The sequence below is a fragment of the Caretta caretta genome, chromosome 5 (assembly GCF_965140235.1).
Source record: "Caretta caretta isolate rCarCar2 chromosome 5, rCarCar1.hap1, whole genome shotgun sequence".
Taxonomy (NCBI): domain Eukaryota; kingdom Metazoa; phylum Chordata; order Testudines; family Cheloniidae; genus Caretta; species Caretta caretta.
The window spans coordinates 120,997,842-121,277,410 of record NC_134210.1 but is presented as its reverse complement, the minus strand read 5'-3'; the positions used below and the strand labels follow the sequence as shown (position 1 = coordinate 121,277,410).

The 279,569-nt window shown below is 43.8% G+C and overlaps 2 protein-coding genes and 2 long non-coding RNA genes across 4 annotated transcripts; 2 read left to right on the top strand and 2 right to left on the bottom strand.

Moving 5' to 3' along the window:
- Positions 1-2,926: 2,926 nt before the first annotated feature.
- Positions 2,927-24,906, bottom strand: LOC125636417 (thioredoxin-like). Its single transcript, XM_048849431.1, has 5 exons — positions 24,883-24,906; positions 15,050-15,154; positions 8,657-8,716; positions 6,984-7,049; positions 2,927-2,989 (listed from the first exon to the last, which is right to left on the bottom strand). The coding sequence occupies exons 1-5, from the start codon at positions 24,904-24,906 to the stop codon at positions 2,927-2,929; spliced, it is 318 nt and encodes a 105-aa protein (XP_048705388.1).
- A 45,482-nt stretch (positions 24,907-70,388) lies between these two features.
- SVEP1 (sushi, von Willebrand factor type A, EGF and pentraxin domain containing 1) lies at positions 70,389-235,384 on the bottom strand. Its single transcript, XM_048851809.2, has 50 exons — positions 234,484-235,384; positions 220,447-220,702; positions 219,034-219,210; positions 188,896-189,054; positions 188,433-188,612; positions 183,584-183,763; positions 178,403-178,600; positions 172,304-172,422; positions 169,916-170,045; positions 167,488-167,595; positions 165,829-165,960; positions 163,668-163,862; positions 161,981-162,102; positions 158,065-158,173; positions 156,690-156,881; positions 156,120-156,353; positions 155,143-155,304; positions 154,044-154,205; positions 153,049-153,210; positions 152,378-152,469; positions 150,868-150,964; positions 150,015-150,128; positions 148,972-149,085; positions 147,285-147,486; positions 146,366-146,523; positions 139,094-139,295; positions 138,194-138,369; positions 136,577-136,701; positions 131,342-131,465; positions 130,636-130,806; positions 128,956-129,129; positions 126,792-126,911; positions 125,888-126,064; positions 119,881-119,965; positions 118,002-118,193; positions 115,833-116,000; positions 111,885-112,557; positions 107,392-110,177; positions 105,650-105,875; positions 104,326-104,481; positions 99,988-100,051; positions 96,830-97,003; positions 95,755-95,928; positions 93,124-93,297; positions 91,720-91,896; positions 90,962-91,132; positions 81,538-81,633; positions 75,384-75,479; positions 71,119-71,212; positions 70,389-70,659 (listed from the first exon to the last, which is right to left on the bottom strand). Exons 1-50 carry the CDS (start codon positions 234,988-234,990, stop codon positions 70,629-70,631), a joined length of 11,067 nt encoding a protein of 3,688 aa, XP_048707766.2. The 5' UTR covers positions 234,991-235,384; the 3' UTR covers positions 70,389-70,628.
- Positions 75,170-80,259, top strand: LOC142072225 (uncharacterized). The gene is made up of 3 exons (XR_012668646.1): positions 75,170-75,363; positions 78,452-78,553; positions 79,990-80,259. It is a non-coding gene; the product is annotated as an uncharacterized LOC142072225 (long non-coding RNA).
- On the top strand, positions 203,872-211,321 carry LOC142072051 (uncharacterized). Its single transcript, XR_012668322.1, has 2 exons — positions 203,872-204,093; positions 209,850-211,321. It is a non-coding gene; the product is annotated as an uncharacterized LOC142072051 (long non-coding RNA).
- Positions 235,385-279,569: the final 44,185 nt, after the last annotated feature.

Genomic DNA, 279,569 nt, shown 5'->3' with positions numbered 1-279,569 from the left:
GTCGACACTGGTGAAGCCTCATCTGGAGTACTGTGTCCAGTTTTGGGCCCCACACTACAAGAAGGATGTGGAAAATTGGAAAGAGTCCAGTGGAGGGCAGCAAAAATGATTTGGGGACTGGAGCACATGAGTTATGAGGAGAGGCTGAGGGAACTGGGGATGTTTAGTCTACGGAAGAGAAGAATGAGAGGGGATTTGATAGCTGCTTTCAACTACCTGAAAGGGGGTTCCCCAAAGAGGATGGATCTAGACTGTTCTCAGTGGTAGCAGATGACAGAACAAGGAGTAATGGTCTCAAGTTGCAGTGGGGGAGGTTTAGGTTGGATATTAGGAAAAACTTTTTCACTAGGAGGGTGGTGAAACACTGGAATGCGTTACCTAGGGAGGTGATGGAATCTCCTTCCTTAGAAGTTTTTAAGGTCAGGCTTGACAAAGCCCTGGCTGGGATGATTTAACTGGGGATCGGTCCTGCTTTGAGCAGGGGGTTGGACTAGATGACCTCCTGAGGTCCCTTCCAACCCTGATATTCTATGATTCTATGAGATTTGAACAGAGGGAGCTGATGAAGCAGAGAGACTGGAAAAGCCAGATGGCAGAAGTCTCACATCAGCAGTGGCAAGACTGACTATGTCTACACTACAATGTTAAGTCGACTTAAGTTACATCACCGATCATCCACCACTGTAGTGAAACTGTTTTTGCACATCCACACATAGCTTCTTGTGATGTCCACAGCTGGTGCTCTTGCATCGACAGAGAGAGCAGTGCACTGTAGGTAGCTATCCCACTGTGCAACTCACCACCATCTGCCATGGGATATACAGGGGAAGGGATCGGAGTGCCTCAGGGGGGTGGGCTCACCGTCCTATGATGCAGTTTTCTCTATCCCATCATTCCATGGGCTTCCGACCACGTTTCACACCACTTTTCAACACCCTCTCCCTCTCTCCCACTGACACAGCTACTGCCGCTCGTTGGAGGTGGTTTACCTGTGTCAAGGGGAGAGCTCTCTCCCATCAACATAGAGCAGCTATACGAGCAGTCTTACAGCGGCACAGGGAGGGGAGGTCTGTTTGGGACTTGCTAATGCTGCTTATCTAGAAAACATGCTGATTCATAAACTTTATGTATAGGCTTCTGTCTTGTGCTTCTCATTGTAAAATCTGGGCCCCGCACAGTACCCCCGGGAGGCACTGAAGTGTTATTAACCCCCTTGTACAGATGAGGAAACTGGGGGATTAAGGGCCAGATTTTTACAGAAGTGCTCAATACCCAGAGATGGGGCCAGGTTTTTAAACTCCCATTTCAGCACCGGAATAAATGGCTGCTTTTCCAAAGAGCTCAGCCCAGCAGGTATTGCTTAGGTATCACATTGGGAGCTGCTGTTTCCTTCCTGGGACATCCTCTTCCAACTGATTGAATTGAAGACCAGGTTTTCTAAAGAACTCAACTTCCACTTAGGCACCATTTATGCCAGATTGTTAACGAGTGGCCAGCAGCCAATGTGCTTTTTTGCAAAACTGGCCCCAATTTGGAACGCTGAGCACTTGTGAATTAGCCCCCCAGCTCTTTAGAAAATCTGGCTCTAAGTGACATGCCCCAGGTTACATAAAGGGTGGATTCTCACCCCACTGAAGTCAGTGGGAGCCAGGATTTCACGCAGAAAGTCTGTGGCAGAGCTAGGGTTGCCAACTTTCTGATTGCAGAAAACCAAACACCCTTGCCTCACCCCCTGCCCCAAGGCCCCACCCCGACTTGCCCCTTCTCCAAGGCCCTGCCCCCCACTCACTCCATGCTGCATCGTTCGCTCTTCCCCTCCCTTCGTTGCTCACTCATTTTCACTGGGCTGGGGCAGGAGGCGGTGAGGGCTCTGGTTTGGAGTGTGGGAGGGGACTCCGGGCTGGGGTAGGGGTTGTGGTGTGGGAGGGAGTATGGGCTCTGGGCTGGGCATGTGGGCTCCAGGGTGGGGCCAGAAATGAAGGGTCCAGGATGCGGGAGGGGGCTCCAGGCTGGGGGTTAGGGTTCAGGTGGGAGCTCTGAGCTAGGGCCAAGGGGGCTCAGGGCTGGGGCAGGCTCTGGGTGGGAATTTGAGTGTGAGAGGGAGCTCAGGGTGCGGGGGGTGGTGGTGAGGACTCCAGCTGGGGGTGTGGGCTCTGGGGTGGGGCTGCGAATGAAGAGTTTGGGGTGCAGGAGGGGGCTCAGGTCTGGGGCCAAGAGGTTGGGGCATGGGAGGGGGTGCAGGCTTCTGGAGGGAGCTCAGGGATGAGGATGGGGTGCAGGAGTGGATGTGGAGTGTGGGCTCCAGGAGGGAGTTTGGGTGCAGGAGGGGGCTCAGGGCTGGGGCAGGGGGTTGGGGTGTGAGAGGGGGTGAGGGGTGCAGGTGCCGGGTGGCGCTTACCTCTGGTGGCTCCCGGAAGTGGCCAGCATGTCCCTCTGGCTCCTAGGTGGAGATGTGGCCAGGGGGCTCCGTGCCACGCGCTGCTTCTGCCCGCAGGCGCTGTCCCACAGCTCTCATTGGCCGCAGGCTCCTGGCCAATGGGAGCTGTGGAGTCAGCACTCGGGGTAGCACATGGAGCTCCCTCACCACCCTTACATCTAGGAGCCAGAGGGACATGCTGGCCACTTCTGGGAGCCACTTGGAGTTGGGTAGAGAGCCTGCCACCACAGCGCCAACCGGACTTTTAACGGCCCGGTCAGCAGGACACTGGGCAACCCTAGGCAACTGTAGGCAGAGCCAAGAATGAACCCAGATCTCCTGAGTCCCATTCCTGTGCCTTAACCACAAGATTCTCCTTCCTGTACAGGTGAGAATCTTTATACATTTTGATGCATCATTTCTGAATAACTGTGTTGAAGGAAAATAGACACATGCGAGACTGCAAAAGGTGGATTTTACTGGAACTTCTGTTTTTGTTTTCTGCAGGAACTACATTAGTTCTTCAATCTTTGCTTCCAACTTCCCTGTGTCAGTACCAGTAATTTCCCAAATCTAGTTACAAATAAACAGACAAAACAAAACAACAAAAAAAGAAGGTTTATTTTTGCACAAACTTCTGATTTGATAAAGCAGTAAGTTGCAATTTAGAAAGTTCCTTTTTAAAAAAAATGTTTGGGATAAAGAATAAAATTTCATAAGAATTGCATACTAAAGCTCTGATTCTGCAAACATTTACACACCTGCATAACCTTACACATGGGGAGATTCATATGCAAGGATTGTTCTAACACAGAGACAGATATTTGGGACTCCTTCTCTTACGCCCTGATTCAGCAAAGCATTTAAACATGTGCTTAACTTTAAACACGTGCTTAAGTCCCATTGACTTTGAGGGAAAATAAGCACATCCTTAAATGTTTTGCTGAATCAGGCCCCTAAAAGCAAAACTACCTTGTCTTCACTTCTAGGAGGCCTGTCCATTGATCAGTGAGCCTTTCTGTCTATGTAATCTATATTTTTTCAGTCATCTGTAAATAAATGAAGTTATTTTATAAGTATTCAGTGAGTCTGATGCTTTACCTTTCACAAGAACACTTATATGAGCTCTCAGACCATTTTCAACCTAGCTGTGACAGTCCATCACATAAGGTTTTGCTGACTAAGCAAGTCAACTTACTAGTTCTTTTTACAAAGTTAAAGGGAAAGGGAAATAAGGGGGTAGGAGGGGATCTGTGGATTAAAAAGTGGACTGTATTTAATGCCATCTGTAAAGCAAGTCATTTTGGTTCTTTTTTAATAGCATTCAGTCTTCTAACAGAGGGATCCACAACACAAAAGGATGTTACATGACTACTAATAGGACAAACCATTGTGATGGGGATATTAGAAATAGACCAAACCTTGGCTGAACACCTGAATGGATGTGAACTATTTTGTGCATTACTTGTACTACAGTATAGTACATTGTAGCCCCAAAGGCAAATAAGTGTATGTTATAACACCTGGTATTCAGTGGGACCCTGAGGTAGAGCTCATTGGGGTAATCTTCTGTGAGAAACTTAGCTCTAAGTGTACTGGAATCCCCAAACTGTACCGTGCATTCCCTGCAAGTCACCTACAGACTGTCCTCGTGCCTGTGATCACACCCAAATCACCACATCCAACCACTAGCATCTCGGAATAGCACTATGACATTTGGAGCAGATCAGTCAGAATTGCCATACAAGGACAGAGCATGATGCAGAAGGATGAAAGGACAAAATGGTCCATCTTGTTGGGGATCCTGTTTCTTATGGTCATCATAGAACTGGATGTTTCAGAAGAAAGTAAACACCTCCTTCCCCACACACACATATTTCATCTAGCTAATTGTGCAGTAATTTACCATGGATACAGATACAATTTCTCTGGTAAGCAGTTTATGCATTGTCAGGATATCATTGTGGCTTATTCACGTGAGCATATCACTATGCTATTTGCGTCACTAATATCCTGTGGCAGCAGTGTGTTCGACAGGTTAAAAGGATGAAAAAAGAATTCCCTTTTATACACTTCAAATGTGTTGCCTTTTTAGCCCAATTGTCTAAAGCTGCCTCAAAATTATGCCCATAGTTTTTTGCAACCAAGTTTTTCCATGTTCATCCTTGCACCTAAGATTTGCATGTGCAAATTGCAACTGGTCTCACAAAATGGATAATTGCATATCTAGCTACTGCCCATCTGTCTCATGAGCCAAAGCCCACTGAAGCCAATGGGAGTCTTTCGAGTGACTTCAGTGGCCTTTGGATCAACCCTGTGTGCAAAAATGCAGTGTCCACACGTAACTGAGCATCTGTCCACACAAAATTTGGAGTGCAATTGCAAAGGGTAGGTTTGGCACTTTATTTCATTGATTGATCCCTTGACCCTGTATTTTATGACTGGAGCAAGAGAAGCACTCTAGTAGCCTTCACTCTACTCTTCATTATTTTCAATACTTCTAGCCTATCTTCTTTTATCAATGCCAACGCTAGTGTTTTGGCTGCCCTAAGCAAACAGGATTGAAAAGCAGCTTGTGAACTTTCCACTGGGCTGCGTAGTGCAGTGATTTAACCCACGCTACAGCCTCTCATTGCCATAGACCTGGCTTCTTTGCCTGACTCAAAATCCGCGTAGTTTTGTGCTCTCCTTGTAGCTCCTCGACCTGTGCACGTTTTTCGAGGCTATAAGACCACCACACAATTCAACACAATTCTTCACAGTGCCTTCTGCATTGGAGAGAGACCCATGACCAGCAAAATGGGGATGCTGAAGGCCAGGACTGCAGTGGCAGACCACAGTACTTGATGACTGTCCTAGGGCAGTCCCACTTGGAGCGCCCTCCCGCGGCAGGCACTGACATGACGTGTGCACCGTCTCAGATTAGCCTTTCAGAGTCCCCAGTCACTTCACTTTAGGCTCAAAGTGACAGAATAATACCCTGATTGCTTTATAATATACCAGTTCCATTATGCAAATGGTCCCAAGCAAGTTCCCATCCCAGGCGTGGTCTATTTCTCAGCCCAGTGCAAGTAGTCATTAAAACTTAAGGCATTTCATCTTTCGATGCCCCACAAAGCACACAGTGGCACCTCTGATCCACACCTGGAGTCTCTGTCCATCCTCTCCTGTCCTTGTCCCAGGACAGCCACCACAGCGGATTTAAATCCCGCTCTTCCCAGCAAGGACCCCCTACAGTCTCTCTGCTGGGGAGCATTCTTGTTTGAGGTGCATCCTCACTTCCCCTGGGCCCTCTTCTGGTTCCTCTGGGTCCCTTGCCTTCTGAGCTCTCCAGCCCTGGACTGGGGATGCTCTCTTTGCATTCAGCCTTCCTGCAGGAAGTACCTTTGGCTTCCTCTGGGACCTCCTCCAGTGCTCCTGGTATCTGTCAGCTTTTGCCTACCCCTGACTGAATCCGACAACTCTGACTCCCTCCTATTGGGTCTCTCCTTGATCCTTTATAGACCTCAGCTGCTGCCCTGTTCTTTTAAGTGGCCAAATTGGGAGCACCTATTCTGGTACAGAGGAACAGGACCTGCTTCATTCACAGGGACCAGTCACCCTGTGACAATGACCCACTGGTCTGATCTAGAGATGGACCCAGAATAAAAACCCCACCTGGTTCTGAAATCTGCAGATGTTTGGTTCTAGATCCAAACTCTTTAATGGGTTGTATCAATACTCTGGAACTCAACGTCCCCAGATTTTTGGGAAATCAAGACTTAAACTTTGTGGCTCAAATCCCACAGCTGAGCTTTTTCTTTTGCAAAAGGTCTTATTTTCTTAGGCACTTGTTTCACACAAAAGCCTGAAATATTTAAAAATAGAAGCCTTTTTACTCAGTGCAATTGTCATGGAGTGTGGCGGAGTCAGGACCTTGCACCCCCCACTTCCTGCGATTCACCATGACTCTCAGCCAGCCAGTGAAACAGAAGATTTATTAGACGACAGGAACACAGTCTAAAACAGAGCTTGTAAGTACAGAAAACAGGACCCCTTAGTCAGGTCTATCTTGGGGACTAGGGAGCCCAGACCCAGATTCTGGGCCTCCCTCTGTTTCCCCAGCCAGCTCCAAACTGGCACTCTCTCCAGCCCCTCCTCTGGCCTTTTGTAACTTTCCTGGGCCAGAAGGCCACCTGATCTCTTTGTTCTCCAACATCTTCAGTTGGCACCTTGCAGAGGTGGGCCCCAAGCCATCAGTTGCCAGGAGACAGGGTGTTGGCCATTCTCTGTGCAGACAGCATCACACCTGCCCTCTAGGGCTCTGCAACAATCACACACCCTTATCTCACCACCTAGATACTTAAGAAATGCATAGGGGAAACCGAGGCACCCACACAGTATTCAGAGACAACATTAAGAACATTCCCACCTCGTCACAGCAATGTGGGCAGGAGTTTCGGAGAAATCCTTCTGAACCAGGCCTAGTTGTCATTAGGGAGGGATACAGCAAGTTATTAGCCTTTGCTGCCATACTAATAAAACAAAGACCCACAATTACCATTTTATGTCACTAGCTATACAATACCTTTTCCGTTTTCTTGTACATCTGGAATGTCGGCATGGCTATAATTTTACAAGAATTAGCCACATCCTAGAAAAGTGAGAAAAAAATCACCTGTCATACTAGTGCTAGAACCATTCATTAAGATCCAAGGGCCTGCTTTCAGGCAAATAGCTATAATAATTATAAAGAATGAGTCATGAGAAATACAGGAAATTTACCTGTAAGATAGAAACCAGAAAAGCTGTTTGCACAGTACCATCGAGCTATTATATGGCAAGATAAAATCATAACACAGAGTACACAATTATTACTCACGAGAATGCCTTACAAAGCATTCAGCAAGGTGTCGTCACTGCTCGTCATTCGCACTGAATTGAGTCAGTGAGAGCTTTTGCACTCCTGTGCTTCTTGTACAACCTCTATAAGAACTTCATTATTCACAGTTTTACCTTGCCACTTGATATATTGTACAATAGCTTGAAGGTGCTGTTGAGATTTTTCTAGCTCATTGATATGCTGATGTGAAAATGTCCATATTGCACAGCTGTAGACAAAGGTAGAGATTGCTATGGCATGGTAAAGAAAATGTCAGCTCCTTAAAAAGAGGCAATGGAATGTCCAGCTAATCCTTTATGGCTACTTGGTATCTCTGCTATTAGCTGGAGATCCTACGCTACTTGTAGTAAAATGATATGGACTTTGTTTGCTTTGGCTGCTAGGGTGACCAGAGGTCCCGATTTTATAGGGACAGTCCCGATATTTGAGGCTTTGTCTTATATAGGCACCAATTCCCCCCCTCACCCACTCCCCGTCCTGATTTTTCACACTTGCTATATGGTCACCCTATTGGCTGTACAGCGCCAGATTTGTAGCTGGTGTAAACTGGCAAAGTGCCATTAAGTTCAGCAGAACTATGCTGAACAACAGCTGCCGAGGCTATGACACTGCACAATCCAGCGCAAGTGACAGGGGGTTGCTCTAAATTTAAGCACAACTGAGAATTAAAAATCCCAGGACAAAGATTGGTGAAAATTCAAAAAGCAGGCAGCTTGTTATCTCTTTACTATCTAAATCCGTATGGGTGACTCACAGTATCTGTATCAGGGATTTGGCCCTGAATCTGATCTAAATGATACCCATGTAAACCAGAAGTAATTGCATTGAAGTCAATGCCTGGTATGTCCTTCCAAAACCAGGACCTATTTGTACTGCTACGTTTGACAAAGCTGTGTTTGGTGTTGGCTTTTCAAAACATGATCAATCAGGTTTTTGATTTGGCAAAGATCAAAACCAAAGGTGATTTGAATCTGGTTCCATTTTATATGAATGATCAATATTTGGGGAGTAGGCAGCCATTTCACACGGTTTTGGCCCATTTCTAATCTATATTAAATCACTAGCTACTAATGTCCTCTGTGGAAATGGATTGTGTTTTGATATTATCTGATTTCTTGAAAAAAGGGACATGGAAGGTAAGATCTTGCAATCTCTTGCAGTCAGTGAGACTTACTTCTTAGGTGAGTACTACTCACGTAGGGGCTACTTATTAAATGCACAGATCAAGGTCTAACATTAAAGACAGTGAAGTGTTTTGAGAGCTACTGATGATAAAAGCCGGGTATTTATTAATTATTATTATACATGAACATGATTTCAATAGCATGATTTCAACTAACATGGTGTCAATAGCTTACCTCTGCCCGATCAATATCCACACTACAGAACATCACATTGTCATACCGAACAGCCAGGTCCTTTAGGAATAAATGGAATAAATACACTTGTTTGCGGAAGTAACATTAATAAGCATAACAATATGTCAGCATTACATCTCCAGTACAGAAGCTACATTATTAAAAAAAGCTGGAGTTTCGTATTAAACCACAGATCTAGTAATAGCCAGAGAAGGCCTGTGGGATTCTCTCCAGATATGGTGTGTTCTGATGGAATGAGCATTCTGCTGAGATTACCCACTGGGTGCCCCTAATTGGTTTTATTTTCTGCTTTGGGCTGGGAACTGAACTCTGCTTGCACCGCTAGATCCCTCCAGATGTGATGCCTCCAGGTCATTGCTGAAGCAAATTGGCAGGGCAGCATTGGGAAGCTTCCTTAGCTGCTGCTGGTGCTGTACTTGTTATGGGGTAGGGAAGTTCAGGGGTCCAGGGCTGGCTTCTCTCACAAGCACTAGATTCAAGTCAGCAGCCCACCGTTTACCCAGAAATTCTGGGAAAATATTGGAAGAGATTCGAGGGGAGCCAGAACCAAACCCCGGGCCTTTAGGGATTTGCTCCCAGATCTAAATGTCACATTTGGCCACTAATTTTATACAAGGGTCCAGATCCAAACACCCCCAGGCGTGCTGGTGTTCCGAAGCCACTGCCTGGCTCACAGTAAGAGTCCATCTGTACATGAGATGTACACGGTCCTGAGATTAACAGAGACAGGACTGGGGCAAGTCCTGGCCCAGCAGCACACAGTCAGCACCATGTGCTGTGGATTTTTCTCCAGGCTCTGGAGCCACTCCTCAGCCACTAGTGCGTTATTAGGATTGAAGTTGCTTCCGCTGTGCCCCACTCCCCCACTTCCATCTGTCGGACTGTCCAGTATGGCCATGAAGTCACACAGCCATTAGTCACATCCGCACCCCTTTCCTGGCTCAGCCCCCTCTCACCCTAAACCCAACCCCTGCACTGGGAACACAGGGATCCTCTGTGAAGCAATCCACTACGTAGACTTCTGGGATCCTGCCTTTCCCCTGTGCAGAGGAACCAGAACAGAGGCATGAAGTCCAGGCACAGTGGGATGAAGAACAGTGTGTGCCTCTTAGCATTCATATGGTGCTTTACATCTCCTGAGCACCATCTAATCAATGGACTCGCCCTCCTCTTCTGTCTTTTTAGACCTCTGACAGGAGCGATAGGCTCTAGCTTCGCTCCATTGCCAACAACAGCGCGACACCAGCAAAAAGCTGGAGTAAGGCAATGCTGCATCAAGCCCTCCATTTCCCAGGAAATACTAGAAGGTTCCAGGAAAACAGAGTCCCTGCAGGGGCTCTCTCATGTTATTAGCTACTCATTCTATGCTAATAGCTTGTGGGTCAAGCCTCTCATTAGACTCTGCCTGATTAAAACAGTTGCTGAGCAACAAATGAGCATGGCTGCAACACAGCACCTATCCGTAGGGAGCCAATTAGAACAACAGTTGTGGGGTGTGTGTGTGTTCTTAATTCTCCATCATGTGACATTTGCCTGCTGTCTTCCTAGCAGGCACCACCAGATTCATCCTTCTTTAACCCTCCTTCCACGGGCAGTGATCCTGCCTGACAGGTCACAGACAGCAGCTTTCAAAGCAGTGTCCTTATGTTTTTCACTTGAAAGACACTGAGTCATCGGAACAAGTTCTGACACTGATTTTAACATAAGCCTATATCACTTGCTCACTCAGTTGTTTGTAATGCTGTGAAGGTGTCTCTTTTGCTTTCCCTTTTATGGAAAATCAGGAGCAACAGCATTGCCCTGTGTGAAGGTGAAAGATGGCAAGAAAATCCCCATTGTTTCAAAATACATTCTGCAGCTACCCTAGTCAGCTCTAGGGAAGCTGGAAATCCCTGACCCTGCATGGGAAGGGGAGATCAGGTGTCAGGGATCCTAGTTAACAAAGGGCTAGTGAGCTGTGTAAACCAGATTTATACTTCTTTGCATCGCTGAAGTGGTGCAAAGCAGCCAGAACCCATGGGTGAATCTGCTCCCACCTGTTTGCAACTCATTTTGGGCCAGACTCTGATACACCAAGTCATGTTGAGTAGCCCCTCCCATCACAAGCAGGCCCCATGAAGCCAATGTGACTATTCGTAGTGAGAATAAGGATCAGAATAGACCCATTGTCAAACCAGAATCCATCAGCATTTTAATTCCAAGGGGATGACATGAGATAAAGCATTCTCCAAAGAATTCCCCATTGAAATCCCCAAAGAACATTGTTTTCATCCCTGTGCTAGCCGCACGGGTGAATCCATTTTCTTCAGTATTCACTGAAGAGTAAAATCCTGTCCTCAGGCTTGTGCATACTGAAAAAGTGGAATCCAAAACAAATATCCTGGCCTTCCCTGGGCAGACCTCAGTCCTGGCTATACTAGACAATTGCTGATAGTCCCTTTAGTGGGGTGGCTGCCCCACTCCTATCCTAGATGGGGCGTCAGCAGGCCAAGGAGGTGGTGCAGGTGAATGGCCAATCAGAGAAGGCCTGCTAGGGAGCCAATCAGAGGCTGAGTTAGAGACAGCCAATCAGAGCCAGACTCAGCCATATATAAAGGCTGCCCAGGAATGGAGTGGGCAGTCTCTCCCTGGTGGTCAAGGGAGGAGGGCTGGCTCCTGGGCTGAAAGATAGCACCTTGGACAGAGCAGTGCTGGGGAAGGCCAGAAGGCCCTGGGGAGCTCCGACCAAGGAAAACCCCAGGCTGCTGGCCTAGGCGAGGCAGGGGCATAGGGCAGAAGGGGAAGTGGCCCAAGGATAATAGCAGGGCAAGGGGAGAGGAGGAGGGTAGAGAGGCTGCCGCTAGAGGGTCCCTGGGTCAGGACCCAGAGTAGCGGGTGGGCCTGGGTCCCCCCTTCCCCTTGTGCTACACCTGGCTGAAGAGGAGAGTGGCCTGATCCAGGCTGTGGCTGTTCCCTGCGATAAGGGGCTAGACTTAGAGGCTGCAGGCGGCCACTACAATAGGAGCAGATCGTGGACTGCTGGTAACACCAAACCCCCAGAAGGGGGTGAGACCGGAGCAGTGGGCACTGCCGCAGGGCAGTGTCCTGAAGAGGACGCTGCCGAGCGGGGAGCAATGAGGGTCCCCGAAGCAGCAGAGCAGACAAAGGGCAAGGCACCACGTGAAAAAGGTGCTCCATGACTGGATAGAGCTAATTCCCGGAGCAACCAGGGGGAGGCGCCAGCGGTGGTGGGTCCTAACCCTGTCACAGTCCCCAACAGCAAGTCTCTCAGCAGCAGTCCTGGCATGGATGCTTAGCCTGAAAAAGATATGTTTTGTTCCTGACCTCTGTGCAGTGGAGTACAGGAAATAGACCAGACTGGCCACCTATGCAGTAACTAGTGCACAGTGGGATAGTAGTGGAAAGACTCATCACCCCCTTTTATCTACAGAACAAGTACAGCACGGGCAGTGGCAGTGAAAGCTTCTATACTCTGACTTGCCAAAGGCCCTGAGTGACCACTTCTAGGGCAGAGCACAGAATCAGAGAGGAGGGAGAAGCCTTATTAGATCCTCCTGTCCATTTCCCTGGCAATGTAGGACTCCTTTACAGGGAGGTATTGCAGAATCCTGCAGTAATGGCCTGCAGCGCGCTATGGTGATCATTTAGAGGCTATCATTGGAGAAAACAAAGTAAAGGAAGAGTTGTTCACTCTGGTACATTTCCCAGTGTTTTCTGGAGACTAGTATTAAAAGACCAAACTGATGGGGCTTTTATAATTGCCCTTGCTGGAAACTATTCAACAATTTGATAGATCTCACTGTCCCCAGTTTGTTCAGGATAAGTTTTTCCTTAATCCCATGCCATCAGTCTTCGGGCATGTCCACACAGCAGCCGAGTGGTGAGATTCCCAACTCCTGCAGACATGCATACGTTAGTTTTCGTCGAGCTAGCCCCTAAACACAGCAGTGTGGCCATGGTGGCATGAGCAGCAGCTTGGGCTAGCTGCCTGAGTACTTGCATAGGGTCTCTGCCAGGCTCAGACTTGGGGCAGCTAGCCCCTCCCGCTAGCCACCGCCAGTACACGAGCTTGACTAGAGAGGGAATGTGTAAGTCTACATGAGCTTGGACTCACACCTCCCAACTGCTGTGTAGACATATCCATCGTCCATTCCCTGTGTAGTTCTGTCTTTGTGCTGAATCAGTAAGTCGCCTGTCTTCTGAGAGACAGCAACGGTGCACGTGCAGTGATGGTCTTTGTGAAGGCTGGCAAGGAAAAGTTGGTCCGAGTGCAGGAAAAGCAGATGCTCAAGACCCCTTTCATGCACTGGCACAGTGATGTTTTTGTGCTTCCCAGTTGCGATATTCCTGACACACAGCAGCAATGCAGCATAGTTGGAGGCTCCTTTGTCTGTCTGCTGAGCCCCAACTAATATCACAGCTGCATGCTCATCTGGGAGGGTCTTGCAAGGTGCACGCCTACTCATTGAGAACTGGACTGAGACTCTCGGCTCTTTCACACAGGGCACCAGCAGATGGGAATAAATATCAGTGACTGACCCCTTGGCTGAAATTTGAACCGTTGACCTGAGAGTGAGCATTCCTCTGTTCATTTTCATCTCACAGGCTGGCAAGGTGCAAAAGAGTGAAGGGTTGTCTTTTGGAAAAGTTTATGCTTCTCAGTCCCATAATTGTTTACATCATTGTTTTTTAAACATTAGCACATCTTGCAGCAAAACCACCAATGGGGCCCGATTTTGATTCATTAAGATGTTTCCATGCAGGGTGTCAGTTTAAGAGCTTTGCTAAAAGCCTGTTGTCTCTAATGGATTGAAACATTCTCCATCTAACTGTTACTGATTTCCAGTATTAGACATTTTCACTGTAGGTTATTATGAGCCCTTGGGTTCCTGGAGTCCTTAATGCACTTTCCAGTTGCTCTAAGTGATAAGAGTACTACACAGCTAAAACCAAGAGATTGATACAAGTGAGGGCCAAGTTCTTGCAATCAAATCTGTGTGAGAGGACGCCTGAACCAGTCTGTTGACTTCAGTGGGACTCTGCACAAGCACAGGGGTCTGCCTCTGCGGATCCTTTTGCAGACTCAGGGCCTGGGATCAGAACAATTATATAGCACTGAAATGTAAATGTCACTAGAATAATATCACTATCTAGGATTTCATTTTCTGAGTTCTTGGTAAGCTCTGGTTAATTAACCCTCCCAGCACCCCAGAGAGATAGGCAAGTATGATTATCCCTGTTTGCCAGAGAGAGGGGGTCCATGTCTCAGCTGAATGTAGAACTCAGGAGTTCGTAGATTTTTAAGGCCAGAAGGCACCAGGATGATTATCTAGTCTGACCTCCTGCATAGCACAGACCATACAATTCCACCCTGCATCAGGCCCACAACTTCCTGCCTTCCAGGTCTGCGCCTCTCTCTCATATTAAGGGCTATAAGCTACAACGTGCAGAAGGGTGTGTGCAAAGGTGCCCAGCTCCTGAAGGCATTGTGTCTGCAGGAGGCGTAGTACCTCTCCTCAGGGGGGGCACACAGCAGTGGTGGCTGCTGCTACACTCTTTTACCTTCTCACGCCATCCCAGCTCCGCTGGTCAGGACAGCAGGTGGGAGGTTCTACCTTTGTCCCATGATCCCTTATGGGATTTCTAGCACTGCTGTAGGCATTCAATTCCCCAGTCCTTGCTTGCACCGTGGGAACACAAGGCCAGAGACTGCACTTTGTCCCCATGCAGGGGCACAAGGAAAGTCAGGTTCATTTTGCACTCTTTCCCCATGTGTCACCTATGCAGAACTAGGCACAATCTATCCCTAAGTGTTCCCCGGAAGAGAATTCCCCATGAATTCAGGTGGGAGACAGGGAATGCTGGTTCAAATTCAGAAATGGAGAGGACCCGGGAAGACAGTGAGGAGTGAGGATAGCAGCAGGTCTAGCCCCACTGCCCAAGTTTGACAGGACATAGTTTGAAGGAGAGCCAATCTTTTTACTTCCAGAAAGCAAGGTGGTTGTGCCTTTTCTCCTTATAAAAATTACTTGAAGACTCGGAGCATGTGTTTTATGTCCAAAGGATAATATAGGTGTCCCCTCCCCTGGATGTAGATCGTATATCCAGGATGCAATGGAGTGGCTAATGCCTTCCTTTCTAATTCAACACCTGGCCATTTCTGCAAAGAAAAGTAAAAGGGACACTCTATGAACTAGAGTTTCAGCTACACAGGTGTAAATCTTGAGTAACTTCATTAACCTCAATAGAATTGTTCTGGATTTACATTATTGTAACAAAGATCAGACTCTGACCTTGTGGGTTTCCCCCCATGCAATGTCAATTCCAGCACCCCATTCTGGGAGTGGCATGGGATGGCAACACTGTACTTACATGAATGACAGGACTGATCGCTTTACAAGGTCCGCACCATTTTGCTGAAAAGTCAACAACAACGAGTTTGGAGCCTGCGGCCTTCAAAAAGTCATCAAATTCACTCTGAAATGAACACATTTGCGTGAAAAGGAAGAGTTCATGCATAGGCAGTGGCTAACATTTTAACAGCCTGAATATTGTTGGCAAATGCATGACAAACAAATATTTGCTCTACTGGAATCTTCTACTGTTTCACGAGAGAACTACACTTCAGCCCTGATTAACTTTCATTTGTGTTAAATTAAATTGCATAAATATATAAATACGGGAAGCGTCACAACAACACACTACATAATATGGTCGTGATAATCATAGAAACGCCTTTGTTTTCACAGACCATGGTGCAATGATACAAGCTATGCTAATATAGATTGCAAACCATTATAAGAATTGGATGTTAGAAAGCCCCACTCATAGCAATGACATCACTGTTCCCATAGTAACTAGTACACTCCAAAGAGGAAAAAGCAGAGGGAGACTGCAAAAGAGGAAAAATATGAATGAAATAAGGCACATACAGCATGAAAATAAAAAGACATGATGGTCTGGGGTATTGCCAAGCTTTCATTGCCACATGTCTGGGAAAATCTATCGAACTTATTCAAAGCTCTTCCCTGTACACATGGCAATAAAGGCATTTTAGCTTTCCATAACCTCAACCAAGGAAAGAACCATATTCTCTGCTAGGGCAAACTGGTGCAATTCCAAAGATTCCAGCACAATTTACATCAGCAGAGAATTTGACTCAAAATCGATATATTAACGATGCATTACATTTTGCATTTCCGAACCATAGTAGGAACATTAACTGATTCAGTCCCACCACATTCATACAGTAAGATGAATCAAGCATTTTTATTCCCCGGAAATTTGGACAGAATGTTTAAGTGCTTTGATGAAGGTCATGCAACACATCAGCAGCAGAAGTTGGATGAGAACCTAGAAGAGCCTTGTCCCATGCCTCAATCTGCATCCCAATTACCAGTGGTCACAAAAAGATCATTTATTAAAGGGGTGGGTCATATGCCCGTTAAAGTCGGTGTTATTTTGCCATGCAAACTACAAACGGACAAACAAAATGGTACTGAACAGTAATATGCAAGTCAAGTTGGTTTTGGGGGGACTATCTCAATAAAAAACAGTTACTCATCTCTTGTAACTGTTGTTCTTCAAGATGAGTTGCTCATGTCCATTCCAATTAGGTGTGTGTGCGCCGCATGCATGGTCGTCGGAAAGTTTTTCCCCTAGCAGCACCCGTTGGGGTTGGCTGTGGAGCCCCCTGGAATGGTGCCTTCATGGCACTCAATATATGACCCTGCTGACCTGGTGCCCCCTCAGTTCTTTCTTGCTGGTTACTCTGACAGAGGGGAAGGAGGGCAGGTTTGGAATGGGTATGAGCAACGCATCTTGAAGAACAACAGTTATGAGAGGTGAGTAACCGTTTTTTCTTCTTCGAGTGATCGCTCGTATCGATTCCAGTTAGGCGACTCCCAAGCCTTACCTAGGTGGAGGGGTGGGAGTTAAGGAAACGCTGACTGCAGTACTAGTCTGCAGAAAGCCGTGTCGTCTCTGGCGTACTAGACGATGGTGTAGTACGAGGTGAAGGTATGCACCGAGGACCAAGTTGCTGCCCTGCAGATTTCTTGGATCAGGACTTGGGCCAGGAACGCTGCTGACAAGTCCCGGGCCCTCGTGGAGTGTGCCATAAGAGCTGAGACCGGTACTTTGGCCAGCTCATAGCACGTGTGGATGCATGACGTGATCCAGGAGGATATTCTTTGAGATGAGACTGGGATGAGATGAGCCCACCGCTATGAACAACTGGTTCAATTTTCTGAACGGCTTAGAGTGCTCGATGTGGAAAGCTAGTGCTCGCCAAACATCGAGGGAGTGCAGCCTCTGCTCCCAGTTACTGGCATGAGGCTTAGGGTAAAAGACAGGCAGGAAAATGTCCTGGCTGGTGTGGAAGTGCGACACCACCTTGGGGAGAAAGGCTGGGTGTGGCCTGAGTTGCACCTTATTCTTGTGGAAAACCGTGTAAGGTGGATCAGAGGTCAGGGCCTTTAGCTCAGACACCCTCCGGCAGACGTAATGGCAATCAGGAAATCTACCTTCCAAGACAGATACAGGAGGGAGCAAGTTGCCAATGGTTCAAATGGGGCTCCATGAGCCTGGAGAGGACGAGGTTAAGGTCCCACACAGGGACAGGCTGCTGGATCTGGGGATGTATGCAGTCCAGACCTTTGAGGAAGCAACCAAACCATAGGGTTGGCAAAGACGGATCTACCAGATGCTCCTGGGTGGAAGGCCGAGATAGAAACAAGGTGAACCCTTATGGAGGATGCTGCCAGGCTTTGCAGTTTCAGGTGTAGGAGGTACTCCAAAATGAGGGGTACTGGTGCCTGAGGGGTTGTGTGTATGATGCTGGTCACACCAGCACAAAAATCTCTTCCACTTTGCCAGATATGTGGCTCTAGTGGAGGGCTTCCTGCTGCCACGGAGGACTTCCTTTACTTTACTTGTTCTGAGCACAGACGTTCCATGGGGTTCAGCCATGAAGCTTCCAAGCCATGAGGTGGAGGAACCGCAGGTCGGGGTGATGCAGGCAACCATGGTCCTGAGTGAGTAAGTTGGGGAGGAGAGGTAACGTGACCGGTCCATCCACCGACAGCTCCAGTAGGGTGGTGTACCAGTGCTGTTGAGGCCACACTGGAGCTATCAGAATTTGCCCACTTTGCCTTTGCCCACTCCCAGTGGACCTTGAGCAGGACCTTGTGCATGAGAGAGAATGGGGGAAAGGCGTAGAGCAGGCGACCTCTCCAGGGTAGCAGGAATGCGTCCGTGAGCGACTGGGCCTGTGACCCTGGAAGGAGCAGATCACTGGGCACTTCCTGTTGCGTCAGGTGGCAAATAGGTCGACCTGGGGAAACCCACCTTTGGAAAATGAGATGTATGACATCCGGCCGGATGGAGCACTCTTGTGTGCGGAAGGACCTGCTGAGGTGGTCTGCCAGCATGTTCTGAACTCCTGGTAGAAAGGATGCTTCCAGGTGAATGGAGTGGGCTCTGCAGAACTCCCACATAGGGGAGAGGAATGGGCTCCACCCTGCTTGTTGATGTAAAACATGGCGGTGGCGTTGTCCATTAGAACTGCTATGCACTGGGCTTGTAGTCAGGCCTGGCAGGCTAGGCACACCGCCCTCAACTCCTTGATGTTGATATGTAAGGATATCTCATCTTGCAACCACAGGCCCTGTGTCTGGAGGTCCCCTAGATGCGCACGCCATCCCAGAGCCAATGCATCAGTAACCAGGGACAAGGAAGGTTGAGGGTTGTGGAAGGGGACGCCTCTGCACACCACTTGAGGGTTGAGCCACCAGAGGGAAGTGAGGACCTGCCCCGGCACCATGACTACTGAATTCAATCTGTTGTGTCCCGGGCGGTAGGCTGAGGCGAGCCATGCCTGCAAAGATCTGAGCTGCACCCTCGCATGCTGGGTCAAGTACGTGCAAGCAGCCATGTGGCCAAGGAGATTCAGGCACGCCCTTTCTGTTGTGGTTGGGAATTGTGGAGGCTTTGAATTATGTCCCTGATGGCTTGGAATCAGGTCTCTGGCAGAAGAGCTCGTGCCTGAACTGAGTTTAACACTGCCCCAATTAATTCTATTCTTTGGGTTGGTTCCAAGGTTGACTTCCCCAAGTTGAGGAGGAGACCCGAACGTTCACCTGACCAAACGGCTTTGGGACTGCACCTGCCCGCTGGTGCGGCCCCTGAGCAGCCAGTTGTCGAGATAGGGGTATACTTGCACCTGCTGTCGATGGAGGAAAGCACCCACTACCAACATGCACTTGGGGGCTATTGGGAGGCCGAATGGTAGGACAGTGAATTGGTAATGCTTGTGGGTGACCACGAAGCATAGGAAGCGCCGGTGTACAGGACAAATCACTATATGGAAGTACGCATCCTTCATGTTGAGGGCGGTGTACCAGTCTCCCGGATCCAGGGAGGGGATAATAGTGCCTGGGGAGACCATGCAGAATGTCAACTTTACCATGAATTTGTTGAGCCCATGCAGGTCAGGGATGGGTCTGAGACCCCCCTTGGCCTTGGGGATTAGGAAGTACTGGGGGAATAGAATCTCTTGCCCCTTAACTCCTTAGGAACCTCCTCCACTGCTCCCATGGTGAGGAGCACCTGCACCTCCTGGATAAGGAGTTGCTTGTGAGAGGGGTCCCTAAAGAGGGATGGGGAGGGTAGGAGCAGAACTAGAGCGAATATCCCACTTCCACCTTGCAGAAGACCCAGCGGTCTGAAATTATTTGGGACCAAGCACGGTAGAAGTGGGACAGATGATTAAAAAAAGACGGGGAAGGATCTGGAATCAAGGCTGGTGCACCATCCTTGGGTTCCCCCCCATCAAAAGGCCTGCTTGGAACCTGAAGATGGTTTAGTTGGGCCCTGGCCCTGTCTAGAAGCGGGCGTTGGAAGGCTTCCTTCTGGTGTTCCTGCCACTTCTCCTGTAGAAGTCCTGCCTTGGCCGAGGATAGGAGCGCTGCTGCTGTTGTTGGGGTTTGAAATGTTTGCATTGGGTTGCCGGGGAGTGCATACCCAAGGATTTCATAGTAGCCCTTGAGTCTTTTAGGCTATGTAGCTGAGAGTCAGTCTGCTCCGTGAACAGGCCTGCTCCATCAAAAGGCAGGTCCTGCATTGTCTGTTGAACCTCAGGCGGAAGGCCTGAGGCCTGCAGCCATGAGCTATGCCTCATGGAGATACCAGAGGACAAGGTGCGCGCTGCCACGTCCACAGCATCCAGTGAGGCCTGTAAAGAGGTCTGTGCCACCACTTTGCCCTCCTCCACTATGGCTCCAAACTCCTCCCTGGTCTTGATCAGGACCGCGATGGCCAGGGCAGTGCCGAGTGGAGCTATTGTGACGCCGGAGAGCGGTGCCATGAGGCTGGAGAGCGGTGCCATGACTTGGAGCGGTACTGCCATGTGGAGCTGCATGGGGTGGCTGAGAGGCGCCGGGACCGGTGCTGGGAGCGGGACCTGCTGAGCGATGGGGATTGACGGGCGGATTGGCGTCACGAGCAGGAGCCCTGGTGTGACCTTGAGCGGTGCCGTGATTGTGAGTGGTGCTGGAACTCCAAGTGGTGCCGGGATGCCGAGTGGTGCCGCGATTCTATCAGCAGTGCCGAGGGACAGAGCATCGCCAGTTTGCCTTGAGATGGTGCCACACGATGCGGTACCGGAGGCTTGGCGTGAAGGGTGGGTGCCCTCAGCGCTGTCATGGTGATGAGGTCCCTCGCGGCCTCAAAGGTGTCCGGGGTGGATGGCAGTTCCACCTCCTCGATTACCTGGTCTGGGGAGTCCAATGACACGACGGTTCCCTTTGCGGGGGACGAAGTCAACGGTGGCATCTCTGCAGGCTTGGGCACACGGTGCTCCTCTCAAAGACGCGCCCCATTGGCCGGCTCCAGAGCGGTGGACCTCTGGGACAGAGAGCTACTTCTCCCTTGCTTCTGGTGTTGCTTCTGTGCCAGAGAGTGGGAGCGGTGCCAGGTTGATCCCGCTGTTTTCAGCACTGGGGAGTGTCAGTACCGCGGGTCTCTGCCAGAGTCCTTCTGCAGTGCCGCTTCCACCACTGTCACCGGGGCACTACGCACCGATGAACTCGGGGCCGGGTCTTGCCACGCCGGCAGAGGCTGAGGTCTAAGGAGCTGCCTGAGGCGAAAGTCTCGCTCCTTTTTGGTTCTGGGGCGAAACCGCTTACAATTCCTGCACTGATCGACTTGGAGAGCCTCCCCCAGACACTTCAGACACGTGTCGTGGGGGTCGACTGTTGGCATGGGCTTGCTACAGGACTTGAACCCTTGGAACTTGGGCATGAAAGCCCTCCCAAGAAAAAGCGGTCGGGATGGAGGGTAAACCCCCCAGCCCGACTGCTAACTACCAACTACCAACTAAGAACTAACTAATAAGTAAAGAGAACGCAAACAAACGAAGCTCGGGAAATGTGGTAGAACTTGCTGAGCAAGATGCCACAGTTCCAACGACCGTCACTGGCGGTCAAAAGGGACTGAGGATGTGCCTGGGTCGGCAGGGTCATATACTCAGCGCCATGAAGGCGCCACTCCAGGGAACTCCACAGCTGCCCCGACCGGTGCTGCTAGGGAGAAAACTTTCCGACAGTTGTGTATGCGGTGCGTACACACCGAATTGGAGTCGACATGAGCAACATATTGTGAAGAAGAATCTGTAATTCTGCTGGGGCTGAAAGAAATCGTGACCTCTATTGGAAGTCCATTTAGTTTTTGTTTAGAAAAAACACATGGTGTTAAGCTGTTTCTTTCCATTTTGCCTCTTTGGAATGTACTAATAAACTTGCAAGCCATTGGTTAATCCTCTGTAACCTTATAAAGGACCCTACAGGCAATTAATGGCCTGATCCAGCTACCATTAAAATGAATGGGAGTCGGATCGAGTCATTAAGACACTGCTGTAGCCCACAAAAGCTTATGCTCTAATAAATGTGTTAGTCTCTAAGGTGCCACAAGTCCTCCTGTTCTTTTTGTGGATACAGACTAACTCGGCTGCTACTCTGAAACCTGCTTCTTATTTAAGGGCTCGCTCCAGCTCCCACTGAAACTGGCTAAAAAACTCCCATGGGCGAAGTGGAAGCAGGATTATACAATGCTTTGTTCGAAAGACGCCATATAAACATGCATGGTGGCTTGTGTTATATTTGTTTGATTAGTCCTTCTCTTTTTCATGAGGTCTTCTATTCTCTCCATGAACCAGCTGCAGCCATACAGGTCAGATGTGGAATAAGCAACCTATCAGACTAGCTGCAGATATGATCTGTTATTAGGAGCTGTGTAAAGGTACATGATGTTTGACAAAGACATAGGGCCAAATTATGCTCTCATTTACTCTGGATTTACACCAGTATAACCCTATTGGAGTTACTCTGGATTTACATCAGTGCAACAAAGCAGAATATGTTTCATGTACCCAATTTACTACAAACAGAGATGAAACAACCACCTAGCAATTCAAACACAAATTGATTAGGGGACATCATTGGTGTCGAGATCAAACTGAGACGGGATCAGAAAAGAAATGGGTTTTGTGAGTGGTATCTTCCCATAATTCCAGCAATGCTCTCCCACCAATCCAGAGATTTTCAGTACAATCACCCAACAGTGTGACCAGAAAATCAAACTGTCCTGTTGTCCTGAGAAGAAAGCTTTTACCTGCTGAAAGCCATGGCTGAGTAGTGATTAGGGTGACCAGCTGTCCCAATTTTATAGGGACAGTCCCGCTTTTGGGGGCTTTTTCTTATATAGGCACCTATTACCCCCCATCCCGATTTTTTACACTTGCTGTCTGGTTAACCTAATAGTGATATTTCTTTATTTGGGTTATGGGTTTTTTTAGCTCTAATGAAAGCTCTGGAGAATTTTGACCTTGAGGCCACCACTAAACCCCTCACTTGTGGAGTCCCACAAGGATCAATTTTCTCTACTCCTATTCAACATTTACACACAGCCCCTAGATTGGGGTGGGCAAACTACAGACTGTGAGCCGGATCTGCCCCATGAGCCGTTTTAAGCTGGCCAGCGAGCTCTTGCTGGGGAGTGGGGTCTCGGGCTTGCCCTGCTCCAGCCAGGGCGCAGGGTCTGGGGCTGCACCACGCGGCTCCCGGAAGCTGCGGCATGGCCCCGCTCCGGCTCCTATGCGCTCCAATGGCCCCCTTAAGTGCTCCAGTGGGAGCTGCAGGGGTGGTGCCTGCAGACGGGGCGGCATGTAGAACTGCCTGGCTGTGCCTCAGCAAAGGAGCCAGAGAAGGGACATGCCACTGCTTCCAGGAGCTGCTTGAGGTAAGCGCCGCTCAGAGCCTGCCACCCGAGCCTCTCCCCATGCCCCAACTCCCTGCCCCAGCCCTGATCCCCCTCCCGCCCTCCGAACCCCTCGATCCCAGCCCAGAGCACTCTCCTGCACCCCAAAACCTCTCATCCCCAGCCCCACCCCAGAGCCCGCACCCCCAGCAGGAACCTGCACCCCTTCCCACACCCCTGCCCCAGCCCTGATCCCCCTCCCACCCTCCGAACCCCTTGCTCCCAGCCCAGAGCACCCTCCTAAACCCAAACTCCTCATCTCCAGCCCCACCCCAGAGTCTTCACTCCCTCCTGCACCCCAACCCCAATTCTGTGAGCATTCATGGCCCGCCGTACAATTTCTATTCCCCGATGTGGCCCTCGGGCCAAAAAGTTTGCCCACCCCTGCCCTAGATGAACTGGTCAGATGACATAGACTCAAGTGCCAGCAATATGCGGAGGACATACGGCTCTACCTATTCTTCACCACATATGGTCATACCAGTACCACCAAGATGGCCCAGTGCTTGGAGTAGATCAGCCCATGCATGAAGAACAGTGGGTTGAGCTGAACCTGAGCAAGACAGATGTGACACTGGTGGGCAGGGGAAAGCATTTTGAAAAGTCCTCAGTGGCAATTCAGTCTCCTTTGGTTGAAGGCATACACTGAAAATTGATCAAGTCAGTGGGAGTTTAGGGTCCCTGCTATATTCCACACTGATGCTAAGCTCTAACATAGCAGCATCCACTAGTAATGCCTTCTACTGTCCCCGTTTGGCTAGGCGACTCTGTAACATCACGACACATAATGAGCTGACCTCAGTTATTCATGGCTTTGTCACCTTTCAGCAGGACTATAGCAAAGCAAAACACCTGGGCACGAAGCTTTCAGTAGCTTAGGAAATTCCGACAAGTTCAGAACTACAGTGCTTCTCCTCAGCAACACTGACTACCATGAGTACGTCAAAGCTGTCCTCTGCTCGCTACACGGGCTCCCCATAGAAGATAGAATCAAGTTCAAGTTCTCGGTCCTTATCTTCAAGGTACTCAATGGCTGGGGCCCAGTGTCTCTAAAAGATTGACTCAAGTGCCAGGGTGAAGACCGTAGTCGTCAACTCTGTTCCTCTGGCACAATGGAGCTCTCAATAATAAGAGTAAAGTTAATCCATACAGGAGGTTGAGCTTTCTGGTCCGAGACTGTGGAACGAACTCCCCTGGGAACTGTAAGCCATCACAAACCTCACCACCTTCCGCTCCAAGTGCAAGGAGCACTTCTTCGCCTTGCCCTCTCTAACATGAACACATAGCAACATGTATATTAATCAGAAAACCAAAAAACCCCACGAAAACAAAACACTCTACTGCACACACAATTCTCCCCCTGGGGAGAGAATGAGAACAGACCACACGTGAGAGCTGTTAGTCACAATGCTTGATACCTGTCTGGGAGGCACTCAGTTACTACAGAGCATGGTATAAGAACCTATATAGAACAGAACAGAACAGAATAGAATAGAATAGAATAATCGTGCATTCAGAGAACAGGCAGTACTTGTCCTTTATGCTACGTCAGCTATGTGCCTTGACCCAGAGGTAGAGTCCTTCCTACCAGGACTGAAGGGTTATTTCTACTCTTCTCCCCTCCTGAGATTACTCACCAAGTGGTGGTTTGTGTGAGGTGGACACTTGTCCACTAGGAACTGAACTTAACCCACCCAAGGTCGTGCTATTCAGGGGAAAAAGAAATGGCCAGGCCAACAGCTGGTGGAAATGGGTAGCTTTCATAGAAGCAAATGGAGCAACACTGATTCATATCAGCGGAGGATCTGGCCCAAAGGGTTTTAAAAAGAAGCGCTCCTGGCTTTAGCTTCCTACAGCACTTTGCCTTCCTCTTGAAGCCCTTAGCTACTTGCCTGATTTTGTATAGTCTGCAGCATAATGCATGGAAGTGCCTGGGAACCACTGCGGAAAACAAGCTTCAGGTTCCTGTTAGCATCTTCTCCCTTCCCTGCCCCACACAAGATTGTGCAGCTCTGGCCATGATGCTAGGGAGGCTTTGTGACATAGTGAAATGAGTCATCTGAGCTAGGAACAATTTTTATTAACTTATTTCATTTCCCCAGGGGGAGGAGCAGGGATCTTATATTACTTGCTTCATCAGGGAGCGCTGTTTGCCTTCTGCCATGCTGATTGTTGTGATGGGAAACAGCCTCTCACTGCCCCAAGGTCCATCCCTCTGTTTCCTTCAGATTCTCTTTAAAGCATTCATCTGCCAGGAACCCTATATTCTTTCCTTATTCTCCTCACTCTGCCTTCCAGTTGACCCACATCTTTGTCTTGTCTACACCAGAAGCCCTTTGGAGCGGAGAACATGTCTTTCTTATAGGGTTTGATTCTGATCTCACATGTGCTGGAGTGAAGCTAGAGTAAGCCTACTGATCTCAAGGCAATCACACTGGTATAAAATTGGTCAGAGATCAGAATTGGAGCCTTGGAGCTCCAATCCTGCAAGCTACTCGACACAGGCAGCTCCCTGGTCCTGTCTGGGTCTCCAATAAAGTCAATGCTGGATTATACTGGCAAAAGATTGGGGGATGGATTTTGGTCTCAGAACAGCTTTACTTACGGTAACTTCTTTGACTTCAGTGCAGCTACTCCTCCTTTACACCTGTGTAAGTGAGATCAGAATCATGCCCTGCATAAACACAGAGGGGGATTTTATATGAGCGTGCATGCGAGATTAAGAAACAATATATAACAAATAGCATATGCAGAACATTTCCCTTGGCTTTATATTCTGTGGAAATATTGTGTCACAGAATGTTTTATCCAATTGTATCATTCCACATGAGCACCAGTAAGAGAGATTCAAGATCTGTGATTATCAGAAGGCTTAAAGGCAGCTGAATCCTTTCACACACTGTTTTGCAGCATCTCAGAAAACGTACCCAGGAGCAAGTTCACGTTAACTGCATTTTTCACAAAAAGTATTTTTGTCTTTGTGTTTTTATGAGAACCTTGGGAGTCAAATCTTCCAGCACTTATGTAGGCAAACTGCCACTGAAGAGAAGGCAGTGTGGCTAAGGAAGAAGTGCGTAAAAACAGAGTAAAATCTGACAGCAGGATTTAGCCCAGTGAATGGAAACTCTGTGATCTCTTACTTTCAGCACAGGTGAGATTTTTTATGACCACAGTCTCCCAAATCTTCTTGTTCCAATAGTGAATGCCAGGGGTGAAAGTAACTTAAAGGACTTACCGGTACGCCAGAGTCCTGAGCATGGGGGCTGGGCCTCAACCGTAAGGGGGCGGGGCCTCAACCAGAAGAGGCGGGGCCTTTAAAGTGAGATTTAAAGGGCCTGGGGCTCCGGCTGCGGTAGTGGTGGCTGGGAGCCTCGGACCCTTTAAATCACCGCGGGAGCCCCATGGTAGCTGTAGCTGCAGTAGCGGCTGGGAGCCCCAGGGGTTGGACGGCAATTTAAAGGGCCTGGGGCTCCGGCCACTGCTACCGCAGCAGAGCCCTGGGCCCTTTAAATCGCTGGCCTGGGGAAGCTGTCCCCTGCTGATATGGTCGGCTGTGTACCAGCTCTTGCCAGTACGCCGTACCGGTGGTACCTGCTTTCATTGGCCTCTGGTGAATGCTCATATCTCTCTCTCCTTGTGTGTGTAGCACAAATATTTGGTAAGTAACAAGATAAAAAGAAAACATTGGACTAACATGGGGTGGGGGGAAGGGGAAAGAGAGAGAGAACAAGTCTTGTGAGTGGCCTCTATTGAGCATAGTATAATCATGGCTCAAATGTGGCATCTCTGGGCCTGTCATTGAGTCAATGGAAAAACTTCCATTTACTTTATTGGAATTTGGATCAGGCTCTTGAGGTGCATAAAACTCCTCTTGCCTTGTGTGCGAGTTACATGTGTGAGGCAAGACCAGTCCCTGAGCTTGTTTTTGATGCCTTTTACTAAGCATTTCAATAGAACCAGAAAGGGACCTGAATCAGTGCCTTAGATAATTTCTAATCAGTAATGATACCATCTTCTAAAAGATCAGCTATCTGGATAATAGCCTATTCATTGCTTGCTTCCAGGCTTCTCCTTTTCCCTGACTGGACAAACTTCATTTTCATTTAAATCTTTTCTTATGTTCCACCCAAAAAATAGATAAGTATCCATAGATGAAAAATGATGCTGGTTGATAAAAATGAGCCTATATTAGTCACAGGGACTGATCTGAACTGCAGAGATGTGAGTTCTGGGGGGGTGGGGGGGGGTAGGAAAAAACAAGGGGAAATAGGTTACCTTGCATAATGACTTAGCCACTCCCAGACTCTATTCAAGCCTAAGTTAATTGTATCCAATTTGCAATTGAATTCTAATTCAGCAGTCTCTCGCTGGAGTCTGGATTTGAAGTTTTTTTGTTGTAATATCACAACTTTCATGTCTGTAATCGCGTGACCAGAGAGATTGAAGTGTTCTCCGACTGGTTTATGAATGTTATAATTCTTGACATCTGATTTGTGTCCATTTATTCTTTTACGTAGAGACTGTCCAGTTTGACCAATGTACATGGCAGAGGGGCATTGCTGCCACATGATGGCATATATCACATTGGTGGATGTGCAGGTGAACGAGCCTCTGATAGTGTGGCTGATGTTATTAGGCCCTGTGACGGTGTCCCCTGAATAGATATGTGGGCACAGTTGGCAACGGGCTTTGTTGCGGGGATAGGTTCCTGGGTTAGTGGTTCTGTTGTGTGGTATGTGGTTGCTGGTGAGTATTTGCTTCAGGTTGGGGGGCTGTCTGTAGGCAAGGACTGGCCTGTCTCCCAAGATTTGTGAGAGTGTTGGGTCATCCTTCAGGATAGGTTGTAGATCCTTAATAATGCGTTGGAGGGGTTTTAGTTGGGGGCTGAAGGTGACGGTTAGTGGCGTTCTGTTATTTTGTTTGTTAGGCCTGTCCTGTAGTAGGTGACTTCTGGGAATCTTCTGGCTCTATCAATCTGTTTCTTCACTTCCGCAGGTAGAGAGTGATCACTTTAGATAAGCTATTACCAGCAGGAGAGTGGGGTGGGGGGAGGTATTTTTTCATGCTTTGTGTGTATAAAAAGATCTTCTACACTTTCCACAGTATGCATCTGATGAAGTGAGCTCTAGCTCACGAAAGCTTATGCTCAAATAAATTGGTTAGTCTCTAAGGTGCCACAAGTACTCCTTTTCTTTTTGTGAATACAGACTAACACGGCTGTTACTCTGAAACCTGTCATTACGCAAGGCACTGCATTTAGCCGTATGGAGTGGAAATCTATCAACTGCATGAAAAAACTTGTACAGATACAGACAGACATCATCTTCCTTTCCAAATGCAAACAGATGGACATCGTACCAAAAGGACTGAAGGTAAAAAATCCATTACAATCTACATACCACACAGACTATGCTGACAGTTTGTGCCACACGCTCTCAAAGAAACTGCGGAACCACCTGATCAACATCCTCTATAGCAAACAGGGAAAGATAAAGAATGAGCTCTCAAAAATGGATACTCTCATAAAAAAACCAACCTTCCACACAAACTTCCTCGTGGCTGGACTTTACTAAAACTAGACAAGCCATTTACAACACACACTTTGCTTCTCTACAAAAGAAAAAGGACACTAAACTTTCTAAACTACTACATGCCACAAGGGGCCACAGCAATGGTTCCCTCAACCCACCCAGCAATATTGTTAACCTATCCAACTATACTCTTAGCCCAGCAGAAGCAGCTGTCCTATCTCGGGGCCTCTCCTTCTGCCCCTCCACCCCCACGAACATGATACAGTTCTGTGGTGACCTAGAATCCTATTTTCAACGTCTCTGACTCAAGGAATATTTCCAGCATACCTCTGAACAACATACTAATCCACAGAGACCTCCCTACCAACACTACAAAAAGAAGGATTCTAGGTGGACTCCTCCTGAAGGTCGAGACAGCAGACTGGACTTCTACATCGAGTGCTTCCGCTGACGTGAACGGGCTGAAATTGTGGAAAAGCAGCATCACTTGGCCCATAACCTCAGCCGTGCGGAACACAATGCCATCCACAGCCTCAGAAACAACTCTGACATCATAATCAAAAAGGCTGACAAAGGAGGTGCTGTTGTCATCATGAATAGGTTGGAATATGAACAAGAGGCTGCTCGGCAGCTCTCCAACACCACTTTCTACAAGCCATTACCCTCTGATCCCACTGAGAGTTACCAAAAGAAACTACAGCATTTGCTCAAGAAACTCCCTGAAAAAGCACAAGGTCAAATCCGCACAGACACACCCCTGGAACCCCGACCTGGGATATTCTATCTACTACCCAAGATCCATAAACCTGGAAATCCTGGGTGCCCCATCATCTCAGGCATTGGCACCCTGACAGCAGGATTGTCTGGCTATGTAGACTCCCTCCTCAGGCCCTACGCTACCAGCACTCCCAGCTACCTTCGAGACACCACTGACTTCCTGAGGAAACTACAATCCATCGGTGATCTTCCTGATAACACCTTCCTGGCCACTATGGATGTAGAAGCCCTCTACACCAACATTCCACAAAAAGATGGACTACAAGCCATCAAGAACACTGTCCCCGATAATGTCACGGCTAACCTGGTGGCTGAACTTTGTGACTTTGTCCTTACCCATAACTATTTTACATTTGGGGACAATGTATACCTTCAAATCAGCGGCACTGCTATGGGTACCCGCATGGCCCCACAGTATGCCAACATTTTTATGGCTGTCTTAGAACAACACTTCCTCAGCTCTCGTCCCCACTCTACTTGCACTATATTGATGACATCTTCATCATCTGGACCCATGGAAAAGAAGCCCTTGAGGAATTCCACCATGATTTCAACAATTTCCATCCCACCACCAACCTCAGCCTGGTCCAGTCCACACAAGAGATCCACTTCCTGGACACTACAGTGCTAATAAACAATGGCCACATAAACACCACCCTATACCGGAAACCTACTGACCGCTATTCCTACCTACATGCCTCCAGCTTTCACCCTGACCACACCACACAATCCATCGTCTACAGCCAAGCTCTGCGATACAACCGCATTTGCTCCAACCCCTCAGACAGAGACAAACACCTACAAGATCTCTGTCAAGCTTTCTTACAACTACAATACCCACCTGTGGAAGTGAAGAAACAGATTGATAGAGCCAGAAGAGTTCCCGGAAATCACCTACTACAGGACAGGCCTAACAAAGAAAATAACAGAACGCCACTAGCCGTCACCTTCAGCCCCCAACTAAAACCCCTCCAACGCATTATTAAGGATCTACAACCTATCCTGAAGGATGACCCAACACTCTCACAAATCTTGGGAGACAGGCCAGTCCTTGCCTATAGACAGCCCCCCAACCTGAAGCAAATACTCACCAACAACCACATACCACACAACAGAACCACTAACCCAGGAACCTATCCCTGCAACAAAGCCCGTTGCCAACTGTGCCCACATATCTATTCAGGGGACACCATCACAGGGCCTAATAACATCAGCCACACTATCAGAGGCTCGTTCACCTGCGCATCCACCAATGTGATATATGCCATCATGTGGCAGCAATGCCCCTCTGCCATGTACATTGGTCAAACTGGACAGTCTCTACGTAAAAGAATAAATGGACACAAATCAGATGTCAAGAATTATAACATTCATAAACCAGTCGGAGAACACTTCAATCTCTCTGGTCACGCAATCACAGACATGAAGGTCGCTATCTTAAAACAAAAAAACTTCAAATCCAGACTCCAGCGAGAAACTGCTGAATTGGAATTCATTTGCAAATTGGATACTATTAATTTAGGCTTAAATAGAGACTGGGAGTGGCTAAGTCATTATGCAAGGTAGCCTGTTTCCTCTTGTTTTTTCCTACCCCCCCCCCCAGATGTTCTGGTTTAACTTGGATTTAAACTTGGAGAGTGGTCAGTTTAGATGAGCTATTACCAGCAGGAGAGTGAGTTTGTGTGTGTATGGGGGTGGGGGGGATGTGAGAAAACCTGGATCTATGCAGGAAATAGCCCGACTTGATTATGTAAAGAGTTGTCACTTTGGATGGGCTAGCACCAGCAGGAGAGTGAATTTGTGTGGGGGGGTGGAGGGTGAGAAAACCTGGATTTGTGCTGGAAATGGCCCACCTGTTGATCACTTTAGATAAGCTATTACCAGCAGGACAGTGAGGTGGGAGGAGGTATTGTTTCATGATCTCTGTGTGTATATAAAGTCTGCTGCAGTTTCCACGGTATACATCTGATGAAGTGAGCTGTAGCTCACGAAAGCTCATGCTCAAATAAATTGGTTAGTCTCTAAGGTGCTACAAGTCCTCCTTTTCTTTTTGTGAATACAGACTAACACGGCTGTTCCTCTGAAACCTATAATATTACTGTAACCACAATGCTCAGTGCATCATGAGCCTTCCGAAGACACCCAACATGACAAACTTTGCATTGGATACCACACAATCATTTTACAAGGATGAACATGGGGGCGCTGGGTGTTCCCCTGAGGTACAGAGCATCACAATCAGTAAGCCTATTACTGGAATGCTGAGTCCAGTTTTGGTGTCCACATATCAAAAGCGATGTTGAAACATTGGAAAGGGTTCAGAAAAGAGCTACATAAATGACTTGAGGTCTGGAAAACATGACCAATTTACGAAGGATGATTTGAGCTTTGGAAAACATGAAAAAGTGAGTTTAGTTTACCCAAGAGTAGGTTAAGAGGAGACTAGATCATGTTCTACAAGTACTTACACGGGGAAGAGATTTTTAATCTAGTTTGCAGAAAAAGACACAATGAAATCCAGTGGTTGGAAACTGAAGCTAGACAAATTCAGACTAGAAATAAGGAGCAATTTTTTAACAGTGAGGGTAGTTAACCATTGGAAAGACTTACCTAGAGATGTGCTGAATTCTCCATTACTTGGAGTCTTTAAATGAAGACTGGATATCTTCTGAAAGATCTGCTGTAGCTCACATAGAAGTTACTGGAAATTAGTGAGTGACATTCTGTGACCTATGTCATGTAGCTGGTCAGACTAGATGATTCTGGGCTCCAAATCTTTTAATCTATGGACATGCTCATGGAAAGGAAATGTTAAACTCGTACACATGAGATCGTACATTTTATGTGGGCTGAGACGCACTGTATTATTATAGAGAGACACATGGTGAACAAACCCTCTAAGCAGCTCCCTGGCACAGGGACAATTCAGTGAGCCAGGCCAGGAACTGATCATGCCTTTCACAGCCAGGTCTGCACATGCTCGTGCAATTGCTGCATCTGTGGGTGTGGTGACAGGAATTAAATTACAGAGCAAGAAATACAATTGATGTCTATAGGATGAGACACCGCTTATTAACACAGCTGGAGGGCAGGGCCTCTGAAGCCTCCCCACTAGAACCCTGACCCAAAAGGGAAGAGATTTATTCCCCAGGTTGGTCCCCCCCGCAAGGCTGCTCCATTGCTCTGCAGAAATGGAAGATTGGGACAGGATCCAAACAAGTCATCACCCAGGTCAGCAGGTGGAGAGTTAATTTGTGAGTGCTTCCCACCTTTGTCAGTAGCCAGCCTTCCCAGGTCTGACCACCCTCAGGATTAGTTGGGCTGGCATGGAACCCCACCCAAAGGAGTAAATGGCTAACCTCTTGCTTGCTTCTGCATTCAAGAAGGAAATGATTGGCCCTGTGGTAAGACGATGTCCCTTGTGTTTCTAAAGCAGCAAGTAAAATCATACGACAGTTGTACAAATACTCTTTTAATTATTTAACTGCGTTTATCGTGGCTTCAGCAATTACATTCATTACATTAAAAAGGTCTACTGCATTGTATGCACTGTACTGAAATATTCATAACTGCACCCACTGATGCTGTAAAAGGCAAGGCTACATTTCACAGCGGTGTTGAAGGGAACAAAAATAAACTGCTTGGAAACTGGGACTTTTCCAGCTGACAATAGCGAGCTCATTGCTGTCATGCCCATCTCTAGAGCAGATGAAGGCATTGTAATCAGGAGGAATCAGGTCTGTATTCTCAATTACAGTCATCACCCACTGGCTACATTGTGGCTGGCCCTGCCCTACCCAGAACCCTCATTGCACAACTGAAGAATCTAAGCTTTAATTTAAAAGCCAAACCACATTTCCAAACCTCATGGTTGTGGCGAAATGTGAACTGATGCAGTGATGTCCCCCAGAGTCTGCAAACAAACAGCTCAAAACAATAGCTCTGAGAGACCTGCCCTTCTGGTTGTAATTCTAAAGCCTAATGAAGATGCTTTAAAAGGCAACTTTATTTCACCGTTGATCATGTTAGTAGGTGAGATGAAGAAGGGGATGGGAGTGAAGAACTGAGAGTTGCTACAGGAATGGAAATATAGAAGGGAGAAAAGCTGGAAAATCACAAAGACAGGAAGAAGGAAGAAACAGAGAAAGCAGGATAATAAAGGAAGAAAAGCAAAGGGCAGTGATGGGCCTAAAGGGGAGAGGGCTTTCCCACGGATTGACAGTGGGTGAGACAATAGCAAATAACAGCATAGGGCCTAAATGGATTTGTAGAAGCTGAGCACCTGCAGGTCCTGAGGACTTTGGCTGAAGTCGTGGTCCTCAGCATCACAAAATCAGACCCTTACAAGTTAAATTATTACACAAGGGTGTGCAAATCTCCCATTGGAGATATGCTCTGGGTTGAGAGGAATATGTAGCCTTGAAAGTACATTTCAACCCACAGTTCATAGTTGAGCAGAATTTAGCCCCTTCCACAGAATGAGGTTGACACCCCTGTCCGATACAATCTATATATTCCCAGCATAAAGCCCTCCTGAGAAGGCTGATGCACACGGTTAATGCAACATCCTCCCTAGGGAAGCTGTAGGCTTACGCTGGCAGGCCTCAATGACTAACACTGTTTTATGAATGGCAATATAATGGTTAATTTTAAGTATAATTTGGCAGGATGGGAAGGTGAATGGAATTTTGGACTTCAGTCAGTTCTGGGCACTAAGGAAGTAGGTGGCGTCATAAATTGTTCCCGATAAAGCTCCAGGTCTCAGGGCAAGTAATTATTTTGACAGGTGAATAAAACCTCATTAGTCTGGAATTATCATCAGCATCGTGGTGAAGGGCAGGCAAGTTATTTCTGGGGTAAATTTTCATGGCAATTTTTCCAAGACTGTGCTAAAATGGCATTGGCTTGCATATGTCTCAAGCCGCCTATTTTTCCAGGGGAAACCGCCTGTGCTTTGTGCTGTAATAACAATTAGGTTGTGGTGAGCCAGGAGCTCTGATCAGTGCTATCAGACGTAGCACGTTTAGCACACAAGCTACCCGAGTGCACGACAGGAGAACGAGGCCCAGGGTTGAACCTATATCATGTGTTTCCTCTTCCTAGTTCCCTTTGGCAGTTATTTAGACTTATGTACATTTTTATACTTTACAAACGTCCTTGGTGCATATCTAATAGCACCTTTCATCCCTGGATCTCAAACTGCTACACATTGTCTCCATTTACACAGGCTCAGAAAGGTGACGCATCCTCTCTTATTATTACTCCTCATTTGTATTACAGCAGTGCCTGGGAGCCCCAGTTGTGGACTAGGACCCCATGTGCCAGGTGCTGTACAAACCCAGAACAAATCTGTTAATGATACGGTTGAAACTAGAGTTGGGTGAATACTGCAAAACCATTCTGTGAATTTCTGATTTTTTTAAATGAATTTGGTTTGAGGCAGGCACATGCCCCCTTTTATGGTCACTTCTGAGCAATCCATTTTGATTGCCATGAAGATTTGCAGAAAGTGAACCTTGGAGTCCGGTGAATGAGTAGCCAGAGGAAATCAAATTGGAAATGCGTATTCATAGAATCATAGAATATCAGAGTTGGAAGGGACCGCAGGAGGTCATCTATTCCAATCCCAAGTATTCTGCCAGAATGGCTTGCTCACTCATCCAGTCAGGGCATATAAACAATGCCATGTGCTCTGTGTGACCCATCACAAGTAAACAACACAGCCTGCCTAGTGGATACTAGCAGACAATCCCTTACAATCAATCTGCAGGGCCATAGCAAAATTTACAGAATAATGTTGACCAACAAGTAAATCTCAGGAAACACCAGTCTGCTCCTGGATAGCCTGAGCGCAGAAAGAGAAGCTGAATTCATTGAAAAAAAATGATTTGTAAGTAATTACTCACTCAGCTGCACCAGAAACGGTCATAGCAACAACTGTATTTAAACATGATTGTTGTTGGTAGGTTTCTCCCTGGTCACTTTATGTTTGGCCCCAACATTGAACTTTCTCTTTTCCTTGTATATTAAGAGAGCAGGGCTGAGGTTTTCAATTCACCTAGAGGATTTAGACTAACAATTCCCATTTAAACTATTGGGTTTTGGTATCTAATGCTCCTAGCCAGCTTTGAAAATCTCAGCACACTTCTATGTCTCTCCTGCAGGGGCAAATTTCCTCCCATTGTCACCGATGCAGTCCTTGGGCTTTGATTTCTTCCATGCGAGGACCAAGAAGTGCTTCACAGGCATTCACAAATTAAATCAGACAGCATCCCTGTCAGACAGGGATAGATTATCCCCATTTACCCCGAGGAGCGGGGCACAGTGATCCACACACTTGTTGCCTTCCAGCTGGGTTACTGTAATCCTCTGTATCTGAAACTGAATGTGAACACACTTCACAGGCTCTGGTACACTCCCTCCACCCCCACCAGGGTTTAGGCCTCTGTGAGCACATCAAGCTTGTGCCCCCACTTCTCCACTGGCTCCCAGTCAGCTTCCGCTACCATTTAAAGGCCTTAGTATTAATCTTCAAAGCAATTCATGGATCTAGCCCTGCTACATGAAAGACGGAGAGTCAATCTATGGACCACTGACAATCTGCTTCTCTGGGACAATACAGTCACAAAGCTGAGACTGAAACATGGTTTTAGCTTGGAAAGAAGTTATTGACTATTGCTTGGAAAGGAGCAAAGTGAAAAGGGAGAATGCAATGGGTCTGGCGCAGTGCGATCATGGATGAATTGTCTCCATTGCTGAGAAAGGTAAGACAGAAGAGAACACAGCATCCTATCGCTATTCCATAGTTATTCTGAGCAATCACATATTAGTGTTGCTACACCCACAGTCTGGAATATTCCTCCAATTCCCTGCAACCTGGGGTCCAGATCCCCTTCCTACTCCTGATTCCTCTCTCTTCCTCCCCTTTTATCTTTCTACCCACAATGTCTGTGAACTCCTGTGTTCCTCTCCACTTGTGCTCCCTCCTTATAGGAATGCTCTGTAGCTGTGCATAGTCACATCAGTTCTCACCAGCTCTCACTTTCTGCTGAAAGAAAAGGAGTACTTGTGGCACCTTAAACTAACAAATTTATTTGAGCATAAGCTTTCGTGAGCTACAGCTCACTTCATTGGATGCATTCCTTTCTGCTGGTATTTCCCGCACCTCCAGCCTAACCTCTGGGGGTTTTCCAGCTCCCCAGCCTGGATTCCTGGCTAGAGGCAGGAGTCATAAAAGGCAATCAGAAGCGGTTGTTTAAATACATTAGCAGCAAGAGAAAGCCCAAGGAAAGCATAGGTCCTCTACCCAGAGGGAAAGGAGAGCTGGTATCTGATGACTTCAAGGCGTGAGGTGTTTAATGCCTATTTTGCTTCAGTCTTCACTATAAAGGTTAATAATGATGTCATAAATATAAAGGGAAGGGTAAACCCCTTTGAAATCCCTCCTGGCCAGGGGAAAGCTCCTCTCACCTGTAAAGGGTTAAGAAGCTAAAGGTAACCTCGCTGGCACCTGACCAAAATGACCAATGAGGAGACAAGATACTTTCAAAAGCTGGGAGGAGGGAGAGAAACAAAGGGTCTGTGTGTCTGTCTATATGCTGGTTTTCTGCCCGGGATAGACCAGGAATGGAGTCTTAGAACTTTTAGTAAGTAATCTAGCTAGGTATGTGTTAGATTATGATTTCTTTAAATGGCTGAGAAAAGAATTGTGCTGAATAGAATAACTATTTCTGTCTGTGTATCTTTTTTGTAACTTAAGGTTTTGCCTAGAGGGGTTCTCTATGTTTTTGAATCTAATTACCCTGTAAGATATCTACCATCCTGATTTTACAGGGGGAATTTCTTTATTTCTATTTACTTCTATTTTTATTAAAAGTCTTCTTGTAAGAAACTGAATGCTTTTTCATTGTTCTCAGATCCAAGGGTTTGGGTCTGTGGTCACCTATGCAAATTGGTGAGGCTTTTTATCCAACATTTCCCAGGAAAGGGGGGGTGCAAGTGTTGGGAGGATTATTCATTGTTCTTAAGATCCAAGGGTCTGGGTCTGTAGCCACCTAGGCAAATTGGTGAGGCTTTTTACCAAACCTTGTCCAGGAAGTGGGGTGCAAGGTTTTGGGAAGTATTTTGGGGGGAAAGACGCGTCCAAACAGCTCTTCCCCAGTAACCAGTATTAGTTTGGTGGTGGTAGCGGCCAATCCAAGGACAACGGGTGGAATATTTTGTACCTTGGGGAAGTTTTGACCTAAGCTGGTAAAGGATAAGCTTAGGAGGTTTTTCATGCAGGTCCCCACATCTGTACCCTAGAGTTCAGAGTGGGGGAGGAACCTTGACAAATGATGACCAAATACTCATCACAATATTAAGAACAAGGGGGAAGAAACACTAGCCAGGATAGGGAAAGAACAGGTTAAAGAATTTAGATAAGTTAGATGTATTCAAGTTGGCAGGGGATTTACTCCTAGAGTATTTAAGGACCTAACTGAAGCAATCTCAGATCCGTTAGTGATTATCTTTGAGAACTCATGGAGGACAGGAGAGGTCCCAGAAGACTGGAGAAGGGCAAATATCGTACCTGTCTTTAAAAGGGGGAACAAAGAGGACCCAGGGAAGTATAGACCAATCAGCTTAACTTTGATACCTGGAAAGATACTGGAACAAATTATAAAACAATCAATTTGTGAGCATCTAGAGGATAATAGTGTTATAAGCGAATAGCCAGCATGGAGTTGTCAGAAACAAATCATGCCAAACCATTCTAATTTCCTTCTTTGACAGGGTTACTGGTCTAATGGATGGGGGGTGGGGGGGGGGAAGGAAGCAGGAGGTGGGATATATCTTGATTTTAATAAGGCTTTTGATATAGTTCCATATGACATTCTCATAACCAAATTAGGGAAATGTGGTCTAGATTAAATTACTATAAGGTGGGTGCACAACTGGCTGAAAGGTTGTACTCAAAGAGTATCCATCAATGGTTCACTGTCAAACTAGGAAGGGTATAGCGATTGGTGTTCCACAGGGGTCAGTCTACTAGTCAACATTTTCATTAATGACTTGGAGAAGGCAGTGGAAAGTATGCTTATAAAATGTGTGGATGACACCATGCTGGAAGGGGCAGCAAGCATTTTGGAGGATGGGATTAGAATTCAAAATGCCCTTGACAAACTGGAGAATTGGTCTGAAATCAACAAGATGAAATTTTAAAAAGGCAAGTGCTTCATTTAGGAAGGAAAAATCAAATGCAGAACTATAAAATGGGGAATAACTGGCGAGGTGGTGGTACTGCTGAACAGGGTCTGGGGGCTATAGCAGATCACAAACTGATGTAGATGTGAAAAAAGCTAATATCATCCGGGGCTGCATTAACATGAGCATTATATGTAAGAGACAGGAGGTAATTGTCCCACTTTACTCAGTACTGGTGAGACCTCAGCTGGAGTACTGTGTCCACAATTTAGGAAAGATGTGGGCAAATTGGAGAGAGTTCAGATGAGAGCAACACAAATGATCAAAGGCTTAGAAAACCTGAGCTATGAGGAAAGGCTGAAAGAATTGGGTATGTTTAGTTTAGAGACGAGACAGCTGAGGGGGAACATGACAACATCTTCAAATATGTAAAAGGCATTATAAAGATGGTGACCAATTGTTCTCTATGTCCATCGATGGTAGGACAAGACGTAACTGGGTTAGTTTGCAGCAAGGGAGATTTATGCTGGTTATTAGGAAAAACTTTCCAACTATATGGATCATAAAGCACAGGCATAGTTTACCTAGGAAGGTTGTGGAATCCCCGTCATCAAAGGTTTTTAAGAACAGGTTAGACAACATCTGTTAGGGATGGTCTAGATATACTTGGTCCTGCCTAAGTGTAGGGGGCTGGACTAGATGTCATTTTGACGTCCCTTCCAGCCTGACATGTCTATGGTTCTATGAAACTGCACCCTTATACAAACACATTTCACAAGACTTTCTTGAGCCTTGTGCAACCAAAGTGTACATTAAAGGAGTAAGAAAGGGCAGGCAGCATATTTTGGGAATGACTAGCTATAGAATGCCTCAGGCCTGGTGCACGTTCTCTTTTGTCCTTCCCATTTTATTTAAGGGTCAGCTGTATGCCAAGGAGAGATCCACTTTTGGTGGGAGTCATTCAAAAGAAATCGTTTCCCTGAATTGTCCGCATGTCACTTGGGCTATTGCTATAGACAGCACTAAATTCATCCACTGACATTTCAATGGGAACTCTTATGTCCAAGAAACACACAGAAGACTCATTAGATGACTAATGAGCAATTAAAAAACTGTACTGATAGGGGAAAAAACCCTTTAAAATAAAGTTTCTTGCTTTTTAATGCAAACAAGTAAATAAATAAATGCCCCCCTCCCCCCAGAGCTGGGTCCAATTGTGCTCCCATTGAAATCACTTGCAAACTTCCCTCCCCTCATTGATTCCAATAGGAGGATTAGACCCATCTGTTCCCATCTCACTTGCCACCCCCGGTGATCAAGGCTCAGGCAACAATAGCACATCAATAAAATAAAACTGCTGGTGAACAATATTGTGGAGTGGCCTGGGGAGATGGGGGAGTCTTGGGCCCTCTCTCTTCTAGCCACCGGGGGAGCTGTCTGGGGACCTGCTTTTCCTACTGGTCTTGGAGATGACTAGGGTGACCAGACAGCAAGTATGAAAAATTGGGATGGGGGTGGGGTGTAATAGGTGCCTATATAGCACAAGCCCCAAATATCAGGACTGTCCCTATAAAATCGGGACATCTGGTAACCCTAGAGATGACCCCAGCGAATGGAACATGCTGGTCTCCCTCTGCTCAGAGAGATCACTGCCACAGATGAACAGGGCTCATCAGAGTCTACGTTCATCCATGTAAAAAATTTCACAGACCAGTGCCCATTTATCTCTGAACACTTCTCTCCTTTGCCAGTCTGTGAGCTGTTCCAGGAACAGATGGGCTTCTATTAATATGGCCTCAACAGACAGCGTGGGAGCTGTTTGTTGCCTATTGATGTAAATTGCTCTTTATTTTCTTGGGCAAAACAAGTAAAAACAAAGAAAGGTCAGGTTTGAGAATGTCCTCTCCCCTCTCTGGCATTTTCTTAGCATGTAGGGAGGAAGAGGGGAAAAAAAAAACAGAAATAGAGAAAGGAGAAGGGAAAATATTGCATGGGAATTTTAAAGAGACGTGTGAGAATGTGATGGTGACAAAGCTTAGTTAGAAGAAAGCTGGAAGAGAGACAGTGGGGGAATGTTTTAAAGGCTGGCAAATTGGTGTCACTGCCTGGAGGGGAGGGAGAAGGCAGCTCATGGAACCACAGTGAAAATCCTACCTCTACCCAGCAGCAAGAACCAGCAGAGGAGCATCCACTGTCTCAACCCGCCCGCCCCGCCTGTTTTCCCAGGGAAAAAAACACCTGTGCTTTGTGCTGTAATAACAATTAGGCTGTGGTGAGCCAGGAGCTCTGATCAGTGCTATCAGACGTAGCACGTTTAGGCTATGGGGGAACGACTGAGTACGGTTCTCAAAGAGCCAAAAGTCACTAGACAATCTGAACAGGAAGGACGGTTGTTTGGCTAAAGCCCTGGGGCCCAGGCAAGCTAGTTGTATCACCTGGCTCTGCCCCAGATGCTCTGTGAGACTTCAGGCAAGTCTCATTTTGCTTCTTTGTATGTAAAATGGGGATACTAATTGTGATGGGTTCTGTCACAGAGACCCCCTTGGGACTGTCACCTGATGTGCTGAGACTTCCTCTGAGCCCATTTTCCTTGCCAGCTTGGGACTCCAGAACCCTGCCTTGTTGAGCCAGACACGCTAGCCTGCTGCAACACAGACCCAGGGTCTGAACCACGTCTCCAAAGCTGCAGATTTAACTGAAAACAGCTTAAGAAGTGCTCCTGTCTCCAGCACCCAAACACTTAGCTCCCAATGGGATCCAAACCCCCAAAAAATCCACTTTACTCTGTATAAAGCTTATACAGGGTAAACTGATAAATTGTCCACCCTCTATAACACTGATAGAGAGATATGTGTTTGCTCCCCCAGGTATTACTCTGGGTTAATTAATAAATAGAAGTGATTTTATTGAGTATAAAAAGTAGGATTTAAGTGGTTTCAAGTAAAAACAGACAGAAGAAAGTAGGTCACCAAGTAAAATAAAGCAAAAACACGCAAGTCTAAGCCTAATACATTAGGAAACTGAATACGGGTAAATCTCACCCTCAGAGATGTTCCAATAAACTTCTTTCACAGACTAGAGTCATTCTTAGTCTGGGCCAAATCCTTTCCCCGATACAGTCCTCATTCCAGCTCAGGTGGTAGCAAGGGGATTTCTCATGACTGCCACCCCTTTGTTCTGTTCCACCCCCTTTTATAGCTTTGGCCTGGTCTACACTACGGGGTTAGGTCAAATTTAGGCACATTAGGTCAATTTAAAAATGACTGCGTCCACACAACCAACCCCGTTCCGTCAACCTAAAGGGCTCTTAAAATCTACTTCTGTACTCTTCCCCGACAAGGGGAGTAGCGCTAAAATTGACCTTGCTGGATCGAATCTGGGGTAGTGCGGACGCAAATCGACGGTATTGGCCTCCGGGAGCTATCCCAGAGTGCTCCATTGTGACCGGTCTGGACAGCACTTTGAACTCAGATGCACTAGCCAGGTGCACAGGAAAAGCCTCGGAAACTTTTGAATTTCATTTCCTGTTTGGTCAGCGTGGCGAACTCAGCAGCACAGGTGACCATGCAGTCCTCCCAGAATCACAAACGAGCTCCAGCATGGACCAAAAGGGAGACACTGGATCTGATCGCTGTATGGGGAGAAGCATCTGTGCAGGCTGAACTCTGATCAAAAAGAAGAAATGCAAGTATATTTGCCAAAATCTCACAGGGCGTGATGGAGAGAGGCTACACCAGGGAGACACAGCAGTGTCGCATGAAAGTTAAGGAGCTCAGGCAAGCCTACCAAAAGACAAAGGAGGCAAACGGTTGCTCTGGGTCAGAGCCCTATACATGCTGCTTCTATGATCAGCTGCACGGCATTCAAGGCAGGGACCCTACCACTACCCCACCACTGTCCATGGACACCTGCAATGGGGGTGTCTCACACAATATGGAGGAGGATTGTGTGGATGAGGAAGAGGAAAAGGAGGAGGAGGAGAATGCGCAGCAGGCAAGCAGTGAATCCATTCTCCCTGGCAGCCACGACCTTTTCATCACCCTGGAGCCAATACCCTCCCAAGATGGGATCCCCGACCCTGAAGCTGGAAAAGGCACCTCTGGTGAGTGCACATTTGTAACTAGAGTACAGGGTTTAAAATCAGTTGTGTTTAATGTTTGATTTGCCCTGAAGAATTGGGATGCTCTCCTGGAGGTACTCTGAAAGACTTTGCAGAAGGTTTCTGGGGAGGGCTGCCTTATTTCGTCCTCCACGGTAGGATACTTTACCATGCCAAGCCAGTAGCAAGTATTCTGGAATCATTGCAGCACAAAGCATGGCAGCAAATGGTCCTGGGTTTTGGTTGCATTCAAGCAACATTCGATCTAGATCTTTCTGTGTTAGCCTCAGCAGTGTGATACTATTCATAGTCATCTGGCTGAAATAGGGGAATTTTTGTAAGGGAACCCCGTTCATGGACCCCGTTCATGGTGGGCTGTTTGCGCTTGGCTAAAAGGGATCATCCCAGAGAATAGCCACACGAACGGGGCGGAGGGGTGAAGGGATCATCCCGGAGAATAGCCACGCAGTGGGGTGGGGGTAGGTGTGTGCTGCATATCCACCCGAAAACCACAGCCCCTCCTTTTAAATGTGAAACCCAACTCATTGCTTGCTCTGGGAAAGGAGTGTGCTACAGTTTGAAAACATTCCCACATATTATGAAGGCATAAGAAGCCAACCCCGTGTACCAAAAAGCTTACTATGGCTGACTGGAAACTGAATTCCGTGTGTGATGTATCACCATACCGGCAGGCGCTCAATATAAAAGGCTGCATCCACTGTATAACCGCATGCCCTCCTCCCCAAGTTCCATATCCGCCTCACCCAGATGCTGTTACAAATTACACCTGGTAGGACACGCACACAACTGCTGCGAATTATACCTTGTAGGACACGCACACAAATGCTACGAATTACACCTGGTAGGACACGCACACCAATGCTACGAATTACACCTGATAGGACACGCACACAAATGCTGCGAATTATACCTGATAGGACACGCACACAAATGCTACGAATTACACCTGATAGGACATGCACAGTTCGAATCTAGGCTGAGGCACAGAAACAAAGTCCACAACTGCAGAGTTCCCAAAAGACACTAAGTTTATTACGCTCGAGCGTGGTGCCCCCCTGCTAGCCAGGGGGGGACCCTGAATACAGATTATACAAAGGTTATATACTTTTTAGCAAAGCATGTTGCCCTCGTGCATCGGAAACCTTAGCCAATAAACAAACCCTTGTCTTATCTACCACCTATCCCTGCTTGGTGCATTCCTCGTGCTATACCAGTATGTTAATTACACAGCATGGTCCTAAAGCCATGCATCAGTAACTTGTATTATCAGAATGGGAGGCCTCACATCAAGGCCAAGAGACAGGGAGTTACAGACTGACAAAAACCAGATTCTGGGAGTCCAGGCAGGCTGGAGACAAGGAGGAGGATTTTCACAGGGATTCAGTATCTAAGAATCACTCCTCCTGGTGTATGATGTGCTGGCATTTAAACAATGGTGGGCCCCAAACCAAAATGGAGTCACATGTGCTAACTTTTCCTTAACAATGCCCAAGAACATGGAGGGGGAGGCTCCGGGCATCCAGCCACTCCACTCCAGAGGATGGCCCAAGCAACAGAAGGCTGTCATTCAAACAGTTTGATTTTTAGTGTGGCTACAATAAACAATGTGGCCTTGTCCTTTCCTCCTCCCCCACCCCACCTGGGCTACCTTGTCCATTATCTCATTTTTTTTTAATTAATAAAGAAAGAATGCATGGTTTCAAAACAACAGTTACTTTATTTTGAAGGGGGGAGGGTGGTTGGCTTACAGGCAATTAAAAATCAACAACAGGGGCAGGTTTGCATAAAGGAGAAACACACGCAACTGTCACACCAAAGCCTGGCCAGTCATGAAACTGGTTTTCAAAGCCTCTCTGATGTGCAGCACGCCTTGCTGTTCTCTTCTAATTGCCCTGGTGTCTGGTTGCTCAAAATCGGATGCCAGGTGATTTGCCTCAACCTCCCACCCAGCCATAAACGTCTCCCCCTTACTCTCACAGATATTATGGAGCACACAGCAAGCAGCAATAACAATGGGAATGTTGGTTGTGCTGAGGTCTGACCTAGTCAGCAAACAGCACCAGCGAGCTTTTAAACATCCAAATGCACATACTACCACCATTCTGCACTTGCTCAGCCTATAGTTGAACTGCTCCTTACTACTGTCCAGGCTGCCTGTGTAAGGCTTCATGAACCATGGGAGCAAGGGGTAGGCTGGGTCCCCAAGGATAACTATTGGCATTTCAACATCCCCTATGGTAATTTTCTGGTCTGGGAAGTAAGTCCCTTCTTGCAGCTGCTTGAACAGGCCAGAGTTCCTAAATATGCGAGTGTCATGCACCTTTCCTGGCCATCCCACATTGATGTCGGTGAAACGTCCCTTGTGACCCACCGGTGCTTGCAGCACCATTGAGAAGTACCCCTTGTGATTCACATACTGGTTGGCAAGGCGGTCCGGAGCCAAGATGGGGATATGCATTCTGTCTATCGCCCCTCCACAGTTAGGGAACCCCACTGCAGCAAAGCCATCCACTATGACCTGCACATTTCCCAGAGTCACTACCCTTGATAACAGAATGTCAATGATTGCATTGGCTGCTTGGATCACAGCAGCCCCCACAGTAGACTTGCCCACTCCAAACTGATTCCCGACTGACCGGTAGTCAAGCACTGCAAGCTTCCACAGGGCTATCGCCACTCACTTCTCAACTGTCAGGGCAGCTCTCATCTTGGTATTCCTGCACTTCAGGGTGGGGGAAAGCAACTCGCAGAGTTCCAGGGAAGTGGCTTTATGCATGGAAAAGTTTTGCAGCCACTGTGACTCATTCCATACCTGCAACACTATGCAGTCCCACCAGTCTGTGCTTGTTTGCCTGGCCCAGAATCGGTGTTCCACTGTATCAACCAGCCCCACTGCCACCATGATGTCCCAATTGCCACAGCCCGTGCTTTCAGGAATGTCTGTGTCCATGTCCTCATCAAAATCCTCCTCATGCTGGCATCTCTTAGCCCGGTTCTGCATATACTCCAGGATAATGCGTGAGGTGTTTACAATGCTCACAACAGCAGTGGTGACGGTGAGCTGAGTGGGCTCTATGCTTGCTGTGGTATGGCGTTTGCATGGGTAACCCAGGAAAAAAGGCACGAAACGATTGTCTGCTGTTGCTTTCACAGAGGGAGGGGCAACTGACAACATGTACCTGAAACCACCCGCGACAATATTTTTCACCCATCAGGCGTTGGGAGTTTAATCCAGAATTCCAATGGGCAGCGAAGACTGTGGGAACTGTGGGATAGCTACCCACAGTGCACCACTCTGTAAGTCGATGCTAGCCACAGTAGTGAGGATGCACTCTGCCGACTTAATGCGCTTAGTGGGGACATATGCAATTGACTGTATAAAATCAATTTCTAAAAATCAACTTCTATAAAGCAAAGCTGCTCTGCTAATACATTTAGAAGTGAGCCCCCCGAGTGGGGCTTGTGTTTTTTAATTTATACGTTTTTTGGAGAACAAGTTACAGAGAAGTTACAGACAAAAGAAGAAAAAGATTTTAGTCACCACCCTTCGAGATCCCTGAGACCAGTCACGTATCTTCAATTACCTGCCACCCTTAACAATCTCCTTTAACAGCTTCCAGTTAACTTAACTAATTGCCCTTCACACCTTCCATTCTGATGCCTGCTTCTTAGACGTGCTGGCTCTATCTTAATTGCTTCTCCATTCAAAAGCTAACTGTCCCTACGTGTGCTCCCTCAGATTCTTTGTAACATGTTTTGGCATGCCCTCTCATATACAATGTATCCAGCATGTCCCCTTATACAGTGTTATACTTCCACAATCCCCCCTTTTGGTCAAGGCTATGCCCATGACCAATGATTTACTGGATTCCATACATCAATTGTTCTTTTTCATTACTTTCACTGGTGACATTTAACAACATTAGATTAGCACTCTGGTTAGGGGTAACCTGATGGATACAACAAGAAATCAATTGAAAACACACAAAGATTATTAGAATTCCAAATAGGATAGTCAGGATTCCTTGAAACAACCAGTTTCCCAGACTAGAGAAATTGAATAAGTTACTTATCCATTTCCACAAAGAACTTGGTTCTTCGTGGGGAAGGTATGCAATTTGCTCCAGATGGCTAGCATGATTTATTACCTCATTAGTATTATCAGGTATTACACAGCATTCTGTTCCAATTAGAGCACAGGTCCCTCCTTTGGCTGTCAGTATTATATCTAATGTCTGATGGTTTTGGAGGGCCACTTGTCGGACCACTCCTGCTTCTTTGGCTAGAGCTTTTAAGCTCTCTCCTGTTTCATTGGCCATGATCTCAACCACCGCTTGTAACCTTAAAAGCCTTTTTGCATGGTGGATTACCCCCCCTACTGGGACTAAAGAAATGCCAACAGCTTCTTCCCAAGTTAGGGGGCTTATGTTATCCACATACCATTTAGCATCTGGCAAGTCCCTCCTTTTTCGCCTGAAATTACGGAGGCGATTTCGTGGGAGGGATTGAAGCACCCGGAATTGTGGGAAAAGCTGAGCAGGATAACAGATACCTGACCAATTTGTTGGTAACACAGTGTAAGCATTTTCCCCACAAACCCAATGATGTCCCATTAAAGCTGGGAAGGGTTGACTGCAACCCTTTGACATGTAAGAATTTACAAAGGAGGAATAGTATCCCCCAAAGGGCACAGGATGATTTTCACTGGGAGAAGAGGTAGCATTCACATGACATTTGTAGATGGTGCTGTTTTTCTCAGGGAGGCTGTAGGGGGAGCAAGAGATTGAATCTTTGGTTTGATCCCAGGCTGAGAGGAAGTTTATCTTTCCATACCCGGTTCGCCATTCTCCAACCTTGTTTGAATAGTCCTATACACCATGGGACACGATGTATTGGAGACAGCTGCTCCTCCCTAGATTCAGCCCTGTCCCAAGGCACACCCAGCACCAGTGGCCCTTTCCTTTCACCACACTTATAAGTTTAGGAACATATGTTTTTCCCAGCCCCCAAGTGTCATTTTCCTTCCATGTCCTTTTAAGTGGATAGGGTTCTCCAGCAAGCTCTGAGGAATTCAAAGGGATTGCCATGGTGGGGATACTAGCTTGTGAGTGAGCTGGGATGTGGCTGCAGACTCAGCAATTAGAAATATTCAGGATCTGGGCTATCTGCACCTGTTGTTGTATGAAAGAATTGTCACTGTCACTCTGGATTCCCCAGACCCTCAGGACACAGTAGCTGAGGATTAAGCTTCTCAAAGGACACATGTTGGAAGCAGGACCCTTTCTGGTTCTGACAACCCCTTTCGAGGGAACCGCAGTCACGGTTTTACGTCCACCAGGCAGCAGGCGCTCGGCTCACTACTGCTTCTTGTTTGTTGGGTCCTGCTGTCTGCTTACCCTCTGCTTCTGGCAACCCTTACGAGAGCGCAGATTGTAAGGTATTGCAGGCTGTTCCTCTTTGTCTTCTGGGGTTGAAGCTGGTTCTGTGTGGTCTTGCAGAGGTGCTTGGTCCCCTTGAGGTGGCGCTGGCTTACACTGTGAGGCGTGGATCCATGCAGCGATGCCGGATAATTTCACTGCTGTCTGGGTGGTGAGCAGTACCTGGTGTGGACCCTTCCACCGGGGTTCCAAGGCATTCTTCCGAAGGTGGTGCCGCAGGTAGACCCAATCACCAGGCTCAAGAGTGTGACAGGCAGCAGAGGTGGGTTCCGTTGGCCAAGCTGCTCGCACCTGCGAACGGAAGGAGCTCACCGCTTGCATTAACCCTTTGCAGTACTGGAGGAGCGTGCTGTGAGTTAGGTTTAGGTCTGGGGCTGGGGTAATAGTAGCCATTGTTCGCATAGGGCATCCCATGATGATTTCAAATGGACTCAATTTGTGTCTCTGGGATGGGGATGACCGAATTTCCATAAGGGCCGGTGGTAAAGCAGCTGGCCAGTTTAACCCTGTGGAACTACAGATTTTTGCCAGCTTATTTTTAAGCACACCATTTCGTCTTTCAACTGCCCCTGCATTCTGTGGATGGTAAGGGCAGTGCAACAGGTGGGTGACATGTAACACCTGGTTTAGATGTTGAACAATTTTTCCAGTAAAATGTGTTCCCCGGTCACTAGACAAAGTGGCAGGAATTCCCTTGGTAGGGATAATGTGGTTTAACAGACATTTTGCAATAGACAATGAATCAGCTTTGCGACAGGGAAAGGCTTCAATCCAACCCGAAAACAGACATATTATAACTAAAATGAACTCATATTTCTGACACTTTGGCATTTGTACAAAATCAAGTTGCCAGTGTAGGAAAGGTGCTTGAGGCAAACCCCGGAACCCTTGTGTTACTTTTACAGATTTGCCTACATTGTGGCTTTGACAAGTAACACAAGCGGCACAGTGGCGGGTTGCAAAGGAGCTGAAATGGGGAGCCCACCACCCCGCCTTACTCATAGCAGAGACCATCCCCTCCTTGCTGACATGCGAAACACCATGGAGCAGGGCGGCTAGAGACGGGTAGAGTGAGAGGGGGGCTACAAAGGTACCGGTGGGCGATCGCCAAAGGGAATCAGAATGCAAAGAGCAACCCAAAGCACTCCAGGAGTCTCTCTCTGTTTCTGGGGCAGAATCCTGGAGCTGAGCGAGATGAGACAGGGATGGTGGCATTACAGAGACAGAGAGGGGACCAAGAAACGCTTCTGGTGAAGGTTTTATAGTGGCGGCATGTTTTGCAGCAGCATCAGCAAGTGCATTACCTTTTGCCACCTTGGTGTCTGCCGCTGAGTGGCCAGTACACTTAACAATTGCCAAGGCAGACAGTAGTAAAACTGCATACAGGAGGGCGGCAATGTAGGGGCCATTCTTGATAGGGGTACCAGTAGAGGTAAGAAAATCTCGAGCTTGCCAGAGGGTGCCAAAGTCATGCACAACCCCAAAGGCATACCGAGAATCAGTAAAAATAGTGGCAGAGAGCCCCTCAGCTAGAAAGCAGGCACGGGTTAGAGCAATCAGTTCAGCCACCTGGGCAGAGGTCATAGAGGGTAAGGGCGCAGCTTCTATGGTCTCAGAGAGAGAGACCACAGCGTACCCTGCAAGAAGGTGGCCTTGGTCATTTCTATAACAGGACCCATCAGTGAATAATACCAGCTCAGAGTTAGGGAGAGGTACATCTGAAAGGTCGGGGCGCAGGACAGTGATAGCGGAGACAGTTGCAAGGCAGTAAGGAACCTGAGAGATTAGGTGCTCTAGGGACGGAGTTAAGGGACAGCAAGGGACCGGAGTGGAGAGGGAAGTTTCAGACAGCAGGGAGGCTACAGAATCACATAAGGAAGACTGAGGGATTTGCAGATAGACACCATCTGGGGAGCAGTAAATAGAACAGCCAAGTTTGCATAGCAAGTCCCGTCCCAGAAGGTTTGCAGGGATGGAATCAGAGAGGAGGAATGCATGCTCCCCAGAGAGGGGACCGACCTGAACAGACAAAGGTTTTGAGAGGGGAAAAGAGGTAGGGATCCCTGTAATGCCAACAGCAGACACAGATTTTCCAGATCGGGGAACCTCAGGCAAGTCAGTGGTGCGGATTGTAGAAAGAGAAGCTCCAGTATCAACAAGGAAAGGGAGAGAGAGATCATTTACAGTCAGGACACATTCTCCAGTAGGGGACAGAGGTAATAAGGGAGCTAAAACTTTGTGAGGTTCCCCAGCATCCCATCATTGTTGGGGTGAAAAATAGGGTTGGGGATCAGCTGGAGGAACCAGCGGGGGGGTTCACTTGATTTTCCATTCAATTATTAGGTCGTCTTGGACACTCTTTTTTCCAGTGTCCAGGCTGTTTACAGTAGTTACAAACCCCAGTTAATCCAGCCCCCCGCCCCCTTCTGCAACCCCATCCCTGTCCCCGGTGTGGTCTGCTTAGTCCTGAATAATGCTGTATCTGCAGAGCCATTAACTTTTGGGAGGACTGTTCCTCCTTTCCTTTTAAAGTGCGGTGGCAATGCTCTGCTACTGCCAGCAATTTGTCCATGGTTTCAGTCTCCCATCCCACACTTATTCATTTTAACATGCTGCCTGTGGCAGGGAGAAGACCATCAACAAATGCATGTGCCAAGGCCCCCTGCCCATTTACATCGGACTCTTGTATTCCTGAATGTTGTAGGAAAATATCAGTTAGCCGGGACCTATAGTCGCCTGGGCTTTCTCCTTGCCCTTGCTTACAGCAATGTATTGCTGTCCAGTTTGTTTTAGGAGACCACACTTTGGGAATGGCTTGATGCAGGCGCTTCCAAAGAGCCATACACCGGTCTCTGTATGCCGAATCTGGGCCAGTACTTTTTATGGTTGAGTGGCGTGCCTCAGCTGGCCAGTCTGTGGCAGCCAACCATTTTTCATAATAACTGGCAGGAGCTAACAATTTACACAGTTGGAGGAGATCTGTCTCAGAGGGTTCATAGGTTTCACAGATTAACAGAAACTCCTCAGCAAATTTGACAGAGTTTTCCTGTGGTTTGGGAAAACTTTTAACTATAGATAAAAGTTCTGTATGAGTCCAGGGCTTATAATCCCATATGGACTCACTTTCTCCCATCTTAAGGGCTCATAAGGGTGCCACAACAGTTTGATCAGAGTCTCTCATTAACCTCCCATCAGGTTCTCTTTTCCAAGAAGAGATGTCAATAGAATCTTTGCAGTCTGCTTTGGATTTCTTCTTCATAATATTTTGCAGAGCTGCGAGACCAATGAGGGTATCTTCTTCACTTTCATTATCTGTAGTCACTGAAGATTTTTTCTTTTCTGATTTCTTATTTGCGCAGGAGTATGGTGGGGGTCGGGTTTGATCCAGATCATTGCACAGGACTGGGCAAAGGGGAGCGCTCAGACTAGTGGTGGGAGAGACTGCATCCAATTGAACTGTTAGTTTTTTGATAGAATTTTTAAGAGAGGTGAGTTTTGACTCAGTCCATCTACGATTTGCCTCTTCCCACCACTGCATGAAGCAGTCTATTTCTCCTCTCTCCAATTTGGTTTTTGGGAGGATGAGATTGCTTTTTAAAGCGTCCACTCGATCCTTGTCCCAAGAACCTAACAGTGGCCACTATAATTTGGGGTTCTCTAGAGCTAATTTGGACCATTTTTCAAGAAACCTACAAGAGTCCGGACCCCTCCTAAAATACATAAAATAAGCTGGAGTTCCCTTAGGGAACTGTTCTACCTTAGACTTCTCATCACCCATCCAGGAGGACTTCACACAGCACTCACACAAGAAGGAAATTCGGGCTCAGCAGAGCGGTACCCGGTGCAACACACAGAAAGGAGCCCACAGGCTACTGCCTCAACTGCCCTTGCTTTCACACCAGGGGTTATACCCAAGGCGTGGTGCGGCTGCAGCTGTGCAGATTCCACTTATTCAGACTGTGGGGATGGGGACCCCTTGGTCAGCCAGTCTCCGGACAGAGATGGCTCCCAGATTCACACACACACCACGGGGAAGACAGATAGACACAAAGACAAGACAGTCCTCAAACCGGTTAAAGCACAAAAATAATAATTACCTGAGACGTCTGATTCCAGAAGCTGGATCCAAAGACCCCTACCCGAACAGAGTGGGAACCAACAAGTTCAATGGTGTAGACTGCGCTGCTGCTGTGTACCTTTCTGTCTTGTGGAGGATCGCTTGGACTAAGCGTCCAGGCGCCGGCTGCCACGATCGTCCTGCAAGGCAGTCAGGGATCACACAGCCTCAGTGAAGCCACTTGCCATCTCGGTGGAACCTCCAAATTGTCAAAGTTTGACTCAGACTCACAATTTATCAGACCACTCTGTTTTATTAGCAAAGCTGCTCTGCTAATACATTTAGAAGTGAGCCCCACGAGTGGGGCTTGTGTCTTTTAATTTATACATTTTTTGGAGAACAAGTTACAGAGAAGTTACAGACAAAAGAAGAAAAAGATTTTAGTCACCACCCTTCGAGATCCCTGAGACCAGTCACGTATCTTCAATTACCTGCCACCCTTAACAATCTCCTTTAACAGCTTCCAGTTAACTTAACTAATTGCCCTTCACACCTTCCATTCTGATGCCTGCTTCTTAGACGTGCTGGCTCTATCTTAATTGCTTCTCCATTCAAAAGCTAACTGTCCCTACGTGTGCTCCCTCAGATACTTTGTAACATGTTTTGGCATGCCCTCTCATATACAATGTATCCAGCATGTCCCCTTATACAATGTTATACTTCCACACAAGAGACCTTTTGCATAAAGCATATTCCAGTAACATCATAGCCACACTGATAAACATATTTGTATAAAAATATGGAGTGCAACGTCACACTAATATTTCCCCCATCCTCCAAGTCATGTGGTTAAACTCAAGGATGCTGAGCCCCTCTGAGGGAAGGTGTTCTTGGGGGTTGAGGGAATTGCTGTGATCACTACTTTCCCTTCCTGTTAATAGAATGGTGTGTCTGTGCTCAACGTGGGTAGGCAATGAATCCTGGCAGCTATTCCACAGGGCCTTGGCAGGAGACAGAGTGCCCGGAGGACACGCACGCGGAGCAATGCTCAACAACACGTGAAGCACTGCAGTCTGGGATGACTACCTGAATAGCTCTAGTACAAAGTTGTCACACTGGCTGGGTCACAGGGCCAGCATGCTGCTGGCACGTGGATTATTGTCTAAGTTCTGGTTTGTCCAGCTATGAGGCCAGCTGTCCCAGAATTCCCTTGTTTTATCACCGTATATAAACCCCACCGTTTTGCTGTGGAAAGCAAGGGGACTTTCACTTCTTCCTCACAATGGAAGTTTTGCAGGCAGGGTCCTGGGGGAGAAAGGAAATGGGCTTTTGGGCCTGGATCCTGTCCCACTGAAGTCAGAGGCAAAACTCCCACTGACTTCAACAGGTGCAGGAGCAGGGCCTCTAAGGAACGTTCGGCACAGGACAGCGAGAAGGCAATTTGAAATCTCACCTCTTCGCTGCCCCGAGAGCCAAGTTTGATGGTGGACCGGCGTGGCAGGTGCCTGTGTGCTTTGTCTGTTGCTGCAAACATCCCGGGGGAGCTGGGTATTTGAGACAGCTGCTGTCATAAATATAAAGGGAAGGGTAAACCCCTTTGAAATCCCTCCTGGCCAGGGGAAAGCTCCTCTCACCTGTAAAGGGTTAAGAAGCTAAAGGTAACCTCGCTGGCACCTGACCAAAATGACCAATGAGGAGACAAGATACTTTCAAAAGCTGGGAGGAGGGAGAGGAACAAAGGGTCTGTGTGATCTGTGTGCTGCTCTTTGCCAGGGACAGACCAGGAATGGAGTCTTAGAACTTTTAGTAAGTAATCTAGCTAGGTATGTGTTAGATTATGATTTCTTTAAATGGCTGAGAAAAGCATTGTGCTGAATAGAATAACTATTTCTGTCTGTGTATCTTTTTTGTAACTTAAGCTTTTGCCTAGAGGGGTTCTCTATGTTTTTGAATCTAATTACCCTGTAAGATATCTACCATCCTGATTTTACAGGGGGGATTTCTTTATTTCTATTTACTTCTATTTTTTATTAAAAGTCTTCTTGTAAAAAACTGACTGCTTTTTCATTGTTCTTAGATCCAAGGGTTTGGGTCTGTGGTCACCTATGCAAATTGGTGAGGCTTTTTATCCAACATTTCCCAGGAAAGGGGGGGTGCAAGTGTTGGGAGGATTGTTCATTGTTCTTAAGATCCAAGGGTCTGGGTCTGTAGTCACCTAGGCAAATTGGTGAGGCTTTTTACCAAACCTTGTCCAGGAAGTGGGGTGCAAGGTTTTGGGAAGTATTTTGGGGGGACAGACGCGTCCAAACAGCTCTTCCCCAGTAACCAGTAATTGTTTGGTGGTGGTAGCGGCCATTCCAAGGATAACGGGTGTAATATTTTGTACCTTGGGGAAGTTTTGACCTAAGCTGGTAAAGATAAGCTTAGGAGGTTTTTCATGCAGGTCCCCACATCTGTACCCTAGAGTTCAGAGTGGGGGAGGAACCTTGACAGCTGCCATGGAGATTCAGGCTTCCCAGGTGCTGAGGAATTAAACAGAAGGTTTAGACTTAGACCTAGGGGTTGATGCAAGAGATTGTAACTCCAGCTGAGCATCTCAGAGGGGACTTGGTTAAAATAGCAACAACCAAATAATAATAATACAATGTCACTGTAATACGAGAGCAAGGATCCCAGCAGGAATCCTCCCGGTGCCAACCCGCAAAGCCCTTTGTCAGGCTAACGTGAGCCCCTGTAGCACCAAGCCGCCAGCTTGCAGCACAAAGCCAAGTCCCCACCTCTGCACAAGTACAGTGCTGGTTCAGCCAGAGATGAGGCCACATGCAAAGCCATCTGACTGGGCCCTGGCTGCAAGGCCCCCCCCCCCAGGATTCAGCGGACAATCTTCTCTCCTTGCCCCAAGCTGTTCTCCATGCTAGATGGGGAAGGTCAGTCTAATGGGCCATAACAGGAAGCATATGATGTGCCCCAGCCAGGGCAGTGATAAATGGGAAGTTAGCTAGATTCTCTTTGGGGACTCAATTGCGTATCACCCCACTGCTCAGCCACCATGGAGCAGCTTGTCCTCCAAAGCACGTGGGAGAGGTGCATGAGCAGTACACTTCACAGTGGCCCTTCAGGCCGTCCTGGGTGGGCTGGCGCCCTATGGATTGGGGGGACATGCCGCTGCACGGTTGGGTGTATTGGCTCCATCAGCCCTGCAGCAGGACAAATGAGCTGCACCTACCATGTGAGTTTGAATGTAACCTTGCACCAGAATCACGCTATTGACGTCAGTGGGGTTAGTCCTGATCTATAAACTGACTTAAGTGAGCTTACATTTGGGCCCATATTTGTTGGAAGCCAGTGGATCAGCAGCCAGTTTAATGGCACAACTCACGCTGTGCACCTTGTGGTCTCCCGCCTGCTGTCACATGGGAGTGTAGCATTATAGCTAGAGATGAGTGGAGAAAGACAGGTTTGGACTGGGATCCAGATTAGGATTAGGATTAGGTTTGGAGTCAGGGTTAGGGTCCAGAATCCAGGGCACTGAAATTTCATAAATTTGTCTCCTTTGGTCAAATTTGACCAAATGGTCAAAATCCTGCAGGGTCAGCTGGTCTCCAGAGATTTCCACCATCCATAAATTAGAGAAAGCCTACAGTGCCCAGTGTAATTAGCTAGCAACTATCGGTGTGTTGTGTGACTGGGGGTTGTGTCACAGGGGATGCAGAGCAGCACCGCCAGCGACGGCTCCAAAAGTCATCATGCTACGGAGGCACTATTTCTCCCTGAACTCCCTGGTGCGCGGGGTAGCAGAGTACTTGCTGCATGCTCTTTGGATGGCCAGCCCCATAGACTTGTGCAGAGAGGGTAGGGCGATGGTCTCATGGTTTCCTTGCACATGGGTGAGTGTGAGGACTATACACGTGACTGGCATCCTTGGGGATGCACAAGAAAACTCCTGGTGTCCTTCCCTGCTTGTGCACTGGCCACTTAGCAAATGTCCTGCTAAAACATGGACCAGGTTGTAAGTGGGGAAAATCAGGGGGCATCTAATGAAGCTTGAGGACAGGGGAGAGAGAATGTGACCAGCTTCTTCTAACGTGGGTGCCTAAAGTTAGGCAGCTCACTCCATATTTTGGACACCTAAATAAATGACAATGGTCAGAGGTGCTAAGCTTTCGGGAACCAGATGTACAAATTTTGCCCTGTGTCACCTCTATTTCGGATACTTAATGTGTGTTCTGTGGCTCAGGGGATTAATAAGAGGAAAAAAGGGCCTTTCACCTCCAGTCATTGCTTTGACTGTGGTGCAGGTTGGTTGAGAGTAAATGTTGTTACCATCTGAGTCTTCATGTGGCTAGGTGGGAGGAAGTGGGTTTAGTCTGACAAGGACATCTTCTCTGAAAAGGAGGGCATGAGGCATCTGATATAGGTTCTGTGTTGTCTAGAATGACCTATTGAAACAAACCTAGAAAGACTTTAAAGACTGGTTTCTCCAGCAGCTGTCTTCTCTAGCAGTGGTTACCAAGTTTCCTTGATTGTGATTCTTCCCTTCAGGTTGCAGCAGCATCACAAAACCAGCACACAGTGTGGCCGACTCAGCATGTCAAGGGAATGCTGAAGTGTGTAACATTTGGGCGTTGGCGGGCACTTCATGTCGTTCCGACCAGTTTTTTGAGCAGGTTGTTGCATGTTTTGACCTCAGTTGCTGTCTTTGTAAGATGGTTATGATATGTGAGAGTTCTATCCAATGTGATGCCTAGATCGACCGGGTGTGAATCATGCTTTATTCACTGATCATTGAGAACTAAGTTCAGTTCTCTGACCACTTGCGCATGATGTAAGTGGAAGACTTGCAACGACATGGTCTTACTTCCACTTGGTATTGGGCACCACCACCAACAATAATTGGCCATAGCTGCCATATCTGTGTTCAGAACACTATCAAGTGTGTCAAAGGAGTGTGATTGGGTGCCGAGGCATATGTCATCTGCATAAACAAACTTGTGAGACCCAGTATATGGTAGGTGATTGGAATATAAATTGAATAACATTGGAGATAATAGTGATCCTTGCATGAGGCCGTTTTTCTGGTGCCTCCAAACACTTGTTCTATCACCAATATGCACACGGAAATGGCAATTTCTCAAAAACAGAGCATTTGCACATACTAATCAACTTGGCAGAGTTCTAGATAATTTCACCAAAAGGCCTGTGTGCCAAACCATATTGTATGTCACAGTCAGGTCAAGGAAAATGGAACCAGTCTTCAAATTATGGTGCAATCCATTTTCGATGGAAGTTGTAAGTGCCGGTACTTGATCACATGCAGCAAAAACCAGCGTGCTCTGGTGCCAGCATGCCTTCCACCAGTGGTGAAATTCTTTGTGAAATCAGATGCTCAAGCACCTTGAAGCAGATGCTTAGAAGTGAAATTGGTCTGTAGCTTGAAGGCAAGTGTGGGTCTTTCCCAGGTTTCAGCAGGCAATGACCTTCGCTTGGAGCCAGATTCTAGGCAGTCTGGATTCCCACAGAACTCCATTGAAAAACTGAAAGAGCCATTCCCGAGCACAAGAACCCAGATGTTTAATGAATTCCGGTGCAATTCTATCATATCTGGGAGCTGTACCCATTTTAAAATCATTTGGCACTTCATCCAATTCCAGATTAGTGAATGGCTCCACTCTGCTCAGGAAATTTGGCCACTCCCCAAGTACCTGTTGTTTGACAATGGCAGCAGGAGCTCTGGCAACCTTCAACGGATGACTGGCAATCTGATTTGGAATAACTGCCAGGCTGCTTTGTGCGCATGGACATTGAACCACACCTAGTTGAAGAGTTAAGGAAGTATTTGGGAGGAGAGGCTTGAAAACTCCCACCTATGGCTGCAGCCTTTGAAGCTTTGCCCTGAAGGGAGGACCTTTTGTCTGGGTGATTACCTGTTACCAGAGTGACTCACATCATCATGAGTGTGCTTGTTCTATGGAATTGTGACCACAGGAAAACACCTTGGCTGGGGTTTGAAGGACTGTTCACCAGCCAGATCTCTGGTAAGCTTAGTCGTGTGTGGTCGGTTCTTTTATTGTTTTCTCTGTTGTGGTTTTACCATAAGACAAAATGTGCTTGTAATCTAAAAGCATGGGCAATCACAACAGTGTGTAACCTCTGATGAGAAAGCAAAGGGATGCTGGCCTGTTTAGGCAGTCTGACTCGCTAGGGAATAATACAGTGTGGGCAGGGAACTGTTCAACCTGGAAAAACCCCTGTCAGGAGGGAGAGAGATGTGGGTCTCCCCCAAGAGAGGGGACAGGGGTGGAGCCGGGAGCCTAGGGTGGATGCCCTTGCTAGACCGTGGAGGGAGAATACAGGTGCAGTTGCTCTGAGCTGTGACAAATGGAGTTCTTTCCTTCCTGTCCAATTATAGGGAACCTTGCTTATGTTCTCTGTGCCCTGGGGATGTAATGGCTGTGCAAGTGCCAATAAAGGAAATCAATCAAACCCATCAGTTGGAATGCAGATAATTAAGCACTCGTGGGGCTGAGACCAACTCCCTTAGAGGATGTCTGCACAGCAAAGAAAACTCCTGGCCCGTGCCAGCTGGGCTCGTGGGGCCTGGGCTGCGGGGCTTTTTCATTGCTGTGTAGACTTCTGGGCTGGAATCCAGGCTCTGAGACCTCCCACCCCGCAGGGTCCTAGAGCCCAGGCTAAGTAGCCAGCACTCGGTTGACAGAAGAATTCTTCTGTCAACTTAGCTACCACCTACTGGGTAGGTGGATTACCTCCTCTGATCGCAGAATCCCTCCTGTAACATAATGCTGCTGTAACATTTTAAGTGTAGGTAAGCCCTGAAACGTTACTAAAATCACAAAGGTCTAAGCCAAAATCTCAGCTCTGAATACCCACTAACTCTGGAATGGTTTGGACCCAGTTCTGGATCTGAATGTAGTAATCAGAACCTTCCTGATGACAGGCCCAAAGCAAAACACCAAGTCTGATCAGTTTTTAACTGTGAGAAAGTTCTGATCCAGTTTTGGATCAGAACTGAAGTCTCGGGCCAGCACTAGTAAAATCAAGATAAAGTATAAATCTAGTTCACTCAATTTCTCCTTTTACTTGTACCCATACTGTACATGAATCCCAATTCCTGACTTCCGCATGATCGCAGGGGAAGAGAGGCTGCAGCTACTTCTCATCCTATGCACAAGAACTGCCTTTAAAAAGATGGCACTGCCCAGAGTGACACCAATGGAGCTAGTCAAAACTCGGATTTTCCATTTTGCGGGAAATGTCGCCATTTCATAATTTCCTCTTGTTCTGATTCAGAACGAAAACAGATTTTCAACAGTTCCCATGAAATGGAATATCCAACAAAAAAAGGTAACTCACCTTCTCGTCACCGTTGTTCTTCGAGATGTGTTGTTCGTATTCATTCCGATCAGGTGTGCGCGCACTGCATGCACACCCGCCGGAAGATTTTTCCCTTAGCAGCATCGGTAGGGTCGGCCTGGGTGCCCCCTGGAGTCGCACCTTCATGGCGCCCAATATAGCGCCCTGCCGACCCGCTACCCCCTCAGTTCCTTCTTGCCAGCTGCTCTGACAGAGGGGTAGGAGGGCGGGTATTGGAATGGACATGAACAACACATCTCGAAGAACAGTTACGAGAAGGTGAATAACCGTTTTTTCTTCTTCGAGTGCTTGTTCATGTCCATTCCAATCAGGTGACTCACAAGCCCAAGTTCAGGAGGTGGGGTTGGAGCTGTCCACTGATTAGAGCACAGCTCTTCTGAAGGCTGCATCATCTCTGGCCTGCTGGGTAATTGCATAGTGCGCGTGGAAGTGTGTATTGTGGACCACGTTGTTGCTCTGCAGATTTCCTGGGTGGGAACCTGTGGCAGGAATGCTGCTGAGGAGGCCCGAGTCCTGCTGGAGCGTGTGGTGATTGGTGGACCGGGCACCTTTGCCAAGTTGTAGCACTCCCGAAGGCATGGCGTGATCCATGACGAGATACATTGGAGAGGAGACAGGAAGACCTTTCATTCTGTCTGCCACTGCCACAAATAACTGGACAGACTTTCGGAACGTCTTCGTTCTCTTCGTTCTCTTGATATAGAAGGCTAGCGCCCTGCAGATATCCAATGAGTGAAGCCTTTGCTCCCTGGAGTGTGGCTGGAGTGAGGCTTAGGGTAGAATACCGGTAGGAAGATGTCCTGGTTGATGTGAAATTGGGAGACAACCTTTGGGAGAAAAGCTGAGTGAGGCCTGAGTTGAACCTTGGCTTTATGGACTATGGTGTAAGGGGGCTCTGATGTGAGGGCCCTGAGCTCAGACCCCCTCCTAGCTGGTGGTGAGTCACTCTGTTTAGGCCTATTTGACACTTCTTAGCCTTAACAGTTAGTCCTGCCTCCCTTATGCGCTCAAGGACTTTTTGTAGATGTTCCAGGTGGTCTGCCCAGGAATCCGAAAATATGGCCACGTCGTCAAGGTAGGCGACTGCATATTATCCTTATCCCACTAGGAGACCATCCACAAGTCTTTGGAAGGTGGCGGGTGCATTTCGCAGCCCGAAAGGGAGTACATTAAATTCATACAGCCCGAGATGTGTGATGAAGGCTGACCTTTTCTTGGCAGATTCATCTAGCGGTACCTGCCAGTACCCCTTGGTTAAGTCCAAGGTAGAGATGAACTGGGCCCGTCCCAGTTTCTCTAATAGTTCATCTGTGCGTGGCATTGGATAGTTGTCTGGGCGAGTTACAGCATTTAGCTTACGGTAGTCCACGCAAAAACGTATTTCCCCATCTGGTTTGGGAACTAGAACCACTGGAGATGCCCATGCACTTTCAGAGGGGCGGATTACACCCATCTGTAACATATCCTGGATCTCCTGTTCTATAGCAGTTTTAGCTTGATGAGACACCCGGTAAGGTTGGACCCTAATTGGGTGAGCATTACCTGTGTCAATGGAGTGGTATGCCTGTTCAGTCAGTCCTGGGATGGCTGAGAACGTTGGCGCGTAGCTAGTGCACAGCTCCTGGATCTGCTGTCGCTGCATACGCCCAAGGGTCATGGAGAGGTTCACCTCTTCCACACCACCAGCACATTTCCCTTCGTAGTAGACACCTTCAGGCCACTCAGCGTCGTCTCCTCCCTGGGCTGTAAACTGACAAACCTTTAATTCTCTGGAATAAAAGGGCTTTAGAGAATTAATATGGTACACCTTAGGCTTTCGGTTGGAGGTGGGAAATGCTATGAGATAATTAACAGCTCCCAGGTGCTCCTGGACCATGAATGGCCCTTCCCACGATGCTTCCATTTTATGGGCCTGGAGCGCCTTTAAGACCATGACCTGGTCTCCTACTTTGAAGGAACGCTCTCTGGCATGTTTATCATACCAGGCTTTTTGCTCTTTTTGAGCATCCTGTAAGTTTTCTCTAGCAAGGGCTAAAGAGGTTCGGAGGGTGTTTTGTAGGTTGGTTACAAAGTCCAGAATGTTCGTTCCTGGAGAAGGTGTAAATCCCTCCCATTGCTGCTTCACCAACTGCAATGGCCCCTTAACCTCACGGCCATATACAAGTTCAAATGGGGAAAACCCTAAACTGGGATGTGGTACAGCTCTGTAGGCAAAGAGCAACTGCTGCAATACTAGGTCCCAATCATTGGAGTGCTCATTTACGAATTTACGTATCATGGCCCCCAAAGTTCCATTAAACTTCTCCACCATGCCATTTGTTTGATGATGGTAAGGAGTGGCAACCAAGTGATTTACCCCATGAGCTTCCCAAAGATTTTTCATAGTTCCTGCCAGGAAATTAGTCCCTGCATCTGTGAGGATGTCGGAGGGCCAACCTACCCTGGCAAAAATGTCTGCTAGTGCCTGGCACACACTTTTAGCCCTGGTGTTGCTTAGAGCTACTGCTTCCGGCCATCGGGTGGCAAAATCCATGAAAGTCAGTATGTACTGCTTTCCTCTGGGTGTCTTTTTCGGAAAAGGACCCAGAATATCCACAGCTACTCGCTGAAATGGAACTTCAATGATGGGGAGTGGCTGGAGAGGGGCTTTGACCTGGTCTTGGGGTTTTCCCACTCTTTGGCATACTTCACAAGACCAGACATAGGTAGAAACATCCTTGCCCATTCCCTCCCAGTGGAATGACCCCCCCAAACGGTCTTTGGTCCTGTTCACCCCAGCATGGCCACTAGGGTGATCGTGGGCTAAGCTCAAGAGCTTGGCCCGGTATTTAGTTGGAACTACCAACTGTCTCTGAGGATGCCAGTCTTCCTGGTGTCCACCAGAAAGAGTTTCCTTATAAAAGTCCTCTTTCTATAACAAACCTGGATCGATTAGAAGAGCTGAGAGGCGGTGGGTTGCTCCGTGCCGCCGTCCAAGCTCTCTGGAGGCTTTCATCTGCTTCCTGTTCGGTCTGGAACTGTTCCCTTGATGCTGGAGACATCAGTTCCTCATGGGATTGTGGACCTAGGCTTGGTCCCTCTGGAAGCGATATAGGGGATGGAGCTGTTTCTGTTGACTGTGAACCGCTCTCCGCTGGTGCACTATGTTGGGATTCAGGCTCCGGCTGAGCCTCTTGTGTAGGGTTATCGGCTGCTGCCAGTTCAGGTTCGGTGGGGCCCTCTGGTGTTGAGGTTGCAAGTACTGGATTCAGTGCTGACACGGGGTCTGGTGTTGGTTGTTCGGCTGGTTCTGGTTCTGGGACTGGTTCCGTCTGGGTTTCTGGGACTGGATCCACTACTGCTGTTGCAGACATTGGCCTGGGGTCCAGGTCCATCACCTCTGACCGGGTCCTGATAGAAGTTTCCGGCACAGAGCTAGGCCTCACGGCTTGTTTAGCCTGGCTGCGGGTGACCGTTCCCACCCTCTTGGCCCGCTTCACATGATTGGCCAAGTCTTCCCCCAACAGCATGGGGATGGGATAATCATCATAGACTGCAAAAGTCCACATTCCTGACCAGCCCTTGTACTGGACAGGCAACTTGGCTGTAGGCAAATTGAAAGAGTTGGACTTGAAGGGTTGAATCGTCACTTGGATCTCTGGGTTGATTAAATTGGGGTCCACTAAGGAAGCATGGATAGCTGACACTTGTGCTCCGGTGTCCCTCCACCTGGTGACCTTCTTCCCGCCCACACTCACAGTTTCCCTCCGCTCCAAGGGTATCTGGGAGGTATCTGGGCCTGTGGACCTCTGGTGTGATTCCGGTGCAATGAACTGTAATCTGTTGGGGTTCTTGGGGCAGCTGGCCTTTACATGCCCCAGCTCGTTACATTTAAAACATCGTCCAGCTGACGGGTCACTGGGGCGAGGAGGGTTGCTGGAGAACGGGGTGGCGGGACGATAAGGGGTCTGGAGGGTTCTTTGGGAGGTAGGTGGGGCTTTGGGCGGCCCCCGGTAATAGGGTGTGGTCTGGGGTGGTCCCTTCTGGTCTCCGCTCCAACTGCGACCAGTTTTCTTCTTCTCTGCCACCTCCACCCATCTGGCTCCAATCTCTCCTGCCTCGATTACAGTTTTGGGTTTCCCATCTAGGATGTATCTTTCTATTTCCTCAGGAACTCCCTCTAAGAATTGTTCCATTTGCATTAGGAAGGGCAAATTTACTGGAGAGTCAACACTTGCTCCTGATATCCAGGCATCCCAATGTTTCACAATGTGGTAGGCATGTCGGGTAAATGACATGTCTGGTTTCCACCTTAGGGCTCTGAACCTCCGACGAGACTGCTCGGGTGTTATCCCCATTCTGACTCTCGCCTTGGATTTAAACAGTTCATACTTGTTCATGTGTTCTTTAGGCATTTCAGCTGCCACCTCAGCTAAGGGTCCACTGAGCTGCGGCCTCAGCTCTACCATGTATTGGTCAGTAGAGATGTTGTACCCAAGGCAGGCCCTTTCGAAGTTTTCTAAGAAGGCCTCAGTATCATCACCTGCCTTGTAGGTGGGGAACTTTCTGGGATGGGAAGTGGTACTTGGAGAAGGATTGCTAGGGTTTGTTGGGATATTCCGCTGAGCCTTTATCTTCTCCACCTCCTCCACATGCTTCCTCTCTTTTTCCTTCTCCTCCAGTTCTTTGGCCCTTGCTTCCATTTCTTTGTCCCTTGCTTCCATTTTCAGCCGCATGAGTTCTATCTGTCTTTCATGTTCCCTTTGTTTTTCCGCAGCCTGAAATCTGGCTAGTTCCAGCTTTTGTCGAGCCGTGGATTTTGTCATTCTAACCTCTCTGTTTTTAACTAACTTTACACCCAAGGTTTAGAAATAAACAAACAAAACTTGGCTGTAAAATTTTGCTGTGCTGGAATAGAATACCTATTCTCTGATAGTGATTGTCAGCCTACAGAAAAAGACAATTCCCTTGTCTCTGCTTTGGGCCCAAATCAAAGCAAAAAACCTCCAACTACTTGGAAACCTGCTTACCAGCACCCAAAGGAAAAAAAAATTCCTTTTCAAACCTGTGCTCCTTGTAAAACAAAAAAAATCAAAATCCTAAAAAAAACCCCTGCCACTTTTGTCTCCAGGCAAATGGGTAGAACACACACCCCCTATTTACTTTTAGGAAGAAAAAAAAAAACAAACAACTCTGGGTTGGAAGACTGTGAATTTCCCTGCAGGAGTTAAGTACCCTGCCTCCAGGCAAAGAAAACCTGCAATTCACAAAGATAATCCCCTTTTGTCTCTGCTTGGCCACAAAGCAGAGAAAAACCAAGCTGCTTTCAGTTTCAGCTGCTTTCTGGACTTCCTTTCCAAAGGAAAAAAAAATTTCCTTTTTAAAATCTGTATTTCTAGTTCAAAAAATCTCAACTGGATCTCAAAATGATTTCAGGTTAATCCCACCACTATGCCACCATGTCAAGGTTCCTCCCCCACTCTGAACTCTAGGGTACAGATGTGGGGACCTGCATGAAAAACCTCCTAAGCTTATCTTTACCAGCTTAGGTCAAAACTTCCCCAAGGTACAAAATATTCCACCCGTTGTCCTTGGACTGGCCGCTACCACCACCAAACTAATACTGGTTACTGGGGAAGAGCTGTTTGGACGCGTCCTTCCCCCCAAAATACTTCCCAAAACCTTGCACCCCACTTCCTGGACAAGGTTTGGTAAAAAGCCTCACCAATTTGCCTAGGTGGCTACAGACCCAGACCCTTGGATCTTAAGAACAATGAATAATCCTCCCAACACTTGCACCCCCCCTTTCCTGGGAAATGTTGGATAAAAAGCCTCACCAATTTGCATAGGTGACCACAGACCCAAACCCTTGGATCTGAGAACAATGAAAAAGCATTCAGTTTCTTACAAGAAGACTTTTAATAAAGTCCTTGGACTGGCCGCTACCACCACCAAACTAATACTGGTTACTGGGGAAGAGCTGTTTGGACGCGTCCTTCCCCCCAAAATACTTCCCAAAACCTTGCACCCCACTTCCTGGACAAGGTTTGGTAAAAAGCCTCACCAATTTGCATAGGTGACCACAGACCCAAATCCTTGGATCTGAGAACAATGAAAAAGCATTCAGTTTTTTACAAGAAGACTTTTAATAAAAAATAGAAGTAAATAGAAATAAAGAAATCCCCCCTGTAAAATCAGGATGGTAGATATCTTACAGGGTAATTAGATTCAAAAACATAGAGAACCCCTCTAGGCAAAACCTTAAGTTACAAAAAAGATACACAGACAGAAATAGTTATTCTATTCAGCACAATTCTTTTCTCAGCCATTTAAAGAAATCATAATCTAACACATACCTAGCTAGATTACTTACTAAAAGTTTTAAGACTCCATTCCTGGTCTATCCCCGGCAAGGACCCAGCATACAGACAGACACAGACCCTTTGTTTCTCTCCCTCCTCCCAGCTTTTGAAAATATCTTGTCTCCTCATTGGTCATTTTGGTCAGGTGCCAGCGAGGTTACCTTTAGCTTCTTAACCCTTTACAGGTGAGAGGAGCTTTCCCCTGGCCAGGAGGGATTTCAAAGGGGTTTACCCTTCCCTTTATATTTATGACAGGGCTGGTAACAGAAGGGTCAGGGCAGATGGCTCCTATTGCAAAGAAAGATGAATAGCCAGATGGGAATGGCAATGTTGTGCGTGGGTGGAGGGGTGTGCGTGTGTATGAAAAGGTTAATCGTCATCAAGGACACAGTCCTCTAGGCGAAATGGTGACCTTTCTCTTTCAGTGTGGAAATGGTCTCTCTCTGGATGCTTTGGCCAATCCTCCCATTTAGTAATAATACTTCACTCATACTCTCATTTCCACCTGCAGAGCTCAAAACACTTCACAAAAGGAGGTTCGGCTCATTATCCTGGTTTTACAGATGGGGTTGCAAAGAGATGAAGGAACTTGCTGCAATCACCCAGCACTAGAATTCCAGGCTCTAGATAAAAAAGGGATGCAAAAGTGACCATACCCAGGAAGTTTAACAGCAAGGGTTGCCAGAAAACCTGCCGCAAACAAGCGCGATTGGTCTAAAAACCGATGGAAAAGGCAAGAAATAAGTGGGGAAAGGGATTGTATCTGTGGGTCATGCCACACGGCAGAGTTTGTGTCACAAGGTCATGTGGCTGGGCAGAGTTTGCATCACGATGCCATGCTGCTGGGTGGAGTTTGAGAAAAAAAAACAGCATAGGGCATAATCCCCTTCCCCCCTAAAAAGCAGTCTCCAGAGACAAGCAGAAAAAAACAGGCCACAACTGCATGAAAACAGCCGCCCAACACCACCAAACAAGCCAAATAATAAGCCCCATAATAAGCTTTCATCAAATCCAGTGCAATTTCTCATGTGACCTGCAACCAGTGGTGTGGTTTGCAAAAGATCGTTTGGCTGACCTGTTCTATACTTCCCTTGCATGGAATAGTGGTAACATCTGTTGTTGGGAATATCTTCTATTCTATCATATCTTCCATAATTTACTGGGATTTTCAAGAGAGTCTAAGGGAGTTTAGCTCCCAGCTCCCCTTCACTAGGGACCTGGATATCTTTGAAAATCCCCTCAGGGCTCCTCTGAAAATTATGCACTTACTCTCAGTGCATAATGCAAGGAGTCCAGATAAGCAGTTTGGGACAAATCCAGCTTGGTCACACGTAGCAAAGAGCAGATGTTGACTTTAATAGAGTTGTACTTGTTTACACCAGGCCTGAGTTTGGCCCACTCGCTTTTAACGTATCTTCAACCAGAGGAGAGGATTTTAAAAACACTGCTAATTGCACCTGCATCTAAAGCATGAAGTTTGGATGTACTGAATTAGTCCTTCAGAATGATTATTAATTATTTAAGTGGAGATCCACGTCTCTTAACAACCTGAAATCCTACATCAGGCCATGAAGAGCTGGGAGGAAACACAGGAAGCTGTTGTCAGGCATTAATGAAAGAGCGCAAAATGGTATTTACAGGTACTAAATAGGGTGCAACTTTATTTACAGTGTAAAGTGCATCACACAGAAGTCATTTAATACACACAACAAGCAGTGACATAAATGACAATACAGTATTTGCAAAAAGATTGTTCCTCTGAGACTATATTATTGTAAATAGCAAAAGATCATTAACTAGAACAGCCTTTGTGCCTTGCCAGCAGCTCTGCTAATGACATGGTTTTTCCAGACTGGTCTTTGAGTCTTGTCTAACTCTTCATCCATGTGAATTTCCAGTGCTAGAGGCAGGCCATGTGGCTGTGCGGCTCCTCTTAAGCAGTCTCTTATCAACACAGAGTGCCTCCATACACAACACTGTTCTACTCCAAAGAGAGCATCAGGGCAAGACAGAATCAGGGCATCACGAGGAGAGAAAGTGCACACACTATACAGACACAGTAGAAAAGATACGGTTTGGTTTTTGTAAAGAAACAAGAACAATATATATATATATGTATGTATGTGTGTGTGTATATATATATATATATGTGTGTGTGTATATAAAAAGATAACTCGGTTTTCTCCATCTACCCACTCCCTCTCCTGTAGTTTCTTGGTGGTGTACTGAAAACAGGTCATATGGACCAGAAAGCCTCTAGTAACACTCTGTGTGGGACAGCTAAGGCCCTTTGTTTTCAGTTTTACCAGATTTTTACTGAAAAATTCTTGGGTTTTAAAAAAGCAATTGTTCAGTTTTTACTGCTTTTCACCCAAATTTTGGACTCTCAAGTCCATGAAAATACGGATTGTGTTAAGCAAACCCAAGACATGACATTAGGTAGATGTTTAATGCACTGTAGATGTTTATGTTAATAATGTTTGTCTAAGTGTAAATGTTAGGCTGCCTGTTAAAATAAGGTAATGTAGTGGAAGATACACTCATATGCAGATATGTAAGTGTTATTAATGTACAGTTCATGAAATTAACCACAGCATCAAACAGCGTTTACTCTTCTCTATTTGTTGCTTTTTTCCTCCTATTCTCCCATCCCTCAGTATTTACCCACACAATTGTGAAGTTAATTTGTTGCACTGATTTTTACCAGTTTTTAAATGTTTGTAATAAACACTGCTAAATTCCCAGGACATTTTAAACAAAATAAAAAATGAAAATGAAGAGTTTTGCTGATAGCAAAGAGAAAGGCAAATTAAATGCGTATTGATAAATGGTGGTGACTCATTCCCCAGGACAGTATTTATTGACAGCATGCGCACAACTATTTGGTGCAAACCTCTCCCAGACCTAAATTGCTATATCGTTATTTCTTTCGGGGGAATTATAGTTCAGCACAATGTTATCATATTCTGATATTTTAGCAGTAATGATTAAATCAAAATGGTAAAGGAAACTCACTGTAGTGGAGTTGGGTGCTACAGTATAGTTGCCCTGTACTACCTCATCTTGATAGGAAGAAAAGCTCCTTAACTCTTCTAATTGCTTTTGTTCAATTATAGCATGCTACAATCTGAATGGAAATCTCTATCAATTGGTTGCTGTGGTTGCAGGCTGAAGGCTGGAATTGAATTTGCATTAGAACGGAGATAAGAAAAGAAGACTCCGTTTTACAAAATTCCCTCCTTTTCTTCTCCAAGCCATGTTTTTTTTTTTAAATTGACAGTTGCTACCCTTACAGAATCCACTGTCATTTTTCTCTGCCTCTATAGTTGGCACCACAATAATCAGATGTTTTCCTTTCACTGGTGCCCACAGCACACACATCATTAACTCCTCTTTGTTTCTGACTACATTTCCCTGGATGCGTTCCTAAGGGATACCTACACATACAAGGGAAGGGTGGGGAACCAGAGTGTGCACACAGAGTGGTTTAAGAGTAAATAAAGCTCCATGAAATAAATTATTTCCTTCCTCTTCTTTCCTGACATTGATATTAATTTTACTTTATTACGTGAGCATTTTGAACCTAGCAAGCACAGTGTTTGTAGAAAGGCGTGTCAGATAAGGTTTCTAAGCCAAATTCTTATACAGTAACTCCTTTCATACATCAGACGTTTGCTCTCTAATGCTAATACCAAACACACTCCGTCCCCCCCAAACATTCCTTTCACCCCCTGCTTTTACTTAGCAAGAGGTAAGCATCAGTGTCTTGCATCCCTAGTGTAAAATACTGAGGGGCATTTTTAACAAGGGCACTCAGGTGCATGTTTCGTAAGACGCTAATAAGTTCAGCAATAGGCGTGTCTGAGAGCACGCAACAGACTTTACGCATGACTTGGAATAGCTCACTCCTATGCAGATTGTGCACTTTGTAAGTTCTTAGTTGGCAAGGTGTATGTGTGTGTACGTGTATGTGTGTGAGAGCGACTATTTTTCTGGTTCACCGATGGTTCTGCACACTACAAATATCACCTGTTTCCATGGATGTGGCTACTGGAGTTGTCTGTCTATTTCATTCTGAGCTACACAACATTCTCCCACCTAGTCTACACTTTTGACTATTTCCCAAGTAAATCTATGGTAAACTTAACACAAACACCCTCTCATTAAAACATTTTCAAAGAAAATTAATTCCTTAGGGCAAAAACTATAGGGCTTGATTCTCCTCCTTCACCAGTTTGACACTGGTATAACTCCATTTTAGCAGAGCGTCAGCAGGTTGAGATTGATGTCAGTCAAATTACTCCCAGTTCTCATAGGTGTAAGTGAGATCAGGTGCAAAGTATCATGGAATGCTTCACAGCTCAGTTTAGCCTGCAGTAACTATTGTCTACAGTCTAATTGCTGAATTACAGTAAGGCTTTGGCAACTAGTACCCAGAAGTGCAACATCCTGTTTACTCTTGACTGGCAGTAAAGTGTATTTTAATTAACCAGTTGTATTCAAGGAATGGCAAGGACCAAAATGTACACAAGCTATTTCCTCACTGGACAGCAGAATTTGTAAATTTGTGTGTGTGTAGCAGCATATATTTGTTATACTTTTGTATATGAAAAAATACAGATGGTTTCTTTAAAAATGGAAAAGTAGAGGAAAAATATATCACAAAATAAAATACAAAGCAAAAACATCCTCCAGGGGAATAAAAGCACAGGGTTTGATTTACAATGCATTAGGTTTCAAGCCCCAGTGGCTATGCTGACGAAATATTTTCTTCTTATAAAATGGTTCCTCTGCTGTTAAAAGGGATAGAATCCAGCCTTCCTTTTCCTGCATTTACAAACAAACAAAACAACATTAGTGTTCTATAATATGCAGAATGAACCAGCAGGGTGAGGCATCTCAAAATGAAAGCAGAAGTGATTACAGCCAGCAGGGCCGTCCCTAGACATTGTGGTGCCTTACGCAGCTCCCACAGGCTTCTGCAGGGAGTGGTGGAAGGTGTCTTTGCCCAAGGTCTGTGGGGGGCAGGCCAGGAGCAGGCTTGGGGCAAAACCGCCCCCCAGCACAAGCCGGTGGAGAGCCGGGTCGTTCCACGTCCTGCTGCCCCATGAGTGCAGGGCGCGCCTGACCCCTGTCGCAGTCCCCTGGGCCGTAGCTCAGGGGAAGGGGTGGAGTGGGGGCGGGGTGCGAGCAGGGGCAGCTTTTTATTTAACTTTACCTTCCATTTAATGAGATCGTTAGAGTCAGACACAAACCTGATGTGAAAGACGGTTTGCCAGCACTTACCTCGTGCAGTCATGTCCAGTCCATGATGCGGGGCAATGGCACCGATTTGGTCGTATACATTTCCCACCATTTAAGCAGGGAGACTGGCACACAGCTGCATTCAAATACACACATGTATACATATGTACTCCAGTAGGGCTAGAATAGTTTTAATCTGGGAGATTAAGTTTTGAAAATCCATTTAGCTCTGTATGTATCATTCTGTTAGTCACAGAATGAGCCCAGTAAACCCCACCCAGCCATACTGAACCCAATAACCTGGTTTAGACAAAAGTACTAAATCTCTTAGGAGACTAACCTCTTGTGTGCCACGGGCAGAGAACAGGAGGGGCCAAGGTGTTACATTTCCTTTTCTCAAAACCATAACATTAACCCCCACCCCCACACAACCCTGAAAATATGTTTGGATATGATTTGCTCTGGAAAGAATAAGCTCAGAAGTGGATCTTTGCTAAGTGTGAAGCCACCCTCTTAGCTATTTTTGCTAGCTGCTGTGATATGCCTAGCAGCATGAAACAGTCAATGAAATACTTTATGTTGGCTTTAAAACATGAGTTACTGCTCCAAGCTCAGGCAAGCAAAGTGGAAAGCAAATATAAGCAGTAGGAGGAGTTAACGTAGCACATCAAAGAGATCAATAGGAAAGAAGGCCTCATTTTCAGAGATGAAACACAAGAGGTTTGCTCGGAATGGGAGACACAAACAACATCCAGAACTGAGTGTAGAAAAGCAGAAACTCAACATGGTCAGAAGTGGGGAAATACACCCGATGAAAAGGAGAAAGTGATGACAAAAGAGCCACTTAAAAACTAACTTCTGATGAGGAGTAATTCTCGGTAAAGCAACAGCTGAACATGGAAACACGGGGGAAGCAGAGAATGACAACAGCTTCCTGAAAGAAACTTCACAGCCATGAGGTGTGTAAGTGAACGACACAGGGCACTTCAAGTCGTGAAGAAACACCAAGCCTATTTGGTGGACTAGTGTCGGGACAGCATGATGCAGCTGCAGTTACTCTGCTGTGTCAGCCAAATGGACATCAGGCAAACAGAGAGAAAAAGACAAAACCCCAAGTCTTCCTGTCCACCCTGAGGCCATGAGATGAAGGGCGATACGATTACTAGGGTAGACTAGAAGACACAGTTAATGAGCTTCGTCTAATGGAAGAAGTTATAGCACAGGACAGCTGCAAAATGTGAAGTCTCTTAGGCAGGCGATACAGTCTTGGTGAGGAAAAGCAAACCACAGGGAGCAAGACAGCAGCTGGGGACAATACTTAGGCACCAAGAATGCCCCCCTATTCAGAAACCGATTAAAAAATGGAGCCACAGAAGACAGAAAGGGACTGCTTGGCAGGAATCGGCAAAAGCAGCTGGTGTTACACTACCCCAGTCCATTTAAAGGGAGGGATGGGGGTCAATACAGCACCAAAATTATGTCAGATGGTCACAGAAATGGACCATTCTTGGCACATTAAATATCATGAATGACGTCACGCTGAAAACTACTTTAGATTCTTTAAAAAAATCCATGTAACTGTATTTAATTCTCTCTTTATCCACAGCACAGGTACAGTCAGGGCAGCGGTGGTACAAACCGCCCCACACCTGACCTCACGTCACCCATGTGCCTCAAAACTCCAACCTTAACAGACTGCTGAAAGTGAGACGCGAGTTCTGTATCTCCATAACGAATCTAACATTGGCCTTTCTGCTGAAAATGCCAATGAGGATGCCAGTTCTGATGATGGACTTTGTGATGGGCAGACCTGTCCACTGGAAATGACATATGGGTTGCGGAACAACCATTAAGTGATAACAATTTTGGGTTATTTCCAATCTGGCATGGATTCAAATGGCTGAAGAGAAATGCTGTGTATCCTGTCTCCAATCTCCTGAGTCATCCAGACATAACAGCAATAATTCCCACTGTGCTTTGTAAACTATCAGAGAGAATATTACTGCATACTGTCATACACAAATATCTCTTCAGAAAATGTTACTTTTTTTTACTCTTAGATGTGTTGAAAATTTTTTACTTTAGCATCTTGATTTTCAGAAGAATGCTTTGGCCTGCAGCATATCACACGGCAATTCCCTCATATTCGCTGACCTGCTCTATTTATTAATTAATGGCGAAACACTGACTCTGACTTCCACCAGCACAAATTAGAGTAATGCTACTGCAGTCAGTCCAATTAACTGGTGTAACTATGTGGGGGCAGAATCAGGCCCTATACTCCATTAAATTGTGCCGCACTTAAGATTCCATTTAAAACCGTTTATAAAGGGATAAGTCATGATTAATACATCTTTTATTACAGGGCTAGTTGAGTGTTATCCAGTCCATCAAGTTACTTATAACCATCTATTACACCTTAAGCTGATGATACTATAAACATTTACAACACATTCTGCTCACGTCTGCAATGTGTTCATGACAGCTCTCGTTTATTAAGCTTGGATAAATCATTTGTAAATAGAACATTCATATAAAGTGTGATCAACATGGCTATACAAACTGGGCCTGATTCTCCTTTCACTTACACCATTGGGTAACTCCACTGAAGTCTGAGTAATTATATCTAATTTACACCAGAGGGAGGGGATCGTCAGACTCACAATTCTTTAAAGTATTTCAAAAGTAGCAGTGCAGCTCAGTGAATCCAAGACATAGATTCCCCACCCCCTGATCCGTTTGGAGGTTTAAAAATAGGGCCACTATTCTGTCCTTCGGATTGTCTAAACTAGATACTACGGGCTGGGATTCCGGGTATCCCTGCATGGGCACAAGCAAGGAGAGAAGCTGCAGGCGATGCTGCCTTCCTCTTGACACTCGCACAGGGCAGCCAGGATGGTAGCACGTACGCTCCTTGGATGACAGCGCAGGGGAGAGTGAGCAAGACCTGAGCTGCTGCACTCTAGAAGTACTCCAGAAGGCAAAGCTGGGGATATGGCCTGGTCCCAATACCATCCAAGCACCTCACTAGTGGCACAAGCTGAGGGGAGCTCATACTACATCATTTTAAAGAGGGCAGTTGTAGAGGTTTGTGCATATTGCTCCTCTGGGAAGGACTCTGACCTGAGCACCTAGCACACTATTTGCATAATGAATAATAATTCTGTCTGCCTCTCTCCTCTGCCTTCCGAAGACAGAATGCCTCTGGCAACATGCTGGACCTCTGCAGAGCACCGCTCGCTATCACAGCCAGAACACTGCTAAACATACCTTGGCCTACATACAGAACATGTAGTTAACACAGCTTACACCGAGAGGTGGGGATGGATGCTCAAGTATTCCAAAGGAATAAATAAACAAGGAGCAATAAGTATTGAAGGTCTGAGCTCTCTACTAATGTATTGTACACAAGGCACAAACTGCATCACTTGTGTTTAGAGTGTCTAACATACTAAGACGCCCATCTCTTTTTCCCCTGACTCTTCTCCATGCTGTTAGTAGTCACCCACAAGTGACTACTGAATACTAAGTAACATGAAGGTCTTTAAAGGACCGAAACAACGAGGAGTCCGGTGGCACCTTAAAGACTAACAGATTTATTTGGGCATAAGCTTTCGTGGGTAAAACCTCACTTCTTCAGATGCAAAAATCTGTTAGTCTTCAAGGTGCCACCGGACTCCTCGTTGTTTTTGTGGATACAGACTAACACGGCGACCCCTCTGATTTAAAGGGCAGGTTCAAATTCTGCTCATAATTATTTGTTCTAGGTACAGTTTTCCTCACAAATGAACACTGGGCAGTGGGATAAATCAAAGTGACAAACACAAATGCAAAGGTTGGTGTTCACACAGATGTCTCAGCTAAAAGAGACGTGGAACACCAGCAGCCCCACGGAAGTCAGCGTGACCTGTGGATGCTCAGCAACTCTTACGCTCAGGCAATAGTTCAGATGCATGCTTTCTGCTCGTTCCTTGCTTGGGTGATATTGTAATATTACTTTCCTTGGAAATGGACCGTGGGAATCCTCTCTTTTATCTGCATGTCCTTAACAGAAAGCTCCCTTGATAATGCTACATAATACTTTATGGGAGCAGGCTGCTTTGCAGACTAATCAAGAATAAGATTACTCTGAAAGTGGCCGGCAGCAGTGGAGATCAAACCCTCCAGGAATATTAAGTAATTTTTTTTTTCCTGAGCCAGTCAGTGGTTACCATAGAGCCCTGGGTAATGCCTCTATATTGCCTTGCTTGGCGCTGATGACAACAAACTCTGGAAAAGGAAACAGAGGTGAGTAAAAGTAGTTTTACCCGTATGACAGCGTGATCCAGTCCACCCAGTTGGGCAATCACATTGGTATGGGGCCACACAGCGACCTCCGTTCAGACAAGGCAGGATGCATATTGCTAAGAAAAAATAAAGGGAGAGGAAGGACAAAGAAGAAAAACATCAGTCCCAGAGCAGGAGAGAGGGAAGTTGAGATGAGCTGAACAAAACCTTTGTTCCACCGAAAGCTCAGCTCCTCTGTTGTTTTGTGCCCACTATCAGGAGTTTTGCGTGTGGTCTACTTACAAGGAGAATAAAACTCATCCATCGGCAGCAAATCTGCATTTGGCCTAACAGTGGGGAGTAAATAATTTCAGCTTCAAATACATCAGACCTATACTGGATCTTTCTTATCCTGTCCCTGCTGCAGGTTGCATTTGTGCACTGTGCACGGGAGGCCAAACAGAGTCAAAGAAATGTAGGACTGGAAGGGACCTCAGGAGGGCATCTAGTCCAGTCCCCTACGCTGAGGCAGGACTAAGTATTATCTAGACCATCCCTGACAGGTGTTTGTTTAACCCAGGGCTGGGCAAACTGTTTGGCCCGAGGGCCACATCTCAGTATGGAAATTGTATGGAGGGCCGGCTGGGGCAGGGGCGCGGGGGAGAGGGGGCATGAGGGCTCCGGCTGGGGCTGCAGACTCTGAGGTGGAGCTGGGGATGAGGGGTTTGGGGTGCAGGAGGGTGCTCTGGGCTGGGATCCCAGCCAATGGACGCTGCAGGGCTGGAGCTTGGGGCAGGGGCAGCGTGCGCAACCCCGACTGCCCCTGCTTCTGGGAACTGCATGGAGTGAAGCAAGGCAAGCCCCTGATCCCGCTCCCCGGTTGAAGCACCGGAGTGGGAAAAGCTCCTAACCCCGCTCCCTGGCAGGAGTTTGAGAGCTGGATTAAAAGGTCCAATGGGTGGATGCAGCCCACGGGCAGTAGTTTGCCCACACCCGGTCTAACCCGTTCTTAAAAACCTCCAGTGATGGGGATTCCACAACCTCCCTAGGCAAGTACTTCCAGTGCTTAACTGCCCTTACTGTTAGGAAGTTTCCCCTAATGCCTAACCTAAATCTCCCTTGTTGTAATTTAAGCCCCTTGCTTCTTGTCCTGTCCTCAGTGGATAAGCTGAACAATTTATCACACTTCTCTTTATGTACCTTTTACATACTTGAAGACTATTACGTACAAGGGGAAGTGGGGAGAAGATGAGAGTGGAGGAGGAAGAGTAAAGGAGAAGGAAAAAACCTGAAGTAACAGTGGATAGATTAAAACAACAGATAGAGAGTGCTTTATGGAAAAACCTTTTGGTGATCAAGAGACACTGTATCTAACACCTACATACCATGGTGATAAGAAATAGATGATCGATCTATTATTGATCATCTATCCATTATCTTTTGAATGGTAGGTTGGTAGAAAGATACTGTCTGACATTATATCTATATACATATATCTACATCTATATGCAAGGGAAATTGCGGAAAATAATATGTACTTGTAACCATATACATATTAATAAAATATACACAATACAAACTCCAAACCATAAAACAACAAAGTAACCTGAAACCCCCAGTTTGGTTCAAGGGGAGTACACTCTGAAAGCTGTCAGTGTGCTTTAAATCTCAGTTTGCTTGCTAATATCATGCGAGTAATATGAATGTCAGCAGAAACAATTCAAGATGATGACTTTTAGGCAAAACCCGTTTAACGTGTTTGTTGCAGTTGTCCAAATAAGACACAGCAGAGAGCTGTATTTTGATGACAAATAGTCTGTATCCTTGGAGTGTGCATTAAAAACCGGACTGGATTCCCTGCTCCACTACTGTAAGCAAGTCTGCCGCTGTTGTGCCAACTTTTACTCACACCGCCAAGCACTTACGCACATGAGTAATGCCATTACAATCCTCGCACGAGTGCTCACCAACGGGGTAAAGACTATAATGAGGCCCCAAATAAAGTCCTGCTCTACAGACCCCTTGAGGAGGAGAGCTCTGCAAAATGTCCCTAACAATGGGAATTCCTGTGTCCTAACTGGGTGAAGATTGGAACTCAGCAAACGCTGGTCAGAGATTTTACGAAAAGAAAGATTTAAGGCACATTTTCAGAGATTCAGCAGGCGATGCATGTTTATGGGCACTGGAGGGGAAAGCTGATGGCAGAAGAACACGAGGCAGCAAAAGAAGATCTTGGATGGATGATGTGGATCAAAAGGACTACTCATACACAAAGAGATTAGCAGAGGATTGTAGAGAATGGACTACCATGCTTGCAAACCTCCACTAAGAGAAGAAGAACTGGGTGAAACCCGGTGGGCTTGGCTGCTGTAAGGCTTCTCAGTTGGTTCGGATGACAAACCCAGTGAAACCCTCTGTGGTGGACACTTAATTGTAACACATTGAAATTAACAGGTCAAATTCAGCAGCACATTGAAATTAACAGGTCAAATTCAGCAGTTCTTCAGCTTTGGTGGCATTCTCAACTGGGTGCCATCCCTGAAGAGGGAGCCAAGTGCCCTATCTGGGGGCTGAAAGGTCTGATCCCGTGTCCTTTACTGCATAGCAGAGGCAAAGCTGAAAATAGGCATGAGAAGGAATGGGAATTCCATGCTGCCATTGGATTACTCTTTTGTTTATACGGTTAAATTAGGGTCCCTCCACATTTCTCAGGGCAGCAGAGCTAGTCTCAGGAGGCAGGGCCAGTCACGCTATAAGCTTTTTCTGCCCCTTGAGTCAAATGTACCATGAAATATTAGGTGAGTGAATCCTGTCACAGTTTTGTAACCTCAGTTTTGTAACCGTGAGAGGTGGCTCAGCACTGGCATCTGTTGCTGAAGCTGAGGGGAGGTGCAGGTACTCAGCACCGATCAAGATTAGGTCCTTATGTATTAATTACTGACTCTCTTTATATGGCAAACAATGCCACAAAATGAGGTAAGACCGTTTAAAACCCATTGCATGTGGCTCCCCCTTCAGTTACTGTTTTTGTATAAACAAGAGAGAGGGCGCATGTATGTGTGGGAACTCTAATCTAACTAGTCAGCGGTCCGTTCCTTTGTGTATACAGGGAGACTGGCTATGAATTGGGATGGCAGATCAAAATGACCAGGAGCCTAACATTAGTCTTCCAAAGCTGAGGACTAGGCTAAGCATCGTTGTTACCAGGAAGGTAAGGAAATCATTTCTGACGTTTCATCGATTTTGCAAGGTACTGGGCACACTCACCTCACCCTGAACCTCTGGAGTAGAGGAAGTAAGTGTGTGTGTGTGTCGGAAGGGACACAGAGATTGCAGAAGAGAGACAACGTTACGTATGAAGGCACTATTCAGCTGGAGTTTATAACATCGAAGGCCAAACCATTTGTTTGCCAAATTTCTTCTCCTCACTTTCATGTAGCCAATTTGGTGGTGCCCAGCCCAGACAGAGACTTAGCAGCAGCAGCTGCAGGAAGTAAGTGGATTTCATAGATTGTTTTTAAACATGGTGTACAGGCCATGACAAACAATATTCATACTTTAATCAAATTCACCTCTGTTAACTGTAAAGGGATCTGCCATTCTTTTCCATGGGTCTCCACTTACATGCAACACTCCTAAGTACAGTGACAATGTAATAACTAGAGATGGTCTCAAGCAGCAGGACTCAGATTGGGATTTCAAAACCCTGATGTCTGAGGGCGTTTGCCCTGGTTCAGGCTCATCTCTGAGTACTAACTGTAGATGGAAATATTTGCCTTTCTATCTATCCAGATATCTATGTATTCATGCAAAAAGAAAAGGAGGACTTGTGGCACCTTAGAGACTAACCAATTTATTTGAGCATAAGCTTTCGTGAGCTACAGCTCACTTCATCGGATGCATACTGTGGAAAGTACAGAAGATGTTTTTATACGCACAAACCATGAAAAAATGGGTGATTATCACTACAAAAGGTTTTCTCTCCCCCTACCCCACTCTCCTGCTGGTAATAGCTTATGTAAAGTGATTGTAAGGACAGTGATCACTTTACATAAAATAGCTTATGTAAAGTGATTGTAAGGAGAGTGATCACTTTACATAAGCTATTACCAGCAGGAGAGTGGGGTGGGGGGAGAGAAAACCTTTTGTAGTGATAATCACCCATTTTTTCATGGTTTGTGCGTATAAAAACGTCTTCTGTACTTTCCACAGTATGCATCCGATGAAGTGAGCTGTAGCTCACGAAAGCTTATGCTCAAATAAATTGGTTAGTCTCTAAGGTGCCACAAGTACTCCTTTTCTTTTTGCAAATACAGACTAACACGGCTGTTACTCTGAAACCTATGTATTCGTGGGCTCCAGAACTGTGTGTTTATCCTCCCAACACCCTTGTGAGGTTAGGCCGTGCTATTATCCCCATTTTACAGATGGGATACTGAGGCACGGAGAGACTAAGGCCCAGATCCACGAAGATATTAGGCTTCTAACTTCTACTGATTTTAATGGAAGTTAGGACCCTAAACATCTTTGTGGATCTGGGCCTAACTGACTTTCCCAAGGTCACACAGGGCGTGTGTGGCAGATCCAAGATTCGAACCCAGCCCCTGTCCAGCCCCTTACTCACAAAATGATCCTTTGTACCTACAGGGGAAATCCAGCACCAGCTCCCTTGGGCGCAGGGCATGGCAGGCTGCAGAAAATCAGGACGTGGGTGTGGGTGGCAAAGGAGCCAGAGAGTCATCGCTTTATTATCCGACCACTAACATCTAACTATGCAAACTACTTGATATATTCTGTGAGTATATTAGTAAATAAAGGTGTGCGCACAATCCAAAGCATAAATCTCAGTCTTTTACGGCTGTAACTCCAGCTCTTCCCACAACACACCCACTACTCCTGGGGGTTTACTGCTATCCCACACTGAGTCATGTTGAAATTAGCCTGTAAACCTCCTGGGGCAGCGATCTGTCTGTTTTCTGTGTCTGTATAGCACCATGCACACTCTATGACCCTGTATAAATAATAATTACGGACAAAGTCCTAAAATCCCTATGTAGCTTTTATTCAGTATTGTATTTGGGCAAAACTCTCATAGAGTCGCTAGGAATTATGCCTCACAATCTGTGGGTGCTCCGGGGCTGGAGCACCCACAGGGGAAAAATGGTGGGTCCTGAGCACCCATTGGCAGCCCCCCTATCAGCCCCTCCCTCCCTCCCTTCCCCAGCACCTTCTGCCTACCCTGCCGATCAGCACCTCCCGCTCCCTTCCTCCCTGTGTCTCTCACCATCTGTGATCAGCTCTTTTGTGCCATGCAAGAGGCTCTGGGGGCGGAGGGGGAGAGGAGGCGGAATGGGAATGGCTGTGGGGGGAGAGGAGGCGGAATGCTAGCTTTCCATTGCCTACTGCGGATATAAATAAAGGACGCAGATCTCCACGGCCTTGTGCAGCTGTTTACACCCAGACAAAATCAGAAAAAACTGGGTTTTTGCTGCAACCAAATCAGAATGGCAGAATTTTAAACCTATTTTTCACAGGTGTATATGACTACACCAGCTGCAAGATACTGAAGAATTAGGTCCAAAATTTCCTCCAATGGCAAGATGAACTTTCATGACCTAGGGGCTAATCCGGACAGGTGCTGGGCCCTCACAACTTTCAAAGTCAGTTGGAGTTGTGGGTGCTTAGTAACTCTCAGTATACTAGGGCTTGTTTGCATGCAGACTTGCGCTGGTTTAATGTCAGGAGTGATTTTAAACCAATGGAGTTAAACTGGTGCAAAAGGTTGTGTGGACATACTTATTTTGGTTTGGACCAGGCATATTTCCTTTTACGAGGAAGGTTTAAATTAAACTGAAACAAGACCTTCTTAAACCAAAACGAGAGACTGTGCAAATAGCGCTTTACATTGGTTCAACTGAACCAGTGCACGTTTGTGTGTAGATTTGTCCTCTGGATCTACACTTGCATGTTGCTGTTTTCTGTTTGGAACACTTTTATTCCACACAACCGAGCAAGATCATTTATGTCCTCTGTTGCAGTTCATATCTAATTTGCCAAACAGAACAGGTTATGGCCTTTGCCATTTTGAAACTTTAAGTCAATAACTGTCCCAGCACATCCATTGTGACATCCTGTAAATCCACATCTCTTATCTACTGCATATCTTCAAGCTACATTGTGAGATCATGTACATACGCTCTTCGCAGAGACGGCCCATCCAGCCTTCTGGACAGGAGCATGCGTTTGGTCGCTCACAGACTCCACCATTCTGACACGGGAATCGACAAATGGCTGGAAAATAATAACACAGTCCAGTCAGGGTCAGTTAATATTCAGAAACTGTTCTGCCCAGAGCTCTGCATCTTACACAGTCCTTGTTATTAAGACAAATGAATTCAGCAAAACTCAAAGACAAGCTTTGCCTTGATTGCAAGGAATATATAGTGTGCTTGTGTGTGTATAATACTGCCCCTCTAATGGATGACTTGTTCAAGTTATTAAGGACTGCCATTATTTTGAATTATTATATTTATACTGAGGTGTTAAACCAACCAGCCTTGCAAAATTTTACTTGCTCAAAAGTCTGGGTCAAATATGATTTTTGACACGAGAGTAAAATATTTTTTTCCACTGTCATTATCATGGTAAGAATGGGTAAGTAAATTTTTTGCCGAAGCTGGTAATTTTTTTTTTTTTTTTACAATTTTGCAAGATGTCTCTCACCTGAATTTTCCTTCTCATTTCGTAAAACAAAAACCGGACAGTTCCCCATCCCCTCACTCCTGTAAAAAAAATTAAGTCCAATACACGGGGAAAAGGAAAATCAAGTTTGGCATAAAAACAAGGCAAAGCTGTCAGGTATAATCTACCTTCTGTCACTAAAATAAGATAAAACAAAATAGCAGCACCAATGATTTATTGCAGGAACACGACAGAAGAATGAAGAGTACTTTGTGATAATTTGGGATAATCTGTTGTAACACTGTACCATGTGTCTGTCTATTTACAAACACCACTGTCTGCAAAACTGTGTAACAAAGTAAATATAAGTCACTTAGACTGTAAGTTCTTCAGGGCAGAGACTGTTTTTATCATGTGTGTGAACAACACCTACCATAGTGGGGCCCCAATCGGAGATCAAGGCCTGTGGGTATTACTACAATGCAAATACAGAATCACAAGAAATTTTAATTAGTGGCAATTATAAGCACACAATGCATTGTAAATGTATCTCATATTTAACCACTTTTAGAGCAAGTGAAATGTAGGTTTCGGGTTGAGAGAGCCCCAGATCTGGTTCATTATTAGTCTAAATATGACGAACCATTAAATATATTAAAATACTTATGAGTTGCATGTTTGAACCAATCCAAAACTACCACTGAAATAGTCAAGTTTAACCAGGTTTTGCTGCAAGTTTTACAGTTTCAATGTGAAACCATAGTTTGGACTCATAGGTGCTGGAACTAGGGCTGCTGCCGTACCTCTTGGCTTGAAGTGGTTTCCATTGTATACAGGGTTTACAGTTTGGTTCAATGGCTCTCAGCACCCCCACTTTACAAATTGTTCCAGCAGCGCTGTTTGGATTCCCCTGAAACTGGGCCAAAGGTTGTAAACCTTTAGAGTCAAACCCTGAACTGCCTGTTGCGTTTCTGAAGAAACCTGAATCAGAGTGTTGCACAACCTGGGATCTCGTGAAAAAAAGCTTCACACAGCTATGGTTCTAAGGAAGTTAACAACACCGTGATTCACCACTGTGTGTATATTATTGTGAAACAACAGGCAACCTCCATTTTCTGAATACTAGTTAAGTTATAGTACTAGTGTGAGGCAGCATAAACAAAAAACATTTAAAAACTGGGGCACAATTTTTTAAGGATTGTAACTAAAGCGTAAAGCTTTGAAACTGCCTGTGATCCACACTTCGCCTGAGCGATGTCCCAGGTGTATATCCTATGAGCAGGTAAATAAAATAGGATGACATAAACAAGGCTGGCTTTATGCTACCAGGAGTTCCAAACTACCAGTAAGAGTTGGCTATGAGACGTGTCCCCACTCTACCACTGGAAAAGGAGATAAAGTTGGTCTGTGAAATAAAGAGCTTGTTTGGTATGCAATGCCTCAGGTAAGCTCTGCAATTCAGGGCCCCAAGCAGAGGTTTCCTTTTCTTGTTCCTGTGGCCAGCCCTGATTGTGAAATTCTATATGCACAATAAGACAGTATTATTCCCATGTGGGCTTGTTATATATAGCTCCAGGGAATGAGAGACTGTGTGCCTATGGCCTGGGAGATTACTGAACAGTAGAGCAGGCAAGAGAAGAGAAAGGTAGTCTTGAGCTTCAGAGATGGGGCTGGATGTTAAAAGACCTACAGCTTTATTCTCCTCTCACACTAGTGTAAATGAGGACTAACTCCATTGAAGTCAAAGAAGTTATCCTGGTGTAAAGCTAATATAAATAAGAAGAGAGCTGGGGGCTTCTGGCTTCTCTTCTCAGCTCTGCCACAGACTTACCATGTGACCTTGAGCAAGCCACTTACCCTCTTTATGCCTCAGATTTGACACCACGTAATGTTTTTGTTAGCTGGCTGGGTACAAACTGTTTGGCAGCTCTGCACCCAGGGATGAGCCCAGTCCAAAAGTCTTGTGCAGAGGGGGCCAAATTCACTGCACAGCTTTTTAAAAAGAAACACAACATTTGTCCATGTACAACTACTTATACAGTCAGTTAAGCAGAATTAGTAAAATTATCTGTAACAATGCTATCGGGTGACTCCCAGTAATGTTATGACTGTGAAACTGGGATAATGCATTGAGATCACGGAAGTAACGGAATCTGTGACTTCCAGAGACCTCTGTGACTTGAGCCCACAGCCCCTGGGAGCTGCAGGGTTCCTCCATCACCTGTGGTGGCTGAGAACTCTGGGGCCTCGAGCTGCCTACCAGCCACTGCGGGCAGGGGAGGGAGTGCCTCGGGCGCCCAGGAGCTCGGAGCTGCCATGGGCGGGTGGGCGGGGCACCTGGGAGCTCAGAGCCAAGGCAGGTGGCCGGGTGCCCGGGAGTTGCCATGAGCGCCTGGGGTGCCCCACATCTCCTAGCTTGGCCCCCCAGGAGTGGTGTGGGGACCCTAAAGCTTCCCATTTTGTCATGCATATTTTTAGCAAAAGTCATGGAGAGGTCACCGGCTTCCGTGATTTTTTTCTTTGCTGCCCGTGACCTGTCTGTGAATTCTACTAAAAGTTTGCGTGACAAAATCTTAGCCTTCACTATTGCTAATCAAAAGTGATATGTAAATGCAAAATGTTATGAGGCTACAGAATGTAAGAGATACTACAGTGACGAGCACGGTACAAGATGCAGAACAGAACAGACTACAACGATAGCTCTCCACGACCTTTTTGAAAGAAGTCCCTTTCTTTAGAGCCAAAGGAAGCTCTAAACCACACATTTTTGGTGTTCTCATTGTTTTCTTGCAAATTAGTTGCATGAGAAATGCTCGCGAGAAAAACAAAAGATACGTAACATTGTTTTTTGCTCAGGAAAATCAGCCCATGTCCTTTAAAACGACGTGCAGTGCCCTCTGGTTTTTCTTTTGGCTCTCCTACCGGCTCTTTGTCCTACATTTGGTGGTGGGCAGATCGTAAGCTCCATGGATACTGTCGCTGGCTTCCCAACTGGGAGCTTGACTATGATCTCACTCACATTAGTTTATGCTGGTGTAACTCCACTGAATTCAATGGAGTTGCTCCAGATTTACACCAGCGTCACTGAGATCAGAACCAGGAGTGTGATCTTTAACTAGATACAGTTCAGACAAGCGCAGCTGTGCACTCCCAATTAATATGCAGTCTGTATTTTTAATTATAATATTCACATTAATTACTTTGTTTAGTTGGGTTAGACATTTCTTGCAGGCTTGGGAGATTAATAACTAACCACTGGTGTCAAAAGCTATGTGACTCATTATGCTTCTTGCTTTCATGTTGCTTCTGATGTAGATCACAAAGCTTTAGATACTGTAGGCCTTTTGTTAGGAAAATATTCTGCCTTGTTTATAAAGCAGTTCTAAAAGATCACTTTCACATATATCAGGGAAACATAGGCCTTTTCTCTCATGAACATCTTTGGTCCTTTTTATTCTCATTTTAGGGGAAGGAGGCAGGAAACTATTAACATACGGCATTAATATCTAGGGTTGCCAGGTCTGGGATAGTGCTTTGTGCGTTAGTACATTAACCCCTTCATCTCCAAGACCACCTCAAGCCACTGGTATTTGGAGAAGGGAGGGAAGGAAAGCTGAGAGGCAGGGGACTGCTAAACAGTGAGCTGTAGAGATCCATATTCTTCTGAAGCAGGACTTCTAGGCTTTATTTTTTTAAAATGTCGGAATGTATGTGGTTTACATTACATTAGAACCATTAACATTTATTAAAAAAAAAAAAGCAGAATCACGGAACTAACAAAGTGCGTGTGAGCCAGTATTGTTCAATAGCTGGTTTCGTTATTATATCCCTTTCCTCATCCTTTGACTTTCAATGAAACTGAGCCCGTGTCTACACTACACAGCTGCTACAGTGGCACAGCCATGGTGGTGGAGCTGTACCAGTGTAGCACAGAAGGTAGATGTTTTCCACATCAACTGAAGGGGTTTTCCCGTTGTAGTTAGTTCACCTCTCTGAGAGGCTGTAGCTAGGTCAACGGAACACCTAGCTGCATCACTCAGTGGGGATTAGGGTTTTCACATCCCTGAGTGATGACACAGCTGGATTGATCTAATTTTTCAGGGTAGATGAGGCCTCTGGCTCCTACGGCCAAGCCCACTTTTTAAAATGCATTGTAAACTTCTCAGTCACTGAGGCCTTTTGGAAAATTTTACCCATAGTGCTTCTGGCTATGAACAGTCCCAGCAACTTCAGGGAGACTACTCATGGTAGTAAGTGCCATGAGCCTCATCCAAAGCCTATTCAAGCCAATGCAAAGTGTCCACGTGCAGGGGCCTCTGGATCAGGCTGCACATTTGGTCGTAGAATGCAGAATCAGACCCTCAGGCTGTAAGCTCTTTGTGGTAAGGACCTGCCTTATTAGACATCTCCAAAGCCTTAACACACTTCAGGGCTGTGTGTAAATAGCAAACATTAAAGAAGAATGAAAAGTAATAACAGCTTGTAGCACTACACTACAATCAGGCTAGAACCCAAAGCTTTTGTGACAGATCAACAGTAAGATGTTAACACCACAAACTTACCCAAAACATCTTTGCTAGTAGATGTCTAACTAATTCCAGAAACCACACACAGAGATCACTTCTACATCCTCACACCCACAATGATGGCGTTAATGTGATAGTGGGAAAAATTCTCAAAAAAAAGCACCTCAGTGACTTAGAAGCCTAAATCTTTTATTGGGACTTGGGCTCCTAAGTCATGTAAGGCACCTTGGAAAAGTCACCCATCATCTTCACTTTGCTGTTGGGTCCTCCACTCTAGCAACCGTGATGGTGCTCCATTGCGATCACAAGGCAGCATTGTGATCTACATGGAAGCCCAGGAGTGGCTTTTTTAATCTGTGAAGTGCTTAGAAGTCACAAACCTTTTAGATTTGGACCTTGTCAAAGTGCTCTATCTAGGGTGACCATGGCAAACCATTACTGGAGAGCAGGGCAACATGACTTTTCAAGGGCCTTGACTCATAAGATTCACCGTCACTGACAGGAGTTTTTGTATTACATTAGTGACTAGAGGTCACAGCAGAAATTGAGGCCCCATGGGGTTTGGCATTGTACAGAATCCCTGCCCCACAGTGCTTGCAGTCTAAACAGAAAAGGATTGTGAGGAATATTTTACAGACGGGGAATGAGTTACTTAAGGTCTCATAGAAAGAGCTGGGAACAGAACTCACGTCTCTGGTGTCCCAGACCAGTACATTAGCAACTGTAGGATTCATGCAGGGTTCATGCACTTGGCAACATTCAGGGCACACCCCGAGTGTTGTGCAGGAGCAGTGCACACACAGCTCCTCTCAAGGGCATGAACCTTGGAAACTCGCCCAGATGACATGAACCGTGGGAAGCCTCCCAGGACTGGACTCAAGGCCCAAGAGCAAGGAATGCGGTAGATAGAAATTGGTAAATAAGAATATTAAACAAAGCCAGTGTATTCCTTTTACCTGTTGGAGTATGTAATGCGCAGGAGGAGGGAGAGAAATAAAAGAGAGGGTGGAAAGCTGACAGGCAGACCAGCCCGTCAGCAGACCAGCCTGCTTGCTTGCTTAAAGCCTTGTTCTGTCTTGTATTTGAACCGCAACAAGCAACAAAACTGTTCTTCCCTGTGATGCAGGAGCGCTTGGGTAACCCACACACCTTCTGGGTGTGGTGTTCTCTCCCATCTAGTGGCACTGAGACCATTTAAAGAGAGAGATAAAATGAGTCTGCTCAACAGCCAGTTGGCTTTTAGCTCATCCGGTAGAGGCTCATGCACTGAGCTCCAGAGGTTTGATCCCGCCCGCTGACAACCGGGGTCTGTCAGCATTACACTTGTGCCTTGAGACCTGCACTGTTTGTGACTGTCAGTGGATGTGCCTCCAGCCTTTTTCTTTTAATAAATAAACCTCTAAATAACATAGCACTAGTTGTTCTGATGTATTGCTTGCTGCTCTGTATCCAGCTACAGAATCTGAGACAGGCTGAACTGGGCTTGCTAACTGTCAACATAAACGGCCTGATTCAGGTCTCCGTTATAGTCATGTCCATCAGGATTAGTTCCATTGAGGTAAGAGGAGTCAAACTGGTGTATAAACTGGGGGCACTGAGATCATAATCAACGCCATAATTTTGAAATGGCAGGAGGTAGTGCCCTGCCCACTGTGGCCCTACGCTTTTGGATATGTCTGCCCCTGGGCTTTCTGCTATACTTCATCTCTGGCATTAAGAAAGTCCAGCAGAACCCCTCTTTATATCTTATTTTTAATGGTTTAGTTTACTGCTGTTTTTGTGTTTTGTGGGTGTTTTCCTCCCCTGTCTGCTCCAGATTTTTGGTTATTTGGCTGTTTTGGCTGAGTTGTTGATTTTGTAATACAGTCTTTGAGAATGTGGCACTCCAAACCAAAATGAATAGTATTTCTAATGCCTAGTAGATCACGGCTGTCTGGAGGTGTGCTTCGTCGATATACAGGATACATGTATAAGATAAACAATGTATCCCAGAATTGCAGACTACCTTGTGGAGAGCTGGCTGCATGCAAGTTAGTAGGGGAGAAACAACAGCTGGGAACCATCTGGCGGCAGAAGAAGAGCTATAGAAGTCCGGCCTGGAGAAGAGCATCCTGTCACATCTGGGAAGCTCAGCCTTTGGGCTGACGGAGGAGAAGCTACATTTTCAAAATGTGACATACTAGTTGCTCCTGCAACTAATAAACTGCATGCACAGATATGTACCTACACCTGCTAAACACACAGATGCCCAGATAAACAACTGCCTGTACTTGCAACTACCAGTCTGGGGTGCACAGGTGAGAGTTTGTGCACATCCATATTTTTCAGGAGCAATTTTGGTGCAGAGATGTGAAAAATTAGCATTCAAGATTCTACAGGAATTCCATCCAGCGAAGACTTGTTACAACCAAAATAGCACGCATTGCCAAACCACATCATCATTTGTGCTGCTATGTCAGGCTGCAGTAGTTTATATACACTTAGTGCTAGACATAAATACATACACACACAAGCACAGTGATTGCCAATGAAGTATCAACATTTGCTAATAGCTACAACGCAGTTATTTCCTATTCTAAATAAAGGGAAGAACCGTGACATCTCACGTACCACTTTGTAGTAATTGCTGGTGAAAGCTAGCTTTTCAGAGGTGACATACTTTTTGATGTATATATGTTTATATTGTATACATCTCTCTCTCTCTCTCTCACACACACACACTCTCTGACAAGATAGCTCTGAGACCCTGTTTATCTTCAAAATCACTTCTCCTGCCATTTAGGGACAGGTTTAAAAATAGAGAGTGAGCAAGAAACAGACACACACAGACTCTAGGTCTACATGCAAAATATGTGAGTTTGTGCACCCATGTATGTATGATTAATCACTGCAATTGTTGTGCAAATGGGTGCATAGGTGTTTAAATACTAACTTTCATATGTGCTACAATTAGGATATATTTCCATGCAAATGCAGCTATGTAAATACATGCCCATTTGTCAATCAAATCTTGGGGATTTTAGAAAAATATCAATCTAGTCTTTACAGTTCTGTACTTAAACTGGCTAACACAGATGCTGTGATGCTTCCTCAGTGTGTATTACTTCAGTACAGCTGTATCAGTTTATCTCTGCACATCTTACCGCAGACAGTTGTTTTCAGCAACACACAGAAGCTAAACAACGACAGAATAAGCACCAGTTGTATCAGCCACCTTCCTTTCCTGTTGTGCTCTGTCTTAACAGTAAAAAGCTAAATTTCTTTAAGCATACGAATGTAACAGGCTGGTAGTATTTGTTTAGCGGGTGTTGTTCTGCCTGGGAAAGGATTAAGTGTATTCTGTAGATTCATAATGGTAGGAAACTTGTTCCCCCTGCTGATTATAACTGATGTGTGAATGACTCTCTGGAGAGAGGGGATCTAGGGCAGGAGTTCTCACAATACATTTTTTGGTGGTCTCAGAGTGCGGCTACCAACTCTTGCTGGTGGCCGCGCTCACATTTTTTCCTAAAATACTTACTTAACTTTAGGAAAAACAAATAAATATGCCCATATACATGTCCAAATCATTGTAATTTATTTATGTAGGATTTTTTCAGACTCAATAATAAAAATAATGTACAGTTGTCTCTATTCTTTAGTGGACCTAAACAGAACAGAAACATAAATCAGGTGCTTTGCACGTTCTTATCTTTTTGTTGTTATTTCTTTTGCTTTTTTTTGGTTGCTTTTAAAAAAAATTGCTAGCTAGTAAGTCTGCTGCTGTGAAAAGTGATATTTGTATGTTTGTTAATAACACTTTTCACAGCAGACTTACTCAGCCCCGGCAAGCCCTGGGATAAATTAAGCCCTGGATGGGGAGGTGGGCAGGGAAGCGGTGGGATCCAGGAATGATGGCGGGGGTGATGAGCCTGGGACCAGAGCCTGGAAACAGAGCCTGCTACCACGGGGATGGAACCCGAAGCCCCACAGCCACCAAAGCCTGCTGCCCCATCCCTGGGAAAGTGTGGAATTCACCAGCTGCTGACACCTCCAACATTTGTATCTCCGGAGAGGGGCAGGGACCTGGGGCCACTGCTTCTCCCCCTTCCCCCCGATCACAGGAGGCTGTGGCTGCAAGAAAAGCCCCTGGTGGCCACATTTGAGAAATGCTGATCTAGGGTATGAGACATGTAGCCTTTGAAAGAGGAACCCTAGAAGCAGCCAAGGTTAGGGAGAAGGTTTAAGCTAGTCTTTATTTATTTGTTTGTTTGGGTGTTTGTTTATTTTAAAGCAGAAAGGGCGTGAGTTTGTACTTTATGTGCTATGGGTTAAATTGTGGCTACAGTGAAGTCATATGGGAACTTCTCCTTGTGTGTTTGTACAGCAGGTTAGGAAAAGCACCAGCCCACAGTTAAGAAAATGACTCTGACCTTTGCAGGCAGGTGGTTTTGTCCAGGTTCCATTTTCTAAACACACACTTCTCAGCGACCCCTCCAGCACGTACCCGCTGTAGCACGAGTAGGTGATCATGTCTCCGTACTGATAAAATGTGCCACGGGCCAAGGCGTTTTCGATGTGAGCAGGGGGCCCACAAGAAATCTCTAAAGAAAAAGAAGAAGCCACCATGAGCTGATAAGCTGCAGCATCTGGGAACTCCTTGACAATACAGTACATAATGTCCCTGTCTGTTTAGGGGGCGAGCCCGCAGGATGCTGAGCACTGCCAAGAAGAGTGTGGGGAGCAAAGCTCTGCAGAGAGAGGCTTCTGCATGGTGAAAAGAAACGCACACAGTGTCCAGCAATGAAGACAGACCTCGCCACTAGCACCAAGTTTAACACTGGTGAGAAGGGGGAAACTGGGCATGATGGGGACAGAGAAAGGGGGTGACCAGGAGATAGGGCTTAATTGTAGCAGACACAACATTGTGCATAGCAAATCAAAGAATGAATGTGCATAACGTGCATGGCAGCCATTTCCAGGGCATTCCCCACACTCCTCTCCAACTGCCAGCCAGGGGCAATGGCGTACGTATTGGTGCTTAAAAGTTGTAAGTAGAAGAGAGTGACATTAGGCCTTGTTATTAGGGCTGCCCACCAACAAAGAAATATGCTGGAAGGGTATAAGAACACGGTGCATCTCCCAACCATCTTCTCACAACGGCCGCCCTGAATTCAGTTTGTACACTTACTTTCACATTTAGCTCTTGCTGGTGTCCAAGTCTCGTCAGGGTTACAGGTCATTGCAGCTTGTCCTTTAAGTTGATAGCCCTCCCTGCACTTGATTGATACTTTCTGGCCAACATAAAATTCTGTCTCAGACAGGCGGGCATTCTCTGGGATTATGAAAGGCACAGGACAAGGATTTGCTGTTCAAGTGGGGGTGAGGGGAGAAAAAATATTTGTAAAGCATGTCTGCAAACTCTCTCCTCTTTTCATCATCAAATTGCAAAACCAGCAGAAGGAATGGACTGATTGATCCCAAGTTTAATCTTTAAACAGGTGTAAAGTTGTGAGGCTTGGGGTCACAAAATAAAGATAATGGGCCTGATTCTCATTTATACTAATGTTACTTTACACCACGTTCTGGGGATGAAAACCTGGCTCTGCTGAAACCAATGGCAAAACTCCCATTGCCCTCCATGGGTTCAGGATTTCACCCTGGCTGCAGAAGCGGGCATTGAAGAGGATGTCAATGTAATTTACGTTGCTTTAAGATCCCCTTCCACGTTGCTAGAGCAACGTGAAGAGGTTTTAGTGTAAACAAGAAGCAGAGCCTTTGGGTTCAGTCGGATTTACAGCGGCTTAACGGTTCCGGAACAGGGTAAAGAAGCAGCAGAGTGCCAGGAAATCTGTCCCTAAGGGTGTGCACCGTGAAGAGTATTAATATTCAACAATTTACAGGTCACCTATTGTTCCTGCACACTGTAATTTTGTGCTAAACCCTCCTGGCCTTCCTCATGGGAGCATTTCCATTGATTTAAATAGGACGGGTTGCATGACAAATGTGACGAGGATACAGCACGATGTGTACACCAGCAGAGGGGAGGCTTCTTCTATGAAGCTAGAGACACACTGGTCTCTTGTTTAAAAAAAAGAGATGATCCACCTAGTGCAATGCAAGACAGATCTAAGATCAGTTACAGCCAAATAAGATTAAATTGGGGGTAGAGGGGCAGATTTAAATCCTTTTAAAGCCCTTTTCCAAATAAAGTCACCTGCTACTGAACAGTTTAGTCTCTCATTTTCACAAACATTTGTAGGCGGATGTTGTTATTTTTAATGTGCCTCAGTACTACTCAGTTCTTTCCCATGCACATAGGTGTCTCCCAGAACCCGCAGAATAGCGGAAGATTAAATTTCGCTATGCAAGGGAAGTTTCACTTAAGTTACAGAATTTCACTAAGTGAGGAAAAACTGGGATAGGCAAATATATTTGATTTTGAACTTGACCAATTCTGCTCAGTCACACCAGTATAAAGCTGGGTTGGCTCCATCAAAGCCAATGGATTTACTCTCAATTAACAATGGTTTAAACAAAGAGCAGGACGTGTCCTTTAATGCTTAAAAATCTTCCTTATCGACCAAACACTCACGTTTGCACAGCGGTATCGGGTGACTCCAGCTTCCAGTTCCTGTGCACTCTGCTATGGGCTCCCCTTCCAAGCTGTATCCTCTGTCGCAGTAATACGCGGCTCGGCTGCCAACTGTATTATTTTCATACAGAGCCTTCCCATTTGCCAAGGAAACCAGAGCTTTGCATCTGGTCTCTGCGAGGAAATAAAGTCATTAATTTAAACTATATTAAGCCCATACCTTATTCTTTGATTATCGTGATGCGGTGTTTATAATAGCAACCGGAGAACAATAAAACCTAGTAAGCAGTAACAGAAAAATCGGTAGCTGGGTTGGTGGCTGAACTCCTCCTAGTGATGGAGAAAGGGCGAACGTCCAGGCATGTTTTTAACAAGATCACAGAGAGTTTAACAATGTTGGCCCTGGGGCTTTGGACCCCGGTTAGTTGCAGGGGATTGAGCTTCAGTGGTTCCTTCCTTTCCACTTAGAGAGATCCCAGAGCGTACTGTTCTGCCTCCGCAACAGCGGGTACTCGCCAGATGGGATACTGGACTAGAGGCATCACCGGCCTGATGGGGTGTGACCATTCCTGGCTTCCAAACGGCACACAGCCAGTGGGAGAAGCTGTCAGATGATCTGGGCTGCGCTGCCATCACTACTCAAATGACAGGCAGCCGCATGTCTCACCTTCCATTTGATTCAGATGGTGCAGCTTCCCTGCTACCCAAGAGTCTAGATGAGCTAGAGGCCCGGACAAGAGAAAGTTGATGGGACCTTAAGCCACGTAAGACAGAGGTGATGCCAACTGACAGGCAGGAGAGAGCATCTAGAGCGGTGGTAGGGTTCATGTGGATACAGTAATATCTACTCCGTTACTGAGGGGCTATGCCCACTCTCTGTCAAGGAGGTTTGCAATTTTGGGGTGGTTCCGGGCCCTTGATTGTTCTTGCACCTTGTTCATCTCCATCTGGCTAGATGCCTGTGATCTTTTCTTTCTGATGTGGGTCATCCAGATCCCAGGCCAAATTATCACAATATGCTCCGCAAGTCACTACCCTTGAGATCTGTGTGATGGATGGTTGCTAATGCAGCATCTGAATATCTTTTCCACCTGCCAATGAGCTGAAGGTCCTACTTCCTGTGCCTCTGGATGACCTGCCTGCAGCGGGGCTGTGAAGTGATCTCTCGGCCCTGCCCCTTCACACTGGCATGCCCTGAAGGCTTACTCTCCAGGTGCTGCTGTTTCACTGGCTCTGGGGAGGGCAGTCCCACACCGGTCTGAGTGGCAGACCATCAGCGTTGGCAGCCAAGTGAAACTCGTAGTCCTGTTGGTGGCACTGACCCCTGGGGATTCTGCCGTTGGGTGTGGAAAGGCATCAAAGAGATCAGTTAGCAAGCTGCCCTGGCTGCCTGGCTGCACTGCTGACACCTCCCTCTCTCATCTCCTCTGCCCTGTGTACACTAGCTGGCCTCTCTGTTCTGCTCCGCACCCAAGTATTCCTGGTGCAGCTGTGAAGGGGTCAGATCCTCCCTAAATCTGTGTGAGAGGCTGGATGTAGGGAAACTGGAATTTCCACTTCACAGGCGGGGAGGGTGAATGAGGATGTCAGCAGCAAATAATGAGGGTAAAGGCAGCTGAAGGGTGCTAGGGTCCAGTACAGAGGACAAAGGGTATCTGTGTCAGGGGCAGGAACTGTATGAAAAGAAGTGTCGGGGCAGGAACTGAGCTCAAGGGTGCGCCTCTGCGTGCGTCATGAGAAGGCGCTAAGGACACAAAGGGGCCAGAAAACACAGAGGGGCTTTTCCAAGGAAAAGAGGAGTACGGAAAGGGGAAAGTTTATATTTAAAGTTTAATGCACATTATAAAGTTTATAATGTACTTTTGTTTGATCTACTCCCATGTATGCTGATTTTGGCCAGTGTCATCTGAGGGAAAAAAACTGTATGTCCATACATATTTGGGATCTTGTCAATTACTTGTTCCGCTTTTTTGTTTACAGCTCTGCCTCCTGGTTATAAATACAAACAATTCATGCTTATAATTTATTCTGGTTTGGGGCAGGAACAACAGGACATATTTAAGCAGTCTTTGAGTTGAGTAATTTGCAGAAAGGTGGTGTGTGTAAGCTAAATTTGTTGTGACAATTATTTTTAAGTTCTTACTGCGTGGTACCAACCTGACTAAAATAATAAAAAATAATTAATAAATAAACAAATAAATTAATAATAATTAAAAATGGCTCTTCAAATGGATTTTCTGAGCCACTGGGAGAAAAGTCATTTATTCTCATTGTCCATAATCTTTGGTAAAATGGTGAGTGCCCTTAGCTCTCATTGATGTTTATAAAGCTATCATGGTATCTTGCAGATTCAGACCCTAAAGGAAAATCCTTCCTGTCTGATAAGCCTTCTGGTCTTAATAGCAACTCTCCACTCTAGGAACCATTTCCTGTAATACTTTTAGCTGATTGGGTACCAGTTACATAGCAATATAAAAAGAACTACTGCACCTCATTGTTCCATGGAAGAACATTTCCAGAAAGAGGTTTGATTCTCTGGCTGTAGGATATACATACTGGTATGCCAACAAGAACGATAATGATTGCTTTTCCTGTATCAATAGGTATTGGGGCATAAAACTTAACAGTTACCTTCACATGATGGGAGGGGTTTACTCCAGGTCCCATTGGCAAGACATGTGATATTCTGGGGCCCAACGAGATGGTATCCAAAATTGCATACATAGGTAACGTTACTTCTGTAAGCACTTCCTGAGGCCACGGACACTGCATTTTCTATAGAGGGATGTGGCTCGCAAGTTATCCCTAGAAGAGAAGTCTCTGAGTTTATCATCTTTACAGTATTTATACAAAGCTGTTTGTTTTTATTTCTTCTCTTTTGTACACAGTATCATACCCTACTTCATAAAATGAGTTAAAGGAGGACAAAGGGGAGGAAACGGAGGCTGCAAAATCAAGATAGAAAGAAACGTGACTAAGTCGCAGAGGGAGAGAATCACAGACAGGTGGGGCAGCATTAGAGGACAGGCATTCACTCATTTTGTACAGTGGTGAAGTGGAAAGGGGACCTAAAAATTAGCACACATTGCAGCAGCGCAATGTGGAGGTAGAGGAGTAAAAAGTGAGGGAGAAAGGCTGGACAGAATTCCTTGCAAGAGGCTATAATGCCCCTAGAATACGTTTATGAAATTCACAAAGCAATTACGTCTACTTTGTCCCCCACCCCAAAACAAGTCACACCTCACTGCTCTGACAGCAAAACAACCAGCTGCAGTGATTTGAGTTCCACACCCTCAAACAACCCAGCTGGGTCAGCATTGGCACCCTTACGACAAATCACTGCAGTGTGATATTCAATGATACAATAAAATTCAGACATTACAGGCCAAGCTTTCCCGTCATTTACCCCTGGGCAGCCACAAGTCATGCCATTTCCATATGCAACTGGGTGGAGAATTTGCTGCAGCATCTTTCAGACCAAAGCCTCCATCAGAGTCAAAGAGGAAACGCAAACTATAACTCCTCATTTAGGCTTTGTCTGCCATGGCATTTTCCCTGATATTTCCCACCAATGCGCTCCTGCTGGTGCAGCTCCACGGGTGGTAGCACTGGGGGAGCGCTTGCGTAAACCACCAGTGGCTTTTTACCCCTAGGTGGTCTAGCCCTGCTCTAGAATGGCACTCACCTCGCTCTGGTCTGTACTTACGCATGCACGAAGGGGCTGAGGGACTCCACCGTCTGTTAACATGACAGATTCTTCGGCTGGGTCCCTGTAGTTCAAAGCCTTGATTACAGCTGTAGAGAACTTCATCCCCAAATAGGAACTCCTCCCCATGAACGGATCCATTCTCTATCGATTCTGGTGGTCCACAGGAGATCCCTATACCACAAAATATGCTGTTTTAATCAGATGCCTTTACAAACTGCCTGTCTCAGCCACAAGCCCTTCTCAATCTTCTCCTGAGAATCCCCAGCAGAGCAATTAGAATGGAGGAAACGTAATTTTCATATATGCAGTATGTATGCAAATATTCCCAGATTATTCCATTCACTGGCAAAGACATCCTATAACAGCTAGCCCAGAATGCTGTCTGGAGCTTGCCAGGTACCCCTAAAAACAAATCTGATGTAGGTTGGCTTTAGCTGAAGGCATTAGAAAATCTTTTTATAGCCGCATGAATGATGTTAAACTTGAAAAGGAAAACAAAAAGCAAAATTAAGATTCAGGGTAAGTGTCTCAGGGTTGGTTTACACTTAAAAGTTATGTCAGCATAGCTACATCAGTCAGGGATGTGAAAAAACCCACACCTTTGACTAATACAGCTATGCCAACAAAACCGCCAGTGTTCACACAGCTATGCGGATAGAAGAGTTGATGTAGCTAACTCTGTTTGGGAGGTGGTGTTCCTCCACTACCAGACAAACTCCTTCGGTTGGTGTATGCTGTACTACAACAGGTAGCTACTAGGACTGTCAAATGATTAAAAAAAATAATTGTGAGAGATTAAAAAAATAGTCACTGGTAATCACAGTTTTAATCGCACTGTTAAACAATAACAGAATGCCATTTATTGAAATATTTTTGGATGTTTTCTACATTTTCAAATATATTGATTTCAATTACAACACAGAATACGAAGTGCTCAGTGCTCACTTTATATTATTATTTTTGATTACAAATATTTGCACTGTAAAAAAGATAAACAAAAGAAATAGTATTTTTCAATTCACCTCATAAAACTTTATCCTGAAAGTGCAACTTACAAACATAGATTTTTTTCATAACTGTTTTATTTTTGAGTGCAATGTAAAACTTTAGAGCCTACCAGTCCACTCAGTCCTACTTCTTGTTCAGTCAATCACTAAGACAAACAAGTTTGTTCACATTTATGGGAGATAAAACTGCCTGCTTCTTCTTTACAATGTCACCTGAAAGTGAGAACAGGCATTCTCATGGCATCTTTGTAACCGGCATTGCAAGGTATTTACATGCCAGATATGCTAAACATTTGTATGCCCCTTCATGCTTTGACCATCATTCCAGAGCCCATGCTTCCATGCTGAAGACGGGTTCCACTCGATAACAATCGAAAGCAGTGCAGACTGAAGCATGTTCATTTTCATCATCTGAGTCATGTCATCACCAAAAGGTTGATTTTCTTTTTTGGTGGTTCGGATTCTGTAGTTTCCATGTTGGAGTGTTGCTCTTTTAAGACTGCTGACAGCATGTTCCACACCTCATCCCTCTCAGATTCTGGAAGGCACTTCAGATTCTTAAACCTTGGGTCGAGAGCTGTAGCTATCTTTAGAAATCTCACACTGGTACCTTCTCTGTGTTTTGTTAAATCTGCAGTGAAAGTGTTCTTAAAATGAACAACATGTGCTGTATCATCATCCGAGACTGCTATAACATGAAATATATGACTATGGAGTAGGAGACATACAATTCTCCTCCAAGGAGTTCAGTCACAAATTTAATTAACACATTTTTTTTAAACAAGCGTTATCAGCGTGGAAGCATGTCTTCCAGAATGGTGGTCAAAGCATGAAGGGACAAACGAATGGTTAACATACCTGTCATGTAAATACCTTGCAATGCCAGCTATAACAGTGCCATGCGAACACCTGTTCTCACTTTCAGGTGACAATGTAAATAAGAAAGGGACAGCATTATCTCTTGTAAATGTAAACAAACTTGTTTGTCTTAGCGATTCACTGAACAAGAAGTAGGACTGAGTGGAATTGTAGGTGCTAAAGTTTTACATTGTTTTGGTTTTGAGTGCAGTTATGTAAAAAAAATAATTCTACGTTTGTAAGTTGCACTTTCTCGATAAAAAGTTAGCACTCCAGTACTTGTATGAGGTGAAATAAATAATACTATTTATTTTGTTTATCTTTTTTACAGTGCAAATATTTGCAATCAAAAATAATAATATAAAGCAAGCAGTGTACATTTTGTATGCTGTGTTGTAACCGAAATCAATATATTTGAAAATGTAGAAAAACGTCCAAAAATATTTATAATAAATTTAAACTGGTATTCTATTATTGTTTAACAGTGCGATTAAAAGTGGGATTAATCACAACTAATTTTTTTAATCTAGTTAATTTGTTTTGCGTTAATCGCTTGAGTTAACTGAGACTAATTGATAGCCCTAGTAGCTAACTACAATAGTACAATAGCTATGCCGACACAGGCTCAGTAATGTAGACATAACCTTTGTAAATGAAAGACATTCAGGGCCTAATTTTCACACTGCTGAGCACCCACAATTCCCATTGACTTCATGTGACGCCACGAGGTCAGCAACTGCCCTGAATGTTACCTTAAATTGTAAAAGTGTTTACATTTGGGGCGTGCCCTTAAGATTGAACAGTTTCTGGTTACATTAACCCAAGCTTTATCCAAGCACACTGGTCTTCCTATCTATGATTGGATATCTTTTTCTTGGAGTTTTAGAAAGGGCCCTGGACTGGTCTCACGGTTAAATAATAGTTACCCAAAGCTTCACTCAGTTAAACTGCAGAGAGGAGGTGTCAAAATATAACAACCAGGTCCCATTAACCAAACAAACCCTTTAAGGTGTCTCAAGTTGGGAACCCAAAAATTAAGGCACCAAAAATCACTGGTCACCTTTTGAAAAGCTTTGTCCAGAAGTGCTGTTTTCTTGGAGAAAACAACCTCCTTATCTTCAGACGATAGCAATTTTGCAAGGAGATGTGTCATAATAGTCGCATTAAAGTTTTATGTGCGTTGTAACAGTTTAAGTAACAGACAAAGCAAACTGAACATTAATACTTATCTGCCATATAAAAATATTCCCAAGCCACACTAGACATATAACACACTAATTTAGAACTCACTTCTGCACACTGGTGCGGCTCCACTCCATAGTTTGTTTCCTTGGCAGATACGTTCTGCATCACCCTATCACACAAAAGGAAAAGGATCATGAAACAGCATAAAATCATTAGGATTATGTCATTACTGCACTGCAGGAGAAGAGCATCAAAGCTGCTCTCATTTTTTCAGGTTTCAGAGTAGCAGCCATGTTAGTCTGTATTCGCAAAAAGAAAAGGAGGACTTGTGGCACCTTAGAAACTAACACATTTATTTGAGCCTAAGCTTTCGTGAGCTACAGCTCACTTCATCGGATGCATTCAGTGGAAAATACAGTGGGGAGATTTATATACATAGAGAACATGAAACAATGGGTGTTACCATACACACTGTAACGAGAGTGATCACTTAAGGTGAGCTATTACCAGCAGGAGAGCGGGGGGAAGGAGGGGAGGAAGTGAAACCTTTTGTAGTGATAATCAAGGTGGGCCATTTTCAGCAGTTGACAAGAACGTCTGAGGAACAGTGGGGGATTGGAGGGGGGGAATAAACATGGGGAAATAGTTTTACTTTGTATAATGGCCCATCCACTCCCAGTCTTTATTCAAGCCTAAGTTAATTGTATCCAGTTTGCAAATTAATTCCAATTCAGCAGTCTCTCGTTGGAGTCTGTTTTTGAAGTTTTTTTTTTGAAGAATTGCAACTTTTAGGTCTGTAATCGAGTGACCAAAGAGATTGAAGTGTTCTCCGACTGGTTTTTGAATGTTATAATTCTTGATGTCTGATTTGTGTCCATTTATTCTTTTACGTAGAGACTGTCCAGTTTGGCCAATGTACATGGCAGAGGGGCATTGCTGGCACATGATGGCATATATCACATTGGTAGATGTGCAGGTGAACGAGCCTCTGATAGTGTGGCTGATGTGATTAGGCCCTGCGATGGTGTCCCCTGAATAGATATGTGGTCTATTTTTTCATGACCAGTCTTGACTCCTTTATTCTGCTATCCCTGTACATGTTCCCTCCTATAGAAATCTGTGTACCAAGGGAGAGCAGAATGCTTTAAAATCTTTGTGCCTTGCTGCAACCCCTTGACTGCTCTACGCTTGCACTAGTTTGTCACTGTCCTCAACGGGAAGAAATGGGGAAAAACAAATGTGCCAAAACCCATGACATTCTCAGCCCTGGAGAAAGGAATTCAGAAGATCAGCTGATGTTGCATCACGAGCACCACCAACCATGAACTGGGTAGGAATGCAGGATTTAGGGTGGGATCCAATATAGCTCCCACAGAAAGAAGCAGGTGAAATCCAATGAGCCGAGCATCCTGTGCACGTTCCGGGGTTCAGACCTTGGTAGATGAGAAGGGGCAGCAAGCACTTAGATTCCTGGGTTTCTTACGTCTAATAATTACAAAATAATTACAAAATACTACTTAGCACTTTAAAGCACTTTTCATCTTCAAAGCACTTTACAAATGTTCACTAATTAACTCTCACAAGACCCCTTAGAGCCAGGTCAGAATCTCCACTGTACGGATGGGGGAAACAGAGGCAGAGGATAAGTGTCTTTCTCAAATCTGTAGAGTGAGTCAATGTCAAAGACAGGATCAGGATTTAGTGTCTGATGTCTCCCAGACATGTACTGTGAGCAGTGGATAGTGTCCTGCTCTGTAGAGGTTATTTATGGTGAAAGAAACAAAATAGGAGAGTAAAATTGCCAGGTTGGTGGGCCTGAGTCTCTGCTCACATACACCTCATTTTACATCTGTGCTACTCTATTGAGTCCAGTGGACTTTCTCATGGTTTACATCAGTGCAGCTGTGGTGAGAATCTGTGCCACAGTGTAGTCATTGCACCGGCTTCTCTCCCATTTTCACTCATTTTTGTGTAAATCAGGAGTAACTCCACTGAAGTTGATGGAACCACGTTGGTGTAAAACCAGAGTGTCTGAGGGGAAAATCAGACCCTGTGAGTTCAGTCAGTCACTAGAAATTGGGGCAGACTCTACTCAGTTATACCAGCGTAAACTGGGAGTGACTCCAGTGGAATCAATGGAATTAATCCAGATTTGCACTTGTAACTGAGAGCAGACTTTGGCCCACACAGCTCTGGTTAAGGTCTTTAATAAAAAAGCACTGACCGAGATTGTATCAGTAATTGTTTATAAGCATTCGAACAGTGTTTATCGCCGTAGCAGCATTCCACAAACACTGACATAGTTAGCCAGCCAGCACCCCTGTGAAGCAGGGAAATGGTGTCCCCATTTTGCAGCGGAGGAAACTGAAGAACAGAGAGGTCAAATGACTTGCCCATGGCTACACAGGAAGTCAGTGGGAGAGCTAAAGTGAGACTCTAGATCTCTTGATTCCCAGTCCTGTGGTCTTTGTGCTCTAAACACAGGGTTGGGAATCCAAGACCATTCTGCATTCTCCTTGCCAGCAGTGTCTCACCTGTTTCCAAGAAGGTTTAGATGGGTCCTCACTCCAATACTCATTTTATGATGCAGGAAAAATGGCCTAACTTACTCCTTTCAAAAGCAGCTGGGCAGAGGTGAGCGCTGCAATTAAATAATACTGTACTTCTATCCCATCCCACTCACGTGTTCTAGGCTATGTCACTTGTCCTCTTGCCTATATACTGTAGTACACTCTAATAGTTACGAGCACTTTTTCAGGACATGGCAATTAAACAGTCTCTTTGGTCACAGGACATTAAGTCCACCCTCTAGGTTTGGGTTTTATTTCTTTCACAAGTTATGTCCATATGAACAGCCCCTATTACCAAGGGCAGGTGTTTACTTTAAAGTATGCTTGTAGTTAGGGCATCATGCCACGGCAGAGCATTTCAGAGGAGTGTAGGGGACTTCTGTTTTAACAGCAGGGAGGCAAGACTGACACTAGGGGGTGTTGGTGGAATAATTCCTAGGAGCTGTACTATTTTTCATTTGGAAGAATTTTACAGTGGGTTTCTTCTGTCTCTGTCAGAGAGGTAGCCTCTGTCTTAAAATCAGTCCATTACTGCAGTTTGATCCAACTACCACCATAAAATATGCCTTCAGTATTTACACGTTGTTATTGTAGGGTTCCATTTTTTGCTAGCCTCACAATATCTTGAACAGATTTACAAAAGCATCCTTGTCTATCTTCTCCAGATCCATGAGACTACTCACATCCTTAACGTAAAGCAGGTGTGTAAATATTTGGCTGGGGCAGGACCAGAATATTCAGCACCTTGCAGGATTGAGCCCTAGCAGGCTGACTTAAATATTGTATTATTTTCATCATTATTATTTGTATTGCAGTAAAGCCTAGGACCAGGACCCCTCTGTGCTAGGCGCTGTACAAATACAGAATGACGACGAAAAGGTCACTGCCTCACAATGTTCACAATCTAAGTATTTTCTGTTTCAGAACTGTTCCCTACCTTACCTTCGCTGTTCCTCACGTTACCATCACAACACCTGCCAGGCTCAGTGCAGGATTGGGCAAGGTTAAAAGGCCACTTTTCATAATTTATGGAAGAATCAGAAGGAGGTAAGTTTTCTAACTTGTGATAGGTTAAGACTTGCAATTATCTTTTCAGTAACTGTTACTTTGTTAAGACAGAATGGGCTAATTATAAAAGCACAGGACAGAGCCAGAAGCATTGGACTCTGTGCCCTACCCTGCCCCGCCCCGAAGTAAATCCGAGCAAGCTGCTGCAACCACTTTGTCTTAGTTTCCTTATCTGTAAAACTGAGATACTATTTATCTCCATTGAGGAATATCTGAGGCTGAGATCACTAATGTTTGTGAAGTGCTTTGAGATAGTCAGGTGGAAGGTGCACGAAGGGAGCTGTGGAGTCATAGCAGGAGTGCTGAACTGAGCTGGGGTTGAGGAATCTGAGAAATAAGTCTATGCTTTCATTCAGTAGATCCAAGGGTGAGAAAATAACTCTCCATTCTGGTTTCTCTTTGCAACACCTTAATAGAATCCACCGATTAATAAAAAGCTGCATTTGCTGAGGGCCAAAACAAACTTGTCTTCTTACAGCTCCCTCCCCTCCCTCCACCCACTTCTTGCATATGAATTGCTGACCAGTATTTTATATTTGTCTGAATTGTAACCTGCTCAAGAAAGGGTAGTGGTCTTTTGAAGTGTTTTGTAAAGCCCCATCCATATGTGCACCATTCTATAGGCAACAGCACCAACAGCAAGAAAAAGGCATAAATGTTCAGCAGAAGTTAAGAAAATAATCAGTAAGGAACAGCCATAATACATTCTACTAAACAAAGCGGATAAGCAAGAATAATAAAGATGATAATACAAGGGCTAAACTTAATAGTATTGGTACATATACTGTGGATTCAGTTGATTTACCTGTAATTCATAGCCAGCATTGCATTGATAAAGAACCGCATCCTTGTAGCTGTAACTAGCACCAACCACAGTTCCATGTTCTGGGGTTTCTGGTTTCCCACAAGACACAGGAACACAGATATCATCAGAAAATGATGGCGCCCAGCTGCCATTGTGCTAAAAAGCAAGAGAAAAAATATTTGTAGGGCTTGTTAGCAAATGTAAAAATAATGAAAAGAATTTATCATTTTATACGAGAAATAACTATTAAATGAGCAAATCAGAGAACATGTGGGAGAGAGATCTACCAGTACAGAGATGGGCAATAACTCTCATTTATTATTATTTGCACTAATGTAACGTTCAGAGGCCCCAACCTAAACTGGGGACCCATTGTGCTAGGCACTGAACGCTCACATAGAGGTGCTTACAGAGAAAGGGCAGAAGGGGAAACAAGCTCAGCGAGGTGTGAAGGGAATTGCTCAATGTCGCACAGCAGGTCTGTGACTGAACCAGGAATGGAACCCAGCTCTTTAGACTCCTAATCCAATGCGCTACCCGCTAGACAACAATGCTGCCTCTCCAATGTACCGATCAACAGCTTCAGCTACGCATCTGAATGCCCAAAGAACTGTTCAGCAAACAGAGGGGAGTAGAATTGTTTTTTTCACCCGTTTACATTTTTATGTTAAGTTTTTGTCTGTTGTGGGATGGAAAGCAGGAGCGAATGGACTGCAAACTGACTCAACAGAAATACAAAAAAATAGCACAAGCAGGGAGAGTTTATAAATTCTTCCAGTTTTAACTCTGGAAGGCCCTGAACTTACACATGCCTGTAGGCATGCTGACCTTGGCTCACATGAGTAGTCTCCCTGACTCTAATGGAACTACTCCCAAGCCTGAAGTTAAACAGATGGGCAGATACTTGCAGGATTGAGGCCTGAGGTGTTATTGGCAACATAACTGAAGAAGTTTGTTTTTTACAAATACACCAAGGCTTGAGGTTTTCAAAGGTGCCAAGGGATTAAGATGCATGATCCCCATTAATTTCAGTGGGAGCTGAAACAGAATTAAGAGTTAAAACAGAATCAAGTAAGTGAAAAATAATGTTTAGTCACAGTACAGTACTGTAGTTAAGTAGTAAGAAGAGAGGACTGTTTCCCAAATCTGGAAGCCTGTGTCTTTTTCTTAAGGGAGGAGCAGGACCTGCTGTATATTTTACAGTGCATTACACCTGTATTGTGTGCAATCAGGAAGCAGGGCCACATTCTACCCACAGATGAGTACACACCTCCAAGGATAGGGTTCTGCACCTATAAGAAAAGAAAAGGCCAACACTCTTTACCTGGCATGTAGATGTGCTTGCTCCCGACAAAGTATAGCCTTCTGTGCATGACAACGTGATGCTCTTATTCACAGTAAACTCATCACCAGAAATAATTACATTGGTTATATTTGTGGGCACGGGACATTTTGTGAGGCAACAGGAAATGCTCTTAGGAGACCAGTGTCCATCTTCCTGACAAGTGCATGTATCCATTTCTGTTTCCATCACGTAGCCCTCCAGACATCTGCAATGTATCAGAATCACTGGACAGCTATGGTACACACGCGGACGATGTTTTAATCCTCAAGGTACAAAACCTATCATGTGGCTCAATAGTCAATATTTGTTTCTTATTAGCAGTGCTCTAGACTTCTGTATCAGTTCAGGGCATCCTGCTGTGATAGGGTTGAGGCATTTTTGTTGTGTGTTTATAAATCTGGTGGCAGGAGTTTGAACGCTCTGGCCAGATCCTGAGTCCATCCCTGGCTGCGTCACCCTGCTCCAGCAGGACAACGTAAACGGGGTGGATTCATCACCCTGATGATTCCTTGTGCCTAGGGGAATCCCCATGTGATATAAAGCCACAGGAACAGCTCCTACAGTTTGGGCAGAGAGAGTATGGCTGGGTGAAAGGGGTATGGTCACAGTGTTATGTTCTGGGGATTGCCAGCTGCTGGATCTGTCCCTGGGGGCCATTGGCAACCTTAGGGCTGCTCTTGCTTGCACCAGGAATTGGGCAAATCCCAGGCAGACCCCAAGATTGGGAGACTGCAAAGCTAACTTAAAGACATATTTGCTTTACCCCACACAGTCCTGCATTGAGTGCAATTCAATTGGACTGGAGAATTTGGCCCTCCATGGGGTCTGTCTGTATGTACACGTGCACACAAACATACACACACCAGTTAAGTGTGCTTAAGTGAAAATCCATCCACCCAAACTCTTAAAAGTAGGGAAGCGACCTGTTCAGGTACCTTCATTTACACGCTGTCCCACCCACCCATCCGTCCCTCATTTTAGCCACTCTCACTGATCGAATCCACCCCTCTGCTAATACACTCACTTCAGCCTCATAGAAACACAGACACACACATACCTGGAAACTGTAACAAAGTTTTTACCACAACCTCAATAATATTAACGTATACTGTGCACTCTCCATGGCTTAAATGCATGATAGGCTATGTGTTTGCGGGTAAAGTATGAGGCTGGAGTGAGGCGTTACATGGCAGCAGGAACCCCAAGAGTGTGTGTTAACCTCCCCATGAGGTCCGCTCCACAGCCTTTCTATGTATTTTGTAGCCTTTCACTAATTGAATTTATTTGTTTGCTTTAAAGGTCCTCATAGACTTTAAGGTAGAAGGGACCATTATGATCATCTAGTCTGACCTCCTGCACAACGCAGGCCACAGAATCTCACCCACCAACTCCTGCAATAAACCTCTCACCTATGTCTGAGCTACTGAAGTCCTCAAATCATGGTTTAAAGACTTCAAGGTGCAGAGAATCCTCCAGCAGGTGACCCGTGTCCCACGCTGCAGGGGAAGGCGAAAACCCCCCAGGGCCTCTACCAATCTGCCCTGGAGGAAAATTCCTTCCTGACTCCAAATATGGCGATCAGCTAAACCCTGAGCATGTGGGCAGACTCACCAGCCAGATACCCAGGAAAGAATTCTCTGTAGTAACTCAGATCCCACCCCATCTTCCTATGTTCATTCCATTGACATTTCAGGGAGATGTAATTACAGCAGCCTTCTTACCTGTACTGGACTCTGCTTCCATAGGTATGGGCCTCTCCGACAGCCACTGCATTAGGAATGGAAGGTGGGGGTCCACAGGACAACTGCTCGCAGAGTGGATACGGCTCACTCCAAACGCCCTTATCTGTACAAGTCAGCTCTGGCCTCCCTTGTATGACAAAGCCCGTTATGCAGTTATATATTACAGCATTCTCATCCACAGAGCTACTTCCACTGATAAAGGCATTGGGGATTGTTGGTGGGGAGCCACATGAAATCCCCCTGCAGTGTGGAAAAGCAGAACTCCATTTGCCGGCTGCCTCACAGGAGAGTTCAGAAGGTCCTAGCAGTTTAAAGCCCTCCAAGCACTGAAATTGTGCACTTTTCCCACAGCGGAAATCTTGCCCAATAACAACCCCGTTCTGGATCAGTGGCGTGGGGCATTCACAGGGGAGGCAAGAGGGGAGGCTTCCCCCCCATGAGCCGTTGGACAAACACTGCCGCAGTGGATTTCCACGTAACTCATAACCGGGAAAACACACGTACTGTGTGTATTCCCCATAACTGAAACCTGAACTATTCAGGAAGCCATGAGAGATGTCTTCTGGGGGTCCGCAATTGACTGGCTCACAGTATGGAGCTTCTCTATCCCAGGTGCCATCAGCCTGACAGGTAAGTATGGCTGCTCCATGCAACGTGTAGCCTTCACTGCAGCGATACTGAATTTCCTTCCCAACGCCATATTCTGATCCAATAATTTCCCCATTGGGAAGAGGTAGTGGTATTGTGCACCTGATGGATTTACAAACTGGACTGATTCCACTCCAGCTTCCATTTGCAAGGCAGACTCTGCTCCTGTCCCCATGCAGCTGGAAACCTTCATTACAGCTGTACTCCATGTGTTTTTGGAATGTGTATTCGTCTCCAGACACTTGGCCATTTTCTAAAACTGCTGGTTGCCCACAAGAAACGGGGATGCAAATAGGCTCATTCCCATCCCATTTTTGGTTATCCTGGCATGTCCTCTTATCTGAGCCATTTAACTGGTACCCAGGATCACATTCATAATGGACCACACTCCTGTAAGTGTAGTTTTCTCCCTTTATATTTCCATTCATGAGTTTGTTAGGTGTGGTACACAATACCACCTCGCAATATGGAGCGGCATTACTCCACTGTCGGTTAGGCAAACACAGCCTTGTGTCGGAACCAATTAGCTTATACCCTGGTTTACAGGCATATTTCACTACGCTACCAAGTGTATTCTCAGTAAAATGTAAAAAGCCATTCTCTAGGGGTGAGAGTAAGTCACATTCTATTGATATGCAGACAGGGGCACTACCATTCCACGTCCCATCCTCTTGGCAAGCTAGTATGGGGTTTCCCAATAGCTCATAACCAGAGCAGCATGTGTACATAACTGTGGTTCCATATAAAAAGTTTGTTAACTGTACTGCATTAGTTTCCTTCAAAGGACTTTTTATCTCTTTCCAGTTACTACCAACTAACGTGTGGGAAAGAGGAGGGCTCTCAGTAAGATGTATTCTTTCTTGGTCAAAATGTCCTTCTTCGCTTCTAACCTGCACATATTCCCCAAAGTCAATATGGGGAGGCAGGCCACAGTCTGTTGGTAGGCAGACTGGAGTAAAGCTAGACCATCCCAACTCTTCACAAGTCTGCATGGCAAGACCAGCCAGCTGGAAACCTGGAAAGCAGCTATAGATGATCATAGCACCATAGCTGTAGTCTGCACCTTCCACAAAACCGTTCTCAATGGGCCGAGGGGGGTCACAGTTTATGGCTTTGCAAGACGGAACATCGGCGTCCCAGTCTCCTGTCTCTAAGCAGCTCAGTACATTCAGCCCTTTGAGCTGGAATCCTCTGTCACACGAATATGTAACAGTCTGCCCATAATGAAAGTTTGTGTATGAATATTTGCCATTCTGAATCTCCTTCGGTTTTGGGCATTCAACAGGCTTGCAAGCTGGCTTTCCACCTAGCCAATGACCATCTTCTCCACAGAGAATAGTCGTGTTCCCCAGTAATTCAAAGCCTGGTTTACAAGTGTACAGTGCTGTGCTGAGGTAAGTAAGACCCTGCACATCTACAATGCCATTCTGAATTTCTTCAGGCTGGGGGCATTCTACTGGAATACATTCTGGCAATGGAAAGCTCCAGGAGCCATCAGCTTGGCATCCAATTGTAGATTCTCCCTTCAGTAAAAACCCATCCATGCAGGTGTATGTCACGGTGCTACCAAAATGAAGAGATGATGCCACAGGCTCACCAAAGGGAATGTATGGAGGCCCATGGCACAGTACAACCTTGCAGACTGGAAAGGAATCATTCCACTGTTGTGATGGCAAACATTTCAGCACCGAGGAACCATGCAAGACATAGCCCTCTTTGCAGGAAAACTGTACAACGCCTACTTGGTGAACCATCTCTTTCAAGACGAGCTGATTTTCAATCAGTGGTGGTTCTGGGCACTTTGTTGGCACACACTTTTGGCTTTGTTTTTTGTTCCACTTCCCAGACTTCTGGCACGTCCAAGAGGCATCTCCCATCAGCTCATAGCCCTCATTGCAGAAAAACTCAACCTTGGATCCCACATCAAAGCTTTCTCCCTTGGCATATCCATGCTGGATAGGAGGTGGTTTGCCACAACTGAGAGGAACACAAGAAGGTGGCGATTCACTATGCCACTGACGATTTGCTTGGCAGACTGCAACTGAACTGCCAACTAGCTTGTAGCCAGCATTACACTGGTAGTACACCTCGTTCTCAAAGAAACGGCCAGTCGTACTCTGTAAAATGGGTGAGACAAATGGTAAGTAGAATGTAAAAACTCTTGACCCTGGCAAATGAATTTTGATTTTATTAGTCTTTCTGTATCTAACTGCGAACCAGACACAAGGATTGATTGCAAAGAAATAAATGTCTGTACTAGAAATATAGGGGGCAAGTTCTGCCTTGACTTGCACCCGCTGAAGTCAATGGAGTTGCACTGAATGAAACATTAAAAAGTTTTAAAGCTTAATGTTCAAAATTTAAAGATAGAAAATCTTTTCCTGGCCATATATGCAAAAAAATCTGTACACAAAAAGGGAGAAGAGCAACAGAAGGTTGGAAGTAGCCAGAGGCGACCTCTGCAAATGACATGGCTCTTTAAAGCTTTATTCAGTGTAGAGCAGTGGTTCTCAAACTTTTTTTTCCCGCAGACCACTTGAAAATTGCTGAGGGTCTCGGTGGACCACTTAATAATCTTTCCAAATGTTGTTTGTACTGTTAGCTAACTATTGTAAAGTGCTTTGGATAAAATAATAACAATAATAATTAACACAGTCTGAGAACCTCTGCTGTAGAGCTAGAACACCTGAGATTGCAAGTACAATACTGCAAAGAAAACTTTATAGGTACAATGAATACTTATGGTAGAAAAACAGTATTCATGATAATACATAATAATAATTGAGCAAACGGAAATTAGAATGCACTAGTGAGGGAGTTTCATTTTTTCAGCTGATTTAGCCACTCTCTATAACTGGCCTTCATAAGAGAAAGAAAACAAGTAATTATAATAAGAAGAGTTTGTTCCCTTAAGGAAGCAGTTAAAATGGCTCCAGGTACATTATGCACTCTCAACTTCTCCTAGTGGAACTGTCCTACCATTATCAACCTAATTACATGGGGGCCACTGTGTTACAATCATAGTTCAGGGGTAAAAGGCAGTTTCATGTTTGGTTTCACTCTTGGAATCTTGAATCCCACACTTGGAATCCCACTCTTCCTATAACTTATTACTGCAGCCTCACCCCTCGAGAGAGGATGTTTGTTCCCCCTCTGGCCTCAATTCTAATTGAAGCTAGACCTTTAAAATAAAAAATAAATTTGATCTCGCCTCTCCCCTCCATACCCCATGAAGTTTAGCATGAAAACATTTCTTTGTACAGCAGAGTAGAGCACGGGTCCAGCAATAAGAGAAAAGCTGCATTCATTACACCTTTTAGCTCTGATGATGTTATTGACTTCTAGCTTTTATTCATTTCAATTTAATTTGACAGTTTGGCCAAATTCTACCCTCAGCGGGAGCGGTGTGTACATCCAAAAGGAAGAATTCATCCCAGAGTTATCTGTTTATTTCAGATCAGATGTTTCTGGTAGTATGCACAAAAAGAGTAAGGTTTGTGAGCAAGCTGTAGCAGCTGGATAGATCTCTAGGGAGCAGTGGGAACTGGCCCACAGACTGGAGAGGACAAACATGTAGCGAGACATGAGGAAAAGCAACTGGCAAAGTCTCCTACATCAAATCCTTGCTCATAATAGGAAATTCTGTTAATGGGCTTGTGTTTTTGAGAAGCCTAATTCACAAGATACAAGGCCATCCCCATCATCCTTTTGATTATCAGTTCTAGTTGCATCCTACTTCAACTTTAGTGGGCTAGCCAGTTGGAATCTTTAAGACACCTCAACTTTGCCAGCGCAGCAAGCAGCTTGGAAAACCCTTATCATACCTCAATGACTCCATTTTCAAGCTTGGGTGGTTCTCCACAAGACACCGGATGGCAGGTAGGTAGGGTACCGCTCCAGTCTCCTGTGGCCTCACATGTCCTTTTCTTTTCTCCTTTGATATAGAACCCTTTGTTGCAGCTGTAAGCCACCACTGCTCCAAACCTGTAGTTGGCTCCACTCTTATAGCCATTTCTAATACTCGGCGGTTCCCCACAGCGAACTGGGATGCATTGGATGGTCAAAGGAGACGGAGTCCACTGGCCACCTCTGTTGCACTCAATCTTAGCAGATGTGTTTAGGACAAAACCTTCCATACACTTGAAGCTCACGGCTGAACCAGCAGGAAACTTTACTTTATTAACTGATTCCAGGATGGTGTACGACACTGTGGGCGGCCTCTCACAAAAATCAGCGACGCAGTGGGGCATCTTCATGCCAGCAGGAGGCACCCACTTCCCTTGAGCATTGCAAAACAGCTTGGAATTGTCCTCCAAGCTGTAGCCATCTGAGCAGTAGTAATAAGCTATATCGCCAAACAACCGATGGGCGCTCTCTGGAGAAGCATGTTCCACATGGGGAGGTTCATCACAGGAAACAGCCAGGCACTGCTGGCGACTCATGCTCCACTCACCACTGGCTAAGCATTCTACCGTGTCAGGGCCACTTAACGTGTAGCTGTGGATCAGGAAAAAACCAACGACATATGGAGTTAGACTGATAACTGAAGTGTTAAGCCACCCCACATCCCCCGGACAACTCTACAAGTGGAGCTTCCTAGAACTGTGAAGCGTCCACTTTAGACAATAGTCACAACTCTCGTGTGACTGTTTACTGCTTAGATACTACGCCAAAGGCTGCTATAGAAAAACCTATTATCTATGGAGAAACAGGTTAGGTAGTTTGGCTCTTTGGACACACAGCAAGACTTTACCTTTTGGTAAAGCTTTTCCACCACAGTCAGAACAACATTTACAATAACAATCAACTTTCCGCACCAAATGGAAACAAACCACAAACTTCTACCCAAAGCAGAGCTGCTTATAACTAGAGAAGGAAGAAGAGTTGAAGACTCTATGAAATCCAGTGGGTTTGCTATGCCAATCTAATTGACCTATGAAGTACTCAGATACTATGGAAAGAGATATCAGTACAAAATCCTAAGCTAGTTAGCTAAAAATATTGTTGTTAATGGATATATTGTCATTTGGTAATGACTCCTCCATAAGAAACCACCAACATATATAAAAAGAAATACTTTTAAATTCAGTATGACATGTAATTTGTTCCCAATCCTTCACAAATACTGCAATTTTAATATGTAGTCAGTGGGTAATATTATATTTAGCAAATCTGTCTCTGGGATTTGATCATAAGCAGCACGTCATGCTGCCAATTATCCCACTTAAACTGCAGTTGTTTCAACACAAAATGTGTTGTCTGTTTATTTAAAGCCTTACATTTTCTGTGGTGTGTTCATACAAAAAGACAATGAACAACAACCCACTGTGAAAGTCTCTGATGAATCTTTGCAGCTGAGGGCTGGAAATGAACTGTTTAGATTTTGTTGGCCACATCTGTAAAAGTACTCTTGACTTTCTGCAGTATTTATTTTCAGACACTGTTGGCTGGGATTCCATGAAAAAAAAGCATATATAAGTGCCAGTTTTTAATATGACCCATCATTAGATTCATTGCTATAGAGGTGACAGCTGTTTTCTCCAAATGCTTTTAAGCCGACCTGTTTAAAATACTTGTACCATAAGTACCAAAGCATTTTAAGTCGAAGCACATTTAAGAAAAAGAAAACGAAGAATTTAATGTAATGATATCAGACACAATGTTGAAGATTTCAGCTTGGAAGGAGAATGATTGTACATTTATTTTGTTCCTTTCATCAGGAAGGAGAACAAAATGCTTTATGAACTTAGACCCTGACCTTGCAAAGACTTAACGTGTGTGCTTAACTTTATGCACTGAGTAGCTCTAATGACTTCTGCAGGACTACTCCCAGTGTGTAAAATTAAGCAAGTGTGAGAACGTCTTTGCAGGACTTTGCAACCTCCTCTGGGATGAAATATGGCGTAAAGTACAGACCCCTTTACGCGCGAAGCCGCTTAATGTGCAGTAGCGCCAGGCCTCCCTGTGCTACCTATTTAACACGTGAGACTTGTTAACACATGGTACAGGAACTTGCTCTGTTGCGCTACAGATTTGCTCACTAACTCGCTGACACAGAAATCGACGGGAAGTGCGGAGTGGAAACATGTTGTACGTCTTTTCCGCCGATGGTGGGGGAAGGGGCAGCAATGTTAAAGCGCTGCCGCGGCAAGGGACTGTCCTTTAACGTTGCTGCCCCTTTCCCCCGGCGGCCCTGCCGGTAGGGACCCTGCCAGCAGGCTGCCGACGTGGCAGGTAGCACTTTAAGGATGGTCCTTTGCCGCGGCAGAGCTGGACCACTGACGGGGGGACACAGCAACGTTAACGCACTGCCGCAGCAAAGGACCCTGCAGCATTTTAAGGTCCCTGCCCCTTTTGCCCCCCCATGGCGGCCGATGGGTGGGGGGGTGGGTGGGGCGCAAAGGGAGCAGCTGCCCCGGCGCCGGCGACCTAAAACGGCCCGGGGCTCCGGACGCCGCTACCACAGCAGCAGCATCCAGAGCCCTGGGCCCTTTAAATTGCCACGGGAACCCCGGGTGGTGCAGACCAGGCGGCCTGGAAGGGCTGGCTGGGGGGTGCTGACCCCCCTAGCCCCATCCCTTCCGGGGGCCAGAGCCACCCCAGCCCTGTACTGGTAAGTGTCGAGTTACTTTCACCCCTGTGTAGTAATAATAATGTTTGATTAGATTATACATTTGAATTGATATTCTTGCAAAGCGCCGTTAACAGATAGGCCTGCAGTATTTGGGACACTGTGAATACGTATGTAATCCTAGATAATTATACATGTATATATAGATATCTTAAGATATTTCAGCATGGCCCTCTTAACCTGCAGTCCGTTAACATGCAGTCCTGATGGCTTGACTCCTAACATCTGCGTGCAAACGGGTCTGTACTGTATGTTTAAAAATGCACAGAAGTACTACACAGACAGAAAATGAAGGACACTGCATAGCTGAAACTGCAGAGAGATGTTCATGAAGGCAGAATGTAATTCACCCAAATTAGAATCTGGCCTTGACACCAGGATTAATATCTCTGTTCTCTAGTGGGAGGAAGGAGGTCCAGTGGTTAGGGCACAGCCTAGGATGTGGGAGACCTGAGTACAATTCCCTGCTCCACCATGGACTTCCTGTGTGACTTTGGGCAAGTCACTTAGCATCTCTGAGCCTCAGTTCCTCATCTGTTAAATGAGGACAATAGCACTGCCCTGCCTCCCAGGGTGTTGAGAGGATAAACACATTAAAAGATTGTGAAGCGCCTTGAGATCTACTGATGAAATAGTCACTATTCATTTTATTATTACTCTAATGAAAAGAGCCATGGGATCCTTGATTTTACAAAATGTCTCCTCTCAAATATGGCACGGCCAGCATCACACCATGCTGGAGCTCTGTTTCAACAGTGACTAGAGGGAAAGGGGCTCCAATTGAATTATCAGTATCACTGCCTTCAGCAACTGGACTTCCCTGTAGCTCTCCCATTCAAGTATGTATCCCATCTAACTTTAGCTGGCTTGTGAAACCTGACAAATGGCCTGGGGAAATGGGCTATTTGTGACATATACAAACTTTCCACGTCACAAAAACTGTCAAATCACCTTTCATTTCCATCTAGTTACAACTGAACCAATAATTAATGATTGAGCATCAACAAAACAGTCATGTTCTTACGAGCATGTGACATCAAAGCATAGCATTAAGACACAGCCTTACAGCGAGCGAGCGGCTGTGTGGCTTGACAATTTTCACTCATCGTGGGCTTTATTCTAATCGTGCTAATGTACATACCCTTCCTTACACGTGTAAGTGACTGTGCTGCCAAAAGTAAAGTTATTCCCACTGATCATGGCATCTTTGATGGCAGGAGGGGATCCACAAGAGACAATTTTGCAGACTGGTGGTGTGCTGTTCCAGTTAGCCGAAGCTTCACACACAAGTACTGGGGGACCCTGTAGGCTAAGAGAATTAAAGGTTATTATTAATCTGTAACCACAGTTTGTATGGGGGTGGGGACAGAAGCCGGGAGCTCCTTGAAAATACCTTCTAGCTATAATCCTAGCCCCAGTGAAGTCATGGGGAAGTTTGCCATTAATTTAATTGGGGCCAGGATTTTACCCTCTGTTCACAAAATATATGGCTAACTTTGTCAGAACAGCAGTTGATCAGAACTACTAGAGGAGAAAGCTGACAGAGTCTGTTCTGGCCTGGATCGCTCTACTGACCCATATAAAACTCCCATTGAAGAAAATGGAACTTTTGCCCACCTATGGACTGCAAGATTGGGCCATCAGTGTTTGAATTAGGTTATTCATTTATACACCACCACAATGTGCATCTGTAGAACTCTGAAACTTGATTCACCCAAAAGGCTAAGGGACATGTTGATGTTTAGATTACTTTTCAAAAAGTCATTCATTCCCTGTAGGATGTTAAAGGTTTTTGCTGGCTGAGGAAAGGCCTAAGCTATTAGAAGTTAGCTGATCTTTTGGTTTCTTTAGCTACAGTAACACCAAGGGATATGCACAAAATGGCAGGGTATAATTCACCGGTGAAAGGCCATCTCCAGTGCTGAGCCACGGGACATAAGGGATGTGGCGCTGCCAAGGAGGTGGGCTCTGCACGGGCTTGGAACATGCCGGTGTGAAAAAGAGCATGTGGGGTGGACTACAGAAGGGACTGGATCCATGCTTGCACAGATGCCACGACACCCAGCGGAGTGGTGACTACCAAAAGGGATGGTGGAGTTCATCTCCCAAACATCCAGGGAGGATGGCCACAAAAAGCTCAATTATTTAGGCATTGTGCAGGAATTAAAAAAAAAAAAATTAACCCATACTATTCAAAAGAGCCTTCAAAATACATTGATGCAACTGGTATTTGTGAAACAACACTATACATTAACTGTAATTTTCGTGTAATAGATTTCATCTATAAAAGAAGCCATGATCTATATGATATGTATTGTCTGGTTGGCCTAATTCTGCAGTCGTACACAAAGCTTCCATTTACTTTAGTAGGAATTATGCCCAAATTAGGAGTGCAGGATTGAGCCTGGACTGTAGCTATAGGGCCCAATTCAACCCTGCCCTGTAGTTTAAGTAGTCATTTACACCAATTGAAAGTGAGCACAAAGTATGTGTAAAAACACTACTAAATCAGAATCCTCCATTCACTTACACCTGTGTTATCATTTCACACCGCTTTGCGCTCATTTGGACAGATGTGAATAATTGCACAAGGTAAACGGCAGAGGAGAATTAGGCCTAGAGTATGTATATATGTCAGTATAGGTGTGTGTTTGCAATGGATATAGATAATATTAAGGATTTTTTAATTTGCACAGTAGGTAACATGATTAAAGCTATTTCTTTTAATATAATGGGGGTTATTTATTTTTAATTGTCTGCTAAAAATCTGTTTACAAAAGGCTCAATCCACAAATGTAAAATGAAAATGCCAGCTTAAAATAAATCACTATTTTACTGATTTTATTCATTCATTAGAATGGCTATAAAGGTCACTTTAATTTACAGAAGATCCTTTTTAGCTGGCATTTTAAGATCACTGCAAAATAATAATAAAAATAATTTTGCATAAACAGATAAAAGCTAATTAAGTGTACTGCAGCCTTTCAGATGTAAAGAAGAACTTTTAAATATGGTTCTGATATTGGGTTAATTTCCATATGTTTGAAATGTGCTTCACAGCTTGGTGATAAAGAGAATGAATTAAACATTAATAGGATGACTGATGCTACATGAGCGCCCCCCAAGTGTTGGCATGTTGTGTGAAACACAGAAAGTATCTCAAAGATGAAAAAAATCCTTAAATCTATTATTGTGTTCCTCTGACACTCTCTACATCAGATATGAATTAGCCATTCCAGCAAGTCTTTACGTTTTATCAGCATCTTCACAGCACTTAAGAGTGCCTGTGACTTGATTCTACAGCTTTTACCTGTATCCACTGTTACATTTATATGATGCAGTAGAAAGGTATGTCATGCTGCTCAGTGTGTATTTTCCATTGTTTATGTCCTGTGGGCTAGGACATGTTACTATTTCACAGGCAGGAGGAGCATGATTCCAAGCACCACTAGCAAGGCACGATGTTTCCTTTTCACCCGTCAGATTGTATCCTTTGTTACATCTGCATTAAAAGAAGAAAATCAGTATAAAATACATGCATCTTGTTTGTATAGGATTCTCCCCAAGCAACCCTTTCATCCCCCCCACCCACATACATTACAGAGTGCACAGGATTAGTGCCATTACAAAAATTTGGCTCCACTGATGAACAGCCAAGTTTTCACCAGATTTATGCAAAGGAGAATACTTGTGGCTTCAACTTAAATATTCTCAGAGATCTAAAACGGCTTTGTAGGCTCAGGATTTCTCGCCCCCCTGTAGCTAGGGAAATGCTCTCTCACCCCACTAAAAATCGATGCGATTCCGAGGCATCAAATTTTCAACAGCACCTAAGTGACTTAGGAGCCCAAGTCCCATTTACAAAAGTGACCGAGACACTGAGGAGCCCAAGTCCCATACGCTTCCAATGAGATTTAGGCTCTGAAGTGCTCAGCTCATTTTTCAAAATTGGACTTAGACTCCTAAGTCGCCTGGCCTCTTTTGAGAAATTGAGCCTAGGTCCATTAGGTCAGGTAGGCTCAGGCCTGAACAGAATGCAAAGGCCAAAACCACAGAGGGACATTGTGGCTTCAGTCTTTAACTAGCCCCTATGTTGTGGATGTGTCCTCAAGTCCCTTCACCATCCTTCTGGCCAGTGGGTGGAAGGATAGAGTTATACTGCATACCCCAGGAGACAGTATGGATGGAATAGTATTTGAGCTAGGGCTGAATATTTTATTCAGAATTTGTAGAAATGCCAAACAAAGAGATTTCACTAAAAAAAGCTGTTTCTTTGGGAAAACAGAAAAAATTTACCTGGGCCCAACTTGCCAAATTTTCACAAAAAATGTAGGTTTTTGTACCCAGCTCTGCAAAGCAAAAGGGACTATTCCACAGGTCTGGTTAGTATTTATGTGTCTTTTACAGTATGCACAGTGGACACCATTAAAAACGCAACATTTCCTACTCTGCAGTGACTTCTGTGATATCCTGGCCATTCAAAGACCCTCTTAAACTCTTCTTTGACATGATGCTGAGAAAATACTTGGCAATAATTAGGCAGCTAGTGTGCTGAGACCACAGCCTATCATGCTGGCTAGTATTGTCTCGTTGTTTCCTCTTGCTCTCCCATCTGTCTGACTGTATTCACCTGTCGATTTTTGTCTTATACTTAGACTATAAGCACTTTGAGGCAGGGCCCTATTTTTGTTCGGTGTTTGTACTGCACCTAGAGCAATGAGGTCTAGGTCTGTGACCAGGGATCATAGGTGCTACCTCGATACATATAAAAATAATAATACAGGCTGATACCGGGGTAACTGGGTTTTTGGGGTGATGAATGGGGAGAGAGTAATAGGCCCACTACACTGTACTAGCATTATTTCAAGGGTTTTGTTAATATACAGCCCATTACGTGGAATAAGTAAAACATCATATGCTAACTACAGAATGATTGTCCAGGTACAGTGCTCCGCAATATTCGTTTTCTACCCTGTATATTAAAATAAATGCAACCTAGTATTGTATAATTTGTGAACCCCATGAAAGGATTAATGGGTGAGGTTTTGGGTGGATTCTGTTCATTGTTCCATTACTTTCCCCCCACTTTGTGCAGGTCAATTACTCTCTTATTAAATCCAGTTGTTGTTTTTCTCATTTGCTTCCAGACTCTTACTACAGTACTGCTCCAAATACAATGAATCTCCTACCTGTACAGCACCTTCTTGCCATATGTAAAATTTGAGCCCTCAATGGCACCATTTTCTGGAATAACTGGACTACCACAGGATACAGCTTTAAAGAGAGAACATCAAAAATAATTGTTTAGACAGCACAGGTCCAAGTTGCAAACAAGAAAATTCCGTTTTCTGTGGAAATGCCAACTAGGGCTGAATCCCGTTGGCCTTACTCACACAAGTACTTGCAATGAGGACATAGTGGGGACTTGCCTGAGTCAGGGAAGCGGGATTTGCTCTTCCAGGAGTAACTGATTTTGCTATAGCTTTATTTGTTAATTATTGGAAACATCTTGGTTGCTTTCATGTCGCACTTTTCTCCTAATTGAGGAACAAGGAGCTGGGAGGACCTTTGTCGTCCTATGAGAAGATATCATCTAGGCAAGCAGATGCTTCATTGCCTAAAATAGAACCTTGCTATGTGCTACTGTCCAGAGTGTCTGCTTTGGCACACTAACAGACTTTTGTAGTCAGCAGTTTGGGCACCAATTCAGAAAAGCACTTTGTCTCTATTAAGCAAAATGCTTACACATGTGCTTAACTTCAAATGCATGCTCTGCCGGATAAGGATGGGACTAATCAGCTGCTTAAAGTTAATACATGCTTACATGCTTTGCTGAATTAGGGCCCTAGTGTCTGTGAAACATCTGATCAAGATAAATTATTTTTAAAAGGGTAAATCTTTTGTGTCAAGGGGCACGATCGCTTAACAATGAAACTGCACATCCCTTTACCGATTTTACTAATATCACTGTCTAGTATAACAGGTGAGAGAATTTTAGACTGTCTACTCTACTCATCACTATTTATGCTCTTTGAGTTTTGGACAGCTTGGACAATGAAAATCAATGAAGTCAGTTTCACCTTTGTTTATAGTTAGTTTCATGCAGAGGTTTTCAGGGTTAGGATTAGGGTTAAAAGCACTGCAGGGGAATGTTCATTTAAAGACAGCCATTTCCACTGGATTTTTTATTTTATTTTAAAATTTGCATCAAATTCAATTTGACAATGTCGTTTTACAAAACAACATTTCAGAAAAAGTAGCAAGCCCTTAGGGATGTGGAAGCAGAGGAGGAATGGTACACATTGCTCAAGAGGTCCCTTGGATAAAGGTAAAGCACTGATGGGCTTCTTTGTGCTAGTTGGTCACTGCGCCACGGGACCTCCAGGAGTACAGTGTGGGGGTGGGGGTTAAAACAAGGGAAAAAATGACCAGAAAAGCAGGCATCTTTTCATAGAAGCTTTGTGTCTACTGTGTCATAACGACCTTGCTCTTTTGTTGAAATAGGGGGGTAATTGCCATTTTAGCAACCAGAAGAAGATGGTTAGTAGTTGCCAAAGCTTCTGCACCTCTGTAAATCCAATATGACTATGCTGTACTACAATTCTGGACCAATATATGATCCAGCTCCTTCCACATCCAGCCATCATTGTATATCCAGGTTTCCCAATGGATGTCCCAGTGCTTGAACCAACTGCCAGTGATGGTCATATTATGAGAAGCACAACAGGAGAGAAATATAACAGAGCTATCATTACTGTTCCAGAGCAAAATAGCCTGAGAATAAGCTCAAAGCCATTTCTGGGACAACTTGGTGTGGCATCCATATCTGCAAGTATAATTTCATTGTGTGGCAGAACAGATTGCATCTCTGCTGCTAGGTGCTGAGAAAATGTGTCTTTATTAGCATCTGTTGCTTCCTCAGTGGGAGTGTAGGCTACAGTGATGCACAGTTGCCCATGGCAATGCATCAGCCTTGCATATAGTGGTCGATCAGAAATATGGAGCCACATTGTGAGTGCACATGGCGTTCTCCTGGATAATGTAGAATAAACTTGGACTGTCATAAGTACAGTCATTTGAGAAGCCGTAGATGTCATTCCAAAACTGAAATGCTACAAGTGATGCCACCAGCTATCTGATGAGACATTTCAAATTTTGCCAAAGAAATCTGAGGCCAGAGTGTGCCATGACAACACTGTATGTAAATGTTTACCAGTTATTTTTCAGGTGAGAGCAAAAGGGGACTGTGAAGCTTAGTTTGAGAACTTGGCAAAAGAGGCAAATGAGGGAATAAGATCTAATAAATTACAACCTGCATTCAAAGCTATGAAATAACTTTGATCCAAAATTGGACTTTGGGCAGAGTTTATGCTGCTAAATAAGTCTGATGGTAAAACATGCTCAACCAAGGAAGAAGTCCTCAAAGACAGAAAGAATACTCAGAAGAAACATGGAAAATTATAGACAAAAGAAGAAAACAAAAGGCTCTAGTACTACAACATGTGACTGAAGAAACAAAACACACCTACAGGAACTTTGACAAAGTAGTAAAGAAATGATGCAAAAAAGAGAAGCAAAGTTGGCTAGAATGTAAGGCTAGTGAAGCTGAAGAAGCAGGGGAAAGAAACGATGCAAGAACAGTCTACACGATCCTGAAACAGTTAACAGGATATGGATCAAAATTGAGAAGTGTCCCAGTGAAAGGGAAACCAGGAGAAATGTTGAAAACACAGGAGGAATAAGAAAATAGATGGGTGCAACACTTCAAAGAAGTGCTAAAGAAGTTTCTTGCAGAAACAACTACAAGACTGGAATTTAACAATGATAAATCATTAGATCTAGATATAGATGTACTGAGGTAAAAATTGAAGAAGTAAAAAAGAGAATTGCAGAAGCTGAAAAACAACAAGGCACCTGGTTTGGACAGCATTCATCCTGAGATGCTTAAATATGGAGGCGAAGACATGGAATCAGTCATCTTTTTGCTATGTAACAAAATATGGACGGAGGAGAAAGTGCTGGAAGAATGGACCCTCGTTATCATAATCAAGTTACCAAAGAATTGCTCAAACTGGAGGGGAGTAACACTTTTATTTGTCACAGGAAAAGTATTAGCAGCAGTCCTCCTTAATAGAAGGAAAGGAAAGATGGATACCATCCGACGTGAACAACGATCTGGATTTAGACAAGGGAGATCATGCACAGATGCTATTTTCCCCCTGAGACGCATTATTGAGTACACAAGTGCCATCAATTAGGTGGACTTTCAAAAGGCATTTGATAGTGTAAACAGAGAAACAATGTGGAAAATTGTGAAACAATATGGAATTTCAACAAAATTAATCAACATTATGAAGGCATTCTACGCCGACTCACAATGCTGCATTAAATGGAAAATGGACTGAGTAAGCCATTCAGCATCAAGACAGGTGTAAAGCAGGGGTGCATACTGTCTCCGTTTTTGTTTATACTAGTCATCGACTATGGATTAAAACAATGTGACAGTGATACATATGGCTTAAAATGGAACAATTCAAGGCTATTTGATCTAGACTTTGCTGACGACATCTATCTTGTCAATGAAGATGCCAGCGGACTGCAAAAAGGCACAAACCAAGTAAAAGAAGTAATGGAGAAGACAGGCTTGAGATACAATGCAAACAAATGTAAAGTCATGTTAATAGGGACTACAGGGAACAAATCAAAACTGAAGAAGAGAAACTGGAGAAGGTGGACAATTTTACATATCTTGGAAGTACCATCAACCAAGATGGTACCAGTTCCAAGGACATAAGAAGAAGAATCGGGGAGGCAAATGCTGCATTTGGAAGAATCAAAACATCTGGCAACTCAAAAACATCTCCCTCAAGACAAAACTGAACGTGTACAAAGCAATTGTTGTCGCCATCACAACATACAGCAGTGAGACATAGCAACTTACCAAGAAAGATATGCAAAAGCTGGATGCATTTCATCACAAATGTCTGAGAAGAATATTGGGAATAACATAGAGAGATACGAAGACGAATGAAGAAGTCAGAAAAATTACTGGACAAAGCACCCTCTCACAAATAATCTACAAAAGAAGACATCAGTGGCTGGGACATGTGCTGAGAATGGAAAAAGAATGCTTACCAAATACCACCCTTGAATGGAAGCCAGAAAACGCAAGAGGAAAGAGAGGAAGACCGTGAATAACATGGAAACGAACAGTTCTGAATGACATCAAGCACCTCAACATGAAATAGGAATATTTGGAGAGAAGGGCAGTTGACAGGCAAGGATGGCAAACATGGGAAGCCCAATGTGCAGCATAGCACGGGATGGACTAAGGTCTAAGGTAAGGCACTTAACCATCCTGAAGAGACTTCATGCCCAGATCTGGATGTGTTAGTAGTAACATGTAGGCGTATTAGTAGTAGATGCAAACTCTGACCCTGAAACGTGGGTAGATGTATCTACGACAGAAGAGGTCCACTCTGCCATAAAGAAACTGGGAAGTGGGCATGCTACTGGACTATGATGGCATAACACCCAAACTCCTCAGGTGCACCACAGAGCCCGTAAGTGTAACATTATACCAACCTTTTGTCTGGGCTTTGACTACTGGGCAGATATCAGCAGAGTAGATGAAAAGGATTGTCATCCCACTGGGGAGAGGCACTGAGTGCTATCACTACATGCCAATAACTCTGCTTGCTGTTCCCAGAAAAGTTTTTACACTTGTCCTACTTGTCCCAGCCCCAGCCTCTTCTTGTGAAATGCCACTGCCCCGAGCAATCAGGTTTCACTGCTGGACGATCTACAATGGTATACTTGCTCTTCATCTTTTATCTGAGATCCATTGCAAGTTCAATTGTCCTTTGACAGCAGCATATGTAGACCTAAAGGCAGCCTTCGATCCTGTTGACAGAGCTACCCGGTGGAAGGCCCTAGTGGCATTCCTGACATCCACATGAAGTTAATTTAAGACCTACATAATGACTATGGGGCATGGATGTGATGGGAGACCCATAGATCTAACAGGTCTTACTCTAGATCTGGGATGAAGCAGGGCTGTGTCCTCGCCCTAGGCCTATTCTGCCGCACAGCACATTGGCTCCTTGAACATGTCTCTGCAAATACCAGTGTAATTGCCGGTTCAACTTCTTTTACAGACTTGGACTATGCAGATGATCTTGCCCTCTTCGACCAGGATGCAAATGACCTTAAAGATGCACGAGGGAGCTTCCAGCTCATGGCAGCTGCCCTTGGACTAAGGATTTATTGGGTAAAAAAAAAAATTCAGAGTATCAGCACAAAAGTTGTGAGACAAGACATCTGTGCTGCCAGACAAACTGTGTAAGTAGTGGATGATTTCATCTATTGAGGCAATAACATTGTCATTGATTGATGGACAAGCTAAGAAGAATCAGTTCAGAAACCTCAGCCATAAAGGACCTGCATAGTGTTTGGAGCCAAAAGAAGGTGAAATTACATATAAAGTATGGATTTATCAAACCTCCATGCTTCCGATCCTCTTATATGGATCTGAAACATGGATATGGCTTAAACAAGACATCCGGAGGCTGGAGGCATTTCATATGCACTGCCAGTGGCAACTACTGTGCATAAGATGGTTTTATTTTATCAGTAATAGGGATGTATCATTGAGAACGGGCCTCGAGAGGACTGAAGTCATCATCAGTTACTGCCGGTTGGCACTTGTTGGACATATAGCCCACTGTGGAGATAAAGTCTCTACACATCAAGACTTGAGATCAGGTGGGGACACCGGCCAGCCACAGATTAGTGTCAGCCACACAGTCTTCCGCACACAGTCTTCCTGGCTGCACTGGATTAGTAATAACCCTGTGGAGCTTTCAGATGCCTGAAATAAAACCATACAATGTGGCCATGAATGTTCAACGCTATGGACCTTTGCTGTATAAGCGTATTGTTGTCGTAGTTAAGCAGAAATAGACATATTGCTTCTGGGGACACCACCCACCTTCAGTTAACCAAAAGTTTGATTAACTGGAGGTAAATAATTGGGACTGTGCCCCATAGATATGCCTGATGTGAAGTGGTTTTTCTGGTGCTCCATGCATCTCTACATAGAAAGCCATTTCGATTCCTTCTTTTCCTCCACTGTGCTTTAATACCAACTGTTGAATTTCCTTTCAGTAAACACACAGTAGCGCTCCAAGACAATACCTTCACAGTATGGTATAAGGTGGCTCCATCCTCCAGACTGCAAACATGTGACTCTAGTTGCTCCTATCAACTGGAAACCCTCTTCACAGGAGAAAGTAACTTCACTACCAACACTGTAATTGTCACCATAAGAATGACCATGTTCTGGATTTCCTGGATTCTTGCATTTTACTGGTTCTGTGAAAGCAGACATACCATCAACAGAGCGTACTAACAACAGGCAGTGTGGCATCACTAAACGTGAGTGCTTACAAACAAGCGGAGTGACATTTGTCTAGGCATTTTGTGAAAATCAGACAAAAAAAGAATGGGGAAAAATATCTGTATGTATTTTTAAGAATCTTCTCAGCTTTTCTCTGTTTCTCATGTAAGCTGGGTCCACTATAAGCTTGTGCAACTGAATTAATTTCAGTGCAGTTGACCCTTCTTGCACTGGGACTGAACTAGTATCATTAACCAGCTCCAACCTCATGTTTTCCCTCCACGGGATACAGTGTGGTCCAGGCATATAGGGCACTGGACTGCGAGTCAGGTGACATATCTATTTCCAAATCTTCCACTGTGCTGGCATTTGACCATAGCAAGTTAGTTTGGTCAAAATTTTCAAACTTCAGTGCCTAATGTTAGGCATCCCGATCCATATTTAGGCACTTACATTTTACATATTTCTTTGTGCATTTGAAAGCGCAGGTCTACTTTGAAGAGTGATGCTACAAAAATGGCAATGTGGGGGATCCAAATTTACTGTCTCGTGATTTCTAAAGTAAATGTGCTCAGGTTACAAGAAAGAAGTTTGTTGTTGGTTTTCGCTATCCCTTTACCACAAAGAGGCACTTAATCTACGAAGTGAGAGTCGGCCTCCTTTGCCATCCCTGTATGGTAGTTGAAAATTTGATCTCATTACCTGCACATTTTTTGCCATCGCCTGTATGAGGAGGGATACAAGTACATACATAGGACCCATTTGTATTAAGGCAAGAAGCATGCTCATCGCAATCTGATCCAACAGCACATTCATCGACATCTGCAAAAATACATGTCCTGAGGGTAGTGTTTGTAAAGAACATTGTTTTCAATTTACATCACTCGAAATGTCTGGCAGAATCATTTTAAAAGGTATCCTTAAAAACCCACCATTAACTGAATCACTTCTCTGATGCATTGTAACAGTAGAAATAAAAACAGAATAATAAAATGGAATATTTATACAAACAGTTAATTTAGTGTAAAATAAAAGATTGCCAACATTAGGGGAAACTGGAAACAGTCTGTTACTCCACATTCAGGGAATATTCTCATTGAGCCCAGGAAATGTCCTATTATGCCAGTTATTTTGTTTCCAGGAAGGCAAATGAATAGGTGTTTTAGTTCATACTGAGAGAGGGGTGTACCCTAGTGGTTTGGGCAAAAGGATAGGAGTGAGGACTCTTTCACTCTAAACTCTACTCAAATCCTCTTTATGTCTCAGCTTTCTCATCTGTAAAATGGGGGACATGACTGCTTAGCTCACAAGGTAAGCACTTTGATCAGAAAACACAGAAACAGCCCTTTCTGTGCTGAGCAGACTGTTACTACATTAGAAGCCTGCTAAGATGTTTGGAGTTGTCTGATATTGGAAAGGTTAAAATGAGGTAGAAATCTATAATTACTATTATTAATTATGTGAATGACGATAGTGCCTAAGAACCTCTACCAAAGATCTAGGCCCCCTTATGCTAGGTGCTCTACTGACAATTCAACAAAAGAGACCGTCCCTGCCCCTGTTTGTTTCATTTCATATTCTAATCACTGGCTTTCTACTGTGGAGAAGCAAGCTCGGTATGTATACGAGTTACCTATTGTAGGGAACGGTTCAAAACTATCTCATTGAAAAATCCCAGCATCAGGGATTATTCCTTATATAAACCAGATCCTTTTGGGGCAGGAAAATTTTTCATTAAGAACTACTCAACAGAACGATGTTGTACGGGCTCCATAATGCAAACACACTGCTGTGGTTATTGTCAGCAAAGCATTTATCCCAGTCTCTGCAAACAATGCAGAAATACTGGAGTGACTGGGCAAACAAACAAACAAACGTAGGGCTGTCTACTCCTTAGGAGTGTGTACTTATTCTCAACCATATAACCAAACAATCCAATATAAACAATAATTCTAAAGGGAAAAGGTTTTTCACATTGGTGCAAGGCGACGAAAAATGTTAAGAGATAAAACATATGGGGAGTCTAATTCCCCACTGCCTTGCACGCACTTTAACCAGCTTACACCTGTTTCAAGAGAACACAAAGTGGATATAAAATGCTATCAAATCAGAATGGTAGGGACTGACTCTCCAACGCTCTGCACTTTGTGCAGTCATTTACGCTATAGCAAGGGGCATGTAAATCATTACTATTCTGATCTTGTCACATTTTACATCCACTTTAGACTGGTGTAAATGACTGCATAAAGTGCAGGGCCATGAGGAATCAGGCACGTTGTGTTTCCCACCCAATGCACACTCACTTTTCACCCGTATAAATGACTACACAATGTGCTAGGCAGTGGAGACTCAGGCTCCTGGCATGTAGTGCAAGGTCTTGGCTTCTAACATCCTATGGCTTGGGTTCCGAGTCCTCCAGAAACCATGCAAGGTTTGGCAGGGCCCAGATATGGTGAACTTAAGACCTGTTATAAAATGGACCTGTTTTCACAGGCTTTTTCTGTGAGGGAGAGAATAGTGAGAAGGTAGAACAACAGATGGGGTGAGATCAGCTTTGAGGTTGTAACGGAGACTGTTGGAGGCTGTGCTATGCAATGGAGGTCATGTATAAAGGGAGCTTATGTTGGATTGGAAGATCTTCGGCTTCACGTTTTCTGATGACTTAATGAGCCTAGAGTGTGAGATGAGCGCTACAAAAGTTAAAATAAAATAAACACAATTCAAATGCAAATCACATTGGGCCCTATCTTGCAAGTCCTACCAATGTCACTCTCCCACTGGAGTCAATGGGAGTTTTGGGAGAGGAAGAGGAGCAGGATTTAGCCTGTAACATCAATAATACAGCCACGTAAGTGACATATCTCACCAAGGCAAGACGGCGAGATGCCATTCCAGCTTCCATTGTCAGTGCAGAACATCCTTGAATCCCCCAACAAATAATAGCCATTATTGCACTGGTAGCTAACCGTGCTACCCGCAAAGAAGTCCTCAGCAGAATAAAATCCATTTTCTAAAGGTGGAGGGACTCCACAGCTGATTCCTACACACCAGAGACAAGGAGAGTAAAAACACGTTAGCCGATCAGACACATTCCGTGAATCATCTCCTGGCACCAGTGCAGTTAGCGCGAGACTGAACTCCTGAAGAAATCTCAGAGCCAACTACATGCCTGGTGTAGCTCCACTGAAGTCAAAGAAGCTTTATCAGGGATGATTTTGGCCCTTAAAGTTTAGCTTTTACAGCTAGGATTTTCTAGTGATGGGCTCTGAATGGAAATGCACAGTGAAGACTGCAGTGAAAGAGCCTCTGAGGATTAATACACTGTCTCTGCAGCTGAAAACATGTGTATGTGAATAGACTGTTCATAAAGGTGAAGGCCTGACAGCCCTAGAGACTGACGTCCTCTGTTTGTCCACAGAAAAGGTTCAGCACCACCAGCAAAAAGGCAAGTTTCTCCACACATCCCTAGTAAATGTGTCTCAACTCAGGTGCACAAGGGACATGTCTCAAAGTGAGCGGGAATCTCAGGCTCTATGCCTCAGGCTGCCAACAAGGCTGCTGATCAGTTTCAGGTATGGGGATGTTTTTTTATACCTGAATTCAATTCCCTGCTCTGCCACAGACTGTGTGACCTCGGACAAGACACGTAGGACCAGAGTGCAATGGGAGCTAAGTGCCTATAAATACCTTTAAAAATCTGGCACATAAGTCTCTCTATGGTTCAGTTCCCCACCTGTAAAATGGGCATAACAGCACTTCCCTACCTCACAGGGATATCGTGAGGATAAAAACACCACAGATTGCGAGATGCTTGATATCATGGTAACGGAGGCCATATAACTACCAGTTAGACAGAACTACTGTCAATTTCATGAATGACAACACCAACGGATAAATGTCAGGGGAAGAAGACACAAGCCCTTGACAGCAGTATGGAAGGAAAGACTCCCAATGGATCAAGCTAATAGTAGTAACCCAGCACTCATAGACCCTGATTCAAAGCTCACTGAAGTCAGTAGAAAGCTCCTTATGGACTCCTATAGGTTTTGGATCAGGGCTATATTGTGCTTTTCATCCATAGATCTCAAAGTATTTTACAAAGAAAGGAAGTATAATTATCCCCATCTTACAGATGGGGAAAATCGAGGTCACACAGTAAGTCAGTGACAGGGCTGGGAATCAAACCTACGCTGCTGAGTACCAGTCCAATGCCCTATCTACTGCACCACACCACCTCCCTAAATAGTATGAAATCAGAAGGAGCTGGAGGAGAATTTTGCTACCTGGCTGCCTCAATCTCACCATTGCTGAAAGAAAAGTCAGATACAGTTGATTTTTTAAGCTTTTCTCCAAATTTGCTTATGATCTAAGGGGCAAGACTTGGGAGGCTGTGAGGCGCTGGATAAATCATCAGGTCTGTGTTACGTTCTCAGGAGTCCTTGTTTTAATTGCATCCAAACAAAGAAACCAAGATTTCCTAAGCGTGGCTTGTGACTGATACAGCAGCCTGCAGATGCAGGCTGCTACGCTAACACAGTCTACTCACTTTCACAGCGGGGAAGAGGTCGAGTCCATTGTCCCAAATTTAGACAGTGCTGGACAGAGTTCCCCACTATTTGGAAGCCTGGATCACAGGAAAGGCTCACTTTTGACCCTGGCTTTAAATTGGTTGATGAGGTCCGCAGATGAGGTATGGATCCTTCTAAGGATTGGCAATCTGAGGACAAAACGCACACACAACAGACTTAGCCCTGAATCAAAACAAATGTATTTGTTTTTAAATATCCGTGATGCTGTGCATGTTTATCTGGGAATGATATTAATGGAAAGTGATATACTATAAGATGTATATATTATTTCCAGATTCAAAGTGCTTCCCTATATCAACATATATGAACTAAAATATATTTCCAAACAAAAGGAGGAAACAAAAAGATACCACAATATATTCAAACTATTGTGAGCATGAATGAGTGGAAAAATCCTCCATTTGATCCAATATCATCAATCATCACTCTTTCAACATCTCAATACAGGAAGCCATAAATCTCTGTTTGAGATTCCAATGAACTTTTGTTACAAAACACTGGAATTTTAGGAATGAAGACTGAATGTACCAACCATTAAATTATCAAAATAGCGTATTCAAGGCTAGTAGGACAGGGCTCACATTATACCACATTTAAGCTTATAAAAAGTCTTACTGTGTTATTACTCGGAACAAAAACACTTCTAGGAGATAAAGTTCTAACCGGCACAAAATATGCTCCTGTAATCTATCTTCACTCTTCCAATAACCCCAGGCAGGAAATCTGGCCAGGCCAATACATTTCCTTTTCGCAATTCTTCTGGACAGGAAGTAGCTAGGGATTTTACCTAAGGTTCAAAACACATGGTTAGATAGAGTTTGCTAACTAACAGACATCTTTGTAAGAAAAGAACACAAACAAAATTTTCCTCTCACATCTGCAGTACTGAACCTAGAATCTGATTCAAAGCCCATTGAGTCAGTGAGAGTCTTACCATGACTTTAGTGGGCTTTTTGAGCAAGCTCATAGGTATTCTGCTCTTCTTATTTGTCTGGATCACTTATTGTCATCAGTGCAATGGTGGAACACTGAAGCAATTTACTACTGGGTGGATCTGACAGAAGAGTATTGTCCTACAGGTGATGTAGGAAACATGCTAATTTAAAACCCTCTATGTATGCCTATTTGGCAGAACAGTGTATTTACCCCACAGATTAAAAACAGGTGAGGGGAAAGAATCTGAGCAGATTCTCAAGTATTTGTAAAGGGAAACTTTTACCACTAGAAATAATGAAATATGAATTTAGAAGAGCAATAGTTCGGAAATAGTTTTATTTCTTGATACCTAATTTTAAGGACAGTAAACACAACATGAAGCTTTAAAAAAAGATGTATCCTGGAAACCAGGAATTAAGTTTTCTGAATTCCTTAAATAAACCAGGCTGTTATGTGACTTTGCAAAACATGATAGGCCAGATTTTGGACACACCACAGTTAACGGGAATTAACTAGAAGCAGGATTGGGCCCTATTATAAGTGAGCACTGAATGTGAAATTGGGATGCATGAGGATAGGATAAAAGAACTGCTATGTTGTTAGATTAATGGATGGCTAGATAGCCTGAACTGGATGAAACTTTTTTGATGGAATAGTTTTTCCATACAAAAATGCAGTTTAGTCAAAATTGCAATCTTTTGTGGGACCATGTCGATTTTTACAAAATTTTCAATGGGAAAAAGTCAAATCATTTTGACTTTCTCATTTAATTTTGACAAGATTAAAAACATTTAGATTTTCTCCCTTTGAAACCTTTTATTTAGACTTTCAGATTCTATTAACATACTGATCTTATTATATGTATTATTATATTTTATATTACATTATGTTCACTATATTTAATATTTTACAATATATTATGTTCTGACAAGTATTAACACTTAACATTTTGATAGTTCTGAATCAAAATGATGGGAAACTGCAGTATTTCTTTCTGATCTAGAATGAAAACTAATTTTGAAATGTCAGATTTTCCAGTTCCAAGCATTTGTACCTGAGGGCAGCAAAGTCATGTACCATAACTCAATCACACAATGAGACAATAACTCATTGTATATCCAGAATGTATATCCAATAGATTAAACCTCATTAATGAGAACCAGTCATTGTTTTCCTGAGGAAGATGTAGCCATGACAGTATTTTGAGCCATATACTATAGTTATGACCATCAGGAAATATGGGATGGAGATATATAGAAAGAATGCACAGATGGTGCACTTCAGCATTCCCACCATCACTCAGCAATGGGAGCGTGTGGTTCACAGTGTCAAGCTAAAAAGCATAAAAAAAACTAGTAGTGGACTGCTTTTGATGGGAAGATTTGTTATGCAACAGCAATGGAATGTAGAAGACCTTTACGCCTCACCGTGGTAGAGTTGCCATAACTGCAGTGGTGCATTGCAAACCTGAGCAAATTGCCTTTCTGCAGGAGATGGCAAGACATCGCAACTGGGTGATACAAGGGGGAAATCACAATGCTTTCCTGTGCACAGTGAAATGGAGTGGATTGTCTCATTTGTCTCAAATGGAGTGGATTGTCCGATTGTCTCAAAAACTCTTCATGCAAGTTTTGTTCTCTTCATTGATGGATTTACGTTAATAACGCACTAATACTAGACATTTATTTTCTCCTCGCAGTTCAAGTAGAAATATACAGCCCTGAGTAAAGCCCTGTGTCAGTACCTGAGCCCTGCATCCTTGTACTGTGTGGGAGAAGGATATATGTTGGTTTAATGGGGGTTTTCCCTCAAGAGACATGGAAACTCAAAAAAGTTAAAATTTGCTGCTGTGACCTGTCCATGCCTGGTAAATGTTGGACAGGGGACTGATTTATTTTCTGTGTCCTTTCCTTTCAATAAAATTCTAAATACAGGGCGTTAGTCACCAAGCAGAAGTGATCTGGGGCAAAAGCCCAGGTTGCACAGTATGCAGTCCCTGAGCTTAAATGTTCAGTAGAAAAAAATGTAGATAGGTTTGTGACCGCGGGATGTCACATTAGACATTGAGCAGTGACCCCAAGCATGGTCCTAGTGCGCTGACTGCATCATCTTGCAGGAGAGGCTAAGGTTCTGTTAGACACACAGAAAGATTTTTAACTCTCTTGAAAAGTGAGGGTATTTATGGGCTTTTTTAAAAAATACATAAAACCTGGGATGATTAGACAGTTGAGTGAAGAAAGTGGAAAGGAAGGTCTTGGAATCAGCCTTCCCCAATTTTGCAGGAAAAGAAAGTAAAAGAGCTCCTGGAATAGAGTCCAAAAGCTCTTATATAAACTGTAATGCCATAACCTCACTGCAAAGGTCCTATTGAGTATATTACAGCTCTCCCTAGCTGGCCTAAGACAGAAGCATTGCTCTCAGCCAAGCAACTGCTTAAAGTGATAAATGCCCTACAGAAGACAAATGTGCAGTAAAAGAAGATTAAGGGCTTCCATCCCTCTAATAGGAAGGGCAGAAGTACCCCTCTGAAGGAAAATGGTTATTTAATTAAAAAAACATGTTGATATCTGAACTAGTGCATTCCATGGCTGTGCTGAAGAGCGACTCTAGTAATTCCCCGGTGCAAAAAGGAATGTTTTCTATGGCCACATGCAAAGTTGGATTAAAAATTGCGAAGAATAAGGAAGAGCAGCCCAAGGAGGAAAGCGTTGGTGTGGTTTAACCCCCTCTCTCATCGCACACAGCAATTTGCCTGGAAGGGGATTGGCCTGGTTAGGAGAACAGATATGCAAATCTGTGCGGAAGCTGTGGAATATTTCATGCGGGATGGAAAAAAAAAAAAAAAAGCAGTGGCCTGCATGAAATGGGTGGCTGGTCTCTGTCCTGTTTCTGATGGATAAGTATCCATATCACAAACACATGTCACAGGTAGCATCTTGTTGTCAGCCTCAGTGAGGAGGGCAGGTATTTAATGATTATGGCAACCAAACTACTCTCACCTCCTCCCACCCTGCTTGGCCTGATCTACACTGAAGTATAAAAGATTGTACAACTGGATGGAGCTGGTACATGGACCAGGCACCAGCAGCCTGACCTATTTTTACTGAAGCATCTTCAAAAAAAACTCCTTCCTGCAGCCCGGGCTGCTGAAAAATGGTCCAGGCTAAGGCACCCAACTGTTTTAAACCATTTGGAATTGTGGGGGAGATCTCCCTAGTGCAGACACAAGGTAAGAGGATATTGGATGGGGAAAGGGAAGGGACCTTCCCCCTGACTGACGTACAGAGAACTTCATTTTCCACTGCTGTCAGGTCAGCATCTTTTATTGAGTGTTAACCTCACTCACAAACCAAAACAAATCAAACCAAAAAAACCCCCAACCCAGACTACAGCAAAAATGAAAGAGCACTGGGTTTGACCTGAAGATGATGAACATGTCAATGGACAGCTAATAGTACATCTAAAGAAGTCTTAAAGAATTTATTTAGTCTCTCTTTTATTCAATTGGCAACGTATTCTGTACATCATTATTCCGTTCCGTTTCATGGAGGCTTGTAGGAAGAAAAGGCTTACCAATAATCTCAGTGGGCTAAAGCTCTAGCGTATAAAATAACTTTGAAATAAACACAGACAAAGAAGATGATTTACTATTTCAAGCTCTAATAACAAGAGAGGTAAAAAGTTTATGGGAAATTTACTTGGCTAGTTTTCCTGTTGTGGTCTCACATCTGTTTTTTAGCATTAAGACCATGGATTATGGGACATACCATAACTGAAGGATAGGATTTTCAAAAGCACTTTTCATTGGATTAACTCTGCTCCTGTTGAAGTTAGTGGGGGGAGGGTGTTCTGCATTCTTGGCAATGGGACTGGAGTTAGGCCAGGGCTGAGAGTGCTTTTGGAAATCCCACTTGAATGGCACAGCAGTGAAGACTTCAAGCACAGGAAATGAGCACTTCTTCAAACTCACATCCACATTATCGTGATGCACCAAAATCCCTGTGATTCAAGATGAGAATACAACCCTCAGCAACACACAAAGTGCAGAAAATCTGTGGCAGAACTTATGGGTAATGCTGAATAAAGGAGAACAGAAGAAAGGCATAAGGTAAAGCAGACATGAACACTCTGTCAGAACAGGGTCAGTCAGACGCTGGATTGAAAGATTTCTTTTATCTCTTGAACCTTTAAAATGTATTATTGTTTTTTAAAAAACAAAATGGAGAAAATTAAAAAAAATACTATCAGATGAAGAGCAGGTACTTGTTTTCTTCTGAGGGGAAAAACAGCCAGAAATCTGTTCCTGTGAGTCCCAGCTCATGTTGAGCACTGATCCTTAGACTTTACTTTCCAACAGCAAGATCTACATTTCTGAACCTCAGGGCCTAAAATCAGGCACCTAAATCCATATTTTTGGTAGCTAAATAAAAGTGGCCTGATTGTCAGAGGTACTGAGCATTCACAGCTTCCATTCTATCTACTTACCTTGGGGTTTTCCATGTGCCTAGCACTGTAGTTCTTTGACTTGGATCATCTGCCACTGAAGTTAACTGGTGTTTTGTCAATGACTTCAGTAGAAGCAGGATCAAGCCCTTAGCGCTTCCCATGTAAATGAGACCCGCTGAGCAAGTTCTCTAGTAGATTTCATGGAGTTTCCTCCCTTCTCTGGTAGAGAGGGCTCTCCTATGGTTACAATATATTTTGTGTATGTTTTATCCTTCCCTTTTGCTCTCCTGCATCGAGTTGGTTATTGAGGAATGGCCCTGCCAAAATCTTCAGTTTTAATCTTACTCCATATACATTGACATACAGCTATAAAAGTATCACCTCAACACAGGGCCCAATGAGATTCCCATTAACTTCAGTGGGAGTTGGATCATGCCCATTTGGCAAAAATGCATTAAAACTAGTTTAAGTTTGGAAACTGAGCAAATGAATGAAACCTATTAAGTAAATATTCACCTCCTGTGGGGATAGGACATGGTCCCAGATGTTGAGCTGGCTAAGAGAACCCACAAAAGATTCTGCTGGATTGAATCCTTCTCCTCTCTGGTCTTGCTCTTGTCCAAGTATTAGCGCACCACCACCTAAACACAAAGTAAAATGAAGATGTTACTGCTCTGTACAGTTGTTGATGATGGTAAATACCTTAGAGCAAAAACTGTCAAATACCCAAAGTACCCACAAAAATTGGTTACCTAGTAGCAGTGATCTTTAAAGGTTAAGCTAACCTTGACTGGAAACTGGGGATACTTTTAAGTGGTTGTTTAAGAAAGGCCTTTTCTTTTTAGAGTTACCCTTAAACTAGGGTTTTACTGTGAATCATATTACAACATAACTAATAATGTAATTATGAATTATTAATTGGCATAGCATATTTCACAGTAACAGTTGGTTAACTGTTGCTTTAAATTATCCCTTATCAATGTTTCAAAACTTATACAAAGAGTTAAAATACCATGTAGAAAAAAGGAGCATTTGATTCCAAACAACTGAACCACATGGAAGACTTGATGGTAAACACTGTAACACCCCACACAAGTAAATTCTGTTTTATCTCATCTAATATTAGCAGTAACATTGGAGACCAGTTTGTGCCTGGCACCACATGAGGCCAGAGGTGCCAGATGCCTTCCTGCCTTGTGCCCAGGTTTTGGAGAGAGCCACAGTGTGGTTGGGAATGGAGGGAGGGAGCACAGAACCCTGCAGGAGCTTCACCATTAAAAACAGAAACCATGCTATGTTTCTGAGAAGACTGTTCTAAAATGGTATATTCATTAAAGATTTTAAATGACCAGTACTCGTCTCTGGAAAGCATGGACCTTCCACTGCTCTTCGGCTCTCCCATGAAATAACATATTGCATGTCTTCTTTTAACACTACAATGCAACAGTTGCTCTGAATGGAAAACACTCCAAATACTGTATGTCATGCAACCTGTTAAGTGTCCTTCATTTTCAAGCAGGTAATTAAGGGCTTGATCATCCTCCCGTTGCCATCATGGGGGGTTTTGCCACTGATTTCAGCGGGGAAAGTGTCAAGTTCTAACAATAAACGAATCTTAATTTCTTCCTCATATCAAAGGAAACAATGAAAGAAGTGGACATAAAACAGTTCTGTCATTCATATTCTAGTGGATGTAAAAACATGTCATATACTGTGAGGAAGAGGTGTTCCTGAAACTAAACTCCAAAAATAGGCCTGAAAATTATGAGAAAAAAACCCTCTAAGTACATGCTTCCAAACCAAAATCGCTCCTGAGTTTAACACAGGCATCCAGCTGTGAGATCAATTCTTACTAAAATATTCTCTAGTCAATTTAGTCAATGCATTTCTTCTATGGGCAGGATTCTGCCATCCTTAACCAGCTTCTATGAGACCTTACTCCATGATATTCCCATTGGTTGAGTGAGAGACTACTCATGAACTAAGGTACTACCCAGCCTGACGAAGGATGAAATAATTCAGTTCTACATAAATGTTGAACACAGAAATAAACAAAACCTTCCAAACCTTGCAAGCCCTACAATAACAAGAGAAAAGAGAAAACAGAGCCAAACAAATGTTAACAAGATATACCAGGGATTTTTGATCCTACAGATAGACCTCTGCCTCCATCAGACAACTTCCCATCAATATACACATTCCAGGCTCCATTCATGCATGTCCAGGTGACTGCAATGTGATGCCAGTTGCCGTCGTTCACAGAGGGACAATCCGTGATCCTCTCTTTCCCATTCACATAAAGAACCCAGCTGCATAAAAAGCAAATACCAAGGCACATTCAATCACATGCAGAGTTTTAATAAATATAACATTCTCTTTCAAGAAAATAAAGTTTTCTTTCTGCTTGCTACTCCCTACACAGGAAAAGTAATTTACTGAAGGAGGTTAAGTTTCCCCAGCTCACACAGGAAGTCCCTGCTGCCATACTTGTTCCCAAAGAGAAGACTTGGGAGTCATCATGATCATACTCACAGACAGTGAAATAATGGGCTATTTCCACATGTTTAGCTCTGTAAATACTACCAAAAAAAAAAAAAAAAAGGAATTTCAGTCATGTTTTTCAGTGGATTCCTAAACTTGAGTTGTTCTTGGTGTCTCACAGCCCATTGGCCAGAGGGTCACAGCAATCAATATGCCTGCTGATAAGCTCCTTTTTTATGTACATGTTACTTTAAATACATCTTTTTTATTCTGTGTAAAAAAAGACAGGAAGAAATATTCTGCCTTCTGAGCATTGCTACTTTGTTGCAGACACCAATGCCCCAAAATTTTGGGGGTTTTGGAATTAATCACAGGGAAAACATCAGCAAGAAAGGGCAACTCCAGCTACACAGTTTTGATTCAGATTCAGCTATGAACTTCCCCAAAGACAGGCGTCATTGGAATTTGGTGTTTTAGTTTAGACTCCTCTCTATCAATTAAAATGCAGTTATAATCTAGGAAGAAAGATAATAAGACTGTTGATTGATTTACCCATTGTAATCTGTTAGCAGAAATGAATTGTCACTTCCGTTCTCCACTGCGTAAGAAATTGGAGTCCCATAATTAGTAGTGTCAGTTGATCTCATCCAGAATGCACAGGTGATGTCACCAAGTGACGGGAAAATATTGTCAAGCATGACATAGCCATAGATACCAGACACTTCAAAATCCAGGTTAAAACCAGAGGACTGTTCTGTAACAAACAAGAATAATTTTCAGATCTACATTCTTGCAACTGTATCAACAAATTAAATGAAGCTTAATCAAATGCCATAAAACATAACCAGGCTAAAAGTATTTGCTTTCAACTGGACTGAACTAGAAATATTCTATTTCTAGCCTACAAGGTGTTCACATACCTAGAAGAGATGCAGGGTTTAAGAAGCACAACAAAAAAAAATTGTAATTTTCTGGTAGATAATGAACATGAACCTTTCACAACATTGGATGTGCCTTTCAGCCCTCTGTCAGACAACTAACATGTCCATCTGGCCATCCTAAATCCAAAAGTGCCTGATTGGACCTGTGTATAAAATGGGACCAAATGGAGACATGGTTCTTTATGGAATTAAGACATTGTACATTTATGGAATAGAATTTGTCTCTTTCATGTTCAAGGTATTGCAAGGTGCTTTACAAAGAAGTAAAATGCATGTTCTGTGCAAATGCAGCAACCATTATGCATTCAGTAGTAGTTCTCATAAAGCCCTGGACATTAGAATCTGTTCTACTGAGAGAGAGGATGATGCATAGATGACCAGCACATCTCCTGCCCCTTCATAAAAATTGCCAGTGGATCTTTAACTTCCATCTGAAGATCCACCACATATGAACAGAAGGCATCACAGATAAACATCTTGTCTAAAACAGAAATGTTATTGAGACAAATTTATCTCTGCTGTAACCTCGCTGAAGTCAAAGGAATCTCACCAGGTTGGAATTTGACCAGTCATCTTTAAGACTGTATAGCCCTTTGTTACCACAATATCTGTGACTCTCTGATGACAGCATCACGAGTGGTATGTGAAGTTGTGACGATGTGACGCAGCAGGGAGGGGGGAGTGTTGACCTGGGAATGTGCCCTGGGGATGGGAGACCTGAGAGCCTGTCACCTGAGCCAGGAGGGGGAGGGGGAGGTAACACCTCTGCCCAGGAATGTGGACGGAGGCTGCGGCAGGGAACCTGCTGGGTGGGTTTAGTTTCAGTTTGGGGCTGGGTGGAGGAACGCAGGGAACCCCAGGGCTGGGGTCTAAGCTCCCTGCTCCCCCAGAAGGACTTGACTGAGGGGTCCTGGGTGCACCCACAAACTCCGTTTTGGACTGTGTTCCTGTTGTCCAATAAACCTTCTGTTTTACTGGCTGGCTGAGAGTCTCAGTGAATCCCAGGAAGAGGAGTGCAGGGCCTGGACTCCCCCACACTCCGTGACAACTGGTGGCAGCGGTGGGATGTACTGCACCCCGTGAATGGCGCTTCCTGCAGTAAGTGACTGGGGAACAGTAAAACGAAGGGGGATTGACGGGGACCAGGCGTGCTGAAGATTCAGAGAGAGACAGTTTCAGGAGGCGGTTAACCCCTGGGAGCGTGTGACCAGAGAGAAGGACTTTTGCAGTAACAGGGCCCCCCGGGGGATTGCAGCGAGCGGTCCCGGGGTGGAGGAGTCTGCAGCTCGACCCTGGTAAAGAGGTGGTGACCTCAAGAAGGACTGGCACCCTAGGGGTTTTTCCTGGAAACCGTGGAAAGCTGCCCGGCCTGTGAGTGGCCAGCAGGGAGATGTACGCTAAACGCCTTAAGAGTGACCTGGTGGAGCTGTGCAGGCAGAGGGGGCTGCACATCGGGAGGTCCGCCAAGGAACAGCTGATTGCCCAGTAGGAGGAGAGGGATCGCTTGGATGACCCAATCGCTGTCCCTGAGCGAAGCCGCCCGGCAGATGCAGCGTGGGCCCTGGGGCCTGACCAGGCTGGGAGGGGTCAGACTGCTGTAGAGGACATCCCGAGACCCTTCCTACCTAGGCCTGGGGGAGGGGTTGGGGGAAGCCCAGCGAATACCGAGGGCACCCTGACCCCGGCAGCCAGCAGGGGATCCTCCCGGCAGAGCTCCCCATCCCTGGAGCGGATGCGGCTGGAATGGGAGAGGGAGATGAAAATGAGGGAGCTGGAGGATCATGAAAAACAACGTCAACATGAACGTCAGAAGAAGGAGGGGGAACGTCAGGAGAAGGAGAAACAAAGACAGCATGAACTGGAGCTGGCCAGGCTGAGGAGCAGTGGGGCCCCGGCTGCGGTGAGTGCAGGGGGATCCAAGACTGCAAGGAACTTTGATAAGTGCTTCCTGGCCCAGCGTAAGGAGGGGGAGGACATAGATAGCTTCCTGACGGCCTTTGAGAATGCCTGCAAGCTGCACAGGGTTGACTCTGCAGACAGGCTCCAGTTTCTCACCCCCTTACTGGACCCCAAGGCCATGGAGGTGTACAGCCGAATGACAGGGGCGGAGGCAGGGGACTATGAACTGTTCAAACAGGCCCTGCTCCGTGAGTTTGGGCTGACCCCGGAGATGTACCGGAGTCAGCATAAAACGCCTGAGGTCACCTACCTACAACTGGCCAACCGGATGCAGGGATATGCCCACAAGTGGACAGCTGGGGCCCAAGCTAAAGAGAACCTGCTTGACCTAATCGTACTGGAGCAACTGTATGAACAGTGCCCATCCGACCTGAGGCTGTGGTTGGTGGACAAAAAGCTAGAGAACCCCCAGCACGCAGGGCAGCTGGCCGATGAGTTTGTGAACAGTCGGTCAGCGGGTAGCAGGGAGGAGTCCCAAAAGAACAGGCCCCCCCGATGCAGAGAGAGAGTCACCAGGGGACCTCCCAGCGGGGAAATAGGGAGAACCCCCTCCAAAGGGGAACGCCTGGCATCGGGCCCCTCTGACCCACTCGAGGACCAACGTGACCTGAGCTGCTATCACTGTGGCCAGAGAGGCTACGTACGGACCCAGTGCCCCAGGCTCAGGGACAGACTGAGCAGACCCAACCTACCCAGGGTTAACTGGGTAGGGACCCAGGTGGACGAGGGGCAGACGACCCAGGCAAGGGGGGCTGCCAGTTTACCACCTGCCCAGGAGGGAAGAGTACCCCCGGCCAGCCCCGCCAGAGGGCTGGAGGCTCTGGGCTCAGGGTGCTCGGTTTACAGGGTGGGCGCGGGGCTGTCCCTCCGGAGAGAGTGCCTTGTACCCCTGGAGGTGGATGGGAGGAAGGTCAATGGATACTGGGATACGGGCGCGGAGGTGACACTGGCCCGGCCCGAGGTGGTGGCCCCAGATCGGGTGGTGCCCAACACCTACCTGACCCTGACGGGGGTGGGCGGGACCCCATTTAAGGTGCCCGTGGCAAGGGTACACCTGAAATGGGGGGCCAAGGAGGGCCCCAAGGATGTGGGGGTACACCACCATTTGTCCACTGAGGTTTTGATGGGGGGGACCTAGAGGACTGGCCAAGCAACCCCCAGACTGCCCTGGTTGTGACCCGTAGCCAGAGCCAGCGAGGGGCACTGCGCCCTGACCTTGGGGAGGGTACCACACCAGAGGTGCAGGACCCTACCCTGGTGGGGAGGGAGCGCCGAGGGGCACGGCTTGGAGAGGCTGTGGCCTCAGACCCGGCCAGTGAGAGGGAACCGGTCCCCATCCCTTCCCCAGCCGCTGAGTTCCAGGCTGAGTTGAGGAAAGATCCCTCCTTGCGGAAGCTCAGGGACCTGGCCGACCTCAGTGTGGGACGGACCATGAGGAGAGGTTGCCAGGAGAGGTTCCTGTGGGAGAAGGGGTTCCTGTACCAAGAATGGGCTCCCACAAGGGAAGTAGAGTCCTGTGGGATCAGGAGGCAGCTGGTGGTCCCCCAGAAGTATCGCCGCAAGCTCCTGTACCTGGCCCATGACGTCCCCCTCGCAGGGCACCAGGGAATCCGGCGCACCCAGCAGAGGTTGCTACAGAACTTTTACTGGCCCGGGGTCTTTACCACGGTCCGGCAGTATTGCCGATCCTGTGACCCCTGTCAGAGGGAGGGGAAGGCCCGGGACAAGGGGAAAGCGGCTTTGAGACCTTTGCCCATCATAGAAGAACCTTTCCAGAAGGTGGCCATGGACATAGTGGGACCTCTCAGCAAGACGATCCGGTCGGGGAAGAAATACATTCTGGTGGTGGTAGATTTTGCCACCCGCTACCCCGAGGCAGTGCCATTAGCTTCCATTGAAGCAGACACCGTGGCAGATGCGCTCCTGACCATTTTCAGCCGAGTGGGGTTCCCCAAGGAAGTCTTGACAGACCAAGGGTCCAACTTCATGTCGGCCCTGCTCCGGTGCTTGTGGGAGAAATGTGGGGTCCGGCACAACTGGGCCTCAGCTTATCACCCCCAGTCCAATGGGCTGGTGGACAGATTCAATGGGACATTAAAGATGATGCTGAAAACCTTTATGAACCAGCACCCGCAGGATTGGGACAAGTACTTACCTCAACTGCTGTTCGCATACAGGGAGGTGTCCCAGGAGTCTACCGGATTTTCGCCTTTCGAACTGTTATATGGAAGGAGGGTAAGGGGCCCCCTGGACCTGATGAGAGACGAGTGGGAGGGGAAGGCCACTCCCGATGGAGAGTCAGTGGTGGAGTATGTTCTGATCTTCCGAGAGAGACTAGCTGAACTCATGGGCCTGGCCAGGGAGAATCTGGCCAGAGCCCAGAAGAAGCAGAAGGTCTGGTATGACCGCACGGCGCGGGCCCGTGCCTACGCCACCGGGGATCAGGTGATGGTTCTCATCCCCGTGAGAAAGAACAAACTACAGGCCGTCTGAGATGGCCCTTTCAAGGTTGTCAAGCAGCTCAATGAGGTAAACTATGTGGTGGAGCTGTCTAACCGGGCGCACCACCGCCGGGTGTACCATGTGAATATGATGAAGCCATATCATGCTGGGGGAATGTGGTGTTGGCCGTGTGTGGACAGTGGGAGGAGCAGGGAGATGACCCTTAGTAGATCTATTCCCTGGGACCAGAGCTGGTTCCCACCTGGAAACAATTCCCCTCTCGGATCAGCTAACCCCTGCCCAGCAAGCTGAGGTCAGGGGGGTGCTGCATCCGTACCGACAGCTGTTTTCCATCCAGCCTGGACACACTAATCTGACTGTCCACCGGGTGCAGACAGGGTCGCACCCGCCGATAAGATGCTCCCCCTTCCGAGTCACAGGGAAAACTGCTCAGGACCTAGAAAGAGAAGTCCGGGACATGCTGGCTTTGGGGGTGATCCAGCCATCTGCCAGCCCTTGGGCCTCGCCGGTGGTGCTGGTCCCCAAAAAGGATGGGTCGGTTCGGTTCTGTGTGGACTATCGGAAGCTCAATGCCATCACAATATCTGATGCCTACCCCATGCCCAGGCCTGACGAGCTCCTAGACAAGCTGGGAGGAGCTCAGTACCTTACTACCATGGACCTTACAAAGGGCTACTGGCAAGTGTTGCTGGATGCAGATGCCCAGCTGAAATCGGCCTTTATCACCCCTCTGGGGCTCTATGAGTTCCTGACCCTGCCTTTCGGCCTCAAGGGAGCACCAGCCACCTTCCAACACCTGGTGGACCAGCTACTGAGGGGGATGGAGAGTTTTGCTGTGGTGTATATTGATGACATCTGTGTCTTTAGCCAGACTTGGGAGGACCACGTGTCCCAGGTTAGACAAGTGCTGGACCAACTCCAGGGGGCTGGGCTGACTGTAAAAGCGGAGAAGTGCAAGGTGGGGATGGCTGAAGTATCTTACCTGGGCCATCGGGTGGGGAGTGGCCGCCTAAAGCCAGAACCAGCCAAGGTGGAGGTGATCAGAGACTGACCCGCTCCCCACACCAAAAAGCAGGTCCAAGCCTTTATTGGGATGGCAGGATACTACCGAAGATTTGTGCCCCACTTTAGCGCCATAGCCACCCCCATCACTGAGCTATGCAAGAAGAGGAAGCCAGACAAGGTGGTCTGGACCGAGCAGTCCAGGAGGCTTTCCGGGAGCTGAAGGAGGCTCTGGTCAGTGGCCCAGTTCTGGCAAACCCAGACTTTGACAAGCCCTTTGTGGTGTTCACCGACGCCTCAGACACAGGACTGGGGGCGGTGTTAATGCAGGAGGATGGAAAGGGGGAAAGACACCCCATCATGTACCTGAGCAAGAAGTTGCTACCCCGGGAGCAACACTACAGGGCCATCGAGAAGGAGTGCCTGGCCATGGTGTGGGCCCTCAAGAAACTAGAGCCCTATCTCTTCGGGCGACACTTCACCGTCTACACCGACCACTCTCCCCTGACCTGGCTGCACCAGATGAAAGGAGCAAATGCCAAGCTCCTGAGGTGGAGCCTGCTCCTGCAGGATTATGACATGGACGTGGTCCACGTGAAGGGAAGTGCCAACCCGATAGCGGATGCGCTGTCCCGGAGAGGGGGCCCCGAACTTCCCCAGGTCACTGGTCAGAGTGACCCCGCTCAGTTCAGTCTCGAAGGGGGGAGAGATGTGACGATGTGACGCAGCAGGGAGGGGGGAGTGTTGACCTGGGAATGTGCCCTGGGGATGGGAGACCTGAGAGCCTGTCACCTGAGCCAGGAGGGGGAGGGGGAGGTAACACCTCTGCCCAGGAACGTGGACGGAGGCTGCGGCAGGGAACCAGCTGGGTGGGTTTAGTTTCAGTTTGGGGCTGGGTAGAGGAACGCAGGGAACTCCAGGGCTGGGGTCTAAGCTCCCTGCTCCCCCAGAAGGACTTGACTGAGGGGTCCTGGGTGCACCCACAAGCTCTGTTTTGGACTGTGTTCCTGTTGTCCAATAAACCTTCTGTTTTACTGGCTGGCTGAGAGTCTCAGTGAATCCTAGGAAGAGGGGTGCAGGGCCTGGACTCCCCCACACTCCGTGACAGAAGTACAAAGAGCTAAATAACTAGGACATGTGAAAGAGGCCGAAATTGAATTTCACAGGCCTATAGTGCATGACAAAAAGGGTAGTGTGCTTTTAAGCAAAGAAAAACATTTACCAAAATATCGTTTGCTAGCATGCATGCTGTTACTTGGTATTTACAGGCTACATTTGAAATTAATTATTATTATATTATTATTTGAACTGCTGTAGCTCGCAACGGCTTTGCTCAGGGTTGAGACCCCACCCTGCCAGCTGCTGTGCAGAGAAGCCATACGGTATTAATTCAGCTAGCATAATTCTTGCCCGGAGGCTTTGTCAAGCCACCTTTTGCTGACACTCTGGTCCCGTGTACCTGTTTCACACCTGCTGCCCGTAAAGCCAGGGGGACATTTACAAACGTACGAGTTCAAGGCATCCACACAGGCTGCTTGGTTTAAACAAGGATTGGGTTCACACTCATTGATGTTCACTTCACAGTGCAGTCCCGTGTACCCTGTCACACACTGACACCTGAGGATGAAAACAAAAACACTCTTCTATTGTGGCCACTTTTAAAGCTCACACATCTGTGGACTGGAGGCACTCTTTGTTTCCGCTAGAGATCCAGTTACATTACAAAAAGCCAGAACATTAGAGAGGCACCCCAATATTATGGAACCTCGAAATTCACAACTGGTCCTTTTCTGTAAAATGGGCCAGAGCAGAGCACCCCATAAACATCAGAGAAGTTCTGATCTGGATCCAGAAATAAACTTTTTGGTCCAGGTTCATCTTGATGAAACATAAAAATAGAAGACAGGAGGAAGGGCTGAGGTCCATCAATGCCCATATCTTCCCCCGGGCCCAACAATCACAGGAAACTTGGTCACGTGGGATACACAAATGGATGAAAATTGTTCAATGCTATAATAGAAGGTTAAAAAACACCAAGGGTCCCCCCTCCTTCCCCATGCCTGGGGAAAACTGATTCAGGAAAACAGTACTCTGTAGGTTTCTGCCCACTGTAAGGGTGGCAACCCTACCGCACTCTCACTTTCTACCCCTCCCCCGCCACATTCTCCTCACTATCTATCACGCCCTTAACAAAAGCTAAAATAACACCATCACGTTTTTTTTTCTTTTTAAATATCCACCTTTCTCCCACACTGGGGTGCGTGTTGAGATCACTTGACAGATTAGCCTACCGCCTTTGCTAAAATCTTTGGGGAAAGCCAGACACTGCAGCACATCTGGCTTTGTGTATTACAGGAAGTCCGTCAGCAGTTTTTCACCTGAAGTTGTTGATACCATCTTTGCATTTGGCCCCATTCTTACAGGGTCTGCTGAGACACTCATCAATGTTTTTTTCACACAAGACACCAGTAAACCCAGGAAGGCACTTGCAGTGGAAACTCCTGAGCCGATCCTCGCAAATGCCCTTGTTTAGACATGGGTTTGAAAGGCATTCGTTCACCTCTGTTTCACAGCGAGTGCCTGGGAAGAGAGAGACCAAAGCAAAGGTTTACATTCAATTTTAAAAGATTCAAAATCTGTTAGGAACAATCAGGAACCAATTTCTATGATTCGGTGTCTCAGACAAATCCAGAAGACAATTAAAATTATACAGAATTCTTTGGGGAATGGCAAACAGATTAGCTGAATGGCTGGCTTTTTTCCTCAGCATAAAATATATTGCATTGATTGGATGCAACTGTAAAGGAGATGCAGGAATCAGCTTCACAGTTATAGAAATAAAACCCTCATTACACGTTTGTCAACATTTGAAAAAAACAAACTTTTACTGGGAATGTACAGAAGTGAGTGTTACCAACTTTGTTAGTAAGTTGGGCTCTTCAAATAAGAAGTACGTCTCATCTGTCAGGGCTTGTCTACATTACCCGCTGGATCGGCGGGCAGCGATAGATCCAGCAGGGGTTGATTTATCGTGTCTAGTCTAGAGACGATAAACTGACTGCCAAGTGCTCTCCCATCGAGTCCGGTACTCCACCAGGACAAGAGGCGCAGGCGGAGTCGACAGGAGAGCATCAGCCATTCACTTACCGCAGTGAAGACACCGTGGTAAGTAGATCTAAGTACATTGACTTCAGCTACGTTATTCCTGTAGCTTAAGTTGCATAACTTAGATCGATACCCGCCCCGGTGTAGACCAGGCCTCAGTTTGTAAGTGGTAAAGTAATGATATTCAGGCGTCAATATGGGTTAAGGGCTGGATCTTTCATCACGAACTTTCCCATGAACTCATACATTCTCAGAAAGTTGTGTGTGTGAAGAGTGCAGGATGGGCCCCAAGGATATATTAGAAACACACACACAATCAGAAGCTGAGACACCATTCTGAGTAAATGATGAGAGATACAGAGGAGAGAAAGTATTGCTACAATGGAAATGAGGTTGGAACCTTTTCATTTTTTAAGAAAACCATCCAGGAGTTTAGTTGTGCATAAAGTTCCACGTTGTGAGATATGCAAAGTTGCAGAAACTGCATAAGATTTAAAGTCAAAGCTTTGCGGCAATCTGGAAACCCAGGAGAAGAAAATCATTCTTTAACATGATGCAAAACAACAGAAAGTTGCAGAGCTAAATGGGAAGGGAAGCAACTTCTAATAGCGATGGGGAGGATTTGGCCCATGGATATGCTATAAAAATAATAAATAAAACAACAACAATAGCATTTAACACTCGTATATCAACTCTGAAATATTTCATCAAGGTGAATATTATTATTCTTCGCTCAAGGTCAGACAAAGTTGGGAATAGACCCCAGATCTCCTGACTCCCAGTCATGTGCTTGAAGCCACCAGACCACACCTTCTCATCTAAATATTACACATGCCTAGATCAATGCATACCTATAGCAAATATATGAAGATAATCTTGAATTACACTTAGTGAGCATAAAGGTACATATTTTCTGGTTAATATAAATAAAAACTAAATCAATCAAGAAATACAGCTTACCTGTGAATCCTTCTGCACATGTGCAGTGATAAGCATTGATGCCATCAACACAAAGTGCTCCGTTCACACATGGGTTGGACCTGCATTCATTTATATCTTCCTCACACAGTAAACCTTCAAGCAAGAATAGTTACAAGCCATGATTTACACAGTATTTTAAAACATACATGGTACGTATCCTGTAGTGATTGGTTTTGAAAGCCATAATGGCAAAATATTTCTTGTGTCATAAAAGGTTGAGAGCAGGACATAAAATCTCTCAAGGATGCAATTCAGTGTGAACAGTTGCCCATCCATACACGTAGTTACTGAGACTTTGGAGCTCAACGTTTAAAAAGTAGTCAGCCGCACATGTATAATTTTAATTCATATTGATATAAAAAGCTTTTATAGGGCTAATGTGATATAGGGTAGGGACTGCTTAGGTGGAAAGATCTGGGCATAGGAGTAGGAGGATACCTATTCAATAATCAACAATTTAATGATAAAATAAGTTAAGACCTCGATTCAGCAAGGTACAAAAGCAGGTGCCAGAGTTTAAGCATGTGAAAAGTGCTGTTCAGAGAGAGAGAGAGTGGGTGTGCGCGCACGTATGTATGTGTATTTTCAATAACGTTTCTGTTCGAAGAGAAAAGATGAAAAAATATCAATTAGGCATCCATAGGATTACTCACATGCTTGAAGTTAGGCATCTGTCTTGCTGAATCAAGGCCTTACAATATTAGGTTTCATTAGCATTTTTCCACAAAAGTGCCTCGTTAATATTTCTTCACTGTTATTCCTTTTTTTTTTTTTAGAACAGAAGTGTTACTACCCACACACAGACACAGAGTACATCTTGAATATTGATCCTTTTACTTCACAAAGTATTCACCTACACCAAAGGTTTTCTCTGTCTAACGGGCCAGATTCACCACTGTTATAATTCCATGGAAGTCACTGAAGAAATAAGCATAACCCTAATAGGTCTGTTTTATTTATGCAACATGTAACTGATACCCTTATGAAGAGGAGTTATAAAGCAATTAAATCACTTCTGTCACCTGTATAGCCTGGTTGGCACTGGCAAATGAACACCCCAATACCATCTTTGCAAACTCCATTGTTGAGGCAAGGGGTTGACTTGCACTCATCAATCTCCTTTTCACACTTTAAGCCTAAATTGAAAAACAAAGCAGGATCACAACTAAGAACACAGAAAGAAAGTATAATTAAATCACTCAGAAACAGGGAGGGCATTACAGACCATTATCTTTGCTTTAAAACACAGCAGTTTACCAGAGACCTGTGACAATTGCTATCAGAAAGGTACAGTGCAGATCAGGCAATAATAAAATACAAGCTGATCAGCTCCAGATCTTCAAACTTAGTACATTTCTATCCTTTAAAGAAAATAATCATTGGGGAATATAACATACCCAGTTGCTCTGGAGCAACTGCAGAGCTCACAATGGATACATGCAAAGGCAGACCTACTGGGATTAATGGACTGCAGTGTGAGTTTCTTGGTCCTTGCTGATCACAGTTGTGGTCAAGGGGTGGGATTTTCAAATATATTCAGTCTTGGTCTGATGCTGCTCCCATTAAAGTCAATGGGGATGTTACCATTAACTCCAATAGGAGCATAGTATAGGCCAACATGAGCCTTTTGAAAATCTCTCTTAGAGAACAAACACTGAGATAAACCATACAACAACAAAGGGAACAGTTCTTCATTTTTTAAAAAAATGTGAAGAATAATGAATAACCTGTGTCAGCAATAGTGATTTCCATTAATTATATTATGTGCTTTTTCTGCTGGGAGTGTCAAGTTCTTTTATAATTTCTCCTCGGAACAGAACTTTCTAACTACCTCATACGATGAAACAATGTCCTCCCAACATACACACACTTTACCTGTGTATCCAGGTGGGCACATGCAAATGTACCCACTTCCAAGTTGTTTGCATGTGCCATTATTATGGCATGGTTCCAGGAAACACTCATGAAAAACCTGTCACAGATCAGAACAGTAGAGTTATCAAAGAGGTGGAGAGACAACCATGTGTATTACACAGACAAATATCAAACAATGACTGACATGTAACAGCATTTTAAAAAAAAGTCTTTATGCCACAGTTCTCTAGCATTTCTTTTCCACTCCATTCCTCTCCACAGAGGCTGGTACTGTATCCCTACCATCAGCCATCTGCAATGGCTGGGAGAGGTGAGTCAGGGCACACTGTGGAGTGCATTAGGCCTACAGGCTGTATTTTAGCCACCCCAATCTAAAGAATACAGAAATAAATATCCAGAGCTAGTGGCATGAAAGGGACTTTTTCAGAGGTTAGCATTCTAGTTATTGTTATTTATTTGTACTTTGATAGCAGGCCTCACTTCAGCAAAGCACTCAAGCATGTGCTTAACTAAGTACATGAATGGTCCTATTGACTTAAATGGGAAAACTCAGCTGCTTGCTGTACTGGGGCCTGAGTTTGTGGACTGCATGTATTATAAGCTAATAGCTCAGGTCTAATTTATCACTTACCAACTTTATTCATGTAATGTAGATTCTCACAACCTGATTCTGAGACTGAGTGCTCTTTTCTGAGTTACAACAATGGGGGCCTTTCATGCAAACCCATAGTCCTGGGAATAGTCTCCACTCACATGAGTGATCCCATGTATTTTGAGAGGGCTAATCACAGGAGAAAGGATTTGCAGAATTGGGTCATACCTGACTAGTCTGACATCTCTTCTTAAATTTATATAAATCAAAACAAATAAATGAAAATAAATACTTCAGAACCAGAACCTGGAAGCCAGAAGTAATCTCCTGGAAGACTAAAATGAAAAAGAAACCAAATAAAAGAGACACTGATCGCCAGTATAGGAGCTACTGATCAGATGAGGAGTTGGAGGTTTTATGCAAGGAGTTGGGGGTTTTATGTTTTTTTAAAAATAAAAGTTTAGTGACATTTTTATGTCAGGCTAATGTTATCATGCTTCCAAATCTAAGACTGCCTTTTACTGGATCAAATCTCCTTCTCCCAAATACGACTGTTCTATTATTGTAGTAGAATTTTAAAATACAATATTTTAGTGAATCACTATTAAATTACCCTTGAGTGGAAGAGCTTATTAGAAAACGCAAACACAGTTTTTTTATTTCTGCTGCATAAGGCTGTTAATTAAGGACTTATATATATATATGTAAGCCAGCTATGGAGTTATAAGGCACGATGTTTGATCACTTTAATCAAATAAAGGTAGCCCCCATGGTAACTACAGCTGCCTAGTTTGGCAAATAAACTCATTATCACAATTATATTATGGAAGGCATTAGCCATTTAATATTGGCATCCGACACTCTGTGTCTTCCATTAGAGCTAGCATCATTAAAAAAATAAATAAATCTTGTCCTTGCCTGACTGCTGACTTTGTATTGCTTGCTGATATTTTCTGGAGAGACTGGTACCATTACACTCTCCTCGGCCGCTGTGAAAGTAGAGCCAAAACCTAAACAGGATTATTATGAAAGCAGCTGTTAATGCAGCTTGACAAGACCCTAACTGCATTGCATTGATGCATTTAAAAAATGCTATGAGGGAAGTGGATTTGTGGGAGTAAATACCGCACCTACAGTAAAAACTTATTCAATTCCAAAACACGAACATCAATAATAAATGAAGAAAGGGTGGGGCACTGTGGTGAATTCACTCTTTAGACTTATTCCTCTCCAGTCCTGACTTAGAGCTTAGATGGTCACATAAATCATGTTAGTCTGTCTACTGCAAGGTAGTTTTTATAGGCCAAAGGCAAAACTTTCATTGTTTCCAGTGGGGTTACTATCTAGGCTCTGTCAGGGAACCTTAATCCATATCACACAGTCATCCACAATTTTGTGTGACTGGCAGCGTCTGATAACTCAGAGATAATCCAGGAAAGGAATAGCAGGGGTGATGCATTGGTAGAAATGTGTGGCGAACATTGTGGAAGGAGAATGGTGTATTCTTCCTTTGAATGGACCCAATTTTCACTAAGGGCCAGATCCTGCCCCCCTCAGTCACATTCTCTGGAGGAAATTAATCAACTTACTTGAACAGTCTGTGATGGATCTGGCGCCAATGATCGTAGTTGTCCCATAAAAGGGACAAGATAAGCAGTAGGACTTTCCTGGGTCGGGCTGATAGTAGTCCCGGGGGCAGGGGTAGCAAGGCATTAAACCAGAGCGAGAGAATTCCCCTGCTGCACAAGGTACTGCAAAGTGCAAAACAAACTCTAATGACTGCTGGCTCCCAGTGCATGGTCTTTTCCCCACCATCATAGGGCAGTTTTTGCCTCAGTCCTACAAGACTAGGCCAATAATCACGAGAATTTCACAACCAAAGTATGTGCTTATTTAAAGGGTCACTCAGGTTAACTCTGGCCCCAAATAAGCTCTTTTTCAAACCTAAGACCAGAGAAATGTTTCCATGTAATCTTTGTCCTATGGAGACAGTTCTCAAATTCAACCAAACACCCCACACTGCAGTCCTTGCAATGCACAAACATATTTTCAACAAGGTCAGCACCTGGAGACAGATTCTCTTCCCTGATCCACTCTCACTGTGGACTGTTCTCCCCATCAGCCCTTGGGGTGCAATTGCCCCAAAGGGGTCTGTGCCAAGACAGAACCCATTGACGGTAGTTTACTTTGAAAGCAGACTCAGTAAAAACTGAGCAAGGACCTCAGGATTTTGACCCACAAAAATGATTGGCTATTGCCTGGATGATTGTTACAAAACATCGAGTAGTGCTTTCTATAAATAAAAAAAGGAAGTTTTTATTATCACATAACCATCTGGATATCTGACACAGGGCCTACAATAGAATTCTGCGTGCATACAGCACAGCTTCGTCTCTGAAATCTTTCAGAAAAACTGGTGTTTGATATGCAGCAAAAAATTATGTACACTGCTGCTGGGTGACATAACTTCACTGCAGTCAGCCAGGAGCTGCAGGTTACCTGAGGTCAGATAAATGGGGCAATAGTGGATGGTATTTAGCAACATTTTGTTTTCAGGAATTTCACTGGCCTTGTCCTCACAAACCTCCACATGCTGAGATATCCACAGCTCCTCTTTTCACTGTTGACAGGTTTTCTGGACAGGCGATGCAGTTCTTAGATCCAAACATAGGCTGATATGTGCCAAGAGGACATGACTCACAGGTTTCAAGACCATTAGGTGAATACGTTCCCTGCTGGCACTGAGCTAAAAGGCAAAATAATACATAAAGATTAGGCATAAGGCTAAGTGATATCTAACAGAAAGTATGTCTCCTGTCCCCTAAAAATAAAGGTAACACTTTATAATATATTGACAAGCAACCCTTGAAAGAAAGAGCTACCAGGACATTTGTAAACCAGAAGATAGTGCTCTATGCAACGTTTCGCAAAGTACAGACAGCACATAGCATCCATCCCCTCTCCAAATGCATTTAATTTATTCTGAGGGTTGTTTATTTCACTATAATTTCATGGACACATCTAAACCACAGGCTGTACAATGAAATGTGCAAAGCACAGAATAAAAAAAATGCAATTCTATTGCAGCCCACTGGCTATCAATTACTGATAGTGTATTTACAAGACATAAACTCGCTATAGTTTAGTATATTCCAATCGGTTGCAGATTGTTTATTGTTAGCAATTCATATTTTAACTAACAAAGCCAATTAAACAACAGTAACTAGAAAATACCAATCCTTATAATCATAAACAAGCTGCAAAGTGAGAGCTCTCTTCCGGCTTCGAGGCAGAACGGTGCAAGGTGGGACACAAAAGTGACAGTGGCAAGAGGTATTATTCCTTGGGAGATGTAGAGGATGTTGGCAGGGAGAAGTACTAAGATGTGCCACTATGTGTACACTTCCCTTTCAGTGCTGCAACATACACTCTCTCTGGCCTTAACAGCCTGTTCCACTGACACTTAAGAGGTACAAGCAATGGCATTCTAGATATCTTCTCCCCTCTCCACATGTACCCACACAGAGGCAGCCAGGATCTAGGCAAAAGCCATAAAGTAACACAGCCATCCATTTAATTTTCTATGGTGCTATTCTAGTTACATTTTGCAATGCTCAGTAGTTTCAAGCACTAGAAGTAAACTTTAAATGCTAGAAGTAAACTTCTGAATGCTGAGCTCACACCTTTACACTCAGAGATACTCCTGGAGTGGAGGTATTCGGTATAGCTGCCAGATGGGCAACTTTTGCATTCCAGCTGCCCTTCCTCATCTTGATAGGATCCAGTCCAGCAGCTTTCACAAGTGCGATGCTCCAGAGAATAATAGGTACCCAAAGGGCAGTTAACTGGGATTTCAGAGAAGGAAAAATAAAACACACGTTAACCATGGAATACCTGACAATAAGCAGATGCTCTTCTTGGTATTTCAGGGCAACTCCATTTGGCCTAACTCACTTTATCTCAATCTTGGCTATGTGGATTCAGTGACATCTGTGCAACCTCACTGACCTGACTGGGTTTGCATAGGGGGAACTGATTGGAACTTTGTAAACATTTGTATTCATGATGAATAGGAAGGAATGGACTGTCTCCCTCTGCCTGAGGAAAGAGCGGGTGATTCCCTGACTCCATCTCCATCCTTAGAGGATTTTAAGGCCTGGCTTGACCAAGCCCTGGCTGGGATGATTTAGCTGGGGTTGGTCCTGCTTTGAGCAGGGGGTTGGACTAGATGACCTCCCGAGGTCCCTTCCAATCCTGATCGTCTATGATTCTTCTATGATTCTATGAATAGCATCCAGCTCATGCTCTCTCTCTCAGCTATGCTGGAATGGCAGGGCTTGACAGTAGATAGGCTGTGAGTTACCTTTTCATCAGCAGTGAAAGTCAATGTGACCAAGTTCATATAGGGAGCAAAACTGTTAGGTAAGGTGTACTTTTTACATAGCCATTTTTTGGAGCAGCCCACCCTTCAGAAAGCAGACTGCACAAAGCATTAGACAATAAATTGCTTTGGCAGGTCTCAGCTACTGCAACCCTGTGATGCCTGTGCCAATAGCCCACCCGAAACAAATATCTCCCCCAAACCTTTTTTTTTTTTTTTTTTTTTTTAAAGTCACATATACAGGATATAAGGCCAGGAGGTACAGAGCTTTTGGCTTACCACACATTCGCCCTCTCAGAACTGAACCAGGTCTGCAGAACAGAAAGGCTTTCTCAGTTTCCAGTGAGTTGCTGTCAGCTACAACCAGTTCTGATGCAAACTGAAAAGAATACATGGGTTCCTTATTGAGTGTCCTTTTCAGCCTGTTTGTGATAGTCTCTAGAGTTTTAAGAAGTCGCTGCTGGTTTTCTGATTCCACAGTATCATTCCTTTCACTGGGCAATGGCACACTAGCTAGAATATAAAAAGAAAACACATGCATACACAGTGTGTTACAGATTTTATTGCTATTCAGGCCGCAGTAGTCTATACGAGTGGACCAAAAAAGCAGTGATCATTGTTACTATGGTCAACGGGAATTGACCACACAAACCCATGCTGTACCAAATACAGTGCTGACCACACAAATCTGCTACCCAAGAAATGAGCTAGTGAGAAACTGTGGCTATAAACTCAGTGAGAAACCTGTGATCTGCATTTCCTGCTGGCTTCATGAACTGCAAACAATGTAATATTTTGTTAAGAATAAATTTTAAAAAGGAGGCACAGGAAGGGGAAGTTTTTCCTCACCAGTGATGTTAAATATTAACTTAATTTTGTGATCTGTCATTGGAATGTTGAGTTTTTTGTGTCTCTTGACCCGGGACGGTGCTGTTTTCACAGAGCCAGAGAGAGGCGTTTGTAGCTGTTCTTCCTGCACTATGTCAAGGAAGTCATTGTAGGAATAATCCAGACGGTTTGCTGCACCCCAGCCACCGGGTCCTGCAAGAAAAAGCAAAAGTGGTAGGAAGGGAGTTCTGTCTGTATGCTTACTCAGGCCTGTGGTTCATTCCCAAGAGTGCCAACAAGTACTATCCCATAGTAGTTTCTGAGATGTGGGCATCTGTCCAGGAGGAACTAGACTCTCACACTCATTTTATGTAGCAGCCTGAACAGCTGGGAGATTAACACATTTGGTCACTGCTGAACTGGGTCTCACGCATATAAATCCTCTAGTGGCAATAGGCCCACATCCAATCCCCTTACCTATCCAGTCCATATTAAGCATATTGGGTCAAATTTATACCTGGTGTTACACCCCTAAAGTTATAAATTGTACCATGTATTCATTTGGCCTGGACTGTTTAAATAAGTGTTTCTGTACGTAATGTGTCTTTGTATAATGATTGGAATTGAAGAACTTTTGCCTGTTCCATTCAACATCTCTTTTTAGAAAAAAATGGAAGTATAAATAATCTTTGCATATAACTGAGCATCTTTATTTAGATTTTAAATAACTAATGGCAAATTAACCCCAGAACCTTGGAATTATGTTCTCTGAAACTATCATCTCTAAAGAACATGAGCCAAATTCTGATCTCAGCTACACAGACGTAAATTTGGAGAAATTCCAGAGACATCAGTGGAGATTTCATCATTGTTTCCTCCTAACTACTTTCAGTCACTAACCAAGGCTCCAACCACGCAGTCTTAAGCACATGGTTATCCTTACTCACTGCTAATATGTAAACTTGTGCACATATCTCAGGCTCGATTTAAACTAGTGACAAAAATGAAAGACTCCCTCAGTTACATTAACAATTCCCAGAGTCATCCTGTCTCCTTCGTCACTGTTTTGGTTTCAAAACGTATGGTTTTTGAAAACCCCTTTGCTTTCAAGACTAGCCAAACAGTTTCATAGTTTTATTGTTCTTGTATACTGAGACACCTTAGTCATCTTTTCCCCTACAGGTGCAGTGTATGAGACAGGCAGGCAGGCTAGTGTAATATGTTTAATTGTTTAGTATCTCAAGGGCTCTGTAATTATTTTCTTTAAATCTTCCACACAGCATACTTAAATCTACCAGAGCTAAATGTACCCACCATATTATGACTTAGCAGAGCTAAATGTATTTAAACCACACTAAACCTCTATGGCTAGCAAGCTACACCGTAATTAAATTACCAATTGCAAATCCATTTTCATAGTCATAATTATATTCTAGGCAATGTTTCAGTGGCAAATCCTCCAATCTGCAGTCAATGTCATCGACATCATTACAGAACGATGGGACCTGTAAATAGAAATAGACAAGCCATTAAACAAACAAACAAATATATAATCTAATCTCAGGACAAAGCACCCAGCCTTGCCTGCTCTCTGACATCAGATTTCATCCTGCATAGCTATTACAATCAAACCGTTCAAATATTGTGCATTCAGGATTTCCTTCCACCTTTGTGGGAACTTGTGCAGTGTCAGAATTCTTGCAACAGTATATGCACAATAAGGAAAATCACTTGAGAGGAAGGATAGTTTTGTATTAAAGCACAAAATGGAATGTCAGCGATCGAGGTCCCAGTCCCAGCTCTAGCACTGTGCGTCTTTGGATAATTCATTTAACTTCACTGTGCCTCTATTTTACAAAATAAGGATAACAGTACTTTCCAATGCCACCCTGGTGCAGGTGCTTAACTCGTTAATGTTTGTAAAGCTCTGTAAGATCCTCAGAAGGAAGGTGCTATAAAAGAGCAGAACTATTTGCTTTTAGACTGGGCAACTGATTGTTCAAAAGCTTCATTTCCCCACTGGAGTCTGCTTAAGTGGGTTTATAAGATTATAGACAGAGGTCTTATTGAAATCCTGCTGAACATAGTAGGTTGCAGATGAAGAAAGCTTTCCTGTGAAACCAATGGAAATTTACAGTAATTTGATCCTACTGGGAGATTTTATTAGTCCTAAACAAAACCGTAAGTCTCTCCTCAATAAAACCTGACAATAAAAGATGGTGTTACAGGGAAAGTAGATTGTAACATGTGATATCATCAGACTGTACAAAAGAAAATAGGCTATAAAAGTAAAGAGGAAAATATTTTCTGCGCTACAGTGAATTCACTGTACCCATTTGGTATAATTCCACAGCAGGGTAACAGATGGGAGAAGAACGGAGATGATATGATATATCTCCATAGTTTACATGCAGTCTGAAGCCTGACTATTTGGACTGAATGTGGATTGAGCATGGAGGGGACGCAGAGGTAAAATCCACCTGCACTATGAGGCCAAGTGTGAGCTGCTCTGCAGCTTTTCCGGTTGGTTTAGCAGCCGTAGCCTCTTCAGGCGAGTTGCCTGGGTATTGTATCGGTTTAAGCCCCACCGAAAGACACAGAAGAGGCAAAGGCCTCATTGCACAGCTGTTCCACCTGCAATCCCCTTGTGCAACTCCTACCTGGTGCTGAAGCAGTGCAGAGAACTTGGCACAGCACTCCCATGGCTAAAGGAGAATTGCCCCCTCAATGAAGGGAGCGGTGACCACATCAGAGCTGAATAAAGGGGCAGTCGAGCTTTCTTTGATTTAACCCAGTCTGTTGTTTTTCAGGATATCCTTCCTGCAGGATGTGTTCTAGGAAGTGGCTTTTGTTAGCATTTACTTTCTCCCCCTCGCCTCTCCCTTGGAGTTTATCCCTGTGTCTTGTGTGTTTGGAAGCTGGTGATTTTTTTTCCGTTGGATCACTGCTGGGATTCCAAGAGTCTTTGGAAATGGACTGGACATATTTAATTGGACTTTTGGATTTGCTTTTTCCAGCTTATTGCACTTTAATATAAATGCTTGGGCAGATCTTCAAGTGTTTTTCACCAGTAAACTTATGTTCTTATGTTCAGTATTCAATGCATATCATTTTTGCTAATGTTTTTACTCTGCACTTTGGGCTCACTCACAATTGATAATATGCTATCAAAGAGGAGGAATGGAAGGAAAACCAGCCAGGATCTTCCACAGAAAGAAAATAAAGCTGAGCCAATAGGAGGGAAAGACACAGATGTCTTCAATCAGAAAGGTTTCAGAGGAACAGCCGTGTTAGTCTGTATTCGCAAAAAGAAAAGGAGTACTTGTGGCACCTTAGAGACTAACCAATTTATTTGAGCATGAGCTTTCGTGAGCTACAGCTCACTAAGTGAGCTGTAGCTCACGAAAGCTCATGCTCAAATAAATTGGTTAGTCTCTAAGGTGCCACAAGTACTCCTTTTCTTTTTTCAATCAGAAAATGACTCTGAAGTCTTGTGTCTGTCCTGCACCATTCAGAGTGTAGCATAAGGTGACTGCAGTGACTCAGAAGTCTTTTGCGGTTTGTGATCCAAATAAAATTGTATGACAATGAGGGCTGCTGGGCTGGGGGGTTGATGATGCTTCTGTGGGGAGAAGATATTTTTGTTGGTGATGCTTTTCTCTTCACCCCTCTGTGTTGTCCTCTGCCCGCACAGCACAGCCCTCAGTTCTGGGACAGTACTGCTTCAATAGGCAGGGAAGCTGATTCCAAAGCCCCTCGAAGTACTGCTTCTTCTGCCCTGGAGCCATGCAGTGGACAAGTGTGGGGAAGAAAGGTGCTGAGGATCTGCTCTGGGTTGATGGGCAGAAGTGTACAGAGCTGGGAGGGAGGCAGGAGCCACAGAGGGATAAGGGAGCATGCTACTCCTTTGCATCCAGCATACCACTGGGTCCTAATGAGTTTGCTGCTTTTTCAGATGGTACAGTGCAACTTGCAACCCTCTCATAACCCGCTTCAAGACTGTGTCCCACTGGTTGTGAGCTACTGGCCTGAGCACAGATCAGGACCCAGCAGCACCAGACCTGACAACAGTGTGCTCTGTGGCTTGAGCAGGTCACCCAGGCATTCAGCATACAAGTTCAAAGAAAGTTCAGCAGCTAAATTGGTCTTTAGGTGGCCAGGTTTTCAAAGGCATTGAGCACCGGGAGCTCTTATGCCACAATTCGGAACAGAAGGTTAATAATTTAGGTACCGACTTATAGGTTTAGGTGCCTAAATTTAGGCTCCAGATTTGAATATTTTGCCATAGTCCCTGAATGTCAAGAAACGTGCTATAGTGGGGGTGCAGGGTGAGGTTTGCAAAAGCATCAAAGGGTGCATCAACACAGCCCAGGGCAGCGCGCCTCCCAGCCTGGGTCAACAGATGTGGGTTAGCGGGGCTAGAGGCCTACTGTGCAGATGGCCCTTTGAAGTTGTGGCTTAGGCTGGGCTAAGGTTCTCAAGCCCACCCCCCTCCCTACACTTCAGAGCCCAACTGGCAACTTTAAAGCACTGTCTACCAAGCTGTTTTCAGAACCCCATTGAGTTGCCCCTGCGTGCTGTGCAGACACCCTAAATGACTTAGGAGCACAAATCCCATTGTAAATCCATAGGATTTGGGCTCCTAAGGGCCCATCTATTCAAACACTTAGTATGCAGCAATCTGGGGTTTAAAGAGGAGTAGATCAAAGCGCACAGGAGCTCAAAGTGGAGCCTTTATCATGCAGCAGCAGGATCCACACGGACACTTAGTGCAGGGTAGACATACGCCCAGGGTTCAAACAGACAAGCCCTAAGTCACAAGGCACTTTTGAAAATCTTACCACAACTCCAAGACAAAGACTGCAGTTAACTCCCCGATTTATGGATACAAACAACGGTACAAGGGTTTGCACAGCAACCCCTACAATAACAAACCAGTGTACTTTGCCTATAATGGAGACATTTCGTATTTTGAAATGGAACAGACTTCCCTTTCAAGTTTCTAAGGTATATAGTAAAAGAACAAAAAGAAAAGGAGTTCTTGTGGCACCTTAGAGACTAACAAATTTATTTGAGCATAAGCTTTCGTGAGCTACTGCATGCATCCAATGAAGTGAGCTGTAGCTCACAGAAGCTTATGCTTAAATAAATTGGTTAGTCTCTAAGGTGCCACAAGTCCTCCTTTTCTTTTTGCGAATACAGACTAACACGGCTGCTACTCTGAAACAAGTAAAAGAACAGTTAGGGAAAAAATGACAACATATTGGTAAAGAAAAAGGTTTATGAAAAGTGAAAGAGTATTACTAACCTACCATTTTACCAAGCGCACTCTGAAAAGCCTCAGCAAAGCTTTTTAGAAGGTTGTTGTCATCACATCGCGTTGCTTTGTAGAGCATCTCAAAAGACTTGAACCCATGATTTGCAAAACGATTTACTGAAAAGAGTTGGGGAAGGACGCTTTTATGGTTTGTGATTTTAGAGTAACAGTTTCAAAAGAAATACTATGGACAGGATTATACTAAAATTATCTGAACTCAACAGGTTATCTTTAAATATAGATCACAACAAAAGAATATAAGGACAGAAGCAAAAGCTGGTAAACTTGACTGTTACAATAAAAATATATCCAACTACTTCAATCAGATAGAGCACAGTGTGGCAACAACTAAAATCCATGGATAGTAATTACATTTCCAATACACACACAGTATTGAACAACTTAGTATAGAAGATCCCAGCTATTAAATATCTGTTGTTGACCTAATTCAGCATTTTCTTAATGGAAAAGAACCTGTTAGTTTCATGGCATTTTTTTTTAAACCATCAAATCTTTTAGCATGTATTTTTGAATACATCTGAGAGGGAGAAATTAATGCTTATTACTAATACAGCTTGGCTCCAAATGCAAAATTCTGATTCAGATTTCAAGCAACCCCAAACTCTGGGGTACTCAGATCAAGGATCTTGGGTTGACCCATAATGAGAACACCCTGACTTGTGTTGATGTTTATGGGGGCTACTTGTGTGAGAAAGGTCTACTCAGGGAGTGTACAATCTATCACAAATATGGGCTTCATTTGAAGTATCTGGATCTATATTCAGATTTGGATTTCCTATGACCCCAGAGTTTGGGGCTGTCCAAGCTGAGGTTTTGATTGGACATGTCTCAGATTAGAAACTTCTAATAAATGCTGGTTGGATCACAATTGGTTATGTTCAAGGGACTATTTTTTGTGAAGTTATTTTGCACAATTGCACTGGAATTTTGGCTGGGTTTAGAGAGTCTGGCTTGCGATACATCAAAAAACTTTTGAAAACAGCTTACTAAAGCTTTGTTATCCATTCCTCCAGTTGTAACAACACTGGTCGTCTAGACCAGGGGTTCTCAAACTGTGGGTCGGGACCCCAAAGTGGGTCACAGGGTCGCCATGGCTGGTGTTAGACTTGTTAGGGTTCAGGTCTGAAGCCAAAGCCTGAGCCCCGCCGCCCAGGGCTGAAGCTGAAACCCAAAGTTTTCAGCCTTGAGCAGCGGCCCTCAGGAGCTCAGGTTACAGGCCCCCCGCCAGGGGCTGAAGCCCTTGGGCTTTGGCCCCCCAACACAGAATGGAGGGGCTTGGGTGGGCTCAGGCTTCGGTGCCCCAACCTGGGGTTATGTGGTAATTGTTGCTGTCAGAAGGGAGTCACGATGCAATGAAGTTTGAGAACCACTGGTCTAGACAAATTATTTCAACCTGCTTTTTTTAACCAACATGCCATACAGATTTTGTTTCCATTGCTATTTTGTAAATCCCAAGGACTCAAATTTTTTATTATATTTTATCCAGTTTATGAAACAATATATTGTAATCCTAAAACCCTTTTTGTACAAGGCTCTTAACAGTTCAGGGGAAGGGACAATAGAAAATCTATAATGTAAAACGGTTATAATTGCTAGTTATTGAATCATGTTCCTAGCTATACAGCAGAAAAACAAAGGTTAATAATCAAAGTAAAACTCACAAGAGCAGTCAGGCCATTCAGTAGAATATGGTGGTTTCCAGATACCATCCTCATAGGCACAATAGTAGTTTTCAGTTGATGCTGCTGTAAAGTTATAACCATCCATGCAGCGTAATGTGCAGTTAACACCTGCTTCGTCTTCTATGCATATAAAATCCCCATGCACTGGGGTGAAGAAAATTTCACAGGGAGAACCTGTGAAAAAATATATTCAGTTCACATATGGATAGCTTGTAGATTAATATAAACAAGTACACAGGAAACCCTGAGGGATAGGATTTTCAAAGCACTTGGTCTAATTCTGCTTCCCCTGAAAGCAACAGCAGTATGACTATTGACTTCAATGGAAGGAAAATTAGGCTAATGTTAAGCACTTTTGAAAATCCCAACCTGGGAGTTTAAAATCCAGAAATGCAAAGGTTGAGAAAAAAAAATGAAGCACCAAAAGTGTGGAAATGCAAAACTGAAAGCCCTGTATGCTTTTGCTTAAAACTGGGGTCTCTCTTTAGAGCATGCTAAATTATTCATCTATTAATATAATATTAACTAGAACTTTTTACACAACCTTATACACAGTAAGTTACAGTACATTACATACAGTACCTGATTCTGATGCCAATCAGCTTTACACTGGTGGAATTCTATTGACTTCAGTGGAGTCACTCCTGATTTATGATGGTGTATAAGAAAATTAGGCCTATAATCTTCAGACTTGGGCAGACAAGTGTGAAGAAAATAGGTTCATGGTAATTTTAAAATTGTTAGTGTTTGACGTTCAGTGGCCCAGAGTTTGCGATGATATTGAGTTTGAAATATCCAAGAACTTGAAATAAAGCCAAGTCAGAGAACAAGTAAGCCTAATGTTCTAAATCCCAGTATCTTTGAATCAATTTAAAAATTGAATTAAGTTCACCTTGAAGTTTCTCAATATTTATAATTTTAAAACAACCAAAATTGTATTATTCAAACTTGTCTTGTTCTGTAGATCTCATTGAGACTTAAAAATCATGCCAAATCTGACGACTGTATCTACTCCTGTAACTTACTGTTTCTAAGGATATACACAAAATTCCAGTTTATACAATATTAAATATTGTATTAATTAAATAAATTTACCATGATGTAAAAGCAGGGGTAGGCAACCTATGGCACATGTGCCAAAGGCGGCACGTGAGCTGATTTTCAGTGGCACTCACACTGCCCAGGTCCTGGCCACTGGTCCGGGGGGCTCTGCATTTTAATTTAATTTTAAATGAAGCTTCATAAACATTTTAAAAACCTTATTTACCTTACATACAACAATAGTTTAGTTATATATTATAGACTTATAGAAAGAGACTTTCTAAAAACGTTAAAATGTATTACTGGGAATAAATGAAGACTCGGCACACCACTTCTGAAAGGTTGTCGACCCCTGTGTAAAAGTTAGACCCTGTTTTAAGGCATAACCAGTAGGGGGCAGAGTTAAAGTTGAATGTTCAACCATAAATCTGTATTTACTAACTTCTGAGTGACTGATTTTCCTAACTAATTGTTAGCCTGCTGGTTGGGACATTCTTTTTCCTCCCTCCCCGCCTCTTTTTTTTTTTTTTTAAATATAATACATACCCCCATACTTATGTACATCTAGATATGTGTAAACCCAATTGTAAAGGATAGAAAGTGTTCCATTTCCTGTTAGGATATTAGCAGTTTATTAAAAAATCTCTCCAGAGAAATCTTCCATTCCGGTGAACAGAAAGTAGACCACATTTTAGGCTATGCTTCTTGTTGACGAATAATTGGACAATTGTCTGAAGTTTTATTGGACTACTGAGTAAAACCTTTAGTGCTTTTTATACCTATTTTGGATGTACAGAGTACACTACTCGGTTACTCCAGAGTTTTGCCATATAACTCAGCTGATTTTATTGATGGACCTGATTTCACTGGAGTTACACTGGTGTAAAACAGTGACACTGAAATGCAAAAGCACATTGGTGCTGTATACATATACGCATTTATAACAAGTATTATATTACACACACACTTGTTACTTATCAGTGAATTATTCATAGCACTGAACATTAAACTGACTGATGGTGACCGATATGTATAACTGCATTTTTATTAGTACTAAATAATTTTGTGTCTATGGCCAGAAGATGATCAAATAACAAACCTTTGATGACAATGTGGATCTCACATGTTCTGTTATTTCCTGAGGAGTCGGTAGCAGTATATTGAACTGTTGTCTCTCCTTTGAGGAAGAGATCTCCAGGTGAATGACTTTTAGTGATTGTCAGGGCAGCTCCTAGAGTAGTTTTAAAAAAAAATAAATGAAAAGGTTTTTCTGGCCTTGTATATTGCAGCTATCCCTACAGAGGCTGACTACATAATGGACAATTTAGGCTTATTAATTTTCTTGGTAACAGATGTGCTCAACCATGGTAAGCATTGAATCATAGAAGATTAGGGTTGGAAGAGACCTCAGGAGGTCCTCTAGTCCAACCTCCTATTCAAAGCAGGGCCAACACCAACTAAATCATCCCAGCCAGGGCTTTGTCAAGCCTGACCTTAAAAATCTCTAAGGAAGGAGATTCCACCACCTCCTAGGTAACCCATTCCAGTGCTTCACCACCCTCCTAGTGAAATAGTATTTCCTAATATCCAACCTAGACCTCCCCATACTGCAACTTGAGACCATTGCTCCTTGTTCTGTCATCTGCCACCACTGAGAACAGCCGAGCTCCATCCTCTTTGGAACCCCCCTTCAGGTAGTTGAAGGCTGCTATCAAATCATAGAATCATAGAATATCAGGGTTGGAAGGGACCTCAGCAGGTCATCTAGTCCAACCCCCTGCTCAAAGCAGGACCGATCCCCAATTAAATCACCCCAGCCAGGGCTTTGTCAAGCCTGACCTTAAAAACTTCTAAGGAAGGAGATTCCTCCACCTCCCTAGGTAATGCATTCCAGTGTTTCACCACCCTCCTAGTGAAGAAGTTTTTCCTAATATCCAACCTAAACCTCCCCCACTGCAACTTGAGACCATTACTCCTTGTCCTGTCCTCTTCTACCACTGAGAATAGTCTAGAACCATCCTCTCTGGAACCACCTCTCAGGTAGTTGAAAGCAGCTATCAAATCCTCTCTCATTCTTCTCTTCTGCAGGCTAAACAATCCCAGTTCCCTCAGCCTCTCCTCATAAGTCATGTGTTCCAGACCCCTAATCATTTTTGTTGCCCTTTGCTGGACTCTCTCCAATTTATCCACATCATTCTTGTAGTGTGGGGCCCAAAACTGGACACAGTACTCCAGATGAGGCCTCACCAATGTCGAATAGAGGGGAACGATCACGTCCCTTGATCTGCTCGCTATGCCCCTACTTATATATCCCAAAATGCCATTGGCCTTCTTGGCAACAAGGGCACACTGCTGACTCATATCCAGCTTCTCGTCCACTGTAATCCCCTGGTCCTTTTCTGCAGAACTGCTGCTTAGGCAGTCGGTCCCCAGCCTGTAGTGGTGCATGGGATTCTTCCATCCTAAGTGCAGGACTCTGCACTTGTCCTTGTTGAACCTCATCAAATTTCTTTTGGCCGAATCGTCCAATTTGTCTGGGTCGCTCTGGACCCTATCTCTACCCTCCAGCTTATCTACTTCTGCCCCCAGTTTAGTGTAATCTGCGAACTTGCTGAGGGTGCAATCCATCCCATCAAACCTGTTCAAAGTGGTAAGTTGCTAAAAAATGATATCCTCATCCCAGGGGTGCCATGTAGGAACTGTATGGACATAACCACTCTTTGGCTGGTTCGTCTATACATGAGCTGCATTATCTCACCTGAGTTGTCCGAGAACTGAGGCTCCTCCCATGTTGCTCTGTACTCATTCTCTGATACGTGAATTGGAGGCGGAGATCTGCATCTATCGATTACAGGGGATTCTACATCTAGAGAAGTTGAAGAGACAGCATGAAATTTGATCACAGAACAATAGACAAGTTGTGGGTCAAACTCAGAGGTGATGTGAAGGGTGTTTTAGGTTTCACATCTGTAAATCTGTATAAGTTGGTGTGCGTTTGAGAGTAAGTTGCTGTAATATATATGCCAAAAGAATGGAAGTGCAGGGTTACAGCAGGAAAAGCACCAGAAGATAAATTATGGAGAGTGGCTTTATTTTAAACTCTCGGGTTGGTTATCTTTCTTGCACAGTCCCACACATGGGCCTCCTTGTTGAGCAATGTAAACTAACTTACGCCCACTAAATAATGTATAATTTACTCCACTGTTTATTGTGCCTCTGAGGTTGGTCCATTGTCATGAAAATTTACCAACAGTCTCCAATTGACCAACAAGACTTTGGCTCAAGCGACATAAACAGCCACTTAAGTTTCCTAAAGCAGTGGTTTTCAACCTGTGGATCAGGGACACCAGGAGGTCCGCAGACCCCCTGTCTAAAATTTCCAAAGGGTCCATACCCCCATTTAAAATTTTTTAGGGGTCGGCAAATGAAAAAAGCTTGAAAACCCATTGTCCTAAAACAACTGAGCTATCCTTGGTAAAACAGAGATAGCCACCAATTCATAATACCTAACTCACTGAATTTAACTGAGCGCTGGCTCTGACTGAGTTTAGTGATTAAAAATAACAGCAGACAACAAGGTATCAAGCCAATGCATACCACAATGAGCAGACGCCATTCCAATAGAACGGTGGGCAAAATTCAGGAAGTGACATAAAAATCATTTAAGTTCGACATCAGGTATGTGTCCCAGAAAATGGGTGTAAGTGGGAAAGCAGTGTAATTTATGCTGATTTGGCACTGAGCCAATATATGAAGTAAATGTAATTCATATGTAGAAGTGGCAGGAGAGAGTGGTGTATCAGAAAAAGCAATGAACAGGACGGGTGTTATATAAACAGCCACGCTTTAACTGTAGCTTACATTGAAGTATCCCCATCACAATGAAGACTAAATCCAGTCCAGGTCTAACAGGAACAATACCCACTCAAGTCAATGGGAAAGGAGTTACATACACTGATGGAAGTCTGAATCTGGTCCCCAGAATAATAAACTGGTATAAGTAACACTTGCTTTGCATACAACTAAATGTCAAATTGGTACAAGTTGCATACATCTGCTAACCAACAGGCATCGGATGTGTAACTTAAACTATGGCCTACATTATCATTGCTAAATATATCCCACCAAGTTTGAATTGCCTAAGTATACGACTACAAAAGTGAACAAGAAATACATCAGTCAGATTGCTCGTTAAATGCATAATTACAAATACAAGGGCCAGACTCTACTGTCACGTGCGGTTGTGTGTTTCAGGTGTAACTCTGCTTGAACTTGGTGGAAAACTGGTGTGAGAGAAGAATTAGGCTCAACAGAGAACAACACTGCCATCACAACATGCCTCACCTCATATTTATCCATCAAAACCATCTAATGTTATGTACTTATCCAACAATTTCTTTAAACTCATCAACCAAGCCATATTGCAGAAGGCAGAAAGTTGCCTTTCCCTTTATAAAGCTAAGATAGTGTCCTGCCACTGATAACCTCCCAGCTAACTCGACAGAGAAATATACCCTCTCACCTCTATGCAGCAGCATCACTAGAACTAAGTTGATACTGCAAAAAAGGATTCAAGGACATTTTCTCAAATACAAAAATTGCACATTGGCGTCAACTGTATTCACCATCCATTTTATTTGCATTCTGTAAACTTTTCAAAGAGTGAATTTTGTTCATAAGACAGTTCACTGAAAGAGACAGCATGTCTCAAATACTTGGGCAAACAAATACTTGCATGATTTATCTCATTGGAAATATGTGGTCATCTTGAAAGCTCTTTGTGGGTTTGGGAAGACATTCAGTCAGGAATTAAAACCAATGGTCTGTGAGTAAACACAGCACGCATGCCATATAACTAACCCTAATGCTTGTTTATGTTTTGACAGATTAATGCGCTTTATTTACGAAATGTGGGGAAGCCCCAAAAAAAGAACAAATGCTTTAGCTGCAGCCAATCCAAATAGAGCATTTGACAATCCAGGATCTGACAGCAAATACCATATATTATGCAAATGATGGCTTCCATTCAGCCAGGCACTTATGCATGTGAATTCAACAGGACTATTCACATGCTTAAAATTAGGTGTGTGCTTAAATGCCATGGTGAATCAGAACCGCCTCCTGCACAAATGAAACAGTTTTATCTTTGTCAGAATCGTTCCCAGGTACTTCTGAAAAGCACTTACCAATAACCTTGACACTGAATGTGCAGCTTGCTTGATTGTCGGACTTGTCCACTGCTATGTAAGTGATTGCAACTTCTCCAATGGGGAAAAGAGAAGGTGGTATGAAGGCTGGAGTAACGTGAATGGAGACCTTTTAGAGGAACAGATGTTTGTTATTTAAATGCAAACATGGGTCAGTAATCACATATCTGTATTTTACAAAATGTGCACGTAATGTAATGCTTTAAAATTAAACCTCTACGTGTTTGGATGCATGTAGATTTGATTCTTATTTACATTAAGAATTCTTTATACCCTTTAGCTGTTTAGAAGAGCCATAAATTGGGCATAAATTACATTTACACCCTCTTACAGGCTTCTTTATATGGCCAAAGTAATGGAAGGGACCTTAGTATAAATGAGAATCAGGCCCACACGAATGTAAGTGACTCAGCTGGGAATCAAAGTTTTCACAGGCCAGACTTGTAACTCAAAGAACATTACTCTTTACAAAACAGTTTGGGGAAAAATTCTGTCATTGGATACGCACATAGACCTCCCATTGTTGTAATCATTGGGCTACAAATTTACCCCAATTGTGAGCTCAATTGTAAAAAGCACACAAAAGTTCATAAATTGTTACAATAATCCCTAATAACAAACATTGATGGGAAAAGGTATGAAAGGGAGACAAAAAAGACTGAGTTAGTCCCAACAAAAAGACCTACTGATATAATTCAAGGACTGTGCTAAGAGCATGCTTGGTAAACAAGAAAAGCATGGAACCAGAAATCAGTGAACCAAAATTGGTGTGTCTGAAAGTAGGCCTAATTGGTGGACAAAATAATGAGGAGATGATCTATTCCTCCCACCATTCCCTTGTGGGGTCCTTAAAGAAAGAGACTTGGGGAGAAAAATTGGCTACTGGAGTGAGCTTCACCCTCATGGCAGCCACCCTCACCATCTCCATGAAGACCCCAGGCCTTTGTCATCCTCATCCTGACCAGATTGGGCTAGAGAGAGGGACCCAGATTAAATCGCCACCTCCCCTGGCTCCAGCTGAATTCCACCCAGGATGAAACAGGATCAGACTTTAAGAACAGTTCCAGCCCATCTCAACTAACTTCTTCTCTTGACCCCAAAAGGACAGTTAGCACCATCTTTGAGACCACCTAAGACAGTGATTCTCAACCAGGGGTGTGGGTACCAATGGGGCTACGCAGAGGTCTTCCAGTGGGTACATCAACTCATCTAGATATTTGCCTAGTTTTACAACAGGTACATAAAAAGCACTAGTGAAGTCAGTACAAACTAAAATTTCATATAGACAACAACTTGTTTATACTGCTCTATACACTATACATAGAAATGCAAGTACAATATTTATATTTCAATTTATTTTATAATTATATGGTAAAAATGAAAAAAAGCAATTTTTCATTAATAGCGTGCTGTGACACTTTTGTATTTTTGTGTCTGTTTTTGTAAATAAGTGGTTTTCAAGCAAGGTGAAACTTGGGGGTACGCAAGACAAATCGGACTCCTGAAAGGGAGTACAGTAGTCTGGAAAGGTTGAGAGCCACTGAATAAGAGACTGTCAGACAAAGGGGTTTTTCCTTCTAAAAACTCTCCCCAGCGAAAGGGAACAAGGGATGTTGTTAAAACTAAAGCCTTACTTAATACTTCACATTTCAAATGCTTTAACTGTTTTTCCTTCTTTTCTTTACCTTCAATAAAAAAGTCAAAAGGATTTTAATGGTGTGTTTGCCATGTTACTAAGCAGGCTGAAATCTCGGTTTACCAGCCTTGGTCCTTGTTTAAATCTGTTTAACATTGGACAGTGATTCAACTATGTTAGCACCTTTGGCCTATACATTCCATCAAAATTAATACACCACCAACTACTTCAGCGGAAGTCACTGGCCTGTATCTGAAGCTTGATCATGAGAATAAGAAATGGGATCATATTATTTCTTGTATGGTGCTGTGGTGAGTTTTCACTTATCACATTGGGCTCCTTTTAGCCTTTGAACGTTATGAGTTGGTTTACTTCCTTGAGGAAGGACTGGATTTTATGGAAGGCAGATCACTAAACTCCTTCATAGTCTGAGATCTCCTTTTTAAAGTGCCATTCTGTATTTTATAAACAAGGATGCATTCTTTCTTTTGACTGCATAAATTAACTGTACAGAACTGTATGCATATAAAACACCATACAGGGTATTCAGTAACCACATAAATCGAACAGAGAAAATGCTGAATTCTGAAGACTCTGGTTTACAACAGATCTCTCTGCTTCTTCTCACCAAGAAACAAGACATTCTAATGGCTTAGACACATTTCAGAGCTCTAAAACAGCTACCTGAAAAGGGATTGCATCAAAATAAAATGTATATGTTTTAGCTCTACCTCATCTCCAGAGTTATCCTTTGTTATTGGAACCTGCCAGCTAATATTAGCAGAGTTATGATGTTCCAGAGTCCTGGCCTCAATATTGTCTGGACAGCTGATTTGAGGAGCTTCAATATCTAATTGAGAGAGAGAAAAAATCATAATGGTTACTAAGCTGGCTTGCTGTGTGCACTGTTTATCAAGGTGACTAGTATCTCATTATTTCATTTTGCACCTGTTTGCTTTCTCCACCTATTACCTATATTCTTACACTTTGATTGCAAGCTCTTCAGGGTAAGGACTCTCTCCATTATATTTTTGTACAGTGCCCAGCACAGTGGGTCCTTGGCCTCTAGGAGTTATCATACTACAAGTAATACTAATAGAATGAGTGTTTATTTTAACACTGCAGTTGCCTTTTATTAAAACAACACATCTATTCTTTCATGAGGAATGGCTACTTTATTCCCCTACTTCTTGACAACAAGTGTAACCCATACAGTTAGGAACTCATAGCAAAAGTTACTGACCTTTAATTACCCTGAAAATACACAATTTTTTAATGCCATGGCACAAAAATGTGATTTATGTGGATTCTGGTGGGAAGGTGGGACAATCAAAATGACACCTACAGTTTTGCTTACAATCATTTGCAAAGTCAGTGTAATTCTTTGCATGTTTTTTGTTTATAAATACTATGGGAAGCAGCGGCCAGCACATCCCTGTGGCCCGCCGCTTCCCGCAGCTCCCGTTGGCTGGGAATGGCGAACCGCAGCCACTGGGAGCTGCGGGGCTGTGCCTGCGGACGGTCAATGTAAACAACATGTCTCGTGGCCCGCCACTGGATTATCCTGATGGCCTGCGTGCCGAAGGTTGCTGACCTCTGATCTGGCCTACTGTCATCAAGAGTTCTTTCACATGAACCTGAAAAATCAAGTGAAACTCCAGTAAATCCTGTTGAAACTTGCCTATTTCATCACTAAATCAGTGACTCATCCCAGCTATTCCCCACTCAAAAATCTCCTATTCCCACCACAGGTCCCACCTTTTATTCCAATAGCTCTCAGGAGTTCCCTATTAGTGAGGAGCATTCTAGAGAGTCTCAGTTTAAGAATGAGGAAAACTACCTAAAACGGCAGCATTGAGACCAGAATAGTCTCCATCCTGCTGATGTGGAATGCAAGGGGTGGGTTTTCTGCATCATCACGGAAGACATTTCATTTGGATGCAGAGGTGGGTGGAAAACTAGCTCGGGGTCTGCCTCCACAATCTGAACCACCAAAAAAAGTGGATGAGGAAATAGGTCAGCAGGCCATCCCTGAACACATTAGTAGGGAAGGAGCAATGCAGGTGTAATACCGACAGACCCCGGTCATCAGCGGGTGGGAATGAACCTGGGACCTCGAGCTAAATGTATGAGCCTCTACTGCATGAGGTAAAAGCCACAAGGCCATTAGTGAAGGCTGTAGAGCAGACTCATTAATCTCTCTCGAAGTGATCTCGGTGCCACTACATGGGACCGAGCACCAAACCCAGGAGGTGTGGGGATTACACGGGGTCTCCCGTGAGCTAAGGTCCCAGGATATGTTATAGAGAGTGTGTGTGCGTGCACGTGTATATGTTTGTGAGTGAGTGTGCATGCATGAGGGAGATGGTGGGATTGCTACTGGAGAGGGAAATAATTCAGACCAGCATAAGTCTTCTCTGAGGTTTGCCAGACCTTGACATGTTTCACAGTATGAATTAATATGCGCCATAATTAGGTCCCCTCTAAAGAGAAGGTAGCCAAAGAAGGTAGCCAAGGGGAAAGAACTGGAGGCATGTTGGGAATGGGCTGGTGGAGATGAGAGAGTGAGAGGTGGACAGAAATAATTTGGTATTCCAACTATTTATTATAATAACTTTTCATCTGAAAAACTCACGCATCTTTATAAAAATGGCTTCCAATCCCTGTTCCCACTGAAGTCAATGAGTAAACTCCAATGGAGTTCTGCATGACAAGGATGGAGTCTATTAACTAGTTAAGCTCACAGCATCCCTGAGAGACAGATCACTTAAGCTACCACTGAAAGGCAGCACCCTCTTGGCCAGAACTTGAAAAGTTGTTTAATATTATTAACAGTACACAACAACATTATTTTAAGATAGGAGCAGAGAAGAACATTGTGCCTAACTGAAACTGCATGAGGCAACTTAAACAGACAGAATGTAAATACCAAAGTAAAAATTTGATTAACGTAAAAGATCAACACCTCTCCTCTTACAACAAGTGCCATGGGATCTTTCATGTCCACAGGTGTGAGAGACCTTAACTTTACATCTAATCAGTGCAAGAGAACAGTGCTTTCTAGCGCCATGCTGGGGCATGGTCTAGAACTGACTCCAAGGGAAGAGTGCTTTGACTGAATGACTGCTCTGACTGACTTATTTCTGCTGCTAAACAAAGGTTCTACATGTGACAAATGGTCTCCTCCCGTTTCAAAGAGTTTCTGTTTCACTAGCATGGGGTACAATCTGTGCTGCATGGCCAACAACAGTTAAGCCTCCAGTTACTCTGGCAAAACCTAAAGCACTTTGTTATCCCCCCAGCATAGAGCCTTTCCAAACACTGCAGCAGGATTATTTCATTACTGGAGTGCTCTTTGATAAATAGTCTTCAGCCTCACTAGGAAAGGACAACAACATTCACCTCTGAACTCTTTTATGCCCAAGAGGCCTTAAACCAGCTAAAGAACTGACACCATTTATTACTTTGCTAGAGATATTTACATTTCAAAATATAACTGTGGTAATTAAAATTCCATGATGAAGACTGCATGAACAATAAATACAAGCCACTTTGCCTTCCTCGGAAGTAAGTTTTCATAGCAAGCACGCTCTTTGAAACAACTTCCAATTGTGTTTCACACTCCAGGGACCATGGACTTTCAGCTGTAGCAAGTTCCAGTTAAAAGTGAAGTTCTGAAGAAAGGCTAATCATTGGCAGTGAGCGAACAGATTATTTTGGATAAGTGAAGTATTTTGGCTACATAATACATACAAACAACAAAAAGAACTAAGCAGGGACTTGTTTTCTTTATATAAAATTCAACAGATTGCAACCGCCCTCATCTTCACTAGAGACATGCAGCCTTCAGAGACTACAGATATCTCTTATTTTAGGGTTTTATATTGTTGCCCATCACAGTAGACCCTGGGTGCCTGGTCTCAATACATACAGCTTCATCTTGATCCAAACAGCTTGGCCTGCAGCCTTATCACCTTGTGGTGTGATTCCATCAGATATTATAAGTAGGGCTGTCAAGCAATTAAAAAAATTAATTGTGATTAATCATGCAATTTAATTGCATTATTAAATAATAATAGAATACCATTTATTTAAATATTTTGGATGTTTTCTACATTTTCCAATATATTGATTTCAATTACAACACAGAAAAAAAAGTGTACCATGCTCATTTTATATTCATTTTTTATTACAAATATTTGCACTGTAAAAAAACAAAAGAAATAGTAATTTTCAATTCACCTAATACAAGTACTATAGTGCAATCTCTTTATCATGAAAGTTGATCTTGCAAATGAAGAATTATGTACAAAAAACTGCATTCAAAAATAAAACAACGTAGAATTTTTGAACCTGCAGGTCCACTCAGTCCTACTTCTTGGTCAGCCAGTCGCTCAGACAAAAAAGTTGGTTTACATTTGCAGGAGATAATGCTGTCTGCTTCTTGTTTATAATGTCACCTGAAAGTGAGAACAGGCATTCTCATGGTACTGTTGTAGTTGGCATTGCAAGATATTTACTTGCCAGATGTGTTAAAGATTCATATGTCCCTTCATACTTCAGCCACCATTCCAGGGGACATGCGTCCATGCTGATGACAGGTTCTGCTTGATAACAATCCAAAGCAGTGCAGACCGACGCACGTTCATTTTCATTAACTGAGTCAGATGCCACCAGCAGAAGGTTGATTTTATTTTTTGGTGGTTTGGGTTCTGTAGTTTCCGCATCAGAGCATTCCTCTTTAAGACTTCTGAAAGTATGCTCCGCACCTCATCCCTCTCAGATTTTGGACAGCACTTCAGATTTTTAAATGTTGAGTCAAGTGCTGTAGCTATCTTTAGAAATCTCACATTGGTGCTGTTTTTGCATTTTATGAAATTGGCTGTGAAAGCGTTCTTAAAATGAACAACATGTGCTGAGTCATCATGCGAGACTTCTATAACATGAAATATATGGCAGAATGTGGGTAAAACAGAGGAGGAGACATACAATTCTCCCCCAAGGAGTTCAGTCACAAATTTAATGAACGCGTTATTTTTTTAACGAGCGTCATCACCATGGAAGCACGTCCTCTGGAATAGTGGCCGAAGCATGAAGGGGCATGCAAATGTTTAGCATATCTGGCACGTAAATACCTTGCAATGCCGGCTACAAAAGTACCATGTAAATGCCTGTTCTCACTTTCTGGTGACATTGTAAATAAGAAGAGGGCACCATTATCTCCTGTAAATGTGAACAAACTTGTTTGTCCTAGCGAGTGGCTGAACAAGAAGTAGGACTGAGTGGACTTGTAGGCTCTGAAGTTTTACATTGTTTTGTTTTTGAGCGCAGTTATGTAACGAACAAAAGCCCCCCTACATTTGTAAATTGCACTTTCACGACAAAGATATTGCACTACGGTACCTGTATGAGGTGAATTTAAAAACATTATTTCTTTTGTTTATCATTTTTACAGTGCAAATATTTGTAATAAAAATAATATTCACTTTGATTTCAATTACAACACAGAATACAATATACACGAAAAAGTAGAAAATCATCCAAAATATTTAATAAATTTAAATTGGTATTCTATTGTTTAACAGTGCGATTAAAACTGTGATTAATTGCGATTAATTTTTTACATCGCGATTAATTTTTTTGAGTGTGAGTTAACTGCGATTAATTGACAGTCCTAATTATAAATTATGCCTCATCCATATTTGCATAGAAGAACTTCCACGAGCAGGGAGGCTGCTGCTGATTCAGTAGGGGGGACTCTACCCTCCAAGTCAATACGGAAATAATGCACTAGGGATCATTATGCTGCTGGAGGTGCTGTGTTTAGGATAAGTAGTAATATGGAGGTCCTCACAACAGAAATCCTGTGGCACTTTCTGTAGTGATGTGCTAAATAACTTATAATTCTGTTTTTCGTAATGCACCTTTTCATTTCTAAAGAGTCTGCCTGCCTCTCTGCTGTGAGGCCCTCCATTCTGTCTCAGGTGCAGAATGTCACAGAGAAATATACCCTATGCTTTCTCAATGAGACTTTACTTTTGTTCTTTCTTGGGGTTTTCCCTTAATCTAGAGTTAAAGGCATTCAAACTGAAAGTATATTTGTGTACGAGAAAATTTAATATCTTATGAAAGAGTTGGGTGTTCATACCAGAGCTCTGGCCAAACTCAAACGAATGTAATTACGTTTTCCCCATCTACACTTCCTGTGCAGCTTCAGTTAATTGCGGCATTCTTCATTGTGTGCCCTAAAGTTTTGAGTAGAAAGCTGTTAAACAGAGTTAGTTCCTCTCCCCGGAGGGTGCTGTGAAAAACTGGGATAAAACACCTTAATATATCTTGCATATTAGCATAAGTTTCCATAGCACTTAAGGAACCTTGAGATAAAAGGAACTATATAAATGCATGATATACCATTGATATTATTACTGTTATTATATTGTTTGGTTTCTCTTTGGCCACCTCTACAGCCTAGGTTTTTCTCACCTTCATTCTTCAAATTTATAATTTAACTTTTTCTCCCAGGCCTTAAAGTCACACAGTACCGTGAACCCCAACAAAACAGGACACCTGGGAGGGGTCTCCAGAGGGCTGACTGATGGTGAGGTGCATCATAAATGTACTGGAACAATCTTGCTGAGCCACAAAATTGTAACGAACTAATAAATATTAAATTCTATTGTCAGGCAACGGTAGAAGCAGTACATTTTGGAAATCACTTTAATCAGGCTTTGCCTCAGGTTCCAACACATCTTTATCTCTCTCTCTCTGCAATCCCCTTCCCTCGGAACCCACATCTACTTGCAAGTGGAAATTATTGTTCAGGTCTATACCTTTACATAGAGACTTCTGGACATTTTCACTCCATTTCCCAGAAGGAGTGCATCTCAGTTCTTCTCTAACACCAGACAAGGTGAATCCCTGGGGGCAGCTCATCTGGCACACTGTTCCAGATTTTGATGGTTCCTTTCCACAACTTGATGGATGTACTGTCACACTCTCAGGTTTCTGGAAGATGGGGCAATGCACCTCTACATGAAGTAAACACACAAATGTCAGCTGACACAGAAAATATACACTTCCAAAGTTATCAGCAATTAAGAACCTTTTGAAATGGGTGCTGGAATTCAGGTGAGTTCTTATGGTTGCAGGAGTTCTCTTTCAGTAAATTACAACCATTGGCAATATCCTCATGAGACAAATCAGGTTTGGCCCCACCCCCTTGTATCAGATCTGCTCCTTTTTCTTAAATTCACTAGTTACCATTTTTTTTGTTGCTGCTGGAATCACACCACAGCTTTGTACAAGAACCTATTAATTTCACCTGCTCCTATTTTGTTGTCTCATTGTCACAATACAGATATTGGAGTGGCACTGTGAGCAGTTTGCTGCATGCTAACTACAAAGAACTGTTTATACAATGCCATGAAATGAGAACTAAGAGGTACAACAATTTTACTAAAACAAAAAAGTCATTACAATTAGTTTATTTCAGGTTTCATTACATGCTCCATCACCTTCTGTTTGTGAAATGGCTTGTAAGTGAACCTACATCCAGTTTCAAATTACTATAGGCTGATATCTGATTTTGTTCAAACCTAAACTACGAACCAGAACTCAGGGAACTATACATGGCAACCAAAAGAACAATTTGCTGGTTTCCATGTAAACCTAAACTTCCAAGTTTAGCAAATGTTGACTGTGGATTTGCAGGGACCAAAAATGTACCTTAATGTTATGAAATGTTTTATGACTAGGGCAGGTCAAATATTTTCAAATTGTGAAGAAAAACTTAATCAAAATTTGAAATTTCTAAAATGGGGTGGGAGGAAGGAGAGAGGGAGGGAAATGACTACATTTTTACCGACACTTTATCCTGTTTTTCAACCAGCCATATTTATTATTTCGGGCAGTTACTGCAAATTTTTACTGTTGTCATGTAGAGCTGAGCAAATACGGTAAAAGGTGGATACCGAATTTGTACAATAAATGTATTTTCAATAATGTGCCTTGAAATATTAATATGCCTTCCAAAGCAAATGCCTCAGGAAAATGTTAAGTATTAAATGGAATGAATGTATAGCACCGAGATTCATCATAGAGTTCAACAACTTATCATCGCCAAAGCTATCCAGAAAAGAAGATGGAAATATCTGGGACATGTGTTAAGACATGTATGAAGCAAGAGTTTGCCATGGCAGGTCTCTCATTAGGTAGTTGGTCAAACACGTAAAAAGAGCTGACTGAAAGACTCCGTCTGTTAAACACTACTCAGAGAGGGAAAACCTATGATACTTAACATAGCGGATATGTAAAAAGCTTCCAGGACAGATTGGGATGGTGGAGCCTTGTTCATTCCTTACCTGATGTTTCAGGGTGTAGAAAAGATTCAGATTCAGATTCAGAACAGTTAATATTGAGACAAAAATTTTTTTTTGTAAAGTAGTTGAAAAGCTGGCAGTTCTACAAAACTTATTTTAAAGAAAGAATCTAAGTATTATAAATATTTCCTCCCCTTGAAAGTCTTGCTTTTGAAAAATTAAGACTAAAGTTTAAACTATTAATAATAATACTTCATATCTTGTCGTTATTTTGACAGTCTGCAGAGGCCTTGAGTGTATACACATTCATTTTAGACAGAATAATTGTCTTAAAACTTAAAACTATTTCCATTAGTTAAAAATGGTGTTCATTTCTGGACACCTCTTTATGGGAAAGCTCTTGACAAATTGGAGGGAGTTCAGAGAGCAGCAACAAAAATGATTAGGGAATCAAAATTAAAAGACCTAATTATGAGCTGGTTGGATAAGTGACAATTTAGGGAAAAAGAAAAGGAGGACTTGTGGCACCTTAGAGACTAACAAATTTATTTGCGCATAAGCTTTCGTGAGCTACAGCTCACTTCATCGGATGTAATGACAGGCACAAACACAAAGAGAAGAAGAACTATGTAGGGTGGTACAAAGGGATATATAACTAGGAGTGAAGAGAAGAAATTGAGAAAAGGAAAATTTAGGTTGAATACAAGGAAAAGTGGAATAGTCTTCTGGGGAAGTGGTGATAGTCCAAGCACTTAGGACATATATTACTGAACCAGACAAAACACTAGACTGTATAAGGAGCAGCCTTGCATTATTAGAGAAAAGGTCTGGATGGCCTAATAGAACTTTTTCGTCTCTGACTCCTACAATTCTACAGGTCTTCTGCTCTCAGTGGGCCAGATCCTCAGCTGGTATAAACTGTCATAGCTCCATTGACTTCAGCTGAGCTACAATGATTTACACAGGTTTAGGATCTGACCCAATAAGTCTGGATTTAAAAGGGTGTATACAGGAGAGGAATTTCATCCCATCAATCTCTGATTCTGTAAATGTATATAAATATTAGACAAATTAGCACTGGATGGGTCAGAATTTGATCTCAGTTACTCATGCCAATGGAAATACAGGGTGAAAATCCAGCATATGAGAAAGCAAAATCTGTCCCATGTCTGTAAAACAGTGCATCACATGGAGATGACTGAAACCAAGGGAGTAGGAGTATAGTACGCAATTCATAAACTAACAAGTGAATCTCAGTCTAATGGACAAAAAGAATACTGCACAGCAGGGCACTAATTGACCTCTCTCTCTCTCTTCCTTTTCAACATAAACTTTGGGGACGAAGCCTGACCAAAACACATTTAAAAAGTGGGCACACTAATTCTTTCAACACTAGATGGCATCAGTGCCCTTGGCATTAATGCCAATGAATTATGTACTCCTGCAGTAATCATGTGCACTGTACAGAGCATTGTAATACGAGGAGACTAACATTTCCTGATGTATACTAAATCTAAGATGTTGGCTATAAACCAGTCTTCAGTGGAATACAAAAGGGAAAGAGATAAAAGAGTTTAGCGGTGGGGAAATATTAACTTTTTTTTTTGCAAGTTAGAAAAAAAAGAAAGACGTTTTCATGCCTATCAAATATTTTAATTTTAGACAACAGAATATAATGTAACAATAATACAAGACAATTCATTACAACAGCATCTTCAATGAAAAGTTGCTTGAATTAAAAATACACGTAACATACATCCCCTTGTAGGAAAAAAACCTATAGCATGTGGCAGATAAAACTAATTGGGCCCTATCTAACTACGCAGATCCGATGAAGTGAGCTGTAGCTCACAAAAGCTTATGCTCAAATAAATTGGTTAGTCTCTAAGGTGCCACAAGTACTCCTTTTCTTTTTGCGAATACAGACTAACACGGCTGTTACTCTGAAACATGTTTTATAGCGAAAGACATAGGAGCAAAATCTTTTTAATTTACTAAGAGAAGGTTAATAGATCACAGCCTACAAGTACCTACACTGGGAAGCATTTGGTGTGGCTGTCCCAGGAGCCAGCTGCTTTGGGTGGCCTCTGAGCCTGCCGCACCATCCCCTGTAGAAGTCGTGGAAAGTCACAGAATCCATGACTTTCGCGACCTCTGTGACAGACACGGAGCCCTACCGATAGTACATGCTTCTTTCATCTAGCGGTAAAAAGCATAATGAGACCTAATGGTTGGAAACTGAAGCTAGACAAATTCAGACTAGAAGTGAGGTGCGCATTTTTAACAGAGAGAGTACTAATTTAGAACATCAGTAAGGAGAACCATTTTTTAAAATGTGCTATTAGGACTCTGGTTAGCATTTTCATGATCCTGCAATCATTCCATGAGTGGAATTTCACATCCGCTTTCCTTGCGTGGGGGTGGGGTGTCTATACAAGTTACTTTTGTGTGCAGTCATGGCAAGAGCGAGTCCAGATTTTTCAGCTACTGCTTTTTGCAACGGGACAATCAAAGGAAATTCTTACACTGGATTTTTGGGACCAACAAGAACAAAGCCTTGCCATGGGTGACTCAGAAATCCAGCAACAACTCTCATATAACCTACTTGATTATGAAAAAAGAGTCAAATAATATCAAACAGCATGAGGCAGCCTTTTGATATATAATGGAACTGAATTATAATAATTAAAAATTAAGAAATGACAGACTAAAGTAAATCTTCCAATAATAATCCTCCAATGGCATTTCAGGGCCCAGGCTTGCTCTTTTGAAGTTAAATAAAACGTTCCCATTGATCTGGGAGCAAGATCGGGCTCTTAATGTACTTAGTGTAAATAATCCAAAATTTATGAATTTATCTTCATGATGTTTTTAAAGCATGTATCTATATCAAGGGCTGAATGTTCAGCCTTGCCCTCACAGGGTCCCCATTTTTGTCCCCGTAGTTTTTGAATTACAAATAATTATAGGCATAATGTAGGTCATTTGGACATGTAGGTACAAAATTTACCGATGACATTAACTGCACCCACAATTTTCAGGAGCATCAAACCAGCCCAGCTTCTGAAAAGTCAGGCCCTATGTTCATGATTTCTGTATTTCACTGGGTTTTAAAAATTATTATTATTATTAACAACATTTTCCAGTGAAGTCAGCACACTCATGAAAAGTGCTGGACTGGTAATCCTGGAGTCTAAAGTCCTCTACTTATTCACATAGCAGCTTCTGTGCAGGCATCAGCAGTGGATGCTTCCCCGCACTGCTCCACCGATGTGCTTCACATGTGACCAGCAAGTTTCCTTCCTCAGCATCAACCCTTTCAAGCCTTGGCCTCTGTGCTGGGAATTCCAACAAAGGAGTCAGCGGTAGTTTAAGCTTCCTCCACACTGCCAACATGCCTCAATCTTTGCTGGAGGGAGCATCTCTAGCTCCGAAAGGGTAATTGAGTCTCCCCAGAGATTCACTCTTGCCTCTGCTGTATGAAAGCCATGTTTACCAGGAACTGGACTGTGATCATTAATTCATTTCATACAGGTTACCAAACAGCCACAGGAGAGGAGTGACTTTTAGATATTACCTATTGGGGCTGGATTTCAACCAGCAATCGAGAGGTCAAGGTTTTCTTATCCCATTACCAATCCCTCCTCAAGATATGGTTCTATATGAACAGTCATGTAACGACAAAAAACATACCCACACACGTTGGCTCCTTTCCATCCCACTGAGAGTTTCCTTGACAGGTAAGTTTGGAGTTTCCTTCCAGTTCATAGCCCTCATCACAGGTCACAAAACACACTGTCTTGTATGAGATATCACCGGATGAACAATTCACTTGTCCATTTTCAGGTGCGTGAAGTTTTGGACACGTTCGAACTGCAAATGGTAAAACAATCATGTTACGTTTTCACGATAAACAAGAGGAACAACAGACTGTTTAAAGGTCACTTCTAAAACCCTTTGTCATTCAAATGGATATAGTGAAAATAACATTCTGGTAATCTGGGTTTATAAATAAAGCTAATATTTTCAAAACTGACCAGTGATTTTGGGTGCTCATGTTAAGACACCTTACAGGGGCCTAATTTTCACAGGGTGGGTGCTTACCCCTTTCTGAAAACCAGGCCTCTTTAAGATGTCACACTGGGAAATCTGGGTCCATTATCTAGTCAATGAACTTAAAGGAAGTGTAACTAAGAAGATTTGTTTAGTTAGCTCTGGGAGGAGTTGCGGAATGATGCTGAATGGGAAGACAGGGTTAGCTTTGGCTGAGAATACAGGGTATTTTTTTTTAAACTTGCTGAATTCCTAATGCTGCATCTTGACACCAATTTATTACATAACTAAAATCAACTCCAGAAGAACATGGAATTAAATGTAATCTTGTGCATCAGTCTTGTCTAACAAATTAAGCAGTAGCACAACTGAATAGTAATAAAAAAAAGGGGGGGGGGGAAGCTGCAGTTCTCCAATCTACTGTCTTTTTAAGAGCTAGATCCTGCTTCCATGCCTTCCATCAACTTGGATGGAGAAGGGTCAAGGCCTGAATGAGTCATGACTGCAGTGGCCTGGGTAACTTCTATGTTGTGGTTAAGAATGTTGATTTTACGAAGTGACCCCCCTGCCAATGTAGGAGTCAAACTACTCGCTTTCTTTCCAAATAAGTTCAAAGTTAAGCAAACTTGGCAGCTTTCTTTCCTTTTTCCAGTAGTCTATTGCACATACTGATGAGAAAACATGCGTGTATAATTGTACATATTGACCCAACAGACTACATGTCTTCCGAAAGATAGTAAGAGAACCAAGTTAATCAGTTATCAATCAAATGAAATCCAGCTGTACCAACAGCCAGGATTACAAGTCTTGAGTAATTAAAAAAAATTAGTTCCTTTCGGATGGAGTTTGATATAAACACATCAGGAAAAAAACCTGCATGATTTGTATCAACTATTGACCAAAAAACAAGGAGTGGCAACCCAGTTAGCTGCCTAACATCTAGGCGTTATGACGGCCTTGTGTTCACTCAGGTCCAGAGCTCTGCCACTCCTCCCTGCCGCCCCCAATTCATGTGTATGCACAGGCTTTTCTAGAAATGAGAGAGATCAGGAAACTTACTTTCGACTAGAGTCACTAGACTCTTAATGAATTAAAGGAAGTGTTGCTCTTCAGACTCGTTTTGTATTATTCTTTACCTTAACTGCACTAAGAAAAACATATTACAACTCTAATGCAAATTTGTCATGCAAAGGAGAATAGGCTCCTAGGGTATTATGATTTCTACTGTGGCCTTTAATGCCACAGCTGTGGCAGTGTGTGTAGTGGGCATTGCAAACTATTAGGTCCTGGAGGCATTATGGAGGCAGCGGGAATAAATCTGGAAGCACTGGGGAAATGCTCAGCAGGTGACCACTGCTACACACCTTCACAGGTGGTAGCATGTGCCTCTTTGCACCTGTTATTAGGTCCTGCTCACCTGCAGGCATGGAAGGAATGCATGGCCATTGTTCTGTTCCTTTCAGGGTGATGGAGCTATGATTCACTATCAGCAACACTGCTAACCGTGTGTTCCAGCGTGGAAGGACCGGAACCGCGGCTACTTCTCCCACTGGTGTCCTAGGCAGGAGGGAGGGAGCTCCATCTGAAACATCATCCCAGGGAGCAGCAAAGCACAGGGATTTGCCACTGCTGAACTTCTAGCCCTCACCCCTCTAAGGGGGCACACTTGGGAAGTGGAGACCTCTGTTTCCATCCCAGTGAGTATGAGCACGAGCATACAAGATCTATTGGTCTCCAGGGCTATAGCCCACCTAACATTTGGACTTCCTGCTCATACATATGCCAAAACCTGAACAAAACACTTATGTCAGTCTCCCCATGAACACTAAGCTTTTGAATAAAATGGGATCCAGACAAAACCCCAAACCAAAACCCAGCCGACAAGATTTGACAAAACTTAAATAAACTATCCCCCGTCTCTAGTCTCTCTCTCTCTCTCTCTCTCACACACACACAGAATGCTTAAAGGCCCAGAGACCTGATCCCACATTTCTTGAGCATCCCACTGAAGTCAGAGGGAGTACTGGGTGTGTAGGCCATGCAGGATCTAGGCTTCTCAAAGGCTAATGGATTACTTACTCTTCACAAGACCCCTGTGAGGTAGGGAAATACTGTTAGCTCCATCAGCAGATGGGGAACTGAGGCACAGGCAAGTAACTTAGCCTCTGTAAATTTACAGCAGGAATGTGTAGAAGAACCAGAAATAGAATCCAGACCTTCCAAATTGTAGCCTAGTGCCTTAACCACAAGACCATCCTCTTGACTTGAGGACTATCAATCTAGCACTTTCCACAATCACTAAAAGTTCCCATAAATGTACATTAAAATATATTCTGTTGGCCTTTATAATTTTGTTATAGTATATTTTTCTGGATTAAATGGGTGTTTTGCAGTTGGACAGTATTTAGCTTAATTCTATATTAGCTGCTGCTAACTGGAGAAGGTGCGCTGATGGGTCTAAGCATCACTTATCACAGCCATGACACATTTTAGCTAAGTAGTGCAAAAATGATAAAACATTGAATGTTTAATGTCGAAACCTAAAGCAGTGTGAAGGGATTAAAATCCTTTGGGGTCCTTTCATAATTGATGTGATAAAATACTGTTGGGATTAATGAGACAGCCCATAAACTGTGCCTTTGATCTTGCTCTCTTCTACACCATTGTTTCTTGTATGAATGGAGAACAGCAGACACAGCGTATGCTAAGGTTGGATTATTTTTTTATTAGGAACTTCAACACAATGTATTATGAGGGGGAAAAAAAGAAAGGATCTCCTCTAGATGCTTCAAAGAAAATTAATACCACATGAAGATAACAGCTCAAAGCAGAGGGCTAACTTCTTTTTCCATGTTAAAGCCAAATGCTTCATTAAAAGGAAAACTGTGGAACTTTGCAGAAAAAAGAAACCATCCCTCACCAAAAAACCAGAAGACAGAGTAGCTTCTCCCCTAAAAGTGTGTGTGGAGAGGGGGAGGGGGGGGCGGACTCTCTAAATTTTACATGCTTAAAATTGTTCCACTTCTCTGTGTGGAGACTATAATACTGTAGATGATTAGAGTGAAAATTGATCAGTCCTTCCTTTATGCTCCAGTGCAGGGGCTCTCCAGCCTTTTCATTCTGGAGGACCCCTTTGTAAGAGAGAGAGTCTCATGGAGACCTGCTCTCCCAATAATCCAATCAGCCTGCAGTTGTTTTTTCAAACTATTTCACTCTGTAGCCTGCCTAGGGGAATGACCCGGCCAAATCCCACGGATCTTGCTTCTCTGTCCCAAAGTACTAGCAACATATTTTTTCCATTGCAAGCTCTCACCCGTTCCAGGGTCACTGAGAGTTGCAGAGGGACAGTAAATTCAGCAACATTCAGCATTAGACTATGCAGCAATTTGTTATGCACATTCAGGTGGGTTGCCAGGTGAGCATGTCTCAAAGAGTGACTGTTCTCTGGCTCTGTCCATTCCCCTTGTCTCCATCACGCATCCTTTCCCTAAGTGAAACCTGACCTGCATACCAGCCAGTGTGTGGCTGCAAGCTTCCTTTCTCCAAACGGGCTGTGAAAGGTGGAAGAGGAGCCTCAGTCCATAAGTGCCTGTAGGTGGTCAGAAAGGAATCCCACATCCCTTGTAGAACTGCACAACTGGTTAAGGTGTCCTGCCAGCGCACTGGTAGAACTGGAAGGTGGATACCTTCTTCTGAAACATCATGTTTTAAGCCAGAGGCAAGATGGAATTGTGATCTGATCCACTAAAGCAATATTCAAATGTAGTTATTAGGACGCCAGGAGGCCCTCTTTGGATAAATACTTTTTTTCAGCCCCTCTCCCTATTCCCAGTCGTGTCATCTTCGATCACTCCTTCTGATTATCTCCTTTCTAGTTAATATATTCTCACATTCAGCCTCCAGGAAATAGTCACTGTCCAATGGAATCACACTCAAAACTCTTCTGAGATTATACATGTGGCCTGGAACTTTCCATTTTTTTTTCATTCACATGATAAACGCAAGGATCATAAATCAGAAATTTGGAAGCAATATTCTTTGTTGAAGTTTATGCCCCCGGGTTCCAATACCAACGTGCATCTAATCCACCAGATGGATCCCTCATGGGTATTCTGAAACCCCCATCCTGCAAATCCTTATTTACTAACCATAACTTTATTTACAGCCCTAACTTTACTCTAGCAATTCCACTGGTGTCTCGTGAATAAAGTTAGTAATCGACAGGATAGGTGTGTAAAAGAGGACAATGCGGAATGTTTACCAGGGTTTGGCTCTCTAACAGATGATACCCACTCTGCATTTCTTACTGAAGGTTTTCTTCCTCCATTTTAGTAAACCAGGAGATAAAATACTCATCATGGGGTTTTCCTTTTGAATGTTCCTTCATTTGGAATTTACTCTCAGCCAGCAAAACCAACAAATCTCAAACCATCATTAACAACTAAACAACTTGTGTCAAAAGCTTTTTCCAAAGAAATGGCTTTCATACCTCTGCACGTGGTCTCTGAACCAGACCAGAGGCCATTTGGCTGACAGAGCCGTATGCTGCTTCCCACTAGATCAAATCCTGCTTTACATCGGATTCCACAGGCAGCGTTGAAGTAGTTGTTGCAGATGTTCTGGATAAAGTAACCATTTTCAGGGGGCTGCAGCTCAGGGCAGTGGACAACTAATTAATCATACAACAACAAAAGGGTTAGAGATTCCAGAAGCATGATTTTCATTTCATTTCCCACCCAGTTAGTTTATGTCTTTAATTTGGCAGGTTTGAGTTTTTAATTTATAGCATCTATACTTTTGCGGGCATGCATATGAAACACTATAATAAACCCCACAGATGCGTGGCCATCTCATTTACAGCGAAACAGTCCAAGAAGGGCTAAGGTTACACTGCCTATGCATCCTAATGTGCCTTTCATCTCTATTCATCTTCGCTGTTTGGAAAGACTTACGTTCACAAGCCTGTCCTGCAGCACGATACCCATCCTTGCAGACACAGTCCTCGATGGAGGTACTTCCAGGGGGAGAGGTGTGGTTGTCATCAGGACAAGAGATGCAAGTGCTGATACCACCAGGCGAACCTTCAGGTTTATATGTTCCTGATGGGCAAGCTATCAAATGAAAAAGACGACTTTTAGAAGAAGAAGAAAAGGCGAGACTCCATCCTTTCTGAAAGTTCACTGGACTACCAATTTTTGTAAGGATTTTTTAATGCACACTTCCTTTTTAGTGTACCTTGAGGCGTGGGGATGACCAAGTTGCGCATTTAATTGCTGTGCTTTAGTTGCTCCCCTTCCTCCATTTATATGTCATTAATTCAAATTCAAAGCAGGACCCAGGTGTGTCTATAAAGTTATTAGTGAGTATAGGGTCTGAACCAAAGCCCACTGAACTCAGTGGAGGTCTTTCCATTGACTTCAGTGGGTTTTGGATCAATGCCATAATTTACTTTCTACATAAGGAGCCTCACTCTGGTTTTACATTTGTGTAACTCCATTGACATTATGGAGTTATTCGTGGATTATACTTGTATAAATGAGATCCGAATCAAGCCAAAGATTTTCAAAACATGCGAAAATTAGGATCAGGCTCAATAAATAAAAATTCTTGGCATACTGAATTCGCAGAATCCAGCATCTGACTTCATGATTTAGAAGCTATGCTATATATAGGTGTGAATCATAGCACATGGAGCAATTAATCAAAACAATTACTCCCCAAAGCCTTTAAAGTAGTTTATACCCTACTCCAGAATTTTAACTCTGTGTGCGCGTGAATGTGTGTGAGAAATATTTAAGAGATGTTGTCAAGAGACAGAGAATAGACACAGAAAATATGGGCTAACAGAGGCAGAAACAGGAGACAGGATAGTCCAATTATTAGGGCATTAGTCTGGGACTTAGGAGACCAGGATTTAATTCCTTACTCTACCATAGACTACTTGTGTGACATTGGACAAGTCACTTAATCTTTCTCTCTCTCTCTGTCTCAATTCACCAATCTGTAAAATGGGGTAACAGCACTGCCCTACGTCACAAGGATGTTGTGAGGATAAATACACTAAAGATTGTGAGGCACCCACACACTACGGTAATGGGGGGGCCATAAGTACCTTAGACTGCATTCCCTCTAAGATGCTGATGCCTAAGTTATTATTTCTTGAGCTATGAGACTCATGAAATTTGCAACAAGCCTAAAGAAAGCTGAAGTTCAGACAGAAGTCTGTTAGTTTAAATGCTTACTACTTATTATTCTGTTTAAACTTCTCTTGTAGACTGTGGGCCAGATTCTCCATTGTCCTGCATTATGTGCAGTCATTACATCAGTGCAAAGTGGACGCAAAACATACCAGTCTGATTTAGTAGTGTTTTACAGCCCCTTTGCACTGATGTAAATAGCTGCATACGGTACAGGACAATGGAGAATCCGGCTCTGTAGCTTCCAGAGAACTGTGTCCAGAAAACTCTGTCCAATCTTAAATTCTTTAAAATGTCCTTTGTTTCCAGCACCAAATATTTCCTAGCTCTTTCAAGTATTAGAGGTCTAATTCCTGAAGGTCTCAGATTGTGACTATATCTTTCTTTTTTATTTTGACAGAATTGGACCAATTCTATATTTTGTGTGAGTTTAAAAGTAAATACTTTGACATTTGTCTTATTAAGACAAATAGATTTCTACTCTCCCCTGCCCCCCCCCACAAAGTCCATCACCATCCAGTCAGCCATATCTGGTGAATTATGCATTGAAAAATATAGTTTAGGATATTTAGAGCTTTATTTTCTTGAACATGGTCGCGTCTTGAATATTTTCCACAGATCATATTTTTTCTGTCTCTCTTTGGAAGTTCACAGCTTCAGTTTCAAACTAGGTGATAAAATGATTGAATGGTGCAAAATATTAAGTGATGTAACACAGTGTGTTGGAAGCTGGCTTGCTGGTTCTACATTGTAGAATGGCTCTTTAAAATTCCAAATGAAAGCTCCTAAATAAGAAAGGAAGTAATTAAAGATCAAAACATTTTAGAAGGTCAATTTGTGTCTTGCTAAGGGAAGACCGGAAGGCAAATTTATTCACAACTACAGCAGGAATTCTTTTTTAAGTGACTTTTTAAAAAAACACTTGCAAAAATGCCATTTAATTACACCATATTTTTGCAGTCAGCTGCTTCTAGTCCTCTTGTGACTTCATTAAAAGTAACATGCTCTTTTATGAGAGCATAAAAATAAGTGAGAAAGTGCCAACCACTTTATACTCAGGATTCTTATTGATATTGCATAGAAATAGTTTTAATAAACATTAAACTGTTTTTTCTCCTGAATGACAAAGGATACCTGCCCAGATTAAGCTTTTAAGAACAATGAAATCTTTATCACTGAAAGTGAACAATTTTGTAGTACAATTACCCACCACTGTGAAAGTCACTTCAATTAAACTGCCTTTACTGCAGTATTCATGGCACAGCCAACCTATTGTAATGGAAATTGCACTACTTTGTGCAATAACAGCAACACAACGATTCTCTTAATAGGCTTCCTGGCAGGTGCAAGTGAATAGCCCAATATCCAGATGATTTTTGTACTTTGGAGTTTTAACAGACCCAAATTTTTAACAGTGAGAGAAGTTAACCCATTGGAACAGATCATGGAGGGATGTGGTGGCTTCTCCATAAGTGGCAGTCTCTAAATCAAGACTGGAGGACTTTCTAAAAGATATGTTCTAGTCTAGTTCCACCACATCCTTGACTGGACTCCATGCAGGATTCGCTGGGTGACGTTCTCTGGCCTGTGTTCTACAGGAGGTCAGACTAGATGCTCATAATGGTCCTTTCTGGCCTTGAATCTATAAACAACATTCCAATCTGAATGTCTTTAAAAGGATCCTCCTTTTACAATCTCTGGGCAACCCCCTTTTACACTTTGGGTGGGGGCGTGTTGTTCCAGTGACTGTTTTATTATTCTCTAATGTCTTCAGAAGGCAGCCATCTGGCCTGAGCAATTCAGGGGATGGCTTGTTAGCTGGCTCTCCCACCCAGTTTGTTTGAATGGCTGGCCAATATATCTATCTGGACAGTGACCTCCAAGTTGGTGACCTACCCTTCCCCTTAATCTTAGAGTAGAACACTCGTCCTGTGCCCCTTACTGATTCTTTCCATCCCCATTAAGCTGGAGATAAGACTTGAGAACACCAGACCACTGGGAAACCTGTTCTCCCATGATTCAGATGATGGTATCCAGTCAGGCTAAGTACGGCTACTGCCGCTTCACCTCTGGGTTCAAAGTGAATTGTGTTTTGTAGCTGGTAATTTCAGTTCAGTCCTAGCTCTGTAACTATCTAAGGATTCTGTTACTTTTGCAGCTGTCACCCACAGCAACTAGATAGGTGAAATGATGAATATCTGCCAATTTGTGTGTGTGTGTGTACACATGTGCCTGCATGTATGTATGTATTTAAACCCATCCTTGGGAATAACCTATTATTACAATAGCCATAGCACCATTACTGTGAAAAGAGTTATGGAAAAACATCAGCCAGACTGGCCTCTGCATTCTCCCCCTCACATATTCTTTCCTTGGATAAACAACTCCCACAAAGAAAGTCCCATATGCCTCTTATGTTCGTGAATCCCCTACATCTTGCTGATGACATTCAAGGTCATAAATGGACTGCCTACTTTTATTCCACATCCATCTGTGGGTTTTTTCCTGGTAAAGAAATTACTAGAAAGCAACTTTGACATAGGATTGCGAGACAGAAGCATACACTTAAGTAGGCAGAATTATAGGCTAAAACACTGCCTGAACCTGAACTAGAGACAAAGAAACCTAGTAAGGTCTGTAAAAACCAAAGGGAAGACTTTAATATAAACTATCCTTCTCTGGCTGCATGCAGAGATCTGCTATAATTACTAACTTAATATTTTAAATCATCCATCTGGAACAATTTAACACGGTCAAGTGAAAATATAAAATTACATAGATTTCACAGATTTCACTGAATATTTAAGGATGCAGTATTGAGTCACTTTTTTTTACCTATGAAAAATAAAAATAGTGACAAATTAAAGCCAATTTGTAAAAGGTAACATTCCAGCATGCACAGGATAGTATGGAAGCTTGTCTGGATTTTAATGCACAAGACTATAGGGGAGAATATATCTTCTCTATTTATTAGCATCAAAGTTTTCCATTTGCATATACGAATAAAAATTGTAGATGAGTAATTTTGCTTTAAAAATTCAAATCTACTCAACTCCTGAGAGAGACAGGGCCTTATTTCCTTCTCAGTAACACCAGTGTAATTTAGCAATTTCAGTGAGTTAGTCGTGATTTACTCCAGTGTAAGAGAGGAGAATCAGATTCAGTGATTAAAAGATTAATTTAATACATTTCACATGGTTAAAATGCATAATTTCTTCAGTTAACTAAATTACATTTCGTAAGTAATCCCTATAACTAACTACTTTCCACATTTGATGCTAATAATGGATCAAATTATCTATTAGTGGGTTTGACATCTGCTTTGTGCTATCCTATAGGAACTGAGGAACTTACTAATATACACTCATCTGTCAAGAATGAACCTAAGCCATGTAGACACTGAAATGGGAATGCTCTGCATACATGATGTAGCTCCAACCACTTTTAGTTCTCGACTCCACTGCGCTGAGCTGAGAATCAGTGGGCAATGTAAAAACTCGCTTTTGCCCAAAGACCCGAATTAAAGGAATGAAATTATTTTGATCATTGCGGATCCAAATCTGCAACCTTAATTCATTCTGGGATTCCCTACGTTACATCTGTGCAATTCCACTACCTTCAGTTGAGTTACTCCTGATTTACACCAATGTAAGTGAGAGCAGAATCAGGCCCATCGAGTACAACCTTTCTGTCACAAGCAGTATAATAAAACCAGTGGGACTAAGAATTACTAATATTAATTTGTGACAGCAAATAATCGTAAGAATTGCACCATCCAGCCTTATGTGAGTAGTTAGTTTGCTGTCTCACCCCAAAATTCTCCTTGTGCCTTGGCATCAGCAAATTAAAGGCAAAAACTTCTAGAACAATAAATCTCACTGTCACGCCATCTGGAATGGTTCACAACCATGAATGCCAGCCTCAGGGCAAACTGCTGAAAAGCAGGGTAGAGACCTCAAACTGATTGTATGTTCTAGAATTAGATTTCACCAACCCAGTAACAAATGTGAACTCCTGAAGCACTGTAACAGTCTTACCAGGGAGTCACAGACAGTCCCCTTGGGCATTCCAGTCTATCTTGCCACCCAGACAAACTGGACTTAGTGATAGCTGGCTGCCATACACCAAAGATCATAAAAGATTTGGGTTGTTCCCAGTCTCAAGGGACCAGTCACTTACCCCAGGTCAATTTGTACCTCAGATCTCACACCAAAGATAATACTTGTAGCCAAACCTATAGTAAAACTAACTAAAGATTTTATTAAATAGGAAAAAGAAAAGAGAGTTCTTTAGAGGTTAAAGCAGGTAATATATACACACAAATGAATTACATACAGTCTATGGTTTGAAAAGGTGACAGAGTTGTAGCAATCTGTCGGCAATGAATGCCTTTTAGGGCTAACCCAGGTTGACCCTTGTGACCTTTGCTTCTGTTTCCTAACTCCAGCTCTGTGAGAGTCCAAACAGCAAGAGAAAGAAAAAAATTCCATGTCCCTATTTTATCCCTCTTCTTCCAGCATTCAAGCTCATGGGATACATGTGCTTTCTTTCACATAGCACCTTCATGGCTGTGAGAGGGCCGTTAACCAAGTCTTTGTATCATAATGTTCCACAAAAGCCCATTTAATTTTGATAGTTGTTCTTAATGGGCAGTGGACCATTCCCTTCCTGATAGGGTTCACAGCAGGCATTTTTGCAGTAAAAAACCAAAACTTACATATCACCTTATTGCATGGGATACAGGCATTCCAAGTAAGATTACAACTTACAGCAACTTACAAGCATTCCATAGAGTCTAAACACCAGAACACATTCTTACAAGTCTAACATCTATGTTGAACAATACTAGCATACCAGGTGAGCTGGGCTGGTTTCCAGCTATGAATTTGTTAGTGCTCAGCTGACACTTACAGCTTTGGCAAGAACTGGCACTTGGTCTGCCAGCGTCATACTCATCATGACCTCGCTGCTAGTAAAAGTTGGCAAGTATTGGCAGGTTTAGTCTTTTTAGCTGCTCTGTTTTGAAATCATTCACATTTTAAATGGCATTTGGACATTATTTTGGACCTGACTTCCTACTTTAAACTGAGTGATTGTACTAAGTGGAAAGCAAAACCTTCATTAGAAAGAGAATATTAATAAATTAAAGTAGATTATGATTTGCTAGCATTTCCATATTTACATTTGTATTCCTAGCTGTGACAAAGTCTGGCTTTAGAATTTTAGAAGCCAAATTCAGGCCCTCAGTAAGCTTAACACAGACAAGAGCAAAAGCAGTACTAAATATGGGGCCTTAGGCATATTAGCAATGGTCCCAAATACTATATTTTGTCTGCCACACAAAATACTCTTGTCAGGGATCTGAATCATTTGCACCAGATGTAGAGCACCCAGGGCAGTGGGCATGTTTGTTAAACCACACGTACCAAACTCCCTGACCCCAAGCCTTCCCCATGACTTCTGGTGAGGACATGGCTTTCAGGCGGCATAGCTTTTGTATTTCAGCTGTGTGCCCAGGGCGCAGCCTGAGTACATGAAAATTCTAGGAAATCCCTAATATGAAGGCCTATCCCACAGGTCCTTGTTAAATAAATAAATAAAGAAAGAAACAAACCAACAATCTGCAGCCTGGCTCCCTAAAAGTGTAATGAATTAGCAGAGCTAGTAAAACTGACAGGAGATTGGCTGTGCACGTGTGCCTCAAGGACCATTTTCTACATGGTTTCTCACACCTTGTCACCCTGCTCTCCCTTCCCTTCCACTGGTCCTCGTTTTTATATTTTCATTTATGGCTTCTGTTTTTTGTCCCCTAAAAGGCCGTTTGTAGGAATGGAATTATGCTTCATCAAAATTTGAAATATTACAATGTTAGAAAAAAAAATCCTTGTCATATTTTGTAACCTACCTTTCCGCACTATGGAAAATATACAGTACTGTCTTTTATCATTTTTTCTTGAAATAACTCCTCATTCAGCATTATTATTAGTGACTTAAAAAGCCAGATGTATGTGACAGCCTTATTTACTATATTTACACATTACGTCCCAATAAGAGGCATTGGCTGAACTGAAACAGAAGTTTAGATAATTCCATACATAGAAGCACCCATCTACCCTTCCACGATACACAGACACCATACCAACTATCAACCGCTAACAAGTGAACTGCAGCACTTTGAATAACCCCTCCACAGATCAAACTAGTTGTCATTTTTCTCAATGCGGCTGAAATGGTAAAAATCAACTTTCAACGTATTTAAATTGTTCATCATTAAAATGCAGGTCAAGATACCCTCCCCACCACTCCCATGGTGCAGAGGGGCCAGAGTGGGGTAGATTCCCCATCTGGTTCAGAAGCAGATAGGACAGCTATAGCCCACCAAGTCCTTGTGTCCCAGGCATAAGGGGTGTGGATGGAGCTCCTTGCTCTCTAGTGATTGTGGACTGGCAGAATGGGCCCAGAGAACATTGGAGCTGGTGTAAATTAGAGCAACCTAAGGGTTGCTCTAACCTATGCTAGGGATTGAACTAGCTTTTGGCTGCCCCTGGATTGCGGAGGTGGCATTAAGTCATATTTGAGCTGAGTGTAATTTGACTAGCACTAGCATGTATTTAGTTGCAGTTAGTATTATTGAAAAGCTGAAAGTGAAAACATTATTAATATTAACAATATAGGGAATACAGCCAAACCCATTTGTATTCTGTATTAATACTAATTTAAAAATCAGAAGAGTATTAATGCAGTACTTGACTTAAAAGTATAAATACTTTAATAATAAAAATACTTTGTGGAGATGACAGGTTTCAGAATAGCAGCCGTGTTAGTCTGTATCCGCAAAAAGAAAAGGAGGACTTGTGGCGCCTTAGAGATTAACAAATTTATTTGAGTATAAGCTTTCCTGAGCTACATTCATCGGATGCATTCACTGAATTTTTCCACTGAGTGCATCCGATGAAGTGAGCTGTAGCTCACAAAAGCTTATGCTCAAATAAATGTTAGTCTCTAAGGTGCCACAAGTCCTCCTTTTCTTTTTGTGGAGATGTAGAACCTCTAATCAGGATGTAAAAGAGTTTGAAAAACATTAAGACTCACAATCCCACTGGGTGAGGAAAATAAATATTATTATAGCCATGTTATAGCTAGGTATACTGAGGCACAGATAAAATAAGGTAAGTGTGTTGTTTGCCAGGAGCTAGGATTCACGATGTGATGGAGAGACTGCCGAAACTCATCAAGCCCTCGGATCGCTACCCCTTCCTGCTTCTCCAAGTGGGCGCCAATGATACTGCCAAGAATGACCTTGAGCGGATCACTGCAGACTACGTAGCTCTGGGAAGAAGGATAAAGGAGTTTGAGGAGCAAGTGGTGTTCTCATCCATCCTCCCTGTGGAAGGAAAAGGCCCAGGTAGAGACTGTCAAATCGTGGAAGTCAATGAATGGCTATGCAGGTGGTGTCGGAGAAAAGGCTTTGGATTGTTTGACCATGGGATGGTGTTCCAAGAAGAAGGATTGCTAGGCAGAGATGGGCTCCACCTAACTAAGAGAGGGAAGAGCATCTTCGCAAGCAGGCTGGCTAACCTAGTGAGGAGGGCTTTAAACTAGGTTCACCGGGGGAAGGAGACCAAAGCCCTGAGGTAAGTGGGGAAGTGGGATACCAGGAGGAAGCCTCACCAATGCTGAATTGAGGGGAAAGATCATGTCCCTCGATCTGCTGGCAATGCTCCTACTTATACAGCCCAAAATGCTGTTAGCCTTCTTGGCAACAAGGGCATACTGTTGACTTCTCGTCGACTGTAACCCCTAGGTCCTTTTCTGCAGAACTGCTGCCTAGCCACTCGGTCCCTAGTCTGTAGCAGTGCATGGGATTCTTCCGTCGTAAGTGCAGGACTCTGCACTTGTCCTTGTTGAACCTCATCAGATTTATTTTGGCCCAATCCTCTAATTTTGGGCCCCACATTACAAGAAGGATGTGGAAAAATTGAAAAGAGTCCAGCGGAGGGCAACAAAATGATTAGGGGGCTGGAGCACATGATTTATAAGAAGAGGCTGAGGGAACTGGGATTATTTAGTCTGCAGAAGAGAAGAATGAGGGGGGATTTGATAGCTGCTTTCAACTACCTGAAGGGAGGTTCCAAAGAAGATGGATCTAGACTGTTCTCAGTGGTAGCAAATGACAGAACAAGGAGTAACGGTCTCAAGTTGCAGTGGGGGAGGTTTAGGTTGGATATTAAAAAAAAAACGTTTTCACAAGGAGCGTGGAGAAGCACTGGAATGGGTTACCTAGAGAGGTGGTAGAATCTCCTTTCTTAGAGGTTTTTAAGGTTAGGCTTGACAAAGCCCTAGCTGTGATGATTTAGTTGGGGATTGGTCCTGCTTTGAGCAGGGGCTTGGACTAGATGACCTCCTGAGGTCCCTTCCAGCTCTGATATTCTAGGATTCTATGACTGCCTACTACACAGTCAGAAATGGAAAACAGAAATCCTGATTCCTGTTGTCATTGCTAGACAGCATAATATTAAAAAGTTTATCATTCAAAAGGACCCTATATGTCACTTTATTGTTGTGAAGAAAAGTCCAAAATACAAGCTGATATCAGCAAATATGTACATTTTACTTTGCACAATATTCCACTTGCATCCTTTAGTTGTTCACAAAAACAAAGGCGTATTCCAACTGTTTTTTTGGAAATATACAGTAGGGAAGGGCAAAGAAAGCAACAGAGACTGTTAGAAATATCCATATTTTGATATAATACCGTATTTGTGCACTTATGTTCAGTAATACAAGGATTTAGCTGCCACTTTGGTACACATTTAAACCAAAAGTGAATAAGGCATGGCACTGAAGAAAAATTAGCCCTTATTTAAGGCCTAAACTAACAAATGGGGGAAAAAATCCTGACCACAATGAAAATAATGACAAAACTCCCATTGACTTCAATGGAGCCAGAATGTCACTTCTGGACTTCATGGAGGTCTAACCTGTGGGGATTAATACAAAGCACATCAAATCAGATTCTCAACTGGTGTATACTGGGATAGCCTAATTGACTTTTATGGAGCAACATCAATTTACACTAGCTGAGGAACAGGAATATGCCGTTTTCCCAATTCATACCGTAGTCTGATTTCAGTAACATCTCTTTGTGTCCTAATTCCATGGTTTCCCACACATTCTTATGGCACGGAAATTGTGCATAGCAAATTCTGAGCTTATCAAATGGTCACGCTAGGAAATTACATTATTTTAGTGTGTAAAGTCATTGTTTTAGGTAAGTTTGGCTATTCTGACATATAAAAAGCCTTTTCAAAAACAGGCATTTGTGTTCAAATCCTTGCTTACTGTTCAATCCTTACTCATCAGTGGTGAACAGAAACAATGCTGCTTTTGCTTCAGATGTGTAGCTGTTAGAGAAGGTTTTTCTGGTCATGAGTCTTTACATAATTACACACTTCAGTTCCTTAGTAAATCTTGCATCATTCATGGTATGACAGCACTTGGCACTAAGCACTGTAAATAATCCTGTTTTAAGAGCACTGGATCTGTGGGCTGCTTCCTGGAATTTAAATATATAAACATGCAAAAGGAACATCTCTACGGCCCCTATGTGCACTCAGTTCCCACTTTGCTGTTCCTGTAGTAAAATAAAATGTTTGCTCTGTTATCCTGTCTGTTGTTTTATATTTTTGTACCTTAAACAGATTCAATAAATACAAAACTTCCCATGTATTAACACTTACAGAAGGATGAATTGAGACAGGAAACCCAGTTCTTTTCAGAACTGGTCTAACAGCTGTATAGTGCATCAACCAACTCTACTTTTCTTTTTTTGTTTAAGGAAAGAGCCCTGGGTTGGGAGTGAACAGGTAGGAAGGAGAGGGGGGCAGCTGGAAAGGAGATGCAGATCAGAAACAGAGCAAACTCACGGAGTACCACTCGTCACCAGCAACATGTGGCTTTTCCAGCTGTACATCAAGAAATCTATCAATAAGTAAGCTAACAAGACAGCTTGAAAAATAACTAGAAACCTACCAGTGGACAAATTCATCCTCGGAGTAACTCCATTGACTTTCAGTGAATTAAACCAAAGATAAATTTGGTCAAAAATTCCGAACTGGGGATCAAGCTTTACCTCTGGATGGATGATAATCATCTCCCATTAACTTGCATTACCTTAGTGAAAGCCACATGAATACATATGAAGGAAGAATTTGGCTCTTTATTACACACAACCAACCCCCCACAACTTCTCACAAATCTGTGCTGAGGCTCAGGAAGGGGCAATGAAACATAGGCTCCATAAGCAAACCCGATTAGCTGTCAGTTGGATGCCGCAGAGAATCTGTCCCACAGTCTAGAACCCTCACTGCAAACAGTATGGTCACCATCATGTAACTCAGACATGCATTCTGAGACACTTCTTTCAAGCCTTGAAATTCAAGGGAGCTGAATTTAAGGTTCAAAGCATGTACCACAAACTCTCCTGTTAACCCAAGTTAGGAAATTGGCATTGATGGCCGCTTCACCAACAGCACAGAAGATCCACAATAGCTTAAGGGATTTCTGATTTGGGGGTTTCCTGCTCCTTCCTCGGGCAAATGTTCCACTGACGTCACTGAGAATTTTGCACGAATAATGAATTGCAGGCCACCATTATTCCATTCCTTTGGGATATTTCTCCTTTCTGCATTCTCTGTAAATCCCATGGACAATTACAGAAGTTATGCACCACAAAAATTGAAAAAAAAAAAACCAACCCAGACCCTCTTAGTTTGCAGATCAGAGAAGCTCCAGCTGCTGAATCACAATTTGGGAATGTAACAACTTAAACTATTAGCAGGACAGTTAAAGTCACTAAGTCATTTCTGCCAGATCCTCAACAAACTGCTACTCCAAATTAGCGCCAAACTTGGCCTCCGCGCAATGTCCATTATTTTTGTTTTATCACTTAGATATACTTTTCAACAATAATGTTTATAAACCTATGAAGCAATATCTCCAAGCACTAGAGACCTAGCACATGACTCTGCAGATTGAGAACATATGCCATTATTTCCATGTTTATTTACTAAGCAGCTGAGGACAGGAGTCAGACAGTTTTTGGTTAACTCGAGAGCACTGAGGCACATGCAGCAGGTTTAGGCCAGTAATTATAAAATAGAAGTGGTGCCTTTGCCAATTGTTTTGCACAATACCATGAAACTGTTTTGTTTCATTTTAAGTTTTTCCTCTGTGCAGAGTTCAATAAACTTCTGTAATCCTGATTTTACAGCCTTCTCTAGATTTTCTGAATCTTTGCCATCCCCTGTTGATTATGGTGACTATATACCATACTCGCCCTTGTCTGCTAGCTATGAAAAAATTCTGTGGAATCCGGTAGCACTGAGTTCTTTTTAAATGATCGGAATAATGCAGTTCCAAAAAAAAATTGGAGATTTTGTTTTATAAAGGGACCTGGAGGGAGCAATGAGACCCACTACTGTCTGAAGTAACGGTGGGTTGGTTAGAAAATATTTGAGAGAGGCCACCACCTTCTTAGCACCAAAAGAGGTTCTAGCTTCTAGTTTTGTTTGTCATTCTTGTTTTTTCTCAATTTTTGTTTGTAAAATATCAATCTAAGGAAGGATCTGGCTATCAGTAAAGCAATGTGAATTGCATGACAACACAATGATTGACTGGGATTTGAACTCACTTCGCCTAGCCCTTTGACATTCTGCTAGCCTACATTACCTTCACCACAACGAGGCTTAATTAATTCAGACAAGTTTTAGACAGAACAATGCGGGCTTGATACTTGGCCTAGCCAATCTATGCACCATGGAGAACCAGCAGAGGGTACACACAGAAAAAGAGTAGCATGACCTTAGTACTCTCACAGCCCTAAGGACAGTACTGACCCCATGGGGTTGATACACTAGTTAGAAATCATCAGGATATAGCAACAACTGCCAGAGCCTATGAACTAAAGATATCCCAATGCAATTTGTAATGTCCAGAGTATTAAATCCCCAAACACAGATTTTAAAATGGAAATTAATAGACTGATGCCTCAAAAAGCTAAGCAGCCAAGCAGAAGATAGTGAAGATTTTATAAGACTTTTTGATGTTCGCTATCTCATGCTGTACATGGTGAAACGATACACTGTCTCCCTTAACCCCAATCCTACCCTTTGGCTTTAAGGGGGATTTTGCCTATTTAAAGACTCCAGGATCAGGCACTCGGCATGTCCTCTTTTCAAATGAGAGCTGTACATTACTGAAGGCAGCAGGCTCATCACACTTCTGTCTGCATCCGCCTATCTGAATGACCTCCTCTTTATGAGATCTTTCCCTACAGAGATGGACAAATAAGGGTATGTCTACATTGCACACTCCTTAGAGTGGTGTGTAGAGTACACACATTACATGTCCCCCTAGCTTGGGTATAAATATCAGTGTAGACGCTGCTTAGGAAAATAAAGACACGTCTGAACCCTGTGGGTATGTTCCCTACATGGCTCTCTACATGCCCAAGCAGTGCCTGCCCTGTCTACTTGTAGCTTCCTGCTGCTGGAGCCTTGTCCCTGCTGCAGCAGCTCCCCAGTGACAACTATAGCTACACAACACAGTGTGGGCATAGCCTGCCTTTCACTGCAATGTGTAGCTACACGTACACACTGGTGCAAGAGCAAGAACATTTTTGCATGGCCCATAGTATACACTCTCTGAGCATTAGTCACGATTAAATGTCAATTTAATGCCTTTACTAGTGCTTATAATTATTCAGTCTTTGATTCTGAGCCAAAATGTCTGTTACTAAGAAACACTTTCTTCCAATTAGTTAGGTTCATGAGGCAATTAATTAATGCTGTCCTTGTGTGCTGGAAGTGTGCCACTGTTATTTCTGAGCAGGGTCCAAATATTTCTGCACTACTCTGGACCATAAATTAGTAAAGGATGCAAGCAAAAGTTTGCTAAACTGCCTCAGAGACCTACAGGCAGATGAAGTGCTGTGTGTTGTGTCTCATTATATGACAGTAGACTGCAGAAGTTCTGTAAAAGTAGTAAGAATAAATCAATTTACAACATCATTAATGGGGAAAGTTAAGAATTTATAGACTGTTTTGTACAAGTAGAACATTAGCACATAATATCTTTAATACTTGAGTATGCTTTATCCTAATGTGCAAAAGGTTATTGGCAAGATTACAGCTTTAAACCACTACTTGTGTTGGGGAAATGGGTAGTGAGAGATTATGTGCACCAGCGAAGGACTCCACAACTCAGAACACTGCAGGAACAAACAACAGGGCCTGATACATTTTCTAAAGGGTGTAGGGAGTACTCTCACCCCACTAGCTGGTGTGGAGAGGACAGGGATGTTAATTTCTTTCCCACTGGAGCATAAGGACTTCCCCTCCAGAGGTCTGGAACCCCTTTAGCTCTTAAATTCCTGTTAAGAGGTAGGTAAGGTAATCCAGGACCACCTACTACACTAGGTGCCAGCTCAGGGTCCTTAACCCAGGCAGACAGAATCAATCCTCCCTCAGTCCCTGGGGAGCTTAGCCTAAGCAGAGACTGCAAAATTTGACCCTCAAAGTGTTGTGAAAGTGAAAGGCTTGACCTCTGAGGGTAAAGAATTGGAGTATTCACATTTCAGTATTTCCTCTGTTATGCAGGTCAGACCAGAGGATTGTAAGGCAGCCAGGCAGCTGCACAGACAGCCGCAGCGGCACAGGAGCCAGCAAACAGAGCTGTAAACAAGGGAGTTTGAGGGGGAGTTCGAAAAGGGAGTTTGTGTTGCGGTGCTTGTTTGGTTTTTTGTTTTGCTGTGGAGGATGGTGTTTTGGGTGTGGTTTGTGTTTCCCAGATTAACAGGTCTAGGTGGGAAGGCTGTGACAGATACAGAGGCAGCAGTGGGAGTGACCCATGTCGTGGAAGACACACTGAGGATGACTGGATGTGGAAGCTGTGGTATGTACATGATCCTGGAGGGGGCACCTGGTAAGAGTTTTGTCTGTATGAAATGCCGTCTGATAGAGCTGATGGAGGAAAAGATCCGAGGTTTGGAGATGCAGGTGGAAAGTCTGGTAGAGTTTAGGAAGGGGTTTGAGCAGATGATGGAGCAAAGACATGAGGTATCTGAAGGGAAAAGCTCAGACTTGCAGATGGAATCAGGGCTGGGGAATTCTGAGGGGAGACTGGGTGAGGATAGTGGTCAGTGGAAGCATGTGACTAAAAGAACCAGGCAGAGGAAAAGACGGGCTAGTGAAGGAGAAATAGAGCTCAAGAATAGGTTTGCAGAGTTGGAAAATGAAGAAGGGGCTCAGCAGGTAGTCACTGAAGGTGGAAGGACAAGGAAGAAGAGCGGCTAGTCCTATAGGAAAAGGGGAAGAGTCAATGGAGACTACACCAAATATGAGCCCCAGGAGGATATAGGATGGGTTGAAGAGGATTACAAGGGAGAATAGGAATGGAAAGAACTTGCAGCCAGAGGGAACAGGGGATAGACTGGAGAATAGCACCATCACCAGGAAAAGGCAGGTGTATGTGATTGGGGACTCTTTACTGAGAAGAATAGACAGGCCTGTAACCAGAGCTGATCCAGAGAATAGGAGGGTATGCTGTCTTCCAGGTGCGAAGATACGGGATGTAGACCTGAGGTTGAAAAGGATCCTAAAGGGAGCAGGAAAGAATCCCCTAATTATCCTTCATGTGAGAACAAATGATACGGCTAGATTCTTGCTGGAAAGTATTAAGGGAGACTATGCTAGGCTGGGGAAGACGCTTAAGGAAATCGAGGCTCAGGCAATCTTTAGTGGGATTCTAGAGAAGGGCAACGAAGATGTGACAAGATTATGACTCTCAACAGATGGCTTAGGCAGTGGTGCTATAAGGAGGGTTTTGGGATGTATGGCCACTGGGAGGCATTCGTGGACAGAGGACAGTTCTCTCGGGATGGAGTTCATCTGAGTAGGGAAGGAAATAGACTTCAGGATGGAGGCTGGCACAACTGATTAAGAGAGCTTTAAACTAGGAATTGGGGGGAGATGGTTGGGAGATGTCCAGGTAATCTCCACACTGGATTTTAGCATTGAGAGGGAAGAAAACAAAGTAAGAAAGGATACAGCCGTTGGTAGGAGAATGTATATAAGGAGGAAGGGCAGTGTGGATACCAGTCTAATAGGTTATACTGGCTGCAGAATGACCGTGCCTCATAGGGTACAGAATGTGAGCGAGGCCAAACAGCAAAAATTAAGATGTTTGTACACTAATGCGAGGAGCCTAGGCAACAAAATGGAGGAACTAGAGCTACTGGTGCAGGAAGTGAAACCAGGTATTATAGGGATAACAGAAACATGGCGGAATAGTAGTCATGACTGGAGTATCGGTATTGAAGGGTATGTGCTGTTTAGGAAAGACTGAAATAAAGGTAAACGTGGTGGAGTAGCATTGTATATCAATGATGAGGTAGAATGTAAAGAAATAAGAAGCGACGGAATGGATAAGACAGAGTCCGTCTGGGCAAAAATCACATTGGGGAAGAAAACTATTAGAGCCTCCCCTGGGATAGTGCTTGGCGTGTGCTATAGACCGCTGGGATCTAATTTGGGTATGGATAGAGCCCTTTTTAATGTTTTTAATAAATACTATTGGAAACTGTGTGATCATGGGAGACTTTAACTTCCCAGATATAGACTGGAGGACGAGTGCTAGTAATAATAATAGGGCTCAGATTTTCCTAGATGCGATAGCTGATGGATTCCTTCATCAAGTAGTTGCTGAACCGACTAGAGGGGATGCCATTTTAGATTTGGTTTTGGTGAGTAGTGAGGACCTCATAGAAGAAATGGTTGCAGGGGATAACCTTGGTTCAAGTGATCATGAGCTAATTCAGTTCAAACTGAACGGAAGGATTAACAAAAATAAATCTGCAACTAGGATTTTTGATTTCAAAAGGGCTGACTTTCAAAAATTAAGGAAATTAGTTAGGGAAGTGGATTGGACTGAAGAATTTATGGATCTAAAGGTAGAGGAGGCCTGGGATTACTTTAAATCAAAGCTGCAGAAGCTATCGGAAGCCTGCATCCCAAGAAAGGGGAAAAAATTCATAGGCAGGAGTTGTAGACCAAGCTGGATGAGCAAGTATCTCAGAGAGGTGATTAAGAAAAAGCAGAAAGCATACAGGGAGTGGAAAATGGGAGGGATCAGCAAGAAAAGCTACCTTATTGAGGTCAGAACATGTAGGGATAAAGTGAGACAGGCTAAAAGTCAAGTAGAGTTGGACGTTGCAAAGGGAATTAAAAGCAATAGTAAAAGGCTCTATAGCCATATAAATAAGAAGAAAACAAAGAAAGAAGAAGTGGGACCGCTAAACACTGAAGATGGAGTGGAGGTCAAGGATAATCTGGGCATGGCCCAATATCTAAACAAATACTTTGCCTCAGTCTTTGATAAGGCTAAAGAGGATCTTAGGGATAATGGTTGCATGACAAATGGGAATGAGGATATGGAGGTAGATATTACCATATCTGAGGTAGAAGTGAAACTCAAACAGCTTAATTGGACTAAATCGGGGGGCCCAGATAATCTTCATCCAAGAATATTAAAGGAATTGGCATCTAAAATTGCAAGTCCATTCGCAGGAATTTTTAATGAATCTGTAAACTCAGGGGTTGTACCGTATGATTGGAGAATTGCTAACATAGTTCCTATTTTTAAGAAAGGGAAAAAAAGTGATCCGGGTAACTACAGGCCTTGACAACTGTAGTATGCAAGGTCTTGGGAAAAATTTTGAAGGAGAAAGTAGTTAAGGACACTGAAGTCAATGGCAAATGGGACAAAATACAACATGGTTTTACAAAGGGTAGATCGTGCCCAACCAACCTAATCTCCTTCTTTGAGAAAGTAACAGATTTTTTAGACAAAGGAAACGCAGTGGATCTAATTTATCTAGATTTCAGTAAGGCGTTTGATACCGTGCCACATGGCGAATTATTAGTTAAATTGGAACAAGATGGGGATCAATATGAACATTGAAAGGTGGATAAGGAATTGGTTAAAGGGGAGACTACAACGGATCCTACTGAAAGGTGAACTGTCAGGCTGGAAGGAGGTTACCAGTGGAGTTCCTCAAGGATCAGTTTTGGGACCAATCTTATTTAATCTTTTTATTACTGACCTTGGCACAAAAAGTGAGAGTGTGCTAATAAAGTTTGTGGATGATACAAAGCAGGGAGGTATTGCCAATTTAGAGAAGGACCAGGAAATCATACAGGAGGATCTGGATGACCTTGTAAACTGGAGTAATAGTAACAGGATTTAATAGTGAGAAGTGTAAGGTTATGCATTTAGGGATTAATAACAAGAATTTTAGTTATAAGCTGGGGACGCATCAATTAGAAGTAACGGAGGAGGAGAAGGACCTTGGAGTATTGGTTGATCATAGGATGACTATGAGCCACCAATGTGATATGGCTGTGAAAAAGCTAATGCGGTCTTGGGATGCATCAGGAGAGGTATTTCCAGTAGGGATAAGGAGGTTTTAGTACCGTTATACAAGGCACTGGTGAGACCTCACCTGGAATACTGTGTGCAGTTCTGGTCTCCCATGTTTAAGAAGGATGAATTCAAACTGGAACAGGTACAGAGAAGGGCTACTAAGATGATCTGAGGAATGGAAAATGTGTCTTATGAAAGGAGACTCAAGGAGCTTGGCTTGTTTAGCCTAACTAAAAGAAGGTTGAGCGGAGATATGATTGCTCTCTATAAATATATCAGAGGGATAAATACCGGAGAGGGAGAGGAATTCTTTAAGCTCAGTACCAATGTGGACACAAGAACAAATGGATATAAACTGGCCACCAGGAAGTTTAGACTTGAAATTAGACAAAGGTTTCTAACCATCAGAGGAGTGAAGTTTTGGAATAGCCTTCCAAGGGAAGCAGTGGGGGCAAAAGATCTATCTGGCTTTAAGATTAAACTCGATAAGTTTATGGAGGAGATGGTATGATAGGATAACATGGTTTTGGTAATTAACTGATCTTTAAATATTCATGGTAAATAGGCCTAATGGCCTGTGATGGGATGTTAGATGGGGTGGGATCTGAGTTACCAAGGAAAGAATTTTCTGTAGTATCTGGCTGGTGAATCTTGCCCATATGCTCAGGGTTTAGCTGATCGCCATATTTGGGGTCGGGAAGGAATTTTCCTCCAGGGCAGATTGGGAGAGGCCGTGGAGGTTTTTCGCCTTCCTCTGTAGCATGGGGCACGGGTCACTTGCTGGAGGATTCTGTGCTCCTTGAAGTCTTTAAACCACGATTTGAGGACTTCAATAGCTCAGATATAGGTGAGGTTTTTCGCAGGAGTGGGTGGGTGAGATTCTGTGGCCTGCATTGTGCAGGAGGTCAGACTAGATGATCATAATGGTCCCTTCTGACCTTAGTATCTATGAATTTATGAATAATGGTCCCTTCTGGCATTAAAACTATGAAAGACAGCTGGAAGTGCAGAAAAAGCCACTCATCTAATTTTCTCCAAAGACCCAGTTAAAATGTACCTACCTTCCACAGTGTGGAATCACAGAGGTGATGGTTTTCCCCAGTTTCTGTCACAATGAACCATACCTCTCAACTGCCCCTCATTCTAGAACAATAAGGTATGTCACTCATTCTGGTCCTCATATTGCCCATGTTCCACAAAAATCTGGTGTCCTCTCACTTTCATTCTTGAAAATTATTTACACCAGAAATACAGGATCATATTATGCACACTAAAAGAATTAATCTCACAGCATTTTAAGCTTCCTGCATGAAGAACTTTCGTGTGTCTCTTGTTTTAACTCTGGGCCTGGGTGGGTTGAGAGGTCTGGTTATTACAATGGATTTTAACAAAGAGAAGGTTCCAGAGTTACATAGGTTTGATGGGATAGAGTGAGGGGCAGTGGCTAGGAGAAGAAAATGTAGTAAGTGGTCAGTTATGTTTTCCAGAAAGGATGTGGACAAATTGGAGAGTCCAACAGAGAGCAACAAAAATGATTAGAGGACTGGGGCACGACTTACGAGGAGAGGCTGAGGGAACTGGGCTTATTTAGTCTGCAAAAGAGAAGTGTGAAGGGGGATTTGATATCAGCCTTCAACTACCTGAATGGGGGGTTCCAAAGAGGATGGAGCTCGGCTGTTCTCAGTGGTACCAGATGACAGAACAAGAAGTGATGGTCTCAAGTTGCAGTGCGGGAGGTCTAGGTTGGATATTAGGAAACACTATTTCACTATGCGGGTGGTGAAGCACTGGAATGGGTTACCTAGGGAGGTGGTGGAATCTCTGTCCTTAGAGGTTTTTAAGGCCAAGCTTGACAAAGCCCTGGCTGGGATGATTTAGTTGGAGCTGGTCCTGCTTTGAGCAGGGGGTTGGACTAGATGACCTCCTGAGATCCCTTCCAACCCTGATCTTCTATGATTCTATGAAGCTGGGCACTTCTACTCAGAAATTAAAAACAGACGTCTTTAAAATATCATGGCAATCCTATTAATTTAAAGTACCCACATGCTATGTGTGTAGGTGTTTCTATGTTCCACCCACAACTGTGACTTTTCCTGCTTTTATTTTTTTATTAGTGCTACTGAACATTTCTGTTTATATAGCATTTTGTGGCATCGATACACCTAAATCATGATAATAAAATAAAATAAAGTAAAAATAAAAGTGCTCTGTTGTTATTGTCCACACAGACATGAACCTGAGAGGAAGTCTGGAGTATTGCCCTGACAATGCAGATGGAAATGCAACCCCCAACCGCAAGGCAAGAAGGCTTTGTCTGGACTGGTGGGAACACAAGGATCATAGCTCCCTGAAGAGCCTCCCCCCACTGGGAATTGAGAGGGGATTAACCAGGAGGAAGGAATGGGAGGTTTCACCTGAGCCGGTGGGCAGGCCAATGTGGCTCAGGGTAAGCCATTGGCCCTTGTGCACCTGAGAGAGGTTTATTAACCCCCTCTCAGGCCTGTCTTTCTTTCCGTGCATCTGGGGCAATGTTATGCTGCTTGCTGCTTGTATTGATCCCTCCAACAATCACCTATGCAAAAAATCAGTTTGAAAAGGGAGACATCTGCAAAATTAACAGCCAGAATAATGAAGGAAAATCCTCGTTCTTTATCTTCTCACATTGTTGTTGCAGAAGCAAACTGCACACTAAATTAATATGGAAATTTTGCATGGATGTTTATCGTGGCATTTATAAGGGAACACCCTTTGCTTGAACTTTATGGGCCTTATAACCAATTTTTTTTTTTTAGTTATTCTCAGTAGGTTTCTTTCGAGCTCATGGAAAAATATGCGAATTGCCTGGTGGTGAAAACAGTGAGCCAAACCCTTAGCTGCTGTAAGTAGGTGCAGCTCCATATAAATCAATGGAGCTACACCCATTTACGCCAGCTGAGGATTTGACCTCGTCCCTCTAATCTCCACACATGTTAACCAAACACTCTCTCCTTGTGGGTAAAGATGTTGACTTTTGTTTTAAAGGGGACAAGTTCAAATTGTAATAAGGTTCTATACAGTTCCACAAAAAATATCTGTCCATTCTTAACTTTTCCTATCAATGGTGACACATATACACTTATTTTTACAGAGCAAAAACATTTCACAGTTAATAAAAGTCATGGGAGGGGGAGGAGAGAAGGGGAATATAGAACAGTTGTGTTTTAAACATTAAAGAAGCCAAGTGCTGCAGTGTACAATTAGAGAAAGAAGGGGAATGAGTCACTCATTTCAAAGGGCCTGATCCAAAGCCCATTAAAGTTAACAGAAAGATTATCGCTGACTTCTAATCAGGCCTAATATCTCTATCATAACAAGGCCATGGACAAAAACATGGCTCAACTGTTCTACTAAAAATAAAGGTGGGGCACAGAATGGGGACCACAGCAGATGGACATGATATCTAATTTCTCTCTTTACATTCATGCAGGCCAAGTACTAAGCTGTGTTTAAACTATCACATTGCCAGTTTATGGCGTTAATTCATTATCTGGTTCCAGAGGTTGTTATTTTAGTGTGTCTAAAGAACTGAGTCTGGATATAAATTCTGTTTTGAAGATGATGAGATCCGCATGTCTTTCTCTTCTGCATGGAGTCTGTGTGGCCAACCCCACCTCTGAGTTGTGGTAATCACATCACTAATAAAAAAACCAACAACCTTCCATTCCTTCTTAAATCTGTATTCATACAAAGCTTTAGTTTTGCTACAGTCTTCCTTTCACAAAGTTTATGCGGCAATGTCTGATCACTTGGGATTTATTTTGGCATAAGCAACTTTTCCCAGAAATCTGTCAAACCCTCCCCTTTAACCACTACACATACACAGTGCCATATGAACCTCCTTTTGTATTACTGTGTAAATATAAGGAGGCAGGACTCAAGAGAAAATAAGCTTTCATCAAGAACTCCCCATCTTCGTGAAAGAAGTGACACGTGTGGCTCATAATTTACTTCAATGCCAGGAACCATTTATAATGTATGCAAAATCATTACTGTAATAGAGTACAAGATACCACTCATCTGACTTCATAATCTGAATCAGAGCCATTCCTGCCATATCAAAGCATACAATAATGAAAAACATAATTAAGGCTCCCACACTGTTGCTTTAAACGAATATTTACTAGTAAATGATCTCCTGAAATCAAGGATTTACCGGCATATATTTGTTATTGCCAAAACAAAGGAATATTTCTAATATTTGCTACATTACAGTAAACCTGGTAGCATTCCACACCAGTTCAGTGTGGCCTTTCCTTTGCTTCCTAATCTGACAAGTAGTGTGAAGCATTATTAAATGAGTTTCCAAAGTTTTCCAAATCAGGAAAAGTTGGGTTTATATGGGCAAGTGTTTCTTTAAACAAAAATACCTCTATATTTTTTAGCACATAAGTTGAAAAAAAACAACCTCCCCCAAACAAATATCGTATAACTTTTATCTCTATCCCTTTCAAGCCAAAATGGCTATCACCTTATTATTTTCAAACATAACAGTAAAGATTATAAATATTTTTCTAATTCTCTTTTAAATTCCTAAAATTATTATTTTTAAATGGAAATTACCTTTCTATTATCTAAGCCAAATCCATGCATACCCTTGTCTGCATCGTTTGTCAATTTCCCACACATGTCTTCCCTTCAGTTTATCAGTGTCTCTGTGCTTAATCTTCAATATCCTCAGGATTTCACACCTCCATTTACATCTTTCTGCACTTTAATTCATAATGCCATGTTCAAACCACTGTCTTGAAAATGTCAGACAGTATAAAGAACCAAAGAATGATGACAATGAACATTTGCGCTGATGAAAAGCAGGCACGGATCCCTAGCTGATTAGCTGGGGAAATCCTACATCCCTCTCTCATTTAGGTCAGTATATTTCTCTCCTCTCTTTCTGTTACAGTTGGTCATTTAGTATAGTATATTAATGTGTAAGCCACAGTGCACTATCATAAAATGTATAAACCGAAAAGCTAAAGAAAATAATCCATAGCATGATAAAATTCCACTACAGAGGAGCATTTTTAAATAAGTAAATGCACCCAGAATTTATTGCCAAGGATGCTGGGAAGTTAAATTCGCTGTTTGTAAAACTGTCTGAGCCAATTTGAGCGTCCAAGTGTAGAATTTGGATGTCAAAGCACAGAACTGGATGTAGACATTTTTCAGCTCTTTTTGATTTATTAAAACTGATTTACTGCATTTTTTTGTTACCAAGAATTACAGCACAAGATAACACACCACCATTTGTAGCACTCAGGCATTTAAAATTTTTCCTAAACAGATTTTCCTTTTTCCATCTACCAATTCGTGTCCTCAGCAGAAATTCTTTTTTTACCAAGGTCCAAACTAGAGATGACCAAACCATTTGGACAAAACAGGAATCAAGTCACACCTTTGTCCAACCAGCAAAATGAGCCAGAAATTTCACTGAGATGAAGGCAAAGTATCTTACAATCCATTTCTCCACTCTCCCCTTCTTGAACCTCTTTCCTCACCCACCTTTTACTGGTGGGATCTCAGCCAGCTGCTGATGCTTCTCCAGTGTGATTTTCATGGTTGTCATAAAGCAAAATGCACAGCACACCTTGGAGGCCTCAAATCCCATGCACTCTCTGACTTCCCAAGCATACGGTACACTCTGGGGCGTTACTCCAGAGTATGAAAAAATGGACAGTGGCTGGCCCAGCCCCACCACTTGCTACCACTGCAGGGAGAAATGTTACAGAACCTCTTCCTGAAAACTACAGTGGGCAGAGAAAGGGCTACCTAGATTCCAAAGAGGAGCAGAATCCTCCCTACAGCAAAAGATACCAGAGTAGCTGCCCTAGCATTCTTTGGATAGCTTATTGGAATCTTGATTGGTATCAAGGTTCTTCCTGTCCTACTGAGTAAACAATTACTAATAGGACATATACATTAAATTTCGTAAAAATCACCAGGAGCCCCACAAAAAAAAAGTTGTTTTTTTTTTAAATCTTGTTCACCGCCCCCAGCTCCCACACACCCACACCAAGTTTTCCTTTGTATTTCCAAGTTAGAACAACCTTGAAAATCTCATAACAAAGCTCAGTTGAAATCACCACATTTGGGTCCAAACCTTGAAAAACCAAGAGTTTTGCCCACTGACAACACAAAGTTATAACTCTGCTCAAGCTCACTCATGCTGGGCCCAGATGTTCTCAAAAAACTCTCACAAATCTTTCAACAGACTTGGTCTGGATTTCAAGCTTGTAATAAAGCCAAAATTTCATGAGGTTTCGGGTTTCATTGCAAAGGCTTTGCACAGCTCTAATTAACATACTATTTGCTTGCAAAACTGATCTGTCATATAGTCGGATGATAATGGCTTTGTTGCATCCCTGTTAGAAATATGTTAGAAGCCTGGACAGCTTCTTAAACTGTTCATCCAGATGGTACTATTTAAATTCCACACTGCCGCAATTATTCACATTCCATTCTCATGCAGCAAAGTTAAAAAAAACAAAACAAAAAACCATCATGTCTACATTTAACATATGCACTTAAATTAGCATTGTTATAAAATCTTCTGTGTACTAATTCGTGCTTTGCCAACCACACATCTTCTTCATAAATGGCATGTGCTGTAAAAAATGAAGTCCATATTTTTCAATTAAAGAAACCATAGAAGGAATTTGTCTTATTGATGGAAGACGACTGTCATGTCAGAGACAACAGGACAATGTTTAGGGGCATGATTAGATTTAACTGGTAAAGTGGCCACCTAGGGCACCACATTTCAGGCGGCATCATGTCTTTGAGAGGAGATCCAATCCATGAAGAGCTCGGTTGCCAAAGAACTCTGCTTCTGAGAGCCTAACCTTAAAGAACATCATTACAGGTGAAGGCAGGCTGTGAAGAAGATGCATTCCCTAACCTAGCAAGAAAGAGAGGCTGAAGCAGATAAAGAGGTTATATTTTAGCATTCTGTGTGGTTTGGAATAGAATGAACTTTAACAGGCTATCTTAAAAATGACAGGATGGCGGCAACATCTTAGGTCTATCTCTGTACAACGGCAGAGTATAAAGGCAGTTTTTTTTTTTTTGCTGACCAGCAGCTGCTGTGTTTTCGTCTGAGAGTCTACATAAGTTTGAAATGTGATAGGTGCACCCAATGGAAGAGGAAGGAAACGTAAAATATCTGCTTTGTTCATCTGGGGATGTTTGTAGGGGAGAAACCAAAATATTCTTCACTGGACTGCACAACACGTAGGGCCAGCCATGATATTAGCAGCTTCCCACATATGTACATCTCCAAGTACAATTTAACACTCTGATATTTCTCCAAGTATCTCTTTCTTCCATCATTCTGTCTCATATTTTGCTTTCCATGGACTTCCTTTGTCACAGCTGCCATGGAAATCTCTGAATGTGTGTGATTCCTGTGTGGGCAATGACTCACTTAACTTTGTTTGTTTGTATAAGGCAGAGAACACTTGGTCTGCTCCTCTTTATATGGCAAATCATTCACAATACTGGAGGAGGTTTAGGGCCAATTTCTACTGTCTGATGTTGAGCATGTGGCTCTCATTTTATTTTATGGAGACTTTCTAGAGGCCATTTTTGGGTAATTAGGGAAGTAACTGACTTTACACAGTTATTTTGTTGCTTCATATATAATGCTATAAACCACGTGTCTAACCACGGGCATAAGTAGAATAATTTTAATTAAAAGAGCACGTTGTGACCAAAAGCACTCCTGTATTCACACCCTACACACTACTGTAATAATCTTTGTACAAAATACGTGAGCTATTTGTGAGATATCATTCGAAATTTGTGAGATATCTTAAAACTAATAACTCACTGGTCAATATTATCACAGTGAAATGTAGGTAGCAACATTATATGTAAAGTTAGAAAATCCTGCTATGATGTTGTTAGCACATGTTCAGAACCACTCAGCCCTGCCTAGGCAAAGGTTATTAAACAGATCTATCCTATCCAGAGAAATGTGTGTTTACCTCAATTTACAGGTAAGTAGTAAACAGGTCCTCAAGACAGCAAGGGGAGGAAGTGAGAGGAGACAAATCAAATTTGCATTTCAGCAAACACAGGTGAGAAGAAAAAGCATAGAGACTCCATCACCACCAGACTCCATGTCACCTCCTTTACAGTTTGAATAATCTTTGCTTTGAAGAGGTAACCTTCAGAAGAACCCACTTTCAAAGTTCACTGGACTATAAAAGAAAGGGGGCAGATAACCCCAAGTTCTCTCTCTTGCTCTTTCACCTAAGACGACAAATGCACCAGCAACCTCTGGGAAAGATCCTGACCAAGGAAAGGGTCACTCACCATCTTGCTGGAAGACTGCAGGTGAGAAAGACCATCTTGAACAAAGGCCCAGAACCAAAACTTGGCAGATTAAGTTTTAGACTTTTAAATGCTTTCTCTTTTATTTACTCGTAACCATTTCTAACTTTCTCTCTTACACCTGAACTCACTTAAAATACCATCTTCTTTTGTTAATAAACTTGTTTTATTTTTTAATATAAACCAATCCAATGCTATGTTTAGGCTGAACTATTTGGTGACTCCAGTCAAAGTAGCAAACTGTTGAATATTGACTCTTTACAGGAACAACAAACCTTTAATATCTGAACTTTCCAAGAGAAGGCTGGACAGCACAGAACACATGTTTTTGGGATAATCTGGGACTGGGAGTGTGTTGGGGTCCTGCTGCAAGTAGTAACCAAGGCTGGTGGAAGCCAGAGTGTGGCTGGTGTGTTGCTGACAGGCTGCTGGGGTCAGAGCGGCTAAACAAGGCTGCAGCTATACAGAGACACTGAGCGTGCAACCTGCACGCTGGTAGGCTGTTTGTGAGGAGCCCACATTGGGAACTACAACAGCAAACCATTGTGAGGCACCCAATGTTGTGGGGCAGGTAGTGACACAGTCCGTCACTGGTCTGGATTGCATCCCGGAATGTGACATGTATATACATTAGAGGAGGAGAACAATTTCCTTTCTTGATGAAAACTCTATGTGCAAGTCATATTCTTTGAATTACAATGGTATCCACAAGCTTAAAAAATTGAAAACTAAAGACAGCACAATTAATCACAGTCCATCATTAAGTCCCACCAAAGCAAACTTGCCAGCAGCATTCCCGCGCGTTATACCATGAATAAGAGCTAGCATGCAGTCTGCAAATTCCTCATGCTTTACAAAACCATACTTATGCTCACCAGGGGAAAGTTCAATAAAGAATGCTGGAATCTATTTCAGAAAACAAGATTTCGAAATACGTTTTTCTTTTAAGGAATACATGTGGCCTTTTGTCTCTCTCTCTTTCCTAAGAGGCAACACAACACTTCAGCAGATTAAGTTTTATTTGCAAGAATAGGCCAATTCTATCCAAAAATACAAGTGTGCAACTTTCATTAACTTTGCCAGATGATGCACATGAAAAGCAGATGGCAGAACTTCACTTCACTGGCATTGCATAAAATACAGGATATCTTGTAAAACTTCGATTTAACAGATGATTGCTGATGTACTATTGAAATAACACTTTTTTCTGCAGTTGCCAAATGCACATTTAAAGAAGTTATGGGTTTACACTGTTTTTGTTCAGGGGCATGTTCATGCTAGAGCAGACCCTTTTTAACAGAAGAGACAAAGTGCAGGATCTGGTGATAGTTCTGTAATGACAGGTCAACTGGAAAACGCATTTGACTTCTGCAGTAGTTAATAAAAAACAATATTTAACTATACAAACTACTGAGAGGTATCAATGTTGAATACATTTGCCATATTTTGCCATAGGAATGCTCCTTCTTGCGAAGCTGAGCCCGAAGAAATCAGATTAAAAAAAACAACACCTTTTTAAATTGAGTTAGGATTGAGAATATATTTCACTTAAAATAACTGGTAGAATGAAATATTCTTGAAAGCAAAGAAATTTGAAGTTAAAGCGTGACATGCTCAGCTCCCTGCAGCTCCCATTGACTGGGAACGGCGAACCACGGCCATTGGGAGCTGTGGGGGGCCGTGCCGGCAGACGGTCAACGTAAACACAATGTCTCGCAGCCCGCCAGCGGATTACCCTGATGGGCCACGTGCTGAAGGTTGCCGACCCCTGCGCTATACCTTACTCATCCTTCTCACAGAGATCTGAGTAGATACCCTCCACGCTTAGGTCCCAGATCTATCGGTGTCCTTTCCACTCTACCCTTTGAGCAAATAGCCTGAGAACAGTTACAAATGATAGTGAACAACCACAGAACCTTATTTTAAAAAACAAAAATTATGAAACATCATGAAAGGCCATAATGTTGTTGTAATTCATACAATCAGCAGAGCAGGCTTACATTTCATGAGGCAGCTGGTGAAAATTTTGATTACACATGTGAGAGCTTGGAGACAGAATTAAGATTGGTATAAATCAGTATTAACTTTATCTTACATTTCTTTTTCTGGTGATATTTCATTACAACAATTTCTTTTAACTATCTTATAAACTAAGTAGAAAAAAAGTGAAGAAGTGTTTTGATTATTGTGATATTTCTCTCCCATAAAAGTTAATGCAATTGGACACAACTTGTATATCCTTTTTACAAGCATATTTTCCCTTCACTTATTGTAATCATTCCATTATGTTTAAAAAGCATTTCCTTCGATGATCTTCCAATTGCAAGAAAACTTTAATTTGAATTTGGTTTTGTTTGTAAAAAGGGATTTTATAGTGACAAAATGGCTGATATCCATCCATCCATATTTTCATAATAGCTCTTATCATTGTAGCATCTAGTGCTTCCCAGAATTGAAAGCCAATTCCACAAAAGACCAGTGCAATCATTTCCCTCCTTATTTCTCTTCAAGCAGTTCAGGCTATATACGTGAAAATTAAGTAATAAATGAATGTCTACTGTGAAGCTGTATATTGCATCTGACTATTTCATCTTTGTTCATGGACAATGCTATATGGAATCCAGGAATTCAAAAATACGGCCTTCAATAAATGTCTCTATTTCAGTTGGAGGACTGTCTTTCTATCAGCACTACTAAGGGGCAGTTCACAAAAACAGTCACACAAAAGTCTTACTGAAATGTGATACGTTTCTGCTTAGCATCTGGAACTTTTTTCTTCTCTAGCAAGTGAAAGCCAATTTGGGAGATTCCAAGAACATTCAGTCTATCATGAGTTTAATGTAAGAACCGCTTGCATTAAGATTAATGTACAAGGGCCGGATCCAAAACGGACTAAGGCAGTGGGAGTTTTTCCATTGACTTTGGATCAGGCCCATAGCCGTACATCTGCAAGCAGAACAGCATATTACTTCGTGTGATCTGAATTAGATTTACATTTAGGATATGTAGATAAATCAGGGGATCTGAAAAATGGAGACTGACCTGTGCACTCATGCTGTAGTCCTTTACCATAGTATCCTTTTTCACAGACACATTCGAACTGCCCTGTGTGAGTGCCACATTTGCAGCTTGCCATGATGTCACAGCAGTTCTCATTTGCCTCGCAGAGATATGAACAATAGGATATATCTTCTTGAATGTAACTGCCAGAAGGCAGATCTGTAATACAAATCAATTACAAAGGCCGCAAAAGTTAATAATTAGTGAAATGTTGCCGAAAACCTTACAGTTCCAATATTCACTTGTGGTGGTAACGATGTGAAGCAACGCTTCAGTTCTTTGAAATGTACGGCTCAAATTCTGAAGTTCTTAACTCGGGAAACACTGAAGTCTACGAAGCAAAAATCCTGAAGTCTTTAATCAGTTTCTTTTTAGTTCTTACTAAGGCAAAATTATCATTGACCTCAATGCAAGAATTAAAAGGAAAACAAGGGCCTAAATTAGGTTCCACCAAAATCACAGGACTGAATTTGAGTTTGATGACCCTATGAGATCAGTCTGTCATTGAACATGTAACTGTTAAAATAAGTAGATTCTCCGCCTCCACAAAAAAAGGTCTAATTAAACATCCTTCATAATAGAAAAAAACATCATGCACCAAAAGAATTTGGTGGTACATATGTACCATATTCATGTTAAATCAGAATGTTTACTTAAATCAAAACTACATAAATACTCATGGATAGATCCTTAGTTGATGTGCAGCTGCATAGCTCCCGCTTCAAGCAAGTGTAGATACACTTATTTACACCAGGTGAAGATTCAGCCCTACATTCTTAACAGCTACTCTCATCCTGTTTTTTTTTTTGTTCAGTGACAATTCTTCATAAAGGTAAACATCAGAAACCAGTTCCGTTTTATAGAATTTTTATACCTAAAGAAATGTCACATTTACAAGAGGTAGTTTTATGAATTTCTGAAATATTCTAAATCTGTGTTATGTGCCCACAGCGTATAAAGGCTTTTATTAATACTGAGACAAATCCTGAAGTCCTTCTTAGGGCCGGTCTGCCTCTTTAGGTGCCTAATTACCTTTGAAAACTAGACCAAAGTTCTTATTTAGGCAAAATCTCCATTGGGTCAACGCTGACATTCTTACCCAGTTCTTACTCAGGTAAAATGAAGCCTTGAAACTGGTCCAAAGGGCAATGTACATGCACACCAAAGAGAAGAATTTGGCTCAATCTGTTGACTTTGAAAGAGCTACTATTTACCTTAATTCCTGAAATCTGCAGGTTTCTGTTGAATGTAATACAAATGAATGCAAGAAAAATACAGAAGGAAAGAGACTACAACACACATATGAAACATTTCACAAGGCCTGTTATTTCCAGCCAGGCCCTATGCTCTCTCTGGCATCTGAAATGATACTTCCAGGGTTACTAAATGTAATACCTTCATGAAGAGCTCTGCGAGCTAAAGCCTCAAACTCTGCAAAGCTGTGAAGCAGGTAACAGTGTTCCTCCTTTGGATGGGAAGACATGTCATTCAGTTCTCGGATGTTGCCCTGCCATATTCCAAATGTGAAGATCTCTACTCCAGATTCACGTAAGGATGCTGCGATGGGTCTAGGATCACCTCCATTGGAATATCCATCAGTAATTAGAAATATCACTTTTGTAGCATTTTCACGGGAGTGATGAAGTATTTGCTGCAATAGATTATAAAACAGTACATCTCAGGCAAAGGGTTAACAGTGGCTGACCTGCATGTAGTACTTTCTTCCACAGTGCATCTCCTTTTATTTGACTTGTTTTCTGACTTAATCCAGTTTTGCTGGACCACCCAGTACTAACACAAGAAGATCAACAATCTTTAATCAGAGACTGTGGTTATCAAGCCAAATATTGACTCATTTTTATATGCTCAGACTCCTGGCATGATACAGATACTGTGAATTTGTGATGCTGGGCCAATGAGCCACTTTTCACAGCGATGAATAAAATCATCTGCTCTGGCAGAGGGCAAAAATAAAAATAAAATTCAAACACACAGTTCTTATGGTGGTGAAAAGACCTTCATTAGTGTTTCATCAACTCTGACTAGGTAACAATTAGGATGGATAGTACACTGTAGATGCAACTTAAGACCCATTGGTCCAGATTCTCAGATGGTGTAAACTAGGAAAGTGGCAACGGAGTTATGGTGACTTACAGCAACTGAGGATCTGGCCCTTGTCCTTTGCAGTTTATCATAGTGGGCCACACGTTTTACAACTGAAATCATTGTCCAGAGCAAAACCGTTTACCTGATCCCTTTAACACAGTGGTGGGCAACGGCCCGTCAAGGTAATCTACTGGTGGACCGCGAGACAATTTGTTTACATTGACCGTCCGCAGACATGGCTGCCTGCAGCTCCCAGTGGCCGCGGTTCACTGTTCCCAGCCAATGGGAGCTGCAGGAAGTGGTACGTCAGTAAAGCTGGCAAAAAAAGCATTGAGTACTTCAGCTTTTGCACATAATCTGTCACTAGGTTGCCTCCCCCATTCCCTGACCTTCTTCTTGTTGCTAACATACCTGTAAAAACCCTTTCTTGTTACCTTCACATCCCTTGCTAGCTGCAACTCCTTTACTGGAATGGTCCAGGGAAACTGTACTTGGAAGTATCCAAGGGGACAATCCTCAAAATTATAATTTCAAGTGTGCAAAAATAAAAACGTAACTTCTACAAATACCGCAAAAGCTACTGTTTTAAATGTCACTGCATCACCCATTCAATGATTGTGAACCTGCTAGCTCACCTGCTGTCAACACACAGATGTCAAAGCTAACCAGGAGTAGTAATACCCAGTGTGGGATAGGACATTAGTGAGCGTTTTGCCTGAGCAAAGATTGCAGGATCAGGCCTCATATGAGTTACACATATGCACAGACTGATTGAGGGTGCAAGTATACTGGTCATTACCTCTTACAGAGCCTAATCCAAAACTCATTAAAATCAGTAGAAAGCCTCTGATTGATTGTGGTGGGGTTTGGATCAGGTCCATGCTGAATTGTGGTTTGTGAAGCATTATGGCATGATTATGCTTTCTTTTGGAATTCATAAATTTCAGATCACAAATTAATTACCATAGAAGCAGCACATCATATTTTATATGTGTAGTGTATGTGTATATATATGCATTAAATAAGCATGCTTTTAGCATCATGATTTTAGTGTCAGAAAGAAAATGTAAAACCTTTTTTTGAAGGAAAGTGGGCATCATGGCCACCTGCTGTCATTAGCACATTTAATGGAAACCTAGAAAACACGCAGTTAGTTACACAAGATCATTCCCCAAGATCACCCTTTAAAATTATTACACACTGATCTAGCACTTACTGAAAAACAGTTGATCAAGATCTAATCTCCAAAAATGATTTTCTGGATAAAGAGCATTTCATTAAAAGGAAAGTGACACCAATCGTATGCCAGCCTAACAAACAGCTGCTTCAGACAAGAGATCATGAAGTTACCTGGTGTGCATTCAAAACATGCAGGCAACAGTGGAAACTGCCAAAGAGATAATCAGACAGCTAAATGTTGCTCCTGGAACAACAAAATTTAATAGCTTGGCCCTTAAGTCTTGCAGCTGTAATCTTAGATATAGAATCCCTGTCGTATAAGGAAGAAGACTAAAAGAACAAAATGGAGAGACATTAAGCGTTTGAGCAAAGAAAGTAGACAAGTCTATTTTTAAATTATATGCATATGGTAGACACTCCAATTAGTTGCTTTGCTTCTTTTTATGAACATAGCATTAAATACAGGCTACTTGAAGGAATGCTTGATATTCCAGTGTGGATCTACAACTGTTGGATGTTTTCTGGTAAATTGTACCCTAATCTATGGTCACTAATGGAGCTGAGGCCAAATGGATTCCATTTTTCCCCACAAACATTTGTCAGACATTTTTCATCAGTTTTATTTAATGAAAATCTGTATCACCTTCCTCTCCCTGCAACCCTCCCAGAAAACTCTTGTAAAAGCCACTTTTGTTCTAAACATTTCAACCTTAATTTATATAAGTAGAATGACTCAAACCCCAGCCCTCACCCTACGAATATTTATGTACAAGTAACTTTATTCGTGTCACTAGTCCCCATTAACTCAATGGGGCTACCCACATGCATAAAGTTAAGTATGAGTATTTTTTCAGGATCAGGTCTTGAGTTTTTATGGACTGAGCATAAGAACCCATGAGTTATACTGGAGATTTGGATAGGACCTATTTCTCAGAGGCACTGAAAACACACAGCTGCCCGGGACTTCACACTCAGCATTACTGAAAATTAGGCCCTGAATTACTTGTTTAATTGAAAATGAGGTCCATACCATAATTACAGTAAAGTAATTTTAATAACAGACCAACCGAAAATACAATTAAATGGTCACAGTGCTGGTTAACTATTGTAGAGGGTCAGTAGTAAGCTTTTCTCTTTATCCTTCTTTCAGGTTTTAAGCATTGATTGGATGCGTTAGACTGTTTCAACATACAATCCTTTTACTCCTACGACAAAATTCAACATTCTTTTCACATTAGCAAAAAGTTATAACCATCTGCATTGTATTCAGTCTCAGTTCAGTGTGTACAAGTATCTGGCAGACTAGCCATCTCCCCTGTGCCAGGAATAGCCCTCAGAATTATAAAAATGTAGTCTTGTGTAACAAAGTTAGTACACAAAATCCAGCTCTAGAAATTCAGCAGTTAGGACAGATAATTCTTATAAGAATTCCAGGGCTAGTTGCCTTTCTATGTTTTCAATATTAATTTAGGGTTTGTGAAAGGTATGGGATTGGCAGCATCTGAGACTGAAGACTCCTTATCCACTGAACAGGTACAGCACAGGAACTGCTGTTATTATTTGCCTTGCCTCTGAAGAGAGAGAGTAGCTTAGTGTCTGTGCCCGTTCAATATTTGGCCTTTGGAGAGGCTGCCAACTAAAATGCCATTTGTGATTAAAAAGAAAAGGAGGACTTGTGGCACCTTAGAGACTAACAAATTTATATGAGCATAAGCTTTCGTGAGCTACACAAAAGCTTATGCTCAAATAAATTTGTTAGTCTCTAAGGTGCCACAAGTCCTCCTTTTCGTTTTGCGGATACAGACTAACACGGCTGCTACTCTGAAATTTGTGATTAAGACACCCTGTCCATGAAGAACTGAACTGAGATGGACTAATTCAGCTCAGATAATCATCAGATAACATCTCTCAGCCCCTGGCATTCCAGGATGAAGTCATGCTAGCACAGTGGTCATCCTTAAAAAGTTTCAGTGTTATTTTAGATGCCAAAATAATGTTACCGCAGCATTTAAAGCATTCCCTGAGTATTCTCTTATGACAACATTTACAGGACTCCTTAAAGGTAGTGTAAGGAATACCTAGGAAATACTGAGCTAGCACTATCAGCTGCAGTAACTGTGAAGCATTTTAGAGAGTGATCACTATAACTTCTTTCAGAGTAGCAGCCGCGTTAGTCTGTATCCACAAAAAGAACAGGAGGACTTGTGGCAAGTGGGCTGTAGCCCACGAAAGCTTATGCTCAAATAAATTTGTTAGTCTCTAAGGTGCCACAAATACGTCTCTTCTTATAACTTCTTTGCATTTCATTACCAACCCACAGAGCCATTTGTCCTTTCTGTACCAACAGCTTGTTTATGTTTACCTAGTTTGTAACCTGTGCGCAATAAGAAGATGCAAAAACCCTTGGTCTAATTCAGAGTAGTCTCAAAATCCCTATCATGAGAGACATTAATGCCACTGCCTTATGTGTGGAGGGGGTGGAGGGGTATAGCCTAACCTTTCTGTGACTCAGCTATTCATCCTTGAATTAGGAATAATACTTCTGAACCTCACAAGATGGCCAGGAGGCTCAATGATGTTTGCTGAAGTGCTCTGAAGCTGTTAGATGGAAGAGGCAATAAAAGCTCAAAGTATTATCACCTGATTTTACCACCTCTTTTTTGGTTCCCTCCTCACTGTTGTTTTGCCTGTTACATTCAGATGCATCCTCTACTCTTTTAGGTTTTTCCCATTCAAAAGAGGAGCTAATGTTGATAGCTAGCGGTTCTGACCTCTGGTTGAAATTTTGTTTTAAGACCTCAGACAGACTGCTGCTCTTCACACATGTGGGTGGACAGGAATGGTGGGAATAAATGCAATCAGCAAGTCTGTTTTATTTTGATTTTCTCGAGATATTTTCCCTGCATTATCCAGGGAGAGATTTACTCTAATGAATACCGTTCCTTTCCAATACGTAATTGCAGACACACTGCTCCGTTTCCACAATGAGAGCTGCATGCACAAAATTAAGGACGTTACATTGCTCTAAATGCCCACAGATTAGAACATCAGTGCCATAAGAAACAGGCTCTTGCTACTACATAAAAGCCAAGCACGACTATTACTTTCAGAGCGGGACAGGCTAATCCTGTTGCAGTGTTCTATTACAGGGATGTTATTTCAGTTAAACCAAATCACTTATGTAGATTTAATCAACTGATCTGACACATGTTGTTACAGTAATTCTGAATGACTGAATTTTCAGAAGTACGTGCTTACCATATGCAGGCAAAATGGGTACCTACACATGCATTGTCCTTCATCATTCTATTTTCGTCTTTTTGCTTTCTTCCATGTCATCTCATCTCCCTTTCTTCAGTCAAATCTCTTCTTAAAACACACTTCTGCACTGTTTTCAGCTTGTAATCATATTTGGGGCTGGAAAGAAATATTGCCCCAGGTAAGATTGGCGGAGACCCTGGAGAGTTTTCGCCTTCACCTGGACGGACCAAATGGGATGGATCAAACTAGAAATGGCCTCTGTACTACACATGAAAAGTGAACTTCAGGCAACTAGATGGCTAATTTCCAATACCTCAGCAAGATGTCTAGTGCAGTGGTTCTCAAAGCCGGTCTGCCGCTTGTTCAGGGAAAGCCCCTGGCGGGCCGAACTGTTTGTTTACCTGCTGCATCCACAGGTTTGGCTGATCGCAGCTCCCACTAAACGTGGTTCGCCGCTCCAGGCCAATGGGGGCTGCGGGAAGCGGCGCGGGCCAAGGGACGTGCTGGCCGCCCTTCCCGCAGCCCCCATTGGCCTGGAACCGCGAACTGCGGCCAGTGGGAGCTGCGATCAGCTGAACCTGCGGACGCGACAGGTAAACAAACTGGTCCGGCCTGCCAGGGACTTTCCCTGAACAAGCAACGGACCAGCTATGAGAACCACTGGTCTAGTGTATTAAAATCTTTGGCAATATTCCAGAAACCCAAACACACATTTTAGGTATGATATTTATTGTAATGATCTCTCATTTTCAAATGCTGGAAGTGCAGATAGCACTCCTTATCCCGGCAGTGCAAAGCAAGTGGAAAATCAGCTTAGTCACGAAAACCCAAGCCCGAACATTATTTTTAGCCCTGTAGCATGAGCCCCGGTCAATTGACCAGGGCGCTGAGACCCGCTGCCATGTGGGGTTTTTTGCTGTGCACACATACCCATAGACCCTCAACTCGGTTTGCGTGGTCTACGAGTATGTCTGCACTGCAACCAGGGGATGTGACTGTAGCATACACAGGAATACCTGAGAACTTAATTTAGCTAGCCTGGGTACCAACAGTAGTGAAACCACAATACCACCTTCAGTGCAGGCTGTTCAAGCCTACCTGGGGCCCTGGTTACTTACTCTGGCAACAAGCCCACACTAAATACTGAGCTGTTATAGCTTCAATGCTCCTGGTATTGTTACCTGGGCTTCTTTCAACCAAAACTCTTGGTAACTTTTACTCTGTGCGAGGTGGTGTCGCGAAATAAATCAGGGGAGACACGGCCATCCAAGCGAAAGATGGCTGGCACAAACAGGTCAACACGAGAGGCACTTTACTGGTTTGCCAAAATCTCCCCATACAGTATCTGAGCTAGCTAGATTAAATTTAGCTCAGATATCTCTACATGTGCTATAATCACAACCCAGACTGCAGCATAGATGTACCTGGTATGTCTACACTAGAGCTAAAAGAGGTAGATTCCAGTTTGAGGAGACATAGCCATTCTAGCTCTGATTGAACTAGCGTTCTAAAAATAGAAGTGTAGCCACGGTGGCATGAATGGCGGGAGAGACTAACCACCCCAAGTACAATCCCATCTGGGACACAGGTATATATTCAGGACAGTTAGCAGCTCACTCCACCATGGCTACACTGCTATTTTTATGGAATAGCTTAATCAGACCGAGTGTGAGTAAGTCTCCTCGAGCTGGAATTTACATCTTCCAGCTCCAGGGCAGACATGCCCTAGGAGAGGACCAGGCAATGTGAGCCAAGCACCTATCAGCTTCAAGTTTTGCATGTGCTGAAAGGGAAGCTTCTGAGCATCTGGCTGGCCCTGCAATGTATGTGAAGTGTGTGGGAGGGCAGCTGCTAAATTTGCATATTTGTTGTATTATGCAAATTTTGGCATTTTAAGTTATTCACAAACCAAAAGGAACTTTAAAAAAGTGGATGATGCTAAATACCTGATTTTTCTTCTTCTGAACCAAATGCTTGTGATAGATATATAATATCAGGGCGTTAACACACTGATTCCTAATGAACGGGTGTCCACATTACACAATCTAGCCTCACAAAGGATGCTGAACAGCTCACTTGTTGCCAGTCTCAGCAGGAAGGTTAAAGATCTGAATTGACAAGAAGCCTGAATTACCCTTTCACTCCTAGAGTCGGTCCCTCCATCACAGTACTTAGGATCATTAATGAATAGCGTGGAGACGTGTGAGCGGCCACTGATCACGCTGTATGTATTTTGTGAATAGGTACCACAGAGAACTTCAGTATCCAGGGCTCTCAATCACAGCACTAAATTAACTTTGCGTGTGGTTGTATTCTGAAAAGTGACTCTGTAATGGTGGCATTGTGAGCGCATTGTAGGGTTCCTTGCTTATTGTCTCTCCGTATAAAATTTGCTCGGTTCACAAGTAAACAAATATGTACTTTTAAAAACTGCTAGCCCTGCAATCTGAACCTGGAGTTAAACTGGGTTCTCTCCCACTTTTTCTATCACAACCATCATAAGACATTCTCCTAGCCAAGTAAGGCTCACAGTGAGATCTGTGCAGCCTTCAGAGAGTTTGCACAGTTGTAACCGATGGGAGGTTTTAGTGAACATCCTGTTGATGATACACAAGATGGAAAAGAATCCACTCGCTCATTCTATATTAGCTATGTTAATTCTGCAGGAATAAAAAAAGAGATTACTCATCTGCTGTCAATAAAGTCCACAAATATGACTCTAAATGCACACAGGGAGCAGATCTGATGAATAAGAGTGCACCATTTTTTAAGTTGTCAATTTTCAGAGCAGAACTGCACTTTAAAAATACAATACAAAAATGTTTGAAACTAAACTGGAAAAGAATTATCTTTATTATGTGCTGTAATTGAAATCAGATCATCAAGGATAGCCCAATGGATAATAATTCTGTACTTTGTAAGTTTATGCTTTTGACATCAAGAAGAAACAAAAGCAGCATAACTTATTTAAACAAACACTAAATAAGCATTAAAACTGTTTACACTAATATATGTGCTTACATTCTTTTGTAAGCCACTGTTTGTCATGTTTGTTAATTGGGTAACAACAGAACACTGGATCTGACATACTGGCTTGTTATACACTATCAAGATCAGGGTAGAAGATAAAAGCCAGATTAAAAAAAAAAAAAAGACCAGATGCATTTAAAAATAGATAGGGTGCGTTGTCTAATTCTGCAGATTTGGGGCCAGATCTTCAACTGGTGTAAAGCTGCATATCTCCATTGAAGTCAAGGGAGCTATACTGATTGACCACAGCTGAGGATCCGACCTTTTTTAGTTAAATAATTAGTAGCATAAAATACTTATAAATAACTCCCTTAACTATTGTTGTACAATGCCCCTTGTAATAGTCTGACCTGCCTTTTAAAGTCGACCTTTACATTAACTCTTACTTTAACTCAGCAACAGTGCACAGCTATATTTCTTTCTTCCATTTTCGACAGTAATTAATTGCACCTTCATGTGAAGAGGAAAAAAACCACCTGTGCCTATCACTATTTCTAATGAATGATTTCTCAAGTGGCTACTGCCAACGAGTCTTTCAATTAATCCGTAACTTCAGAGTGTTTTATCCGTAATGATTAATTGCTCACACTATTTTCTGTAAATAAATCTTTGCAGCATAACTTCAAGACAAACAAAAAGGATCACAAATTGTTCACTGCTTAACACTGACAAAGAGGAAGCACTGTTTCCTTGTGTGTCAGTGCTCCCTTCACCACACGTGTTTAGCTTCCATTAACGTTTCTATGTATGCACAATGAGACGAGAATATACCTCTGACCCTTTCACATGGTTTCCATGCTAACATGTCAGGAGCTGTATAATTTTTCATGAGTCATGTACCTGAGTATTCAGATTCTAATATCTAAATTTCGGTTACTGAGAGTCAGGAAGGTTATGTTGTCTAGACAAAGTTTTAAGATTTAAAAACTATATTTTCGTAAAAATAGATAAAAGCACATTCCATGCGCTGATGATCAACACAACTTGAAACATGTTTCAATATACAAAAAACCCCAACTAACTAAATACTATCAAAGATGATTGTCATAAGCTGACCTTGAAAAAATCCTCTCATTTGTGGAAAGGGTTCCCTGGCAAACATGGCAGCCTAAATCATCAATTTCTTCAGATTTTAGACTATCATTTAAAACACAAAAGAAGTTTCTAGCCCATATGGTTGCAAAGAACACCTTCTGAAAGTAATGTGTATGTAAGATGATGGTGTTATCTTCCTGAGTCTGCAGTCACTGTCAGCTTCAGTACCTCCCTCTCTGAATGCCCAAAGTGTTATCTAGTGAAATAAACAAAACTTTGGTTATTTCTGTCACAGGCTAGATTCACCTCAGTTTCACATGGTGACTGCTTGACAAAGTAGTACCAAGAGGCTCTTGGGCCCTTTCCTTTTCAGCAGCTAGAGGGTATGGATCTTCAAATGTACCAAACACTTGCTAGATAAGGGCTGATATGAAACAGACTCAGACTCAGACTTTAAGGCCAGAAGGGACCATCATGATCATGTAGTCTAATCTCCTGCACATTGCAGGCCATTGAACCTGGCTGACCCACTCTTGTAACAGACCCAGAACCTCTGGCTGAGTTACTGATGTCCTCAAATCATGATATAAAGACTTCAAGTTACAGAGAACCTACCATTTAAACACTAGTTTAAACCTGCAAGTGACCCGTGCCCCACACTGCAGAGGAAGGTGAAAACCCTTCAGGGTCTCTGCCAAACTGACCTGAGGAGAAATTCCTTCCCCACCCCAAATATGGCAATCAATTAGACCTGGAGCATATGGGCAAGACCCACCAGCCACACACCTGGCAAATATGGACCAGGATCCAGGAACAGCACTTTAGTAGAAATCCCAGCAGCTGAGGATGATGATAGGGGCGAACTTCTCACCAGGGCTTTGTCCCAGGACCTCACTGGTGGCTCACGCTAATACACATCTTTCATATTTCCATATGTCTAGAAGGCTGAGTCCTCCATCTGCTAGATGTCTAGTAAATGTTTCTTAAGTCATTTTAAACATGCAGGAGGATAGCACTGAGGAGAGACAGGAACTCTGCAGTAACAGTCTTCTAAAGATCCTTCCATAGATAGTGCTAATCTTTAAGGAGCAGAAGAGAACCCTTTCACTTTTAGTATGAGGAAGAGTCAGCATCTGTGGATGCAGCATTACATAACATACAGTATATTAAAAGGTGCAGCACTCCTTACAGGGGATTGTAAAGCAATGCTTCAGTTACTGTACTTGTTGGGGCAGACAAGTGAAGTTAGTAACAATTATGTCATGCCATGGTTCATTTATCTTCTAATCTAGAGTATTTATATATAATACCACACATGACTTGTAACTATTACAGTGAGCCTGGAATGGTTTACCTGGGACTCATCAATTATTTCAAGGGCTCTTGGTTTTATTTGTTTAATATACTCTGCAAACTGGAAAAGAAGATGAGGATTCTGGATTTTGTTTTATTAAACTTATTGGGAATAGAAGAAATTGGGCCAACAAGGGGAAAAAAAATAAAAAAAAATCAAAGCTATAAAAAAAAAAGCAGTTAAAAATAGAGAACAGGAGCACAATAGTTCAGAGAAAGAAAAGAAAGCTGATTGTTACACTGATCTGTATTTTGCTAAGTTCCCTTCCACAGCGGTATTCTAAACATAGTAAAGCCTTCTTTTTCAAGTTCTCGGAAAAGAGAGTATTCCCAAACTTGTAATTTGTCTGACAAAAAGACATACAATACAGAACCTCAGCACAGTCCCGGCATTTTTAACTGAGAGAGGGGATGCTGCTAATTCAGTGAACATGTAGTAATGTCATTCCTTCTCAGTACCCTGCCATAACATGAAGTGATACTTCCCAAGTTATCAAACCCCAATAAAGAAAACGTAGATGACAGCAATACTATTGTGCCCATGGGATACATTATTTAGCTGTGCTTGTACAACTAAATCATCTATGTCTAACCTTGCTTGTTTTTAAAAGTAGATTTAGTCAGGATTACATGTCAAGGAAAATTTACTACATCATTTCTGTGGAGTTGTAACCGACTTACATTTTGTTTATAACACAATTACTTCAAGATTAATTCTTTAAACTTTTTATAAAATTCTCATGATATTGAGCCTATAACACAGCTTAATTTCACAACCACAGAATTACCGAACGGATTTGTCTTTTTAAAGGGTGATTTCCATATACAACACTAAAGCACACTAGAAAGTGAACATCATTTTCGGTTATCAAACATGGGGAGCAGGAGGAGGGAATAATTTAACCTGTCAGTCCTGAGCCCCACCCTGGGTGAAATCCTTATTCATTTCCTATTAAAGCAAAACTCCTACTGAAATCACTAAGAATTCTGTCTAAATACAGAATGCATATGATCTATTTAGAGAATCTGTCAAACATCCAGGTGCAGGAAACAGAGCAGCTATTAAGTCTTACCTGCTCTTCAATAATGAAAGTATTTACCTACATACAGTATAGAAATATGTTTTGCTTTATGTATCTAGACAGATATAGATATAGGACAAATTCTTTGGAGCATCCAAGTCCCATTTTCAAAAATAACTTAGACAACTTAGGCACTTAGCATACTTCTACACTGCAAAACAAACAAAAATACACCGTGGCAGTTGTTTGGGTGGGTGTGCATGTGTGCATATAGGTGGGAGCCCGGTAGGTGTGAGCCTGCTGGCTGTGTTCACAGGGGTGCGCCCAGTAGGTGGGTCCCCGGTGAGGTAGGAGGGTCTCAGATCTCGGGCACTAGCCAAGAGGGAATGTCCACACAACTATTTTTCACTCTGTAGACTGAGTCAGTTGACTCAGACTCTGAGACTCACTGCCCTGGGGGATTTTTTCCCCCCAGTGTAGATGTATCCTTAGATGCCTAAGTCACCTCCTAAATGGGACTTAGAAGCCTAAGGTGCTCAGCTAGGTGCTTTTGAAAATTTTATTCATGATGTGTATTTAAACATAACAGAAAATCAGAGTTATGTACGTGTAAATGATAATATACATATGTAGATATATGTAATTATGGATACTATTTACACAGTATGCTGTATTATTTATTTTGCAGTAGTATCTATGAGCCCCAGTTATGGTCCAGAGCCCCTTACACAAATGATAGCACATGCTTCAAATCAATGAGTTAATACACACAGAGACATTCATACTTGTGCAAACCACATCGTGATTAGTCCGAAATGAGGGCAGAATTACTATCATTGTGGGTGTATATATATATATATATATACACACACACACACACACACCCATGTTCACTCGTGCATGCACACACATGGGAAATCGTAGCCCTACTGAAGCCCACGAGAGTTTTGCCATTCACTTCAGTGGGTCAAAGATTTCATCCATAACATTTTAGATAGTTTACAAACATGACGAGTTATATGAACAAGTTATATTTTACATAAGAATAAATTAGTTCTATGTATAATAACACATGAACAGCATCTTCTGAGGAAGAAAACATGTACCTATGTTAACTGATGGTAGATTTCCTAGGGTGTGGACATGCATAATGACAGGTTTCAGAGTAGCAGCTGTGTTAGTCTGTAGCTGAAGCGAGCTGTAGCTCATGAAAGCTTACGCTCAGATAAATTTGTTAGTCTCTAAGGTGCCACAAGTCCTCCTTTTCGATGTGCACAATGTATCTGTGTATATACAACCTCCAATGAGTTTATATTGAATATATTGTCTGCAGCGTGTGCAGGTGTGTACACATTGAAGGTGGGTGTGCCCAAAAGAGATGCGCCCAGTACCTATGTGCACAGGTGGGTGGATGTAGGTGTGTCTAGTGGGGGTGCACACAGGTAAGTGGGTGTGCGTGTACCAGTGAATGGGTGCCCGCTGGCTGTGCGCCCAGGGGGTGGGTGCCTGGTAGGTGCGCCCAGGGGGTGAGTGGCCGGTGGCTGTGCACCCAGGGGGTGGGTGCCCACTGGCTGTGCGCTCAGGGGGTGGGTGCCTGGTAGGTGCGCCCAGGGGGTGGGTGCCCACTGGCTGTGCGCTCAGGGGGTGGGTGCCTGGTAGGTGCGCCCAGGGGGTGAGTGGCCGGTGGCTGTGTGCTCAGGGGGTGGATGCCTGGTAGGTGCGCCCAGGGGGTGGGTGCCCACTGGCTGTGCGCCCAGGAGGTGGGTGCCCACTGGCTGTGCGCCCAGGAGGTGGGTGCCTGGTAGGTGTGCCCAGGGGGTGGGTGCCTGGTAGGTGCGCCCAGGGGGTGGGTGGCCGGTGGCTGTGCGCCCAGGGGGTGGGTGCCTGGAAGGTGCGCCCAGGGGGTGGGTGCCTGGTAGGTGTGCCCAGGGGGTGGGTGCCCACTGGCTGTGCGCCCAGGGGGTGGGTGGCCGGTGGCTGTGCGCCCAGGGGGTGGGTGGCCGGTGGCTGTGCGCCCAGGGGGTGGGTGGCCGGTGGCTGTGCGCCCAGGGGGTGGGTGGCCGGTGGCTGTGCGCCCAGGGGGTGGGTGCCTGGTAGGTGCGCCCAGGGGGTGGGTGGCCGGTGGCTGTGCGCCCAGGGGGTGAGTGGCCGGTGGCTGTGCGCCCAGGGGGTGGGTGCCCGGTAGGTGTGCGCCCAGGGGGTGGGTGCCTGGTAGGTGTGCGCCCAGGGGGTGGGTGCCCGGTGGCTGTGCGCCCAGGGGGTGGGTGCCTGGTAGGTGTGCCCAGGGGGTGGGTGCCCGGTGGCTGTGCGCCCAGGGGGTGGGTGGGTGCCTTGTAGGTGTGTGCCTGGTGCTGTACGCCATGGGGATAGGTGCGTGCCCAGGTGTGTGTGTGTGTGGGCGTGCGCCCAGGGGGCGGGTGGGTGCCCGGTGCCGCGCGCCCCTTACCGCCGCCTGCTGGAAGGCGCCCTTGGTGTAGGTGCCGCCGCCGCGGTAGGCGATGGCCGGGATCTCGCGGCCGAGCAGCGCGCACTTGTGCTGGCGCGCCCGGCGCCGGGAGATGTAGTCCACGCGCGGCACCACGTTGCTCTTGGAGGCGAAGGTGACGATGGCCACGCGCGTGGCGGCCGGCACCACGGGGAAGTCGGAGAGCAGCTTCTTGACGAAGCGCAGCTCGCTGAGGAAGTTGGCGGGCCCCACGCTCGAGGACTCGTCCACCAGGAAGACCAGCTCCAGCCGCCCGCCGCGCTCCCGCAGCCGCCGCACCTGGCGCTTGAAGGAGCGGCCCAGCCGCTCCACCTTGGCGGCCGTGGCGTGCGGGGGCGGCGGCGGCGGCGGCGGGGCCACCCGCGCGGCGGCCAGGGCCAGGGCGGTGAAGTTGAGCGGGGGCTGCGGGGCGCCCGCCCAGCCCAGCGCCAGGCCCCCCCAGCAGCAGAGAGCCAGCAGCGGCCACATGGCCCCGGGCAGAGCGCCGCGGCTCGCCCCTCCGCCGGCGGAGACTCCGCGCTCAAGCCCGCGGGGCTGCGGGCGCCGCGCCCTGGCCGGGGATCAGCGCCCCGCGCGCTGCCCCATTCACCGCGGGACGCGCGGCTGCACAGGGACCGGTCCCGCGGCGGTGCTCGCTCGCCGCCTCTCGCCGCCTACTGCGGGGTGGAAGGGAAATGGGCAGGCGAGAGCAGCGGCTCCTCTCCGGTCTCTCCCCTCCCCTGGGCTCAAGTTCTTGCTGACTGGATTCCAGGGCACCAGAGCCCCCAGCGCGCTCAGCCTGTCCGCATTCCCAAAGCAAACACAGCGGCACCGAGAGCCCTGATTGATCCCATCTGTCTGGCGTGCAGCGGCGCAGGCAGGCGCTGGGTGGGGGGGATGAATCCGGATCCCAGGAGTGCCACGCTAATTGGAAACACGGTGTGGAGAAATAACGCCCAGCCAGCGGGACGGGAGGGAACACGTTTCAGGCAGCCTTAAGGCTTTCCCCTTTACAGGCAGGAGCGCTGCTGTTGGCACCCCTTCAGAAAATGTTTTGTTGTGAAAGGTGGATGGTTGGCCGGCCGCTGGACTTGAACCTAGACCTCCTAAATCCAGTTCTTGGCACTGCTACAGCTACTCTTTGACCTTGAGCAAGCCATTTAAATCGGTCTGTGACTCGGTTTCCCCATCAATACTATGGGAATAAATACTCCATTTATGGTTGTGGGGTCCTCAGATACTAGGGGTTATGGGACCAAAAACATACCTAGACAGACATACCTTCAGAACATCATCTTAACCTATTTGAAGTGGAAAAGATTGCCATGGGGTAAGCAGGAAGCCAATAACAGGTTGCAGGGGTTTTGCAGCTTTTCTAGTCTGTGGACCAGTTTGTTAGAGAGATACACTCCCTCTACTGCCCCTGCCAGACCCAATGCCCCACTGCACAGATTTCATTCTTGGGACCACCTGTGGGCACAGATTAGTTTTAAAACCACTGACTCAGAGAATTGTTCTTTGCTACATCCAATAAGCTTCCATAGATTGTTGGAATCTTGCATTGGTTCTCATGGTTCATTTATTTAGTCTCCTTCTCACTTTCACTTTCCATTAGGTGCAATTAAATATGAGCATGGACCTGGTTCTTTTACAGCTCAACTTCCTCATTTAAGTTTAGACATTATCGACTGCAGTATTCTAGTGGTAATACTGTCCAGTCCCTGGTGGCTCTACTGATGGGAAATGGATGCCACTGATGCTCTCTTGAGATTGGATTGGACATAAATTCTTTTGCAAATGGGAAGGGAGACTGCACTGACAGAGGTTATCACTGGATTAGAAAAACTTTTTGGAATAAAAGTGCCCCATACATGCAAATATCTGTTACTCTTACATTCATACAGTGCTTTTCAACCTAAAATGCTTCACAAACACACAGTTTGTACATACAGCCACCTCTGTAACAGCTACCAGACAGACATTTGCCATACAGCATGCTATATACCAAAAGTATTGGCTTCCAGCAGTGTTTGTTGACTTGCTTTAGCAGGCAGAGGTCCGCACTGCCTGAAAACTCACAATGGGCAATAAGGGCTTGTCTATACAGTGTGGTTAATCTACAGCTTTTTGAGTTAATCCACTTTTAAAAGACTTATCTACACACAATGAAATTAATTGTAGTGCATGGACTCTGCATTTATCACAAACTATGGCATTCTCTTTCAAAGTGAACTAACTGCTGCAAAGCGAGTTAGTCTGTTCTACCATTTGTGTGTACACAATGCTGCTGTGAACTACTTTGGCAGTCTTCCAGCAGTTCCCCCCCAACTGCTTTGCAGGAGACTGTTACTGACCTGTTTGTTTACCTGTGTGCCCTCCCCTACTCAGGGGTCAAGTTGACTGAATATCCCCCTCCCCCGTTTATAAGCAGGCACACAAGCCAGATTTTGTCCATTCACTCCTGAATTCCAGATGATCACAATAGCTGTACTAATACTCCAGAAGTCCCACAAAGTGCCTCAAGCAGCCACTTGGAGCCATGCCGAGAACCTGGATCTTATCACTATCTGGAGAGAAGCATTAGTGCAAGAAGCTCTTGGGGTGAGCCCCTGGAATAAAGACCTTTTGTGGACATTGCTAGGCAGATGTCTGGTAAGGGCTGAGACTGGGATACTGAACAGTGCTGGATAAAGAGCAAACTGATCAGGAGCATCTACATTAAAGTAAGGGACAACCAGAAAAAAATCCCTCAGGGGACATGTATTTGATGCATCTTCCAAGGAACTGGACAGGATTTTACACAACTACATGACCACCCAACCCAGGCACTTGTGGCTGCCTTCCAAACCCAAGGATGAGCAGCAAGATCCATCAAGGGATGAGCACAAGTTGGCCAGTGAAGACACCTCCCCAAAAGGCCAGGATCTCTTTGAGACTCTGGCCCCTGATGGTGGTGAGGTAGAAGGCAAGTTGGATTTCTGCCCTGCAGCAACCAACCACAATTCCCAGACCAGTATGGCTTAGCCAGTCGGTCCCCAGCCTGTAGCGATGCATGGGATTCTTCCATCCTAAGTGCAGGATTCTGCACTTGTCCTTGTTGAACCTCATCAGATTTCTTTTGGCCCAATCCTCCAATTTGTCTAGGTCACTCTGGACCCTATCCCTACCCACCAGTTTATCTACCTCTCCCCCCAGCTTAGTATCATCTGTGAACTTGCTGAGGGTGCAATCCATCCCATCATCCAGCTCATCAGTAAAGATATTGAATAAAACCGGCCACAGGGGTACTCCGATTGATACCAGCTGCCAACTAGACATTGAGCCGTTGATCACTACCTGTTGAGCTCGACAATCTAGCCAGCTTTCTATTCACCTTATAGTCCATTTATCCAATCCATACTTTTTTAACTTGCTCGCAAGAATACTGTGGGAGACCGTATCAAAAGCTTTGCTAAAGTTAAGATATATCACCTCCCCATATCCACAGAGCCAGTTGTCTCATCATAGAAGGCAATCAGGTTGGTCAGGCATGACTTGCCCTTGGTGAATCCATGTTGACTGTTCCTGATCACCTTCTACTTTGTTGTTGCCTAGGCCACTGTCCTTTGTTCCTGTGAGGCTGGGCTGGGTTTGTCCCATACATGCCCTGATGAGGTGTGAGCTGCCCCTCTGCTTCTGGAGAGTTTTTGCCTGGGCTTGCTTTAAGCCATGAGGACACATTTTCAGCCTCATAACTATATACAACAAATTACAACCCGTGACATTACTATAACAACAATGCTCAGTACATCATGAGCCTTCCAAAGACACCCGACATGACAAACTTTGCATTGGATACCACACAATTATAAGGATGAACATGGGGATGTAGGGTGTTCCCCCGAGGTACAGAGCGTCACATTAGCGTTCTGCCTTTACATGAGGTAGAGAGACACTGCAGGCACATAAAGCCACAGAGAGTACAGGACCCCGATAAATGCCCTGTAACATGGATTCTTGCAGATGGTAACAGCGAATGCTTCAGGCAATCATTACAGACCCCTATCTATTTTTCTCTGCAATTTAAATATGTCTGCAGGGGAGATAAAGCAAAATCGAAGGCTGAGAAATTGTTCAATTTTTGTTTGAAGATCATGAGAAATATCTGCCTGGCCTTCCTCACTGGCAGAGCTGGCAACTCCCTTCTACTCCTGCAACACTGGGGGCGGGGGGGGGGGGGGAGAGAGGGGACCATGTTGGTGAAGAACTTCACAGTGTATCTCATTGGTCTGCCCTTTGCCTTTTTGAATAAAGCTGTTCTGTGTCTCCTAGTCACCAACCTCAGTGTATCATCCAGAGTTAGGACAGTCTAAAGGGGATGAAAAAGGAATTACTACCTAGATTTCCCCCAATTAACTCTGCTATCCCCTCCAGCATCATATAAGCATCTCCAAGGCAAAGAAAACTTCAAAGCGAGACTGGGAATGTAATTCCCAACCCTATCTCCACCCCCAACCTCCCAGGCACAATGACAAAGCCACACAGCTGATACTGCACAGACAAAAATCCCAGTGCGCACACCACTTATCTCAAAGGTTTCCCAAGACTGGGAAGAATCTCAGTGAGGTAAAGCCAGAAATGCATGTCAAAAAAAAATAAAAATAATCAGCCTCCCAAGAACATGAACAACTGCTTGTTATTTTTTAATATACCCCTACAGCACCGGCACCGGCCAGACCCTCGATGACAGGGCCCTTATCAATGGCCAAGTGACTGGCAGACCCAAGGGAGAGAAAACGCAAGATCTGTGATGAAATGTTTGCGGTCACCATTACGAAGTCCCCAAACCCCCTCAAAAATATGGAGAGGTGGAGGCGATATCTGAGGACAGAGGGAAATCTGACAAGGAGCTCTCTGGGGAGATCATTGCACTGGCAAAGGACAGTGTGGCCGTTGCCAGGGAAAGCATTACCATGGCCAAAGATAGTACAGAAAAAGACAGGGAGACGCAGAGGCAACTCCTGGAGGCAATACAAAGCCAAAATGCCCTCTGCAGCACATGTTACTATTAGGGCAGCAGCCAGTCATACTATGCAGCCCCTAGGCTACTGGGAACAACTCCTCCTCCTCCCTGCTGTATTCCCAGATGCCATTCCTCTCCCAGAGCACAGCTCAGGACCCTGAGAACAGTGGTACCTGGGACCACGGCTCTTTTGAGCCCTCTGTAGCTCCTGTTATCTTTGACCGCCTCAGCACTAAGTGCCAAAATGCCCATGAACCAAGAGAGGCAGAGCAGAGCCAAGACACACCTCACCTGACTTTAAGCCCCCCCCCCTTTCATGGTGTCCTGCACTGTTGCACTTTGCTGTTTTGTTTCACCACTGGTTTAATGAAAGAGTTCGTCGTTGTTCGAGAGCAGATTTGAAATATGTTGTATGCTAATTAAAAGCCATTTTTTCATGTTCATTTCAGTTGAAGGGTTTTTCTGTTTTTTACATCATAGATTAAGAATAAAAGCCTTTAAAAGGGTCATAAGGAGTTGACAATTCATTTTTAACAGAAAATATTTACATTTGCTCTAATTCAGAACACATGTAGGCAAAGACAAGATGCAGTAGGGATTGCCAGTACCCACCGATTGGCACCACCACCAGTTAAACGACACTGAAAAGCACAAAAAACTCCCCCCCATCTCCTCTCCACAGATTAATAGCTGGATGAACAGCTGCCCAATTTCAGACCTGAGACGCAGAATAGGCATCCCTGACAACCTTGCCCCAGCGGTTTGCATTTTGTATTGGACACCTTGTGGGCTGCTCAAACCGCTGAACAAGTCTCAGCACCTCAGTCTTCCACCCGTCACTAAAGCTCTCTCTCTTTCTCTCTCAAATATTGTGCAAAACACAACATGCTGCTATAACCTTTGGGGTGTCTTTTTCTACTGCTTCCAACCTATTCCACAAACAGTCCATCGCCCTTTCAAACAGCCACATGCACACTCCACTGTCATTTTGCAGCTATGGAAGCAGTAGTTAGACAGTTTCTTCCCTCTGTTCAAGAGGGCTGAGAATGGCTTCATTAATCAGGGAAGCAGAGGTTAAGCCAGGTCCCCCAGGATAACTGGAGCAATGTCTGCACCATTACTATCTGGTGTCCCTGGGGGCAAACAGTCCTTTCTCCATTCATTCAAACAGAGCTCAGTTCCAAACGATCCTAGCATCATAGACCCTTCCAGAGCACCAGCATTTATGTCCATAAATTTGCCATGGTGGTGTACAAACTGTCGGAGCACCGTGGAGAAACATCCCGTTCTGTTTATGAATTCTGAGCCCTCGTGTTGGGGAGGGAGGAACTGAACAGTAGGCACATGACTGGCATCGGTTGCCCCAGTACAGTAGGGGAATCCCATGCATGCAAAGCCGTCAATCACCTCCTCAGAATTACCAAATTTTAAAACCTGGTGCAATGGTACCTTTTCCATGGCATCGCAGGCCTGCATGCCAATGGCCCGATGGTCTGTCGATCTCATGCCAAATCTGCACTGGTTTCCCAAGCCCAGAAGTGGCACTGCATGCCATGAAGCTGATCCAGCAACCAGTCCTCTACGATCAGTTGCTCGGAGTTCTCCTCTTCCTCCCCCTCTGTATTCTGGTTCTCCCATTGCTAGAGGAGCTGCTGTTGCTGCCAAGCCATCTGCGCAATGGTGCAGCAGGCAAAGTCCCAAACCAAAACCACCCAGCTCTCAGAGCTCAAACACAGCCCAAGTAGCCCCTGCATGTTCGAGGTTGCCAATATAGTGGCGCTGAACATTGCTGAGTCCACGCTGTCCGACAGCAATTCAAAAATGGCCCAAGCCCGCCCAAAAAGGATATACTGGATGGAAACAGATAATCGTGATTTTGTAAAAAATTTGAACTAGCTTGGCTAGCTGTGTCCCCATGATGTTCAGCCAGAAAAATCCCAGAACGCACACTGCTCAGCAGCGAAGCAAAGGCGCATGGGATACCCTCTGAGAACACCACACCCTCAGTTCACAGCAAGTGATGCGTGTTGACAAACGGCACACCAACCCATGTGCACGCTATTACTGCGGCTTGCATAATGCGCATTATTGGACATGTAGAAAAAAGCTGTGGGTTAACGCCTCCACTCCCCCCAGACCTAAGGCCCTGATTCAACAAAGCACATTTATGTGCTGTACTTAAAGTACTGTACTTAACTCTCTTAAGTGTTTTGCTGAATAGGGATGGACGTAAACCACATGCTTAAAAGTGCTTTGCTGAATCGGGTTTTATTGCTGAAATTCTCAGCAGAGGCCAAAGACTGAATGGCAAAGGAGAGCAAGTTTCCTTCTGACTCTCTGGTAGGTAGTCTGGAGATAGTCCTTCCAGATCACACTGGTAGAGCACTGCACCTGTTCTCTGTGGATGGAGAGGGCTCCACTTCCAGGACTGTAATTTTCAAATTTGTTTTTAAATAGATAAAAATTTTAGCATCTGACATAAGCGTCAAAAGTACCAAATATGTTAGATGCATTTGGAGAAGCATGAAATTCATGTAAAAACGTATTGTCTCCCTCATGTAACAGGATTGTTGCACATATTTGTTTTGGAAACAAAGCAAACTGGAACCCACTGGTCAGTGTGTGTTACAAATCCTCCTCTGTGCTGATCCACAGAAGATATGAGTTGTTATGGGGCCCAACTAGGGAGGTTTGACTTTTTAGCATGTGTTTTTAGCTCTGCAGGTCCCCTGTTCAATTCTCAGTGGCAATGTCTACACCGCACACCATTGGCAGCAGTCTGTAGGGTATGTGCAGCTACATGCATAGTGACAAGCAGGCTGCATCCACACTGTGGTGTGTAGTTACATGACTCAGTGAAAGGCTCTGGCAGGGCCTCCGCCAAAGCCTTTCCGCCGCCAGAATCTTTCACTGTGGTGGGGGAAAGTTCCAGGAGCAGGGAGCTGCCAGAATCTTTTCCCACTGCTTCAGTCTTTCCCTGTGGCAGGGAAAGACTTCAGCTGCTGGCAGGCAGCAGTACATGACACACTAAAAATAGCAGCCATTGCTTGGGTATGTAGGGTGCCATATAGGGTTCAAACCCTAAGTGTCCAGGTGTATCTCTACTTGCCTAAACAGTGCCTCATCAGCTACACTTGTATTTATACCCATGCTGGCAGCCATGCAATGTATATAATCACATTGCTGTAGGGAGTGTGCAGTGTAGACGTACCCAATGTGTTGCCCAAGAGGATGGCAATCAGCAAAGCAACACCGACAAAAAGAGGATAGGGAGGTATCAGGCAAGTAGAAATGCTTTCAGAATTACTTTGACAAACTTTTCTGCAAAAATGCAGGACCAAAGGGAGATGGCAGTCCAGATCTCGATCCCATTGAAGAAAGTTTTCAGAGGAACAGCCGTGTTAGTCTGTATTCGCAAAAAGAAAAGGAGTACTTGTGGCACCTTAGAGACTAACCAATTTATTTGAGCATGAGCTTTCGTGAGCTACAGCTCACTTCATCAGATGAAGTGAGCTGTAGCTCACGAAAGCTCATGCTCAAATAAATTGGTTAGTCTCTAAGGTGCCACAAGTACTCCTTTTCTTATTGAAGAAAGTGGCACTTTTCTCCCTTATTTCAAGGGGAGCAGGAGCAAGTACTGCATGTGCTTTCACCTCCCTCAATAGAGTTCTGAACTACTCTGAGATTAAATCAGTTCACATTACAGAACAAACTAGTCTACCCCGTCATAATCTCTCCCACACAGGACAGGTCTACACTGCAATCGGGTGGTGTCTTCTTCTTTCGTATGGCTGGTGTAGGGCACCACCTGCAATTTCACCTGAAGTTGATTGAGCCAAATGGCTACATCAGGAGCAGCCGAATTGACTGCAGTAATGCCTCCTTCATATTTACAAATTGGGCAGTAGGTAGTAATATGTTCGATGGTCTGTGATGGGGAACCACACTCGCACGCCGGGGAGTCCTTGATTTTGCATTTGTGCATTAGATGTCTGTATCTACCAGGGTTGGTTTGAATTCAGCTCAGAGTTGACCAAGATGACCGTGGAAGGTCAAACCCAGGAACCTTCTGTGTGGGATCTGGCACACGGTGCTTATTTTTAAAGTTTTGTTTAGCCCAATCTGCTTTCCGAACCTCCTTCTGGAGTGGAAGATGGCAGCCTTCACGGCGCCCACTCTGTTAAGTGAGAATTCACAACAAATGCCATCAACTCAGCGACTGAACATTGCTCGGCAATCTCCCAGTCATCAGAGTAACAACTCAACAAATCGGGTGGTGTGACTGCAGCACATAGATGTATCTGAGCTTGCTAAAAATAACAGGGAAGCTGTAGAAGCATAGGCTGGCTGCTCAAGTTCAAGCCTGCTCGGGACTCTGGGGACATATTCAAGCAACTGGCCCATGCCAAGCTAGCTCACATGCTGCAATCACACCTCCCAATTGCAGTGTAGACGTAACCACAGTGACATGCTATAGGTCTGGTCCTCCCATTCTCCTGTCTGTAGGTAGCCTGATATACCAGGTACAATATAAACTTCTATGTAGCCTCTGAAAGAGAGAGAACCCCTCAGATAGCTGTCAGAAGTTGTGAAGACCTAGGACAGGAACATAAACTGTGTTGGTTCAGTGTCTGTTTGTCAGCAGTGTTGCACACATTTGAAATCAAGCTAAACGTTTGTTTTGTTTTTAATAGGAAAGTTGGAAAATTATTGTAAAGAAACAGTAACTCTCAAGGCAGGGGACTTGTCAATTTGACCCCTTTATTTTGTGTGTCTTCTCTCTCCCTCCATTTCTGCCTGAACTTACACTTGTTTGAAAGATGTGCAGTTATCACATGTACAGCCTGAAGTGTCTCCTTTCATGCACAATTAACTATAGCTAAACAACATTAAGATTTCAACAAAAAACAAGTGTCAGAAATTCAAACCTGAGATTGAACATATGGCCCAGCTCTGCAGGGCATACTCACAAAATTCCCATTCTTATCAAATGGGAGTTGTCAAGGTTCCTTCCCCACTCTGATCTCTGCATACAGATGTGGGGACCTGCATGAAAACCCCCCTAAGCTTATTTTTACCAGCTTAGGTTAAAACTTCCCCAAGGTACAAACTATTTTACCTTTTGTCCCTGGACTTTATTGCTGCCACCACCAAGCATCTACAAATATAACAGGGAAAGAGCCCACCTGGAAACGTCTTTCCCCCCAAAATCCCCCCAAGCCCTACACCCCCTTTCCTGGGGAAGGCTTGATAAAAATCCTCACCAATTTGCATAGGTGAACACAGACCCAAACCCTTGGATCTTAAGAACAATGAAAAAGCAATCAGGTTCTTAAAAGAAGAATTTTAATTAAAGAAAAAGTAAAAGATTCACCTCTGTAAAATCAGGATGGTAAATACCTTACAGGGTAATCAGATTCAAAACATAGAGAATCCCTTTAGGCAAAACCTTAAGTTACAAAAAGACAAAAACAGGAATATACATTCCATTCAGCACAACTTATTTCATCAGCCATTTAAACAAAACAGAATCTAATGCATATCTAACTAGATTGCTTACTGACTTTTTACAGGAGTTCTGACCTGCATTCCTGCTCTGGTCCCGGCAAAAGCAACACACAGACAGAGAGAACCTTTGTTCCCCCGCCCCCTCCAGCTTTGAAAGTACCTTGTCTCCTCATTGGTCCCTTTGGTCAGGAGCCAGTGAGGTTGTCTTCGCTTCTTAACCCTTTACAGGTGAAAGGGTTTTTCCTCTGGTCAGGAGGGATTTAAAGGTGTTTACCCTTCCCTTTATATTTATGACAGGAGTTTTGCCAGAGTAAGGACTCCATGTGAACCCTTTTTTAAAAAAGAGGGCCAGTATTCATTCAGGACCAAGTCTCCATTTGGTGGAAATGGATGAAGCCAATGAAGCCATGTCAATTTACACTACCTGAGGATCTGGTCTTTGATTATGAATCCAAATTTTGTACTTATATTCCTCTAGCTATACCACTGAGAGTAACCTCTCTTTATACACACACAAAACACCTTGTATGTGTTACTACCACTCAGATAGTCAATGAATATGGCGATTTCCCCTCTATGGCCTTGTTTAAACCTATTTGTTTCACTGGCATCTGAAGAATGTCCTTATGCTCTTTATCTTTCCTCATGATCTTGATTTTTCAGGATTCATGAACCTATTTTCATCCCTTCTCATTAGAATGCAGGGAATTAGGGGTATTACAGCCAGGAAAGCAAACAAACAATTTTACCAGTACATCTTCAGTACGTCTTCACCAGTACGTCTTCAGAAGATAACATAAGTGCTGCAAAGCTAAACAGCTATTAATGTCAAAGAGCATCTCATAGCTAAAACCTCATGCATTCCTTTGAAAATTTAGGATAATTGTGAAACAAACAGTAACCTATATAAAAGGTAAGGAAAAAATAATCCAGAATAAATATGGTGTCTAATTTGACTGTATTCAGTCTATCAAATGCTTTCCTCATGCACATGGAAATAAATCAAGAGTCTCTGCATTGAATGGAGTGGAGTTACATAGATATTAAATTAGTGTGGAAAATCAGGTCTATGGGTTCCCGTGTTTTTGAAGCATTTACACTATTGTTTCACAAAGCAGTGCTACCTAAATATATCGTGATACTCACCCAAGCCGGTCACTGTTCGGGGCACCGTGAGCAAAACAGCTTTTGAGGAACTACATTTTCATTTTGGGCCCAGCCCTGTTCTCACTGAAATCCATCAGAGTTTAGCCACTGATTTCCATGGGAGTAGGAACAGACCCTATAAAGCAGATTTAGTTTGAGTATTTACACAAGTGCTATGACAGCGAGGTGTTATGTCACATAGCATATGCCTGAATTATGTAATTTATCTAGAACCTATTGTACTTAAAGATATGTAAGAATATTATTGGGGTTATACAACTCCATCTGAACATAACAAGATGTAATACCATCTATGCAAAATTCTGGAGACAAAGTTCATTGGTTTCAATGGGTGTCTTTCCACTGACTTCAAATAGGCTTTGGATCAGACCCATGTAAACTATAAGAATGAAGTTTAAGCGTATGCCTGTATTAGCAAGACCCCAAGATTGAGACAGAGCCTCAAGTAGAATCATAGAATCATAGAATATCAGAGTTGGAAGGGACCTCAGGAGGTCATCTAGTCCAACCCCCTGCTCAAAGCAGGACCAGTCCCCAGTGTTTGCCCCAGATCCCTAAATGGCCCCCTCAAGGATTGAACTCACAACCCTGGGTTTAGCAGGCCAATGCTCAAACCACTGAGCTATCCCTCCCCCCCCAGTAATGTAATGTAATGTAATGTAATGTAAAGTAATGTAATGTAAAGTAATGTAGAGTGGTTGTATGCTATTTACTATAACAAATGATTTATAAAATCTACTCAAATTTTGGGAGTGGGAAGAAAGTAGAGTTATTATTCTGATTGGTATTAGGCGTGATAGCATTGCAGTAAAGGTTAGGCACCCCAGTCATGGACCAGACCCCATTGTACTAAACACAGAACAAAGAGACCATTGTCCCGTGTCTTCGTCCCCACCCTCCCATCATCCTTCACATACATTTGCAGTTTGACTTTTTTTCTTTCAGCTACACAAATTTATAATACACACATTACATATAAACATAACTCTGCCATTTTTTGGACACTCATGTTGAACCCTGACATCAGCATTGAATAATTAGAATGTGAATTCACCTATTTTAGAAGCTTGTTGCAGACTCCTAGATATTAGATGGACAGAAAATCTACTAGTAAGTTCAAATCAGAAAAAACAAACAAACTATGTTTAATTTATACCAAGCAACTTTGAATTTAACTTTGTGGTATTTTGGCAGGATGACATCACCATACATTAAACAGAAGATACATCAAAGTAGTAACATACAGTATTAACTGCTGTTGCTCTAAAGTCTTATTGGAAGTCAATATAAACAAATATATTGTGAAAGACTAACAGGTTTAAATCAGGTTTCATTCATCTTCATGAGTGAGAACAAATGTTTATTTCATCTTGATTTAAACTATGCATCACAATCACACCTGTTTATAGACTAAAGGTTTTGTATAAGTTTTGTTTCATTTTTTTGAAAAATTACTTAACAAGGAACAGATTTCAGAGTATTACTAAGAGTGGCTAAGTCATTATGCAAGGTAACCTATTTCCCCTTGTTTTTTCCTACCCCCCCCCCCCAGACGTTCTTGTTAAACCCTGGATTTGTGCTGGAAATGGCCCACCTTGATTATCATACACATTGTAAGGAGAGCGATCACTTTAGATAAGCTATTACCAGCAGGAGAGTGGGGTGGGGGGAGGTATTTTTTCATGCTTTGTGTGCATATAAAAAGATCTTCTACACTTTCCACAGTATGCATCCGATGAAGTGAGCTGTAGCTCACGAAAGCTCATGCTCAAATAAATTGGTTAGTCTCTTAGGTGCCACAAGTACTCCTTTTCTTTTAACAAGGAACATTTTTTCTTCTGTGCTGCTGCTATTGCTGTTGCTATGTTGTTTGTTGTGTGTTTGTGCATGTGCCAGGACATGAGTCTTTGTCCACCACTCTTTCTGGTTGAGATGTTCGCATGGCGAATCACATAATGGCATTGCCCTGGTGGATTTCAGAAGCAATTATTTATCTTTACATTTGTAACCAGGCTGGCTCCAGTCAAGCACCCCTCATGGCCAGGGGAACTTCTGCAGTGCCCTGCCCCTGTCTTCCCTTCTTCAGGCTCCTTCAACAGACTCCACACAGTCTCTCTTCCAATCACAGCCCTTCTTGGGGTCTGGCTTTTTTATTAAATTAAAGTTCTCAAAGTACTCACAAAAACAATCTTCCATCCAGGCTTCAGCTGAGCTGAGCACAGCCCCTCCATCCCTCCCTCCCTGAGGGGCCATTCCTTCTTCCAGGACTCACTGCAGCTTCATTCTGCCGTCCCTTTCTGGGTCTGCCTTCATTGAACGCCCTCTGACCATTTATAGCCCAGCCCCACCCCCATAACTTGCTGTACTCAGAGCATCTGATCCAGGTGTGGCTCTTCCTGAAATGAAGGGACATGCTTAAGTCCCTTTGACTTCAGTTGGAAGTAATAATGTATGAGCCTAAAGTTAAGCATGTTCTTAAATATTTTGCTGAATTGGAGCCTGGCAGGATAAGCTCTTTGCCATTAGTCTCTAGCATATCCTTATCTTTCAGCAGTGACATGTCCGCTTACCTCTCTGCACTGGGCCTGATGGGGAGCTCAGGAATCAGCTGCTTCTGGGGAAATCTCTGTTTACAAGGCATGAAGGAAATAAACAAATACCAAGGAAGTTAAATATATGTATATCAAATCAGGCACAACTCACACTCCTAGACCCGTTTCTGCAGCACCTGCAAGTCTTTCCTTTCCCAGACTGACTTTCCCCTAGTTACTTGTTTGGTTCCCTGAAAAATGTTCTTAGCCTGCCCTGCTCTTGGTGGGAGAGCAGCCTGTCATATTTCCATGAGTAAATCCAATTCCCCCGCTGAGGAGAATTTACCACAACTTCTCTGATCAGGAACTCACTGGGCTTCCTGCCTCTAATGCCGTAGAGAATTAGATGCATAACATTAAGATATTGAAACAAACGTATAGGAATAGAAAATACTACACATTTTGCAACATAGCAAAGATGGTGTAGCTTTAGGAACTTTCAACTTTTGTGCGCTTAATTTTTTAACATTAACATTACATTCACATACTTGTTTTGTGTTTAAGTGTACCTGGTCTTTAAAGAAAAAGAAAAAACGAAAGAAAGTTTAGCTCCGAGTCAGCTTTGAAAGCACAGTTTACCAATTTGGTGGCCTTGAAACAGAGGCATTCTACTGCATTGTAGTTTTTCTTAAACCTTCTATATATAATTTTATAAATACAAACACCATATATCCTTTTTTCCATGTTGCTTCTTCCATGAGGACTAGAACCATGGACATCTCAAACTGACAGCTTCAGGATTTTGTTTATTGATTTTTGAGTTAGAGAGATGCATTATATATAAATTCTTCCCAGCTTTTTGTGTGTGCGCACCCTTTTCTTCCCCCACTTTTCTCTCTTAAGGAAAGCCTCCTTATTCAGGACGGGCGCTAAAGCATATGCTTAAATTTAAGCACTTGATGAAGTGATTTCCTGAATCAGGGCCCAATTCAGTGACAGCTGAGCATATTTATCCTGAACTTTCAGAAAAAGTTACCCCAAGAATGGAAAATTTCATCCCCTAAGCAACATTCTGTGCCACTGAAAAATGGAGGTTATAATGGAAACTGTTTTTCAACCTTAATAAAAGCAGTCAGTAATACAGTAATGTGCCCTTGAACAAAGTTTTGGTTTGATGGTTAATTTGTGCAATTTTTTTAAAGTAATGAAAACAAGAAGTTTTTATCAGCTGCAGTACGGAAAGTACGGAACAGCAGCCATTTAAAATAAAAAGATTAGCTCAAACAAACATCTGGCTGTAGTGCAAGCTTTATTATTTCTTTCCACATATGTCCTTTATTTTTCTTTCATTCTTTGCTTTTATTTTATTTTATGTTCACCAGTGGGAAAACTGAAGGCAAGAGAGCTTAAGCAGAGTGTGTACTAACTTACAAAGTCAGCTCAGAGAACAGCACCTGTAGAAGGTTAAAACTTGGGGTGTGGCGGAGATTTCCACAAAAGGAGGAGTGGGAAAATAATGAATAAAAGAGACCTGATGAAATCTTAAGAAAACAGACGAGGAAGAATGGAAACAGTAACCTGCTGGGTTTGGGGTTGAGCATCTTACTACAGAAAACAAGAGTAGCGAGGTAGCGTTTCAGTTTTAAGTTCTAGCTTCTGCCAACTTTATTTGTGTTGAATAGTACCATTTTTGTGACCTTTTCTGCTGAAATCAAAGGGCCCAATCGTGGACTGAAATCAGTGGGACCAATCACAAATACGGGTGGCAGAATAAGAACCTGAGAATCTATAAAAAAAAGTATTGGCACATTCGAAAAATGGGTTTACACATTTGTTCTCTTGCAGTTTCATCTGCAGGTCTCACTGGATAAAGTCCTCTCCACAGCCCTCGACAGGAGTAAATAGCCTGTGCACAATGGAATGGAATTCTTCCTCAAGAGCTTCAGTAGACCCAGGACCACTACACCCACCTACCTTGCAGGTGGGGGAATGGCAGTGTCACCAATTCATTGGCTAGACTCCCTCGAAGTGATTGTGAGGCAATCAGTACGGAACTACACAGTGTCATTTTTCAGAGTGGTGCCACACTTTAAAGGAGTCTAAAAAACAGTGTGAATGGCACTAGTAAAAGAAGAAGTAATACTACATGTAAGTCACAGGCAGTTAGGAGAAAGGAGTGGAATTTCCCAAGTGCAGAGGCAATAAATGCAATAGAAAAGGCCTCCTTGTAAGCTTAGCCAAACTAGACTAATTACCAATAAAATACATGACTTCAGTTATCTGAACGAATGAATGGGAGACAGGTAATTTATCGGGATAAATAGGATTCTGATGTGCATCACTTAAATCTACATTTGGATAAAGGGGGCTTTGGATAGAAGGAGTTATTTACAGACATCATGATCTAATGGATAGAACATTGGCCTTTCTTATGCTTAGCTCAGACAGTAAGATGCTATGTGATCTTGTCAAATCACTTCACTTCATTTCACTGTGCCCCTGTTTCTCCTTTAGCTCTGTGTCTGTCTTGTCTATGTGGATTGTTAGCTTTTTGGGACAGGGATGGTCTCTTATTAAGTATATCTTGCCCTAAATCTTTAGGTGCTACTCTCATACATGTAATAATCCTAATACACATAAGAATTCTAAATACTCATGAGGTCTGATGGAAAGAGTCACTGAGTTCAGTGGGCTATGTATTAAGGTCCACTTAGCATTTTTTCTACATAAAGTTGATCACTTTCACCACATACCACTAGAAAGTTTAGAAAAATTTAAGTTGCACATACCACAATAGACAATTCTATGGGACAATTGTGTCATAAAGGAAATGGAGGCTGGCTAAGGATCTGGCCCAGTTTGAGTATTTATGGACACAGACACAATACATACATTTATCGTTCATCATATATTCAAAGAGGCGCATACATTCATACAGAGCAGCATGTGTTTCATCTTCTCACATGACTGTCCCATCTGATGGTCTATTACTGGTATGCAGTATACATTTTTTCTAAACTTCCTAGCTGTGTGATTAGTTTTATTTAGGAAAAATCCTGTATGGACCTTAATCCATAGCCCACTGAAGTCAGTAGGTGTCTTTCCATTGACTCCAGTGGCCGTTGGATCAGGCCTTATGTGAAAAGGAATGTTAAGGATCAATCCATCAGCTCACACCAGCTGAAAATCTAGTGCATTGTGTTTATAAAGTAAAAGTGCTATAGTAAAGAACAAAACTGTAAGACACATAGATGAACATAATTTCTTGGGGAAGAGTCAACATGGTTTCTGTAAAGGAAAATCATGCCTCACCAATCTTCTAGAATTCTTTGAAGGGATCAACAAGCATGTGGACAAGGGGGAATCCAGTGGATATACTCAGAAAGCCTTTGTGATAAATGAAAGGGAGGCAGATAGCTCCCTTCTATGGACACCCAGCCAGCCAGTAGCTATAAAATCCCTCTTAGTAGCTGTTCTCTAATTGCGCTACCTGTAAAGGGTTAAAAAGTCTCACTGCTATGCATAGGTAAAAGGAAGTGAGTGGGCATCTGGCCAAAAGAGCCAATGGGAAGGCTAGAACTTTTAAAAATTGAAAAAATACTCCCCTTTTGTCTGTCTGTTGTTGTTCTCCCAGGGAGAGGCAGACAGGACAGCAACCATGCTGTAAGAAGTTTGGGCCAGGTATGAAAAAATCATCAATATCATACCTAGAAACTACTCTTTTAAAACACCAGAGATGTAAGTAGATCAGGAAATGTCTAGGAAGACACGATTAAGTTTATCCCTTTTATTTCGTTATGGCTTGTGGATTCCTCTGTGCTAACCCCAGGTGCCTTTGTTTTCCTTGTAACCTTTGTAACCCAAGAAAGCTATTCTTGGTGCTTAATCCTTGTAGTTGTTCTTTTAAAATCTAGCAATAGCCTGAGTTCCCAGATGTATTTTCTGTCTTTTTTTTATTAATAAAATTTTACCTTTTTAAAGAACCGAATTGGATTTTTGTGTCTTAAGAGGTCTGGGCACATGTTTAATTAGCTGGTGGCAACAGCTGATTTTCTTTCTGTTTTCTTTCTCAGCTCTTCCCCAGAGGGAGCGGGGGGTGAAGGACTTGAGGGTACCCCACAGGAAGGAATTCCCAAGTGCACCTTCCTGGTCTCTCAAAGGGGTTCTGCACTTGGGTGGTGGCAGCATCTACCAATACAAGGTCAGAGAAAAGCTGTAACCTTCGGAGTTTAATACAAGCCTGGACTGGCCAGTATAAATTTTTAGAATCCTTGCGCTCCCCCTCCTTCTGCACTCGAAGTGCCAGAGTGGGGAATTAGCCTGGACAGCCGTTGACAAGGTCCCTCACCAAATGCTCTTAAGCAAAGTAAGCTGTCATGGGGTAAGAGAGAAGCTCCTTTCATGGATTGGTAACTGGTTAAAAGATAGGAAACAAAGGGTGGAACAGATGGTCAGTTTTCAGAATGGAGAGAGGTAAATAGTGGTGTCCCCCAGGGGTCTGTACTGGGCCCAGTCCTATTCAACATATTCATAAATGATCTGGAAAAAGGGGTAAAGGGTGAGGTGGAATAATTTGCAGACCATACAAAACTACTCAAGATAGTTAAGTCCCAGGAAGACTGCAAAAAGCTACAAAAGGATCTCCCAAAACTGGGAGACTGGGCAACAAAATGGCAGATGAAATTCAAGGTTGATAAATGCTAATTAATGCACATTGGAAAACATAATCCTAAGTATACATATAAAATGATGGGGTCTAAATTAGCTGTTACCGCTCAAGAAAGATCTTGGAGTCATTGTGGATAGTTCTCTGAAAACATGCACTCAATGTGCAGCAACAATCAAAAAAGCGAACAGAATGTTGGGAATCATTAAGAGAGGGACAGAGAATAAGACCAAAAATATCATATTGCCTCGATATAAATCCATGGTACGCCCACATCTTGAATAGTGTGTGCAGATGAGGTCGCCCCATCTCAAAGAAGATATATTGGAATTGGTAAAGGTTCAGAAAAGGGCAACCAAAATGATACAGGTATGGAACGGCTTGAGGACTAAGATGACTAAGGGGGGATATAATTGAGGTCCATAAAATCATGACTGGTGTGGAGAAAGTGAATAAGGAAATGTTATTTACTCCTTCTCATAACACAAGAACTAGAGGCCACCAAATGAAATTAATAGGCAACAGGTTTAAAACAAACAAAAGGAAGTATTTCTTCACTCAACGCAGAGTCAACCTGTGGAACTCTTTGCCAGAGGATGTTGTGAAGGCCAAGATTATAACAGGGTTCAAAAAAAGAACTAGATAAATTCATGGAGTCTAGGTCCATCAATGGCTATTAGCCAGGATGAGCGGGATGGTGTTCCATTTGCCAGAAGCTGTGAATGCGTGACAGGGGATGGATCGCTTGATGATTACCTGTTCTGTTCATTCCCTCTGGGGCACCTGGCATTGGCCACTGTTGGAAGACAGGATACTGGGCTAGATGGACCTTTGGTCTGACCAGTATGGCTGTTCTTATGAAAACAAGTTACAATGAGAAGGATATCCAATCAAAAGAAACCACCCAAATCTAAAAAATAGAATGTGTTTTTTAAAAAACATATCTTGCATGAAAGCAGCCATATGGATAACTTCAAAACACACAACTAATTCTGTATGATATCTTGTGTGTGTAGAGCCTTCCATTTAGTATTTAGTACATTATAAGGGTCAACTGCAATCATGTAAATAATTCACACATCCCTTTCCCCCATACAAGCTAAATGCATTCAAATCCAACAGAAGAAATATGCACCGGGAGGTCTAGAGCCATCAGGCCAGGTTTATACTTCAGCATGTTTTATGCAATAATCTTTTAGAGCTGGATGGAACTTGTTGACAAAGTATAATTTCATCAAAATATGCTGTTTCATATAAACTGAAAAATTTTGTGGAACTGTAACTGTTTGGACAAAGTTTTCATCAGGAAGGCTTCTGCTGTGTAGGGCTCTCTGGTCACTTCTGACCTGGAAGAGACCCCTGAATTGAAACCCTGAGCTTTTTGATCTGAAAACAGACATTCCATCACAATTCCATTTTGTAAAAATGCTTGAAAGGTTTTGTTTTCATTCCGCATTGGAACGAAAACAAATGTGGAAACCTCAAAAGTTGTTGCAAAATAGAACGGTCATCCTCCAGCCTGCTCTATTAGTTTTGTTTTCCAAATATATTATTTGCACAATGCTAGGCATAAAAGAGTCTCCCTACACCAACTGGAGTCTGTCTGCTTCTGCAATATAAACCTTGAGGTACCTTTAGGGAAAAAATACTAAGTAAAATAGTGCCTGTTGAAGTTGACACAGCTCTTGCAGTGCCTGTTTCTTTTATTTTGGTGTCCCTGTGGTGTTTCAGAGGGTCTTCTTTTTCCTGCATAATTTGGAGAATGTCCCAAGAGTCCACCAATTCCAAAGGAAGCAACCCAGAACATTGCATGGATCTGTTTATTATTCTGGGATGTGCATTGAGCCTCAGTTGCAGGGTGATCTTCCCTATCTCTAGCAATCAGAGGTAGTCTTCCTCTGAGATTGATTAATTGATGAGTAGGACTCTCTCTCATAAGAATCTTGGACAGAACACAGGACAAGGTGAAGGATTCACAGTCAAATTTAGAAGTCCATCATTTATTTATTAGCAGCACCAATGCTGAATTTCAGAAGCTGAAGAACTTGCAAGCTTATATAGCATCACTAGCATACATAGTAAAGGGTGCAGCTATCTTTTAACAGATTGCCAAAACTCATGAACTAGACTTAAAATGGGATTGGTTGGAACATATATTACTGGCGATGTTCATGAATGGTTGGTGAAAAAAAAGAGAGCTTCATCGCCTACAAGAGATGTAAAGCTGAACAACTCAGCCTGATTCCCATCTCCATGTTGGGCATCATAAGTAACTTCACTGAAGTCAGTCCCTGATGTGACAAACACAGAAGGCGCATAAATGAGAAGAGTCAGGCCCCATTATATGTAATGGAGTGTGGTGCTTAAAGAGTTTTGAGTGACAGAGTGGTCACAGGTAGCAAACAAACAACAAGTTCCTCACATAAAAATAAAACTTTTAGGGTGCCACACCGTTATACATTTTATTTATGGCAATTTTTTTTGAGAAAAAGGTTATGTAACTTTTTCAAAAGTGTCTTGCTGTGAATCACTAGAGCCTGAAATCCCAGTGTTTCGGTTTCTTCAAGCAGTTCAGGGCTTTGACGAGTTAGAGGGTTTTTGGTGGCTATGGATTAGAAGGTAGAGTGCAAGTGAGGAGGTTAAAGCTGCAAAAATAAAAACCAAACCCATCTGATTCTAGAATGTCAGAAATAACGCAATTTACTCCCTGATAATCCACATGTCTATTGAGTACCACTATTTACAGCTTTGGAATTACGTTGATGTTATGTCTACATGTTGCGGAAGGAGGTTCATATCTCTATCACTGCATCCACAGAATCATGTTGATGGTTTAAATCTTCTTTCCATGGCCCTCAGATAACGCAGGGTTTTGGAGCACTTGACAAAGCAGTGCTCCAATTTTTGTCTCAAAGGAGGAAACCACTGCTCCAGCAGGAGACAGTCTGTGATAAGCTTTATCCAGCTGGTCACCATGGGAGTCATGTGCTTTGTGCAGCCCGGCAGGGTGCACTTACATGACAGAGTCAGCAAGAACAAGAGGCAAGAGATGTTGGAGATCTGAATTTCTGTGTTTCCCAGATGTCCCAAGAGAAGCAGGGCAGAGAGAAATCTCTCTCTCAAAAAGGTTTGTTTAAACATTTGCAGTTACTGAACTGGAACATCGGAGTGATGGGCAAGCTCAGAGAGAGCACTGGGGAGATGAACAGCCCGGGAACAATTTACCGAGAGCCAAACAGATTGGGAGACATCAGATGTAAAGTCTTCAGAGAAAGAAACAGGAACGAACAAACAAACAATATCCCGCCCCCCGCCCATCCTCCCAAAAAAACAAAGGAGGAGAAAAAACAGAACAAAATCAAAACTAAAAACCAATCACTCTGTATGAGCAAAGTACTGAGTCTGAGTGAAACTATTGCATACAAGTTCCTGGTAATTATTTGTAATAGTTGTCAGCCTTGCAGTGACATTTCTAGCTCAATTCCCCCCCCCCCCACATTTTAATGAGCTCTGTGTACCAGTCTTATTGATTTCAAAACTACATAACCTCTCCTTCAAATCCTTTAAATGAGTTCCCAGTCAAAAATATTTACCCTAACTGAAAAGTGAATGCAAGTTCCTCTTCCAAGAAATAATTCTTAATATAGGTCCTGATCCAGCAAAGCCTTTAAGCATATGCTTAATTTTTAGTACATGGGTAGTCCCGCTGAAGTCAGCTGGACAACTCGTGGGCTTAAAGGTAAGCACATGCTTTAATACCTAGCTGAATCAGAGCTGTAATATTTGACTTAGATGCTGAAAGTTAAATTTCTCACTAAGTTTACATAAGAACGGCCATAGTGGGTCAGACCAAAGGTCTATCTAGCCCAGTATCCTGTCTTCTGACAGAGGCCAATGCCAGGTGCCCCAGAGGGAATGAACGGAAAAGGTAATCATCAAATGATCCGTTCCCTGTAGCTCATTCCCAGCTTCTGCGAGGGACACAATCCCTGCCCATCCTGGCTAATAGCCATTGAAATAGTCATATTCTCTCTAGGTCTTCAAAGTGCTTAACTTCAGACAATCTGAAGAGGTTTTTTAACCCATAGTTATAGCCAGTTATGCAGGCTGGCCAGGCTTTGTCTGTAAATGCAGCCTCAAATCCTTAGCAGTGCTGAGATTAGGAAAGACTGTGCAAAGTTATGGTATTTTTAAACTTGTGTCTAGATTTTCCATTTTTGGATATTAGTAGGCAAGCCAGAGCCATTGAATACGACTTGGTGGAACCAGTTCATTGGTGACAGGTAAGGATATGCAAGTGCCATGCTGGTAAGAGGGTGTGAATTTAATGAAGATCAGTTGAGTGTAAGTTAATGTAACTTGCACGCTGACATGGCTGGAAGAAGCTACACAATCTTTGACTGCCTTAGAGCCATTTAAAATCATCTCTGATGGTGGCATTATATGTTGTTCATTCCCACAGTTTACTACCTCCTTTAACTTATCTGTCAAACCTTTAATTTTCATTTCTGCCTTTTAGCCCATGTTCACTCCTTGCTGTTCTATTCCCCAAGGGAAAGTCTAAATAACATTCTTTTTCAACCCAAGGCGTGAGGGTGAGAGTGAAGTAATCACATCCTTCTGATGCAGTGACAAGTCACATTTCAGCCGTTTGTGACACAGCTGCATTAGATTAATTATCCCGTTTTCTATCATTTCAAGGAGTTAATGTGAGGATATTGTTTTACTCAGAGAGGGCACAGTATGAATCTAATATTAGGCAGCATAAGACAGCTTTCAAAAGCAGATTACATTGCCATCTCACTGCCCTCCTTCACATACACACACGTGCCAACACCGGTACTCTACCCATAACTGTGTTGTGTTTCCCACATCTTTCTTTTCATATGTTGACGGCAGCAGCTTTGAAGATCAGACCATTTGTACTTAGGTACTCAACAGCAGGCACTCAGGTTTGAAAAGTATAGCGTTAAACACTGTATTTTATTAGTATTAATTATATTGCGCACAATGACACCTATAGCATTGCAACACAGGAAAGAGTAGCCAAACAACTGGGTTTTAGAAAAACAAAACTTTTTTTAGCCCGCTTGTTTGTACTTGGCCCAAGAACACGCAGCTCATAGAATGCATTTGCTTCCTCACATAGTTTTATAGCTGATCTTAACTGAAGCATGAAGAGGTCAAGTGACTTGCTTCAGGTCTCAATGAATCAGTGGTTTAGCTGGACTGGCCAGCCAGGATCTTCATCCCTTCTGCTTCTTTTGCATTAGTCACTAGACCACACATCCTCTTACATAAATTACTTTCAGCTTTTGCAAATCTCACCCTAAGTGTTGGCCCAACTCCACTCCTGTGGAGGTCACAAGCAGTTTTAGGCCAATGGAGAGAACTTTTGGAAACCACATACTTAATGTATATCCATATTTACACAGTATCAAATGTTTTGAGGGATGACATGTAAAGAGAAAAATTAGAAATTGGACTGAGGTATTTCATGAGAGTCAGATGTTTGATGGAATAATGTTATAGGATCAGGCCCTTAGAACATATCTAGAAAGACAGAAGCAGTATCCGTGGGGTGGTTTTGTATGTTTTGTTTCATTTTACCTTTGGTCAGATCAAAGTTCTCTGTTTATTGTAACTAAGCTGGTGGTGTCAGGGCCTAAGTTAGGAGAGATTGTAAAAAAAATATGCCAAGGAAGAGAAACAAATGCACTTCACAAAACGACCCAAAGGCTGAAATTTGTTTTTCTAGATTGTCTAGAATGACCAGGAACGTACAGATCTGCAAGACTCAATGTTTCTTGACCTACACCCCAATCTGGCATGCATGTAACATATATTTAACTTTGCTCACTTGATTAGCTTCAATGACTTCAGTAGGACTTCTTATGTGTACAAAGTTAACCATGCCCCTTATATGTTTGCAGGATTGGGAATCAAGCAGAAAACTGGACTAGAATCACCAGTCAGGTCTGAAAGACTTGCCCTGCTAAAAGAATGGGAGCAGTGCAGCACTTTGAAATTGAGGACACAATATAAGAGTGTGCAGAAAGAAAACAGCGAGGGGCTGTGTGGAAGGGGTTGGGCTAGTCAAAAGTTGAATGTTGGGTATTCAGAAGAGCTGGAGAGGTCTCTCTCTCTGGGAGACTGGGGAGAGCACAGCAGCTCAAGTGAGACAACCAAGGCACACAGCTGGGTTTCTGCAACAGGGTCGGGAGAAAGGAGTAGATTTCAGAAATGATGCCCACAGAGAAGCTGTAAGTTTCAGTGAAAGCCTGGATGTTGGGACAGAAGGAAAATGCGGTGTGGCATATTAAGGACTATACTGGAATTGCAACTATCGCTTTAGGAGTGGCTGGGCATATCGGGGGTGGGCAGGTTCCTGATTCTGTATGTGGTTAGATTCTGCAAAGTATGTGGTTAGATTCTGCCTGGAAAGAGCCATCAGAAAGCAAAGTAGGGTGAGCTGTACCTTGCTTCCTTCTCTGTCTCTCTGTATTTGGGTTCTTGTGTGTTAGTGTTATGAAGCCTAAGAAATTTTCCTGAACAATTTGGTCCATTGGAGATAAAAGGCTAACACCCTTCTGATGTCTAGCGTGTGGAAAATCGCTTCTTGTCTGTCCCTGTGAGGTTTAGGGAAGAACATGGGAAGATGGATAGGCTGGTTGACGTGGAGGGAAGAAGGGACCTTAGGCAAAAATTTGGGATGAGGTCTGAGAGTGACCTTATTTTTGAGCAAAACTGTATAGGGTGGTCTAGCCATAAGAGCACCAATTTCTCCCATGCATCTCGCAGACGTGATAGCAACTCGGAAGGCCACTTTCATGGAAAGATGTAGAAGGGAACATGTGGCCAGAGGCTCGTATGGTGCCATTGTGAGAGATCGAAGCACTGAAGTCCCATGGTGGCATTGGGACTCTGGGTTCTGGGTACAGATTGCGCGCTACGTGGAGGAACCTTTGGTAACTGGGTGAGCAAAGACTGAAATGCCATCCACTTTGTCATAGAATGTTGTAATAGCTGCCAGATGTACCCACAGTGAACTCACTGAAAGGCCGGATTTCTTAAGGTAGAGCATGTAGTCCAGGACCACTGTTATAGTTGAGATGGTGGTGTCAATTTGTTTGTTTAGGCACCACATGTGGAATCTCTTCCATTTACGTAGGTACATAGCCCATGTAGTGGGCCTCCTGCTGCTTTGCAGGATGTCTTTAATGTCATCAGAGCAAGTTATCTCCCCACCCTGGAACCATTGAGGAGCCAGGCTGTGAGGTGAAACGACTCCAGATCTGGATGCAGAATCTGTCCTGTGTCTTGAGTGAGGAGATTTGGAAGAAGTGGGAGGAGATGCAGGGGGCATGATGGCATCTGTTTCAGGTATGGATACCTGGTTTGTGTAGGCCATGCTGGTGCTATCAGGATGACTTTGGCTTGATAGATTCTGATCTTGTGCAGGACCCTGGACAGCAATGGGGTGGAAGGGAAGGCTTAAAAGGAGGGGTGCATCACCTCTGGATCCCGATCCCAGACCTGCTCTGGAGCAAAAGGCTTGGCATTTGCTGTTCTTTTCTGTGGCGAATAGGTCTATAGCAGGGAACCTCCATTGGTGGAATATGCTCTGGATCACGCAGGTATTGAGTTCGCACTAGTGATAGTTAGAGAACCTCCAGCTTAGGGCGTTAGTCATGACATTCTGAGACCCCAGTACATATGTGGCTGATATGGTGATTTATACACCATGTCCATAGTTTTATGGCCTCCATCCATAGGGAGTGTGACCTCGCTCCTCCCTGTTCACTTATGTGGAACATTCAGGCTATATTGTCTGTCATGATCTGTATGTTTTTGTCTTTGATCAGAGGCATGAAATGTTCACAGGCATTGCGGACTGTGTGTAGTTCCAGTACTTTGATGTGGAGGGTTGATTTGGAAGGATACCATCTTCCCTGTACTTTGAGGTTGCCTAGATGGGCCACCCACCCCAGTAAAGAGGCATCTGTTGTGATTATCAATTTGGGAGGAGGTTGAAGGAAGGGGACACTTGCGCAGATGTTGTGTGGGTGAGTACACAATTGTAGTGAGTCCTTGACCTTCATTTGAATTCTTAGAAGTTTGTTGAAGTTGTGCTCGTGTGGTGCGAACACCGACTTGAGGCAACCCTGCAAGCTGCGCATGTGCAGCCTGGCCTGTTTCACCACGTATGTGGTCGCCGCCATGTGACCTAGTAGTTGGAGACAGGTCCTGGCAGATATCCTGGGGCTGTGCACTGAGGTATTGATGAGGTTCAATAGAACGGTAAATCTTTGAGGAGGTAATGATGCTGTTGCTTCTAGAGAATTTAGGTGCATGCCGATGAATTCCAGTTTCTGGACTGGTGTTAATGTGGACTTTTGGAGGTGTATTTGTAGACTTAGACTGGTAAAAAGCAATATAGTCTGTTGCATGACTGTGACGGCATCTTCCCAATGTGAGCCTTGATTAGACAGTTGTTTAAGTAGGGGTATATCGTGAACCCATGCTTGCAAAGGTGGGCCACCACCACAGCAAGAATGTTAGAAAATACGTGGGGGGCCACAGAAAGGCCAAAAGGTAGTACTGTATATTGGAAATGATCCTGTCCCAGTACAAATCAAAAATTTCCTGTGCATTGGGCGTATGGCAATGTGAAAATATGCATCTTGCAGGTCAAGGACAGCAAACCATTCCCCCTGTTCCAGTGCTGGAATGATTGTGGCTAACGTAACCATCCTGAATCACTGAGTTTTGAAGAATTTGTTTAACTTCCTGAGATCGAGGATGGGTCTCCATCCTCCAGATTTCTTCTGCGTTAAAAAAATAACAGGAATAGAAACCCTTCTCTCTGTGATGTACCAAAACTGGCTCTACTGCTCCCAGTTGTAGGAGATGCTCCACTTCTTGTCTCAGTAGAGGCATGTGAGAGGGGTCCCCAAAGAGGGACGGGGAGGGAGCGTAGGTAGATGGGATGGAGAGGAACCGGATGGCATAGCCAGTCCTGATAATTTCCAGAACCCATCTGTCAGAAGTGATGGTTCGCCAGGTTGGATAGAATGATATCAGGTGGTTGATGAAGGGGTGGCTGGTGGGATGTAATGTTGGCAGCAATAGATGGGGGAGGTCTGACAAACCCTCGACCAAACTTTAAAATCTGCTGTTTGGATGTTGATAGTTGAGAGATGGTGCACTGGGAGGAGTTTGGGCCATGTCTGGGCTCTGTCTACGTTGCTGGGTATTGTCTCAGTTGCTGCATGTATGGGATTTGTCTGGATTGCTGCGATGTACAATACCTGCCTTGTTTGCATTTTGTTGCAGGCGTATAAATGCCAAGAGATCTGAGAGTGCCCCTCAAGTCTTTCAACGAGTGGAGTGACTCAGTCTTGCTGGCGAAGTTTTGGACCCTCCAATGGAAGATCCTCTACTATGGCTTGGACTTCCTGGGGAAATCTCGACAGGTGAAGCCAGGAGGCCCAGCGCATTACTACGGCAGTAGTGATGGTCCTTGCAACCGTGTCAGCAGAGTCCAAAGATGCCTGGAGGGTTGTCCTAGCCAAGAGATGAACCTCAGAAATGAGCGATGTAAATTGCTCCCTTTTGTCCTCTGGTATGCAGTCAATAAAGTCAGAAAATTTGGAATAGTTTATGTAGTCATACTTTGCCATAAGGGCTTCTTAATTGGCGGTTTGGAAGTGAAGTGTTGCTGGTATGTAGGTCTTGCACCCGAGTAAGTCCAGTCATTTCCACTCCTTATCAGAAGGGGTGGTTTTGGAAGAATATTGTTTTCCCTTTTTGTTAACTGCATCAACCACCAATGAATTTGGCTAAGAGTGTGTGAATAGAAAGTCCATCCCTTTTGGAGGGATGTAGTATTTTTTGTCCACTTTCTTAGATGTGGGCGGGATGGTAGCAGGGGTCAGCCATACGTTCTTGGCAGGTTCAATGAGTGCTGAATTAATTAATTAAACTGTAACAGCATGTAGCAAACCTGTAACAAAGAAGAAGGCAACCTGTAACAAACCCCATTGCCTTCTCTGTCCCCATATCTACTCTAGTGACACCATCATAGGACCCAGCCACACCATCAGAGGCTCATTCACCTGCACATCTACTAATGTGGTATATGCCAGCATGTGCCAGCAATGCCCCTCTGCCATGTACATTGGCCAGACCAGACAGTCTCTATGTAAAAGGATAAATGGATACAAATCAGATGTCAGGAACGGTAACATACAAAAGCCAGTAGGAGAACACTTCAATCTCCCTGGACATTCAATAACAGATTTAAAAGCAGTCATCCTGCAACAAAAAAAACTTAAAAAAAAAGACTTCAAAGAGAAACTGCAGAGCTACAATTCATTTGAAAACTTAACACAATTAATTTGGGCTTGAATAGGGACTGGGAGTGGCTGGCTCACTATAAGAGCAACTTTCCTCTCTTGGTAATGACACCTCCTCCTCAATTATTGGGCGTGGACTACGTCCACCCAGGCTGAATTGGCCCTGTCAACACTGGTTGTCCACTTGTAAGGTAACTCCTTTCTCTTCATGTGCCAGTATATTTATGCCTGTATCTGTAATTTTCACTCCATGCATCTGAAGTAGCGGGGGTTTACCCACGAAAGCTTATGCCCAAATAAATCTGTTAGTCTTTAAGGTGCCACCGGACTCCTCGTAGTTCTTGTGGATACAGACTAACATGGCTACCCCCTGATACTTGAGGGAAACAACATCCCTTAAGGGGATGAAATAAAGGTTTTTTTTAAAAGGGGGAGAAAAAGAAGAAAAAAGTAAAGGGGCTCACTCAGCTAACCTACCTACTCTAAACTATGTGACTAATCTAGCTAAGCTAATTCTGAGGGAAACAGGTGAGCGCATTGCTGGAGCTCCAGCTCGGACCAAGGGTGCTAGAGAGGGAACTGGGGGGTCTGGGGGCCCCCACAGGGCGAGTCAACTGCCGACACAAGGCACAAGACGGGGAGAGGGCATCCATGGCCCAACCAGGTACTGCTGTCAAATTCTCTGACTAGAGGAGCAGGGCGCACAATCACCTAAAGTGGAGCACCCACAGGGACACTCCTCAAAGAACAGGTTGCTGCATAAGGCAGGGAGACAGAACTCACTCCACCTTGCTTTAAGCTGCTCTTTCCAGCCTGACTCTGGTAATTGCACGCTTTGCACCAGAGGCCCCCTGGCCTGCGAACAGGATCAGAAGCCGTACCCACCATCCCAACACACTTAATGTGACAGCTTTCAATTCCAACAGAGTCCTCAGTACTCAGGAATATTGCTCTAAAAGATAAAAGCACTAATGATACAAAGCTAGTAAGAGCTCTGCAGTCAGAGGGGAATAAAGAGGACTGGGAAATACAGAGATGCAGGTTTCTAAAGCAGAACCAATGACACACTTGGTGCTGGAGGGAAGCAGAGAGACATCATCGACAGCTCTGGATGCTAGGAAGCTGCTTGGGAGAAATGGCTAATACCATCATCTGGGCAGAGACCCAGCTTAAGTTTTCAGGGGCAGGGGGAAGAGGGGGAGCAGCAACATAATAGTCTGAGAATTGCAAGCCCAATGAAATTGGGCAGCTCCTCTCTTCCCTGAAAATCATTTCTTTACTATAAATAGGCCACACCAAAGTTGTGTGTGTGTAGACGGCAGATTCTTTAGAGAGCATGAGAATCCCATGGCCACTTCCCCACCCATCATCCCAGCCATGATCTCACATCCCCTCCGACAGCCTTAGCACTAACTGAATTTGTACGTGTGTGGTTAACATTGAAATCAAAGCCTGTCTCTGATCTCATGGGTGAGTGAACACTTACTAAGCTTTAAAAATCAAATTATTTCCCTTTCCAAATCCCACTGTCTCCTGTTTCTCTTTATTACAGATGCCACCCCCTTACATCTGTCTAACCCAGTCTCTCCCAACTCTTTTGCCCATTCTCTGCTCCTCTTTGCCCTCCCCCCCTCCCAAACAACCTGAATGAGGACGCTCTTGACTCCTACCCAGCAGCAATTTAAGGGCTTGTTTTCCACTAAAAAAAACGTCTAGGGTATGTCTTCATTGCAGAGCTAGCCTGGGGTAGCCTAGCCTGCATGGGGCATCTCCACTGCAAAGCCCTCCCTGTGCCAGACCCGTGTCCACAATGGTGCTACACTAGCCCACATGTGAGGGGCAGGGTTCTGGTGGGATATCCACTGCTTCGCAGCAGTGTCTCAAACTGGGTTGCTCTATGAATTCATTTGCAGGGTGCTCTTGTGCTCTCCCCTGCCCCCCTTCTCCTAGCGTGGAGCTAACATCTGTGGCAGTGACTTGAGAACAAGACTTTTTGTAACTATCTCCCTAAGGAAGTGTCTCATTATTGGATACGTCTATGCTACAAAACCATCCAACCAAGAAAAAAAACCCCAGTGGCAGCAAGCGTCAGAGCCCCTGTGAACTGACTGGGACTTGTGCTATGGAGCTGAAAATAGCAGTGTAGACTTTCCCGCCGGGGTGAGTGGGACAGGGGCAGGCGGCAGGCTTTGAAACCCAAGGGAAGAGGGTCTCAGAGCCTGAGATTCCCCCCCACACACTCCGCTGAGACCAAGGCTCTGAGACTGACTGTGGCTTGGGGCGGGGGGCCTGGGGAAGAGGGCGGCATAGATATGCCCGTTAATGCAGACAGTTCTGAAGATCATAGGAAACAACACTTGGCAGCAAGAAGTTTTAATGAGAATGTCATGGAAGAATTCAGTCTGCCAGCCACAGAGTAATTTGTAGTGCACCCAGCTGACTTCTCCCTCTCCAATTCTTTCCTGGCCTCTAAACATAAAGGTGTCATTATGGGTTTTATTGTTGTCACGCCAGTTTTACTAGAAGGCTGGTATCAGCTTCCGGCCAACTGGCAGCATAGGAAGATTTCTTGGGCAGCATCTTTGTTCAAATGCTCTAGAAGTGCAGCAAAAAGAGCAGAAGGGAGGAGGTAGACTAGAAAGTACAGCCCAGCAAGAATAAGTTTGAAGGACTAACAGCATCTTGGCTTGATAAGCCTGAAGGAAACTCAAGCTCAAGCCTATACCCTCAACCCTGCCAGCTAGCCCAGGCTTAGAGCACCCTCAAACCAGGGTTAGAGGGTTTTTTGTGTGGACAGGAGAGTTGGGGCAATACTTCTGCAGTAATGCCCAACCCTTAGTCTGTTCCTGTTGGCAGTTATGGGCTCCTCTACCTCATAGGGCTGCAGCATCACCTAGTGATTATTTGTGTGGTCCCTATCACTGTACTATCCAAGTGCCTCAGACATTAATGAATTCATCCTCACAACATTCCTGTGGGGCAGGGAGCTATTCTTCCCTTTTCTGACAGGGGAGAAAGCTGGAGCAGACTAAGGGCACACGGGAAGTGTGACACAGCTAGGAATTAATCCCAGACCTCACAAGACCAATCCAGTGTTGTCACTGCAACACCATCTTTCCATCTCTCCTCAAGTTGCTCCTCTCCTCGCATACACTGCTTCTTCAGACATCCAGATTCTAAGCCTGTAAAATCAGCAGTAAAGGTGGGGTCAGCACCCAATGCTCTCTGGACCACAATTTGAGAATTGCTGCTACAAAAGAAACCAAACAAAAGTCACTGCTCAGAGGGGACTCATATTAGTGGCTCTGTAGCGAAGAGATTTTTGGGCTACTTTAATTTTCTGACTCTGCAGGAGGGTGGAAAAGTGATCAGATGCACAGAAAGAATCTGTAGAAAGATCAGAAGAATGGTACTGCTGATAGCTTCGCCCTAGGTTAGGAAGCAGTGAGGCTCCGTGGTTGCTGAAGCAACTCTGCCTCAGCGTAGAAGGGTCTGTCTATCTTTTTGTGGATCAACTATTACTGGGATAACTAGAGGTTTAGAGCTTGGGAATTGGGAGACCTGGATTCAATTTCCTGCTCCACACAGAGTTTCTGTGTATCCTCTTTGTGCCTGAGTTTCCCCATCTTTTAAAATAGGGATTTAGCACTCCCCTATCTCACAGGAATGTTGTGAGGATAAATATGTTAAAAATTGTGAGGCATTCAAATATTTATATAGTCCCAGTTACCACAGTAACTAAGATAGGTAGATGGATTACCTGTATGTGCATGTGTGTACCATGACCATTGCCCCTAGAAACGGATCTGGCTTTCTGGGAAGTTCTTCTTTTTCCCCGCAGATATAGGGCCCTATACTCCACAGCCTTGCACACTGAACAAGGTGAGTAGAAAATAGCTGTAAAATGACAAAAGTGCAACCTTTTACTTCCCACTTTGCACGGATGTGACTCCAAAATACATGGCAGTGGAGATTCAGACCCAGATATTTTCTTCCTGTTATTTTCAAAGCTTTGGCACCCACAGAAAAATCAAATAGATTAACAACAATTGCTACTGCAAATATGGTAATACATGCCATGGGGCAGATGATCCAGCAGTTTGAACTCTGAAATGCAGGGCTTGTCCCAAACAGTAGCGAGATGTTTGAAGAGCTAAAGGTTGTGCTGATAGGGGGACTGAAAAAAAAAAAAAACCCTATCTTAACAGGAATTTTGAATGAGTAAAGACTCAAAGGTCATTTTTTGATTCAAGAGACCAGTATCTCCTATGAAGCATTACCATCCATTTCCTCCCCCCAAGGACACCTAAATTGGACCTATCCGGTTTAGGCACACAAAGCTGCAGCAACTGACCCACGTGAATGAGAATGCTGATTCTGGCTACCCTCCAGTGGTGCTTTGGTATAACTGCAGGAGTTTCCCTTGGAAAACAAGCACTTAACAACAAACTGTTGTTGAAAGCCCAAAATAAGCACAAGCACACTCTTATAAGCACTCTCCAACTATGGTCATTCTCCTAAAATATATATTATTGCAAGCCGGAAGCATATTTCACTGTGAGGATTTTCCCCTAAGTCTTCACGGAGTTATCCCTCTATATCCAGTTCATTTTAAGCACACTGCATTCTGGGGTTGGTCCAAAGTAAGGGGGCAAGCCTTGGTTATGCTCTGCAGGTGCCCAACGCTCAATGTGCCGTGGAAATGCTGCTGTCTGAGGCATCAAGACCAAGCCGCGGAGAGCATCAGCTAGGTAGACGCAACACCCTGTGTGTGCTACAGATAGTAGACGCAAGTGAGTCAGGGTCATGAAAATGGGGTGTTTGTACAGCAGAACTCCCCTGTAATTATGATATATCATGTGTACTGAAGTAGTGCCCAGAGGTCCCAGTCAGCGACAGGGCCCCGCTTTGCTGGGCACTGTAGACTGTGCCCCAAAGAGTTTGCAAGCTTATCTGAAGCAAGATGCAGCAGAAGACACTGTGACAACAGGAGAAGAGGAGATGGTAATCAACCAAGTGGTCACCTAGGAAAGCAATGTGCATAACTAAATGGCTGAGTCATTTCAAAGGTTTATTTTAAAATAAAGATACATGAACCAACGTCACCGGCTCCTGACTGCACCTCAGTCTGGCCATCATTAGGCGGCTGACCCCTCACACCAGAAGCAACGTTTGATGGAGTGGCTTTATAGAGGAGTTTTGGGGTGTGTCACGGTGCAGCACTCACCCCTGCGGTGCGTCCTGCTGGTCACGGGGGATTAGCTCTTCTAGCCTCCGGAGCACCCTCTGAAGGTCAGTGTCCCTCCCGGACCCCGGTGCCTCTTTTACCCAGCATGGTGCCCCCTGGCAGTACCCCCCCCAGTCTCTGGATCTCCCCTCCCTGGGGAACCCCCACCCACTATCCCCACCTCACCTCACTCTTTGGCTACTGCCAGTCACCATTGAGCCCCTACACACTGGGGTGGGCTGTAGTGTCTAAGCCAATCATCACAGGCAAGGGGGGTTTGGACCTGCTGCCTCTGCCTACCTGTGGGATGCCCCCTGCAACTCCAGTACCCCTTTTTTAGGCCATCTGCCAAGCCTGCAGCCTGGGGCTTTTCCAGTCTGGAGCCTCCCAGCTCCTCTGGCCTTCCACAGCCCTGCTCCTCTCCAGGTACCTTCTCAAACTCCCCAGCAGCCAGGCCTGTCTCCCTCCACAGCTAGAGGAAACTCTCTGCTCCTGGCCCACTGCCCTCTTATAAGGGCCAGCTGAGCCCTGACTGGGGTGTGGCCACAGCTGAGCCTGCTTCCCCAATCAGCCTGGGAGCTACCTGCCCCCAGCTACAGCCCTCTCCTGGGCTGGTTTAAGCCCCTCCAGGCAGGAGTAGGTGACCACCCCACTACAGGGTGGCAGCCCCAGAAAGTGGAAGTGTGTATGGAAACAGCTGTGGGAAAAGCAAACAAGTGTGTATCCAAGGTTAGCAGCACTGATGGTGCTGAGAGGTCAGGGCATGATGCAGTAAGCAACATGGGTAGATAGGGTAGATAAGTAGGGAAGGGCATAGTCATGAGGAGCCTTGAAGGGGAAGACACGAGGCCGAATCTGACTGTGTCCACTTCACAGATGCCATGGCCATTCCCTATCCTCCCCACAGCACAGCCCTTGACTATACACTATGTATTATCAAAACATACAAAGGAAACAAGCTGAAAACTAGAGAAGTCAGCGGTGGTTTTGGTAACCTTAGCAGACAAGAGATATTCAAACAACAACATAGTCTGAATATCTCAGTCTAAGATATTTCAACAACCAACTCCCACTAAAATTAATGGGGCCTGAGCAACCAAATCCTGTATGAGGCTTTGGAAAATCTCATCCATAAGTGACAACCTTTATCTGTCAGCCTGCGTCACTCAGGTGACAGGTACACAGTTATTTGTGTTTATCTGCTCTAGGCATTTTGTTTCTAAAGGGTAGTTAGAGAGGGAAGATATCAACATGTGTCACAACTGACACTAAACCCTGATGGCTTGTTTAAGTGTGGTGCTGGTCTGCTGTGTAAGAGCTAATGGATTTTTATAATTCCCCTTAGTAAGAGAAAAGAGAAACTCTCATTTATATGCAACACTTATCTATTGTTGAAACACCTAGGGCTTATCTTATAAAAAGCAGTGCAGCTTTAACTATACTCATGTAGTGAAGCAGCAAAAAGTCCCCTATTGTGGAGAGATAAGCCTTGTCTCTCTAATATCCTGGAACCAACATGATTACAACCCTATTGTGGATGCAGTCACACCAGTATCAGAGTGCTCATAGCTTATTCCACCTAATGAACACCAGTACAACTGTGTCTATACCAGAGCTTTTACCACTGTAACTTTGTCAGGAAAAACCACACACAAAAATAAGACAAACCAAACCCAAACACTCCTAACTAAGGCTTTGTCTACACTGCACTTTCACGGTTAAAACTTTTGTCGCTCAAGGGTGTGGAAACACCTCCCTCCCCGAACGACAAACGTTTTAATGACGAAAAGAGCCCTTGTGGACAGCGCTTCACGTCTCTCCCGTCGATGAAGCTACTGCCTCTCGTTGGGGTTGGTTTTATTTTGTTGCCGGGAGAGCTCTCTTACAATGCACACCTTACAATGGCGAGGCTGCATTGGCACAGCCATGCCAGTTTAAGGTGAGCGATGTAGACACAGCCTAATACAGTTATGCCAGGAAAACTTAAGTGTAGACCAGCCCTTAGGCCTTGTCTTTACTAGGTGAGGAAAGAAAACAGGTGTGTTTTTAACTCCAGTTAGCTAACTTAAGGTAAAATCCTAGCGAATACAAGGTAATTTTCACATGTTAGCATGGTTCCCTATAGTCTTTACCTCAAACTGCATTTTCTTCACTGCAGTTTCTGCCTTGAATTAGTTAACTTGAGTTAAGAGCACACTTCTTCCTCTTAGTCAAGGCCCAGCCTCTGAGATTAAAGAATGAGGGGCCAAATTTTCACTTCATTTACACTGGTGTAAATCCAGCATACCTACATTGACTTAAGTGGACCTATTCTGGATTTACACTGGTGTAACAGAAGTCAGCATCTGGCCAGAGAAGTATAAGCTCAAGACACAGAACCTGTCCCTACTTCCACATAAGCATGCCAGTAGACTTGAAAAAACAAAATCCAAGAACCCTACATTGAATAGCTAATGCATTCCCATATTAAAATACCCCTCCTCCTCCATTGAAGAGCTACCGGCCTTAGCCCACGCGATATGGAACGTTGCAAGTCATGAGTCTAGGAACAGAAAAAAGGTTTAGCCTGTATGCCCATTCACATGGTGTAGTTTTAAGAGAGAAAAGATAGACACATTTCCCTGGCAATGTGCAAAAATAATCTGGACTGGGTTTTCAAAGGAAAATAAGGGAGTTAGGATCCCAACTCCCATAGGCTTCTTTGGAAATTCCATCCTTTGCTGCAAGGTAGAGGCTTGATCCAGCAAAGCACTTAAGCATGTGCTTAACTGATTCCTATGGGACTATTCACAAGCAGGTGCTTAACTTTAAGCATCAGTGTTTCGGTGGATTGGGGCCTTAGTAAATAATTTTTAGCCTGGTGTAAGCTTTGTATCACTTAGTGAATCGATTGTTGCAATGAACTTGTTTCATTGGGGGTGTTCTCTGTATTAATCTCTCTCAGGCTGCATACCTCATTCTGGTAAGGTCAGAGTTTTATTTATTATGCCATATCTTGTTTTGTTCAGATTATAAATATTGTTGAGTGACAAACGTCAAATTTTTTTCATTCTTTTCTGAAAGACTGCCTGGTAACTTGGGGCACAGCTAGAGAGACTTTACAAGTTATCATTACTATGGCAATTCAAAGTGCTAATGTACAGGCAATGGGCAGTATACATCCAAAGCATGAGTCACTTCTTGCTACCAATAGCAGCAGATACAATGACTGAGGTGTGCTCTGAAGGGGAGTTGGTGATGGGAAGGGGTAGCACTGTTACTAAAAAAGCGTTACAACTTGTTGCAATGTGCAACGAATTAGCATTTGCACAGAGTGTATTCTTTCATAAAACGATGATGATGACTTTAGGCCATAGTCACAGTATGGTTGTAACAATGACTGAAAACAGTTACAGGCCAGTTTTAGCACCATATGCAGCCGTGCACAGAAGTGCGTGTGCCCCAATCCTGCATTCCTTGCGCATCCATAATTGCCATTGATGGCAGTGGGAGTTTAGGGTGGGCAAGGAATGTGTGTCTTCCAATGGTGGTAAGAAACTGTGCTCTAGACTTCCTGAGGGGTAGGCTGTAACATAGTTTCTGGAGGAGTGATGGTTTAGAAAAAAGAAAATACTTGTCTATCTATACTGGATAAGATTTTCCAACTCAGGTGCCTAAATAAGTGACCTGACTTTCAAAAGCATTAAGCAGCTCTCGCCAAAGTCATTGGTTGCTGCTCAGTGCATTAGAAAATCAGGTCACTTTTCAAGCACCTCAATTGGAAGTTTGGAGCCTAACTTGTGGCACCCAGTTTGAACATTTTCTTTTTAAATTAAGAAACAAGTCACTTTCAAAGTGAACAGTGCTATAGGATTTCTATCCTGATCCTCCTTGCTTTGTAGAGGGTCAAGCTAAAGCCCACTGAAGCTGATGGGAACATTTCCGTTGACTTTGATAGGCTTTAGATCAGGCCCTAATTTTGTGCTACCTAAAATATTTGAGAGACTTAGTTTTCACCTTTGCATGAACTTTGTGGTTTCAAACAAAGCAAATACAGTAATTTATTGTAGTTATACTCTATGAAGATAAGATGCTACAGTGATAGGAATGATTATAGGCTATATTACCTAGCTAGAAGAGAGTTCAGAATCCCACATGCCCACTTTAGAAGTCTGAAAGGGTCAAATTTTGCAGCATATCCTCAATGTAGCATTATCAATCCTTTCCCCACAATGTTTCTTTACAGCCAGAGCTGTTGACAGCAGCATTTGAAGTTTGCCTGCATTGCTTCCACCCCTCTCAGCACATCTCGTCGTCTGCTCCCCATCACGTAGATCAAAAGAGCCCACCCAATGAGGCCATCTTAGCTGTGGGTGGCCTGGTGACCTGCCAATCCCTCCCATGTGTGGGCACTGCTCTGAAGTAACTAGATGGGAGTAAGAGCACAGGAGGGGCTGACACATCTCTAAGTGTGTCAAGCTGCAATATATTATAAATGCCGGGTGTGAACAGAGTGATTTTCTTCCCTTATATTGTCTGACAGAACCCCCTCTCCAATGGCTACCCATGTCTCCTTTCCAGTTGTGTGTGTTCTTGCGTAACTCTAGAAACCTGTAGCTTCTTCCTTAACGATTTCTTTTTTGAAGTTTTAGTCCAGAGCTTCATTTTGCTACAAGACACAGCCTGATCTGTGAGCAAGATCTCAGCTAAATATATTGAGTATTATTAAGTAGCTAAGTAGAGCTGGTCAGAAAAAACCTGGATGGAACTATTTTCTGGCAGAAAAGGGACAGTTCCACTGAAATTGACATGCTTCTCGAAATTGGTCAGTTTCTCAGAAATTCAGTTTTGGAGAAAGAAAAAAAGAAGTCCTGACAATGTCAAAACCTCCTGTGTTGACATTTTCAGAATGAAAAATCTTTCCATTTTTCATTTGGAAGTGATGTTTCATTTTGAATTGTTTTTATTTTGTAATATAGTATAATAGAATAAAAAAGTTAATCAAAACAATTTGAGTTTTCCATCTGGGAGAATTCTAAAATGTTCAGGTTTTGTTCCAATTTGAAATGAAGTCAAATTTTCAAAATCCCCAACTCCCTTTGCAAAGTGGAATTTCCATCCTCTGCCCAGCTCTACTACTAGGCCTATTTTATCATATTCTGTGGAAATGCTTTGAGGTATGAACATGCCTTTCTAGATGACACGCTTTAGTCAAACAAGTTATTGAGCTCAATACAGGGTAACTGGTGAAGTTTTGTGGCCTACATTATACAGGTGATATGACGAGATGATCTTAAATGGTCCCCTCGGGCCTTAAAAATCTAGAGAATATCTTTTGAGCCGTGCAATAAAGTATTTCAAACCAACTAATCTCCTCAGCTCAAAGCTCTATTTTCCTGAAATAACAGGAGACACTGGCAGGCTTAGATAAAACAATTTTATCTTTATAAAACAATCTTACTATTCAAAATTCTGTTGTCTTTTGCATCTGGGATACTGGCCTTGCTTAAGAAAAAATATTCCTTCAGTAAAGTTTCATATGCAACCAGAAGATGTCAGTGTTGACACAAACAACAGTGCTGGAGTTTTTAAAAATAGAGCAGATTTCACACTAAAGACGACATTTAGCCTTACCTGAGAGGCTAATACATTGGATGACATCACATGTGACTGTTACATGATTTAGCAAGAAAAAGTTTGCTGAAAAATTAAAATACTTCAGTATTTGCTGGGGGAAAACACAGAAGGACTTCTGCATCTGTGTTTTACTCTATGGATAAGGTCAAAATTACTGCTGCGTTTTCCAAATAAACAATCAGTTCAGTATTAGAGCAAACATCCATTCAAATGACTGTACGAAAATATTTCCAACAAGCCAAAAGACAGACTGGATAATCATGAGATATGATGCTTTTCACTTCTAGGTCACTGGCTCTGATCTGGCCTAAGTTTTATGACTGAAAGTTGTTAGCATTTGACAGCTGTTTTGTGGCCTTTCTGAGTTAGTGATCTCAGTGCTGTTGCTAGTGGATTGATGTCCCCAGCACATAAATCAGCTCAAGAACTGGCATCTTCATGGACAGTGTCATCAGTGGTGTCAATGGAGAAAGAACTGTTCTCTTACCCCTAGAGATTGCCCCTCTAGGTCAGGGTACTGGCCCGCTGATGGGGCAGTTTGGGAAACTTGCACACTACTTGTACTCTATTTTTCAAAGTTGTAAATTCAGCAGATCTTTCAAATGCATGCAGATTTGGTAGTGATCAGAACAAGTTAGGTAGCCAAGGCTTGGTCCTGCTCTTATTCAAGTATATGGGTAATTTCCCATTAACTTGTATGGTGCCGGATCAACCCCCAGAAAGCTTTTCATACTGAATTCAGTAAAGACTTATTGTTTGGAAAGCAAGCAAGCATCCAAGTGGGAGCCATAGTGAAGTCATTAGAAAGGAAGGCTTCCAGAGGCTTCAGGAATTCTCTAGGACTCCAAGAGTTTGGAATTCCTTGCTTGTATCTTTATTAATGACAAACTTCCTGTGGGTCTGGCAGAGGCAGGAAGCACAAATAGTTTGTGTTCCTTGGTGCATTTCTTCAGGGCCAAATCCTGCCTATGGGCATGTACCTGCAATTCACAGACAAGTTATAGTCAAAATCATATATAGATCTGAGGTCAGAATTTGGCTATTATGTATAAGCACATCCACCTGAGTAGGTACTTATATGGCCTCTACCACGGGAGTATTTGAGTGCATACATGTGAGGTGTCCACATGCCATTGGATCAGCTTTGGTTGCTTCCTATATTTTTTATAAGTATTTATATAAATATATGTAAATAAAATATAAACATTGTTCAGATTTGTGGCATTCAATACTTCAAATATACTCAGCTAAAGGTTTATGAAAAACACGCTATTTTCAAGTCTACTTCTGATGGTTAGCATCTGATTGACCAGATCTGTATCTTGTAAATATTGCCTGAGGTCCCACCATGTGCTTGTGGCCAATGTAACTGCCGTAGGATGTACGTTGACAGTCGGATCATGGAACTGTTCTCCTGGCTAGGGAAAGTGGGATGCACACTGCTCCATCTGTGTGATTTTCTAGAAAAAAAACCACATCATTGTTTTATTGGTGATATCTAAGAGGAGAGATGAACCTGAACCAAAACCCCAGACCTAAATATCCTCAGTCTTTAGGGAAGCTCAGACAGGGACCTGAAGTTGCTATCAACTTTGCAGTGGGCCAAACAATAAACCCAGCTGCAAACACCCTCAAACATTCAATGTGTTCCAATCCACATTATGCTTGGGCCCATCTCTGCTGAAATTGCTTCATCTGGTGATACGAAAGTTTTAGTGTCCTACCCAACTAAATATTGTTAAGAGTGCAGTCCATTAAAGGGTTTTAGGTGTTTGTATTACAGCAGTGCTTAAATGAAGCCAGACTTTCAAAGTAAGATATGTAGAATGGTGTCACTTTAACAGTGTTGTGAGGGGGGTATTGAATTGTTTACGAAGAAATTACTCACAGAATATGCATCAGGCTCCCATGAAGCCCTTCGCACATGGTCACATTGTAGGGTCTAATTTCAAGAGCTAAAATTTCCCCTAAAAATGCAGAGATGTATAACCCATTGTCATTTCCTCTACCCAGGTGCTTCAGCAATGTGCTGCATCCTGACATGATGCATTTGCACATTAAGATGTGGTCTGAGCAATGAAAATAAGCTTCTAGCTTATTCACTCTTCTCAGATGCACTCCACCCCCTGGTTTAAATAGTTTGATGCCAGTCTGAAGGGATCAGATGATCCAGCGCACACAGGCCCCAGTCCTGTTCCCTTAAAATCCATGGCAAGACTCCCATTGACTTCAAAGGAGAAGGGCCAGTCTCTGGTGAAGCGGAGATGTACTAATGGGGCAAGTTAGATTTCAGTACATTTGGGTAGATTCCCTTACATTCAGTAAGGAGTCCTTTCACCTAACTACTAGAGCTTGCTGACTTTTTTTAAAATAAAAAACAGAAGTTGAAAATGGCCTTTTTTAAAAATGAAACATTTCACGCACAAAAAATTAACTTTCAAAGAGGACGTGTGTGTGTGTGTGTGTGTGTGTGCGCCTGTCGAAAAATGTACAGAAATTTCCATCAAAAAACGTTACAAACATCAGAGTAGTTATCAACTTTGTGTTTACCAGAATCCCAGGTTTCAGTAAATGAAACATTGTGGTAATCAATTCAATCATGGTTTGGCAGGTCTTATATAAAGAAATTGATTTCATAAGCGGAAAATGGGCCCATTGCAAACCATGCAAAATGGGAACAGCTTTGAAATTTCTCTCTCATATATATAAAAAGCTTGTGATTAGCTCTGCTAGTTATCCCTGTTGTGAAAGAAAGTGACAAGTAGTCTCACAAGCCAGGGCAGGAAACTGTCAGAAGATATATGTTAGATTTGGGGCTGGCTGACTTTAATATGCATCACTGAAAAATGCAGATCTCTGAGCTGTTTTAGGATTAACAGTGGTACCCACAACTGTCTGCGGCCGGAGTTTATGGATTTTTGGATGCATTGCATGATGGGTTGGATTCATTCACAGCCATGGTGAAAATCACAATTTGAGCAACGACTGAGGGCAATAGGAGCATGGAAAAAATACAATGGGCCAAATTCTGCCTTCATCTTAAGGGGACTTGCAAGTGTAAAAATGAAAGCAGGTTTCCAGATGACGAGTGTTAAGTAGAGGCTAAGACTAGAAGTACATGGCAGCAGTTTAAGAGTAAAAACCCTTAAAAAAACATTCTACTTTATATTTATTGAAAAAAATCCATTACGTAACTAGGAAATTCATTTAACGTTACAAGACACTCACAGATTGGAAGCTATGTTTGGGTGGGTTAACTGTGAACTCCCAACCTTAATGCTGCTCCTCCAGCAATGCCAGAGAAAGCAGTAATACCTAATTCTCATACAGTACTTTTCATGAGCCAATCTCAAAGCACTTTACAAAGGAGATATCATTTCCCCTACTTTGCAGATGGAGAAACTGAGGCACAGAGCAGCAGAGTGACTTGCCCACAGTCACCCAGCTGGCCAGTGGCATAGCTGGGAATAGAATCCAGATCACCCGAGTCTTGTGCTATAACCACTAGGCTACACTGTCAAACTATCTTATCTAAAAATCAACAGTTTCATCTTTGCATTAATCACACACCCGAGAGTTTTCTTTTCCTTACAGAAAGAAATTCATCACTGTGCAGAGGACCAGCACAAGATTTATGCATTATGAAGTTCTCAAAACAGTGCATAATGGAACTCACAAAGGCCTTTTGATAGCATTGTGCAGAGATGAATTTCACTACAAGTAGTGTACCTCTTCCAAAGCCGACTCAAGTCTATGGAAATCTTTCCATTGACTGCAATGGGCTTTGGATCAGGCCTTCAGTTTGTATATTTCTGTTTCATTCCCTTATCATATTAATTTGCATTACACTGTACATCCAAATATGTTGGTCACAGGAAAGGTATGTAGGAGAATTTTCAAATGTGACTCTGATTTATTACATTGCAGGAGATAAACGTAAAAAAAGGAAAACTGGATTATATTAAGAAAAAAAAAGACCTACAGCCAGGGCCAGGACACAAATTAATTTCCATCCGTCATTATGACTCACGAGACAGCGTGCCGGCAACATTGCACAAAAAAAGGCCATTGAAGTAGTAGTAATTATTTCCATTGCTAATGGTTACACTGGCTCAACAATATTTACAGGTTTTGTTAAGCTGCCGTAAAAAAAACACTGCAGGGAAATAAACATGGCTATTTTACCAATATAATCAGACCCTTCTCTGTTTAGAAAACAAAATGGATTTTTTTTCCTATCCTTGCACATGAGATGTCAGGATGTCTAGTGAACAAAGTCAGATTTAGGCAGACTTTCAAATCAATTTGCAAAAAATTCTTGCTGTGGTACATGCAAGCTTATTATTCCAGCAGCACCTAATTGCACCTGGAAGAGTGAAGCACAGTGACACTCAGGTCTGGCTTAGCTGCCCCTAACAGCCAGGTGCCACCCTTCCATGATGGAGGGGTGGCTGGGTCAAACTTTGGTTCGAGTGTGCTAGGCGCTGTAAAAGACAGTCCTTTCCCCTTAGTCTTTATTTAGAAAACAAGGCTTACAGAAAACAAAAGGCTTTTTTAAAATGAATCAGAATCTCAGCTGTTGCAAATCAACATGATGCCACCAAAACTAATTATACCAGCTGAGGATCTTCCCCTTTATTTTCCTATGAGATGCAGTATGTCTAGTGGTTAGAGTTGGGGACCAGGGGCACAAGAGAATTGGGTGCCTAAGCACCTAATTATTTTTTTACAACCCAATACTCAAAAGTGCACCACTGCTTGTGACACTGTGCCTCACCAAGGAAGGTTCTCTCCTGCCACGGAAGAACATGTTCTCCATCAGAATGCAGATGGATTTTTGTGTACTTTCAAACCAGAGCATTTATAATAATTCAGTGAGCCAACTGAAACAGGACATAGCCTGACAGAGAGATTGTCCCAGCCAAAACTGATTTTTGATGAAGTTTTACAATGGTAATTATTAACTGCATGATTACGGTAATTCAGCCGTACA

Excerpts from the sequence above, each read along its gene's own strand:
- LOC125636417 (XM_048849431.1), bottom strand. The coding sequence starts at position 24,906 with ATGCTGCAGACTATACAAAATCAG. Across the intron at positions 15,155-24,882 it reads TGCAGACTATACAAAATCAG|AGTGAATTTGATGACTTTTT; the intron begins GCAAGTAGCTAA and ends TGTTCATTTCAG. Across the intron at positions 8,717-15,049 it reads CGATCAGTCCTGTCATTCAT|GACCTGGCTGTTCGGTATGA; the intron begins GTAAGTACAGTG and ends TTATTCCTAAAG.
- SVEP1 (XM_048851809.2), bottom strand. The coding sequence starts at position 234,990 with ATGTGGCCGCTGCTGGCTCTCTGCTGCTGGGGGGGCCTGGCGCTGGGC. Across the intron at positions 150,129-150,867 it reads GTGCCCACCTGGATACACAG|GCTTAAAGTGTGAAAAGGAG; the intron begins GTAAAGTGTGTG and ends TTTTCAATTTAG. Across the intron at positions 105,876-107,391 it reads GGAAGCAGAGTCCAGTACAG|ATGTCTGGAGGGCTACGTGA; the intron begins GTAAGAAGGCTG and ends GATACATTGCAG.